General features: G+C 42.8%; 5 protein-coding genes, 1 long non-coding RNA gene and 1 pseudogene across 20 annotated transcripts; 4 read left to right on the top strand and 3 right to left on the bottom strand.

Moving 5' to 3' along the window:
• Nucleotides 1–36,368: 36,368 nt before the first annotated feature.
• LOC123619603 (uncharacterized) lies at nt 36,369–48,313 on the top strand. 2 transcript variants are annotated; one of them, XR_012509621.1, is made up of 5 exons: nt 36,372–36,529; nt 40,858–45,314; nt 46,144–46,286; nt 46,383–46,636; nt 47,578–48,313. It is a non-coding gene; the product is annotated as an uncharacterized LOC123619603 (long non-coding RNA). The 2 variants fall into 2 exon arrangements; XR_006728264.2 differs by having other exon boundaries at nt 36,369–36,529; nt 40,858–46,286.
• On the bottom strand, nt 36,539–40,848 carry LOC123619598 (cytochrome b-c1 complex subunit 8 pseudogene; annotated as a pseudogene).
• An 8,831-nt stretch (nt 48,314–57,144) lies between the features above and the next one.
• Nucleotides 57,145–125,612, top strand: PRR5L (proline rich 5 like). 9 transcript variants are annotated; one of them, XM_045524028.2, is made up of 9 exons: nt 57,145–57,264; nt 74,354–74,640; nt 76,545–76,625; nt 88,997–89,045; nt 101,345–101,402; nt 105,769–105,860; nt 109,318–109,458; nt 114,204–114,330; nt 122,817–125,612. In XM_045524028.2, the coding sequence occupies exons 2-9, from the start codon at nt 74,477–74,479 to the stop codon at nt 123,209–123,211; spliced, it is 1,107 nt and encodes a 368-aa protein (XP_045379984.2). In that variant the 5' UTR covers nt 57,145–57,264; nt 74,354–74,476; the 3' UTR covers nt 123,212–125,612. The 9 variants fall into 9 exon arrangements, with proteins under 9 accessions (XP_045379984.2, XP_010962969.2, XP_045379981.2 ...); XM_010964667.3 differs by lacking the exon at nt 57,145–57,264 and adding an exon at nt 57,459–57,656; XM_045524025.2 differs by lacking the exon at nt 57,145–57,264 and adding an exon at nt 57,459–57,728.
• A 16,446-nt stretch (nt 125,613–142,058) lies between these two features.
• Nucleotides 142,059–161,531, bottom strand: TRAF6 (TNF receptor associated factor 6). Of its 2 annotated transcripts, none has more exons than XM_010964666.3 (7): nt 161,323–161,531; nt 155,890–156,210; nt 152,197–152,347; nt 151,136–151,294; nt 149,652–149,723; nt 146,759–146,836; nt 142,059–145,420 (listed from the first exon to the last, which is right to left on the bottom strand). In XM_010964666.3, the coding sequence occupies exons 2-7, from the start codon at nt 156,186–156,188 to the stop codon at nt 144,551–144,553; spliced, it is 1,629 nt and encodes a 542-aa protein (XP_010962968.1). In that variant the 5' UTR covers nt 156,189–156,210; nt 161,323–161,531; the 3' UTR covers nt 142,059–144,550. The 2 variants fall into 2 exon arrangements, with proteins under 2 accessions (XP_010962968.1, XP_045379979.1); XM_045524023.2 differs by having other exon boundaries at nt 155,890–156,205.
• Nucleotides 161,532–184,787: 23,256 nt separating this feature from the next.
• RAG1 (recombination activating 1) lies at nt 184,788–196,044 on the top strand. Its single transcript, XM_010964664.2, has 2 exons — nt 184,788–184,935; nt 189,525–196,044. Exon 2 carries the CDS (start codon nt 189,539–189,541, stop codon nt 192,668–192,670), a length of 3,132 nt encoding a protein of 1,043 aa, XP_010962966.2. The 5' UTR covers nt 184,788–184,935; nt 189,525–189,538; the 3' UTR covers nt 192,671–196,044.
• An 8,590-nt stretch (nt 196,045–204,634) lies between these two features.
• RAG2 (recombination activating 2) lies at nt 204,635–212,276 on the bottom strand. 2 transcript variants are annotated; one of them, XM_045523815.2, is made up of 3 exons: nt 212,098–212,276; nt 209,289–209,356; nt 204,635–207,996 (listed from the first exon to the last, which is right to left on the bottom strand). In XM_045523815.2, exon 3 carries the CDS (start codon nt 207,966–207,968, stop codon nt 206,385–206,387), a length of 1,584 nt encoding a protein of 527 aa, XP_045379771.1. In that variant the 5' UTR covers nt 207,969–207,996; nt 209,289–209,356; nt 212,098–212,276; the 3' UTR covers nt 204,635–206,384. The 2 variants fall into 2 exon arrangements, with proteins under 2 accessions (XP_045379771.1, XP_074228262.1); XM_074372161.1 differs by lacking the exon at nt 209,289–209,356.
• IFTAP (intraflagellar transport associated protein) lies at nt 208,005–271,227 on the top strand. Of its 4 annotated transcripts, none has more exons than XM_074372162.1 (8): nt 208,005–208,385; nt 221,931–222,045; nt 226,651–226,806; nt 247,604–247,758; nt 249,016–249,087; nt 250,453–250,519; nt 259,159–259,328; nt 266,864–271,227. In XM_074372162.1, the coding sequence occupies exons 3-8, from the start codon at nt 226,674–226,676 to the stop codon at nt 267,002–267,004; spliced, it is 738 nt and encodes a 245-aa protein (XP_074228263.1). In that variant the 5' UTR covers nt 208,005–208,385; nt 221,931–222,045; nt 226,651–226,673; the 3' UTR covers nt 267,005–271,227. The 4 variants fall into 4 exon arrangements, with proteins under 4 accessions (XP_074228263.1, XP_045379772.1, XP_010962962.1 ...); XM_045523816.2 differs by having other exon boundaries at nt 208,005–208,434; XM_010964660.3 differs by lacking the exon at nt 221,931–222,045 and having other exon boundaries at nt 208,006–208,385.
• Nucleotides 271,228–275,351: the final 4,124 nt, after the last annotated feature.

The raw sequence follows: 275,351 nt of genomic DNA, 5'->3' as shown, positions 1-275,351 counted from the left end.
CCCTTGATCCTTGGGCTTCTTCGGAGAGCTCAACAGGGACGACAAAGTCAACAAATATTGAAAAACAATAGAAAGAAAAATACTTGGCCGTGTCCTTCTAATGCTTATTGATTTTTAAGATCTTCTCAGGCATGAAAACAAGATTCACTGCTGGCACCTTGACTTTGGATTCCTGTTAACTGGAAAAGCAGCTTATCGACCAGGGCAGGGGGTCCCCAGCAGGGCAGGGGTGGGCCTGTCTCCCCTACAGGTAATCAACCCCAGAGATGGAGAGCCACTGGGAGGGAGCTGAACTCACTCAAGTAAGGGGCACCGTGGCTCAGGAAGGTCCTTAGGTGTCTGAGGAAGCCACCGAGGTCACTTCTCACTCCATACCAATTCTCTGGGGGCCTTGTTTTCTTCTTGCTAAAGTCCCCCAAAATTCCCGTTGTTTTTCTCTGTGTCAAAAAGGATGCAACTACTACATGAATCCATGGATAGAGGACGAGGCTCTGCAGAGTGAAACATGAGCTCTCCTGTATATATTTCTACCTCCCATTCGTTACTCCAAAGGAATCGTTCATTCAAAGGCAAATATTTATTTAGCTGCTACTGTATGCTACATCCAGGTCTAGGTGTTGGTGATTCAGCAGGGCACAAAATGAAAAGATCCCTGCTCTCCCAGGTCTTACTTCCCGAGGAGTGTGTTGTGCAGCCTTCCAATCTCTGTCATTTATATCTGTAACTATATCCATGTCTGTAGTTCTGTGTCTATAGGTTCATGTGACTCTGTGACCGGCTTCTTCCGCTGGCAGTGTGTCTTGGAGTTCATTTCATGTCAGCATATATGGACCACCCTTATTCTTTGAAAGCTGGATAATGGTCTTCTGTAGGGATAAACCCCTGCAGATAGACATACAGGTTGCTCTAAATTTTTTTTTTTTTTTACAAACAGTACCATAGTGAACTTTCTCCTACATGTACTGTTGTATCCTCAAAAGTCTGTATACTTACTGTGTAACCATGGATAAATGAATTAACCTCTCTGTGCCTCAGTTTCTTCATGTATGAAATAAAGGTAATCATAGCACCTTCTTCTAGTCGTCAAGGAAATGCAAGCTAACTACAATGAGATGCCACTAGGCACATCCCCTAGGATGTCTATAATCAAAGGACAGATAATATCAAGTGTTGTTTGGCAAGGATATGAAGAAACTGGAATCCTTGTACACTGCTGGTGGGAATGTAAAATGTGCAGCTGCTTTGGAAAAAAGCTTGGCAGCTCCTCAAAAGGTTAAACGGAATTGCCACTTGACCCAAAGATTCTACACCGATGCATATACCCACAATAAATGAAAACACATGTCCAACAAAAACTTGTACACAAATATTCACAGTAGCATTATTCATATTAACAAAAACATAGAAACAACCCAAATGCCCATCAGCTGATGAATGGATATACAAAATGCAGTGTATTATTCAGCATTAACAAGATATAAAGAACTGCTATGTGCCCCACCATGAATGGACCTTGTGAACACTATGTTAACTGAAAGAAGCCAGTCACAAAAGACCACATACCATATGATTTCATTTATAGGAAATGTCCAGAATAGGCAAATCCTTAGAGACAGAAATAAATAGACTGGTGGTTGCCAGGGGGTTGAAGGGTTGCGACAACGAGGAACGACTACCCATGAGGGTTTCTTTTGGGAGTGATGAAAATGTTCTAAAACTGTAGTGAGGGTTACGCAACTCTGTGAAATATACTAAAAACCATTGCACTGTACACTTTAAGTGAGTAAACTGTGTAGTATGTGAATTGTACTTCAACAGAGCTCTTATTAAAAAATAGTGCCTCCTTCATGAGTGGTGAGTATTAACCAAGACAACATAAAAATGTGGAGAACAGTGCATGGCATTCTGTAAGCTCCGTCTAAGTATCCACCACACTTTAGTTGTCTCTGGAGAATGGATTCCTAGAAGAACCGTTGAACCAAAATGTTGGTGCTTTTTTTTTAAATTAATTTTCAAAAGCTCTGCAGAGTTGCCCTCCAAAAAAGTCTTCACCAATTTGCTCTCAAGAGTAACATACAAGGATGCCTATTTTTCTCTTTTCTTCTTCTCTTCGAAGAAGCCAGTGCTAGAAGGAGTTTGGAAGAACCCATGCATCAGTGTTCACAGTGGGTTCCTCTGGGCGATGGGATCCTGTGAACTTTCTTTTCCCCATATTGCTTATCTGCATTTTTTCATATTAAAAAAAACATGTATTAATTATGTAATGTTTGAAAAGTAAAACATAAAAGTATGCCCCTTCTACTCCTCGCCATGGGACTTCTACTCCTCACAGGCTTCAAGGGTGAGGGTAGGAGACCTTATACTTATCAGTCCGTCATAAACAGACACAGGTTTTATGGCAACTTTCTAGAAGAAACAGCCAGAGGGCAACAACTGTAAACACAGAGAACTATAGAAGTTGCACTTATTAGCCTAAGCCTACCCTTCCTTGTTTGAAGGTACCCAAAAGCCCCATAAAAAAAATCATGCCTGTGAGTCATTGGCACCCTTACCAGGCACTGACACTACTACTTTTCAAATGCTTCATATTCATTGACATTTAATCCTTACAACAGTTGTATGACACAGGGAGCAAAAATGGAGTTAGAGAAATTAAGTGATTTGCCCAAGGACCTGCTGCTGTTACATGGCAGATGTAGATACTGATTACGATGGTTTAGCTGTGAGTCAAGAGTCACGAACCCGGATCTTTTATGATCACCCTTAAAGGCAAGGACACAGTTAGGGGGAGCTTCAGGGGAGGTTGATTCAGCAGTTCAGTGATGTCCTCAGGACACTTCCTCTTTCCAGCTCTCTGCTCTGTCATCTTCCTGTTGTTTTCATCTTTGGGAAGACAGAGAGCTCCAGCAGCGACATTTAGACATAACAAAGTTCAGAGGAAGAAGAGAGGGTCAGTTTCTCTCTAGGGTTTTCTCCTTATATTGAAGGAACTTTTTTCAGGAGCCCCTCCCCACTCCTTCTGTTGTACAAAAGCATGTGACAGCTCATTTTATAGCTCAGTGTTACAGCTCGGTATTACAGCTCAGTTGTGACAGCAGTCTGGATCCAGGAGGGAGACCAAGCAGTACTCGGAGAGTTGGAGAACTCAGGTTTATTACACCAGCAGGCCCAGAGGAGTTAACACTCTAAGTTCTGGACCCTGTCTGTAGGTTTACACAAGCTTTTATAGGCTCCCAGTTTAGACTTTGCAATATTTTGTAACATCATACGCAAATAAGGTATAACAAAGGTGTCTAATTAAGAACAAGCTTTGTAGAAATGGACCAATCAGGAGTGAAAGAAATAACCAATCAGGAGTGAGGGAAATGGACCAATCAGGAGTAAGAGAAATAACCAATCATGAGTGGGCTCCATGCAAATGAATCACTACAAATGGACCAATCAGGAGTTAGCTCAGGGAACCAATAGAATTTTAGGTGTAAGTTCCACTTTCCTAGAAGTAAGCAGTTTCAGAGGCAAAAAGTGAGATAAAGCTGCTGGGCCAGGAAACCAGATGGTGCTGGCAGGAGAGTAATGGCTGCCTGTGGGTCCTGCTGGTCTATTTTATGGGGCTTCCCACCTCACTTCCAGCAAACTTTTCCCACAGTCACACAGTTTGTCTCATTGGCCAATTCTATGTCACTTACCTATTCCCGAACCAGTTGCTGGCAAAGGGAATAGAATTACCTTTAGCTAATTGAGCTGAGGTTTGTGTTGGAGGTGAGTCATTGTCCCCGAGGAGGGGAGTTCCATGAGCGAAATTAGGACTCTTTTTGGAAGGCAGAAGAGGACATGGATGTAGAGAAGCTGAGTGGAGAAAGAGAAACTGACAGTGCCCAGCATAAGAAGAGAATCAAACTTATGTTGTCAAACTCAGGAGTATCTGTTCTAAGCCACTGCACTCTTCTGCGTCTTAGCCAAGACTTCCAATGCGAGACATTGATTATTTAAGGTGAAGCTTATAAATCATCCACATCTGTCTCTTCTCTCTGCCTGCAGGTCCCACCCTCTCTGAAGGAGGGGCTTGAAAGTTTGACTGAGGGCAGATCACGAGGAGTAACGTAGTGAGTTTTGTATTTCTGTTTGTTTGTTTGTTTAATATCCCAGCTCAACCAGATAACTTTCCGTGTTGGGGATCTCCACTCTGGAAGACTGCCATTTCACATTGCCTTTGGGTCTCTCAGGAAAGGTTCCTTTGGGAGGGTCTCCTCTTGGCAGCTTCAGGACTGACTGAATCAATAAGACAGCGTCAGTTTGTAGATTCAGAGGGCTTTGGGAAGATGGACTTGACCTCCCTTCCTGGGAATCATACTTTTAGCTGACATGATAGATTGGAGTATCATTCAGCAAATCTTCACTCATCTCCTTTGCAGTTTGGGACGTAGTACACTTCTTACCCCACTGATTTTGGCCTTGGCCATTGACCTGCTTTAGCCAATGGAATGTGAGTGGTTGTGAATCTAGTGGAGCCTTTAAATAATGCTTCCACTATCTGGCTTCCCTTGTGCTCCTGTGACCATCACGAGAAGAGCATACCCTGTGCAGTCGCTGCCCCTTTTCTCTAGATCACATGGAACAGACCCAAATCCAAACTGAAGCAGAGTCATCCTAGCCAATCTGCAGACCTGAGAACAAGAAAAATAAATGCTCATTTTCCTAAGTCACAAGCTTTTATTCTGCAGCAGTGTTGCAGCATTAGGGTACCACTGCAGGTGATATCTTCAAGTGTTGCCCAGAGAGTATGGATGGTGTAGCAGACACCTAGGACAAGACGTGAGGACATGTCTTATCCAAGCAGCCCCCAGAGCAGCGTGTGTTGAGTATAACTCAGGGAGGGAGTAAACTGGAGATGTGTTGGTGAATTTCTTGAAACGGCTCAACTTCTAAGAACTTTCTATAAACTGCTCTCTGACCCATTCTTACCAAAATAAGCTTCATGGCCGAGAAGTTGCCACACTGCATGTTTCATCATCCATGCTCAAACGTAGTAGAATGTAAGGGAAAGAGCACTGGACGTGGTGTGGTTTTGTACCACCGTTCAGCTCATGTCTAGTCTGTGACTTTGGTGAAGTCACATAAACTCTCTGAACCTCACTTTCCTCATCTGCAAGTTGGACGTGGTTATAAAAATAACATGGCCATGTATAATTATGGGTTTCAAATTGTACTTTTAGTGAGTGGGTTTTTTTTCAAAAGCAATATATAAAATTGATAACTAGCTTCCACAGTCAGTTGAAATATTCATTGTTTAGCATCATGTCTTTCATTGTTGGCAGAATCCTCAGGGCTCCCTACAGCCCAGTTTGAAAACAATTTATAGTGAAACCCCTCTCTAAATGGCAGTGGTGGTGGTGTATGATTTCAGTCTCTCAGAATGTTTCCTCGACTTCTGTTTCTCCAGTATCTCTCTCGTTGACTATAAACTGAAAGCTGTGATTAAAAATTTTTGAAAGTATTTCGGGGCACTTTTAAGCTTGAAGAGATGAAGACAGTACTCAGCCACACTCAGCAAGTCAGCCATAATTACAACATGGTCCCTGCCATGGTCTCTGCACCAGGACCCAGCAGATCCTGGGGATGGGAGAATGAGAAGTACAAATTCTCTAAGTGGATCATTGGGAGCGATGGCAGGAGAAGCCACTCATTTAAACTCCTTGGTATCTGAACCTATGTGGTCCAGTTCCTGGGGACACCGCACCATATAATGATCATTGGTTCAAAGTACACACTACATCTTGAAGCATCCCCCACTCCACAGGTGTCATCTCGAGGCTGGCATTTTCCCTGCATTTTTAGGAGGTCATTCTAATTTTATATTAGGCAAATGGCTTCTGGGTGATGTGACATAAGGTAAGACCAGTAGGTCTTATGGTTATTGTAATATGTTTGTTGTAAAGCGAGTCTATTGTCAAGGCAATGTTATGTGAGATTTCATGACAATAGACAATGTTTTTGTTTGTGTTTGTGTTTTAGTGGTGGTACTGAGCACTGTCTCCACGCTGAGTGTGCCAGTGGTGTCTTCCCTACACTTCAGTCCATTGGGTGTGCTTGACACAGAGTTGGCACTCAGAAGTACGACTGCTGAGGTCCAAGCCACCCAGGGTGCTGTAGCGTCTGTTGGCACAGCTCCTTATCACCACCCACTTGGGAGTTAGTAAGGATGATGGTTAAGAGCATACAATCTGGTATCAGAATAAACCCGTGTCCAAGTCCTGGCTCTGCCACTAACTAGATATGTGTGTGGCTGTGAGTATCTAAGTCCTCCCTCCCTCCCTCATTAAACAGGAATAATCCTAGCACCCACCTCACTGTCACGATGCGTCACATACAGAGTACACAGGGCAGGGCTGGCCCATACAGACGCCCTGTCGCTTTGGGGTTTATTTTGACGAGCTGAGTCATTTCTTTTTTGTGGCCAGGAGCACAGACCCGAACTCTCCACTTAAGACAAACCAAAGTCTACAGCTTCTCTTGTGGTTGGGGCAAACTGCCCCTTCCTGACTTTACTAGCTGATGCAGCAACGGAGTTTCCAGTCCAATTTCCAAGGGGCTCTCCGGAGAAGCCGTTCTGCTGCAGATGTGTCTTCTAGGATTCCAGAGGTAATGCCAGATGTTGGCGTGCAACCGTGCTCACAGAGCCCCTTATCAGTGTTTATTCCCTGCATAATGGCAAAGTGAATGGCTTAATGCTATCGTGAAAATGACTCTAAAAGTTAATGGTTCCCCTAATAGGAGAACCCTCCTCCCACCTCTCAAAGGCACCAGATCCTTTGTTCTCCATCTTCTTTCTGTCTCATGGAAAGAAGCAGCAAACCCTAACTGCACCCTGGGCGAGAAACTTACTTGGAGTTTGGTGTCATGATGATCTAATCTTGGTCGGGGGCAGAAAAAGTAAAATAGGTGTTGGCCGTGTTGTTGGGGATTTCCCACCTTGAATATTGTTACGGTTTCTACCCCGCCTCGTGAAAGACTTTTGAAGCCACACCGATGTCCAAGGTTCAAAGAGTTAAGTGTGTTTCGGGTTTTAAAAGCGTTGTATACATCAGAGATAGTTTCGTCCTGGTCCCCAGGTTCTGGGGAGAGACAAGCTTTGCTTTGTTGTGTGGCCAAATGCTGTCTCCTTTAGAAGCAGCAGGTGAGCCAATGACAGACAAGCCTGCCTGCCGGGCAGATGTAATCGGACCCAGAAGGCTGTGCTCAGGGCAGGGAGGGGCCTGGGGACCAGATATCTGGCCCCTGAGTCCCATCTGATCCCCAGTGTCTCTTTCTTTTTCTTTCTTTTTTTTTGAAATTTTTTATTTATAATCATTTTACAATGTTGTGTCAAATTCCAGTGTTCAGCACAATTTTTCAGTTATACATGGACATATACACACTCATTGTCACATTTTTTTCTCTGTGAGCTACCGTAAGATTTTGTGTATATTTACCTGTGCTATAAACAAGACTATACTGTATAGCCCAGTGTCTCTTTCTTTATGAACACCTCAAAATAGGGGCCCAGCAGCAGCCAGACATCACTGACCTTACTGCATTGCCAATGAAACCCACCTTCAGAAGAAGGCTGGCTAGAGTCTGGACACTGTCACCTCAGGAACCAGAGGCTGGCAGGTAGAGGGCCCTGCAGTTACTGTCACTGCTGACTTCTCAGTGCCCTGTGCTGCAGGCAGCACATGCTGGGCGATTTGGTGTAGTGGTTCAGATCATGGGCTCCAAAGCCAGATTATCTGTGTTCAAGTCCCAGCCCTGCTTCTTACTGGCAGTGGTGTGGCTTTGATCCAGTTGCTTAACTTCTCTGTGCCTCAGTTTCTTCTGTAATGGTGAGGGGTAGATGAGTTAATAATGGGTAAAGTACCTATTTCATAGTGGATGATGCAGAAGTTTAGTCTCAAACACTCTGTAATGATTCCTTTTTTTCTTCTTGTTTATAGTACCTGGTACCAAAGAGTTCTTAATTCGGTACTCAGGAATACTAGAATACAGTTGAATCGAGTGGTTGGCAAGAAGGCACTGAAATGAGCTCCCTGTGAATGATTGATGTGACTTGAATGCATGTCAGTTGGCCCCTCTGGGCTTGGGATCTTGCATCCACATGAGCTGCCTCTGTTTTCGCTTTGCAATAATCTGGATCTTGGAGCCTGACTGAGTTAGCCGAAAAGAATCTCCTCATACATCAGTGAGCAAGGTGGACTTTACTGAGAATATCCTGGCGAGGTCTGGGGAGGGGATAAGGGTGTGTGTTGAGTGTGTACTCACACATACACACATGCAAACACGCACACATGCGCACACACCACTGTGACAACCTCAACACCCCCCTCAGGATAACCTCCCTCCAAAGTCCCTACTCTGCTGTGCTTTGCGGGTGTCCTTTGGTACCCTTTTCCCCACACCAGCCTCCAATGTTGTTCTCTCTCTGCCTCTTGGGAACTTTCAGTTCCTTAGTCTTTTTAATAAGCCACGCCATTTGGCCCCGCCCCGGCTCCAGCGCACAAACTGATACAGTCAAACCCATCATAGCCCGGCATCTCCAGCTTGATTCATTGGATGGACCAAGATGTTGCCCTCCTGAAGGGGCCTGAAAGTACTTTGCAGACATCCGAATGCCCATTTCCCTAATGACTACCTACCTCTCTGTTATTTACTAACTCTGTGACGGTGGGCAAGTTACTCAGCCTCTCTGCATCCCAGGCTACTCCTCTGAGGAATAAAAATAATGATAGGACTGCCGGGGCTGTTGTGAAGACAAAGTGAAATCATGCCCACAAAACACAGAACAGTGCCTCGTGTTTAACAGGAATGCAATCTACGCCTCTGAATAAATAATAGTCTGATCTCTCACTAAACATAAATGGGGTTCCTCCCAGGAGACATGAACATCGATAACTTTTTATGAGATGTGTATGAGGCACTCAGAACACAGAGGTGTGGACAGTTAGGTTTATCTAGATGACACTGGGAACTTTTTTGCAAGTTACTTAATCATTCTGCACATTAGTTTCCTCTATTGTAAAAAGGGGATAATAATGTACCTTTTTATATGGCTGTTGGGAAGATTAAATAAAGTAATGTAACAACAAAGACTTGTCCAATTTAAAAGTTTAAGAAACTGTAGCTGTTATTATAAGTCTATGCCTTGAATTGAAGTATTTGGATAGAAAAGTATATTTGCCTCCTTTCCTGGTATAAACTGCATGCTTGCAAAGTTCAGATGTATTTAGGAAATCCCAATGCTAGTTTACTAAAAGCTTTAGTCAATTTAGAAATTGATTGATTGAAGCTGATAACTTTGGCTTTAGAAATTTTAAATCACTACACAATTCATAAACTTACTAATGGTTCTGTCTTGATATTTAGTTTTGGGAACCATAACTTCTCTTTAGGCTGTTAGCTTTGTTAGTCATTTCCTTTCATCAGTGCCACATTAAGAATTAATCTGGGGTACAAGCTAATAGCTCGGCACTCCTGACCAGTGTTCCCTTTGATGTTGTGTAAATTGTGAGCAATTGACCACATTCAATGAGCAACTAGTTATGGAGACAGAATATGCATGAGGAGAGTTTAGTGTAGGGGATCAAATAAGGCTTGCCAGAAATTTAATATGACGTTGTAAAGGATATACAAAATCAATATTGTGCTGTGGGGTAATTCAGCATAAATGCGTCCACACAGATGACTGTAGTCACCCTGCCCCCAAACAAGTCCTTCCAGGATTGGCTACCAGAGAAGAAGGGGTGGGTCTGCTAGGAGTAGAAAGGAGCTTTGGGGCTCCTCAGAATTCTCCTGAACCCAGAGCATCCAGATGTCTCTCTTTCGGATGAGGCCTGCCTGGGTGACCTGGAGCCTTGTTGTTTAGAACCAGGACACAATGAAATCAACCTCCTCCTGTCCATACATAGACTGTTGGATCTGTGTTCCAATAAAACTTTATTTAAAGAAACAGGTGATGGGCTGGACTTGGCCCTTGGGCTGTAGTTGTGGACTTGTGGTCTAGGCTAAGGCTCTGGATGGGAACCTGGAAAAGAGAAGAACCTGGACCAACACTTTCCTGAAGCAGGCTTGTATCTGGGCTGGTGGATGAAATAGGGATGTAGAAACCCAGAGCACAGGGAAGCCTTGGACCCCCTTTCCGCTTCCCCTCCATCAGAGGGCTTGTCTATCTCAGTGAAGGCAACCAGTGGCAAAGGTGGTACAGAATGGGTATGAGTGTGGGGATGGACTGGATCAGGTTTAAATCCTAATGCTCTTCTGATTTAGCTGTGTGACCTTGGGCAAATTACTGTACCCCTCTGAGCCCATCTGTAAAATTGGGGTTATAGAACTTGTCTCAGAGTTATGAGGGTTAAATAAACTTGGCGATGTAAAGTGTCCAGTCTGCACTAAATGGTAGACATAGTGCGTATGCAAACTGTATGTTATGGGCAACTTAAATGAGCTTTAAGAGTAATTTTGCCTTTTGGAGATTTTTTTTTACTTCACACAGACTTCAGAATACAACTCCCCATAAGCTGGGTCTGTTTAGCATTATTTGATTATTTCCATGATATATATATACTTAGGAGTGGAGTTGTTGGGTCATGGGTTGTGTATGTTCAGCTGTAATAGATACTAACCACTTAGTAGACACCAAATAGGTTTCTAAAATGGCTCTACCTATTTGCATTCCCATGAGACTTCTTATGAGAGTTTCAGTTGTTGACCATTCTGCTTTCTGGTGGTTTTCATTGGTATCTTGCAAATGAGTGATGAGTTTGCACAATTTTTTCATGTACTTATTAGCCATCTGAACACCCTCTTCTGAGAGTCACCTGTTGAAGTGTCAAGTTTTCTTACTGATTTGCGAAAGTTCTTTATGTAGAGTGGATATGAGAGCTTTAGCTGTTATAGGTGTTTTCTGATGAACAGACGTCCCTGATTTTAATATAGTTCTTTCTATTAATCTTTGTTTTATCTTTTTAGGTTCAATGATTTAAGTAAATTCTTTGGTACTGTTTTCACCCCCTTGCTTGTAACACTTCACATAGCTGATTAACTCACACCAGTTAGAACCATTGGATTAGCTAGCCAGTTTCCTTCCAATCCTGAGATTTGATGAATCCATGAAACCCGGCCGGTTGGTGTTCATTTGGGTTTATTTTCAACACACCTGAAAAGGATGGCTATGGATGTGTGGGGCTGCTGTCAGCTATGAATCACTGAGGACACTGGGGGTGGCAATTCTGGAGTGTAGAGCCTGCCCTAGGACCAGATTTCAGGGATGAGGTTAAGGAGGATAATGAGATGGAGGTCTGAGCAACCATGCAGGACAGCCAGGGAAGTGTCCTGGATATCTGGAAGTGTATCGGAATTAAGAAAGGGTGGGTCACAGGAGAGGTGAGAGGGAAGGGAGATGGGGGAAAAGGGAGAAAAAAGGTTTAAATTTGGTAGAGACTCAAATGTAGCAAAAGAAGGTGTTCTTGGGAGTTTGGCTTGCTGAGAGCGGTTTCCTTAAATTTTCTCCTTTTTTTCTTTTTACTAGAAAAGCCCTGAGAGTCCAAATCACATCGCAATAATTTTTTTTAAATATAGGCACTTAATAGCTATCATTTTTTTTCTCTCCTGATGGGAAATAAAATGGGTTATTAACCCTTGAATAGGTACTGTATGAAAAAAAGAGAATAAATTTAGAAGCAGAAGCAATCACTGTGAAGAGTACAAATCCCACTTCAAGATTATAGAACTAGTCTAGCCTAAACCCCTCCTTTCCTTTAAGGGTTCTGCGTGGGTCATATTGGAAGGCCCATTCTATCAGACAGAAGTCTTACTTGCAAGTGACTGAAAACCCAATACAAAGGCTTCAGTGATAAAAGGAAATTTTTTATTCTAATAACCAAAAAGTCTAGAGTGGGTGCTGGCCTCCGGTGAGGCTACTTCCAGCAAGCTCAAAGGATGTCGTCAAGGATTGGGGTTTTTGCCCTATCTTCACTCTGCCTTCATTACTGTAGGCTTCATCCTTTGTTTATATGCAACCCCCCACCCACTGATTACTTCCTGCTCCCCTATCATGAGAACAACACAACTAAAGCAGACGTAGCCCTCACCCTGCCCTGGACTCAGGAAGACGGGGACTCATGTCTAAGGTCTCCTGCTGCAAACTGAGGATTCACAACATCTCATTGGCTCAAATTGGTCATGTGCCCAGACGACACCCACTCACATGGTGAGAGCCTAAGGCGGGCTAACTTATTAGGCGCCCAGGATCCAACCTGGAGCTGAGTGTGGAGCTGGTCCTGCACAAATTGCACGGGTGAGAATCGGGAAAGAGTGAGTTCTTCAACAAAAGGAAGGGTGCTGATGCTGAAGAGGCATCAGAGACTGGCCATTAAACCTAGCAAGGGAATGTGGAACATCAGGGAAGCTTGGTGAAGAAAGAACAGCCCAGTGAGTTAGGAGCTAAAAGGCTAAGAATGTGCAGCTTCCTTTGGTAACTGTTGGGGTCAGGAGACCTGGCTGGATGTGACTCCAATTCTTAACAATTAAGTTATCCAACCTTTCTTAGTGTCAGATCCCTTATCTGTCCAGTGTGGAAGTGATGCCAGTCCTCTTGTTACTGGTGGAATAAATGAGAGAATCTTTTCAGGAAAGTTTGGACAATATAAAAATATGTGGATATGAAGGTATAGTGTTTTTAGTATTAAATAATCGTAGCAGGAATAAACAAATCCCAAACGCCACCTATCCATTTACACTTTGACTTCTGAAGCTAATACCTGTGCGAAGTAGACTTTTGGCTGGACCTTGTAGCAATGATCAGGATCATAGTGTTGATTATGATAAAAATACTAGCCATGAGCACTTATCAAGGGCTTACCATGTGCCAGGCACTGTTCTAAGCACTTTCCATGTATTATTTCATTTAATCTTCAAACAACTTTATGAGGTAAGCACCGTTATTGTCCTCATTTTAAAGATGAGGAAATCAAGCCACAAAGAGATTAAGCAACTTCCCAACATTCGCTAGCTAGCAATGGTAGATCTGGGATTCAAATCCAGGCAGCCTGTCTCTATAACCTGAACTCTGAACCGCTGTATTATCTAAGCTAATAGCGTTGAAATATACCACTTTGCAAGTCAAATGATGGAGCCAAATTTACCTACACCGCTTTGTGTACTAATATATCTGACTAATGCAAAATACATAAATAGACTCGTCAGCCCATGGAAATAAATACCTAAATAGAAGCATTTATGATGTTGGTATTTTTTCTTGTGGTGACTTGGTTCTTTAGTTTTAACCTGTCTGTGTGTGTGTACATATCCCAAGGCAGAAGCATGTTATTTGTGGGATTACAGCTCATAGAGTAGAAAGAGTTTGCAATCCAAAGACTAGAATTATAGGCACAGCTCAACCAATGACCAGTTATAACCCTTTCACGTATCTATTTTCTCATTTGTAAAGTAGAGATGGTGTCTACTCCAGAGAGTGAGCCTGGGGCCAAAATCAGATGGTGGAGAGGACTGTCCTTTGAGAGCTTTTAAGCACTGTCTAGATCTAAGGCACGTCTTAATTTTCTTATTCATAACGTTCCCAGAGACATTTGTGCGATGAATGAATTATAGTCCATAGGAACAGCATTTAATACTTATCTGTATTTCCATGGTCCTGTGCTTTTAACTTTCCTTGGAGTCTGGCCCTTCTAAATGGCCTGATTTCTTCCTATGGAGCTTTCTGGATCAACTCTCAGTATGACACAGTGGATACTCTACCTACTTTGGGGGCCTGCCTGAAGTCAGCGTAAACTGATGCTTTACAGAGCTCCTTGAGGGATAATGGGCAGCCTATATGGACGCACATAACTGGAGCCTCTCAAGTCCTGATTCCCGCTCCCCAGGACTGTGGATTCACCCAAAGGTGTATACATTTTATTTCCTTGGCTCACATGCTGTTTCCCATCTTACCTGGTTTATCCATCTTTCCACAGTGGCTACTTGTGTGGAATTTTGTTTGTTTTTTGTTTGTTTGTTTACCATCTAAAATCTGTTTATTTTAATTCTGGTAAAAGAAGTCCCCATGATGCTTTGTGCTGTGCTGGAGCTGTGAGTGAGAGCTGGCCATTACGTATAAGCCAGCTGTCAGACACGGCCATTGTTGAAAATTAAATTATATAAACATGCAATTAAATAACATACTAAGAGCAAAAGTAATAAATGGTCAAAGCTCATCGCTTCATAATTATTTTGCTACACTTTGTTATTCTCTCAGCCCTTGAGAGTACTTGTGTCTACTGTATCTGTGGTGCAAATACTATATAATGGCATGTTACAGTGTCTCCCTCCAACTTGGCGTTCAGTGACATGTTGACAGCTTGAAGCCAACCACGGCAGGAGTATTTACACTCAGGAATTCAGCAATCTGGCAAATCAGAGCTCCCCACACCCACCCACAGAATTCTGGTTTACCCCACTCTCAACTTCAGGTGGTGAGTGTTTATTGATTTAAACCAGTCAGTAAGTCCTGTCCCTCTGATCACAGTGATAGGCTGATTTGGGCCAATGACTATCTGACCCAAGACTTTTGTTTGCCTGTGGAGGGGATGAAACTGTTGTCTCTGCTTGGGCTGCAACCACAAGGGGAGAGCTAGTTTGAGAATAAAGGTAACATATGGAGGAAAGCAGACAGAAGCTGAGAGATGGAAGATGTGGAATTTTGGAAATATCATTAAGCCCCTGGATCAAGCCACACCTGACTTTGAATCTACCTGAGTCAGAGATCAGCAGACTTTTCCTGTAAGGGGCCGGATAGGAAAGGTTTTAGCCTTTGCAGGCCATAATGTTTCTGTCATAGCTACTCATCTCTGTTATTGCAGCATAAAAAAGCAATACATAATATATAAACCAATGGACATAGCTGTGTTCCAATAAAACTATTTTTAAGGGCAGGTGGTGGGCAGGATTTGGCTCAAGAGCAATAGTTTGCAGATCCCTCATCTAAAGCACTAAATTCCCTTTTTTGCTTAAGTGTATTTGACTTAGGTTTTCTGACACTTGTAACTAAAAAAGCCTTAGCTGATCCAAGTTCTTGTGTGGTGAACAAGAGAAATGAACTCTGAATTCCTTAAGGAAAAACAGATTTATTATCAAAATAGAGGGTAGTCAAAATTCAAATTCCCAAGAGAGATTCCCATTGTTCTAACTCTGGTCACTTGTCCAGGGGAGGGAGATTTAACAGTCCATCAAAGACCATGTGCAAGCAGGAAGGAGTTTTTTTCTGTAGGGAAAATTAGGAGGCTATTGTGAGCTGAACAGGCACTGGAGGCTGGATCTACTCCACTTAGACAGGGCAAAGTTCCCAAATCAAGCACATTCAGCAGGCGCCCTACACAGGCAGTGTAGCCAACGCAGTTTTGTGTGTTAGAAAAAAGCTCTTAGAAGAACTGTGTTCTAGTCATACATCTGCCACTAACCTGCTGTGTTGCCCTGGGCAAGACATGAAACTTCTCTGGGACTTAGCTCTTCAAGTACAAAAAGGAGGTGACAAACCAGAAACCTTTAAGGGCTGACTGAGTGCCAAGGTTTGGTGGTTCTTTCCACATATCAATTATCTTGCCTGCTAATCTCTAAGACTTAATACTCTGTGCCCTGTGTTTCACCTTTTTGCATCATCACCAGCTGTGGGAGCTTCCTCGTGTTACTTCATCTCTGTGACGATGAATTTCCTCATTTATTATTGGCCCCACCCTGGAAGGTGCTGTGAGTATTAGATTTATGTATGCTACATGCTTGGAAGACAGTGTGTGTGCTTGCTTAACGTGGGGCTTTGGAGTTAGAGTACCAGGGCCCAGTTCTTCTTAAAAAAAATTTTTTTTTAATAGAAGTACCAGGAATTGAACCCAGGACCTCATACAAGCTAAGCGTGCACCCTACTACTGAGCTATACCCACCCTCCACCAAATCTTTTTTGCCTTTTTCTTACTCTAACATTGAGCAGATTATTTAAACTCTTGGAATCTTTGTTCCTCATCTGTCAATGGGGATATTTAGAGAACCCTCTTCATGGGAGTGTGGTGTAGATTAAATGAGCTACTGCACGTGACAAGCTTAGTACAGAGCCTGGCATATAGTAGATAATCTGTAAAGAGTAATTGTTCATTACACTTGCTTATAATGATTTCATCTGGTTTTTAGAAATAAGTTCCTGATAGAAAATTCCTCCTGCTTTTCGCTTTTCTTATTACGGAATTTTTCAATAGTAGTTCTTTGGGTTTTGATGCTGTTGGTTGCTGTTAGTTATTTCTCTAAAATTCTAAAAGTAATCCAGGCCTATTTGAAAAAAGTATTTGACTTTCTAACCATTATAGTAGAACGCTTTCAGTTAAAGAAACAGATTTATATGAGGAAGGGCATTTATTGGCCCATGCAATTGCCAAGCCATCTAAGGCTTAATACAGCACTTTAAAATGTCACCAGAGGCAGCTTTCCTCCTCTCACTACACTTTGTCTTTTTGTGTGGACTATTCCATGTTAAAACAATGTCAGATCACAGCCATCAGATGATTGCCAGTAGAACCCAGGGCTACCTGCTTCCTTTTCCATGTCCTTCAGAAAGAGGAAAGGTCTTCCCCAGTGGCTTTCTCAGAAAAGCAAGAAAGTTGCTTTCCCATAAGTGTCTAACAAATGTCTTGTCAAGCCTTATTTACCCAGATTAGGTCAGGAACTCATTCCTGAAAGCAATCACATCCCCAGAGTTTGGTCACTTCTGTGCTTCCCACAACTGGGACCTGCGTCTGAAGCTGCCTGCCTTTGTCCGTGAAGCGCACGGAGGATGCAGAAGAGGCAGGGCCTCCAGGAACATCATCCATGACTGGCTGGTAAGGGCAGAGCATCCGCTCCGTCCACCACCTCTCTTTTGATCCTCTGTGTTGTTTCTAAGTCCCTGCATCAGTGTGCCAGGGCTGCCGTCACAAAGCCCTGCACACTGGGTGGTTTAAACAACGTAAATATATCTCCTCCTAGTTCTGGAGGCTGAAAACGCGAGATCAGCGTGTTGGCAGGGTTGGTGTCTTCCGAGGCTGCTGGGAGGCGGCCTTCTCCCTATGTCCTCACCTGGTCTTCCCTCCGTGTGTGTTTGGTCCTAATCTCCTCTTCTTTTTAGGACATCAGTCATACTGGATTAGGACCCACCTTAAGAATATTATTTTACCTTCATCACCTCTTTAAAGACCCCTATCTCCAAATACAGCCACATTCTGAGCTGCTAGGGCTTAGGGTTTCAACACACACGTTTTGGGCGACACAGTTCAGCCCATAACAATTCCCAACCTCCAAGGTTACTCCTCAGAATAACTATTTTTAGTGGTTTGGTATATATCTATAGTTCACAACGAATTCAAAAATGATTTTTGAAATGAACCTACACTGACTTTGTCTCAGAGATTAAGGCAACTGTTTTATCCATGAGATTCTCAACAGTTGGGAAATCTTCCACGCACCTGACAATTTCACCTTAGAAAAGTTTGAGGCAGGTGTTACCAGTAATTTGGGTACCCATTTTTTAAAAAGTATCTCAGTAAAACACACTAGTATACAGAGCAGAAATTCTTGGTAAACCTCTCGAAATGAATTGGTAATAAATAGAACCCCAGACAATGGAACGATTTAACTGAATGGTTTAGAGTGAACTACAGTGGCTGTTACTTCCATCTGCCTAGCACACTTTGGTCATACCATTTCTTTTGGTTTCTTTGGGGAATTCCTTCTCTACTCCACGGGACATTTGGATATTTGACAGTCAAATCAGCCCACCGCCCACCACCAGATACATCCCACCTCATCACATCGTTCAGCTTGTGGTTGCGTCCGCGGGACATGGTGATTAATTGAAGGACTGGGCACCTGGCCCAAGTCAGGACTTATCTGGATCTTAGAAATTGGAGGAGGAGAGTTGCCCTCCTATTGTAGGTTTCAAGATAATAGATAAATAAATTATGGCATATTTTTATAATGAAACTCTCTTCAGTTAGTAGAAAACAATGAATCATTGGAACATCCAAGAATATAGATGAATCACATATATTGTGTTGTTCTACAGAAGCCAGACATATACTCCGCAATTCCATTTATATGATGTTCAAGAACAGCACAAACTTGTCAATGTTTATAAAAGTCAAAACAGTGGCTACTTCTAAGAGGAGGGTGGGGAGGCTAGGGTTAGAAGGGTGCATGAGGGTATCTTAAGAGGTGCTGGAATGTTCAATATCTGGATCTGAGTAGTGGTTACATGGGTGTGTACACATGTAAAAGTTCATCAAGTTGGGCAGTTAAAATTAGTGTGCCCAACTTCACGTGTATTATTGCTCAAAACATTCTATGAAAAAAAGTGATTTTTTAGTTTGTAAAAAATGATACTTAACATTGAAAGTTTTTTTTCAACCTAGTCTTAATTTACCTGAAAACAAATACCTATTTTTTAGAATTTTAGAAAATGCAGACAACTAAAAAGGAGAAAATAAGTCATCTACATTCTCACTTTTTAGAGAAAATCATTATTGACTTTTGCAACACTTCTTGTCATTCTCTTTTAATAAAAGCAAAAGTCTTATTATAGGGTACCGACTGCTTTGTTATTTTTTGTTTGTTGTGGGCATTTTTTATGGCAGTAAGTATTTTTCAGCAATATCATTTTTATGACAGCATAATACACCAACATATTCCTTCACCATAAGTTTTTTAACTCATTTTTTATTGATGATTGTTATGATTGTTTTCCATGTTCTGACATTATAACACCCTCTGGAACAAATATCATTTGAGTGATCTTCACTTATACCTGGGATTATTTCCTTATGACGGTTTCCTGTGAGTCAATTGTTGAATTAGCAACAATGACAAGGTTTTTTTTTAAAGAAGTAAACATTTTCATTACTTTTAATATGTATTCCAAATTGCTTTCCAAAAATTTTATATTAATTTTACAGCAATGATATAGGCCATTTCATTTTTACTTTTAATTGTTTAAAATCTCTAACATACAAAATTCCAATAGTATTGTGAACCATGTCCCTATCACGCAACTTTAATAATTATTATTTTGCTATCCTTGATTAATCTGCGCCCTCTCTCCTCCAGTGATATGTTTGAAAGTAAATTGGTATATTTGAAAGTAAATTGTAGATGTTAGCATCCTTTATCCATAAGTACTTTCTTACGTATCTCCAATAGATAAGGATAAAAAAAAAAAAACCAAACCCCAATCCAATATCACACACAATTAAATTAACATAATCCATTCAATTTTCCTATATTTTTCAAAAAAAAATTTTAACACCTGAATTATTGGAATCAAGATCCAAACCAATGTTGCATTTGATTGATCTGTCTATAGTGTCTTTTTATCACTAACAGTTTCCCTTCTCCTCTCTTTTCCACTTTTCCCCCCAAATTCCATTTGTTTGAAGTTGCTAGGTCAGTCACTTGTCCTACATTCCTCATCTGGGCCCCATCTTCCTCATCTGACGGACTGCACCCCTGTGGTGTCCTTAACATGCTCCTCCCTCCTCTATCTCCCTATCAGGTGGTCGGTGGCACTGGCCCCATTAGACTGTTTCACTTAAAGTTGCTAAGCTCTTGAAATGACTTTTTAAATGTCCCCTGGAAAGATTGTGACTATTTAAAGAATCTAATTCATTCTTAAGGACCCAATTAAATGTCAGGGTAAGTGACTGTTAAAACCTTGCTTAGTTAGGGGCTATAAATATAAAACCCTGTTATCCTCGTCTGGGTAAATTTCCCCAGAGGCCAGTGGGAGATAAAATACAAAGGTGGTATGAAGTCTTTAAGACAGAAGCCCAAGTAGGGTGGGCAGGATCTGTCATTCTGTATTTACTTAGTGAATTCTCTATCTCTGTGCCCACAGCTGGATCCCCTGGACAAACAGAAGAATGACTATAATTCAGGTAGCTAGCAATTTAACGCCACCTGTATGGCAGTCTCTGTTTCAATTAACCTGTTGGGGAGAAAAAAAAAACTTTTCATCCACCTTCCTCTGTTCAGTGTTTGGAGCTCTGCAAATTAATCTGATATGAGACAGATTAGCAAGAGAAAAGGCAGATTTTTATTCACAAATTATGTGGGAGTTCACAGAAAAATGTGACTCAAGGAGGCAGTTGGAATTTGGAGCTTATAAACCAACTTAATAGAGGAATAGGAGGAGGGGGAGGGCACTTAGGGAAAAACAGATGACTTTCAGAAAAGACAAATGGGCCCTTAGGAGATTATTTGGGAGATATGATAGTATTGTGACCAGGTCTATTTAAGTAATGCCTTATCCCACTGCCAACCTCTCATCTCCAGTGATAGGAGTCGATCTCTCCTGGTTGTGAATTCCTGGGGCAGAGATTTATGACCGTTGAATTCTTTGGGAAAGTTGTGGTTTTAGGCAGATAAGGGGAACTCAGAGAAAAGACTCTTTATGGTTGTATGTTCCAGAAACCTTCTTTTACTCCCACCTGCAACTTCCCTAGGAGTTTCACAGACAAGGAGCTGAGTTATTTGATTGGTCCATAGCCCATGGAACCGACTCTCAGTCCTACGGAAGAGAGCAGTCCAGTTAAACAGCTGTGTCTCATTTCAGGAGGTGATGGTGCAGATGGAAGCAGGGTGACCACCAAAATGAGACCTTTATTTGTTGCAAGCAATCAGGCATGCAATGAAGATCATTTCTATGGAAACAAAAGGAAAACAAAGATTAATGGTTGAAGCCGATTATAAACCCAGTTCTTTTCTTGTCTTTTGTTTTTTCTTAGTCCAGAGTGTTGCCAGTTGGGATTTCTAAATTCTGAGCTCAAAATGTCTTTGGGAGGTAGAGTGAGGGTGGTGGTGGCAATGTCACAGTCAAAGGCTATTCCCTGGAGGGGAGTATGCGTTCTGGTGAACCTTCTGAGTGGCCCACACTGTTGTGCTGATAAATCTTTTGAAGTTATGTTGAATTATCCAGCTTCAGCTTTCAAGGCTTTGGGGAAATGACATTTTAGTTCTCAGCGATGCCAAGAGAAGAGGGTGGAAGAAAATTGGAAACATTAATTACTGACAAAACAGGTACGATAGCTGGATCCAATTCACAAAGAGGTGAAATAAGCTCAAAGACAAGGACAGAACTCGCATCTGGTAACCCACAAGGGTGGATTATGGTTTTTCATTGAAACATAAAATTTCTCTTGACAATCACCCCCATTCTGATCACACATAATCAAAGGAAGATTACTCTTATTTTCAAAATAATGGAATGGGGGTGGGGGCAGCAACACTCCAAAACACATTTATGTTGTTTAGTTAATTGGGGAGGTGAGACACTAGAGATCTACCTGAGGGACAAATTATTCTCACGTACATGAGGTTACCTAGAATGCAGATACAATATGGTCAGCTTAAGTGGGAGCTTTGACAGGATAATTATAGGATATTAATAGGTTCAGAAAAACAGGTTCCCCACAGTGCAATTCTGGTTAGCCAACTAGATGATAAGCAAAAGTGAAAACCACTTTTCTTTTATAAATATTTTCTTATTCAAAGTTTACTTAATTTACAAAGCTTTGCCACAGTTAATCCAATTAGTGGATTTTCTTGTAATTTCAAAGTGGAAATACTCTGATTTAATCTTGCGTGTTTGGTCCTAATCTCCTCTTCTTATTAGGACACAATCAAAGAAATAAAGAGAAGATATGAGATAAAAACAGAGAAGAGGGGTGGTAGGGGTGGGGATGTGGCCAAGTGATGGTAGGTGAGAGCGCCAGTCTGGAAACTCCATCCAGTGGGTGCTAAATGAGCTGCCTTCAGGCTCAGTGTGTCCCAGACATGGCTCATTTTATAGCACATTCCACCATTTTTTGGGCAAATCTGCCTGCCAACAAGGTATTGTTCCCTTAATAAGATAGATTCTATATTTCCAAGTTAAATTTACTTGGACAGGGAAAGCATAGTAATTATAAATGAAAATGTCAAATGCCAGCTCCAGCAGCTCAAAGATTTTTGTTTTGCTCTCTGCTGTACTCCCTTAGTGCTTAATAAAAAGTTCCTGGTTGGTACTCAAGGTTTCTTGAATGAGTAAATGTCATTATCATCAACAGAAAAGCAAGTATTTCTCTAAGCTACATTGTCCAAACAATTCAAAATGTTCATGTTTCCCACATAAAATCTTCTTACCTTCCACCAGCAGTATACGCTATGCATCGTACTTTTCTAGGCCACATAGCGATTGTCACTGCAGAAATGATCTCATTTCATCATTTACTTACTGTATTTCTCACTTACTAGATAGGCAATCCCATTCTTAATGGTTTTGTCCATCCCTGTATCCCTAACACCCAGCACAGTGCAGGGCACGTAAAAGGCATAAAACAATAACCTGTAAATAAATATTTTACCTCATTTAATTCCTACAGCAACTGTAGCATGTAAATGATTATCCTTATTGTCATATAGATGAAGAAGAAATCAAGGCACAGAAGAATTAAATAACTTACCAAAGGCTGCAGAGCTGCTAATGGAAGGATCCAAGATCTGAACCCGAGCAATCTAACTCAGTAGCCCTCCTTTTAAAATCTTATCTGATATTATTTGATTTTCTCTGGTCAAGCCTGAACCACCATGACTGTCAATTTTAGTTAGACCAGTTAAGAAGCAACAACTTTCTTCAACATTATCAAAGTACAAAGTAACAAAATACTCTGTGTATTTTTTATTTTTTATCCCAATTCTTAGAATAACTTTCCCCCAAAACAGGTTTCAGCACATGCTCATTTGTAATGGTTAATTTTATGCATCAACTTGACTGGCCAGGGGGTGCCCAGACATTTGGCCAAACATTATTCTGGGTGTGTCTGTAAGGGTGTATTTTGGATAAGATGAACATTTGAATCCACAGATGGAGTAAAGCAGATTGCCCTCCCTAATGTGGACGGGCCTCATCCAATCAGTCGAAGGCTTGAATAGAACAAAAGAGCTAAGGGAGCATTCTTATTGGTCTTTTCCTACTTTCAGTCTTGTACTATAACTATATCATTGGCTCTCCTGGGTTTCCAGCTGGTCGAGTGCAGATCTGGGGTTTCTCAGCCACCATAACTATGTAAGCCAATTCCTTGTTATATATAGAATTCTACTAGTTCTATTAAAATACATATAAATTCTATAAGTTCTGTTTCTCTGAAGAGCCCAACCTAATATACTCATTTATTCATTTTGCTTAAATTATTGCATTACCCTCTTCTCTGAACTCTCAGCTTCTGGGTTCTCCCTCCTCCCATCCCCATTGCATAGTGGTTTCCAGATTGTTCCGTATTGTATCCTCCACATCAAATATTCATCTTGTTACTTGACTACCCACGAATTTCCAGTAGTTGCCTGATGCACCAGGATAAAGCATTGTCTTTGGCTTGTATATCAGTTAGGATTAGATTTGGCTGCATGTTAAAATAGACCCCAAATAACAATGGTTTAAACAATTAAGTCTATTTCTCTCTTGTGTAATCATTCAGAGGTAGAATATCTGAAGCTCATGTAGTTAGCTGGGAGCTTGGGTCCTTCCTTCCTCTGCCAACAGCATTCTGTCTCATGATCTAAGATGGCTGCTAAAGCTCCAGCCATTGTATCAACATCCCAGAATCTGCACATAAGAGTTTCCCTTGGGTTCCACTGGCCTTAACCAAAATCAGAACTTTGCAGCCAGCTACCAGTGAGGCCAAGAAGTATAGTGCATTTTGGGCAAATAAACTACATATTTTGTTAAAAAGGAAGAAGAGCCATCTAGCCATCTCTACCATAACCTATCATTTCTTTTTCAATAAAGTGCCAACCGAACTTTCCAGATTTTGTTCACCTACTAGCTCTTCTGGATACCCTGTCCCCATCGAGTTCCTTTGTTCACTGTCCCTGAAACACACCTAGTACTTTGTCACCCTCTCTCGGTTTACTCAGCCCTCTTGAAATGCCTTTTTGCTTCATATCCAAGCCGCATCTTTGTTTCCATGAGACTTTCCCCTGACTGCTTGAATCAGAGATGATTTCTTCTGAAACCAAACATTCCAGCAATGGAGCTGTATCTGATTCTTTCAGATGCCCACACCCTTCTGCTTCAGATTGTCCTTCCTTTGATGACTCAGGCAGTGTAAATCTTTCATGGTTAATTCTTTACACATTTCGATCTTGTCCCCCTCCCCCACCCCCGATTCTATAGATTCCCCATGGACAGAAACCCCTTATTCCATGAATATTCATCAGCCTCTTACCTTATAATCCACACTGTTCGATGTTGGAGATTTAATAGTGATTCAGACTCAGGGCTTCTCCTCAAAGTCCTAATGTTTCCCATGCAGTCGGGTTTTAAAACTTGGACACATGAAATGCTTCATAAATTTCCGTTGATTTGTGAGTAATAGAGCTAACATTTATTTAAATGACTATTACTTATATTCATAATAATATTTATTGAGTAATTACGATGTGCTAGGTACTATGCTAGCTTTTCACATGTATCGCTTTGTTTCTTCCTTACAACAGCTATAAGATAGGCCCTATTAATGTTTACAAATAAAACTGAGGCATAGAGAGGTTAAGTTACTTGTTGAAAGTGCACAGCTGACAAGTAGAGCCAGGGTTTAATCTAGGCAGCTTGATTCCTGAGCCCAGGCTTTTAGTTATGTGTTAAGAAGGTAACTGAAAAGTAAGGGAGGCCTCACAATTTAAAGATTTAGTGGCATCATTAAATAGCCATCCACAATTTGGACTTTGTCTACCACTCTGTCCCAGTAAGAAGCTTGCCTAGGCTGGGATGCATTTTCCCCACGGAGTGCCCCTGGGTTGGGTACTGCCAACCTACCCTCCCCATCCAAGTCTCAGCTGCACACCCTCCATCCCCTCTCTTCACTTTTGTTTGTCAAATCCTACTTGGGATGCAATAAAAGCGATTCATTCACCTCTGTATTTTGTGAATACTGCACGGCTCTGAGCTCCTCTGCTCTGCAGCGACAGCATGGAGTCACTGAGGACAGGCTGGAGGCTCCCGCCTGGATCAGGCCCATTGACTTGTTTTGTCTTGTGCAGTCCAGGGCTTAATGTTTTTGAAATGCACCCTCAGCATTTACAAATTAGAAGATGTCACACAAAATCTGGATTAGGGACTTCTTTTGAAAAACTGGAAGATTTTGCACACACTGGGTCTGTATGCCCACAGGCTCAGGCTGTCAAGTTCAGATGGAGCACATTCTGTCTAGATTGGCACAGTGCCCCCCCTCCCTATTACCCAGGCCGCATTCATTTTTCTCACCAGCCCACAGCAAATAGTCACAGTAACACAAAGTGCACATATGTATAGCACTATATGTCAGACACTGTTCTAGGAGCTTCACCTTTCATTGTCACAGTTGCCTTTGGAAGAGATACTATTACTATCCCCATTTAACAGATGAGAACAGGAAGGCCCACACTAATAATAGCAGAAGGGCTGAGACTCACAGCCAGGCGTTCTGGCCCCACAGTCTGCTTTTAAGCATCACCCTGCTACCTCTCACTGCAGGCATTGGAGTTCATGTCCCTGCTCTAGAGGGCAAGGGAGGTAGAGAGGGGACCTGGTCCCTGTGCTGCCTAATGCTGACACATTGAAATTACAAACCCACAGAGCTGATTTCCTATACAAACAACAGGCTGCTTTTCTTATTGCTCTGAACAAAGCTGACCCTGCCCCAGAGGAAATCAAAGCAGCGTAAGAAGCAGTGAGCACCTTCCAGTGTCTTTGGGACCAGCTGAGAGCCAGCTATGGTGGAGAGTTTTCCCCGATCCCCCTTTCCCTTCCTTCTTGGAACAGAGAGAATTAATTAATTCCATTAAGCCTCTATCCAACTCTCACTTGAAACATTAGCCCATGAACAAGTGTACTCCATCTCAATCCTGAATGCCTTCCAGGGAGGGAGGTGGGGATGAAATATGATGCCAGGCTGAACAAGAATCTCGGTTTTCATGAAGGTGTCCACACTGGCCGCTTGGCTGCAGAGTCCACCGGGAGATCCATGGAGCCTGCAGCCCAGAGAGAGAGTCGTTTAGTCAGGCTAACTACCTGACAGCCTTGGGAAACAGCCCTCATTGTATGCTCTGAAGCAGAGGCTGGGGAAGTACGGTGGGTTCGCGTGGGCGGTGGCTGTCTCAAGACCCACCCGGAAGTGTCTCTGAAGCTATTCATTGAGCACTTCTATGTGCCGAGCACTGTGAATGCAAAGATGGACCAATCTATGGTATAGTTTGGGTGATCATAAGATTCCAGGGAGTAAAAATATAATTTAAAAAAATAATAATATTCCAGGGAGCTTTGGAGAGTGAAAAACACTGGCTTAAACTGAGACTCTCCAGGGCTAACTGGGACACATGGTCACAGTAAGCCGAGCCATGAAGACCATAGGTAGCTCTGGATTTCCTGATTTTGCATCTGACCGAGTGACTGTAGGCAAGTTAACTTCTGAGCCTGTTTCTCATTGTGTCAAATGGGAATGATTCCAGTCCTAAGTTCTTCCCTCTCAAGAAAGTCGTGAGGATTATAAACAATAATGTAGCGGCTGGAACGTGCTGAGAACCCATCCTCACAAGGGAGGTGCTTGAGGCCAAGGAGTGGGGCTCTGGGGATGAACCCGGTGTTCCGAAGCTGAGATGTCAGGTGGGCGTCGCAAGGTGAGAGCTAGTGCTTTACAGCTCTGGAAAACCAAGGGAATTACAGAGGCTGAGCGAGGGAAGAGGAAGAGGAGAAATGAAGAGACCACTGGAAAAGGAGAGAAATTTGGGGATGGTGGTAAGGAGACAGATAATGGGAAATTTTTAAAGTTACCACTAGACGGTATACACTGTGATTCCAAATCCACATGCCCATCTCGGCTTAAAGGCTTCAGTAGAAGAACCATTGCTCACAAGAGCCATGATGGAGGCTGATCTTTTGGGAGGATGCCACAGCCTCAACCTGGGCTGGAGGTGAGAGCTGAGACCCTCTGATGAAGCCTCACTCCATGTGGAGTTCGTGAACGCCTCACTCGGGTCCACAGGAAGGCTCCATAAATGTCACCACCCGGTCCTATTACAACAATCCTTATTATGTCTCCAGATTCTATTAACACCAATCTGGAAATACAAAGCTGAAAACCAGCGGGGCAAACAGGAGGGGGAAAGTGCCCCATGAGAACAAAGGGGTGTTTCATTACCACACACCATTCCAGGAGAAGGCTAGCATTCAGCAGAGCCGACTTCAGGAGATCCCAGGCCTGCCTTGGGCTGCTCCAGGACTGTGCCAGGCCCACCCCAGTAAGACCAGTAAAACGCAGGTGGCGCTCCTCCCAGATCGGTTGTCTGCAGAATGAGGAGAATGTTAATTAATCCTGTTATCTGAGCTGCATACTTTCTGCTTTAATTCCTCTGATAAAACCACCCTGAATGAAGAGCTCTCAGAATACCAAAGAAGGCCTTTTAATGGGATTCCTGAGGTGCAGTGGGCCCAGGAGTGGGTGGGGGTGGAGGGCACCTCTGCAGTGCTAGGGACCTGGGATCAGCAGTGACCCTTTCTCTCAGTGTTCCAACTGGAGACCCTTTACCATCCAGGCTTATTGCCCCAGTCAACATGACCACATTTCAAAAGAGAATGGGAAAATATAAATTCATTGGGGAAAAAAAAAAAACACCTTAATCTGTTGACTTTAAACATAAAACAGCGAATTATTTTATCAGCAAAATGGGTTTATTCAGGAAAATTGCAATTTGGGACAAGCATGCTCTAGCAAAAACTTCAGGCAAGTCCTGAGAAACCAAGGAGAGGACTATTATTTCATAGAGGAAAAGGGGAAGTTGGGAGAGGCTGTTGTAAATAAAAAGTCCATTGGAGGAAACTGGGAGTTCAGTGTATAGTGGCTTTTCATTGGCTAAGTTGTGACAGTCTCTCATTGGCTGAGCTGTTGCTGGGCAAAGAGAAAATCTTCCTCCTGCTGGGGTCCTAAAGTAGTAACCTTCATCCAGTTGGAGATGCAAGGCAGTCTGGTCCTGTTTGGGGTCTGCAGAGAGCAAGGAATGATAGGGCAGGAGAGCTCCTCTCTGGCCTCCTGACTCCGTTTTAAATGAGGTTTCCTTTTTTCAGTTTCATAGTTCAAAATCTGAAAGGGAGTACATGTAAAACATGCAAAGTTCAGAATATGGAGCTACCTAGAATTTTTGCATCAGATTTAATACTCATGTAACTGTTGTGTGCTTACATGTTTGAGTCTTTATTGCCCTACAGGTGTTATGTGTGCAATTTACTCTGAAACACTGCAGAATAGATCTTGTAATCCTTACGTATACTTTTTTTTTTAAATGTATACTATTTGAAGTGACACCCCAGGACAGCTACCACTCTAATCAGGAATCCACTCTCCACAAGCAGTCAGCTAGAATCATGCTAGAAAAATCTCACTTCAGAAGAGGTCATGTTAAGTGCTTCAGCTATCTTTACCTCTGAGAAACACCAAATGTTATACCAATTAGCAAACTAAGTGTCAGAAATGGGTTTTCATTGGTGAAATTAGTTGATAGGGATAATGGATGTTAGAAAGGGGCTCTCAGTTACTCTCATTGAGTGGCATTTAAGATTTGTAGATTGGCTAAAATATTTCATTATTGATACCCTGACCCTTGTGTGTAGAGTATATAAGAATTCAAGTGTTAACCCCTGAATGGCTCTCTATCTAACTATTTGGAACATTTCTCGATTGTCTGAGGCCAAACATAAGGGTTCTACAGTGCTGCCTCTTAAGTACTGTTTCAGCTGTCGTGGGGACACTTGCATGCAAGGTGGTGGTTGGTCTGAGCAGTTAAGAAGACAGCAAGAAAGGAAACCAACTGAGCATGCAGGTTCTGGGAACGACATTATTCCTGATCACTGATCAACATTGAGCAAGTGTTGGTAATGTAAGGGAGAAAAAAAAGAACTTTTCCTCCATCTTTTTAGGTTGAGTCTCTGGGGCCTGTGAATTAAACTGACAAAAAGATGAACAGGAGAACATGGAGAGCCTCACAGAAAAGAGGTGAAAATACCCAAAAGTGGTGAGGCCTGGGAGCTTATATACCATTTTAATAAAGGCTGATATATTGTGGAGAAGTAGCAAGACAAAGGGAAAGGGGTTTGGGCTTCTAGGGATGGTAAGCCATGGGAGGGTAAATATCTGGGAGAAATTAACAGAAGGTAAGGGCTGTTTAGTGAAGCTCACTATGCTGACTCAAGTCTCACAATAAGTCTGCGATGCAGGCACTATTATTACTTCCACTTACTATTGAGGAAACAGGTCTGGAGAGATTGAGTCACTCATCCAAGGACACAGGATATAATTCTAAATCATTTGATTCTAAAGCCCATGCTCTTTCCACCATGCAGAAATAACTTCTAAGATGATTTTTCTTCATTTTAAATATGTCACATACAGGAAAATTGGAAAACATACAAGCCTATAAAATAGCCTAATTCCACTGCTCAGAGAAACCAGATTAATCTTCGTTGTATTACTTCCAGATTTATTTCTGTGCACATTTAGTTGAGATTGTACAGTGCTTATGGCTTTGTGTCCTGCTTACTTAATATGTTGTAAATAGTTCTTCTTATCATTAAAAAGTCTCCATTAACATCATTTAAGGTGAACATAATATTCCACCCAATGGCTGTGTTATACCACCCACGGTTGGACATTTGACCTCGTTCTGTATTTTGCTGCCATCATAACAAGATGGCCATCTTTGAACGTAATCTCTTACTCATATTTCTAGTTCAGGGCAGATTCCTGGAAAGGAAATTTCTGGATCAAAGGGCAGGAACATTTAATGGACATTATGAGGCATTAAAATAGACCACAGTGTCCTCTGCCTTTGTAAATAACAAACACCAGCATTACTTTCCAAGATTCTAATTAAAATTGAGATAAATAAAAACTGTGAGGATTTTGAGTAAGAATGGACTGACCACAGTGGGTGGAGGGTATAGCTCAGTGGTAGAGCCTGTGTATGGCATGCACAAGGTCCTGGGTTCACTCTCCAGTGCCTCTGTTAAGGGAAAGAAAATTTTAATAAATTTAAAAAAAAAAAAAAAAAAAAAAGGACTGACCAGCAATTAGATTTATTAAGTGCTTCTATTCTAACCAGAAGGGGGCAGCACAAATACCAATGGAGATCTTCCTTGGCCATTGAATTTGACATTTTGTAGCTTTTTTTTTTGGTTAAGCTTCCTTTGTAACAATTTAGAAACAACAAAGTCATTTACAGGCAGTGGCCAGAGAGGAAAATCTAGTTTAATCTAGTTTACTTGAAAGATTTACAGCTTTCAGGAATGTTCCGGAAGACTGATCCAGATGGCAAAATGTTAGGGAGAAAATCATCTTTCCAGTGTGGGCTTGCACCCGAGGCTAGGAAAGCAGGTCAGGGTGACAGCAGCCCCAGGAAGAACGGTGTTGGTCAGTGGGATTAATGGTGGCATTCTGTGCCCAGTGAGAGGTGTCAGAGGGCTGGGAAATGAGTTTATCTTCCCAAGCCGGATAGCTGGAGGAAGAAGGAGGCACATGACAGCCAGCCAGGAAGACCTTTGGGATGGCAGGCACAAGGTCAGTGATGCGAGGAAGGGAAACGTTAATGAATCACAGAGAAACATGCTGTGTCAAACCAATGACAAGGGCTGGGTGAGCCTCGGGAAGGAACATGACTACAGGGTACCTGGAGCCGGGGTTGCTAACCTGAGGACTGTGTGTCAGGGACAGCATCTCCAGGAAGTTCACGCCTATCCTGAACTAAAGAATTCTTACTGAAAAACAAACACGGTTTTCTGCGGGGAAAGATGTATAGCTTTCAGGAGTCTATGACCCTAAAAGATTATGAACAGGTGATCTGTGGGCATTTCTTCCATCCCTGAGACCAAAGGCACTCTCTTCCCTGAACTGAACTCCTCCTGCCCTGTTTCAAAGGCACCTCTTACCCTACAAGTGGCAGAAAAACCTGCTGGATGGAGCGGTGGTGGAGGGCTTAGCAGAAAGTGTGGGCAGGCCAGGTGGCAGAGACTGGATGCTCAGGGGAGGGCTCTCTGGCACAAGAGAAAGCTGAGGAGCTTCCAGGTGAATCTATCAGGACAAAATTTCCACTTGGAGACATACTCTCTTTTCCAAAAGTTTCATTCCTCCCATGGAAACCTGGCAACGCCCAGGGCTGACTCCAACTGCTGCTTAAAGAGGCTTATTGGCCTGGTGGGAGCTTCATGTTTGAGCCTTGCGGATCTCTTCATTATATCTCATTTCTTCTGGAAGATTTAAAAAGTAGACATTTATACTGAAAATAGACTTACCCTATGATCCAGCAATGCCACTCCTAGGCATATTATCTGGAGGAAAATATAATTCAAAAAAACATGCACCCCAATGTTCACAGCAGCACTATTTACAATAGCCAACACATGGGAAAAACCTAAATGTCCATCAGCTGATGACTGGATAAAGAAGTTGTGGTATATTTATACAATGGAATACTACTCAACCATAAAAAATAAAATAATGCCATTAGCAGCAACATGGATGGACCTGTAGATCGTCACTCTAAGTGAAGTAAGCCAGAAAGAGAAAGAAAAATACCATATGGTATCACTCATATGTGGAATCTGAAAAAGAAAAAAGACACAAACTTATTTGCAAAACAGAAACAGAATCACAGATATAGAAAACAAACTTACGGTTACCAGGGGGGAAAGGGGATGGGAAGAGGTAAATTGAGAGTTCAAGATTTGCAGATACTAACTAATATATATAAAATAGATAAACAACAAGTTTATACTGTATACAACAGGGAACTACATTCAGTATCTTGCAGTAACCAGTAATGAGAAATAATATGAAAACAAATATATGTACGTATATGTATGACTGAAACATTATTCTGTACACCAGAAATTGACACAACATTGTAAACTGACTATACTTCAATTACAAAAGAAAAAAGAAAAAAAAGACATTTATTATAGCATTGACTATAGCAGCAGAAATCTGAACAATTTGCAAGTCCATCAATAGTCCTATTGCTATGTGCTTTTATCCAATTCCACTTTTGACCCCAAACGTGTGGGGTTTCTACAGTAAGTAATTCTCCAGTTCTTGGTGGACACCAACTGGGTGTCCTACAAGTCAATTCAATTCTGACACTAATGACCCCAAGTTAGCCCAACCCCACAGGTTAAAGTCTCAGTCCCTCAAAATTGCCTGCCTTGCTTCAAATGCCAGTTGAAAGTAGTGGGTCCCCAGGTGACCCACACGTCTGTCTGACCTGGCCGCTCCCCAGGTGTTGCTATAAGTGCTATAAAACCTGGGGAAACACTTTACTGTTACCAGTTTATTGTGAAGGATCTTATAAAGGGTACAAATGAACAGCCAGATGAAGAGGTACACAGAGTGAGGGCTGGAAGGATCCTGAACACAGGGGGCTCTGTCCCCGTGGAGCTGGGGTGTGCCACCCTCCCAGCATGTGGATGTACTTACCTACCCAGTGCTCTCCAAACCCCTTCATTGAGTGTTTTAAGGAGGTTCCATTACTTAGGCACGATTAATTAAATCATCAGTCATTGGTGATTAACTAGATGCTCAGCCCCTCTCCCCTCCTTGGAGGTAGGGGGCAGGGTAGAAAATTCCACCCCCCTAATCACTTGGTTGGTTCCTCTGGCAACCTGGCCCCATCCTGAATTGACCCAGGGGCCCAATAAGGGCCACCCCATTAACATAAGCTCAGGCTTGGTGGAAAGGGGTTTATTATGAATACAAAAGACACTCCTCTCACCCCCATCACGCAGGCAATTACCAGAGGTTTAGGAGCTCTGTGCCAGGAATGAGGGAGAAAGATAAAATACATATTCCTTATTACATCACAATATCACAAATAGTGAAGTCATAGAATAAATTATAACTCATCCATATCATGAAACATTAAATAGCTTTAAAAAAGGACGTTAGATCCATAGCAGTGACATAAGAGGTGGCCGTGATATTTTCTTAAGTGAAGGAACAGGCTGGAGTGTAGCCCGTTAGGCAGTGTGAAGGAAAAACACCGCAAGCCGTGTTGGTAAACCAAGAATGCTGCGGCCATCAAGTCATCTGCTGCTACTGCCAACTCAGGACGCACACCAGCAGGCAGCCCGGCCTCTGCAGCCGCCCCCAGTGGTGCCCCTTCGGGGACGTGATAGAACAGGGTACTGGCCCTAGACAACTGGGTGCCTATCAAAGGAACGATTTCAATGAGCCCAGACGTTTGCACCTTCCCATACATGGAAAAGCGCTAAGTTCTTTAACTTGAGATGTCTGGTTTTCTTTAGTTAACAAGTAATCTTCTGATGTTCCGACTACCTGGTCTTTGTTGTAAAGCTCCTGTATATCCTAGCTCCTCCCCTAACTCTTGGGAGCTGTCCCTCAGAGCCATCTGAGAGGCTGTCATCCCAGGCTCGAGGGGGTTCGAGTCCTCAAAATGTCTGCCCCAAAAAACATAACTCTCAACTTTCAGGTTGTGTATTTTGTTTCCATCGATAGCAGAAATGGGCAAACGTTTCCTGAAATGGGCCAAATAGCAAATATTTTAGGCTCTGTCCCCGTAGTGCAGAAGCAGCTATACGCAGTATGTGAGTGAACAGGCTTGGCTGTGTTCTAATAAAATTTTATTCACAAAAGCAGTGGGTCAGGTTAGTCCGCAGGCCATAATTTGCCGACGCTTGGCATAGAGTGTGATCTCTTTGAAAAGAACCCTGAACTGTTGTGTGTATATTTTATAAAGCTAGACTCCAAGCTGTTCCTGTTGGTCACCCTGGGGAGAAAAAGGGGAGATTATTAGCTTTTCTATAGTCACTTCCGTTTTGTGTGATTAGAGAAGGAACACATGCATTGCTTTTGTCATTTCTGTTTTTTAATTCCTCAAATGATGTAATTAGGCATTGGGAATTCTCAGCTGTACAGGGGCACCTCTGCCTGTAAAGTGGGGAAGTTGTGACTTGCTTTAAGGAGGTTTACAGAGAAATCAGTAACTGCTCACAGAAACCTAACCCAATTTGAGACAATGATAATGTTACAAATCATGATTTTCTGATAAATAGAGGGTCAGTCTTTGTACCAGCCAAGCCACGTCCGGGGCTCCCTCTTGAGCTGGGGGTGCTGGGGTGTAAGGCAGGCGTGGATAAACTAGATGAGTGCTGAGGACAGAGGCTGGGAAGGTGTGGGGCCTGAGAGTTGTGTCAAGAGGAGCAGCGGGTGCTTAGCCAGAAGCAGAGGGCCGGCATGGGGATGCGCACAGCTGCCCTGCCCTGGTGGGGAGGAGAAAGCATCCGCTAGCCCCAGCTCCCGCGTCTGTGCCTGAACCGCTGCGACCCGTCATCTCTGGTCAAGCAGAGGCCAGTCCAGCCACCAGGGGTACTGGATGAGATTGGACTAGGTGAGCCTGGGCCTCTGCAGGACTCTGGAGGCAGTTTCCATGGTGGCTCGGGGCCTGAACTTTGGGGTGGACAGAACTGGGCTTCTAACTGGCCCTACCAGTTAAGAGCCCAGCATCCTTGGGGAAAGTTTCTGAACCTCTCTTAGCCTTAGTTTTTCCTCCATAAAGGAGTGAAAATAATAATCACAGTAACAGTCATACCGCCACCTATTGCATAGGCTTACTGTGAGAACCACTTGAGTCAAGACACATTTTCCATGACGCCGGGCACAGGCACTAAGTGCTTCGTGCATGTTAACAGTTGGTCATGATATTCATCATTGTGGCCGCTACCGCAGCTGCCAGGCTAGTCTTTTGGTTTAATCCTGAAACTGTGTTAAACTTTTGTTGACTTTTTGCCTCCCGAATGTGAATGAAAAATGTTGCCTGCCTTGTCAGTAAACAAAGGATGTTGCAGCCATCAAGCCACTACAGCTGCCCCCACGGTGAGCCCTGAGGAAACTCAGGATGGAAACAAACAGGCTGCCCCTGCCAAGCTCTCAGCCACCGCAGCCACCCCCAAGGGGGCACCCTGAGGGGACTCGGGCTGGGAAGGCACAGGATCTTGGCCCCAGGTAGCTCAGGTGCATATCAAAGGAATGATTTCAATGAGCCCAGACTCTTGCATCTTCCCATACAAAGAAAAGTGCTAAATTCCTTTAATCTGAGATCCCTGGTTTTCTTTAACTGTAATCTTTTGATGTTCCTGCCCTTTGTTGCAAAAATTCCTATATATCCTGTCTCCTCCCTTACCTCTTTGGAACAGTCCCTTAGAGGTATCGGAGAGGCTGTCTCCCAGGCTTGAAGTCCTCAGAAAGTCCTCCAAATAAAACATAATTCTCAACTTGCTTTTATGAGGTCGTGCATTTTTTTCCAGTTGACAGGATCTTCTTTGCCAAAACCAGGCTGGTATTGGCTCAGCTGCATTTCTTTTTCTGGGACTCTGTTTTCACATCTATAAAACAGACTTGATCATACCTGTTGTCCCTACCTCATCAGGCAGACGATGTAGGACAGACCCCAGGGATGTGCGCTGGGAGAGTCGAAGGCAGGGTACACACAGGAGGCGACGTGGTACCCAGAGCCCGGAGCTGCCCACCTCACCTTTCTTTGTATCCAAATCCTGCTCCTCCTCCAACCAACTCAAGTCCTGCTTCTCCTGACCACACAGTATCTCCCTTCCTGGACTTTTGGGCACTCGGTCCGTGTGGGGTGTGCTCTGCTGTATTACCTTCTATCATGAACGAATCATTTCACGTGGATGTCAGCCACAGCCTAAAGTGAGATCTTGGAATGTTGGGACTTTGTCTTATGGATTTTCAGGTGAATAAGTATTAATAAGAGATTAATTAAAAACTAATCATAGATGCTAAATTCAAGGAGATCGCTGTGTGTCAGATATGGTGCTAGATGCCTTCGCACAGATTCCAAATTTAACAACATCTTTACAAGGTAAGTATCCATGTTCCCACCCTACTGATGAAGAATGGGGTCCAGGAAAGTAATTAAGCACCACCCAAGTATATTAAGAGGCAGGCTCTTCCCCATTTTCTCAGAGTGGAGCAGAGAATCAGGACATTGTAGGTTCAGGGTAAAAACGAAGTAATATTCAGCACCCTCCTGTGAAGAACTTGAGATTTTAAAAAATTGTTATTTCCAAAAGTAACTCACTTAAACACAGCAACAAGCCATGTGAGCTTGCACTTGGCCCTTTCTGAAGTCTGTTTACCAAACAGGCAGAGCGCTCACCTGGATCTGAACCAGGGCCAGTGAGGGAGGGGAAGCGGGAGGCCCTAGGAGGGCCCACGTTTCCTGCGGGGAAAGTCCAGGGACTGAGCATCCGCTTCCTTCTGGTCGATTGTTAACGAGAAGGGAAGGCAAGAGGCCTTCTGTTGTTGCTCCGGAACCGCGGGGATGCCCGCACTTCTCAACGCGCTAGAATAACAACCGCACCAGGGAGCTCTCTGCGTCTTCCCCGCCCTGGGGAGTGGGGACGGTGAGGAGGGAATGGGGGTCAAAGAGGGGGTTGGGGCTGCAGGTTCCCTTATTTCCTCTTTGACGGCAAGGACAAGAAAGTTTGGCTTATTACTTAAAAAAAAAAAAAAAAGCATCATTTTTTGAACCCTACTCTACTTAAGGCATCTTGGGGGGTGATACAGGTGTAAGTTGGCTCACTCTTTCCTTTAATAACCAGAAAAAATACTATGAGACCTACCCATCCCCACTGAGGATTCAGCAAAGGAGAGAACCCAGCACTGTCTCAGGCTCTGACCTCCTGCCCCCTGCCATGGGCTTTTTCTCCATCACCTTTAGCCTCATCCTCCTTAATGCTAGGGGCTACTTTCAGCTCTCTGCACCACTTAGCCCCAAGGGTAAAGAGAATATATTTTGTTCTCTCTCAGTTTTACTTTCCATATTTTTCTGGGCCAGCAGAATCACATCAGAGAGCAGGCACACCCCCCTGCAATATAGTAAAGTTATGAAAAGCACAGATCTCTAAGTCAGACTGCCCAGGTTCAAATCCCACCTGCCCCTTCTACCAGCTGTGTGATGTTAAGTAAGTCACTTAACTTCTCTGTGCCTCAGGGTCCTCATCTATAAAACAGTGATCGTAAGTAATACCAATGGGATTGTTGTGTTAATACTTGTAAGGAGCGTAGAACCTTGCCTGGCACATAGTGAGCACTAGGTAATCAGTTATTAAATGACTACCAGAGCATCTAGGTCATCTCTGTCTTTGACCTGGTGAGTTTCTGTGTTGCTGGGGCCTGTGCCTGCCCTCAGCATGAAGAGCAGCTGCTTTTCACTTTCTCCTGTTACATGATTCCTGGGCCTCTCCAGTACACCCGTGGACCAGGCTACAAGGGAAAAATGGAGAATCCTTGTTACTCTATTCTGGAGAACACTTGTAGCTTCCTTAGTGTCCGCTACCTCACTCTGGTCTGAGCCAGAGAAACTTTTATACCTAAAGGCTCATCACCATGTTTTCCTAAATAAAATATCAGCTCACTGCTCCCCATTGTCCATTGGAACAATGTGCTAAATTATGTAGAATGACCCCTAAATGTGCTCATTCTGTAGAAATAACTGTGGTCAGTGGTTTCCTAATAATTTTGCCTTTGCAGGGAAGGAAAAACTTTTCCTCTATGCTCTTAGGTTCGGAGACTCAGGACTGTGAATTAAGTTGACAAATGACAGAGTAACTGGAGAAAAAGCACACGGATTTCATTTGTTATGTATTTGATATTAAAATTTTTATGGGGGCTTCATAGCAAAGAAGTAAACGTCTCCAAGAAGCAGTTAGATTTGGAGGCTTAGAAACCATTTTAACAAAGGGCAATAAATTGTGAGAAGTTATTAGACCAGATGTTGCTGATAGATGTAATCAGTGTCCAGGTTCCTGTCCCATCCCAGAAGTTATTTAGAGACAAGCCACAGAGGTTAAGAAAGTAAAGTGAGGTTTTATTAAGGGATGGAGAGTACACTCTCAGGGGGAGAGCGGGCAGGCTCAGGTGAGTGGCTGCCCTGAGTTTCTTTGGCAAGTTGGTTACATAGAGTGTAAAAATGAATGGGTGGAATATTCATTAGGGAGGGAAGGGTTTGGGGTCGTGTTCCCTGATTTTCACCCCAACTCCACCTTCCTAAAGGGAAGAGGGATTTTTGTCCTTATTTAGTCTGGATCAGAAGTGTCATGGCATCGATGCGTGATGGGTACTTCTGACCTGCAAGGCTAATTTTATTTAAATGAGGGCATAATGAGCAAAAAGTTACATTTGGACACTGGAAATTCCTGCCTCTTCCCACCTTTCTTTATCAGCCTCCGGGTCTGCTCATCACCCCAAAAGGTGTGACCACTTATCAGCCCAGAGGTTTCTGCTTTTCTTTCTCTGCCCAGGGACCCCTGGTGTTTACATGATGCGTGGTTTCCTGTATTTGGCCTGTTTCCCCCCTTTCTGCCTAATTTTTGCCATTTGGCCTGTGTCCCCCTTTCTCTGCTCATCTCTCACTATCTGCCTGCTCTAACAAAAGGAAAGGAGTTTGGCCTTCTGGAGTGGTAAATTGTGGGAAAGTGACTAGGAAATATATGGGGGAAACTAATAGAAGATAAGGGTTATTTTAATTATGTTCATTTGTGCAGGTTCATCTTAATGTCAACTCCTTGTCTTGGGTAACAAGAATGTTCTTTTCTTCCCAGTACAAGGAGGGCACCTTTCTCAAGGGAAATTTATGCCCTGCTTTTAGGTAGAAAGGGTTACTAGAGCATGAGCAAAGAAGAGGGAATTCCACTGACTTGGGGAAACTTCCATGAAGAAAGATTCTGAAGCATCAGCTGCTCTTCAGGGGAGATGGAGAGAGGATGAAGAGAAGGGGAAGGTGCCTTACGTCACATATTAGGGGCCATGGGGCATCCAGGTCAAGCTCTTGACTCTCTTGAGGATGTAGCCCTGAAGAGAAGGAGGTCAATTAGGGATTTCATTCTGTAATCCAGATGGTGACAATGAGGGCCTGGGTGGAGCGTGTGTGTGTGTGTGTGTGTGTGTGTGTGTGTGTGTGTGTGTGTGTGTGGTGGGGAAGAGGAGGTGGCAGAGGAATGAGAAGAGGCAGTTGCAGGAGCTTGTTAAAAGTAAGCATGAAGCTTGACTTGGGATTGGATGTGAAATCAGAAAGATGAGCTAAAAAAAAATAAAGATAAATTCAACTCCCAAAATTTGTTAAAACTAGAGGATTTCAGAGCTAAAAGGGCTCACCCCTCCCCATACACACATTTTACAGATGAAAAGTTGAGCCCAGGCACATGCCTACAGCAGTTTATCATATTAATTCCAAGTTTCAGGACCAGAAGTTAATACCTCTGGATACTCAAGGTGGATTCCCAATTTTCCCGTTTCTTGCATTCAAATAAGAGGACAGGGCTGACCCTGGGATACAGTACTTGGTGCTCAGATAAACAGTAGGGCGTATATATCATCCCTGCTCCATTTCAGCCACCAACACACCACCTTTAGGAAGAACAAACCTTTGTATCGGGTTTTTCAAACCTCAGCACTATTGATATTTTGGGCCAGGTAATTCTTTCTTATGGGTGACTGTCCTGTGTATTGTAGGATATTTATTTTATTTTATTTTATTTTATTTATTTATTTATTTATTTATTTATTTATTTATTTATTTATTTATTTATTTTTATATTTACTAGATTTTCTTGTCATTATGGCAGCGGAGGGCCGGGACCCAAGGTTCCCTACAATTCATGCCATCCACAGGAGTAGCTGCAGCTACTGTTTTGTAGATTACAGAACAAAGGATGAGCCACAATCCTTCACCAAACTCAGAGACTGGCCAAAATTGTTCAGGCCTCATGCTGGAGAGGGGAGTTTATGAACTTGAAAGTTAGCAGCCACATCCAAGGACTCTGCTCATAAAAACGCAAAATCACAACAGTGCAGCCCATAAGTTTATTGTGTCTTCAGGACACTACAATGTAGACTCCTCTTCCAGAGACGGGTCTTTCAGAGTCAAGGAACTATTATCCAGATGAGCTGCTCATTTGTCATTTTCATAGGTAGCTGGATTCTCCCTTTTGGATCTCTCAAACTCTTGGGTTCCCCACGTGTAGACAAGGTAAAACGCTACAAACGGTGGCGCAATGTGAAGGATGCACGCCCGAGTGCGGCGCAGCACGTCGGGGATGCCCTTGCTGAAGTAGTTCGGGAAGGCGCGCTGCTCGAAGGGCGACAGGCTGTAGGTGATCACATGCCGCATCTGCGTCAGGTGCACAAACTCGCGGCCCATGGTCGCGGCGGTGCCAAGGTCACCTCGCCCTCCACAGTACGGGATCCACCGGCCTCCGTCCGCCACTTCCGGTAGTAGTGCAGGATGTTTAGTGGCATCCTTGCCACTAGATGCCGTTGGCATCCTCATCCCTTCCCCTACCCCCAGTCGTGAGAATTAGAAGTGTATCTGACATTGCTAAATGTCCCCGGTGGGGTGGAGGTGGGAGTACAAAATCACCCCGGGATGAGAACCAACGCCTTCCATCTATGTGCTTACCATGAGCTCCAGCATGGCCTGGGCCAAAACCCATAAAATCATAAAGGTTGAAGCTCTTCAGTCATTCCTTAAGAATCAAATGATCACTATTTTCCAAATAATCTTTAGAAATGTGATTTGTTCATTCATTCAACAGATACACATTGTTTATGGACTATGAGCCAGGAGTTGTAGAAGTCTTTAGAGAGACCAGGGTGAATGAGATGACTTTAAAACGTTAGAGTCAAGATTAGTGATGATGTGAAAATGAATGATCTCCTCTCTCGCTTGAAGAGTCCTACAGGGAATGAGAGAAGAGAGAGATGGCAGAGAAGCCAGCGAGAGCCTGATGTGGATGGAAAACCCAGAGAACATACTACGGCAGGAGCCAGCCTTGGAATTGAGTTGCTGAAAGCATGGACTTTGAGTCAGATGCACCTGTGCCTGAATCTTGGCTTAATATGACTTGGGCAAATTATTTTCTTAACTTCAGTTTCCTTATCTGTAGAATGGAGATGATAACAATACTCAGCTCATGATTATTTTGAAGATTCAATGAGATAAGGCGTATAAAGCTCTTAGCACAGAGCCTGGGACCTGGTAAATACTCAACGGTCCTACAGAAGCTCCCCTAATCATCCTTCAGTTTCTGCTGTTTAATACTTCGAAATAAAGTTGTGCTCTGAACTAAACAAAGCACATCCACTGCCACCAAGAGAAGAATAAGTCATTGGGGCAGTTATTTTAGCTTCAGCCTTTTGATGGTCCCTTATTTATGGCTTGCCGTTTGTGTATGTGTGTGCTTGGTTTTGAGGTGTCTTCTGAGTATTACTAAATCTTTTATTTTCTATCTGCACAAAACAGGGAGAGTGTTGAACCTGTTACTTAGAGGTTCACTCATAATGGAAATGAAAGTAGAGAGGATTTTTTTTAATTGAAAGTGAGAAAAAAATCTATATTTGCAGTTGAGGTGAAGTGGGGACAGTGGAGACAATGACACATTTAAAGTGTCGAGAACTGAGCTTGGCACATAGTAAGCACTCAAGAAATATCTTCCAACTTCGTCACGATCATCATCATCATCATCATTATCACCATGTGGAACAAAGAAGGAGTCGTGCAGTATGTGGAAAATGTTGAGATCGTGCACGCTACAGTTACCCGCCTGAGGCAAGAAAAAGTGAAGCGCAAAATGGAAAAAATCTCGAAAAGGTGGCTGGACCAGAGCATTAACCCCAGAAGCCTCATGCAAATTCAGGAGCCGGTGAGGGATTGGCAAACACAGGGGCTTAACTTGCAGGAAGTGGAAAGTGCCACTTGGAAATTTTTCTTGCAAGCCATGGTGCTCCATAAGTTTAAAGCTAACCTGAATCTGTTCCTCATTAAAATGAGCTTTGGGTGACTGGGGGATGGATCCCAAAGGTCTCTGAGGCACTGATGGAGACCATCTGTGGAGGGAGTGTCAGTTGCCTCAACAGATTTCTAAATTGATCTATTTTAAGGATATTTCCTGAGAGAGATGTATGACAGTGGCAAGGAGAAACAGAAACTTCAGAACATCAACTAGCACTTCTTTTTGGCGGCTATGGGAACGGATACTGCAAACTTAAAACTCTTCTCCATCACCTTAGATTTACAAATATTAGATCAACAACAGCAACTCACATTTTCTGAGCAGGAAGAAGGTACCAGACAGTGTCCTAAACATATTACATGGACTTTCACCCAACCTTTGTGAGCTAGGTACTGTTATGTTCCCAGTTTATGGATGTGGAAACTGAGTCACAACCTGCTTAAGGGATCCAGCTAGTCAATTGTGGAACCAAGAGATGAACCAGGCAGTCTGGCTCCAGCCCTTTTAAGTACTGAACTTACAAATGGCTGTTTAAGACCTGACCTATTTTTAAGTATAAAAGCTTCTGTATTATCACGAAGACCATCACTATTAGGGAAGCACCATCATTGACGTCAAGGAGAATTACGACCAAGTCAAAGCCATTTGATTTAGAACAAGCACATCATTGACCCTTGAGTGGGCGGTTTCTGTAAAGCTCTGGGATGGCAGCCAGACTGGAAGGGCTTATGGGAGTCAAAGGAGGTGAGAAAAGGGAGGACTTGATATGTATATCACTTCTAGGATTTTGGCAGTAACGATCGAGAGAGAAATAGAATTTTAACTACAAGGAGCAGCTTAACCATGTGAAAGCTTATATTGTCTTCTCCCCAAGGCAATGAGTACATATTGGAAGGAAAGAGAAGGGGCTGCTGGAAGGGAAGAGGATATAGGTGCTGAAAAGGGAGGAAAGATGTTTCAGACAAACATCTGGGAAGGGGTGGTGCCCAGGGCACTAGTGGAGGGTTCACATCCAGCTGGATTTGGACGGAATGTTTTGGGCTTGACTTGTTAATGATCCCCTGGTGAAGCAGTGGTTATAATTTCAGTAATCTGGACCCACATTGTCCTGAAAGCCCACATTCTCCTGGTGTGGATGGTCCATTTATCTAACTGTTTGGAGAACTGGGTGTGTGTCCCAGAGCTGCTATTAAATATCTCTGTGATCTTACACAAATAAGTCACTCTTGTCTCTGAACCTCAATTTTCCCATCCTGTAATGTGGTAGACTTGAACTTAAGATCCTGGGTGCTTTGTACTTACAGCACTATTAACTTCTAATATGAACAGAAGGAGGTTCTGCCTTTTTAGATGAAGGATTAATACCTGTTTTGTGCAATTTTTGTCTTTGAGTGGGAGACGGAGGCCATGGTCTCTTTTCTCTATGCTGGCGAAAGAGGTGATTTGACCAGAATTGTAAACAGGTGTGCATTATATTTATAAGCATTATAATATTCATTGAAATGGACTAATCTGTTACCAGGATTCTAGGGGTAACCTTCTAAATACTATAAAAAAAACCTTATGTCCTTTATTTGCTGTATACATATCTGAGCCTCAGGATCATCAGGAAATATTGCCCCCTTGCTGCTGGAAAATGACGCATCATCATTCGAATACACAATCCACACATTAGTAATGGGATTGCTGATCCTCCTGAGGACCTAGTTCTCAGAAAGGAGGACCAGACAGTATATTTGTGTTGCTAACCATCAGTTGTTAACAGCATTTATCTGTAGAAGTAGAATTTCCTCCAGCCACCGGAACCTCAAAATTCAACTCAGCAAAAGCATAGATTGCCTACTATGTGTCAGGCACCAAACAGGAAAATGGAGACCTTAGATATCGGTTTGGCTGATCAAAGCCTGTGACCACAATAAAAACACAATACAGGAAACCATGATGCATATCTGAATATCTGGTGTGCAGCCATTTAGAACGTAAGAGGTGCAACATTTCAGCTAGAGGGGTGTGTGCGTGTGTGTGTATAATAATAGGCTGAGCAGGGCAGGTTTATGGTAGGCACCCGGGGGGAAAACCTGCACAAGTTATGTTTTTATCTTGCTATGGATATGTTGTTGATCAAGGGCATTTATGCCCAGTGATCGAGTAGCTCAAACAACACAAAAACACACACACACACACACACAGACTGCCAACTCTGTAGCACTTTGGTGTGTACTCATGGCCCTAAGTCAACCATCTGATACAAGATGCAGATGCTGCTCTGCAGTAGCAATTCTCAAAGTGTGGTCCAGGGGCCTTTGAAGTTGCCCTCAGGATGTGTGCAGTCACATGGGCCCCCTGCTCAGAAGGACCCGTGCCCAGTTTAATGCTCTGCTGTGGCTGTCTTGAAATTCTTAGTAACTTTTAAGCAAGCGCCCCCTCCCCCATTTTGAGTTTGCACTGCAAATTATGCAGCCGGTCTTGGTTGCTTGAGACCCTTTTATGGCGTCCATGACCTTAAAACTACTTCAATAATAATAACAATATTACTGCATTATGTGCCTTCTCTACTCTCATTCTCACAGTTATGTATGTAGAGGAGTTTCCCAGAGGCTACGTGATGTTGGATCTGTATTGCAGCAGACTGAATGCAGAAGCAGATACGAGAATTCAACAATTTAGTGTAAAGCCAGTAAAGCCAGGGCTTTAAAGAGACTTGCAGACTTGAAAAACAATGACAGTCCTCTCACCGTACATATTTTGCTTTTGAAAAACTTAGCCAGTTTCACAAAAATATGTTAGTTATATTAACATGTCATGGGTTTTTTTTTTTAATGTTTTTTAAGTGAATTAATAAACAACAATTTAATTTTTTCTCAGTTTTAGTTATTAATATATTAACTATCAATAGACACAACTCATAAAAACCAAAGGTTCTGAGGGTCACCAATGAGTTTTAAAAGTATAAAGGGATACTGAACCCAAAATGTTTGAAAGCTGTGCACGGCTCTGTAGGTATTTACTATTTCTGTTAGAGGAAAGAAACCATTGAAGGAATGGGACCAAAATGTACAGTGTGTTTGTTTATACCTGTACTAGTCAGGGTTCTCCAGAGAAACAGAACCCATAGGAGACATGTATATGTATGTATGTGTAAATGGAGATTTATTATAGGAATTGGCTCACATGATTATGGAAGCCGGGACGTCCCACGATACGAGCTGGAGACCCAAGAAAGCCAGTGGTATAATTCAGTCTGAGTCTGAAAGCCAGAGAACCAGAGCACCAATGTTCAAGGGAAGGCAAAGATGGATGTCCCAGTTCAAGCCAAGAGCAAATTCGCCCTCCCTCTGCCTTTTTGGTCTATTCATACCCTCAGTGGATTGGATGAGGCTCACCCACATTGTGGAGGGTAATTTTCATTTCTCAGTTTACCTGTTCAAATGCAAGTTGTTTCCAGGGGGAGAATATAGCTCAAGTGATCGAGCACATGCTTAGCATGCACAAGGTCCTGGGTTCAATCCCTAGTACCTCCTCTAAAAAAATGAATAAACCCAATTACCTCCCCCACCACACCAAAATAAAATACTTCAATAATAGAAATAAGTAAATTGCTAAAAATAAGTAGTTAAAGTTTTTAAAATAAGAAAAATTAAAAAATACTTTTAAAAATGTGAGTCCCTTCCAGAACACTCCCACCGACACACTCAGAAATCATGTTTTATCGTTTAGCTGGGTATCACTTAGCCCAGTCAAGTTGGCACACAAAATTAACCATCACACTTGTTCATTTATGTAGGTAAACCTATGTCCATTAAAAGATGAGGCAAAGACACAATCTTTTCCTTACCCTTGAACTTCTGCAGAATTTCTCAATGTGCCAGCTAACACAAGTCATTTGTTTCTACTTGTTTTTCTCCTTTGGAGAAGTTTCAGAGTGGCAGATTCTAGCTTATATCTAACCCTTGGAGCTTTCCAGAATAGAATGGCTACCTTGAGAGACAGTGAACACCTTTTCCCTCAAAGGGAAAAAAGCCACTTCTGGAGGAGATGCTGTCCACTTCTGGAGGGGGTGCTGTCCACTTCTGGAGGAGGTGCTGGAGAGGATTCTGGCATGAGGCAGAGGGTTGGATAACGTGACCTCAGATCCCTTGCACTTCTGAATATTAGAGAGTCTTTTCCCTTACCAAGTCCAAACTCACAGGGCTGAAGTAATAATGAATGGGGTACTGTCTTGAAAGGAAAAAAGAAAAGAGGAGAGAGAGAGAGAGAGAATATTCTGTCAGCACTGAAGCTGTGGAGCAGTCACTAGAGATTCCGGTCTTGCATACAAGACCCGGCACCAGCTGGAGCCCGAGAAGAGGACTTCCTCTGAGTGACAGACGTAAGGGAGAACCGGGCGGGCAGGGCAGGGTGGGAAATGGAATTGCATGTTTTCATTCTTATGACTCTGACTCACTGAGATTGACCTTTTTTTTAGGTCACTGATCCCTCCCTCCCCTTTTTAAAGCCCCTTTCCTCCATTTTTAGCACCGAAGTGCTGACATGCTCCACCCCCCCCCACTTGTCTTTTGGAAATCCATCTTGTAAAGGAACGCAAGGGTGCTTGGCTGGCAACAGCTGAACACACTGCCCTGGGAAAAGAAGCAAGGGGATCAGTATCTTCAGCCCCAGGAACAAACCTCCCAAGCAGGAAATTTTAGACACCGGGCAAGCAGTGGAGACATTTTGGGGGTAAGAATATTTTTTTCTAGGACTTCTCCCACCACGCCTGCTGTTTTTAAGGGCTAGTAAATGATGTGTCCCTTCCTCTTTTCATCTATCCTTCTTTCTTACGTTTCCACTTTTCCCCTATTCGTCCCTAAAAGCTTTAACTGAGCCTCGGTTTTATCCCAGGCATGGCTTGCATCATCTGTGGGCGGAGACAGGTGAACTGATCCCTGTAATGTGTTGAGGCAAATGCTGTAGGGGAGGGTGTGCAAAGTGCCAGGGCAGCCTGCCTGGGGTGGAGACAAGGGCGATCCTGACCTGTTTATAAGGGGGAGCAGGAGAACAGGGCGCTCCAGGCCCCGAGAGGTTAAGCAATGTGCCCAAGTTCACAATAGTATGTGGCTGGGCCAGCACTGAAATCTGGTTTGGCTCCATCGCCTGCACCCTTGACCTGAATGCAGTGCTGCCTTTCCAAGAACGCAAGCAGCTTAGTGTGACTTGGCACAGGGGGAGGTGGGCAAAAAAGAAAGAGTGGCTGGGAACGAGGCTGTGGTCAAGCCTGCACGTAGCATCCCTTTAGTCACACTGGTAAACAGAAAAAGGAGACAGACATTTACAGAGCAGAGAAAAGTTAAAACCCAACATTTTGAGGTGCTATTAACTTACATTCGTGTCACAAGTTGTTTAGCACGTATTCATTTACTGAGCACCTCCCCCATGCCGGGACAGACATCACCCCCGCCCCCCCTCCCCGCCCCGTCTCGGAGCTCATGTCTGTCTAGCACAGCTGGGGGCAGACCTACTGGGCTAAGCAGGATTCACTGTTAATAGTTCAACGTCATTGCTGTAGCTGCTGTGTTTGCAGCTTCTCGCTGCTTCCTTCCAAGACCTTCTGCCCCGTCTCCTAACAAACAACCTGACTCACGTCTTTTCTTTTCTCCTTTCCTTCCTCCTGACCCTCTAAGGGGCAGAAGGGCTGTGAGCTGACCCACGGCAGGTTTCCACCAAAGAGAGGAGGAAGGGGCCCAGCTCCTAGACCAGCGGAATAAACGGGAGCTGACCCATCTCTGCCAGGTTCGCTCGACAGAGAGATTTGGTCCCTTCACCTACCAGCCTTTCTACCTGGCTGATGCTGGCTGAGAGTTTACTCTTCCAGAAACTGCGGGGCCTGGGGAGAATGGCCCACCCCTCCCACAAGAATACAAAGAAACCATCAGCTATTAATTTCCAGTAGGATGAACAGGAACCCCTTCAGCCAGGAAATCTAAACTGAACAGCAATTAAGTCATTTAACTCCTTCACCAACCCCACCACCACCCCCTCTTTAAGTTTCAGGGCTGCAGAAGGCTCTGAGTTCCTCTCTGAGATCATGTTAGCCACTGGTGTTCTGAGACTTTTTACTTTTAAGTGAGATGCCTCCTCATTCCTGTCGGGCAACACCCTGTCGGGGTTAAGCCTAAGGACTATGGAGCCAGACTGCCTGGGTTTGAGGACCAACTCCACCACTTGCTGTGTGACCTAGGGCAAGTTACTAAACTCTCTGTGCCTCAGTTTTCTCATCTATGAAATGAAAATAATAATAGTACCAGCCTCATACTGTTTAGAGGTATTACAAGAATCAGAGTTGATTTTTGTGGTGTGCTTAGAGCTATGTAAACACTTTTAAGGGTTAAATTAATAAAATAAATATATTTAATTATCCAGCTGTGAGTGGTACTTGCTTCTGTCTTTTCCTTCTCTTGGGATGTCTGTCAATCCACAGAGGGAATAGATTTAGCGAATTGGCTCAAAACAGGGATTTGGGGGGGGGGGGGTCAAACAGCCTTGGTTCAAATCCTGACTCCACCACTTAATTAGAGGTTGTCATCTAATCACTCTGCTCCTCAGTTTCCTCATCTGTGAAATGAGTTTATAATGGTATGTCTTAGGGTGGTCATGAGGAATGAGCTGTGTCAAGTCCTCAGTGTAGTAAGCAGTACACAGTAAGCGCTCATTAAATTTTAACTGTTATTATTGGGCACTCGCTCCGCCAAAAAAAGTACTGTATCAACACAGCAGTTTGGATTGCAGGAGCTTTGATAATGCCAAAGCTAACATATGGAACACATGTGGCCAGAGCCTCAAGCCAGTTCCTAGAAGCTGGCTGTGTGCTAGTTAACAAAGAGCTTGGCAGTTGGAGAGATATAGAAGGGCTTAGACATTCTGTGTTTGAGTCCTGGCTTTCCTTCTTGCTAGAGGTGTGATGCTGGGCAAGTTAGCATCTCCAAACCTCAATTTGTTTCCTTCCTCCCACCCTTCCTTCCTTTAATTAATATTTATTGAGTGTCTATTCAATGCAGGCACAGTGCTAGGTGCTGGGTATTCCCCAAATGGACAAACCGGCAAGTGATGTATCACAAGCAGGCTGAATCGATTAAACAGGTCACCCACGTCTGCTGGGTGCCTGGCCCAGGGCTGGTGCCTGGTGTGCCTGCAGCAAAAATGGCTGCTTAAGCTAATTTACTATCAAATGCCCTTGATCATATCTACATCCGGACTTGTCAGCCTTTCTCGTGAAGGAGGTGGCCGATTCTCATTCTTTTCTCCAGCCCAGAGGAGATGCCTAGGCAGGTCAGAGGGAATGCTCACACAAGGTCACTCATTATGTTTCTGCAGTGGGAAGTGAAGCAGGGAGTCTTCCCTTGTAAATTCAGGATACTCTCAGTAGAGTAGTCATCCAAGAAACTAAAAAGGCAGAAAGCAGAGTTTACCGAGTAGACTCAGTGAACATCTCCCCAGGATCTTATTTAGTCCTGAGCCCTCTTCAAAGCAAATTTGACCATCATGCAATTCTTCTATGTAGGACAGCATTTCCCCAGCTGTGTTTGATGGAAAATTTTATCCTTAAACTGTTAATAGTATTCCATGAAAAGAAATTAAATTATTGAATGTTTCTTTCCTGCAGACCACCTCCAGTTTCCAAAAATTAAGAAAGGAACCTTTCCCAAGTAACACCAGCAACATCTTGTGGTTTACTCTTCCTCAGAGAAGAGTTTGAGCAATGCCCTAAATTAGATGACAGCCATACTGAAACACCCAAACTCTGGTAACATGAGTACCACACTTAGGAAAAGAAGAGGAACAGACGTTGAGTGATGTCAGATCAGAACTGCCCTAGTTAATGCCAGAGAGTGAGCAGAGAGTCCTCTGTGAGCCATGGCCATCCACTTGCTGGCTTGGCTTACCTTGACCAAGTGAGACGTTCCAGCCCTGCTAGGGACCGTTGTCCAGGGCAACAGGGCATCCTGGCTCTACCTGCTTTCTCCTACTGCAGAATTCTCCTCATTTCCCACATCCAGCAGAAAACCTCTGTATAGTTGGTGGTTTGGATGAGAATATTTATCTTCCCCAAACAGCTCTGCAACTTCCTCTCCCTACATTGGGAGGCCAAGATGACTCAGGGTAGGGAAGAACTTACAGTGGGAAATAAAACCTCATAATTTGTGGTTATTTCTACTTCTTACAAGCTATGTGATGTTGGGAAAGTACGAAACCATTGCTTTAGCCTCAATTTCTTCATCTGTAAAATGGGGGTAATAATAGAACTGATGTCTTATTCTTATCTAAGGAGTAAGTGAGCTACTAGCTACTGCTTGCAAAGCACCTGATGTGGTGTCAGCACATAGTATGTCTGCAATTAATATTAGTTTTAACTGTTGCTACTGTAGATTCCACGTGTGTGTGTGTGTGTGTGACAGAGAGAGAGAGAGAGAGGGAGAAGAGATGGAGAAGGGAAGGGAGAGGCATATGTAATGTTTAGGGTATAACGGAAATTTCATCTTGCAGAGGAAGATTTAAATTAAAATGGAAAATGAATAATCTTAATTAACTCCCAAAGGTTCCACCTACAAAGACCATCACATTGGGGACTTGAGTTCAATATGTGAATTTGGTGGGGACACAAATATTCAGTCCGTATAGCATTGTGGAAATTGTTATTAGATGTTCCGATATTATCATGCAAAGAAGGAAGGAAGGTTCTCAGATGAGAGGAGGACGTGGAGGAAAATTCTGGCATGTTGGAGACAGTGGGAGTGTGAAAAGACCAGAGTCATTTGGGTCCCTGAGTGGGTGCTGAGAGGCATTAAGGGCCCAGGAGGGTTAAGGGCGTGAATACACAGTCACTTGTACTTCTCCAGCTACGTCTACATTGATGCATAGAGGAGAACTGGATTGAACAACCTTGACTTAGCAAAGCAATGAAACAAGAAGGGGGCAAGGCAGTCTAGGATGTATACCAAGAAGTTAACATAATAATAGACTCTAATCTGGATGAGGAGGGGAGGGAGGATATGAGGGGATTGAGAGACCTGACAAGGTAGTATATCTCAGGGAGCTGAAGAATTATGGGAGTCAGGGGACTGAAGGGAGACAACTGGAAAGCTAGAGAGTGGGAGAGGATTGCAGTAGGAAATGAGAAGTTCAAGGCTGACCACGACAGTGGGTGGCCATGATAGAATGGAGGACAAGGTCATGGGAGCAAGGGTCAAGGAACGGAGCTGGGAGGATATTGGAAGGATTCTTTCTATGGATATTGAAATTACCAAGCTAATTCTTCAAGTGGATATTGAATGGATATTGAAAGCACCAAGAGCAATATCTAAGAGTGACCGTGACCTGGGAGCTAACGCTTCAAGGAAAGAGGAGGAGACTGCAACAAGGAGGGGGAGTAAGTAGAACTGTCTGATGGTTTGATGGGATTTCTAGGGAGAGACTGTAGTCTGGAAGTAGCACAAGGAACAAGGAAAATGACTACTGTCCCTTGAAGTCCAGTGATACAAAGAGTCTTGGAGAGAAACCACCACCATTTGAGAAGCTTTGGGAGAAGGAAGGTCCCTCAGGGGAGAACCAGGACTGATTTAGAACAGCGATTCTCAAAGTGTAGTTCAGGAACCCCAGCCAGTCTCCAACACCTTGTCAGAGATTCAGAAGTCTCTCTTAGTATTACTTTCATAGTAATAACTAAGTAAGATCTTATTTGCCTTTTGGCTCTCATTCTCTCACAAGAGTCCAGTGGAATTTTCCAGAGGCTACGTGATGTGTGATAACACAACAGATTGAATGCAGAAGTGGATGGGAGAATCCAGCTGTCTTCCATTAAGACGGGAAGTCAGAGATTTGCAGAAATGTGAAACAATGCCTTTTTTCTTCCCATGACATAAAACTGTAAATGTACTTATTTTTCATAAAGAATGTGATGGTTTTGCTATAGTCATTCTAAAATTAATAAGTTAATTTTAATGTTTATTTTAAAATCCAGTAAGTATTGATGGATACAATGCACAAAAACCAAAGCTCTTGGGGGTCATCAATATTTTTTAAGAGTTCTCTGAGAACAAAATATTCAAGAACTACAAGTTTAGGTCATAAAGGCTAATGGGATGTTTGGAGAGGAAGCTGAAGATAAAGGGGACTTTGCTGATGATGGACTATGGGTTCCAGAGCACACAACAGAAGATTCTAGGGAATGGGGATGGGTTGGGAGACAGGTCAGAAATGGGAATGGATCTACCAAATGAAGTGATGACAGTCTGGAGGATTAGTGTGACCTTGAGCCCTGGCTTCTTTTGTTGAAGGCAGAGAATGGTGTGAAGCTTGCCAGGAAGCCTGGAGAACACAGAGCCAGCTTCTACTGTGGGAGGTATGAAGCCAGGAAACTGGCTGCCTTATATGGTATCTGGATCCCATAGTTTGAATTTTGAGAGGGCATTCTGATTGACACTCTTGCTTACTCCCAGGACCTGTCACAAGTCACAGGATGATCTGCTGCTCTGTCCTGAAGAGTCTGAGGTACATGATGGTTCCTAGAGAAGGAAATGTGGTCTGGGCAAGCATTCCCAAATGACTGCTACAATGACGGAGGAAAAAGAAAAAAAAAAAACTCCCTGATCTATTTCTTGGACCTCTTTGCTATGCTTCAGCCATGCTGGCCTTTTTTAATCCCTCTAACTTCTCAGGCTTCTTCTTGACTCTCTACTGCCCTCTATACTGGTATTTCTTCTGTTTGGAATGTTCCTCTGTTCCTGTGATGATCTTGCCATAATTTAAATCTCAGCTCCAAAGCTACCTTCTCTGAGACCATCCCTGATGACCCTTCTTCCCTTCACTCACCCTAGCACCCCATTTTATCCTTGTCATAGTGCAGATCAGTACCTGAAATCATGCAAAACTACCGCCATGTGTTTGTTTCCATGTTGATTGTCTGTTTTCTGCCCCTTGATGGTGGAGACCTTGTCTTTCTTGGTCACTATGGCATCCCCAGTACCCGACACCAGTTAAGTGACTGGTCAATATTTGTCAAGCAACCAACTGACTTGGAACTGAGGGAAGGAATAACTGAAATCTGGATTATCTAGGGAAAATTCGTGTCGGATTGTTAAAGTTCTTCTTGCTCTTAAGATTTACTTATTCAAGTTATTCTCAGAATACGTTCAGCTTGAATTAAATACCAACCCCTTTAGAAAGAAGGCGAGGCCCTTCCCAATACCAAAAGATAAAATTGACAGAAAAAATGCCCAACAGACAAGGAATAGCCCATTGCTATCCAGAAAAGTGTGAAAAGGACAAAATCTTTTTTTTTTCTTTTGCATCATGCAACACTTTTCCAAAAAACAAACTTCAAGGTTCTCAATATTTCTTACTGTGCAAGTTAAAAAGAAGGCAGAATGTGGGCAAGGTTTTTCATATGTGTGTTAAGTCTTCCTGGTGTACCAAAGGTCATGGATTTTACACCCCAGTGTTAGACCAGATGCTGAGCTTATTTCTCGAATGGTCCTGTTTTTATGGATGGTGCCGTGCTGTGGATGTATATCCAGTGCTTACGCAAGTTCTGTATCTAGAGTGGTATTTATCATGAGTAACCACATTAACTTATTTTATGAGTGGAGCTCTGACGACCTGAAAAGCTCTGTCTTCTAATGCCGCACATGCCTGGGGACCTACCTGTGCCCCTCACAAGCTCTGTACCTGGCATTAGCAAAGGATCTTGGATTTTCTGGGCCTCTACTTTTCTATCTACTAAAAAAGAGAGAGATTATGGAAGGAAGTGATCCTTTTCTTCATTGGAATACTTTGATGACATGATATGAGACCTTGAGGTGTCATGGAGGGAGGTCTGAACTGGAGATCAGACCCTAAACACCTAAATTCAGCAAGACATTGATTTCATACCTATTGTATACCAGATCCTTAAGGCATTAAATGCTATGATTCTGTAAACTGAAGTGATTTTAATTATTATTTAGAGATGAAAGTAGTTAATCAGACCAAGAGGGAGCACAGTACAGAACAAGGGCAGAGAATAGGCATTAGGGAGTCCCTGCCCTGTCCTTCCTTGCTTGTGTATAACTTTAGGCAAGTCACCTAACCCTTCCTAAACTTGGTCTGATCAGGCTTTTGGGGGACAGAAGTGAGTAATGAGGATGCTGGGGGGGCAGGCATTGTCATGGGAACAAGGGGAAAGTAGAACAACAGGTCTCTGGAAGAGCAGGAACTGGATGGTGGCTTTGCTCCCAAGGCAGCCCTAAGGAGGGCCTCTGCATGTCCATCTGGTTTTTGCGGGGGTAATTAGGTTTTTGTTTTTTTTTTTTTAATTTATTTTTATTTAATGGAGGTGCTAGGGATCGAACCCAGGACTTTGTACATGCTCAGCATGCCCTCTACCAGTGAGCTATACCCTCCCCCTCTGCTTTTCCATCTTGATACCCACTTGCCTCCATAACTACCCCACAGCTTCCTTTACCTCAGCAGTACTCAAATGATGCAATTCCAAGCAAAGTCTTGTTTATAAATGGGTTCTCTTGCTGGGAGAAAAATGGCTTGAACCCATGCCATCCTCTTGCATAATTTCTGCTTACTCATACCTCTGGCCCCCCTGACTGTGTGCCAGCACCCCTCCTCTAGCTCATCGGAGTGGCAGGGAAGTGGGTGAAGCAGGCTGGGAACAAGAGAAGCAGAGAGCAGGGAGTGGCTGGGACTGTGGCAAACTGGAAAGGACACGCCCTGTCCAACAGGAGAGAAGCACATGGCAGCCGCTAACTGTGGCTGGGCAGGCCTGCAGTGTGAAAAACACCGGGTCTTCCAGCCTTCCCAAGGCAAGCTGAAAATCCGTATTTTTGCATGAAGAGCTCTGAGTTTTACATGTTGGCATGTAATTTTTAAAATGTTGACACCGTAGGGTTCAAATAGTATATAGCTAATACATATGCAGCTAGTCTACAGGCAGCCAATCTGCAGTTTCTAGAATCTAGAGTTCGGGTAAAGATATGACCTTTCTGCTTTTGTTCTGGATACTAGCTACGTGGGCACAGGTGAGTATGTGTGTGTGTGTTTATGCATGTGTGCGTGTGCGTGCGTGTGTGTGTTCACATTCTTGAAATGGAATCTGATTGGCTCAGTGTAACTTTTCAGATCAGAGTTTCTCAGAGGAGTCTGTCACAGAATTTGGCTGCATTTAGGTCAGTACTCACCCTTGGTCTTAATGAGGCTGCCTAAGGCCTACCCTTTCAGCAGGGACCACGACTGGGCCAACTTCAATTTCAGAGGCTGTGTACATAATATGTCTAAAAAAGACATAGAATTTCCTCTTCCATAAATGAATGTTTAAATAGAATGATCTGTATTGGTTTCTCCTAACAAAATTCTATTTCTTAATAAGAAAAGTCAATGTTCCATAGACATTTAGTTAGAATTTTGGTAAAAAAAATTTGGGTGGTGACAAGCATAATATGTTGGTATTAATGGCCCTTACAGTGAATCTCTGATTTGCACCAAAATGTTGGCTACTTCTTATTTTAAGAAAATTCTGTCCACAAAATCAGTAATCAGGGCTAGAAGAGACTTTAATCTCTTTAAATCTCCTTGAATACTCTTTTATGGCATCCCCACCAAGCTGGCATCGCCTATATTGTGAGTACTTCATTTTACCAGGGACTGTACTGGTAAAGGGAGCCTCCTTTTATCCTTGGGTAGGCCTGGTGATTAAGTTTTTTCTTATTGCACAGTGCCCAATCCACCAAAGGCAATCAGTACAGCATAAATTTGCTAAATGAATCTTTTCATGGATTCATTCACATGATATTTACTGGGCACATACTCTGTGCCAGGCACTCTTCCAGGACCTTGGGCAATTTCAGCAAAAGGAATAAATCCATGCTCTTGTAGAGCTGATTCTAGCCTGGAAGCAGGAGGTGGTGGGAGAGACAATAAATTTTTTAAAAAAAAAGTAAATCACAGATAATGTTGCACAGTGATAGATGTAATGGAAAAAAGAAAAAGTAAACTCGAACGAGGGAGATTGGAAGGGAGGAGTGAGTTATAATTCTAAGTAGACTGAATGGAGTAGGCCTCACTGAAAAAAGACCCCCTTTCACTTCCCAGACCTGCAGGATAATAATAGTAATAATAATAGTATAATAATAATAATAATAATAATAATAATAATAATAATAATAATAATAATAATAATAATATAATAATATCATCTAAATCCTAGCAGAGATTCTAAGCACATTTTCTGTATGGATTCATTAATCCTCATAACAACCCTGAGTTAGCTACCACTTTTATCCTCATTTTCATAGGAGTACACTGAGGCAGAGTGGTTAAGCAGCTTGGCTAATATCCTGCAACTAGTAAGAGCCGGTGGTCAATAAACCTTGACATTCTGACTCCAGGCGTTGGCTCTCAGGCACTCAGCACAGCTCCTTTTGAACACATCTCTTGGGTCCCCTCGCTGATCACTGCCCCCTCAAGCATTTCTTTCTCAGGCAAGTGCTGTCCCCGGTCCCTTCCATCGAATGTGATTCCTGGGATGGGATTTAAAGTCTCTTCATCATCCCGGGGTTTGCTGAGAATAGTTTATCCGATCATCACTGGTCAAGTGAGGCACCTAGAGCTTCATGAAACCCCTCTTGGGCACGCTCTGACCAGAAACCCTGACTTCGGTTTTGTAAGGTCATAGTGACCAAAATAAACACAATTCTTTTTTCTCGGTTTTGACATAAAAAGACACATCTTTTCTTCAGCAAATGTCACTGTGGTTTCAAAGCCTAAGTGTGATGTGTGAACGGGCAGTATTTGTCAAGTATTTCCTGCTCAACCATAGGGTGAAACTATGCAAGCCAGTGAGTCCTGAGAACAGCTGCATCAGATTCTTAACACCTGCAAAAAAAAAAAAAAAGTTTTGAAAATAATTTTACATTTAAAAAAACATTTCAGATTGGTTGGTTTTCTGCTGTTTCAAATTCTGAAGGCCCCTCCAATTCAGTAAACCTTCAGTTGGAAAAAGAATAGGGGAGCTTTAAGAGATTTGCAAATGTGAAGGAGAGACATCACTGGGATTATATTTTCATCGATGCATTTAAAACAACTTCTCCTGGAATCGGCCTGAGGACTGTTGCTTACAACAGCAAAAGCCCCGGGCTCTAGCCCTCTAGTGAGCCCTAGAATCACTCCCTTGGTTTGTTGGTAGTTTCTCGTCGTGGGGGTGGGGGTGGGGGTGGGGGGTCTCGTCTGGTGTGAGGGAAACGAAGCGCCAAGCTCCCATGACCTGTTGCATCCTCCGCAGCTTTTCAAGTCAAAGAGTTGGATTTCCTGAAATTGTTGGACTGGATGTAAGTGCAGGCTCCCCCTTCCCCCGCCCCCTCCCTAGCAGGGTGAGAGATGCTGCTGGGGAGGAGCAGTGGGATGGGGTGAGGTGTGGTGGGATGGGGGCCGCAGGAGAGAAACTAAAGCGATGAGCACAGGACAGGAAAAGTGGGAGGAGGAGGAGGAGGATGGGGGGGAGGAGGAGAGGGGAAGGAGGGGGAGGAGGAGGAGGAGGTCGTAAGATGAGAGAGGAGGGAAACGTGTCACCAGCCCGACTCTGGGACCTCCGCGGCCGCCGCGTTTGTGAATTCGCGCCCGGGAGGACCCGAGGCTGGACCAGACCCGCAGAGGGCAGAGCCGGGGGAGGAGGGAGGAGAGCGCGGCGGCGAGAGCCATCCAGGTCGCTCGCTTCTCTCGGGTGAGGAAACTTTCTCGGGAAGACCGGAAACTTCCCTAGGCGCGCGGAGTCTGGAGCGGAGACGAGCTGCGGGTGTGTGAGACTCGAGGTGACTCGGGAGGGGCTGGAGTCTTGAGCTCAGCACGGCGCAGGATTGAGAACAGAATCGTCGGGCACGCCGGGCACCATCCCGCAGGGCACAGCGTGGGGGGAGGCCTGGGGAAAGCGTTACATCGGGGGCAACCCGGTGGGGATCCCCGCGTGGCTAAGGATCCTCGAATCAGAAGCTGCGGACGGGCGTAGGGAACCCGGCTCGCGACCACCGCGGGGGCGGGGGGAAAACGCGCTCCGCGTCCGTGGCTTAGTGTGGGCGAGGGACCGCTGTGGAGTGGGGAATGCGGAACGCCGCCGATCGTGGGACCCAGGCTGCGCCAGGAGATCGAAAATAAAGTTTATTTGTCTCTCTCGCGCTCTCCCTCGGCCTGAGAGGCAAATCTAAAGAGCAGCCCCTATTCGGGCGCGGGCGATTAGGTGCCCCGAAACACCCCATCTTTTCCTGCCATCTTCCTTTTCCCGGAGAGGCGTGGGAGGGGAACCCAGGGAAGGCAGCCGCTTTGTGCCAAGAGCCGCTGGACGGGCGCGCTCCGCCGACTGGTGAGGGGCGGGGGGCCCGGGCGCAGCCCGCGGAGACCCGGCGGGGCGGGCGACTCTCTGCGCCGGCAGCATCCCCTTTCCGCTTCGTCTTTCCCGCCCGCCCTCCTTTTGGCCAGGCTTTCGCCTGCGCGCTTACTGTGCGGCACTGAGAGCTTGCTGCGCGCACAGGGGGCGCCTTGGAGGCCCCGCCCCTGCATCTCTGACCCTCGTGTCCCCTGGCTGCTGCCCCGTTTCCTAGGGGCAGTCGCCCTGGGTCGGACCAAGTTGTGTACTTGCAAACAGTGTTTCAGGAATCGGCTCTGGGGTGCCTGCATGGTTGGCAACAGGGTTTTCCCCCTGTTCTGCCCAGTCCCTGCCCTGAGCCACATGCCGCCGCCTCTTCCTCCGTGGTGCCGGGAGCTCGCGTTTTGTTTGTCAGCAGTAAGGCAGTGAGTATTTATAGACTTCAGTCCTGCGGTATGCAAGGTTTCAATTACTGCGATGCGCCCCACAAGACGGAAGGCTCACGCGAGGCGGCTCAGCTGCACGTCTGCTCCTGAGACCCGCTTGGATAAAGTTCTGGGTTGGAGTCTCCGGGCATTCCTGTCGGGATGGAGTTCTGGACCTGTTGCCCAGACGATATATGCAAATCCAAACGACCCATTGCAGTCAAGGACGCCAACTCCAGATTGTCTCCATCCTCTGCCCCCTCTTCTCCACCGAAGGGTGCTCACTGATCAAGCCTTAGAGACTGACCTTTTTTACTTCCCTTTGGTGATCCTGACCACCGTGGGTACAGTCGTGACATTTCATTGGCCTACGTGCCGCAAAATGTCACAGTGCTGCCTCTGGTAAATTGCTCTCGGGGTGGGAGGCGCAGTTTTTGACAACTTGAAGCAGCAAATGGGTCAGGAGGAGAGATGGAACTTGCAGAAACTAATTTAGTCACCTTTTAGATTTAGCCCCGGTGAGGTACCCAGTACGACTGAGAAAGGCGCGCAGCGTTCCTCTCTGTGGAACCTGGCTGATCAGTCTTCTCTGGTTGTATTGAGCCTTAGAATCTTACCAAGGGTGCTGTTCAGAGCATTTTCTGAAGAATGCAGCAGATAAGGGAAACGATTCTTGGTCAGTCCACAAGTTGTCTTTGGCTTTTTTCAACCCCAGACATTGTCTTTCAGTATTTTATTGATGCTTCTACAGCCAGAACCATTAATAGTGTAAAAAAGAAATGTGTATATATATATAACTGAATCGATTTGCTGTACACCTGAAATTAACATTATAAATCGACTACACGTCAATGAAAAAGAAGAATTTTTAAAAAACCCAGAAATGAGCTAGTTTGACTGGCTTATTTTTCAAGGGCCTAGTTTAGAGGAGCTTATTTCTCAATGAGGAGACCTCATTTCTTTCAGATCCAAAGGGTCATGGATATATATTTGTTTCAGTGGGTGAAATTTCAGTAGTAGTCTGTGTTTGAACATTACAAAAATGTTCCCTTTATTTAAAAAAGGGGGAGGGGGCAAATACCTCTTGAGGTCTTACTGTATCTTAAACTTTACACTAAGAGACTTTGATAATATTGTATAATCTGTTACAAAACAATGATGATATAGATACTATCATATCTGCATTATGTAGATAAGCCCACTGAAGCTTAGAGAATTTAAGTAATTTGTCCAAAGTCACATACACAGGGGTGGAGTTGAGAATGGGTTTCAGATCTGGTACTCCAGGCTTGTAGTGCCAGCCTGGACTGGAAATGTCTTTCCCTTCAGGTCCTCAGTTGCTGATTAGATCATCTTGTACGTGATTTATTCTGGTAACTTTTTTCTTTTCTTTCTTTATTTTTTTTCCCCCAAAAGTCACATAATATCACAGAATGGCTCAATTACTGAAAAAAAAAATCATGATCTTGTCTTTAGAAAACTAGTACACCACTGTCTAAAAACTTCATGCTAGTAATCCATACTTAAATATCACAATCTTCAGTTTGTTCATGGACAATGTATGTGCAACGTTTAAACCATTCATCTGTAGAAAAATGAAGCCAGAAAAGACTTTGTGGACTTCTTAATTATTTCTCTATCCTAGGGGTGTGTAGGTGTGCATGTGTATATTTCCCTGTGGTCATTCCTTTTGTACTGTCCTTGAACAAGGTAAAGTGTACTGAAATCTTTTTTGAATTGTAAACTTTTTCCTTTTAATCTTTTTTTGCAGAGCTAGACAAATACAGAATTGATTTGAGAAATAGAGCATGAGGCCCTCTGAAATGTCCCTACTACATTTAGCATTCATGATTGAAAGTTTGTCCCCTAGAGTTGCCCCTCGGTATGCAAAATGTAAATACTTGTTAAAAGCAATGCTTATAGAAAGGATCATTTGTTAACAAGTCAATGTGAATTGATATTTTCAGTTGCTGAAAGTTGGGAATAAAATATTTTGTGGGTTCTGTATGGGGTATGAGTTTAGGAATTGGGGAACAGAGACAGTGGTACTCTTTACAAGGGAAGATTCTCCTTTGGAGCCAAGAAGGAGGTTGGGAGGATAGATAATGCAAAGCAATGAGGGGGTATCAGAGGTGACCTTGAGTTAATTCACATTTTTGGCATGAGGCTGGAGATCCAAGGTTTACCTTGAAATTTGTACAGTTAAAACAAATGAGCCGATCTATTTACTTGGTAACTACTATGAGTCCAGTACAGCCATGTAATGTTATTTGAACCTCCCAACAATGAAGCAGGTAGATATTTTTTCTATTGCTAGATGTTGAAAATGAAGGCTCAGAGAGGTTAACTACTTTCCTGATGTCACACAGCTATTAAGCCCCTCGGTCTTTCTAGTACATTTTGATATCTACCCTTGAAGGCCTTCCAATGAAGAACCCAGGCTTCCAAGTACTCAGGAAGGTCCTAGTGGTTCACATGCAAATTTCTGGATCAGAAGTTGATAGCAGAGCAGTGCGGGGGCACGAAAGTGAGGGGACAGGAGTTGTGTGAACAGTGGAGGAACTGAAGGGACAGTCTGGATAATTTGGACAGTAGTTACTCCCTGGAAGGAGAGAGGTCCAGAAGGTACTGTAAATGGAGGGTTGCTGGCATTGGTCTGGCAGCAGAGGCCTGCCGCTCCAGGTGCCCGAGGGGAAAAGTCGGGGAGGAAGCACCTCCACCTCTCTTGGCAGGCCTTCTGTTGTGAAGTGGCCATGTTAGAAACCCCAGGTTATAGTCAATATAAATTAGGGAGCCCGAGAGACCTGTTTCCATTTTAACTGGGCCAATTGAGGTAACAGTTGCCCAATCTCTCTTTAAATATTCTTTTCTTATGCTTTGCCAGTTTATGGCCTTTGTAGATCAATCCTTGGGTTTCATTTAGAGGAGAGAGAAAGAGAAAAGAAAAAAAAAAAAACCAAAGGTTAGTGATTACCTAAATTGGATTAAGTTCTGTCTAGCAGCCGTTTAAAGAAATACTGCTTGCTCTCTAATTACCGTCAACTAGGAATTTAAATGGTCTATTACATTTAAGCTGACTTTTTCTTTCTTTCTTTTTTTTCCCTCTGATAGTTCCAGCTCTAACACATTCTGCGAGTTTGGGGGCTTTTTTTTTTGATATTCTTCAAACTTGTGGAAGACATTCTCTGCCTCCTTCCTTTTTAAAAATATTCCATTTCTGTAGTTGGATAATAAATGATAGTATTATATACCGGCTTCATTAACAAGCAAAAGTTTGCAGCCAGGTGCGCCAGCTCTGGCTGGCTGGCGGGCAAGCCAGTTAACTAACTGAGTTCTTGGTCAGAAGTGTAGGGACACCTGTGCAAGGCTTTTGGGATGGAGTGTGACTGGCTTGTCTGTTTTACTCTGTAATAAATCCTGGGTCTAGGATGAAAATCAGCCACTTTTATTCTGTGTGTCAGCTTTTAAATCAAAAAGATGAGTATTGTTTATCAGAGTGGGTGGTGTGTGCGGTTCGGGCTGGGACTAGGGTAAGGCAAGTGAGGCATTGAGGGTACAGCATCCCCCTACACCCCCGCCGGGAGAGAGTGTTTCGCTCGCCTTGCACTCTTCCCTCCCCTGCTGTGCTTATGGGTGAATCGTGCCCAGGAGGGTACTGGAGAGCAGTGGAGTCACCAGATCTTTCCCACTCCTGACTGTGGCCTCTGGGAAAACCTCGTCAACATCGACCCCTGCCCCTGCCCACACAGCCTCTCATAACTAGTTGTACAGTTTATTTCACGTATAATCACGTGTTACATAAAGACATGTATTTATTTCTCTCAGCTTTCATTCGCTTTCCGTCACCTCAGTTTTGGGGTGCAGATAGGAGATTTCTCTCAAGCACTCCTCAGTGTTCTGGTTTCACTTCAGCTGGTGGCCAAGGTCCAGCCACACCTCCGGGTCCTCGCTTCTCTCCACACTCCTTGCAGAGCTTTCTCCCGCTTCGCCAGTTCTCTCGGACACAGGCTGAGGTCTGTGCTTTGTGGAAGGCATCTGTGACAGCGCTTGGGTTTCTAGCAAATACGAGGATTAAGGGACCACTTTGGGCTCCCCCAGCCATTCAGGAACTAGAGTAGATGTCCGTTTCAGCTGAGCCTGGGAGAACATCTGAAGGAATTTGTTTTTGTCTTCTTCCCAAGGACTGGGGGCAAAAATCCAGCAAGGGCTCTGATGTGTGTCTGTATTATTCTGAACCAAGCTGCCTCAAACCCTGTTACAACCTGCTTGTGACCTCAGCTGCGGGATTCCTCCGTGTAAATCCTTTTATGCTTGCCGTTTAATTCTAAATACTCGTCTGGAACGGGTTCAGCATCGTTTCCCAGATGTTTTTAGGGAAGACCGCGTCAGCTGCTGCCGTCATCTTGGAGAACTCTGCTCCAGCTTGCTGGCCGCTGGATGGAGTCCACCACCGTGGGAGCCGAGTGGCAGCTGGCATTGTAAAATATCTGGAGGCAAAAGTAGTGGGTGAGCATGGTCATCCTTTGTGGTGTTCGGCGATAATTAAAAAGAAAAAATCTCGACCAGCCAGAATAGTTGATTCCCTTCAGGCTTCAGACAAGCCCCCAAGATAGCCACAAAGGTCGGTATCAACTCTGCAGAGGGGAGAGTTGTTCAGAGAGTCCACACATTGTTCCTAACTGGCATCTTGGAGATGATACAGGTCAGGGAATTGCGATCTGGAAATCTGATCTCGACTCTGCCATGGACAAGCTGTCTGACCTTGGGCCAGCTGCTCCGTGTTCTCCTGCCTACAAAATAATAATAAGTTTCTTTTCTAAAAAAGCTGTGATGGCCAAGGAAGCATGGTCTAGAGCAGTGCTTCTCCAAGTGCATATGAATCACCCAGGGATCTTGTTAAGCCACAGAAGCTGATGCAGTGGGTCGGGTTTGGGGCCTCAAGGTCTGACAAGCTCCCAGGTGATGCTAATTCTGCTGGTTCTCAGGTCACGGGTTAAGTCGCCAGGCACTCGAGTCTGAATCAGGGTTTCTCAGCCTTGGCCCTCTTAACATTTTGGGCTGGATAATTCTTTGTTGCGGGGGCTGTCCTTTGCATTGTAGGGTGTTTAATAGCATCCCTGACCTCTCCCCACCTCTCCCTACAGAGGCCTGTAGCGTCTTTCACACCTCCCCACAGTATGGCAGCCAAAAATGCCTCCAGGCTTTGCTGAATGTCTCCCATGGGAAGAGAAGGGGGCAAAACCACCCCTAGCTGAGAACATTGGTTCTCACTAGAGCAGTGTTTTCAAGCTTGGTTGTCTCTCAGAATCACCTGGAAGCTATCTAGAAAGTACCATAGCATGGAGTTCTTCTCTTTGAATTCTGGAAAAGTCATAGTCCCAGACTTGAGTCCTCATGCCAGCCCTCTGCAGCTGTGGGACCAGAGGCAAGCTGCTCCCCTGGCCTCCGACCCAGAAATTCTTCACTTTTGAAATAGGGGTGCTAGGGGAGGGTATATAGCTCAGTGGTAGAGAGCATGATTAGCAAGCACGAGGTCCTGGGTTTAGTCCCCAGTACCTCCATTAATAAGTAAGTAAATAAGTAAACAAACAAACACAAAACAAACAAACCTAATTACCCCCCAAAAGAAAATATTACTTAAAAAACAGGGGTAATAATGATGCCTATTCTGAGGGTTGCTGGGGAGATCAATGAGCTTTAGAAACTATAGTCATACTATAGTCGTCTGTATCTGCAGGGCATTGGTTCCAGGACCTCTCCCCAGCCTCCCTATCCTGAAATCCAAGGATGCTCAAATCCTCTGAGTTCGGTCCTCTGTATCCCAAGGCTCAGAACCGCGAGTACATGAGGCTGACAGTATAGAGCGCTATACAGTGCTATATAGATGTCAGTGGTGAGTGTTATATCACAGGAGCCTACGGAATTTTATTTTATTGGTCCAATTACTTTATTTATTTTTCCCAGGACTGGATTCACCTTCCCACAGGCCTGCCTGAGTGACCTTCATGCTCTTGCCTCATTATTCCTCCAACCCCGGCAGTGAGGAGCTGTGTGTGTTTTTCTCCAGTTACTCTCTAACGCAAGGGTCTCAAACTGGCAGCCCAGGGGGCCAACCTTTGTCATCAGACATGTCTTATTTGGTTTGAGTCATGTTTTGAAAAAAAAAGAAGCAGCAGCAGCTTATTTTTCCCAGTATTTATAAATTGGGAGATCTGACAGAAACTCAGCTTTCCAACTTTTCTCTAAAAAACAAAAAGAAGATTGAGGGTTCTCTTTAGTTTGGCACTGTCCCCACTTGGCCGTCTAGCTGTGGTTGTGTTCTCTGCCTTGGGTCCGGTAGGCATTGAGTTTGCCATCTCTGCTTTAGGTCTTCCTGTGTTTTTCTTTAATCGTGACCAAATTCCTATTCCTTTTTTCTCTTTTCTTTATTATGGGTAGGACCACATCTGGCTCACCTTTGTGTCGTGGGCCGTGGGTGCTCACTATTTGTCAAAATGAGACATTTTGTCCCATCCTTTCCTGTCACAGATAAAAAAGGATACTTGTTGAGCTTTACCTCTGAATGCTTGTTTTTCTTTCCCCAAACTTCCTTTCTAACCGGCGCCCACATTCTTTGGAGGAACAGACAAGAAAATGAAGAATGTGTATTTTTCAGTTGACCCTTCGTTAACTCTGCCTTGTAATTGGAGAAGGTGATTTAACCTTTCCTCCCTCAGTCTCGTCTCAACTGTCTGTCTTCAGCGACAGCCCTCGGTGTCAAGTTGCATATATAACATGATGTTAAGTATTTCCTTCGAGACCCTGTGCCCCTTGGGGGCAGGTACTTTATTCTTCTTTGCTGGTCCAGCTTCCTCTACGCAGATCCTGGCACGCAGTGCACCATCTAACGTGTGGTTGTTGAATGGACCTGAACTGAGCTCATGACACCCTGGGAAATGATCAGGTCCCAAGAGCCCCTTCAGGCCTCTGACTCTCCATCCAGTGCTCTTTGCACTTGGCAGTGTGACATGGGGGGATGGGCCCTTTCCCGTCGTCTCCTTTTCTTATGAAACAGCGCTCCATCCTGTTCCTGCAAAGAGAGAGGGAAGCCAACTTTTAATAAATCACACATGTTAATCTGGAGCACATGTCCCCACACTGAGAGCTCTGGTTGGCTGCCAGACGGTAGCTTTTGACTGCTCTGTCACCCACCAGGGTTTCATGTATGTTCCATGTCAGCAGTGTAATTGCTCACATAATGGTCAGTCTCGGCTGCGCTGGTGTCTAGACTTTTTGCTTTATCACCTGGTAGGGACTACAGAAAGAATCACTCTGGTTGGCATGGATGGGGCACACCCAAACAATTCATCCTCCAAGAAACTCAATACTTAAATGGGGCTTCTAGAGATGCAAATAAGATGTGCGGTTATTTCCCCCCAGTTTTGCTTGACTTGTACCCAAGGAGGGGATTTTTTCTGGTAATTAGACTGTGGTTTGCAGGCCTGGGTGATGATGATGATCAGACGAAATAATTACTTCTAGATGGTTCGGAATTGTCAGCGCTGAGTCCTGTGGACATTTAGTCAACACTGTGAAGCAAAGGTAAACCGGAGCTTGCAACTTGATGGAATTATTATTGCAGCAATTCGGACTCCCAGACCCTTCCCTCTGCACTTGGTTTCCAGCGGAGCGCTGAGAAAGTTGTCTCATTCTTCCTGTTGAGACCTTTCCATAGTCCAAACATGACCCTTAACATTTTCTTGTTTGTAGGAGTGTCTGTCTCTTGGCTGGCTTTTGCCCCCTAAAAGTTGCGAAGTTTGGTCCTTAATCCAAGCAAGTGTGCTGTGCGCTGCAGCAGGCGCCTCCCTCTGCCGTGTTTGTAGGTTTCACCAGCATGCAGACCCAGGACTCCTCGCCCAGCTGGTGGCCCCTGGTCCCATGGTGCTTTGGTGGACCCCAGTTCAATCAGAAGGAAGGGCGTTTTTCTGTCTCAGAAATGGGAGGGCTGTTCTTCTTGCCTGCTTGGAAGTCCACATTTCCTCCTATCATTCAGAATTATTTCCCAGGCACCTTTTATGTGCCCAGTACTGTGCTTGTGGTGGGATGCAGCAGTGAACAAGACAGCCAAGGTCTTTCAGGTCTCTAAGGAACTTATATGCTCTCAGGACCAGTCAGACAGTGAATGAGTAACAAACACAGTGACTTCAGCTTGCTTAGGAAGTACCATGAAGAAATGAAGCCTCCTTCCTGAAAGGGCCAGAGTATGCGCGGGCTGCCTGAACCAGGTAAGCAGCTGTTGGAAATGGTTGTTCAGGGAAGCCGCAGGTGGTGGTCATGTGGCAAACACGCGTGTTGTTGGCACAGAGGGTTGAGAGTTCGGGCCCTGGAACCAGACTGGCTTTGACTTTTGGTTCCACTTACTAGTCTTCAGACGTTGGGCAAGTTAATTCTTTGGTTTTAGTTGCTTCATCTGCAAAATGGGGATAACAAAACGTACCTCATTGATTTAGAGTGAAAATGAGAGATTCCCGTTGAGGCTTGGCACCATCTCACGGTTGTGGCCAGCCTCTGATGATGGTTAGTATATTCTTATCAGCAACAGCAATGATAAAATCATCATGGGAGGAAGTTGATTGGCAAAATAGTCCCACCACTCTTAAAAAAAAAAAAAAAACCCTACTTCTGGCTTGGTTTCCATCCTGTGGACTGGTGCTGGGTAGTTCAGATCGGGGTTCCTAGGCTGGCTTAGAGAATTCTGTTTGCTGTGTGTTTCTTTTAGCGAAATGCCAGGGGCTGCTGGCTTACCCTGTCTGTCAGAAGAGTGTCTTGGGTGTGTATGTAATACTGAGCGGGGGGCTTGTGGTTCCATTGAGAAGTCTGTGATGGGGAAGTGAGAGAAGACAGAAAGTTGGTTAGTTGAGAGACTGGTCAGCTAGATGAGGTGGGGCTGGCTCTGGGTTTGTGCTGTGTCAGGATCTGATCCCCCTCCTCGCCTGTCCAAGGTGCCCAGGTTTGTGGGGCTCACGGGCTAGGGGCTGGATGCATGGCTGGCGATGCAGAGAGGTAATCCTGGCCATCAGGAAGGCCAAACTCTTAATTAACTGAGACTGGGTGACTTACCCAAGGCCGGCTGGTACCAGCTTATGTTACACCCCGATTAGGCTCTGGGTGAAAAGCACGAGAAGACTGGTGGTCACAGCTACGAAAGGATAAAACAAAGGTCACAAACCTACCTGTGAGGCCCCTAAGGTGTCCGTCCGCCTGGTGAATGAGTAACCAACACTTACACGTCAAATGATTTCAACATTTTAAAGTCTGGATTTGGGGATTCTGTTGGAAAATTCAGATCTGGGAAAGCTGGGCTTTTAATGCTGAGATGGCAGAAACCAGTCTGGGTTGAGCAGTGGCTGCCTCCTCTAGCCTGGGTCGGTCCTGCCCACTCTCTGGGATGTTCCAGGCTCCGCCCTTTGGACCAGTTTGCAATGCATGATGCAAAAATGGAAAGAAGGTTCTGCCTTTCACCTTCTTTTATTACCGGGGTTTGTTTTCTGGCCCATGTGTCCCTACACAAGACAGCTCCTATAGTAGAAAATGTACTGAATAAATAAATGTGTGTTGCGTGAATGAACAATGGGACAGTAATTGATAGAACGCTGCACTGGGGATCACAGAGCTAAGTTTGAATCCTAACTTCCTCCCAACAGCTGAGTGATTTCTAACAGATCAAATAACCTTTACTTTATTTTACTTTTTTGCGGGGGGAGGGGAGAAGGGGGCAGTCACTGTTGTTTTTACTTATTTGTTTGAATAAATAATACATTTTCATGTTTCAAAATTCAAAAGGGACAAAAAGGTTTATAGAGAAAAGCGGTCCCCTCTGTGTCTCTGGCACCCAGCTCCCTTACTGCAGAAAACCAGTGTTACCAGTTTCTGGTTTGTCCTTTCAGAGATACTATATGCTTTACAGTGAAATATGCAAATATTCTTCTTCATCTTTTTTATGTAGATGGAGCCTAATTTACACATGATTCTAGACTTAGGTTTTTAGCACGCTTCATTCAGAGTGTCCCCTAGAGAGCATCCCAGCCAGTGCGTGGAGTTCTCGCCCCTTCTGTCTTAGAGCCGCAGAGGCTCCCAGAGCATGGGAGCCCCTGGTTTACTCAGCCGTCCTCTGTCGCTGAGCCTTTAGGGTATTCCCAACCCGTTGCTGTTACAAAGAAAGCTGTAGTAAAAACCCTTGTTACGTAACCCACCTGACAGGCCTGGAGTAAAGTTCCTGGAAGTAGAATTGCTGACAAAGGTACAGCCTTTGTCATTTTTGGTAGATCTTGTCAAATTTGCGTCCATAGCAGCGGCCTCAGACTGCTTTCCCTCCAGCAGTGTGGGAGAGTGCCCCTCGCCCCACACCATGGCCACATGCCCCCTTTGGGAGCCTCCGAGGGCTTTGTGAAGAACCATGTTTTATAAAAGTATTCATACTAGATCTGGGGGCCAGGCCATGGTCTACGCTATCTCATTTAATGTGAACAACACTGAGGTAAGTATCACAATCATTTGACAGATGAGGGAATAGATTCAGAGAAGTTGAGTCATTTATCCAGGTCGCCCAGCTAAGAAGCTGTAGAGGCTGGATTCGAACGGGTTTGTCAGATTTCAATACCAGGATGTTTTCATATGGTAAAGCCCTATGTAACTTGAGGTTTATTTTCAGCTGACACTTGCTTATGGTTCTGTGTCTCCCAGCAATAGTACATCTCACAGGGCTGATTGATTTGCTCGCTTGTCAAATATCTGTGGAATTCCAGCACTATACTAAGCTCTGGGGATGCATCTGAGGACGACATAGTCCCTTCCCTTATGGATCTCACAAAAACAATAAGTAATAATTCTGTAGTCAATTATTGAGGTAGATTGTGATAGGACAACAAAGAAGGTGAGGAGGGTGCTTTATGGGGTGATGTGACTTAATTGGGGGGGGGAAGGGGGAGGCAGGCCTGTCTGAGCAAGTGAAGGTTGGGTGATAAAGGGTGTGTGGGTTTGAGCCTGGAGAAGTGAGTGGGAAGTATTTCAAATAGTGGGCATAGCATGTACAAAGGTCCTGGGGCAGGGAGGAGCAGGTGGTGTCAGAGGGAGGAAAGGAAGGAATGCCAATGAGCTGGCATGCAGAGTGGAGGGAGGTGAGGGTGTGAGGATGGGGTTAGAGGATTTATTCTAAGACCTGTGGGGAGCCTTTGAAGGCATTGAAGCAACAGCTCCATGAATGTCACGGGCACTGGGCTGTTGGGTTCTTGTCATAAGTGCAGCTCCATTTCCTTCTCTAAGGTGTGAATGGTAATACACGCAGGGCTTTCAAACATTTTGAGTGCTACATGCAAGAGGACATCCTGATAGACTTAGACTCAGTACACAGGAGTGCACGTGTAATATACACGTTTCCCCCAAATGCGGTGCACTCTGATATTTTCTATTCTGATCCATTTCATTAAAGGTTGTCTATCAAGACCCTCTAAATTCACTTTAGAAACACTGAGATAACACGTGTCAAGTGTCTGCCCCACAGTTGGCACCCAGTAAATGTGCGGTCATTCTCCAGTGTCATCATTATAAGGGTCCCTCTGGCCGCAGTTAGACAATGGATGTGTGGAGTTAAATGGCAGTGTCTACATCCTGACGGCGCTGAAGGATGCTGGCTCTTCACTTCTGTGCTCGTGTCCCAGGGGAGGATCTCCCCGCCGGGCTTCCTGCCCGCAGGGGCTCCTGCAGGGGGCGTGTCCAATGGACGGTCTGTCTGGTTTCCCTGGGAACTGGTTTTTCCTCGTTTTCCGGGCAGCCACATCAGACTGAGTGCCCAGTTTCCTTTGACTTCTTTGTTATTTACGCTCAGAATGGCTTTTTCCTGGAAACCTCAGAGTCGTTAGAAGCCACCCACTTCTTGCTTTTAAGTTGTGCCATGATCCTACTTCCCACTTCTGAGTCGAGGGCTGGAGCCTTGGTGGAATTCATTTGCATTTTCCACTAAATGCACCACCTTCTTCTGCCTGCTGCCCCACCCCCCAACCCCGATCAGCCTGCAGGCTGCTCCCCCTCCCTGTGCCCTGGCCTTGGAAACTGGAAGGAAAAAGCAAGACACCACATTGAAACACATCCTGGACCCTGAGTGGGGAGGTTTTTGAAGACACCCCAGTGAGGTGAGCCAGGGAGAGCAAGACTGATAGCAGGGGTGGTGGTGGTGAAAAAAATAAACAAGAATCAGCACGTATCAAGCAATTCCTGCGTTCTGAGACTGTTCGAAGCCTGTTTTAATCAAACCTTCTTTGAATCATCTCATCCAGCCACCCTACCAATCTTAAGTCTTGTGCCTCGGCTGGAACTTGTGACACTGAGCCTGGCTCTGGCACCTTTGCTCCACTGCACCTGTGGGGCCCCTGCACGTTCCAGGAACCAGGTCCAGCACCTCTTAGATCATCTTTCTCATCACCACCACAGCTCTCCAAGTTCCCATTTTTTAGACGTAGAGAGTGCAGTTCAGAGTGGTCCAAGGCCACACAGTGACTACATTCTTTTTTTTTTTTTTTTTTTGGCTGCAGGAACAAAGCCCCACAACCATGGTGGCTTAAGACGACAGACATATATTCACTCACAGTTCTGGAGGTCAAGAGTCCAGAATCAGAGTGTCACAGGGTCATACTTCCTCCAGAGGGTCTAGGAGGTGAATCTCTTTTTTTTTTCCCCTGGATACCAATTTCTGGCTGGCATTGGGAGAATCTGTTTCTTTCCTCTCGCTGCTTCTTCTGGTGGCTGCATCTCTCTGGTCTCTGCCTCCGTCTTCACATCTTCTCTGTGTGTGTCTGTGTCTCCTCTTCTGTCTCCAGTCACCTGCGTCCTTCCTATCAGGATACATGACACTGTATCTGTGGGTCCACCTAGACGATCCAGGATAAGCTCCTTCTCTCAAGATCCTTGACTTAATGACATCTTTTGCCACATGAGGTAATAGTCACAAGTTCTGAGGACTAAGAAGTGAATCTGTCTTTGGGGACCGGTTTTCTGCCTCCCACAGTCAGTGAGTATCAGAATGAGCCTTGATGCCAGGGTTTGTCTGATTCCAAAGCATCCAGTGGCCACTCACCCTTCAGAACTACAGGCATTCGCGTTATTTTTAATGGCATCTTAACTGTTCCATTTAGGGGGTACCACACTTGGTATGACCTGTCCGCTCTGGATGGATATTTTGGAGTTTCCTTTTTTTTCATTACTGCAGAGAATGAGCGTATCTGCCAGTCTTGGGGACCATGTGACCGCTTCTGGAGGGTGCGTTCTCAGAAGTGGAACTGCTGGGCCAGAGGGCTGGAAATTCTTTGCTTGCTTCACTCTGTGACTGTCACCACCCCTACCCCCCGCAGCCCAGAAACAGAGCTGCAGAAAAGGAGTTGAGCGGCATCGTGCCACAGTAACACTGTGAGCCACCGAGGGCCCTAATGCACTGTGACCACCACCGTGGCTCCGAGGCCTGACCTGCTCCCCAGTGGAGTATTTTCCAGACGTGCCTGAGGTCTCCATAAGCAGGAGGAAGTGTTGCTGAGTTTCCACTTCTGTCCTTGCTTGGAGATTTAGAAATAACAGCAAGGTATTTTATTTGTTTAACAAGCACTTATGAGGCGTTTGCTGTTTGCCACACACTGTTCTAGCTAAGTGCTCTACAAATATGTATTCATTTTGTCCTCACTCAACCCTGAGGTTGTCATGCTAGTAAGCTCATTTCATGCAGGAGGAAATTGAGCCTCAGAGAGGTCAAGAAACTTGCCAAGGTCACACAGACAGTAAGGAGTGGAGTGTCTAACTAAGGCAGTCAGTGCTTTATCCTTTGATTTTTTTTCTCCTCATGCTTTCCTGTCCCCATCAAATGTGGTCTTCGTGTTCCTCATGTCTGTTTATCTATCTCCGCAGCATGAGATTTGAATTTTGATATGAAATCTTGCAACTGGATGTTCCTGACTAACTTGGTAGATTTGATTCTGATTTTCTGGCTGAGTTTGGTAGCCTGGCAAAGTGGAAATGGGCTGTAGAGTTAGGCCAGTCATCAGTCCACGATTTGCCACTATTAGCTGTGTGACTTCTGGCAGGTTACTTAACTTCTCTGATCTTCAAATGGGGTTTTGTGAGGGTTGAGTAAGTTTATCCACTGGGACGGTGCTTGTCATCACGTCAGACAGGCGGTTGAGATGCCTTATTAGTTGCTATCCTTTCCTTCATTTTTATCTTAAGCAGTGCACTTGGGTTTGGGAGTACAGATCTAAGTCCCGATGCCTGTCTTCAAGGAGTTTACAGAATGGCCTCGGTGGGAGCGGGGGAGTTTTCTAGATCAGGAGTCAAGGAACCTGAGTCTAGCCAGTCCTCTCTCCTCCCTCAGAGATGCTGGACGTTCCTCTGCCCCCCCCCGGGCCTCACTTTGGTCACTTGTGAACGGGGGCCTGGACTGGCTTCACTCCAAAGCTCCATCTGTCTTGTCATTTCCAAGTTCTATTTAGGACAAGCCTGTGTCTGAGGAGCCAGCGTTGTAGCAGGTGGATCCAGGGTGTGTCAGATTTTCCCTTCTGGCCACTCTGGTCAGCCCACTTCCTCCCTGTGCTCCGGGGAGGCCTCTTGGCTCCGTCTAGAAGTAGGAATGGCAGAGACGGAGACAGCTGCAGGCTGCCTGGATCTGAATGTGGCAGGTTTTGCAGGGGACACATGAGTCAGAGGCATCTCCTCGTTGTGTGTCACTGGGCAGCTGACGCGAGGCTGAGGAGGCTGCAGTCATCATCCCTTTGGCTGAAAACCACCCTTAGTTAAAAGGAGTCTTGTGTGTGGCTGGGGCTGCCCAGGTGTCTTGCTGGGCGCACACATGGCTTGGAGTGGGAGGCCTGGAGGGTCGCGAATGGAGAAGTGGAGGGAGACCGGAGCCCACCCTGTGACCCTCAGTGCTGACCAGCTTCCCAGAGCAGTGGTTGTTTCGACAGGAAGCTGGAAGGCGAACACCTGAGTGATCCATTCTGCTCGCCTCTCCCCTTCCCTGTACAAGTGCCACTGAGTGGGTGGCAACTCCGTCACCTGGAGTTTAAGATGCTCATAAAAGGAGTTAATGTCCCATAATTATCCAGATGAATTGCACTTAGCAGGCCCATTTAAAGAAGGGCAGTGAAATGGGGCCTCTCTTACTGGGTGACCTTTGTCGGGCAAGTTAAATCTCAAAGCCAGCTAGTTTAAGGCTGCTGAAGGGGCTTGCGTGGTTTTATTACTTCTTTGCCATATTCACTGATTTGCATAGATCTTTCCACCTTCCAGGGGCACATGTGGAGATCCTGAGGCTCTCTGCAACTGAGCAGGCCTGTTATGACTTCACCGGCACAGTCAAGCACAGTTTAGAAATCATTTTTCTGTAGGACTGGCCTCAACCCATGGTCGCTGCCTTCTCACTTTGGGGTGACCACACTGTTAGAATCAAAAAGAGGCCTGCAAACACTTGTGAATGGGACCGGCAGGGTATAGATATTACTGTGGGGTCCTGGGATTGTTTTTAGGATGGTTTGGCCGGAAAGTCCCAGCCAACTTCCTCCAAGAGGAGGGCTGCTCAGCCCAGCCCAGGAGTTTTCAATAAAAGCTGCCTTCTTTTTTCAGGTGTGGGCTAACGTCGTGGATTTGGAAAGCCTGAGGGCCCGAAGGCAGCCCTGGAAGAAGCCCTTTCCGTGAGCAGTCGGAACCTTCTGGTCCAGAGGAGAAGCCGTCCCTTCATCTAGACTTATGACCCGCGGCTTCGCCCCCAGCCTGCCCGTCGAGTTCCCCAAGATGGGCTCCTTCCGCAGGCCGAGACCGCGCTTCATGAGCTCCCCGGCGCTCAGCGACCTGCCCCGCTTCCAGGCAGCCCGCCAGGCTCTGCAGCTGAGCTCCAATTCAGCCTGGAACAGGTAAAGGAGGCGCTGGGTGGGTAGGGGTGCCAGAGCCAGGGCAGGGCCAGGGGCTGACTGCGCTTTAGCGTCTCCTGAGATCTCAGCTTCAGGAGGTCGTGGGCATAGGGGTGATTGAAGAGAGCACTTCCCCACAGAGCCTGTATCTGTTAGCTTTCCTTATTGTTTTTTTTTTTAATATGCATTTTTTTAATTGAAGTATGGTTGGTTACAATATTGTGTTAGTTTCAGGGGGCACAGAAAAGTGATTCAATTTTTTTTCTGATTATATTCCATTATAGGTTATTACAAGATATTGAATATAGTTCCCTGGGCTATACAGTAGGACCTTGTTACTTACCTATTTTAGGTGTAGAAGTTTGTATCTGTTAAACCCATATTCCTAATTTGGCCCTCTCTCCTTTCCTCTCCCCAGCTTTCCTTGTTTTAGTAGAGGGAAAGCGGACTGCTGGGCTCTCACAGTCAGTTAACCAGCCCAGGACAATTGGATCTGAACTTACTGTTCCTGTTCATGCCCATTAGTCATGTGCCAAATTGTCAGCTGACCTGAGTTGGGCTATAGAAGTAACCTCAAGTCACCTGTTAACTATTTGGGACAATAAGACGTAATCTATGAAAAGCTAACTAAGCAGCATAATCCAGGGGTGATTCGTACCTCTGAGCCGCAGGTGGTGGGAGAGAAGACGCAGCCTTTGTAAGGTGTCTGGCTGAACGTTTGTGCGCCAAACACTGCGTGGAGGCTGAACCCATATTATATTCTGCCCTTCTGTGAGCTGCTGTTTTTCCCCTTTGGATAAATCAAGTGCATTGCTTATTTTAAAGCATTATTGAGTTTTGTAGTTTGGATCATTATGGATTTCTTTTTTTCAGTGAATACACAACTCTTATGATGAGGAGGGAGGGGGTTCTCAGAAATGGGTTTTTTTTTTTCATTTTTTTGAACTTTTTATCATGAAAAATGTCAAACACACACATGCAAATATACAGTAGCGAGACTAGTATAACACCCCATCTCTGTGTGTCTATTACCCAAATTCAGAGATTATAAATGCCTGGCCAAGTTTGTTTAATCTGTATCTTCCACTCTCCTATAGTATTCTGAAGCAAGTCATAAACAGAATCGTATTTTATTAATAAATAGGAAATGTTTTGAGGTTAAGTGGAGGCTTCGTCTTTACAAAAGGCCTGGGACCCTTGGTAACGACAAGCTTGTGGTCAGCTCTTTGCTGAAATACTGGGCTGGGGTCCAGAGAATGTGGAGTCAAGACTTCCCTGCGGCCCCTCCACGGACTAACTCTTCTTCCTGGACCCCTGCAGGAGTGGGAGGGGAAGGAAAACTGAGGCCAGCCCCTCTGAAGTTCTTCCAAGGAAAGTACTATTAAGAGACAAAGACAATTAAAGTCCATGTTTGAATTTTTTTTTTTTTTTTTTAAATTTTAAAAGGCAAGGAAAGGCAAGGAATTATCCTTTCACATTGGCCACAGGCCTCCAGGCTGCCCTGTGAAGACAGGTCTGAGTGAAAGAACCCCAGGCCTAGGGCAGCTCCCGCTTGCAGGAAATGCCATTTTGGATTCTTGCAGGCCTGGTGGTGCTGGCCACGCAGTTGCCTGAGAGCAGATCCCCCTGCCTGCCCTTCGGGAATGCTGTTCACCAGCGGGTCCAGTGAGGCGAGGGAGGAGGGCCTGCCAGCCTTTGAGAAAGTGGGGGGAGAGAGGCGACTTTGTGGTCCTCTTGGCCTCAGTCTTCCTTGCTCTCCAAGGACCCTCAGCTGGAAGTGATGGATTCTGGGGATAGAAAATGTGGCCGTGTTGGTGGCACGGGCTCCCTGGCCCTTCCTGCCTTCAGCCCTGAACTGCTTGTGGAGAAAGCCTCTCACCAGGGGTCGTTTCTCTTTCCCCCCGTAGCGTCCAGACTGCCGTGATCAACGTCTTTAAAGGGGGCGGCTTGCAGAGCAACGAGCTCTACGCACTGAATGAAAACATCAGGTACGTGGCTGGCCAGGCGGGGCCCTTCCCCCGTGGGGCTGAGCTGGGGCGGGTGGGGGCTACCCCACCGGGAGCCTTCCCTTAAGTTCTGCTGTCTGCTTGTTTCCTGCTGCTGCTTCTGTTGGCTTTTATGATGCTCTTATGGCTGCTAAGTTCTGGGGCCCTTATGGGTCTAGACGTGTGCTCCAGAGAGGGCTTGTCCATTGGTTCGCATGTATAGTGTGTATGGGGGGTGGTGGGGGGTAGAGGGCTGACAGCTGGTAGCTGTCATTTATTCTGTAAACATTTCTTGTCCCCTGCTTGGTCTTTAGGGACCACAGTAGGCAAGAGGGCCTGGCGGTTGGGACCTGACTGCTTGGGTTTTATTGCTGTTCTTCCTTTTACTAAGTGGCTTACCAACTTCTTTATGCCTCAGTTTCCTCTAATGAGAAACAGGGATGGGAAATGTGGCCACTTCCATAAGATTCTTGCGAAGATTAAATTGACTTATTAAATAAACTGTCTACCAGAGCAGGGCTGGGATACACGAGCTCTTACCATCATTGTCAGGGATGTTGCTCTCATTACTAATAGGTTTTGGTGATGAAACCCTCAATAAGACATGGTTCTTGAGGAGTTTAATGTCTTCCAGAATCTTCCCGGGAGAGTAGTGTCTGCTTTTCATTCATTCATTCATTTATCAAATATCTGAGTGCCTCCCTATTAGACAGGCACTAGAAAGACAAGAATGAGCAAAGACAGACATGGACCCTGCTCTCCTGGAATTTATATTCCGTTGGGGAGATAATTGTTAGTCAACTGATCACACGGGTAAAATGTAAAAATGCACCTGTGACGGCTGCTGCAACACAGCTGATGTGATGAAGGTGTGTGTTAGCAGGACTTGATCTTGCCAGGGAGGCTGGGAATGGAGAGGTGATGCTTCGTGCTGTCATCAGTGGGCATTAACTAGGTGAACAGGGCTGCAGGTGGTGGCGACTGCAGGTGCAGAGGTCCTGTGGTGGCAGTGAGCAAGGAACTTAAAGAAAACCCACGTGCACAGAGCACTGAAGGTTGGGTGGTGGTGTGGTTGGGTTTGTGTTTTGGTGGAATGAGGGCAGAGAGGCAGGCAGGGCCCAGAGCCCCGGGGTCTTCCGGGGACAGGAGGTTGAACAGCAGGTCTTTTAATGCTCTGGTGTTCATTCCTCTCGGGTGTGTTAAGTGCAGAACATCAAGGCTAAAGACCCGGCCCTGGAGTGGGCAGAACATTAAACAAGGCCATTATTTGGGGCTTGTTTACACTTAGTTAAGGCCTCTGTTAAGGGCCATTGAGGTGTTTTAAGAGCCCTGCTTTCATTAAAGCCTTTTGAGCTCAGAAGTAAACAGAGTTGTGTTAAAGTTCTACCCACGGGCTTGAATTTCACGTAATAATTACACAAATATGAAAAGAGATAACAGAGGTCATCTAGCCCAAGGCCTCCTTTTACAGAGGAGGAAACTGAGGCCCCGAAAGTTGAGTGACAGGGCCAAAGCTGGGTCAGCCAACCTCCTGGTTGCAAGAGGTGAGTTTTCCTCCAAGAACTAAGATCCTGGCCTCTCCGTGAGTGTTCCTTAGCTCACAAGAGACGTATGAGTAAATAAAACAGTGACTCAGGGACGTGCTAATTGTTCCTCACATCAGGAGACTGATCCTGAAATTGTACTTAAGACCTTTGTTTATGGGCAGCTAGGAAAAGTACAGGCACGCAGATTTCCCCAGCCCTGTTAACCCAGGGGCTGCTAAGTCAGAGTCCTCCGGTACCCGGCAGGTCTGAATGGGTGAAGCCGGCCTGGAGGATGGAGGTGAGAGCTCTCCCTCTGTCCAGGATTCCCCGTCCCCCTGGAAGAATGCAGGTCCAGTGACATGCCATCTTATTTCCCCAGAAGAACCAGAAATTGAGGTTTTTATGTGAAATGTCCTGTCTTTTAAATGCTGGTCAATAATCCAAATGCCCCCAAACATTGGTACAGGCCAAACAAAACACGTCTGTGGGCTGAATTTGATCAACAGGCTGCCTGTTTATGAGATGAGCTGTAGCTCGAGTGGGCGGGCCTCTCTGGTGAGGGGTGTTGCACCCCAGATTCTGGCGCTAAGGCCACCCCGGCAGGCGAGAAGGGAGCAGACGTGGCTGGAGGTGCCAGGGAAAGCGGTGGGCGCCTCTCACGTTGAATGTAATATTCAACCCTCCTCACAGTCCTGGGAGGCAACCGTTTTTCTCAGTAGGTATTTTAGCTACAAAATGGTGGGTAAGAGAAACAAAATAACTTGTCCAAGGTCACACAGCTATGAACGGTGGTCAGGATGTAAGCCCCTCTCTGACTTAAGTCAGTTGTGTTAGTTTGCTCAGGCTGCCATACAAATGCCATCAGCTGGGTGGCTTAAACAGTAGACAGTTACTTCTCACTGTTCTGGATGCTGGGAAGTCCAAGGTCAAGGTGCTGGCGGATTGGGTTCCTGGTGGAACTTCCCAAAGGCCCCTTCTCCAAATACCATCACCTTGCCCAGGGTGGGGAGGGTGGTAGGGCTCCAACATGTGACTTTGGTGATGAGGGGGACAATCTTCAGTCCGAGTAAAACCCACGCTCTTTGCATTATATTGTAGGGTCAGAAAGAGAGGTTCTAGGCTGAAAGAAGGGTTAAGCCGATGGTCTTGATCTCTCTTTCTGCCTTTGTTCCTTTCCTGAGGCCTCCGGGACCCCATCTCTCACAATGTGCTGTGATTCTAGCACTCCTCTGAGGGCCACGACACTCCCCCAACCCTCCTTTCCATTGTTGGGTTTAAGGGGGCTGCTGGATGTTCCTCACTCTGTTTTGAGCAATTTTCAAGCTGCAGAGAAACACATATGGTTGGGTTTGAAGCTAATTGCCCGAGATGTGAATGGAGCACAGCATTAAGTCAAAGCTGTCAAAAACCAGAGCTTCGATGAGCCATGCTCTGGACCCTCCATCCCCTGTTGTTCTTTAGGATGGTGGTTAGGATGGAGATGGGTTTTCCCATCACAGACACTTGGAGAATATAGCTGAGAACATGAAACACATCCCAGGTGTACATGTGACCTGGTGTCCCAAGCTGAATAAAGTGAACCCATGTTTGCAAGAGCTGACCTGGAAATAAACACAGCTGCCCTTATTTCAGGAATTGAAATGCCAAAACTGACATGCTACTCTCTGGTTACAATCAAATAGACAGGTTTTGATTTCTCTTTTCTCTCTTTTTGTCTTTGGCAAGGCCTGTTTGCAGAATACAATGGTAAAGTTACCAGGGTTGAGGCCCCATCAGGTGGGGGAGGGCACAGGCGGTAGGGATGGAGGAAGAAGGCGTGAAAGGAGAGAAGGCTGTTATTCTCAAGCCCAGTTTTCAATTATGACAGTTCCATGTGCAGGAAGATCTGTGCCAGGTTTAAGAGAATTTTTTGACCTGTTAGGAGAGTAGCTTTTGGATTCGGAGAGACTAGGGATGAAGATTAGACTAGCTGTGTGACCGTGGGTGAGTTACTTCCTTTTTCTAAGTCTCTGTTTTTTCTTTTATAAAATGGGGATAGTAGTGGCATCCACCTCGTGATGGTTGGGAGGCCTGGGATGATGCTAGAAATGTTGTTCATACAAGGTTTGGTGCCTAATAGATGTTAGCGGTTAGTACTCCTATTGTGGAAATTTGGCCACAATAAAGTGATGAATGATGGACGAGTACCACACACCAGAACCCAGGGCAACGGGGTGAACTGCCCTGTGAACAGTACTGTATCAAGTGTTCTCTGGCTGTTTGGATGAGGTGAGCTGACTTTGAACTAGAGAGGTCCGGGCCAGGCTCCTCCAGGAATGTACTAGGCTGGAAGTTTGAGTGAGGCTAAGTTCTTACAAGGAGAGCCAGCTGTTTCTCCTTTCTGCAGAGGAAAGAACAAGAGGAAATGACTATCCCAGTTCTTCATTCAACTCCAGCCAAACAGTAATAAACTTTGATGGATTATCCAAGTCCAATGTCAAATCCTAAATCAGCTTCCCCAGGTCACCCCAGCCAGCCCTGGCCGTCTTTCTGACTGTGGATTCAGTGTGTTCCCTGGGAAATGGGAACTCATTTAAAGATTAGCCAATGCAAAGGATGTCCAGGGAAGTAACTTTTATGTAACTGGGTCCTGAAATGCAGTCATCGCAAATAATTGGTCTTTTCTTCTAAGACATGTCATCAATCAGAATATTTTCTATTGTAACTACCTTAGAAAACAGGGCTTGCAGATGGTTCTATCCCAACAGGAGAGAAAATGACCCCTCAGAATAGACATATTCTCATGAAATCCCGTCGTCACAATCTACAATTCAGCCCGTCCCAAGTGTCTGTCTGCAGTGGCGTGGGCTGGGCCTGGATATCTTCTTGGTTTAAATTCTCTTTGGGACACTGCTGTGGTTTTTGAGGCCCCTCTCCAGCCTCAGGCCTGATGCGGCTGCATTTTGGCAGTGGGGACAAGTCTGGGTTCGAGGTTTGGGTTTTCACGAGTTTTCCCCGGAACCGGAATGGCCAAACTCAGATACTGAAGCATGCTCTTCCTAAACACTCTTTTCAGCCAACAATTCCAAGGATTATAGAAAGTTAGAAAAGGGTGAGAAAGTTGTGATTTGTGTGTGCTGGTTCTTAAAAGAACCCATGCAAGTAGGTTCTTAAAAGTGCACCCACCTTTTGATTGGCTGGGGCGGGGGTATGTAGAGGAAGGGGTCATTGATGCTTTTATTCATTTAATCAGGGACGATGTTTTAAGTGGGGTGATGGGAGAATCCAGATGCGGGGGATGTGCGGAGGGAGGGCGGGGAATGGGCGCATGGTTGGGTGTCACCATTCCTCAGTTGAAATCTGAAGGCGGAGCACTCGGGGGTCAGGTGCAAAGGGCAAGGGAGGATACAACTAACCATCTTGCCACCGGCGTCTCCATGCCCTCCCACCCCTCCCTCTTCCTGGGGGCATTTTTTTTTTCTCAGCAGAAATAAATGCTCAGAGATGAGGTTTCCGGAAACCAGAGATGAGTTATCTGCAGCTGGCCTGAGGCAGGAAACTCACATTTTCCTTCTCTCTCCCACCACCCTGCTTCTGTTCTTGTTGGGAGGGAGGTGTTGTGAAGGAAACCCCAGAGGTTTTCAAGGAAAGAAGAGCTTCCAAGAAGTGAGCTTGATCTGTGATGGGTCGGAGTTGTAACGTCCTCCTTCTGAGTCAGTTGGCTGCCTGCAGCCCCAAAGGGAGCCCCACCCCAGATTGTTCCAGTGCCATGAGGGGGTCTGTGGGCTGTCGGGGGATCCACAGCTGGCGGATGAGCTGGGAGGGGGCGAGAGGAGAGTTGGATGGAGTCCCCGGGGCAGGCTGGCAGAGGAAACCGGTCTGAGACAGATTCCGTGAGGCAATGTTAATAGCCAACTTGAGCGTACATTTATTTAGTACAGGCCAGGCTCTGTGTGTTAACTCCTGTGAAACTCACCGCACCCTATGAGCCAGGTGCAACCGTATCCCCATCTGACAGACAAGGAAATAGAGGCACAGAGAGGGGGAATAACTTGCCCAGAGTCACAGAGCTAGTTAGTAGCTGCCCTGGGACTTGAACCTGAACCTCTCATGTTCCTTAACACCCAGTAAAGTGGGCTGCAAGAGGCCCCCAGCCGGCATCGTCCAGATTTAAGGCTGAGGATGTAGATTCACTAGCAGATCGTGAAGTGAGTGGGGCATTGTCTCCTGGGCACCCCAGTTTGGGAGGAATTCAGGCGAGATCTTCCCTTTTTGGCCCAGCTCGCTCTGCCTGTGTGCTGACATCTTGTATCTGCTCTGGTGGAGAGACACTTGTCTTTGGGGGTGGGAGGAGTAGTTAGAGGGAAGTGGCTATTCGGAAACCTCGGGGCTGGCCCCATGCACAGTGTTGGCCTGCACAGCGTTTAGAAATCAGGGCATCTCCCCTAAAAATCCAGATCTCTCTGGAAAGTTCACATCGGGCAATGCTGGACCTGGACTGGTCATTGGGAGCGAGGCCTGGCTGCTGACTTTGGCGGAGTTTGCTGTAGCCCCCACTGTCCGTGGCTGCCCACTTCCCTCCCTCACCTTCCCTGCCTGCCCCTGTGGGAGTGGGGGTACCACTGCCTGATGTTCAGGTTGGCCTCGGTTTGAGATGCAATCTGCCAGTGTGTGGCCCCAGGCAAGGCTCTGAGCACTGGTCTCCTCATCTTCAAAACAAAGATAAATTCCTACCTAAGAGGCTATTGGAGAATTCGAGATGCTTTGTGCCAATGGTGCGACATAATTAGGAGCTCTGTAAGTGCTCTTTGTTGGGTTTCTCCATCTTTTTTGCTGTCTCCAGCTGCCACTCATTGGGGTGCAAAAAACAGAGAGGGGTGAGAGTCCTAGCATTTTATCTGAGTCATGCACCCCGCCTCTGACAGACCCCCATAGAACGGGCCAGCCGAGGAAAGGGGCGTTTTCATGTGTCACTGTTTAAAAGATGCTGCCTCCTTGAAACACGTCCTGTTGCAGAAGCAAGGTGGGTGATCTTGGAGACTTTAACGGTCAGGTCCGACAGGCACTAACCCTTCTACAGCATCAGGCACGGGACCCCGGAGGCCCCCTGCTGTTCCTAGACCATCAGGGCGCTGCCTGGATCCCACCAAGGGGGCTGGGTCCTTGGGGCAGCCCCTGATTGCCAAATGGCACAGAAATACTTCACAACTGATATGGCTGTCTCGACTCGTGCTGGCTAAATTTTAGCCCTGCGGCACCTGTCTCCTAGCTGTTTCACCATCCTTTGGGATTTTGCTGCCTTGGGGCTTTCCCTGTGTGCTAGGGAGGCTGTGGCCCACATCCAAGGTGCTTTTTTCTCTACATCATTTCTGCCACACCCTGCCCTGCCTGCCCTCCAGCCTTCCCTGTGCCCTTAAACCGGCTAGAATCCAGCTGGGGCTGAGCCTTGTTTACCTTCGAGCCCACAGAAGTGGGAAGTTGAGTTGACAGGAGGGTGAGGGGTGAGATGGCAGGTCTGTGTAATAACAGGAAATTCTGTCATCTGGGGTGATGTCTCACCCGGTCAGCCTGGGAGGGAGAGAGAGGGAGATAATGCAGACCAGGGAGTGAGTGGTTCCCCTTTTCTCCCTATTATGGTCTTCTCGGCTTCTGACTGAACTTTGTACCCTGTTTCTCTTTTGGGTTGAGTCTCACATGAGCATCCCCTTATTACTCCCAGGTCCCCACTTCCTTCTCTTTCTAGCTCAGTGGCTGGTGCTGGTGGTGCTGATGGTGGTGTGTTGATGGTGGTGGTGCTGGTGGTGGTGCTGATGGTGGTGGGTGGTTATGGTGCTGATGGTGCTGATAGTGCTGATGGTGGCGGTGGTGGTGGTGGTTAACAGTGGAATTCTGTTTTCAAGTGAAACCCAGCATTGGAGCCTCATCCACGAAAACAGATGAAGCAGGAGCTGCTTCCGCTGGGATGCTGCTCTGTCACAGCCCCCAGGCCCCAGCAACCTTTTCCTCCAAGCTCTGCCCCAACTGTCCTACCTTTCTGCCCTTTTTTTGGAGGGTGGTCTGGCCCTAATAGACGGCCCCCTTTATGAGTTTCACCTGGGTTAGGAAATGCTGGTCTGGCAGTACTTCTAAGAAGATGCTGAGAAGCAGTAGGATGGAGTTCTTAGGAGTGTGGGCTCGGGGTCAGCAGACTTGGGGAGAACCGTAGTAGCTGACACCTACTGAGCCTTTCTGCGTGCCGGACCCCTTTCTAAGGACGCCCTTTTCTAGGATTGACTCTTTTGGCCCTTGCAATAATCCTGTGAAGTGGGTGTCCTTATTATCCCCATGTTCCAGTTGAGGAAGTAGGTACAAGGGGCTAACCTGTACAGTTAACCTGCAAAGGTTGTCACTAGCCACACATCTGTGCAGCGGCAATGCCTTGATACTTGGCATCTTTGGACAAGATGGTGCCCCTGCTCGTGAGAGAGGGGCCCCGATGGGCAGGAGTCTTTGTCTGAGCCCTTCCATCCTTCTCTTCTAGTGCCTTGCACCTTGTCTAATACAGAGTAGGCTTTCGCTAAATGGCTGTGATTCAACGAATTGACTCATGCATGGGGTCCTGATGCTCTATCAGTCACCCTTTCCTTTTTATGAGGGAAACTACTGCCGAGTGCCCCCTGAGATGGTCCATCAAGGCAGAGGGGTGGAAAATCCCTTTCTCTCAGTTCAGAAGTACTCTTTCCTTATAAGCCAAGTGCAAGCAGAGTATAGAAATAGATGGTGGATCTTGCACTATGACTCAGCTGCAAACTGCTCTCAGGTTGGCTCGGCCAGCACTGCCACTCCCTGCCCACCCCCACCCCCCACCCCGAGCTAAATTCTCGAATTACCAGCCTGAGGTGGGTTTGCACTGGCAGATTCTCAGCCTTGTGGGATTCTCTGTTCCTCTAGCACGTTCTGCTTCCTGATATGGTGCCTTTGATGTGGGAACACACTCCCACAATTCCTTCTTGGCTTTAAGCCATCTGCTGGTAACCTTGGTGGTGGTTATTGTTAATTAAAAATTTTTTTTAATATCTTTGAGTAGGATATGTCCACAGGGTACAAACATTTTAAATATATAATGAGATGTACAGTGAAGACTCTCCCTCCCCTATACTCCAGAAACCCAGTTCCTACTCCTATGCCAAAGATACCTTTTCTTCTTCGTCTTCTTATTTTTACTGAAGTATATTCTGTTACAGTGTGTCAATTTCTGGTGCACAGCACAATGTCCCAGAGCACAGTGTCCCAGTGATGCACATACATACATATCAGATACCTTTTATTACAGTAGTTTGTTGGCTATTATTTCAGAGCTTCTTTATGCATATATAAGGAATATTTATGGAAAAGCAGCTGGGGATACTTGACACTTTATACAAGGTCCACAAACTGGGGTCTGAAGAGGTGGTTTGATGTCTACAGCACAGTGTCTCCCAACGTCAAGGAATAAAGTTTGCTAACCTGTTTCATTGCTTTACTTAATTTCCAGCAGCTGCTTCAACCTTCTCCAGCCTCCTACTTGGGGAAGATGGAGAGGAGGAGATAAAACCCAGTGCACTTATATGTAATTAAAAAAATGCATGTGTGTTTTGTGTGTTTAAACATCAAGGTACCAAATACTTCACTTCAAGGGGCTTCCTGGAAACCAAATCACATAGCTGTGATGGAACAGCCAGTTAGAGCAGATCTGACAAATGAATTTGTTGGTATTGTGTAAATAATTATATATACTTTTTTCTTCCCTTCTCACAAGGTAGCATATTATATACTCAGTTCTGTATCTTGCATTTTTTTATGTAGATCTTTCCATATTACTTAGAGCACTTCCTTTTTTTTTTTTAACAGTTACTTAAAACCTCATTGTATGAATGAACCATAAGTTTTAATGAGCACTTTATTGGTGCACATTTATGTTGGTTCCTGTATTCCACTGTGGTGAAAGCACTATACATATATGCACTGACTATTTCTATCTCACGCTCAGACAGAAATACGACAGAATTTTGTAAGAGACAGAGCAGCTTACTGAGTTACCTGCCCAGGACAATAGAATGTTGATGTAAGTGATCAGGTACGGTCTACTGTGTCATGATACTTCAGTATAATGATACCAAGTGGAGAGGGAGAGGGTTTTGAACTCAGGATTTGGTAAAAGGACAGTTGTGTGGTTCTCTAACACCTGGTTATATATAGTCCACTACCTGAAGCAGATTCCCACACCTGGTCTGGTCCCGCTTCAGTAAAGGACTGAGGACCACCCTTCTCGCTGTGGTGGAGGCATTTCTTCATACTCTGCTTCTTTATTCTCATCCATCACCACCTTTGCTGCCCCTGGTGTGGCTGCTGTGCGCTTCTGAGTCCTTTTTGCTATGCCTTTGTCTTGGCAATTGCAAGTTCACTCTTTAGTCTCTGCTCCTTCATCAGCTGATTTCTACCTCAAGCTTTGACTTCCTGGAATGCGCTGCAGAATTCTGGCCTTGGCCATGGCTTGCTGCTATAATATAAGGGTGCTCTCCCATCCCCGTCACTGCAGCCTTTCTGCCCTTCCTCATAGACAGGGGAGGAGACTTCTTGGGGTCCTCAGTTGGGTAGCATCACCATTCTCCTGGGTACCACTGTGAAAGTCCCTGGGCAATAATTTAACTAACTAATCATGTCCAGCCGCAGTTCACGATTGTTTCTCCTCCGCCTTGATCCAGGGGAGTTTCCATAACTTGACCTTGAAATGCCTACCCTTACCGCTGACCTCTCTCTCTTTCTGTTTTGCCTGAAGCATCATCATTAGTTCAGTGTTTTTCCAGTGTGAGTTCCTCAAGACACCAATTCCATAGCATATAATTTGGTCTCAGAACCATGTTGGTCCCTCTACGTCGTGATACCCAAGATATGCTTGAGAAACTGTTACAAGTAGCCCATTATTAACTTTTTTCCCACTTTTTTGATGAAGCTTGGCTTCTTCACTTAATGGTTTTGGGACTTCCCAGAGGCCATGAAGACTTTGTTGGGAAGTGTTTCTGGCAGCCAGAAGCTGCATCCCTGCCTCTTCCTGTTTCAGAGCCTCCCCGCCAGGGCTGCCCACGTGATTTCTGTTTCCTGTCTGAGAGATGCCTCCAGCCTTGAACACCAGCCGTGACCTACCTGCTCTTGGCTCAGTGACTGGCAAAGGCTTCCCTGTCTCTGTCAGACCCGCCCACATCTGGGCGAACCCCCGGGTTCTGAGGACAAGGTGGCCTTCCAAGAGCCTGCCTTTAACTTGGATCTCAAAATGCAGTGTCCACCACAGACACGTTTTTCTGTCCTGGGAAAAGGAAGGTGTTTTCCTTGCTTTCCAGCTTTCCAGGGCTCTTTCTGGTACAGAAACTTAGATCATGGATGTCTCTTCTTCCTCTGACTCAATCTTAATTGTGTCTATCTTCTGCGCCTTGTGACACCTGGCTATAACTTCCTGTTTATCCTACAGTGGCACTTGGGAATGTTTTTTTTTTTTTGGAGGAGTTAGAACCCAGCAGATGTTGTCAGAACCTTGAGTGTTTGCACCTTAATAACCATGGCTGGTGGGATGTGTAAATGAAATCAGCGGAAGTCATGAAGACTTTATTCCCTAGGGAGCTCATTGGAGCTGATGAACTAGTTATTCTTGGCTCACCTTGTTTAGATCAAATTAAAGAACAAGCAGTAGAGATGGTCCCATGATTTGTCACAGGGAGAAGGGGGTCTGGTGCCAATACCCCCATTATTAATTTTTATTTAAAAATTTTTTTTGAACATTTGCTTTTTGTTCATTTTTTCATTCAGGTTTCTTTTTTTGGAAGGGAGGTAATTAGGTTTATTTATTTATTATTATTATAATTTTTTAAATGGAGGTACTGAGGATTGAACCCAGGACCTCGTGCATGCTAAGCACATGCTTGCTAAGCACACATTCTACCACTGAGCTGAACCCTCCCCCCAATTTTAATTTTTTTTTTTTTACCACTTAAGACTCTTTAACCTTATCCTGGGAGTGGGTTGATTAACCTACTATCTCTCTACACCCTTCCCCAGGGATGTACGCTCCTTGGGGGCAGAGACCTCCTGTCCTGTTCACTTCTGTATACCTGGTGCTAGAACAATGGCTGGCACATAAAGGGAAGCCAAGTGAATGTTCGTGCTGGATAAGTAAGATCTATGTGAAGGACTGCTCAGTTCCTCGGGGATGGGCAGTAAGACCACTCAAGCCATGGCACCCAGCTGAATGTCTCTGATGGATCTGGGGGTGGGACGGGGTGGGGTTATACATGAAAATGTTGAAGTTACAAAAGGTCTGGGCTCGAATCTTAACTCCGCCACTGACATATTTTGGGGACCTCTCTGAGCCTCAGTTTCTTTATACATGAGGAATAATAATCCCCTCACACACACGCACACACACACACTTTGCAATCCTTGGTTGAAGAATGTATGAAAAATGCATTTTAAACCATAAAGTTGCAAATGTAGGGGATTACAAAATTGGGCTCTTTCTCTTCCTTTTTTTTTTTTTTTTTTTTCTGTACATGAAGCTGGTGCCTCGGCCTGCCTCCGCCTCTATTAGATTTAGGATCTGCTGTGGCTACCCTCTTGAAATGTTGGCTTTGTAGAGTGGACTAAAGAATGGATCCCCCTCTAGGATTCCCATCACCCCGATTCCTCAGTGACCTTGGCAGAGGTGGGAGGTTACTAGGGCCTAGGAAAGGACACTCCCTCCTCAGGCCTGGCCTCAGTCCCTGTGCCCCTGGTGAGCACACCAGCTTATCATGCATCCGTGAACGGGACTCCCTGAGCTGTAGCCTCAAGGGCTGCTTGATGGTTTTTCTCTCTCTCCAGGCGGCTGCTGAAGAGTGAACTTGGATCGTTCATTACAGACTATTTCCAGGTAAGCTACTTGGGTCTGAGCACGTCATATTGTGCATCTGGGTACACGTACCTAAAGGGATGGCCGATACTGTGCACCCGGACGTGACTTTAACATCCAAAACTGTGTATCGCTAGTTCTCACTATGGGCTCTGTGGTGCAGCGGCTGTGGAGGGGTACAGGGCAAGCCTGGTCCCTGCTCTTATGGGGATTGCCGTCTCGGGCAGTGGTTCTCAGGCTCTTTGGTCTCAGGGACTCCTTTATGCTCTTAAAAATGATCATTTATTTTGAGTGACCTCTAGCTGTCTTCACTGTATTAGAAATTAAACCTGAGAAACTTTACAATGTGTCTTAATTCGTTCAAATAATAAACCCATTCACACGTGAGCATAAACAGCACTTTTATGAAAAGTAACTTTTTCAGAATTAAAAAATTGTTAGAAGGGGAGCATTGTTTTATGTGTTGGCCAATCTTTGTCTGTAGACTGGAGGCGCAGACACCCTAGGTGACATCCTAGGGCCTAGGATGTCTGTCTCACAGCCAGTCTGTTGTGTTATTGCATGTCATGTAGTCTCTGGAAAATTCCCCAGTACATTCAGGGAGGATGCAAGGCACATAATAGCTTAGTGTTTTAAGGAAATCGTTCTGACCATGTGGAAAAGGTCTGGGGCATCCCCCAGGGGACCCCAAACCACACTTTGAGATCTGCTTCTCTAATGCCATTCCCTCCCACCCCCATGTATGGTATCTAGTTAATTCTAATTATATGTCCCTTTAGCCAAGTTTTCTTGTCACTAAACCTCTTGGTCTATTCTGTTAAAGACAGAATTGGACCAGACAATCTAACATCCCTCCTGCCTAAAAACTTGTTGTTATGGGGCCAATGAGTTCAAGATTCCAGGTTCAGTTAGAGGTTGGTTTCTAATCCACTGACCTGAGCTGCCTTCCTGACTCCAACCAAAGGCACATGGAGGGAGGCTTGAGGGGAAGGTGTCATGTAACTGACTGGGTGACACTTTAGTGAAGTCAGACCCCCCACTTTTCACTTATTAGCCAAGAGATCTTGGGCAAGGTGCTTCAATTCTCTGTGCCTCAGTTTCCCCATCTGTAAAATGGAATAAGAAATATGACCTACCTTATAGGTCATTGTATGGTTTATTACACAAAATAACACATGCAAAGCACACAGCATAGTGTAAGGGGGGCTGGGGCAGCATAGACAAATGCTTAGAGCCAGACTACCTGGGTTCAGTGCCCAGCATAGCCACTTCCTAGCTATGTGACCTTGGGTAAGTTTCTTTTCCTCTCTGTTTCAGTGTCCTGTTCTGTAAAAACAAGGGTCTTGGACCTAATCTTAGTGGGTTTTTGTGAAATTAATGATGATTCATAAAGTGCTTTGAACAGTGACTAGTGCAGAGTAAGACAGGATAATAACTGTTTATTAAATTCACAAAATAGTTGACCCTTGAACAACATGGGTTTGATTGTGTGGGGCGCCCTTATGGGTGAGTTTTTAAACAATTATCTTTTCAAGTATACTATTTAATTTATTTTTTAAGTTTTTTTTTTTTAGCTTTATTACATTTTCTTTGTTTTGGTTTGTTTTGGGGGGGTTAATTAGGTTTATTTAATTTTAAGTGGAGGTACTGGGAACTGAACCTAGGACCTCATGCATATTAAGCACGCACTCTGCCACTGAGCTATACCCTCCCCCTTCCCAATGTGGATTTTGTTTTTAATAGTAAATTCTGTAGTACTACAGGATCTGTGGTTGGTTGCGTCTGTGGGTATGGAGGCCAACTATAAATTATATGCAGATTTTCAACTATGTGGAGGATCGGCCCCCTTCACCCACCGTGTTGTCTGAGGGTCATACTTGTTATTCTAAAGTGTAATCCATCCCCTTCCATGGAAAACTAACATAAAAATACATAACAAATTGGTTTCAGGTTGGTGATATTCTCTAAGGTGAGCATAGTTTTTAGATTGTTGCAAGTTTTTAGGTTTTAAAAACAACACAGGCATCCTTTCCTTTTCTTTCCATAAATCAGGAAGCTTAAACTTGTATGTGCACTGTGAAAGAATGACAAATGTCAGTTGACACACACACACACATGCACACACACCCACCAGAGAATGGTCACTCTAAATCTGGACAAAGCAAGACCCAGCAGAAGCCTGGAATTCAATCAGGTCAAATGTCTTAGCTGTTTCAAAGGAAGCCCCTGTCCAGGAAGAGACAAACAAAGATTAAGAAAGAGATAGTTAGTCACAAATGTGAATCATTTCTGTTGCCCTTGACTCAAAGGTCAGTCGTGCCCACACTCTCTTCTCTTGCTGTCTCTGGTGATGGAGTTTTAAATCCAACTACAGAGAAGTGGTTTTTTCAGTCCCTCCTGGAGAAATCTGGCCCAGCTGCCTTCCTCGTTGGCATTTAAAATAGACAGGGTTCTGTGTGGCTTCAGTCGGGTTTTAAATGTCAGTCCTCTCTTGGCACTGGGGGCTGCCCCTCGGATGGGTGGGGGAGAGCTTTTGGGTGGAGATATGTTTATCTGGGAAGCCCTGAGGTTTGGGGGGCAGTTAATACTGCTTACAAAGTGTATTAGACACTTAACAGCTGGTAACCACATGTCATTTTTATCAAGAGCTTAATCAGAGAAACTGCTCGGTGAATAGTCAGTCTCTTTCTAGGGGTGCGGGGTGGCAACTGGTTTTCATAGTTTTGAATCTGGGTTTTTCCTTATTTTAAGGTGCTAGACTGGAGAAAAGTCTGTCTTCGACCCTGTTTATTGAAATGTCCGTTTTAAGTCTCATGTGGGCAAAGAGTTTTGTTTTTTTTTTTTAAACTGTGTTTGGTTCTCCAGTCCCTAGAAATTCCCGAGTACATAGTAGACGCTCAATAAACTTTCTTGGGACAGAGGGAGGGGGTGTCCACCACGGAGATTTTAGGTGAGAGGTTTTAGGTGGTGCCCGCAATGGCATTAAATGACACTCACCTTCATGGCTGGGAGTTGCTTCCCTTCCTCATTTTCCTTTAGCTCTTCTCATCATGCCAGGGAGAACCTTGGTTTGCGCCCTTGTGACTGTTACATTTCTGCGAGACTTGGTGATCTCTCGTTTAAGGAAGAGAGAGCAGGTTTCAAACTTTGTGTCTTCAGCTAGGAGCATGGCCTGATTATGATTTTGTAACATCGCTTTGTTTGCGCTGAGTTGATCCTTGAGTTACATTCTGTTTACGGTAAATGATGTTGCTGTGGTTTCTTTTTTAAACATATGTGTGTTTTTAAAAAGTGGATTGATTTAAGAAAAATAGGAGACAAAGAATAATAGTGTAAGTGGCCCGGCCTGTGGCCGAGTGGTGAAGGCGGTTCACGAGAGACTCAGGTTTGGAAAGTCCCATGTTAGGCACTGCTTAAAAAATGGGCTGGTTCCACAGCTACACCAAGAAGACCTCTTCGTGTAAGGAGGGCAATCCGGGAGAGAAGGCTGACAGAGGCGCCCTTAGCCTTCATGCTCAACTATCAGATGTTGTTTCAAGAAGGAAGCTCAGAGCAGGCTCTGGAAAGAACGTTCCTCCAGCAAGGAGGAGGGAGGAAGGTCTGGGGGCAAGTGAGGGACAGAACCCAGGAGTGGACAGGTAAAACCTCAAAGCTGCAGACGTGGTTACTGGGGAAGGTGATGACTGGGCTCCTCAACGTGGAGGCTCAGATGACTACCCCCGAGCCCCCGCCCGGGCATCCGCACTCAGCAGTGAGGTCTGTGCCCTGAGACCCAGAACCCCCAACCCAGAGACCACTACTTGGAAAAGCCATCACTGGTGTTCTGCTTTGGAAAGTGAACATTCTCGTTTTGCAGCTTTGAAGAAAGACTCACAGAAAGAATGTCTTCAGTGAAGAGTAATGAAAATGACCTGAGGGGAGGGGAGGGGGAAAGCAGGTGGGAAAAACTATGCTTATCTCGTGTCTGCACGCAGAGAAGACAGGCAGGCCGTTTGATGGGCAAAAGCCCAGATAGATTTCCTAAGACACTGGCCAGCTAAATCTTTGACATTTCCAGCATTGATTTTCCTTCTTCCTCTGTCTGTTTTGAAGTGTGCCCGAAAGAATAATGGGGGTTTCCAACAGGGACTCTTCTGTCCTGGAGACAGCTCTGAGGGATGATTGGGTCCTTTTAACTTTGAAAATGGATGATATGAAATGCTCTGAAGTTTTCTACTACCTGACTAGGTACCTTGGTAGTTTCGGGTACAGGGATGGGAGGGAGGGGTCGAAGATAACACCTTCTGTGCCTCTGCATCTGCTGGCTGTGTTGTGTCTGTTGAAAGCTTTTCCCCAGCCCAGAAGGTTAAATTCCTTTTTGGTGGAATCATAGTTTTGCTTGACACAGAGACTCAATGTGTTGTCAGTGGCCTTGAACAAGAGAGTACCGAGAAAAGGGGAAAGTTGGCCACCATACGCGTCAGTAGGTCACGGATAGCCTAGTACTGTTTGATATAAATATTTCCATCTATTGCTCATACCTGTGGGAGTCTCAGGAGGCCAGTTTCCCCTTAATGCATCATTATCAGAGAAGATTCATTGAAGGTATGTAGCACATGGCAGTTTTCTGAAGGAGAGACCCACAGAAGCATCTTGGTCACCACAGTGTTTGAAATTGAAGTGCAGGGATGTAGATGTGTCCATGTGGGTAACACACAGCCTAGTGTTAACTAAAGACCCAAATGGATGGTAAAGGCTTAAAAAAACAGGCCCAGAATAAATACATTTTGTAGGGACAAAGATAGGACTTGTAGGGACAAAGATAGGACTTCTTACAAGTGTGGGCTTGTAAGAATCCACAGAAAGCTGGGTGGAGAGACAGTAAAGAGTGGGGGAAATTATTTCTGCAATTTCCAAACCCAAACTGAATAAAGGAGAAAAGTGTCACCTCTTTTTTTTTTTTAAAGCCAGCCAGAGAAGGCTTCTAAAATAAGTGGGATTCCCGAAATTGGAAAAAGGTAATTAGCGGGACAGGAGGTAGTAAGGGACAATTCACATGTACTCTGCTTTGAAGGTAAAATTGGGGCCAGTGTATAAAGGGATTCTGAACAAGAGGAGCTGGGCTCCAGTGAGAAGATAAGGAATAGGGGAGAGGAGCATGCGATTAGAGGTTGCATTTTTTATTTGGCCAGATCTTGGAAGAGAAGCCTTGTGGAGTCTGTGGATATTGGGGTGGCCTAAAGCTTCCCTTGGCCACTAAGCAGGAAGAGGATGGGGTGATGCTAGTCTGGGGGCTCCCAGGAGGATCCCCAGCTGTTTTAGGCTGCCTTCTGTGGGGCTGCCCACCACCCAGCGTTTTCCTTCCAGCCCCTTTTCCAGGCTTAATCTCCTCAGCAGTTACACGAATTTCATGCATTAATTTGAATATTTTTATTGTACTTTACTCAAATTTTCTGAAGATAATGGGAAAAAAATGAGTCTTGAAATTGATAACCATAGATCTTAATATAATTGAGATCAGGGTGGAAATCCATGGGCATGTTGAAACTGCAAAGCTTCAGCCTCGTTGGACTGAGTTTATTGCACGTTCAATTGTTAAAGAAAGAACATCTAGGTACAAAATGCCGCAAATAAATCACTCGAAGATGAGCTCCAAAGATGAGGTGTAATTAGGGAGTTTATAATCCTTCTTAGCTCCACGGGAATAGAAGCTTTCCTAATGTCACCCGAGTGTCTTGTGGAGTACGTGTTTTCAGGAACCCATTGTAGGTGAAATTGGGTGACTTCCAGGAGACCAGGCGGGCAATGGCAGGAGATGGGGTCAGGGTATCACTGCGGGGAGGGGCGGAAGCCAGGGATAGACACGAAACAGTGGGGCAAAAATACGTGAAAACACCAGCAATTCTTGAGAAGTAAAGACTGAGGTGGGAGGGCTGAGAAATGTTTGTTGGACATGGAAAGCCACGGGGCAACTTTCTCGGAGGCTATTTCAGAGCTATGAGGCCAAAAAACAATGGTCATAGTAACAACAGCAACTATTTTCAAGCATTTATGTGCCAGGCATTGTTCTAAGTCGGTGCTTCTCAAAGTGTGGTCCCTGGACCTGCATCTTCAGCATCACCTGAGGATGTGCTGGAAAAGCAGATTCTCAGGCCCCACCTCAGACTAACTAACTGCAGATAAACTGGGAGGTTGCAGCCCAGCAGTCTGTGTTTAGCAAGTTCTCCATGATTCTCATGTGTGCTTAAGTCTGAAAGCTGCTAAGAGCATTTTCTCCTGCGCTCAGTCATTTATTCCTCCTGACAGCTGATGAGGAAGATTTTGTTATTCCCATTTTGCATAGACTGCAACTGGACCTGGGAGAAGGGAGGTTGTTATCCAAGGTCATACAGCTAGAAAAAGGTAGAGCAGAGATCACACCCAGGCCATTTGGCCCCAGAAGAAAAACATTTGTACTTTAAATGTTGAAAATGTCCTGTAGGTGTCCCCTGAAAAACCTCAGAGGAAGGAAATTTCTATGTTTTTAAATTTAAATTTTATTTTCTTACTTCCAGCAAGACAGACAAGGGATTATTTTCCCTTGTAAAACAGCTTTTTAAAAAGGTCAGATTCACCCTTTTAACTACCAGCTAAATGGTGCTAAATGAAGAAATAGCATTTGTACCAAGTTTTAAAATTTTTTGAGTCTCCATTTAGGGCTTTCTCTCTGGTTTCCTTACACCCACCCACACCCCAACCCCCACCCCAGGATGGGCTTATTAAGAACTCTCTGGGCCTGAGGGTGAGCTGTGTTTGTAAGACTTTTTGTTGATTATCTAGGAAGGCATCCAGGTTCACAGGAAATGTAGACATCCTTAGAGATGACAGCTGCCCTTTCAGAGTCACAGAAGGGAAAAGAAATGGAGGTGGCCCATGAGTTCCATCCCTGGCTTGGGACCAACCACAGCAACCTTTGCCCCGGAGATGCATGCCTGGAATGGAACTGTCGCTTAATACGCGTTCTCGGTGGGCAGAGTCACATGCCCCCAGACCCCTCGGGGGTAGGAAAGAATGTCTCATTTGGGAAGAGACTCCACCTGGGAGCCAGGTGTGCCCCTTGCCAGGTATTAAGTGTGGATAATGGAGAGGAAGGCTATGGGATAGCACCTTTGGAGAGGTGGAGGTTGGGGAGCTGGCAGCAGCATTGGGCAGCAGAAAGACAGCATGGAAGCTTGGCTGGAATCTAGTTACATGGCCTGAAATTGCCAAGCCCGCTGCCCCCAGTATCTGTGAACTGAAGGGATCTCGCCTACTTCCCCTTGTGGGCAAGAGCATAAAAAACCTCTCCAGCTGACAGGGTAGGTGAGCACAATGCCTAAAAACACCAAACCCTTCTGCCGGGTAGGTCTGGATTCCAATCCTTGCTAGAACAGGTACTGGCTGTGTGGCTGCAGGCATGTGACTTAACCTCTCTGAGCCTCAGCTGTCTTAGTGGTAATCTAGTTGCAGTCATAGCACTTACTTCAAAAGGCTGATGCAGTTACAGATGAGGTGACGTGTAAAGTTCTTTGTACATAGTCGGCAGTCAACAAATGATAGCTAGTCATATCTTAGCATCTTTATCGTTATTGCTAAAGTAAACCCGAGAAATAGGCTGGGGGAAAGACTTGGGCTGGATTTTGGCCAACCTGGGTGCAAATTCTGGTCTCACATTTATTAGTTGCTTCTCTGAACCTCAGTTTCTTCCTCTGTGTAAAGGGGATAAGTTTGTGGCAAAGGTATAGTGAGTTGATGAACGAGAGGGGTAAAACAGTGCCTGACACAGCGCAAAGACCAGTACCTCTACTGTCAGCCTTCCTTTGCTCATTATCATCTTCACTGCTAAAGCGTTAGGAGCAACGGGGGCAGCTAGGGGGTCCTTGAGCATTTACAGCATTCCTACCTTGCATGGAAAGTTCTTCCGTCTGGGAAGATGGAAGTAGCATCATTCTCCCCGCCCACTAGCTTGTTGGTTCCCTGTTTTTCTGAGTCCCTCTGGCCGGGTTGGGGAGGAGCCTGCTTGATGGGAGATGCACGTTGTTGCCAAGCTCTGTGCTCCAGCCGCCCACCCTCTCCTCTGCCCTCGCCACCTCCTCTCGCCCCCTCTGTGATTACCTAGAATGAGCTCGATCTTTCCAGCCCGCTGAGGACTGCGTTTATTTTGGATGTCCTTCTGCAGACATCCTTGTTTTTGTTTTTGTTTTTTTTGCATTTTTCCTCTGAGCCTTGTTCTCCTATTGGCAGCCCACTTTTCAATGTCTTAATAAAAGCAGATAGGTTAGTTCTTTTTTCACTTCTGGGATCCTCGGTTGCTTCATTAGAGTGCTGTGTATTCTTTGTCTACGAGCTTTTGTGGGGGGGAAGCATTCAGTAACAACAGGCCCAGTTCCAAGTCCCGAATCATTTCCCAGGTGGCCGCTACTTAATGTAACTGTCTTTTGGCTTGAAGCCTTTGGACTGGGGAGGTGATGGGGCTGGTGCCATGGGGCAGGGAGTGGGACCAGAGCAAAGTTGGGATCTTTTCCAGCTCTGTTCCCACACAGCATCACCACTGCCCTGGAGCAAACATCTTCTCAGCAGCTTCTAGAGTCAGGCATGTGTCAAGGGCTGGGAACACGGGCAGGTGAGGGCCAGGGAGAACAGATGCTTCAAAAGACAAAACAATGCAAGATAGCTGTCTGAATCAAGGCTGGTTTTCTTTTCTTTTTTTCCTTTTTCCTTTAGGTCTCAGCAGCCTTAAGTCCCACGGGTGTCCAGCTGGCGTGTCCTTAGGTGAAGTGGCCAGCAGACAGAGTGGGCTTTGCAATTTGCAGGGCCTGGTGCACAATGAAAACGTGGCTCCCACTAGGGTGGGGAAGACCACTCCCCTTCCCGGGGACCTGTTGCTGCAACCCACCGTAGACAGGGCCCCTAAGAGACTGTAACCTTCCTGCTCTCAGTACGCGTAGATCGGGGTGGTCAAGAGGCAGCAGGCGGTGGGAAGCAGGAGACCGAAAGCCCCTCCTGGAGAGGCTGTAGGAGACAGGACCAGGGATGAGCTGAGACCAAGGCCCTGGGGCATTGCTCAACCGCCCTATCAGGCTTCACTTGCAAAACACAGAATATTAAGAAGTGCAGATTGTCACTGGGGAGTACTAACTCCCAAGCATGAGGCCCTTCAGAGCATGAGGCTCTTAGGATTACAGGGCCCTTTGGAGCAGAGGGGGCCTGTGTGACTACAGATTCCCAGGAGAGAAGGTAGTTGGCTCAGTTTGGGACTCAGGCCGGATGGAGGGCAGGGATCAGGCCAATCAGCTAAGCTGAAGATGTGGGCTGGGTTCAAGGGGCTCGGGCAGGCCCGGTGGGCAAAGCTCCGCTGAGTAGATGGTGGGCAGTTCTCCAGAGAAGTGGGGCTGTGGTCAGGCTGGTCCCAAAGGTCCTGACTCACCTTGCAGGTGCCAAATAAAAGACGGAGACCATACTGCTAGCTGCAGTTTATTCAACTGAAAGATAAGAGCAGCACCTTCAAAGGTCTAGGAGTGTAAGAATTTTCAAGACGCTTTTGAAAGGTGCTTGAGCTTCCCGGAGAATGGGTCCACCTAAAAATGATCGAAACTGCGTGTGACCAATTGATTTGGACCACAGGACCAGGGAGAGGGGAGCATGACTAGATGATTCTTGTGGCCCCTTCTAACCCCAAGTTTGTTCCTCTTATTTTGGTTGAAGCTACAGAATTTCCATGCTGTGTATCATGAGAAATTTAAAAAGAATGTTTTCTTTTCCGTTTCTCCATAGTACACAGATAACTTCTTTTCCTTGAAAAAAGAATTTTTTTTTTTTTTTTTTTTTTTTTTTTTGCCCCAAATGTCTCCTTGAAGGAGTAAGACCTAGAAAAGAGGAGGAAGGAGAACCCAGGCCAATTTTTAAAGTTGATCTCTTCAGATACAGAGTCGTTTTTATCAAACGAAGAAAATGCCATTTGTAAAGTGAGAGCAGAATGTAACATATTCCTAAGAGCGTGAGAGTTTCAGGGACTCTATATCATTTTCTCTCCTCTTAAAAATATTCTGTCTTTCACTTGGATTTCTTAAAAGCAGAAAGTGGTCTGTAGCACCAAAACAGGGAATATACACTCAGTGAATATTTATTACTTCCACTGTGTTCTAGGCCCTCTCAGAGCCAGAAGGACTGAAATAAATGGCCTTCACCCTGAAGGACCGAAAATCCTAACACATAGGATATGGGGTTTGAATTAATCTTCTGTAATTAACTCAGTATGTAACCTGGACCAGGATTTTATTTCTTTTGGTGCCTTAGTTCCCCTCCCCCCACCCTTAAAACGTAGATTATGAAAACTGCATCGCAGGACGGAGTCTCTCTTCCATTGGGAGGTGCATCTCAGAAACATGAAATCAAGGAGGGTTTGTGAGGCTGTTCTGGAAGAAGGCCGGGGCATCTGTCTTGGCAGTAGAGTTGGTGACAGAGAACAGTGCCTCAGAAGGCCTTGCACAGAGTGCCCAGGGGACGTCCTGAGACTCTCATCTGGGCCAGTGACAGGGACCCAGGCGTAGGCCACAGGGTCTACCCCAAATGGGGTTTTTTTTTTTGCTCAGAAACATTCAGGTGGGGTGACTGCCGTCTGGAAACAACCCCCTACCCTTCCCTGACCAGCTCAGCTGTCCTGATTTTGCTAGTCTCTGTTGGGTGCCGTGGGGCTTTCTTGCTGCTGGGGTTCTTGTGCTTGGCGGGGAGACAGAGAACACAGTGACGAGTTCACCTTCATGACCTGTCTGTGCTGTGATTCCTGGTAAGGGAAAGGATATTTTTTTGTCCTTTAACAGAGTTCGGGCACTCCTATAGGATATGACTCTAACTTTGATTTGGGATTCCATGTTGAAACTAACTAGTGGCCAGTTGCTTTTAAAAATTAGATTATATCTTGTGAATTTTAATAGGATCTACAAAATTTGGTTCATATGTATTAGTCACAGAAATGTAATAATATCTTTGATACAATACTTAAATGTATTTGATGTAGGTCCATTCATCACTATCTTTATCTCCCACACCCTTTGTGAAGATAATTTGACTAAGAGCACCACAGACAGGATATGATGATGACTGAGAACATAAAATACCTAGTGAGTGTGTGTGTGTGTGTGTGTGTGTGTGTGTGTGTGTGTGTGTGTGTGTGTGTGTTTATAATGATTAATTATTACAAGAACTTTATGGCATTGCTAGTGTCATGCCATGTTGCAGATGAGGGACTCAAGACTCCAGGAGATGAAGTCCAAGGTCACACAGCTAGAAAGTGGCTGAGCTGAGACTTGAACCCCTGTCTGATGTCCAGGTTCTTTCCGCTCTGACATGTAAGCTCTCAGCATCACTGTAGCAGGGTTTTAGGGCTTTATCAAGGAGAGTACTAAGAAATGCATTAGGGGCTGGTAGGACGAACACCCCTGTGGATCCCCCACCCCATGAAAATAGGCCTTTGATAATCTGAAGATGTGAGGTGAGTGACAAGGCCTCCTTGCTCTCTGAGATTCTGTGACCTTTAGGGAGGCTTCCCGTGTCATATGGGACCAGCCGTAGCCTTTTTGGGGGAAGGAAGGGGTCTGGGAAGGCCTGCTGGAAGGCAGCAAAGCAGAGTAGGGAGAACATGGCGTCTGGAGCCATGAAGACTGGCTCTTTTTCCTGCAGGCAAGTCTCTTTACTGACTATCAGTAAAATCAGGGTCATGGCATCAACTTGGTAGGATTATTGGGAGGGTTGGAATTAGATGAGATGAACATAAACCTCTGATTGATGCAAAATGCTCAGCGGTCTGTTAGTTGCAGTTGCAAAGGGACTTAAGCTTACCCTCTCTTTCCCTGACTCTCCCACTCACACGCTCGTGGTGGACACATGCTCACTGCTGCTTAAAATTTCTCAGGCATTCTTTCCTGCTAGTGTGAGAAACCCCAAATTTCTCATTTTTATAAAAAAATCTATTATTTCTAAATAATATCCCACTGCCTCCATGCTCCCTTTTCTGAGTTCAGAGGAAGGGCCTGAAGGACATCGGGCGTCCACCCTCGTCCATCCGTAGAACTCAGCCAAACCTGTGGCTGGAGGGATGGGATGGTGGTTGGGTTTGGCTCTCGCCTCCTCCCTTTGCTGTGGGATGTCTCAGTGACTCCTCCGGAAGCCTTGGCCTTCCCAGAGGACCAAAGACATCTTCAGCGTGGAGGCGTGACTGGCACCCATGTGCCTAGAACCCCGTGCCCTCGCCCATTGGAAGCAGCTGAGGGTCTGCCACGCGGTGAAGTAGCCCAACTCTTGTGTCCTTTGTTCTCTCTTGGCAGAACCAGCTTCTCGCGAAAGGCCTGCTGTTTGTGGAGGAGAAGGTTCAGCTGTGTGAAGGCAAGTACAAGGCAGCGCTGGCACGGTGGGGCCTCCGACTCAGCCTTGGGGGTTTGGACAGCTGAACGCTCCCGGCCAGGGGAGGCGGGCTCCCCGCGCGGGAGGCTCCAGCCACTGCCCGTCCAGCTGGGCGGCGGCCTTGCAGTCTGAGCCAGCCACTCCCGGCCGTGCAAGTCAGACTGTGTTTGGGGGAAGGAGGGGGAGTTGGGGTGGCCTCTTTGGAGACCCCACTAAAGGGGGGTTTCATGGGATGCTTGGTGGTGGTTCTCCTCTGGAGGGAAAAATGATCCTGCAGATCCTGTCTGAGCCAGGCTCTTTCCTGCTGGCCTTTGTGTGATTTCTTGAAGTCAGACGTGCCAGGAGGTCTACCCATTAGAGGGACAGGAGTCTGGGCAGGCGCCCACTCTGTGGGATGTGATTCAATAAGCAAAGAAAAATTTCCCAGCCTTGGAGGATTTTAGAATCTGACTGACAGGCTAGAAAGTTACTGAACGAAGGTGGGAGATGGGGGCGAAGGCGAGACTGGCCAACCACGTGACTCCACAAACACGGATCCCGATCTTAGCTTGTCATCTGCTTCTTGGGTGACTTTTGGCAAGACTATGGTTTCTGTGAGCCTTGGGGTTTTTCCTTTAATAACTTTTAAATGATGAAATGGGACTAGGGGTTGTAGGGAGCATACAGAGCATAACCAGCCTAGTTTCAGACCTGGCACGTGGTAGGTGTGCAAACTGTGCCTTCCTTTCTTCCTACTCCAGCTGAGAGGCCTCTATCTGTAGGTCAAGTTTACTTTTAGATTCAGACTTATCAGGCAGTAGGTCATCCCTTTTTTCTCCCCCTTCCCTGGGAAAGACACTGGCATCCAGGGAAGTGTCTCCTAGAAAGACAAAGCGGGAAGAAAAATGAGAAACTGACACTGGAAGGTACCACAGGAAGTGCTCACCAAAACTTTGGAAAAAGAGAGGTTCGAAATTGACCTCTGTGTATTTGAGAGTTAACTGAATCTGCAGCCCTGTGTCCCTCAAACACAACTACGTTGACACTCATTCAACCTTAGAAATACCCACAAACCCAAGGTCTTGTTTCTGAATGACCTGCTTTGACGAGGGCTTCATGGCCTTTTTTGCATTTAGGAGTGAGGCGAGTACACAGGGTGGAAGGTGGCTGCCTGGTCTCTGCCCACATTATTTGTAAATCCCTTGGGGAGTTATTCCATGCTCCTGGAAATGTGGGAAACCAGCGTTATGAAAGAGACACTGAGCAAACCCAGAGATTCAAAGACCCTTAAAAGGGAAAGTTGAATGTCTCTTGCCCAAGTGACACCCAGTGTAGCTACACTCAGAGTGAAAACCTGGGCACGGAGCTGATGGGCTAAATGCAGGGCATCCAAGGTTCTGTGCTTCGGCTCCAAGGTGTTCTCTCTGGGTCGCTTGCCGTCCTGGGGTCCAGGTGTTGGGGTCCAGGTGTCAGGGTCCTTTTTGCACAGTGAAGGGGGCAGGTAGGGAATCTGTAGGGTTTTCACAACTTCAACCAGAACATCTCCACTTTTTAATTTATGTGTGATAACTCCAAGAAAGATTTTGTTTGGATTCAAAGGATTCTCTTGCTATAAAATAGAGTTTGGAAACAACGGATAGGATCCATCGTATCACTGATCAGACTTTACTGACCGAGTAGTGTGTGCACGTCTGCCCTGCCTGCGGTCCGCAGTGGGGCAGAGGCAGCTCTCACCCACGTGTTGCTCTTTCGTGGACAGAACATGCCTGGTTACATTCAGTAATCTTTTCTAGAACTTTAGTGCCCATGGCTTTAAAGAAGCTTCTCGTACCTCTTCTGTATACCTCTGGTGATCTAAACTTCCATGGCAATTAGAGGATCATTTTTATAGGCAGTCCTCTAGAACCTTCCATCCAAACCCCCTTCATCTTTGCAGGGAGCTAAGTCCTTGACTTGTGGGCTGTTCCTGGAGGTGAAGTCATCTCCTTCCTTTAACCCTTTCTTCCCAGGGCTACTCTGTTTTGTTAGCCTGTGTCTCTGATGTTCTTCTCTGAACACTTTCCAAAACCCCCATCACTCTCTGAAGTTTGCAGCCAGCAATTAGACGCAGGTTCCCCGGAGAGGCACCTTCCTGCTGCCGGGTTGGAGGATTACCTCATGTGCCAATGGGTGTTCTATCCTGGCGGGGAAGGGGAGTAGGTAGGCACCAGCAGTGACCAACAGGACTCTCCTTCCCTTTCTTTCGGTCAGGAGGGCCTCTGCTGGTCTTTGTAATGGAAAGCTTAGGATAAAGGCCATCAATATATGAGCTGGAATAGCCTTTTCTCCTTTGAGATACATTAACCAGGAGTTGGAGTCCACGTTGGTTTTAGGTACCAGGATGACCTAACGTTTCACATGGTCCTCCTGACTTCCCGACTCCTCTTTGCAGTGAACGAGCATAGCCTACATTTGAGACGAGGATGGTGATTGATTCACACATTTATTGATGAGCTGCTGTTTACCAGATACTTTGCTTAGTGCTGGGGACACAGTGGTGAACAAAAACTTCGTAGGACTACAGGCCCTCGTGGAGCTTACAACCCGGTGAGGGGGGACAGATACTAATCAAACCACCATCAAATATAAAACTGCTACCGGGGCAAGTACAAAGAATACAATCCATAGTAGGGGGATTTGACCAGTGATGGAGACTCACCTGTGGAATTGAGGCTGGAGTTGAACCTAGAGAGATAAACAAATGTAGGTTAGGCAAAGAGAGGAGGGAGAGAACAATCTAGGCAAAGGGACTGGCATGTGCAAAGGCCCTGTGGCATGAAGGATCATGGTGAGTGTGAGGGGCTGAAATAAATTCACAGAGTTAGGACCCAATGGCTGAGGGGAAGACAGAAGAGGATGAAAACACAGAAGAAGGAAACAGACTCCCACCAGGTTGCCCAGGTTGTGGAGGTTTTCTTTATCTAAGAGCAAAGGGAAATTCTGAAGCTAATTATTAAGTCCTACTCTGTCCAGCCTCATATTTCGGTTGATAGGTAACCTCCTTCCACTCACCAGTGCTTGTATCTGCAAAAACAGTACATTTGATACTTGCCATTCATTCATTCAAAGATTTCCAAATATTGATTTACCGATGCACTAGGCACCACACTATGTGCTAAAATAGAATGGTGAGCAGGACAGACAGGGCTGGTGCCCTCAACTCCCATTCTAGTGGAGGAGACAGAAGTAAATGAGTGACTCCAACAGAGTGTAATTGGCGCTTGGCAGGGGAAAGTAGAGGGTGCTGTGGCTTTGCATTTTCCCCCAGTGTATTTCACTCTGACCTTTCAAAATCTGCACGTCTTTGGCCCTGCTGGCTACTCGTCATGCCTTGTTCTGTTCTCTTTCCCAGGCACTGCTTTTGTTGTCCATTAAGTCAATAGATGGGCGATGCTCAATTAATCAAGACCTGTTTATTGGAACTGGCAACATTTTACCAGACGCATCTCAGTGTCTAATCTTGGCTGACCCAGTTTCCCAGCCTCAGCTGAGCAGAGACGGTGCCCAGGCATCTCTGTTATCTAGGTCATTAAACGGCAGCCCCTGCGCAGGCTCCCCTCTGCCAGTGCCTGCCTTTTCTGCAGGTGCAGAGTTCCTCGCACAGCCTTCCGGTGGCGTTGGGTGGCCCGTGTCCATCTACCCTGGGGGTGGCCCTTGGCCAGGGCCTGGATAAGCAGTGTCTGGGGGTGGGTCTTGTGCTTTGCAGAGACTATTCAGAGACTGTTGCCCTGCCGGTTACTGCAAAGCCGTGGGTGGAAGTGACAGTTTCTAAGCCCTCTTTTTATCTCCCTCAACTGACAGCTCAAATCTAGACTAAAAAGCCAGTCTCTTGGGATTACAAAAACAGAATAATATATAACTGTGCATATGGTCTTCCTGGATTACATTGGTCAGGAGCGTGGTTTCTGGAATCCCAGCTCTGCCTTCTAGCTGTGTGACTCTGAGCCCGGATAGCTGGCCTGTCCAAGCTGTAAAGTGGGGTAATAGAGTCTACTCGTGAGATATCTTACAAATAGATGGTCTTGCACAGTGCCTGATAGTGTTGTAACCATCTCGTGATGATAGCAGTTATGTGCGTCTCAAAATTCAGCTCCCTTTTCTGAATTAAAGGAGAGAAGGCCTATTTGCATATTTTCAGTTGAGCCTTCCCATCCAATCCCACGTTTACTGTGGTAGCACCTTACAGATCAAATGTAGGTAATGAACTTCCCCCTGCCGCCAACCACCCCCAAGCTCCACTGGACATGGAACTGTCTCCTGGGGTCTCCTGCAAGTAATGACCAAGTTCTTTTCTTTCTTTCTCCCCTCCCATCTTCTCGCCCTTGTGTAGGTGAAAATCGCATTGAGGTTCTGGCTGAAGTCTGGGACCACTTCTTCACTGAGACTCTCCCCACCCTGCAGGCAATATTCTATCCGGTTCAGGTCAGTCTCACTGGGGAATGACCTCTTGCCGGTCTGGGACCTGCCAATGAATGGGAGAGAGCCAGGAGACTGGGCCGAGGACCTCGGACATCTTTGCAGGGCTCTCTGTTCTATATTTAGCATATAACCTCAAGCAAGGAACAGTGCCTGCGTAACTAGTAATTCGTGGGTGCTTGTCCACCCTCTTGGTTTTGAGTATGTCTGTGTATTCTTGGAGTGGCTTGTTTCTTCTTACTCTTCAGAAGTAGGGAAGATGGGGAAAGGAGACTTTTTCTTGCCCTTTTCTTTCTTGAAGACGAGATGTAGCCAAAAGAACGCTAGACTCAGACTCAGTAGCTGGGTTTGGGCAAACTCACTTCACCTCTCTGAGCACAGCTCCATTTCTTCTGTTGCAAAGTGCGAAATCGAGTAAATAGCACTTCTTATGATCCTTCTCCTGCGACCTTAGCTCATCCCACCACGTGTGTTGGTTTCCGTCTACCCTCCTGCGGCAAGACTGGCCAGTGCCAGGCCAGAATGGACACCCCCTGAGGCAGATTGACCAGTAGATATTCTTCTCCAAAACATACATCTCTGTCATCTGCTTCCACTGCCAGGAGCTCACTGCCCCCTTCCTCCCCTGAGGTGGAGGCTTCACAGTAACCAGGTTTGTTGACGTGCAGGCACGGGGCACAGCAATAACACAGCCATTCACAAAGGTACCTTGTACCACACGTAAGGGCCCATGTCCTTTTTTTTTTTTTGCTCTGAATCGTATTTTAAAGGAATTCAGAATGCTTTTAAATACATGTCAAATGTGTTTCAATTGGGAAGTTATGCCCACCGAGTCCATTTGCCACTTCAGTCCTGCCCCTAACAATTCCAGGAGAAGCTTCAGGCCTGCAGCCCACTGCTCTTTTCATCCCAACTTCAGCTCCATCCTGCACCCTGCGAGAGGATTTATAGTGTTTCTGTGGACGATTCACCCCCTGTGCCTGCAGACTTCTCCCTTCCATGCAGTGCCCACTCCTTGGCCAGCAGTGGGTCTTGAGAAGACACACCTGGGAGGTAGGGCCGCCAGATTTAGCCAATCAAAATACAGGATGCTGAGTTACATCAAGTTTACAATGAAGGATGCAAGATGTGTATAAGACACACTTATACTAAGAAAACTATTCAAATTCAACTGGACATCCTCTGCTTTATTTGGCCACCCTCCTGGAGAGGGTGTGTAGTCCCAGGTCCCGCTTAAGACCATTTGGGCGGGGAATTCCAAGGTGCGGGTACCCAGCTGGGTTTAGAATGCAGAGTGAGGGATCTGGGTGGGCATGGCCCCTGTACGATCATTGGAGGCCCAAGAGGGGCCCTCTTAGCCTCAGATCCAGGCAGGAGCTCAGTTGTACAGTTTTGAGTGTGATGCAGTTGGAAAATGGTCAGATCTGACCACAGCCGGTATTGCCTCTGTCCACCCCTCCCCCACAACTCCCCAAGTGCTCCTGCTGACCCAGACATCCTACTGTGAGAACCCCTGAATTGGGTGTTCCCACTCCTGATAGTAACATCCCCAGAGGTCTCTCTCAAGTCCAGCTAGGACCTTCTCACAACTGCCTGTGTAAGTGTCTGCGTGAGACCTGCTTCCTCTTTGGACAGATGTGTTTCAGTGCCCGCTGTGCTCTGGGGTGTGGAACTCTGCCTTCTTTTTCTATCCTGTACAGGAAAGGTGTCCTGGAGATGAAGTGAGGGCACAGATAGGTATGAGAGAGGAAGTCAGTGCCGAGTGCTGGGATGTGGTGTTAAAAAAAATCAAAACTTGGAAAAGTGATGAGTGGGGGGACCACTGCCGTTGGAGATGGTTGGGACAGGCATCAGGTAAGAGTGTTAAATGGAGCCTATAAGGCGTGGGTGGAATGTGTCTCCTAGGACCAGAGGGTGGGGGCATGTGGGGATGGCAGAACCACCCTTTCTGGAGTTGCTGTAAAACCCTAAGGAGTTACAGGAAATGCAGAACTTCCTTAAACCTTAGCCAGCTGGAGGCATGGGAGGTACCTTTTTGGGAGGACACCCTAATGATAGCTGATGTCTACCAAGAGCAGCCAGGATTTGGGGAGTGCTGTGTATACATGTGCAAAGGAGAGTCTGGGAAGTGAGCCCCCTGTCCCCTTTCTGTTTTGGGAAACTTTAGGAGCCTTAAAATCCAACAGTGCCGGTTTGAAATCCATCTCTACCTTGGGTCAATTCCTGTCACTCTGGGCTGTAGGGTTTTTCATCTGTGGAGCGGGTTTTGCCATAGTGTGTGTCTCCATGGATGGGCATGGGGATGAAACGTGTTACTTACACCCAGGAAGTTTAGAATCACGCCTGGCACGTGGTCACGGCTTAGTAAGGGTCGGCTCTTAATGAAGATTAGTTACTGTTTTCATCCTCGGCCCCCACCCTACATGGCTGAACAGATCCCTTTCCTCTACTTTCCCAGTGATGTTTCTTCCTAAGTTACTTGCGTTTGCGTCCGAGTCTAACAGGTGCCGTGTCTCCTTCTTTGCCGGGCGTGCAATAGGTGCTCGGGAATTTCACAGGTGACGCTGAGGAGGCAGCCTTGGATGTAGGGAGGTGCTGTTGGCCTTTTCTCTCGTTTCTCCCCTCCTTCCCCTCTCTTCCTCCTTCCTGACCACTCACAGCACAGCGTGGCCCCCGCTCTGCCAGGCTGCTATCACCTTTGAGTCATTTCGGCAGGTTGAGTCACACCTTATCTTTTTTTTTTATGGAATTATAATCGCTTTACAATATTATGTTAGTTTCAGGTGTACAACATAGTGATTCAGTATGTTCATAGGTTGTACTCTATTTAAGGTTATTACAAAGTACCAGCTATGTTCCCTGTGCTGTACAATATGGCCTTGTAGCTTATTCATTTTATACGTAGTAGTTTTTATCTCTTAATCCCCTACCCCTATGTTGCTCCTGCACCCTTCCCTCTGCCCACAGGTAACCACTAGTCTGTTCTCTATATCTGTTTTGTTATATTCATTTGTTTGTATTATTTTTTAGATTCCACATGGAAGTGATAACCTACAGCATGTGCCCTTTTCTGTCTGACTTATTTCACTTAGCTTAATACCCTCTAGATCCATCCATGTTGTTGCAAATGGCAGAGTTTCAATCTTTTTTATGGCTGAGTAATATTCCATGTATATCTTCTCTATCCACTCACTTATCTGTTGATGGACCCTTCCATGTCTTGATTATTGTCATTAATGCTGCTGTGAGCACTGGGGTACATTTATCTTTTTGAATTAGGGAGTCACACCTTACCTTAAATAAAGGCTTTCATTCTGAAGAACAGGGGCCAAGTCTTCGAATCTTTGACAGCCTCCCTGGAACCTTGTCCTCGCCCCATTCATTTGTCATCCTGGCCACCGTGTGGTTGATGGCGGATCCTGTGAGCTCTCACCTCCAACCCTGCCTCTTCTCTCCTCCTCAGGGCCAGGAGCTGACCATCCGCCAGATCTCCCTGCTGGGCTTCCGCGACCTGGTCCTGCTGAAGGTGAAGCTGGACGACTTGCTGCTGCTGGCCCAGCCCCAGCCGCCCTCATCCATCATCCAGATGTTGCTGGTCCTGCAGGTGAGGAAGAGTGAAGAGGCCGCTGAGGGACAAGGGGGAGGGGACCAAGTGACCAGAGTCCAGTTTAGTCTTCTGTAGTGTTGTCATTGACGGTCCAGCTCATTTGTCCCTTTGCTGTGCATCCACCAAGCACCGTCCAGGTCCCTGGTGCTGTGCTGGCTACTGGGTTCCCCGTGGTGGTGGGGTGGTTGGTGGGGAGCAAGAAAAGCGCCACCTGTCCTTCAGGGAGCGGACATCCTTCTCCCGCCCCCTGTCAAGTCAAGGAGCCTCATTGTAAGTCGCAACCAGATCCCACTGCAGCCCAGCTTGAGCCAGAACAGGAGCTCATGGGAAAGGTCCTCAGGGGCTACAGCCACGAGTAAGACCGCGTCGGGCCACAAAGCTGCCAGCCTCTCTCCACTGACTGGTCTCCACTTGTATCCGGTCTACTTGGTTTCTCTCTGACGCTGCCTCTCCCAGCCCTGCCTAGTCCTTCTGGGGCTTGGTTTCTGTTCCTTCCTCCCCCCGCCCCTCTCTCTGCAGTTGCATTCAGTACCTTGCTTTGTACGTGATGAAACCTGGAATCCCACAGCTTGTGTACTGCCACCAGGGGACGACCCAGATGGTCGCCTAGCGTCTCTCAATCCCAATTTGAAATCAACGTTAGGAAGGTGGGCTGACTTTTTCCGGTTCCTGGCTACGTGCCCGGCCCGGGTCAATGTCAGAATTTAAAAGTGAGTTGCTTTCTGAATCAAATAATCTAAACCTCATGAGTTGGGCCCTGTTGTCATTGCCATCTTATAGACGAGGAAACTGAGACCCAGGAAGTTTATGTGCCTGCCTGAGGTCCCTCAGCACGAGGTAGTAAGATTCCAAACTGTGTACACTCAGGGGAAGACTTGGATCGGTCCAGCTCGTGCTACACGACTCCCTTTGCCCAATCGGCTGTGACCTTGAGTAGGAAGGAGCAAGTAGGATAAACATGGCCTCAGCGAGCCCAGATCCATGGATAAAGGTGCACAATTCCAAGTAATAAGGCTTGTTTGCCTAGGGACACTCCCAAAACGTGGCCGCTAAGCCTCTCTGACCTCTGGACCAAGTTCAGATGCTGCAGCGTCAGCTCTGAGCCTGTCCTCAGGGAAGACAGTTTCACCTTTGAGCAAGCTGGTGAGGACCCCCGGCTGCCCTCTCAGCAGGGGTGGAATGTCGGGCATGGGACCTCCGATCTCTCCCTGCCCACCCGCCCCGCCCCCAGCTGCCATTCTCTCCTGGTTCCCTAGCTCAGCTGTCCTTCTGGGCTTCTCCCCCTTTCCTGAAATCAGAGAGGAGGAGGAGTTGCCTAGCAGGACGAGAGGGGGTGTAAACTGGCTGGAATGTCAGGTCAAGTGTTTTTATGGAAAGGAAGGAGAAGGAATGGGGAGAGAAATTATGTGTGCAGAGCTCAGGTCTGAGAAACAAAAAATAGAGCTTGGATCCTGAATAAGGAGTCTAGAAAAGAGCCCTTTGTGGTGGGGAGGGTAGAGTTCAGTGGTAGAGTGTGTGCTTTGCATGCATGACATCCTGGGTTCAATCCCCAGTACCTCCATTAAATGAATTAATTAATTAATCAATCTAATTACCTCCCCCCAAAAAAATTTAAAAAGGAAAAGGATCTCTTTGGGCTTCAGAGAGGAAGACTGGGAAAAGAGAGCCGGTCTTCCAGTCTCCCATTTTCATTTATAGTCTGGGGATGGGAGGCGAATCCTTCGTTGTTGCTGTGGTTTGGTTTGTTTTATCGGAAGGAGAGTTGAGGTGAGGCTCTCCCCTGTGGACAGTTGACCAGGAGGGGCCTGACTCTGTGATCATGAAACACATTCACCACGTCCCAACATTCCAGGCCCCATGCTAGACACCCAATGACCATTCACAAAAGCTGTCATCGTCCCCCTGAATTCCCTAAAGACAGGTTCCGCTGCTTGCCTGCGAGAATCTTCCTGCATCGCCCTGGCCCCCACCAGTGGGCTCTCCATGGGGCAGCTTCAAACTCCTCAGTGGTCCCCACTGGTCTCAGGAGGACAGCCCAAGTCTGTTCCTGGCCTCTGGCCCCTCCCACATCTCCAGCCTCACCTGGAACTCAACTCCTGCTGCTCGGCCCTCCGGCCACACTGGCCTTCATCACCTCTCTCTGCTGCAGCTGATCTTTTTTTTTTTCCTACTGATGTATAGTCCGTTACAAAGCATCAATTTCTGGCATATAGAACAATGTCCCAGTCATGCATATACATACATATAGTAGTTTTCATATTCTTTTTCATTAAAGGTTATTACAAGATATTGAATATAGCTCCCTGTGCTATACAGAAGAAATTTGTTTTTTTAATCTATTTTTACATATGGTGGCTAATATTTGCAAATTGCAGCTGATCTTTGTACTCACTGTTCCTCTGCTTGGAACATTGTCTCCCAGCGCCCATGACTTCGACAGGTCAAGGCACCCAGTGCAGTCTCTGGCATATAGTAGGTGTTAATTAAACACTTGTTCAGTGAACGATGGCCCTGGTTAATAAGAGCCTGAGGAGAACTGACCCCAGGTCTCTGGCCCCAGATCCCATGGTGGTGACCCTCACTTGGGGTCCCTTCTCTTGGCAGAGGGAGGAACAGTCAGAGAAACTCCGTGGCCGTGACGAACATCCGGGAAGTCAGGCAAGGAAACAGTCCCTGTTTTCCTGTTTCACAGATGAGATGGAGGTTCAGAGAGGTGGGCAAACTGGCTCAAGGTCACATAATGATTTGTAAGAGAGCTGGCTTTTGCCACCCATTCCCGGGCTGTTGCTCTCTTTACCTTCCCACTCAGCCTATCCCGGCTACCGGGTGTGCGAGCTCAGTTCTCAGCAGCTACCCTGGGAGAGGACCGTCAGCTCTGAATCACGTGTTCATAGGCCATTTTCTTCCCACCTCTTGCCTCGCTCCTCGCTCTGGCTCCCTTCCTGTTTAGCACTGAGGGATTGTAGGCGGGGCAAGGCTTGAGAGGAGTAGTCAGATGGAAAATATCCAGGCATAAAAAAAATGAGACAGAGAAAGTTTCCTCGGCTCTGCAACCCAACCCTGGTGGTTTTGGGGCTGAAACTGCTCTGCTTTTGAAGCCTGGGGTGTGTCCCTGGGAACATGAGTAACCACCCTGCTCCCTGTAGAGCCTTGAGGATTCCCTTCCCTTTGGGCAAATTTGTGTGAACCTTCCTAAGTGAAGCATTTTTTAAAAATTATTTTACCATTATTTTTTTAATTTCATTTTTTACTGACAGGTAGTTGATTTGCAATGTTAGTTTCAGGTGTACAGCAAAGCAGTTCAGCTATACATATACATACACATATATATATTCTTTTCCAATTCCTTTCCTTTATAGGTTATTACAAGATATTGAATATAGTTCCCTGTGCTCTACACTAGGTCCTTGTTGTTTATTTTTTATACAGTAATGTGGATCTATTAATCCCAGACTCCTAAATAAAGCACCTTATTTCCACGGCAAGCCTTTCCAGTGCATCAGCTCCTGCTGAGCTGTATCGGAAACCTGGGAGCATGAAAAACCATCAAACCGTCTCCCCGTCATCACCCTCTTCAAGCGCCAGGCAGCCCCACTCACATTTTCTCTGTATCTCTTCTCTTCTGACACTTTCCGAGTCCTAACCTCCAGGTCTTCTGCACCGTAGCCCCATCCTCAGCCTCCACAGTGTTTCCTGAAGCCGCCCCCTCCGTCCCACTGCCCCCGCCACCTCCCGTCTCAGTGTGATGGAGCCGGTTTCTTTGGGAGCTTTACCCTTGGCCAGGGGTCTCCAACCTGCTGGGCTGGCCCTTCCCACTTCATGGTCCCATCTCTAAAACTGCAATGCAGGAGAGAGTTTTCACTTTTCAAGTGGGGGTGATTTAAAATCTATTCTGTTTTGAGGATTTGAGGGGACAACCGGCTGGGCCGAGCACAGCCCCCTGCGGAGTCTTGTCTCTGCTCCCTGGCATCCCCTCAATGCAGGAGGATGAGAGCTTCCAGTTCTTTGCCGTGAGAAACTAAATTCCTTTGGAGTCTGCTGGTTTTCTGGAAAACCTTGGTGACTTCCTGGCCATTCTCAGCCCCGAGGACTCTTGTCATGCTGGGGTTTTGAACCGACTCTTCATCTTGGTGCTAAATGTGTGTCTAGTTCCACAATAATGCTCCCTTTCTTCTACTGTTTTGGACTTTTCCGTATTCAGACCCCCTTTCCTTTCTAGCCTATTAACAAGCGACTGTAAGATGGGCTCGGAGCCAGAAAGCTTGTGTTCCAGTCCCAGGGTTTTGCCACTTGCCAGCTGTGTTTTCCTGGGCAAGTTACTTACGCTCTCGGGGTCTTACTTTCCGTGTCGTGGAAGGGGATGATGAGGGTGCCTCTCTTCTGGGGTTTTGGGAGGCCTCTGTGCTCTGAAACGTATAAAGTGCTTACATAATGTGCTGTGTGAAAGGTGTGGAGGAGTCACTGGGATGGTGAGGGTGGGATGGTCAGACCTCAACCCGGGACTGGGGTGGGGACAGTCCCACTGCCCTTGCGTCAGAGAGGCCATGGTATTCTCCATGTACGGTTCTGATCACTGCTGCTCCCGACAGGTTCCTGGGGCTTCAGGCCTGGGTTTCCTTGGTTCCGGCCACGAGGGTGCAGCCCTCCATGTCACTGACTTGAATGTAGCAGGAGGGCAGTCAGGATCGGCTGGCCATGATGACTTGGACCGACCTTTGTCTCTCTTGATTGTTTATTTCCAGAGCGTTCATGAGCCCACAGGCCCAAGTGAAGGTTATCTGCAGCTGGAGGAGCTGGTGAAGCAGGTGGTTTCTCCTTTCCTGGGCGTCAGCGAGGACCGCGGTGTCTCAGGCCCCACGTACACGCTGGGTAAGGGCATGGCTCGCCGGGAGCCTTGGTGATAATGGTACCGGCCGTGTTTTACTGGGTCCCGATGAAGTGCCTTTGTTTCCCACGTGGGTCGTGCACACCTCTGCCTGTTCATGGTTCACGTCTCCCGCTGGCCTGTGTCGTGGTAACCTCCCTGCTTGGCAATTCCTCCCCAGGGGCCGATACCTATGTACCTCTGTGGTGGTGCTTGTCTGATCCGCATCTTTGATCAGTGGCTTTGATCTTTTCCTGTGCCTGTGATGTGAATTTTCCTGTTTCTGATACCAGAAACTGTACCTTCCTGCACCCCACCCCCCATCCCCATGAGTGGAAAAACCACGTGTGATGAATTTCCCTATGACAGCAGCTCGAAATGTGAAGCCAGCTCATTGTTTGCATGGCTGGAGACTGAGCTGCCGGCTCCCCGCTCGGCTTCTGTCGGTACTGCCAGGGCTTTCACACCAAGGACAGGGGCTCTCGGACTGGGGGACAAATCCGACTGGGGCCTTTTGCAGTGGCTGTAGAGCTCACATTCAGGCTGTGTACTGGTCACCCTGGAGGATCTGGAGATGAACTGAATGTGTTCCTTCTCTCAGTGAGACCACGGTCTAGATGGGGAAATAGCTATACAATATCATAAAAGATGTCCCTCGGTTACCCTCTGAAATGTCAGCCCCACAAATGCAGGAAGTTTCTCTTTGTTGTTCCATCTCCAGCAGCCGGAATCATGCCTGGTATACAGTGGGAGCTCAAAAATACTTGTGAGACGGATGGGTGATGTCTGCACCTGAGGCCAGGGTGACCAGCACCCACAGAGAAAGGGATTCAGTGAATTTGTGTCCCTTTCCCCCCTTTCTTGCATGAATGAAGACATGTCTGAGCTTCAAAGGAAAGGGGAGAGGAGCAGACTCCAGCGAGGTGCCCGCCCCTCCCTGGGCCTCACTGCTGCAGAAAAAGGCAGGGCCAGCCGCAGTTTTCAGGGCTCCTTCGCGTTTCTCTGGAGACACCAGCTTAACCACAGCCGCCACACAGATCAGAGGGTGCTGGCCCCAGCCTGCTGCCTGCCAGGTCCTCCACCCTCTCTCCATCCCTCCCTCCCCGCGGGAGCTAACACAAGGCGGCGTAGCTATGACAGCTGAAGGAAAACAGTCCCCTGCCCTCCCCGACCGTGAGCTGGGTGCCACCTTCCTGCTTCAGCTGGGCTGACTGGCCCTCGAGTTTGGGGCTGGGGGATCCAGGCAGATATCTGGACGCCAGCAGGTTAGCCAGGCCTTGGCAGGGACGCCACCATCCGCTGGGCCTGGAGCTGGGAACGAGAGTGGATTCTGAAGTTTGTTCAGTGAGGACTCACTCTAAGAGGGGCTACCTTCAACTTTTCAGCTATAGTAAGACTGATACATACTTTCATCAAATTATACAGCAAAGGCCTGAGGTTTTATTCCTGTACTAAGACAATCCTCACCTCGGGCGTTGTCACAGTAGGGGCAGAGAGGAGAGGAAATGACCCTCTTCTGATTTTTTAAAAAGTTACATAATTATTTCAGCAAATGAGTACTGAGACCTTGTCCCAGGCACCTTGTGAGGTGCTGCAGGTACATCGGAGATAAAACCGACCCATTCCTGCCCCCTGGCACGCATGGTCCAGTGAGGCCGTCACAAACAATAGACAATGACTCATCAGTTTACAGGTGCTCTGAGCGGGGAAGTACAGGGTCCATGGCAGGGGGACTGCACCTGGACTGGGAAATCAGGGAAGACTCCCTGGAGGAAGTGACATCTGTAATGGGACCTGGAGGATGAATACAAGTTAGCTGAGTAAATGAGGAGGGAAGACTGTCCCAGGCAAAGGGAAGGATCTTTGGGAGGGACTTTTGAGGTGGAGGGGCAGGAAGCAGGAGGGTGTAACGTTTGAGGAACTGAGGGAGCTGTAGAGTTGCAGAGTGGCTGACGGCAGCGGAAGCCACTAGATATGGACCCTGTCCTGGGCACTGTGCAGGGTGGGCCGGGTACCATGTTCCCACTCACAGGTGAGGCAGATGCCCACCTAGAGTCGCTTGGCTATGGGAGCCAGGCCTTAAAGCCCCGAGTTGTTCGCACTTTACCGGCTGTCCCACACTCCTCCCCCTCCCCCACCTGCCCCTGTCAACTCCTAGGCGGTGACTGTGATTTTGCTGAGGACAGCAGAGGGGCTGGTCCTTCTCTATCGCACCTTAACCCCCAAGAGGGGTCCAAGGCCGACATGTCATCCCAAGCCTCTGGACGCCGAAAAGCTAAAATGGCCACAATAGTGCCTGCCTTCTTGAGGGTACCCCTTTCCAGATAAAGGGAGGACTTTATGGGCCTCAGTCTCCCCCCTGCCCCCGCCAAGTCAAATGGAGGCAATAACATTCCTCCTGCCTGTGGGAGAGGAGCTCTGTGACAACCAGCTCATGTCAAGACTGAGGAGACACAATGGATGTGAGAAACCCCTGGACCCATGGGAGGGCTTTGCCGCGGCCCCTCCGGGCCTGACTGGGGTGGAGAGGTCCAGAGAAGCTGGGACCATCACTCAAAAGCCACCCCTTGTGAAGTGTCCATCACCTTCTGGGCTCCGAGCAAGCACTTGGCCTGACTCCTAGGGCGGCGGTGGGGGGCTGTGCTGTTGTGACCTCAGACACAACGCTGTTAAGAACTGTCCTGGTGTCACATGGGGTAGGGGACCAGAGCCAGAGAGGTGGTTTACTAGGGGCTCCTCACTGACCCACGTGCCCAAGCATGTCAGTCCCAGGACTCAGGGGACAGGCCCTCTTCCTGCCGGCCAGGCCCACGGGTCTGAGGAGTTAGGCCTCACCCCATGGGTGTGCAAGGCTTGCTTCAGAGAGAAAAGATGATTTCAAGTCCATGATGGAGTGTGTGTGCGTACATGTGTGTCCTCCCCTCCAAAGCTGTCACTTTTCTAGGGCAGAGGGAGTGTGGGAGTGCGGAGGAGGATAATGAAATCTTAAAAAACAAACAAAAGGCCGATTTGTCAGAGGCCAGACCACGTTCCACCTTTCTAGTTTCCCAGGTTTCCAGCTGCTGCCTTGGCTCTGGTAGCGCTGGGTTTCTCCCCCACAGAAGCCCTGGCCTCCCACACATCTCTCTCCATTGTGCCTCCAGGGGGAGGGCCCTTTCCCCCAAGATACAGTAACTTCTCCTCCTCATGGCTTTTGGGTGCGGGGCCTGGAGAGGGATGCCCACTGTGGACGTGGGGTGCAGGGGTCACAATGCCCGCCTTAGGGGATCACTCCACCGGCAAGCCTGAGAGATCAAAGGCCTGGGAACTGAGTCCCCACAAAGGCTCGCCTCCCCCAGGCTTTGCTTCTCTCTGGGGGCTTGAAAGGAGCTGCCAGGGCTGCTCTGGAGCGGAGCCAGGGATGAATGCCGGGGCTCTGCAGGGCGCCTGGGGAGTGAGGGAGGGAGAAATAAGGCTCCCCTCACCCCACCCCATGTGACAGGCAGGGGGAGGCTGGGAGGTAGGTGCAGGAGGTGGCCCGGCCCAGCCCCTCTCCCTGCTCAAAGGGCACCCTTGCGATGGGCATCCACAACTTAATCAGTCCCTTAATGGAGATTTCCTTCTCAAAGTGGCGGGGCCTCACGTTCCCTGATGCAAATTTTGAAAAGAGAAGAAGAAAAGAGAGCAGGCAGCAAGGGTGTGGGAGCAGACTGTCAGCTCTAGGCCTCATACTCAGTTTTAAGGCCTCCCAAGGGCCCCCAAGGGGCTGACCTCACTGGGGATGTAGCCAGCATACTTGTCTGGGGGTTGGCTCTGGCATCCAATGGGAGCTTCGCGAGGGAACACTGTCTGCCTGGGGGACTCTTGCAGCCCAGCGGCCCCTGTGGTCCTGGCTGTGCCCGCACCCAGTCTTGGGAGCCAAAACGTTCTGCCCAGAAAGCAGAAGGGAGAGTGGGAGGCCTCTTCCAGTCATCGGCAGCCCTAAAGAGAGAGACAGAGGCAGCCAGGCGGGCCCTGGAAACCGCAAGCGCTGGGCTTCAGCTGTGTGCCCTGGAGTAAGTTACTGAACGTCTCTGAGCCACAGAAGGCTGAGCACAGTGGAGGAAGAAGCTGCCCTGTTTCAGGGCAGGGCCCAGGCAGAGCTGCCACCCGCTATTTTCTGGGCCCATGGCATCACTCCAGAGGAGGAGCTGTTCGTGCCTCCCCTTCCCTTCTTTCTCCGGACCCCCCAGCCATGTCCTGGCCCTTGCCCTGTGGTGTGGTCGCAGCCTGATTGTCTCTTGGTCTCCCCCTTGCACGTGGCCCACGTTGCATCCCAGGCCCAGCACAGCCCTCTTCTCCAAGGGAGGGAGTGAGCGCACGGTCGGTGGGGGGCTCGATCTGTCAGCCCCTCCCAAAGGGGCAGGCCCACCTGGAGCGCCCTCTCTCCGCGACTCCTCCTCCTCTGAATCCCCAGAGCGCTCTGTCTGCAGCCCTGACATTCGCCACGTTGAGCTCGTTTTAACAACGATTTGTGGTCGGGCCTCCCAGCGGTCAGGGGCTCTGCTGTCAGCCCGGGGCTTGAATCCCACTTTTCAGCACTAACCATGATAGTAGAATGATTTAGCATCTCAATTTCAGGTTCCTTTTTTGCAAAATGATCAGGAGGAGATCGTGTCAGTGAAGCAACCCATTTTTTGCTGCGTTACCGAGTAGGTGCTCAGTTAGTGATTGCTCCTAAGACCCTACATGCCGTTGTCTACACACACACACAGACACACACACATACACACACACACACCCCTCCAGCCCTTGGGCAGGTCCCACGTCAGATTTGTGTTTCTCTTGCTCTCAGCAGCGAGCACAGCATCTTGCACAAAGCTCAAGGTGTATTTGTTGAAAGAAGGGGCAGCTGTCATGGGGACCCCCTCCTCCAGGCTGGCCGCCCTCACTCGGGCTCCAGTTCTCATCAGCAGCCCAAGTGGCCTCTCTTGTCAGTTGGCTGCTTGTTGAGCCTCCAGGGACTTTGGGCTGCTGGACTAACGGTGTGAGAGAGATGGACCGTCCAGGCACCCATCTGAGACACCTTGCTCGCTCCTTCTACTGGGCTGGGAACTATGGAAATCATCAAACAAATTCTCCTTTTCTCCAGAGATGCTGCGTGTGTCCACCATGCACGTCTATCCCCCAGGCCCTCGCCTTCCTCCACGTCCTGGACGCAGCCTTTGTTCTAGTTCTTTCCTCTTCCTGGATCTGCACGTAGTAAATGCTCACCAAACAGTCTGGCCCAGTCACCTGCCAGGCTGGTTGTAGGGTTCAGGCCACAACCTGGGTTTTGCAACTGCCCACCTAGAGTGCTTGCTTTTAACAGCAGCGGGAGAGAAGTGAATTGTCTTCAAGGGCATCTTTTTAAAGGATGGTTCTTTAATGGGGTCTGTGCTGCTTTGAACTCTTCCGCTGCTTCTGCTTTACAGTTATTGATTTCTGTGATCATAAAAGTAATACATGGTTATTGTAAAAATGTGGGAACATTATAGAAACACGCGGCTTGGAGCATCCAGGTACCCATGCTTCAGAGAGGACCTCTGCCAACGCCTGGCGTAGATCCTTCTGTCTTGGTGGCTCCCTTGCGTTTTGTACCCTATTCTTCCCCAAAGAGAGGGGCTGATGACCCAGCGCCTTGTCTGGCACCTGCTGGAGGCCGCGTGTGCTATTCCCTAACCTCAGAGAGCGGGCTGGCTCAGGGGCATGTCCTCCAAGGGCCGCAGCAGCACCCTGAGACTCAGTAGCAGGTAGCGGTGAAGGTCTGGGCGTTGTCATTTAGATTCTCAGAGGACGGGGCCAAGCCTCAGTCTTCTTCACCTGAACAATGGGGAGAATGAGAGCCATCCTAGTGTTTCAGAGGGAGGTTGGGACTCAGCAGTGAGACAGTGGATGGGAACACACTCAGTAAACTCTAAATTCTATGTATTATTATTTGATTTTGAGAAATAATTGCTGTTACCTTCAAACAGTTCCCTTGGGGCTGCAAGCCAGTAGTCTTGGAGACTTAGTCCTAAGGGTTAGGATTTCACTCTCTTGTCATTGTACATACATATATACGCACACACACGTATAGACACACATGGACACGTATGCACATATACCCACATATGCATGTACATACGTGCATATATGGACATGTAAACCGCCCAGTGATGGGGACAGCTGGACAGACACGGCACTCTCAATACAATGCCCGTCTAGGAGCACGAACTCTGGGAGCGATGACTGCTTGTATCAGGGCCTCCAGATCCAGGGGAAGAGGCGACAGTGAACCAGAGCAGCACAGGCCGTGTCCCCAAGGCCAGTCTGTGAGCTGCGAGCGCTGTCTTCCTGCCCTTCGGAGACTGGGTCTTCCCCCATGATCCTGTCTGAGTGTGGAGGGCACCCACGCAGTCAGGCCCTTTCCACTTCTCCCCGCAGCATGCCCTGCTGACAGAGGGATGCGTTAGGGGGTCTTCGGGGTCTCAGGGATGGGGGAGCTGTGGAAGGCAGTGACAGGCACAGTGGGGCGGGCAACTGGAAGGCCAAGAGACCTGTGCACTTGCAGGAGGAGGGTGGCTGAAAAGGAGAAGGGGCTTTGACTAGAACGCACCGCCCTCCCCTCCTCTGCCCTGCTGAGGTCTTTCATCTAGCTCGTGATGCAGACGCCTGAGCAGGAGGAGAGGCCGATACCTGAGCGGAGGCTTCCCGGGGACCGAGGGAGGCAGACTTGCCCCGGTCCCTGCCCCGGCCGGCCACACTGTAGACTTCTGGACCGGCATGGTCCCTGTGAAGCCGGGAGGGAGGAGGGCCTCGGAGCGGGGGTGTCGCTGGTACACACGCCTCCTCCTCTGGCTCTTCTCCCTGGCCTTCAGTTCCTTGCGCGTTCCTGTTCTTCTCCCTCCTTTCCGGCCCATCCTACAGTTGCCTCCCTTCTTGGGATGCGGTGGGGCCCGTGAGAAAGGTGCTTGACTTCTAGAGGCCGACACCTGTATTCTAGTCCCAGCTTGGCCGCCTCTGTGACATCAGGCGGCTTATGTAGCCTCTCAGTGCTTTAGCTTCCCCATCTGTAAAGTGGCAGTGACGGTCACGGTCCTACCCCGCTGGGTTGAGAGGATGTCGTTAGTTCAGTTATGTGAGACGCTCAGAGTAGCGGCTGAAGCTCTTCAATGCATGTGTGCTGGCTCTTAGTTTATTGTCATTCTGTGACCCTTCTTGTTACACCGCACCCCGCCACCCCACACACAGGTGCACAGGACAGCGACTTGGTCCTGACCCCCTCTTCATCTTCACAGAGGTCATGTTCACTCAGAGGGCCCCAGCCACTACCAAGGCCCAGGTGACTCCACGGTCTTCATATCCCAGAAGCTTTTTTTCTCATTATGAAAGATGCGTGCACGTGAAATGAAATTGGGGGAAAAATACATATGGATAAAAAAGAAGCTTTAAAAATCGCTAGTCATCCTTCTACTATTATCAATATTTTGATGTCTAGATCTCTTGGTTTTTATACATGTGTGGATGTATGTGGTGTAACCCCATTTTGTTGAAAAAAGGAGAAAATTGCATATAATGATACTGTTTGTATTCTGCTGTCGTCACCAAATATTGTGCTGTGAACATCTCCTTACGCTCCCTCAGTATTCTTTGAAAATACACAAATTTCTATCTTTAGCCATATGTCTTTCCCCAGCTTCAAAATTGCATATCCATCTGTGGAGGGGTGCATCTCAGACTCCGTGTGGCCGGAGGCGAGCTGCTGCTTCTGCCCCCCAGCCGCAGCCCCTCCCACTGTCTCCCTCTGCCTCATCATCTGGACCCCTCCCTGCCCCGCCCCCTCCCTGGAAGCCTTACTTGCTGGCTCCTGTGGTGTCAGGCTGGTGTCCCCAGCCCACCCTCTTCCTCACCTTTCCCTCGTCACCACCACAGCTCTAGTTCCTGCCCTGCTCACCTCGGCTCTGATGTTGGTGCTGATTTTTTCCACATGTAATCCATACTTACTTCAGAAAATCATGCATGAGCCTTCTTCCTGGCTCTCCCCACTCTGGCCCCTCAGGCTCCAACCCTGCCCGCTCCTGCCAGGTAACTCTTCCTGAAGCACAGCCTCCACCCTGCCCTTCGATCTGCAGAGCTACCTGCCCCCACTGCCCCAAGTCTTGTCTGAGGGGTCGCAGATGGTCCCACCTGGCCTTCCAGGGCCCTCCCGTGACGTGGCTCATCCTGCCTGCCTGGGCACGTTCTGCACCATTGCACGTCCTCAGTGCTCCAGCCGGGCTGTGGTGGTCTCTGCATCGTGCTCGGGCTGCTCTTGTTGCTCTGGACACTGTCACCCCCGCTCAGTGACATTGCGGCAGTGCACACACACATCGCCAAGTTCTTCCCTTGCGTTTCAGGGCTGCCTCTAAAGCTGCCCCCGAAGGGGGAGCCACCACCTCCCAAACTGATTCTGAGTTTCGGGCCCTCGCCCTCCCCTCCCCAGTTACAGCCTTCGCTGGTCTTTCTCTTGCAGCCAGGCGCCACTCCAGGGTCCGGCCCAAGGTCACTCTCCTGAACTACGCCACCCCAGTGGCCACCATCAGCCGGCCTCTGAACGAGATGGCCCTGACCCCTCTGACGGAGCAAGAGGGGGAGGCCTACCTGGAGAAGTGTGGCAGCGTCCGGCGACACACGGTGGCCAACGCCCACTCCGACATCCAGCTGCTGGCCATGGCCACCATGATGCACTCAGGCTTAGGAGAGGAGCCTAGCAGTGAGGACAAGGGCCTGCGCCTGCCGCCCAGCTTCCCGCCGCCCCACCGGCAGTGCTCCAGCGAGCCCAACATCACCGACAGCCCGGAGGGGCCGGAGGAGGTGGCAGCGGGCAGCCAGGAGGACTCGGAGCTGAACTGTGCTTCCCTCAGCTGAGCACCCGCCTCCGGGTCTTTTGGCTTCGGCCTAGCAACCAGGATGAGGGCGGCTTCGTCCTGAGGATCACCATGGGGGCTCTCCCTTTGGGGAATGCTGCCTTCTGCCTTTTCGGGTACAGGCCTGGTCTTAGTGCTCTATGGGAAATCCCCGTCATAAACCCCAACCCTTTGCGGCCACACTGACCTGACTGCCTAATGTTCACCTTCTGACTTTCAGTCTTGCCCGCCGGACTCCCCTCAGCTCCTCCTCTCTGGGCTTTTCCCCTCAGATACTGGACTATCTGATGCTCCCAACCACCTGCCCCAGGGCCCCTGGTGTTACTGTAGCAGGAGGTTGTCCAAGCCACACGCAAAGCCAGCAGGGCTGTGTTGGCAGATGGAGTTCCCCTCTAGGTTCTGGTGATACAGAAGCTGATGGGTGAAAGGAGGCGGGCGGGAGGTGCCCTCCTCCCTCGTCTTGTGTGGTGTGAAAGTAGCTGCAGCCCCTCCCAAGCCTGACTCTGGGGACGCATCCTTCGCTTTTAGAATTACCAGGAGAGAGTTGCCCCACTGGCGGGTGTGGATGCACCCTCACCTTTAGCCAGACCCTACATGCTGCCTTTGGCTCTGGGCCCAGGAGGGCCACATGGCTGGAGGAACCCCATCTTTGACGAAGTCTCAGTGTCCCCCTCTCAGCCCCCCTCCACAGCTCGAGGAACTAACCTCCCTGGTGGAGTAGCTGGTGCCTTCCTCCCTCTCTCATTTCAGAGATGGACCGTTTTCCTGTTGTGGGGGTGGGGCCAGCTGATACCCACCAACTAGTCTGTGCCTGGATTTGACTTGAATTTTTTAAATGTGCATCATTTCAAAAATAAATTGCTTGCAAATATTTACACGTAGGATCTTGCACCGCTCATTTCCCATGGGGTGTGTCTTCAAACTGAAAAATCAGCAACGCCCCCCGCAGGCAAGGAGACTGGCAGTGGTGGGCGGGGAGGAGAGGCTGCAGAGCTCCAGGATGGCCTGTGTTTGTGAGTGTCGCGGGTTATAGGAGAAGCTGCACTGTGGTAGGGAGAATCAGCTTGCCTCGTGAGCAGAGAGTCCTAGCAAGAGGGATGGCTCAGTGTTTCACAGTGGGGGGAAAACTGTGGCGACGTGGGCAGGACCTTCTGAAGAGATGTTCATTCCCTGTGGTTAAAGAAGTGCCCAGAGTGCCTGGAATTTCTAACCTGTGGGGTCTCAAGTTGCACTTGGGGGCAGCAGGCTTTGGCACTACGCTGTATAGATTCTCAGCACTGCTCCCTCTACTCAAGCCTGGGGTTTTTCTCTCCTTTGACCCCCTGTTCTGTTTATATTTGTCTGTTGGCCCCACGGATAACAGCTCTAGAAAAAAGAGAAGGCCCCTGGACCCTTCTGGCACCTTCTAGGTTTCCTGTTAGTCTTTGGAAACTTTATTTATGAAATGTCAGAGACGTGAGCCAACTTGGCTTCCATTATGGCAGGAGGTGACCGGGAGAGGATGAGGACAGTTTAAGCTGCCAGCAGGGGAAGAGCTCTAAGCTCATCTAAATCTTGACGGCATCTCCCTTCTGATTTGAAATATGACTGGAGTCGTGCTTTTGATGGCTTGTAATTTGGAAATTTTGTTTTAAAAGTTGTTTCATTTTCATCCTTCTAAGAGAGTGATGGATGAGAAATGTCCAAAGGAGATCTTCCTAGAGTCTCAGACAAAAAATAATCTCTATTGTATGTGTTGGATAAAATCCACAAATTCACTAACATGCATTAGCAAATGGAATATCAGGAGGTAACAACATGATGATTTATTTAACTGATGGCTTCTGTCCTCACTGGTCCACTTAGCACTTGGGACTTGTATTTATTGATCCAGGCAAGGTAATTAATCATGCTTGGGTTTCCTTTTTTAGTTTACAACATTAATGACATATGTTTTTAAATGCTTTTTCCATATACTAAATGCCCCTGATGAGGACAGCAGACATCAGTTAAATATGTAAGCTCTTAGGTTGAGAATGGGAGTGTCAGTACAGGCCCTGTGTACTTAATTGCCAATGACTGTTAGCCAGGTTACAACTTTACCTTTGATGCACACGCCTGATATTTGTATAGTAAATATTTAACACTGTACATATAAGGACTGTATTGATGTTTAAGAGCATTCTAGCCATCAGCGCTATTCCAAGAGCGACCGCCATGGTGTTTTTAAACACTCTTTCTCCTCTTCGTGAGATGAAGATTCATTTTTGTTATTTAAGCTAGGATCTTCCTGTGGCTGAGGTTTAATGACAGGAAACGATCATGGCTCTTAAACTCCGAGTGAGCTCACAAACCAGAAACCTCTCATGCTGCCGGTTTCCAAGACAGATTCAATAAACATCATTTTGTATGTGTTACCCTGTTCCCAGGCTGTGTGTCTTGACTGAATTTGCAAGTGCAGCGGGTCCGATAGATCTTTCAAGCATCCTGTGTGAGGAGCCTGCCTTCCCTGCCTCCACGTCCCATTTCCTTTTGCCCCCACCCCAGGGTTAGGCAGCAGCCTGACCTCAGGCAGTCTGCCCTGGGCTTTGCTTGCCATCCTTGTCTGGATTGGCAAGTCATTTCCTAGAGAAACAGCCTGTCTGTGGAGCTTGGAATATACTGAAGTCTGAGAAGGCAAGGGTTCTTCTGAAGCCAGCTTGGTCTCTTTTCCGGACTGTTTGCCCTGGAGGGAACACTTACCGTATATACTCGTGGACTGTCTCCTCACATACTCCCCTTTGGTTCTGTTTGGCAGAGGCAATCTATAATATTTTACTCTCTGCGTATATTCTCCTGGGAGGGCTGGGGCAGTGTTAGCCTGAGGCCTCTGAGGGCTGCGTGAGAGCCTTCAAAGAGGTGTGAACTGAACTGATTGAGAGTTCTGGAGGAGGTAAAGGAGAGTGTTCATATTTTCTGCTGAGCCTTCAGAGGCTGTAAGTATGACCTATGAACAGAAGTGTTCTGCCTCGGTAGTTTCACACCATCGGTGCCCCACCTGTATTCACTCATCCAGACACTCATCTTCCCATCAAATATTTGTGGAATTGCCACTGCATTGTAGACACGTTTCTGGGTGCTGGGGATGCCGTGATGGACAGATGACCTGGGTGCCTGCTCTTTGGGAGCTTACAGTTGAAAGGGGGAAGGCTGGCAATCTGGTCGTTTCAAATAACCAACAACACTGGGCAAAATAAAATGGCCAAACGCGGCGACTAGAGAGAGGGTGATGAGAGGGTGACCCAAGGTCAGGTGGATAGAGAAGGTCTGTCTGAAATTGACCCAGGCTGAGACCCGTGTGAGCAGGAGCCAGCCTTATGATCTGCTCTTGTTCCTGCTCGCCGCCGTAACACATGACCACGGATGAGTGTCTTAAAACAGCACGCATTTATTATCTAACAGTTCTGTAGGCTGGAAGTCTGACCTGGGTCTCACTGGGCTAAAATCCAGGTGTTGGCAGGGCTGCCTTCCTTTCTGGAGGGTCCAGGGAAGAATCCACTTCCTTGCCTTTCCCAGCTTCTCGCGGCTGCCCCTATCTCTTGGTTTGCAGCCCTCTCCATCTTCAATGCCAGCAACAGTGGATTGAGAACCTTACACACTGCGTCACCCCGTCCTCGATCCTACTTCCCTTTTCCACTTTTAAAGACCCTTGTGATTCCATTGGGCCCACCAGGATCATCTTCATCTCAAGATTTCTGTGGGCACTGCCTCTCTGCCCCCTCTGCTGATGTTTCAGTAGGAGAAAGTCCAGCCAAGTGGTGCTGGGGACCTCAGGAAGATGAGGCTGCATCTGGCGGGTGGGTGCTGGTCTCAGTGTCCAGGGACACTGGTCTGCCTGGTCTAGGGGTGTGTTAAGCCCAGACTCCCACGGTGACCATGATTCTGGAGTCTCCACTCAAATCTTCCTTCCCGACCCATATGCCTGCCAGGCCCTCATCATCCACTGTCTGGACTTCTACGGCTTGGTACTTCCTGGGTTTGTCTCCAGATTCCATTTCTCCCTATGGACACCCCTCAGCTGATGTTTCTAAAATGCCATCCCTGCCCAAAACTTCTCCCTGACTTCCAATAAAATCCACACACCTGAACTTGACTTCAGGGTCTTTCCCAAGCTGACCCCCACCTATCTTTCCTGCCTCGTTTACCGCTCTCTGGCTGTTCCTTGTCCCAGGATGCTGACTTCCGCCTCCGCCCCCTCCGCCTTGCTCCTGTGGCTCCTTCTGACTTATCCCGGTAGAAGGAGCACTTCTGCCTCTACATAGTCTGAGGTGCTGTCCTAGTAAGGCAAGGATGTGCAGGATTTCTGTTTGCATGCCTGGGGCCTAGCGGTACAGAGTGCGTCGAATGAATGAATGAGGTGGTGATAATTCTGATCTCTACCCACCTCTCCCAGGAATTTTCAGAAAGGACCTTCACCCCCCTCCTTTCTCCCTAGGTGGGGACCTTCCCTGTGATGCTCTCTAAGCATGTTCCAGCTGAGGCTGTGGGGGCAGGTGACCCTGTGAACACAGGTGGGGGCCAGGTCTGAGCCCTCCTGCAGCCCTGCCCCTTCCTGCTCCAGCCAGTGGCTGCCGTGTCCCTGCACAGTCACCCCCTGTGCACGGGGCTGCTGCTTTGCTCCTGAGCCAGCCACCTCTTTCTTGGCCCCTTTCTGTCTGTAGTGAGAAATTCCTTCGGAGCCTGGACCATGCGCCTGAGGGAGAGAGAGCCCCTGTGGTCTGAAGCAAGACTGAGCAGCCCAGGCCCACGTGCTCGGGCAAGGACATCCTCGTCCTAACCCCCGGCACTCACAATCCAGCACAAGGGCGACTCTAGTGCTGCTGCCCTGGTGTGCCCAGCTCTGTGCTGGCCCTCATGGCAACCTTGCGAGGCAGGCATCCTCTTGTTTTGCAGATGGGGAAACTGAGACTTGTGTTCCTTAAAGAGTAGAGCTGGGACTCGACCCCAGCTGCTTTCACCCCAAGTCCAGTGGTCACCCCTATCTATTCTGTAGGGTATCCTGGCTTGATAGCAAATGAGCATGCAAAACAGACAGACCAGGGGCATACTCTCCTCTGCCTGCTGCAAGGTGAGATGGTTTCAGGGTTTCCAGAAAAGTGCAGAAAACAAAACTGCCTCTCTTACTCTTCTCTAGGCACTTCTAGAAAACCTCCTAGCATAGGGAGTAGGGGTGGGGGGACCCTGGTGTCCTGGATAGTGAATTTCTTATGTAGAAAAGATTTCAATGAATTTTTTCAATGAATTGTTTATCTTTAAAAGTTAGTAAGTTTAAATTCAGCTTTAAAAATATTTTAATAAGTTTAATAATTAGTAATCATTTAATACATGATATAATTTTGTCTTTGAAATCAATATTCCAATTTAAGATACAAGTTAAAACTTTTAGGCTTTTAAGTTCAGCTTACAAATTTTATTATTCTATTTATAAGTCTAGAAGATTGTAGCAGTAATTTTGGAGGAGGCTTTGAAAAATGCGTGGTTCTATTTACAAGCTTAGCTCAGCACTTCAAGTGCTTTTAAATGCATTTATAAATTTATTTGTTGCTTTTTTAAGTACTTCAGTTTTTCTGACAGCATACAGAGTCTTCCCCAATCCTAAGTTCTTATAGAAACTAATAAATTAAACTTATAAATAAGGGAAACTTTAAGTGTTTTTATACTCTACTTAAACTTAGATGTCACCATAAAAAAAATCACAAGTCTGAATTAATTACTCAATTATACATTTTAAAGTGGAGCTATAAAACTGTCATTCTAACGGGTCTCATTCTCTTAAATATCATGTGTGTGAAAAACCAAATACGCACAGATTCCTTCCTAACATAAAAATATTTAAATCTTTCTCCAGTTAAGCCTAAATCTCTCTGGTGTTTTGGTTGTTAAACTATTGTCTCAGCTTGGAGCCTTTTCTGTATTTTGGGACGCTAGGGCTGGGATTCTGCACACCACACATCTGTCTTCTTAGCTGGGTCCCTGTTAGCCCTGCCAGTAGGGGGGCGCTAGAGGGAGCCTGGGAGGCTGGTGGAGTGAGATGAGATGCGCTCATCTCTCCTTCCTGCCTTGTCAGTGTTGCACTGGCAGTAGCTCGCTCCAGTTTACAAGTTTTCCTTCCTCCCAGAACCCGTCTCAGCATTCCACACCCCACCCCCGCCCACCCCAGAGCGCGCCGCACCGGTTGACCTGGGCCCTGCTTAGAAGTCCGCTGTCCAGCTCTCAACGCCCCTCCTCCAACCCTCTATACCTCAGTCATCCCCAACTCTTCCTTTTGTTTCCCCACTACCAAGGGGAGTAGTTGCTTTGTGTGGTTAATTCTGTGATTCCTCATTTCCACTCTTTGCCATTTCATTGGTCCAATACCTGACTAATAACTCTTTGTATTAAATCCTCTCTGTTAAAATGATGGATGTGGCTTGTGCCCCTGACTAGACTCAGACTGATGAGCAGGGTTGAAAACTACACATCCACTAAAGAACACAGTAACCATCTCAGTTAACCAAGGTTACTCATTATCAGAAATTTCCTTTGGATGTGAGACAGAGACCTGCAGACTCTGAGTGATTCTTCTCATGTAACCTAAGGAAACCATAGTATTTCAAGTAATTCTGGTGATTGTTCCTCAACATTTTTGAAATTACCAGTGAAGCCTACTTGATTCTTGTCAGCAGCCCCAAGAGACACTGGGTGCTATTTATGATCACTTAGTCAATGACTTCATCACCTAAAAGAAGTATAAGACAATTGCCTGCTTCTTCATCCTTCTGCCTTCAGAAGTATGCTTTCCCCACCAAGTCACTCATTAAATTGATTCTTAACTTCCTTGGTTCTTCTGGCCGAAGTCTAATCACCTTTGGGAAGAATCCTAAGCAGGCTCCTGAATTCTTTCATATTCTTAGGAACACATAACTTTTAACAAATACCCAAACTTCAGTCTGATATCAGTTAGATATCTCAGATAGCTTTGTCTGGGGTCCAACTTATGAGGTCATTCCATTCTTTGTAGACTGAACTAGGATCAAGTCAATTGCTTGCCAAAAGAAACTTCTGCTGCCCACTTCAAGGCTTTTGAGAAAGGGCTCAGTAAGTGGAAACAGCATGCGGCTTCTGGTTCTGGCCATAGGGAAATAGCTCGTATCAGATTAAACTTTCTGCCAAAATAATTATAAAAGCTGGATAAAATATATAAACCAGCTGTTGAAGGAACTGGAGAGCACCCAGTGCAGGCAGAATCTGAACTAGGATAATCCCAAAGAGAAGGGAAACAAATTAGGCAAAACTTCATATTCATCCTGGCTTTTCCAGAGGGTTTTTCCCCAAATCACTGGTAGGAGTGGAGGTGGGTGGAAGTCGGTGATAGCAGCAAGCAGCAGTGTTACTGGGCTGAGATCAGAATTTAAGGCTGCCAGAGTTGCTGGAACTTGAAGGGAGAATGATGGAGAGAACTGGATAAGGAATCTGCGTACTAGTTCCCTTAAGTTTTTGGCTAAATCCCAATCTGAGTATGCAGTGAGAACTCCAAGAAACCCAGCAGAAAACAGCAGCTGTTGCAGAAAGCATGCGGAGGAGACAGAGGTTCAAGTCCCACTGAAATGGAGGGACTCTGGCAAACATTCTGGGCTTTTGGTTGAGGCCCAGGAAGGGCCACATTCTGGGAGTAAGGGTTATGCCCAGTAGCAAGAAGGTAGACTAAAACAATGATTATCAGAAACTACATTAAATGTAAATGAACTAAACACTCCAATGAAAAGACAGAGATGGCCAGACTAGATTAAAAAATAACAACATGCTGTTTATAAGAGACACACTTTAAATCATAGGACACAGAATGATTGAAAATAAAATGATGGAGAACATATACCATGTAAATGCTAGCAAAAGAAATTTGGTGTTGCTAATTTAGAACTATGCAAATTTCATAATGATAAAAGGTCAAAAGAAAGATGTATGTTGTAATACATAACTTATCATTTATTAGTCATTAACTACATGCCAAGGACCACTCTAAGTACTTCATGTTCATTGTTTTGTGTATTCCTCTGAGAAATTTTATGAAGTAAAATTTATCATACTCATTAGATGAAGAAATTGAAACTCAAAGAGATTGAGCAATTTGCCTAAGATCACATAACTAGAAAACGATAGAGACAAGATTTAAATCTAGTGCTGTCTGACCCAAAGAGTTTTTAATCACTGCTTTGCTTTCTAAGCACCATATTGCTTGTGGTATGCTTGCCTGAACCAATTGGTGAGGCCCCTGAAAGCACAGGAGTATATTTTAACCTAAGGGGAGGATATTCTATGGGATCTCCTGGAACTCTGGGCTGGAAACCCTTCAAGAAATAAGGTCCTAAGATAGAACTAAGGTCTGCCTGACTCTCTCTTACACACACACACACACACACAATGTGCACATGCACGCGCGAGCACACACACACACACACACACAAGCTTCTGTGTAAATGCTCTGCTCTCCAAACACATGATTCCCCAAAAGGTACAGGGACCTTCTAGTTCATGGACTACTGCAGCCTGACTTCTTCGAATTTCTGAGGAATTCTCAAGAATCTGGTCTAGTTCAAGAATCATGTATCCACCCTTGATTCAGCCATGAGGCTGCTGCTAAGGAGTGCCATCTCACATGGCTTCAGATTTAACTGTTAAATCCTTCCCTTGGAATTGAAGGGGAGGGTTCAACAGTTCTCAGGGAAAAGGAGAGATGTGTCTCTGAATTCATGCATATGTGGGTAGTGGGAACCAGAGCAGAAAAACCCCAGAGAATCATTCCCAACCTGCCTCTAGCATTGGCCCTCACCTAAACTGCAAAGATGCCTGGAGGGGAGGACAGGTAACAGGCTCATGCAGAAGGGGCTGGGAGAGCCCCGAGAGAGTAGGGGACAAATGGGCCCATCATCAGGGGGGTGGGAGGGAGGAACTTGAAGGTAACCACAAATGAAGCATTTCCTAAAGTTGGGAGCCTGGGGCTGAGGTCTCTCTGCCCTTGAGCTATGAAGGGGAAATTTTATCTCACAGAATATTGTCATCAACTGCCAATCCTCTTTCTTCCTGGATAGGCACAACTGGAAAAGCCTACAGAGTAAACGGGCTGAAGTTTTGGGCTGGAAACGTAAACATCCATCAATTGATGAACGGATAGACAAAACTAGTTAAATCCACACAGTGAAGTTCTACTTGGAAAAAAAAAAAGGAATAAACTATTTATTGACACATGCTACATCGTGGACAGACTTCAAAAACGTCATGCTAAGTGAAAGAAGCTAGACACAGGAGGCCATATTATTGTATGATTCCATTTATCTGAATTGCCCGGAAAAGGCATATTTATAGAGACAGAAGGCAGATTAGTGGTTGCCTAGAGTGGGGAATGGGAATGAGGATTAACCAGAAATGGGCATCAGGGGTCTTATTGCAGGGATGAAAATGTCCTAAAACTGATTAATGATGATGGTAGCACCACTGATAAAGTTACCAAGTCATTTGAACCGCACATCTGAAATTGCATTTTTTTTTAAATTGTGATAAAATATACATAAAATGTGCCATTTTAATCATTTTTAGGTGTGTAGTTCAGTATCAAGTACATTCACATTGTTGTACAACCATCACCATCACCCAGTTTTAGAATATTTTCATCTTCCCATACTGATACTCTGTACACAGGGAACAATTATTCCCCATTCCCCCAGCAGCCACCATTCTCTCTCTATCGATTTCACTACTCTAGGCTCCTTGTGTAAGTGGAATCAAACGATATTTGTCCTTTTGTGACTGGCTTATTTTGCTTAGAATAATGTCTTCAAAGTTCATCTATGTTGTAGCATGTGTCAGAATTTCCTGCCTTTTTAAGGCTGAGAAATGGTCCATTGCATGTATACATCACATTTTGTTTATCCATTCATCTGTTAATGGACATTTTTTTCCATCTTTTGACTTGTGAATAATAATAATTGCTGTGTAAATATCTTGAAATCGGTGGGTTTTATGATATGTACAACACAGTACAACTGTTTTAAAACAAAAGTTTTCCAAAATTTAAAGAGCCAATACATGGTAGATGCTATTATTATCAATAACTTAAAGAGTGGTAAATTTGATCAATGAAGTGAGTTTTTTATTAAATTAAATTAATTTAATAAAAAAGACAAGTTCTTGGTTTAAGAAAAAAAAACTACAGAAAAGTACAAAGAAGAAAAGAAATATCTGTAATCTCACTTGAAGATACATACTGAAGGACTATTTTACAAAAATTACCAAATTTTAATTTTACTTGAAATTAGTAGGAGGAACTGAAATGAAATGAAATGAGGTTGTTGAACTTCAGATATTTATTCAGAACTGAGATATTCATTCCTAAACTAGTTCTCTAAAGACAAAAAAAAAAAGTTATGAAAAAATATTGAGGTTGACTTGGGACTCATGGTTTTTCTATTTCCGTTCATGTTTCTTAATGGTCAAAGTTTAATCTCCCAGGCAGACAACTGTTTCATAAAAATCAGGATATTTCTGATGTTTAAAAAAATATAAAGTACCTGAATTTTCAGATGAAAAACAAAGAAAAATGTTGAAAACCTTAGCAAACTTTTAAGATAAACTTCTAAGAGAAATTATTAGCAAATGACTAGTTTGTAAGCCAAATAACTACAAAGATGACAAATTAGTGACTTAAAAAGCAGGAGGCAGTGATTGTTGCTAGTGTCTAAAATAAATCCAAAGAAGTTATACATGAATTCTAAATGTTAGTTAGTTTTCTCCTCCCTCTGAATTAATTGGTCCTTGTTTTTGAATTTATCTGCTCCAGCCTGAATTTTCCCACCCAGAGGTGTAGTGTCCTATTGACTGAAATAAAATCACACAGCGTAAGAGTTGTGGGTTAAGTTCTATCTGGGGCAAAATAAGGACTATAGCCAGAAGACAGCATCTGAGATAGCTCTGAGGAGCTGCTCCGAAGAGGCAGGGGGGAGCTCAGGATTATATGATTTTAGTGAAGGGGGCACGTGCAGTCAGGCACACACTTAGGCAGAGGCTTGCTGCTAGTCACAAGGAGCAGATGTCACTGTTAATGATTTTAGTGCTTTTCTAGATATGAGGACACCCAAGAATTTGGGCTCATAAAACCTTCTCCTGAAAATATCTAAGTACCTGAAGGCCTATTCAGCCAGTTTTCTAGAGCCTAGAGCGCCTCATGCCTGAACTCCTTTCAGGGAGTGTTGGAGGTCAGCCGCTGCAGCACCTCATAATGTAACCCAGGCAGAGTTAGATGGCAAGTGCCAAGTTTTAGTTGGTAGTCCACACATTCCATGTTTTGCTGTCTTCATTCACTGTAAAAAAGAATTCGAAAATAAAGCAAAAAGTTGGGCCGTCTGTCCTTTCAAAGTCACACTGGGGAGTTATTTAACAAGTTCACCCAAGGATTATTTAATTTCCTGGGAGAATTTATCTGTGTTTGACTTTGCTATTTATTATTTGATTATAGCCCAGATACTGCAAAGTTACATGTTAATCTGTATTTTTCTTCCTGGTAGGAAAGATAACCCCAAAGGTTACGGCTTTATTAGCTTTCAGGACACCCAGTTTCTACTATAATTTAGCAATCTTATTCTAACTTTGTTTGTTTTGAAAATGCTTTTCTTGCTAGATTATATAAACTTTTTTCCCCCAAATGCTCTTGTAATCAGCTTTACCATGAAATGGTTCCATCATAAATTAATGAGCTAAACAAAACTTTTGACGCGTGCCCATTCTATACGTGAATGAGAGCATGATTTTTACCATTTTAACAATTATACTTTGATTTCCACTGACAGACCTCAGATCATACTCTCTTCCCAAATCCTGTGATTACTTTTTATTTTACAGAAGAGTCACCTGGGGAGCCTATTTAGATTGCAGATTCTCCAGCCCACTCCTCAAAAAGTCTAATTCTGGGGGTTTGGGGTGGGGCCTAATGATACGCATTTTAATCAGCAGTCCGGGAGATTCTGAGCCGCTAGCCCTCAGGTTGGAGGACACCGTGGGAAAGCCCCCCAGTGCACTGCCTGGTGGCTGTGGTCCTAATGCCAACGTGGTTCTCATTGTTCAGCGTGAACAGAGACGACTGTCGGGGGAGGGGGGCTGTTAAACGTTGAGGCAACAGTTCATCTTCCTAAACTTCTGTTTTGTGATGGCAGCTGAGCTCAGATGTTCCTCTACCCAATGGGTGTATCAGAACAGGGGCAGGGGAGCGGGGGCCACCAGCAATCTGAATACATACATAGACTGAACCTCAAGAAATTACTCATACTCTCTATTGACCTTACAAAAACGGTGATTTTGTATGGCTCCACCTAATAATTCCTCAGATGTTTCCAATTTGAAGCTGATATGGCAACCAACTGGTGACAATGACAGTTGGGACATGTAATTTCCAGTATTGGGGGAAAGTGCTTTCACTGGACTTAAAGCAAAAGCAAACAAATTAAGGACTCTCTTCCCATAAAAATGCATTATAATCTAGGGGGGCTTATGGGCTCCTGAAAAGGGCTAGGATTCCAGGTTAATCCTATTTTACGAATTTCTTTCTGAAGGCTGCATTCTTTAGGGATGAAGCTTTGCTGCCCCCTACTGCCAAACAATTCTTCAGCGGGGTTTGCTCTATTATGCCTGGAGTTTTGTAGGAGCAAGAACAAGCTGTTAGCTCACAGCAACTGGAGTCATCCAGTTCTAGGCAGGAATGGGCACCACGGGTGTATTTATTTATGATTCACACATTGCAATGAGTTATTGTTAGTACAGGGTGTAGGGGAACTTTGTGCTTCGATGGAACAGTGTGCACTGTCTAGCCTAGAGCACACCCTTCAGGGTTATTAGATTCCAATTCTAGGGAAGCTAGTTCACAGCTCTGTCCTGTAGATAACCAAGAGCAATGCAAAGTAATTCCTGTTTCTAGAAACACAAATTATGTCCTGTGGGGAGACGTTTGCATGACTTCCCTCCTCCACCACCAAGAAAGAAGCGAGTATTTGCCTCCATTTGGACATTCCTGTAAATATTCCTGGTCTCTAAGTGTGTCTATTATTTGGAGTCTCCTTTGAATGGGTTATAGCATCTGCCTGATTAAGAGTTAAAGTCTTTAACCCATGCTCACTCGATATCTGTATGAGAGCCATAATTTGACCCTTTCTGAAAATTATCCTTTAACAAAAGCCAGGATTCTATTAAAGAACTCTGATTCACATCTGGTTCCTTTCCTTGACAGCTCATGGTCTGATTAAGAAGACACTTAATACTGCCAGTAACTCTTTGAGATGTTAAGAAATCCGTCTCCTCTCCCCATATCCCACCTGCCTCATTCAGGTAGCACACTGCCTCTTTGCCTCAGGGGAGGTATACGGCCAAAGCAAAACAAAACAACAAAGGAGTCTGTAAATCTTTCTGGATTTTGTTTTCCTAAAGCTTCATTCCATAGAAGAACTTAGAGGAGCAGTGGAACAGGAGAGGACCACGCCCTGGAGAAGCAGGGGACGGAGCTTTCCTCCCACAAAACCATGAGGTCACCCGAGGCTGAGGGAGAGAGGGGCAGGAGCATCAGGACTGGGACCTGAGAGGCGAGGCTGAAGGGCCAGATGGGCTGAAGCCCAGGCTGGGAGGAACGAGAGCAAGGCATGGCCTGGAAATCCTCACTGACCCCCATGGACACTTGACGGTGTGAGAGAGTGTATGTGTGTGTGTGTGTGTGTGAGTGAATGTGGCCTCTAATCCACGGGCTATTTTAAATCCTCAGATCTTGATTCAAGAGGCAGGCTGCATTCTGATAAACTCCTCTGTGTTCTGGAGCTACATTTTTAAAAGTGAAGAAAAGAACAGAAAATATCAGAATGCATCAGACGTAGTAAAAGCAAGTGTTCCATAAACCTTTTGTGTCAGGTGAGTTGGTGTACATATAATTTATCTCTATTTAATTTACTGTGGGTAGTGAGAAAAAAGAAAAAAAGGACTGCAAAACACTGACCCTAAAAGCATGAAAAAACAATTTCAGTTCTATTAGTTTAGTATTCAGAAAAGTTCTTTCTGAGTTCTTTCCTTTTCTTCTTTCATGGTGGCTCCAAAGGAATGTCAGATTAGGTTGAAAATAAATTTTCCTTTCAGTCTCCTAAGTGCTCTAAAGGGAATGACTAGTTACAGTCTTTAAGCACGTTTGGTGGGGCTTTGTGTACTGCATCTAGACACCTCAAGTGAAATGACCAGTCAGGAAAAGGAACCTGGGGTTAAGACAAAGAGGCCAGCCCTCCTCAGACAGGGACTCACTCTTTATTTTTAAATCAACCTCTGCCAGTCAGGACAGAGCAGTCAGTGGGAAGGCGGGGTTAAGGAGGGGAAGAAATATTCTTCAGGATTTGGGGATCTACTTTTCAGTGCAGTTTTATTATTTCACTTTCAACAGTATAAATACTGTGAAGCTTAGACTCGCTGACTCACCTTTTTATTAAAATATACAACTCCCTACCCAGACCAAGCAAAAATTCTGTGAGTATTGCATCATCTTCTGCCAAGGCTACAATTGTCATTTTTTAAAGTAATCCAGCCCCTGCTGGTCCTATACAAAAGTTAATTTCTTAAATGTGACAACAGTGTAACAGACATTCATAAGAACAGACTAGAAGATAAGTGTTAAAATCAAACACAAATGGAGATCGCACTTGAAAAACTCCCTGAGCAGACAAAACCAGTTTAGTCATACAAGCAAAGCTTAATTTAGCTTATTTTGCAAGACAAGCGAGGCTAACTTGACCTGAGTCATTTCTTGCTTATGCCTCTGAAAATTATAAGCGAAACTTAAAGTGTTCCCCAAAATTGATATGAAGTAACCACTAACCAATTCCCTTTCATTTAAGAAAATTCTAATATTGTAACTAATAACTGTGAAGAATAAACACTGCTCCACACTAGACAAGCTGCACTGTAACAATGTCTCTTTGAGCCTCCCAAGTTTTGGTTTGAATGCTCCTGGTCTGCCAAGTTTTTGTGTAAGCAAGATAAACTTTGACCAATGAACTACTTCAGTGATTCACTGGTTTTACTTCTGCTTTTTTCCTGAACTTCTGACAGTGTCAAGAAGGTAACCCAGAATAGAAGTGGAATGTTTTAAAAAAAATTGATGGCTTATTCGGGGATTAATAGCAGTATTTCACTTTTGGAACTTTAAAAATTAAGGTGGAATTTTGTAAAGTAATTAATTACATGTCTTACCAGCTTTTATATTCCACTTAGGGAAATTGAGTCTATTTTAGAAGAGATAGGGGTTGACCCACAGAAAGCCTACTAAAAATGATTTTAATTGCCCCACAGTAGAGGTAGCCGTTACTTAAGAACTCATCCAGGGAGAATGCTAACTAAGGAGAGGTGGGGACAGCCACAGCCCAGGAACTGGGGAGAACCGAGACTCTTCATTTATTGCTTTGGGAATAAGATCAACCTGTTATGTGGTTTCACACTTTTACTTGTTTAGTTCCTTATTTTGGGCCTAATTTTGTTTTGCAAAATGCAGTCTTACAGGCCCCAGAGCAGAAACCAGAGCCTAAACCAAGGACTAGAATGAATCCTCATTTACTCTTTCCAGAAGGAGAAAAATACTAATTTTATTTCAAGTGAAAACTAGTGCCTAGGATCATTCTTTCCTCCCCAAATAGTGAGTTACAGAGTTTCCAAAATAGAACAAAGATAAGGCAAAAAAATCAAAGCACTCTAGTTGTTTTATTAGAAAACACTTGTAATAGTGCTTACATTTTAATGCCTGTATTTCACTTGAATTAAGAGTACCTTTTTGGATATACTGGTGGAATGCAGAGGCTAAGGGACTATCAACAACCGACAGGAGGGACAGGTGTGCCAGTCTGGCATTTGTTTTCTTCTAAATTAATAGTCAACAAGGGCCATTTAAGGAACTGTTTTGCTTATAACCTTGCAAGATGTGATCTAAAGTAAAAAGTCCAGAGCCTCTGTGAGACAAATGTGAATCTACGCTCATCACCTGGGTTTAGAAAGAACATGGCACACTCATCTACTAAACGGAGCACAGAGACCCTGCTTAGCCCTTGGTCGACCCTGCAATTCAACTGTATCCCCTGACGGAGACCACCTGAGGCTGAGCTGGCAGGACAGGACTGGCGCTCCGGGTTGTGTGTGGTGACGGTTGGGGGAGCAGTGGAGGGTGTGTGGCAGTGAATCAGGGTAACTCCTTAGAGCCCCGCCCCTCCACACAATCTGTTCTTAAACTGATCACAGATGTTCATTCTATGATTAATGTCCCCCTCTTTCCATCTTTGCATTCACCACCCCCCTCACAAAACAAGTTATTTTGAGTCCAGATGGATTAGGAAAACCACTCACAAATTTCACGGCAATAGTAAGTTCTAAGCAATAGCAGGCTTCTTGATGACACTCTAACCATGGCCCGTGCTTCTACTTTTCAAAAGTCAAGTGCATTTCATAGCTTGTCAAATAGAGAATTCTGAGAGCCTCCCTGGATCCAGAGTGTATTTTTTTCTTTTTAAAATAGTGTCTTTTTTAATAGATCCAAGCACTAATAAATGTTACCCATTACTTAATAATGTCTACATTTCAGATTCTAGCCCCCACAAGTAGATAAATGGACACAAAGACAAAGAGAAGTGATTTGCCCATGGTCAGACAGGAATAAAATCTCAATCTCTTAGCTCCTAATTTAGCGGTTTACATGCTAAATTACCCTGACTCTTCAAACCCTCTGGGAACATAATCTTAGAACCTTCTATAAGCAAAACGGGCCCAAAATTACATTCTCACCAGAGGAATTAATTGGATAATTTGTCAAGCGTGAAAATAACATTAGAATATTCTGCACAATTGATCAAGGGCTTTCAAATAATTCTATTGTAAGAAATATCCCTTCCAGCAAAATAAATAGGATTGAAATTCAGCATGACAGATTAACAAGTTTAAAACTAGCTTAAAGTAAGGAATACAATTCCAGCTATAATGCAAATATCACAAGTTTCCCCAAAGAGTTTAAAACCACTCGATTAAAGCTGTTCCATTATCTTAGCAACACAATTTTTAAAGAGAAATCAAACTTGAAGAAGTCTCATTAAAAGCAGCACATCTCTTAAGTGATAAGGCAAATGTAACAATGTTACTTGTGGATTCTAGGTGGTGGATGTTCACTGTACAATTCTTTCAACATTTCTGCACATTAGAACTGTTACGTGCTTCCAGGACCACTGACAGCATTTCTCTCCTGGAATACAGAAATCCACCTGCCCTTCCAGCACTGGCGTGCTGTTTAGCTCTTATCCTGAAATCGGTCTGGGACTTTGGGATAAATGCAATCAGTCAGCAGAGGCGAGGAGCTCTGACAAGAGGAGCGTCTCCCTTTCGGAGACAGCACTGCAGCACCCCAGCTGTGCTCTGTAGACTCCCGGGAAGCGGGACTGCACCGACCTCAGAGCCTCCAGCCCTGAAAGAGCAGAGCAGTGAGAGCTGTCTCTGCCCCGCTTCCTTCCTGTCCTAAAGGGAGGGCCAGCGTCCTGCTGACAGAGACCTGAGAGAAAGGAGAACCGCATCTCCTCATTCCTCAAAGTGGTTTCCCCATCTAGGAATTATTTTTCACTATTTTATAATTTTATAATGACAACTCAAAATTTTCAGGGAGGATAAAGCTTTAAACATTAAAGGCTTTGGTGACATTTAGTGAAACAACTAGGCATCTCCTTGCAAGTGTCTGACCAAAAGTGAAGGCTGTGACTGAACATTACAGTGTGCAGAGATGAATCTGGTTTGCTTTCATCAGGTCACATTTCTGGGCGCTGGAATTTGGAAGTACCAACTCCACTCTACAGACTCAAGGACAGTAACTGAAACTAACTACAGTTTATCACATGCACCCGGGAATTTTTTTTAAAATGCATTTCAAAGGAAAAACACAAACGACTATTTATTGTCCCTTGTTCACTTCCTTAAGGCACTGCACTGCTAGGGTTCTATGGAACTGGACATCACAAAAACACCTAATGGTATTTCACATAATACAGTAAGTAGCATTCAACTGGGGCAAAACAAGAAAAAGCAGCAGTAACTGAAAAAAGGAAAAGTATTTCACAGTCTTAAATTAGAAAAACCTCTGTAACAATTAAAGATGTTTTCTGGTCACTAGAGACTTGAAGATTCCCTGGATAAAGGAATGACAAGCAGCTGCTCCTCTTTAACGAGAATGTACTCCAACTGCATGCATAATTCACAAATATGCTCTTAGCTTATCTAAGACTTACAGGATAAAAACAGTAATGGAGGACAGTTTTATAATTTTATACCTGCCACAAAAACTAATTGCTAGAGATCATCCAACATCTCTCTAATAGTCCATAAGGGGAAAAAGACAAACCAACCAACCTCAATTTTCACTCTAGTTTACTCTTTTCTATTTTTATTCCCTTAAATAAAAGCTGAATCATTTTGTAGTAGAGCCAGAAACTGACATTGCTGCAACAGCCAAAGGATAGTAAAAAAACAACTCAGCTGCAAACCAGCATCCTGACTTGTGTTCCAATAGCAAAGGGTGTGACCTGCATTAAGTTTCATCCAACGTTGGGTTGGACACCCCTGGGAAAAGAGGAAACAATTTTTAATTTAGCCATGTCCAAGAGTGATATCAAAAGATAAATGTGAACGGGTTAATAAAATATAAATATGCAGCCCAAATACTTGCAGGCCAACTGGATGAAATCAGCATGTTTCGGAGTGGGGCAGGAGACTTGAAAAATGTAAGGGAGAGACCCATTTTCCAGCAAAGACCTGATTCTGAGCTGAAATCAACAAGGTTTTATTTGGAAAGACAGTCTGACCATTACTTTTATTCTCTATCACAATGAATGACCAGCATAAAATAAGTGGCAGGTTTATTACAAAAATGCCAAATGTTGGGGGTTAAAAAAATTGCTCGTTAAAATTAAGAGGAGACCCTAAATTGAAGTAAATGATTACATCAGCAAAAAAAAAAAAGTAAAAGCAAGTTTTTTTTCTACTGGCAAAATACTTTTCTAAGTATGGTCAACATTTTGCTAGTTAGAACTTCATTTCTTGAAACAGAAATTTATGGTTGGCACGGACCTGAGAAATATCTAATCCAACTCCTTACTTTACAGATGGGAAACCTGAAGCTAGATGAGTTTGAAGGTAGGCAAAAAATTGTTTTTGTTTGGATTAAGGCTCCCAAGTTAATAGAAAAAAAATAATAAAACCAAAGCAGGAAATGACTCACCTCAGTACCTAATGCACAACCATGCTTTTAATAGAAATTTGACCAGAAAGCTTTCAAATATTATTTCCTTTTTTGGTAGGGTTGAATGTGTTGTGGCAATATTTTTTTTTTCTCTGAGAAAAGGACATGTTTATTGTAAAAAAGGTAAAACATACAAGAAAACACAAAGAAAATAAGTCATCAAAAATAGCTTAGTATGTATTTCCTTCAGGTTTTTTCTATGCAAAAAGAGTAACTGCCATTTATTTTTTACATAGAATTCAACAAGACTGAAAAACAATCATAGCAAATAGCAGTGATGCAGGGTTCCCCACCTACAGGGTCACGCTGCAGGGATGCTCAGGAGCTGGCTGGAAAGCTCCGTAGCTGCGGAACACAAACTACCAGCAAGCCAACTGCGAAACCAGTGTTGGGCAGGTGCCACTGATGGTGGCTCTGGGAACAGGATCTCTGTATGACCTTTCTTTCCACCTTATAACCTAAGCCCAGAGCAGGAGCCGCAATGTGGGGTGGGGAGGGAGAGGAGAGAGAAAAGCAAAGGGAAAGTCACAGTGTCGCTGGCTGGGTCTCTGGAACTGAAACCATTCTTCTGCACAAAGTCCCCTGGCTTCCTCTTGAAATGAAGGCTGATCTTGAACCCTGGTCAGGGGGTTCTGACTTGGCCGCTCTGGAGGTGCAGCACCATCTCAGACAACTGGAAATGATCCCATATAAACTGCATGGTGGGTGGGTCCTCGGAGATTCTTCGTGAGAGCCTACACTCGCTGTGGGACTCCCGAGCACTGAACTTCACCATAATCTTTAATATCTATAGGCTTTTAATAAATATATAATGGCACAAAATACATCTTTCCCTATTTGGAACATTTGGTCACTTCAATAACATTCCATATGATCCTCCTCAGTATGAACTGTTAGACTGATGCCGCCCACTCCTGGCGAGTCCTGATAAAACCACGATGACTTCCAACCTTAATCCGGTGGCCTCTCAGGTATGCCAATAATCTGCTTTTAGGAAAGCAATTTTCTTCCTTTTAATTGAACTAAACTAGAAGGTGTTCAAAAGAGCTGAAAACTTCTGGCTCAAATAGCTTTTGCCACCACCAATGAGCTGCCATATTGGTTGACTAGTTGAGTCATTTTTAGTTTTTATGTTGGTGATTACGTGTGTGCATCTCCTTGTGCTATAAGCATTAAGCAGCAGAGAGCATACACAGGGCTGTGGAATTCACTCTGCTTGAACAGACAAAAAAGGATTCACAGCATAACACCCAGTAGCTGGTTTCCACATGTTTTCAGAGTTCTATACTCTGGAGAAGACGCTACTTTGTTGCCTCAAGGAAATAAGAAAGCAAGGTAGAATGAAACACTTAAATAAGAATTATTTGACGGACAACATATTCACACTAAACAGGCAAGGTGATATTTAGGGTTTAAACTAGTCCCTAAATATCTTTAGTAACACCCTGGGAGGGGGAAGAAACCAGGGTGAATGAGAACTTGTTAAGCTTTCCAAGGATTATGGTTCAAATCCTCTGAAACCTACAGGATGTCAAATAAAATGAGAACTGAATTCAAGAGTAATAATTCTTCTTGCTGGCACCAGCACGAGATGGTAGTGATTTCCAAGTTTAATATATTACATCTAATACTATAAAAATACACTGAAGTTTTAAGGAACGTCCACTATTATTAAAAGATTTGAGCTTTACTACTCCAACCCTGGATTTGACGATAAAAAACCCTGGAGCAAAAGCCCATGGAAGTACAACAAAGAGGTATCCTAACTGATGAACAGCCGCTGCAATAGGCCACAGGCACTCTGGTTGTAACAGTTTTGAAAAAGCAGGGAATACGGAGATTCCCGAGAAAAAACTTCTTCAGATATTTTTAACAGGAAGAAGTTAAACCACATTCACTGGTAGTTATATCTTTCCCACTGCATTTTTTGTTTGTACATCATTGCTGCAAACAGGGCAAGGAAAGGCACCATTTTCTCCAAATGGGTCTTTTTTTTTTTTAACAAATGAGGGGTTGCTACATCCCCGAGTCAGTGCTTCGTGGCTGAAAACCCTCCCTCCGAAGACTACCCATGTCGAAGCGGGTAGAGACCTCACAGCGTACTAATAAAGTGTCATCCTTGATGAAGGTTCTTTGTCTCAGGGCTTCCAGATGCATGAAAGTCACATAGCCAAAACCTTTTGGGTTCCGTGGGATTGTGGGTCTCTGGAAGGCAAGCAGCTCTGGTTTGGCATCCATGATCTCTTCATGGTTCTGCCTTATAGGAGCTTCGGACTGATCAAGAATCGTGAGCCGTATCGTCCCCTGGAAGGGCCAAGGGAGGTGGCTGTCATACTCCCCCTGCATCGTGTGGACAAAGAGGGATATGTAGTTGGCACAGCGCTGAGCAGTTGGCAGCTGCAGGTGCAGGCGCATGCAGAGTTTGTACCCGGGTTTGCCAGTGTAGAATCCAGGGCTGTGAATGACAACAGGTTTCTCCTCTTCTTGAGATTTCAAGTGCATCCCAAAGTTGCCAATCTTCCAGATGTAAATCCCATTGCACTGCTGTGCTTCTATTTCAGCAACTTTGTCCTCAAGGGTTCGGATGGTTCGTTTGAGCTCATTTACATACATGCTCTGGGTTTCCATTTTCGCAGTCAGCTCCCGGATTTGATGATCTTGTCTTACAAGACGACCCTCTAACTGTTGAATAGTTTCTTGGAAATTCTGGACCTCTGAGTGACACCCAGAGGAAACCCGGGACACAAAGGGAGACTCATATGGAAGCATTTCACGCTGAGGTACGGGAGCTTCTGCAAGGCTTAATTTCTGAACAGCCTGGGCCAACATTCTCATGTGTGACTGAGTGTTCTCCTGCAAGTGGCGTGCCAAGTGGTTCCTCTGCATCTAAAATTCAAGCACGAGCTTCAGGTTAGGAACAGATACTGGGAGGACGAGGAAAGGGACCTAGCCAAGCCAAAGAAGAGGTTTTTAAGTCACGTCATCACTTCCCTCGATCTCCTTCAACCTTCTTTGTCTTCATCAGATTCTTGATCCAGTGAGATGATTTTGCCTCTTAATTCCCTGAAAACCTGAGGCCACCTGCTGAACGCTCTCTCAGCTGTCACTCAGATAAACCTCCCTCCCTCTCACCTGTAAGAGTGTCAGGATCTGTACTCCTCCTTCTCTTCTGATCAGAGATGACTCTCCTCTTGTCCTAAATTAACGCTTCACCTGGGCTCTGACCCACCCTTTCCAACCCCTCAGAGATTTTGCTTATCCAGCCTTTTCCCTTTATCTTCAAGCATTCTCTCCCTCTTTCTCTCAGAATTAAAGTCTTTCCCATTTAAGAAAAGGGCAGACCTCTCTGCTGATCTTCTATCTCCCTCTAGCTGATACCTTTCTCCCTCTTCCTTTCATAACCAAGAGCAGTCCACCTGCACTGCCCTCAATCCCTCACTTATTTCTATAGCTCTGTGGCAAAATGGACTCCTGTCTGTCTTCATTCTCTGCTAAGGGCATCAAGAATATCCTAACTGTTATATGAAAAAAAATTTCATGATATAACAATTTTGACTGTAAGGGTAATTCATGTGTATTATAGAGAAATAGAAAAACACAGATAATCAAAAAGAAAATAATTTACCTATTATCCGACCTAACAATCATTAACATTTTCATACATCTCCTTTAAGTCTTTTTCTCTGTGCACACAGACAATACAGAATTTCCCCACATTTCCCTATTTGCTCATTTTATTTTTTATAATCAAATGCATACTTACTGTAAAAAAAAGTCACATAAAAAAGCACAGTGGAAAAGCAAAAGTGTAACTGCACTTCCAGAAAGAACGACATATTGTAAACAATGATCTTTCTTAGATTTTTGACACAACTGATGGCTGGGGTTTGAGACTAATTTTGGAGATCGTAACAATACTTTCTCCTTGCCTGTTTCATCACCTTCTAAGACTGTTCATTCATGGCTCCTTTCCTGGTCTACCTCTCTTTCCTGTACACACTACACTGTCTCAGGATGATCTTAATGACACTTTCCATCATCACCATGAACCACTCTCCCAAAGCAATATTCTGAGTCCCAATTTCTCTTCAGAGCTTAAGACCACATGTACAATGCATGTCAGCCAGCTCCATCCCCACCAGTATTCTCCACTACACTACAGAACTTAATTTTCTTGATCTATATTTAAGAATTAAAAACAAAAAAAACAAAAACACACCTTACCTTTTCATGGCAACCAAAAGTACTGAATGTGCATGGAACTGGGGCTGTAGGACAATCTAGATCATAATGATTAGGAATCTGAAAACCAAAACAGAGGTTGAAAAATGTTTTCCCCTGCTATCATGTCCTAGTTTGATGAGACCACACTTGAAATCAAGAATCACATTTCATCTACACAAAATCATGTATTGTCTACGGCTGCTATCATTACAATGGCTGAGTTGAATAGCTGCAACAAAAACTAATTAGTCCACAAAGATTAAAATGATAATTAATTCCGAAAGTCACAGAGAAAGAAAATATCATCATTTCATACGTTCCCCGAAATCACTCAAAATTCATTTTAAGAAAATAAATTTATTCCTAGTGCTGGGGAACTGGCACCCTCTAGTGGCATTTTAAACAAAAATCACCTTCTGGTGTCAACCATGACTGTAAACACACCCAGGGACCCTCCCTGTGGTCCAGGACACTTAACGGGGACCAGTAAACTGCATACATTAGAGCCACCGACTGTACCTAGTACTTCCCTCATGGCCACCTTTCATAAATCTTATTTTTGTTAACCTGGGCATACTTTGACTATAATGGGAAGACTCAGATGTCAGAAGGTATTTTAAGCACTATAATAAAATTTTAAAGAAAATCCCAGCATTTGGGGACTCTTAAAAAAAATACTCTTTAAGGTGAGATCTTTATACAGAATCATGTTCTTTGAAAGTGGTACTACATTTCCTTTAGAAATTTAGTTCAGCTATAGTTATAGATATTTCAAGCAGAAACAACATCAGAGACCATTTAATCCAATCCTTCATTTCATATCATCTAGAACAGTGGTCAGCAAAATTTTTTGTACAGGGTCATATAGTAAATATTTTCAGCCTTATAGGCCCTATGGTCTCTGTTCCAAGAACTCAACTCTATCCATACAACATACAGACACATGGGCATGGCTGGGTTCCAATAAAACTTATTTACAAAAAACAGGCAGCAGCCAGATTTGGTTGGTGGGCTGGTTTGCTGATCCCTGATCCAGAATGTCAACTTTCTTGCCAGAAATCAATGGGCAAGTTAGTGGCACAATCAGAGTCAAAATCTAGGTTTTCTGACTTTTAACCTAGGGTTTTTTTTTTTTTTCCTACATTAAGTTCCACTTTTGCTGGATTTTAGATGTGCTGAATGGTTTCCTTTAAATATTAAAACAGAGCAAAAAGAAAAACCAGGGAGGTGAGACTTCATAAGCAAAAAGAAGTTTAACACCTTCAAATTAAGGTTTTGTTGGAAACAAACTAAAGGACTCTGTTAACAGATGAATGGAAAAGTTTACTCGAGCGACAGGTTTTGCTTGTTCCCATTTAGTAAAGTGATCAATTATGATCTCTGGGTTTGCAGATTTCATGGGTGTATAAATATTTAGTGACTAATATTCATATTTTGTGGGTAAACTCTCCAAATGTCAGAAGATAGCAATCAGATGGAATTTTCCTTTCTCTACTAATAATAAAAATGAATAGTTCTCTATTAGAACCACTAGTTTTGATGATGCCCCATCACTGGTCTACAGACAACTGAACAGAGGTGGCTACAGATCCTGGAAATCTCAACATCTCCCAGTATGTCTCAGGGGCCATAGCTACAAATAACATTCTGCTACTGAACAGAATTGCTTCCTTCTATTTCAGTATTCTATCTTACTCTTTCAACTGGCTTCTGGGTATCTAAGATCCTTATTTCACAGAATGTAAATATGCATTTCTCATATTAAATTATTTTTATCTTAAAATTACCTGGTTTTGTTTGGAACTTTTATGAATATATATAAACACGGGCACTGTTAATGGCTTAAGAATTTTAAGTACTTAGGGCTGAGTATTTTGTTCTTTCTGAAAGTATCTGTTACATTAATTTATTTGAAAAAATTGATATAGTTTTAAAAAAATTGAACTATACCTGATTTACAATATTGTGTTAGTTTCAGGTGTACAGCAAAGTGATTCAGTTATATACATATAAATATTTTTCAGGCTATTTTCCATTACAGGTTCTTATAAGATATTGAATATAGTTCCCTGTGTTATATAGTAAATCCTTGTTGCTTATCTATTTTATGTACAGTAGTTTGTATCTGTTAGTCCCATACCCCTATTTAATCCCTTCCCCCACCTTCCCCTTTGGTGACCCTAAATTTGTTTTCTATTTGTGAGTCTATTTGCTTTGTATATAGATTCATTTGTACTATTTTTCAGATTCCACACATAAGTGATTAACATATCATATTTGTCTTTCTCTGGCTTACTTCACTTGGTATGATAATCTCTAGGTCTATCCACGCTGCTGTACCTGGCAGTACTTCACTCTGTTTTATGGCTGAGTAATATTCTATTGAATATATATCTTCTTAAACCAGTCTTCTGTTGATGGGCACCTGTGTTGCTTCCATGTCTTAGCTATTACAAATCGTATTGTTATGGGGTACACTGGGGTGCATGTTCATCTTTTTGAATAAGAGTTTTCATCTTTTCGGTATACATGCCCAGGAGTGGGATTGTTGGATCATGTATGTAGTTCTATTTTTGGTTTTCTAAGGAATCATCATACTATTTTCCATAGTGGCTGCACCAATTTACATTTCTACCAACAGTGTAGGAGGGTTCCCTTTTTCCCCACATCCTCTTCAGCATTTATTATTTGTAGACTTTTGATGAAGGCCATTCTAACCAGTGTGAGGTGACACCACATAGTGATTTTGATTTGCATTTAAAATGCACATAGTTTTAACTCTTCTTCAACCTGTGTTTGTTTTGCCTTATTGACTTAAATTTCCAATTAAAAACCTAATTCACTTCTTTAATCTATTATGGAAACACCAATTTATGAAAGGGAATCGTCATACCTGTTCTCTGATGAGCATGGTATTGCAGTATTCACAGATGACATTTGCCAAAGGACAGTTCTGGTCATGAATCTAAATTTTATGAGAAAAATGTAAGAAAAACGTGAGAAAACCTGCAAAGGTAAAAACAACCTATTTATACTATTTGTATAAAAAGTAATTTTTTTTTCACTATGAACAAATTAAGGACATTGGTGTGTGTAAAACAAAAATGTGAGCATAATCTGTAAAGGTTATTTTCTGCCCTTTTGCCAGTGTAGTTATAAGATTCATCCTGCCTTCTAGCTCTTTAAAAGAATACAGTAGTATACAAAAGAGATTTTTTTTTTTAAAGGCGGAGACTGTGACTAGCTGAGGCAACAGTCACCAGCACTATAATTCTCCAAAGGCACCTTCCAAAAATTTCCAGCAGCAGCAATGATGATTTAATTGAAACTCTTTTCAGGAGGGTTAAACAACAGAAGCATGATTAGGGCAGGAGGCCTTGGTGCCCAGGTTCTCACAGGCCCCAGGAAGGTTAGCCTTGTTTTCTAGAATACAATGAATTTAAGAAATAATTAACCTTTCTGATTGGGTCCATTTAATTTACTGAAGTTTAGGAAGATGCCAATTTGCTCTAATTATGCCTCAAACTTCTCTTCATTTTTAGCAAGCTAGCTTTTTTTTTTTTTTTAAATTCATCAACTTAATGAGTATAATATGCTGGATCTCATTAGAAAGTAGGGAAAATTACTGAGGTGAATTTATAAGAAATAAAGCTAAGGAAGTATCTCAATAGTTATAAAGGACATAAATTATATGTATACTATTTTAGTAAAGAAGACATAGGATGGGGATCTCAGTGCTAGCTTTGCCACTGACATTACTAATATAAAATTACTTAACTTCTTACATCTCAGTTTCTAAGTGGAAAAAATGTCCTATCATCATGAGGCTGTCAGGTACCATGAAGTTTCTTTTTAAAAATAAATGTTTTAATTAAAGTATAATATACAAACAGAAAAGTGAATTCATTGTATGTGTATAACTTGATGAATTATCACCCAAGGAACACACTTTGTGGGATTTAATTTAATCTCCATAAAAGTTTTAATAACTTATTCTCCTTCTCAAAGAGAAAAGTGTAAGTCTTTATGCAGTAATCATTTTATGTTTGTCTCTAATCCAAGACTGGTCATTAAAACATCACATAGGAAAACGGATCAGCTTATGTCTTTCCTGGAAGCTTTTGTTACCTGCAGATCTACTACAGTGGTGAATAGTATAAACAATGCTTTCTAAGGAAGAGATGCAAATATAAATCCTACACTCATTTACTAAAATGGTTTATTAAACTTACTTTCTTAAAAAATCAATCTTCTCACAACTGGTAACATAAATTAAACTCAGAATTGGGTTAACATCCTCATCTACTGCCAACCCCCTCCAACGTACATTAAAAAAAAAAAAAGTAATGTAATTAACAAATTCAAGTCAGTACATGCCTCCTTATCTTCATATGCCATCGATACAGCACAGTTTACACAGGAAACCTGTCTCCTTGGACACTCCTCGAGAATATGAAAATTAAGTTGGCATTTTTGGAAGGAACACTGGCACTGGGGACAATTCATAAGAGCAAACTCACAATGTGCTTGATGATCCTATGATAAGGAGAAAATAATCAATTAGTATTTGCCAATCCGTAAGAAATCTCCTACATAAAATCTTTTCAAAGAATATACTGTTCTTTTCTACATAATTGGCTACTGAACATACTTTGCCTCATATATACCACAGAACCACATATGAAGGCCTTAATTCATTTTTTTTCAAATAATGGTTGTGAATTCAAAGTTTATATGAAGAACATGACTTCTCAAGTTCGTGTATCCAGTTAAGCAAGAGAGTTGGAAAGAAGTCACATTTTCTGATTACCTATTTAGTCCTGTGTCAAAAAGGCTACTCCTTCAAAAGGAGCTAAGGGGTAAGTTACAAATATATTTTAAATGCTTAATTTCAAATGGAACATAAACAATACTTAACTTCTTATAAAATCACCACACTAAGAAAAATGATTTGTTTAATTTAAAAGCAAATTCTTTTATCTGGTGGTTTCAGTTAATCTCAAGATATAGGAGAACTCCATTGAGTTCATAATAAAATGAATTAATTTAGAAAACCAGGGAAAAAAGTATGATGATGAGGATACCAAGATGATGCTTATTTGCTGCTTATTTCAAAATAAAAGAAAGGAAGTTATGGGATTAAAATGTGACACTTGTATTTAAAATGCTCTTCACTTTTACTGCAGATAATTTTCCACCCAAAATATTTATAGAAGAATACTGATTTCTTATTTACTATCACTGGGGCAAAGCCAGAGTAAATGGAGTAAGAAATTTCTGGTTTCTACTTACATTTATAGTCAACAATGAAAGAGTTGTTATCATTAACCAACCACTCCATGCTAGGCACTGGCAATACCCTGATGGACCCAGTGAAGTCCCTATTCTCTAGGAACTTCCTTGCACATATGCTACAGCTAGAAAGTTAACTTTAATACCTCAAGATGCCTCAGTTCCATCTTGTGCAAACAACCTTCATTTGGACACTTCACCGTCAGAGAAAGAATCTCTCGTTTCGCAAAATTGTCAGGAAACAGTTGATTTTCCAGCAGTATTTCATTGTCTACTGGACATTTGTGACCTGCATCCCTAAAAAAACAAATAAAACACATACATTTAGTAGATTTAAACAAATGCTCACATTAGAAAATACAGATAACTTTCAATTCAGCACATATAAATCCTCCATGTATTACTTCCCATGGAAAATAAATTAACACATTATATTGTATAATATTACTAAAATAAACTGTCCTTTTAATGTACGGCTATGAACTGTTCTTTTATGAAATGGATACGACTGGCACTATATTGACTACCTATTAAAAACTAAGGAATTTTAGATTCTGGGATAGATTCCAACCAAAAAATGAGAAAAACTGATTGACTAAAAATCATATTTTGATTGGCATAAGATGAAGTGACAGTCAAGGACAGGGCCTCTGTTCTGTCAGCAGCTATTCAACATACTAGTGAGATGTAACTAAATATATGCTGCTCGGAATATACTAATGTCTGTAGTTATTAGTAAACCCAGTTTACTCTGTAAGTTTATTCTGAGAAGTCACCATCACAGGCTCGGGGCAACAAAGGCTTCCTTTATTTTTATAGCTCGGGGACAATGCAGTCGGAAGTTGAAGGACATCTGTGTCCTGCTTCCCAACGGTTTATTCCGCCTCATGATGAGAAAAACTATCCCCAGGGAGCCTGGGTGTCTGTCATTCCCCTTTAAATTTTTGTGATGCCTCAATCTTTGCTCACAAAATGTGGCAGGTCAGGGAGCCTGCAGAGTGTTAGTCACTCAAACATTTGTGGCGCACCTCCTATGTGTTAAGCAACAGTTGTAGTTGCTGTGGTCAGGAAAGGTGCTAAAAAAGGGGGTGGGCCATCAAATGAAATACAAAGGTGAGAAACACAGTCAGTCTTTATGAGGCCTCTTCAGACTGTATGTTATTATTACACTGTCAGGTATTTTTTGAGAAGCAAAGAAAGCCATAAACAAACTTACTGAAATGTCGTCCCAAAACCTAAGTGACGGATATCTAAGAGAAAGAAAGAAGAACCTTACAAAGTAAGCTGGAAACCATTATCCACAGATTAGAGATCACTTCAAAAGAAAATGGAATGGGATTGAGATGCATTTTTATTCTCTGAATGACTATAACCAATGAGAAATTTCCAAACTGTTCCTTTAAGAACATTAAAGTCAAAGTCAATGATCACTTCTAGCTTAGAGGGAGATAGGAAAAAAAAAAGCCCCAGACTTCCTTTTGTGGGTTTTACTTTCTTTTCAGACCACTGTCCCACTACCTGCATGAGTATTTTGCTATTAAAAAACTGCTAAAGATTAGCTACCTTCCTGGGCATGGGTGACACCTGGTAAAACACTACATACCTCTACCTACAGGAAAATCAGTGATCCATAATATAGTCCTATTTCTATCTAAATACAATGTAAGTAAAAATCATTATAAATAGAAAAAAAGGTGAACCTTTACCACCGCTCTCATGTATACCCTAAGGTAGTGGTCTTGACTGGGGCAATTTTGCCCCCAGGGGACATCTGGCAATGTCTGGAGACACTCTGAGTCTCACAACTGGAGAAGTGGGGATGTTAACCTAATCCAGTGAGCAGAGGCCAGGGATGCTGTTAATCATCCTTCAAAACACAGGGCATTCTTCCACAACAAAGAGGTATCTGGCTCAAAATGCTAACAGTGTGGAGGCTGAGAAAACCAACCCTAAATAGATACTGCCAGTTCACCACTGGGTAACACATTTTTTCCCTCAAATCGAAACAAGACACATGCTCCCTTGTAACTTAAGCCAATTCTCAAGTATGGATACAGTTAAATGCAAATTTAAACTTTATACAAAAGTTTAGCCAGACTCAAAAGAGAAAAAGAAACCAACAAAAAAAAAAAAAAAAGAGAGAGAGGACTCAAATAAATAAAATAAAAAATGAAGGAGACACTACAACCAATATCGCAGATACAAAAGATCATAAAGGACTACTATGAAAAATTATATGCCAACAGATTCGATAACATGTAAGATAAATTACCAGAAACATACAACCAAGACTGAATCATAAGGAAACAAAATCTGAACAGACTGATTACTAGTAAGGTTAGTGAATCAGTAATCAAAAATCTCCCAGCAAATAAAAGTCCAGGACCAGATGGCTTCACCGGTGAATTCTATCACACATTTAAACAAGAATTAACACCAATCCTTCTCCAGCTCTACATTGATCTTACCAATATAACTAGGTGTTTATTCATTGAAGAACGTAAAATTCCCCCACTTCTTCCATTATTTTGTTCTGTATAGAACTCCTTAGTCACCTAAAAATATTCCCATCTACTTCTGAATTATAGTAAAATGTATCTCTAACTTAGGAGATGAATTTGAAACATTTGTGGGAATCCCACATACTTTTATTCAGCTAAAGCAATCATAATTTACTGAGCACCTACTGTGTATCAGGAGTTGTTCCCAGCACTTAGGAAATATCAAGAAATAAAACAGATCTATCCCTGTTCTCAAGGAGTGTATCTTCCAGGTGGGCAAGAAGACCATAAACACATTTTTAAAGGCGAAAAGTGCTAAAGAAAAAAAGAAAAGTAGGTAAGAGAGATTAGGACTGCGGGGAGTAGCAGGGCTAGGCATGCTGTGGTGTAAATATGGTAGCCAGGGTACCTTTGAGAAGGTGAGAACTGAGTCACATTGGAGGGAGTAAAGAGCATTGACTAGGCAATTAGCTGACGTAAGGTTGTTCCTAGCAGAGGGAACAGCTATAGCCAATCCCTCAAGGGCTACTTGACATTTTCAAGGAACAGCAAAAGGTGAATTGGTGGAAGGAAGGAGAGTTTAATAAAGAGGAGGTGAAAAAATTTATGGACCTATCATATAGGGCCTTACAAGGACTTTGGATTTTACTCTCAGATGACCGGCTGCAATGTTCTGAGCAGAGATGACATCATCTTACTTATTTTACCAAGTTCATTCTGGCTGCAACATTGAGAACAGCCTGGAGAAGGCAAGGGTAGGTGAGAGAGTGATGGTGACTCAGAACAGGGTGGCAGCAGTGGAGGCAGTGAGGAGGGACTGAATTTTGGATATACTATGAAGGTGGAGCCATCAATTAATATTTTCCTTAAAAATACTGGTTATTTTATAGTTGTCCATAGACATCAGGTAACAGACAAAATTTAATGTGGCTAAAATTCAGAATAATGATTATGATTATTTACAGAGTCAGCATTCTTTGTACAGCTGACATGATCATATTCGAACAGCATCATCATTTAAAGTACATTATTTTATATTGTTTTCTTAAAGCTTAAAGACACACCCTTGTCTACAATAGAACTGCTTTAAGTAGTTAAAGTAGCGACTTATTGTTTACTTATCTGAAGGTCAGAGGAGGGAAGGAGATAGTAATTATCTTTCATACTATAGTAGGAACTGGAATAAGAATGTAAATTTCTTAGTTTTCTGTCCAGTATTCTTTTTCCCGAAGTAGCTTTTTACGTTTAAGACTACTCTTGGGATGTCCTGTGTTTTACATAATAATGTTCTTTGAACCTGGCTCTTCTAGGACACGGGTCTTTTTGATGCTCACGTACCTTATTGATTTGATGATGCAGGCTTTGCAGAACCTGTGGCCGCATGGTGTTTGCACTGCTTCTCGTAACGCCATCAAACAGATGGGGCATTCATACTTGCTTTCCAGGGGCGGGTCAAATTCCACGTCATATCCCTGGATCTCCTCCATAAAAGAGCTGGAGAGATTCCCAGTGCTGGCGGTTCCGCTCACACTGTCCTCCTTGGCCGCAGCACTGCAGGAGCCAGCCGCCATGGCTGCACAGCAGTCGCTCTCAGACTGGCTGGACCCACAGCTGTTTTCACAGTGTAGCAGACTCATAGTAACACAATGACCAACTGCTCTGCAGAGACAGCAAGGAAGAAATGTCCTAACATGCACATACACACACACACATATCATAGCTATCTATGCAAGCTACCTTTTAGTTGATACACATTAGCTGTGTTAATATGATTTATAGAACACTTTCAAAGTTTTCTGAGTTTGCTTCATGACTACTGTAAGTTAAGGAGTTCATGATCTAATAGAAAGATGGAAAACAAGGTTAAAAGAGGAAAAGTACCTCAATTGTAATACTTAGCTATAGCATAATTAATGTGCTTAAATGTCTGTCTTCTATAACTGAAGTTTCAAGAATTTTCATATCCTCAGTACTTGGCACAAGATCTTTCACATAACAGGTGTTCATTAAGAACCTGCTGAAGAACTGAATTAGGCTGCTTAAGTTCCTTCAAGTATCCTGAGCTGGAGAGAACAGTGCGACCAGCAGGCAGTGCAAGGAAGAGTAAAGCACAAGGGATCAGATGATCATGAGAAACTGAGACATGTGATTTTGGACAATGTAACCATTTGGATCTTGGTCTCTTCTTCCAGATCTAAAATTCTGCTGAGTACAGTTGACCCTTGAGCAACGTGGATGTTAGGGGTGCTGACCCCTACACAACAGAAAATCCTAGCTGGCCCTCTGTTCCCAAAGTTCCTCATCTGCAGATTCAACCACCACAGATCTTGTAGTACTGCAACATTCATTGAAAAAATCTGTGCAATTCAAACCTGTGTTTTTCAAGGGGTCAACTGTACTTTCAAATGTTCAGTGTGGCAATTTCTATCATGTTCAAAGAATGGAATTGAAAAAGTGTATTTGTATGTCCTTGTGCCTTTAGTCAAGTCAAGTGACTATGTTTCATTATTAGTGACTGGAAAAACAAGTGAGGTTTTGTTTGCCTGTGGAAAACTATTGCTCTCATGGGTAAGTGAGATGCTTTCAAATTCTAGACCATTATGGAATTTACGAGTGAAAAGCTAGTATCTAAAAGCAATTCACAGCCTCTGTAACCAGGTCTCTGTTGTAGATAATCACACCCGAGGAAAATTCCCAGTATGTGCCAGATATACAGTTGACCCTTGAACAACACAGGGGTTTTTGACCCTGGGCAGTCAAAAACCCATGTATAACTTCAGAGTGTGCCCTGTGTATCTGTGGTTCTGCATCCACAGGGTCAACCAACCTCTGATGATTTAGTGCTGTAGCATTTACCAAAAAAAATCCCCGTGGACTCATGCACTTCAAACCCATGTTGTTCAACCCTCAACTCTAGTTCTAGAAACAGAACGTGAGCCTCCAGGCAATGTGGTACAATGTATCTCCTCCCTGCCTGTCTCATTTTTATGTAGAAATCCTGGCTGCCACCAAGCCAAATAGTGGGTGAAAATAGTAATCTTCTCTCTTTCTACCACTATATATACCTTTTTCTTCTTCTTAAAAGGATTTTGAGAACCATTTGATAAGTGCCTACAAAGGATGAGGCACTGTTCTGGCTGGAGAGGCAGTACCATGAAATGGTAAAGAGCTTAAGTGCTGGAATCAGATGATCTGGGTTTAAGTCTTTTCTCCATCACCTGGAGTATGACTTAGGCAAGTTATATAACCTTTCAGTACTTCAGTTTTCTCATTTGTAAATGGGCATAACAAACCAATCCACCTCAGAATTACTGAGAGGATTAAATGTGTTAATATATAGAACTGTGCCTGGAAATAAAAAATAGTTGTTATGTGCAGCTCTATAAAGTTACTTTATTTAATAATTTTATTGTCACCCCCCACACCCCTTTATCAAAGTGGAAACTATGGAGCTTTAAAAGGCTAAGTAACTCGCTGAGGACTGCCCTACTAATAAGAAAAAGAGTTAGGATCGGAATCCAGGTCTACCTGACCCGAGAGCCTGTGCAATTTGTCCTACCCTATGTTTGTCTCTCTGTGTTTGGACAACTTTGTCTATAAAGCTGTATTGAAATTTTCTTTCCATTTATTTTTATTACACTAGACTAAGATGCTGACCACAGCTTCTACTAAACATGAGCTGCCCAGTGTTATTAGGTTGGGTTGACAGAATTCCAAAGAATCAATATAGAAAAACTGGTGTTGTGATTTTACTTTTTTAATTTTGATATAATATTTTGGAAGAGTTAAAAACAGTTTGCAAAGTCTTGTTATAGCTAATGCAGATTCCTAGGGAAGACTCTGGTAAGAAGGAAGGGACAGCAAGATAATGGCAAATGGCAAAACTAGTCATTAGTGCTCCAGGATGGGGTATAAGGCCTCTGTTACACCCTCCAAATCTGAGGCCAGATGACACTGTGATGCTACACTTTTCTTCCTATACACACTTGTGTGTTCACTTATTACCTCAGGTAAATTTGTTACAAGTAGAATTATTAGGTCAAAAGGTATTTAACTTTTTATGGTTTCTGATAGATGATGTTGGTTATCCAATATCAAAGGCTTTTTAATTCCCACTCCCAAAATATCTTTGACAATTCCAGGTATATTCACCTTACAAAACTTTAACCATTCATTTTTTTTTTTTAAGTAAAATCACTTTTGAGAAATTGATATCCGTTATTTGGTTGTACAACTTATATTAAAGTGCTAGCCAGAAGACAAAAGCGAAAGTCACTGAGCTAAGTCTACCTTTTCTGCCCAAATGTCCAGCTAAAATTCAGCTTATCGGAGAGTCTACATATTGCCCTCTTGCAGTCCAGCTCAAAAGACTTGAAGATATTTGGATTTAAAGAAACCTTCTATAGCACATACGTTGCTGTCCAATCAGTCACAATTCCACAAGAGGAATCCCATTAGAGGAATGCAGTGTTCAGACATGAAAGTCAGCACTCTTAAAAATCGAGACGCCATTACTTTTCATGCTTTAAGAAGTAATACAGAAGCTTTACATCTTCCAAATAAACTTTTTTAGGTAGTCACTCTCTGTGTCTACGGTATATAGTCCCATGTAACTACACTGCAAAGGGAAAAGTAAGCTAAAGCAGTAGTTTGAGTGTCATTCAGTATTTTAAGGTTTAGTCTTTCTTTCTGGCAAGTTAAAACATTTTTCCCCTTTACTCTTTAGGGACTGTGATGGTTTAAGTGAAAATCACTCTCCTAACTACAATGAATAATTATTTTAACTGACACCAAGAAAAGAACAAAAAGTGCTTTGAGTTAGCTATAGAAGTGAACAGAAGTGATCCGGCAACCATGCAGAAAATATGCTCTATCCGAATTTCTTTTTTTCATCTTACACAATTGTATTTTTCTTAATGTTTAATTTTTTTTAAGAATTTTTTTAACCTAATATGGTGCCTTAGGTATTCACTTCATCAGATGCTATAGAGGTAGTCTTCACTTTACATAAACTAGAATAAGTAGGAGTAAACATATATTCTTACTTGCAAATAAAGATTTCGTATGGCCTCTTTTCCACTCTAACATTAAGAATTCATGTGGCTTCCACATGAATTAATTCAAGGGATAGAACAAAGTTTAAACTATTCCTTACCCTGTAGGTTAAGAGCTTCAAGACTGTAATTCCATTTTTGCAGTTGTGAATCTAGTATAGTAAGCACTACCTTAATTAAATATTGTGGGATGTAACCACTATCAACTTGTTTTGACTGCAAAATGAATAAATATTGAAAATAGCCTTGTAGTAAGTCATGGTTTAAATCCACCTATTAGTATCTGGGTTATACATTATAATCCAAAGAGCAGAGTGTTAAATTATCTTGGGGGGGGGTGTAGGGTGATGCACAAAAATGTGTTCCTTTAAGAGCAACAGACGCTAATGAGAGAAACATTCCCAAGAAATCAGTAAGTTGTGTCTTGAACTGCTCAATCTTTAAGTCAATGAATACTTGCTCACGGCCAAACATGTAACTCGTATAAAGTAAAACTGTGTAATACGAAATACAAAGAAATTATCTTATATTTGTTACTACCTTTAGAAACTACAACTATTTACTAACTCCTTAAAATCTAGTCCTAAAATGCAAAGACCTGCAAAAGTGCTGCAATGGCCACGAAGGGCTGCAAAACAGTCAACCGTTGGGCCTTACGTCTGAATACAAACTCGCGGGGCATTCTCTTTCCTAGGGACTATTTGTTCTCCTTCAGGAAGCAAGGATTTGAACTTCTTTCAAAATCTTAGGGGCCTCAAATGTATCACAGCAAAGACCTCAAGTAACAATTCTGGAATACTGTGAAGTACCTAACGCCTGCAGGTCGTCACATGGGCAAGTGCCTGAGACACATTTCTTGCTGGAGTCACAAAAGTGGCCACAGCGTCCTTACTCCACCTGCAACCTCAAAATCAGAAAAGCCCCGTCTACCTCCCCTAGTAACCACAGGTGAATGGATAAAATGCCAGCGGCCAGGTTTCCAAGGCCAACACTCAAAAAAATTTTTTCAAGTTCTTCTCGTTTCTATGCCTGTGTAGCAAAACATTTAGTAATTTACTCTCCCGAGAAACAAGAGAAAACACGCACATACTATACACTCAAGCTGCTAAAACTCGGAGGTGCTTTCTGTTCACATTCAAGACAGTCCTAACTCTCAGCTGGAGTTCCCCTGAAGCCAAATACTAGGAACAGCTTTATCAGCGCGGCGTCTGGAACAATCGCCAGAATTACCAAGTGCAGGGGTGGGGGAGGAAACTAGTGTCAGCTGAACTTTTTTTTTTTTTTAACTTGCTGCCTAGGACGTCTATCGAGTTCAGCAGGGAACCCAAAAATAGCTTTCTCATGACAGTGACAGAGGGAGTCTGTGGGAACTCACAGGGATTTTTTTTTTAAGGCTGATATCAACTCCGAGCGACGGGAAAATCCAGGAGGCAATTTCCTTTTCTGGGAAGCGGAATGCGCGGGGCTGGGGAAGGTGGGGCCCCGAGAAAGTGGGCGCGGGACTCCTGCGGGGGGATCAAGGGAGCCAGGGAGGAGGTGCCCACGGGCCGGGGGAGCAGAGGTGAGGGGTCAGCGGGTGGCGTCCCCAAGCTGGGGGGACCTGGGGGGAGAGGAGGCTGCGTTCCCAGCCTGTGAGAAACGAGAGGAGAGGAGGAGACGTCACTAGCCTGTGGGGAGGGAGGCCGCGACCGCTGGGAGACGTCCGAAGGAGACTCACCGCTCCGGTCCGCTGGGCCGCCGGCTCCACCCGGCGGCACGACTCCACTCGGCCAAGGCGCCAGGAGACGACGGGCACCGCGGCGGCCGGAACGCCAATCACCTCACCCGAAGGCCGCCGCTGCTGCGTCCCCGGCTCTTCGGGAGCCCGAGCCCAGACGGCGGACGCCCTCACTTCCGCCTTCTCTGCTCGCCCCGGGACAGCGAGGGGCGGGGAGCGGGCAGGGGAGGAGACAGAGCGGCGGAGTCCGGTGTGGACGCCCCCTGGCGGCAGTCCTCCACTGGCGCGCTCTTCAGCGGAGGGCCGCAGCGAGTGCGCTGTCAACTCAGCTTTCCCGCGGGGCTTCCATTTCTCTTGGGAATCCCACCTGGGAATTCCTTACACCGCTATCCTGAACTGGGTGTGTGTGTGTGTGTGTGTGTGTGCGCGCGCGCTATCCTGAACAGGTTTTGTGTGTGTGTGTGTGTGTGTTTGTCTGTGTGTGTGTGTGTGTGCCTGTGTGTGCGCTATCCTGAACAGGTGTGTGTGTGTGTGTGTGTGTCTGTGTCCCTGTGCGTACTGAAATAAGAGCTGAGGCGATGAGAAGATCTGTCCCGGAGTAACTGTGATATGGGGAGCAGCCGCAACAGCACTAATCACAAACTGTGTTTTTATAGCTACCGTATCCAAGCAGGAGAAAAACCCCAAGTTGGCGAGATCACTTGACTTTCGGGAATTCATAAATCCCTCCCCAACTCCACCCTGCTTGCCAAGGAAGTTTCATGATAGTTAGAACCCTTCATTATCACTTGGTCTTTCCCCTTGAACCAGTCCAAGGGAGTCAAACCCATACATTAAACATTTCTTTGAAAGTGCTGTCAACCACCCCATCCCTTTTTTCTTTTTGTCAATGTCATGAGAAAGCTATTTTGAATTTCCTGTTTAATTGCACGCAAGCCTCTAAGGAATGGAAAAGGCACTTGTCAGGATATGCATGAAAGATTTTCAAGCCCCTCCGCAAATCTGACTCATCCTTCACCTCTTAGGGGAGGTATTACAGGGTGGTGGTTTTTGTGTATGAATATCCTGAAACCAGAGTGCTTCGTTCCAGTCTAGTTTTTTCCCTTTATAAATTATATGACCTTAAATATTTTACTTAATCTGTTTTTCTTCAATTTTTTCATCTTCAATATTAAAATCAGGAAAATGATAGTACCTACTTCACTGGTAGGGCAGTTGGAAGGGTGACATAAGTTAGTACTTGGAAACAAATTATTTAAAACTATCTAGGATATAGTATGTTCTCAGTAAATGTTAATACTGTTATTTCCTGCTTTCTGACTGCCAGTATTGATAAAAATGCTTATGTTTTTAAGATTAGAACTTGTCACTAGTTCTGAGACTCCATCTGGCCCCCTCTCTCTTTTAAAAAAATATTTTGAAACATTTAAGATACAAAAAGAATTATACACACATCTGTGTGCTCATCACCCTGCTCAATAAATAAAACATTGCCAGTAGAATTACCAGCTCTTGCATATCCCTCCCCAGTGGTCCCCCTGGTCCTTTAAATTAATCCCCTATGCCATGACAAAGAGATCATTATATGAATTGAGAGATGGAAAAAAGGAAGAGCAAGGGGGTCAGACTCTCCTCCATTTATTAATATGAGCACTAGGGCAAGTTATGCTACTTCCATGAACTTCAGTTTCCTAAACCGTAAAACAGGGGATAATATTTACCTTCCAGGCTGTTGTCAGGATCAACTAAAAACATGTATGTCAGAGAACCCAGCACTGGGCTTTCAGAAAGATTAGATGTTCTGTGTGTATTTTACCATTTTCATAAGTCTCCAGGGGCCTCCTCCTGCTTCTACAAATCCTATTTATTCCTCCCTATTTATACATGGTGGAGAGGATTAGTGCTCACCCATGCCCTGGGCACACAGGAAACTTACACTTCCATGTCCCCTGCAGTCAGGCAGCACCATATGAATAGTTCAGTCAACAAGCTGTGAGGGGAAGGGATGTACATCCTTTCAAGACCAAACTATTTGATTTTCATTGAAAGACCCTCTTCCTCATATGGCAACCGTGGGGCAGCTGTAAGAGGATGGGTCACTAAATTACTGTATGGAGGGCAGTTGCCTTGGAAAGTCAACCCACCTGCATTGGACTTATATGAGCAGGGAACAAACCTCTGTTATTTTAAGCCACTGAGATGTTGGGGTTGTCTTTTCTGCAGCATAACCCAGCCTATCCTATGCAAAAAAGTCTTTTCTGATAGTTCATACCCCTTTTGGACAAGAAATCAGAAAAGCAAAGTTTTACTCCTCGTTCTGCCGCCTCTTAAAATTGGGACCTGGTCAAGTGTTTTCATCTGTAAAGTTGGAATAAAATCTATCCTGCCTTTTCCTCAGAGCTTTTATGAGTTCAAATGAAATCATATTTGTGAAAATTCTTTGTAAGCGAGGAAGTGCTATACTTGGAAGGAACTGAATATTTTGATTAGTAGATTTACCTGGTATGTACAGTAACCACAGTGCCTAGGTTTTCTGAAATGCTGCTAATATAAAATATTTTTCTAGTTGTCCTATATAAGTAATTCAAAATGTACAAAAATATCATCACTATATTATTTCTGAATTGCTGTTTTTCACATTCTACATGAAAACTGAAGTAGGATTCACCTTGTAGACTGTCCCAGGTGAGGGTGGGAGGGTGAGAGATTTTTTCCCCCTAAACATTTAGAAATAAGATGACTAAGAGTTAAATTATAAACATAAAACACAATTCATTAATTCAAAACGTATTTATTGAACAACCATTATGTATATGTGACAGTCAGCCTTGAAGATGGCATTTATGCCCTTGTGTGATCCCCCTCCACGTTGAATAGGGTGTAACCAATAGAATATTGTGAAAATGATAGAATGTGACTTCCTGGGCTACATTGTCTCCAAGGTTCCAAAAGAACTAATTAAAGAATTTGTAGCTTCTAAGGGAGAATTTCTTGGTGAACAAGGACAGATTCATTAAGAAATATTCTGAGTGATTCCATCTTATTTCATTTAGAAAACAAACTCTAGACAAGCCTCAGTGCCCTACCTTTTCTTTCTCTTCCTTTCTTCCTTTCTTTCCTACTTCCTTCCTTCCTTCCTTTCTCTCTTTTCCTTTCTTTCTTTCTTTCTTTCTTTCTTTCTTTCTTTCTTTCTTTCTTTCTTTCTTTCTACATCCATCCATTTGTCTACCTAACTATCTAGGATCTCTATGTCTATTTGACAGTTAAAATTCATAAATGCAATGGTTTTAATGATGCACATCATTATATTTATTTTGATTGGTGACTGACAGAAAGTGAATCTGACTGGTTGACTTGGTTTGTCAATAAGGACTGACTTTGTTAACTAGGTTCTATAGTGAATTTTCCCCCCATAAATTGAATCTGACGTGAATAAGCTGCAAAGTTTTGTCAAAAAATATGTAAGGCATTGTAAAATATACAGCAGGTAGAATTATATCTTTCACAATTATTTGAACTTAACATAAAATTTTTTTTTACATATGCCAACCTAAGAGTATGCAATGGAATATATCATCTTCCAAAAGCTCTTTAAAGTCAGAATCTTTCTCACACCAGAAGCAGGATGAGCAAGAAAGTAAATATGTGAACTTTGGATAAAATTGCAAAGAAAGATTGAGTCAATTAGAGGAGAGATTAGATATGATGGACCCTAGAGAGAGGCCAAAGAGATCCAGTGTGGCATCTCCCATGTCCATTGTGTTTGAAGGAGGTATTGCCCTGGATCAAAATCTCCTCCTAGCTAGACATTTTCAAAGGCAGGAGTTTTGGAGGTGGCCTGATGTCATTAATCTTTGAGTTGCAAAAGCTATTACCTATCGAATGATTTCATGATCACTAACAGTGTCTCAATGAAGCCAGAGGAGCACACAAAGGACTGTTACTCAATAGAGGGGTCTCACCTTGGAATATGTATACTCCAAGTACATTAAGTCTCAGGGTAGCCTCCGCCATTTTGCCCTCTCTCCTCCCACCCCATTCCACCAAAATAAGGGGAAGTTCTCAGAGCAGAGGGGAGCATGGGTAATGAGGAATGAAGCGGGAGTGGGCAATGAAGGAAGACGAGCGAGGTGTGCGGACATATGGGTGTATATGGGATGGCTCCTAGGAAGACTGCTGACAGTAATAACAGACTTTGGGGCTATGCCCTTGGTTCATTTCACTGTCCAGGTTGAGAGCAGACTCTGAGCTACCAGGAAGCAAAAGCTTAGTTTTGAAACCCACCTTGGAATCTATGGAAGTTCCTTCAATATTGTCTTTGGCAATAAGTTTTCTTTAGTAAAATTCATCCGTAGCAAAAAGTAAAAATACTTGCCTTAACTCTCTGCCATCTTTCCAAACCCCAATCAAGAACCTGGACTTTTTTGTAGCCACATTCATTTCTCCTGCTCTCAGACAAAGGAGAAGATCTTCTCTTCCCCTGCTTCATTTGGAAAAACGGGGAGGGTGGGGCATTTCTGCGGCATTGCTGCCAGATTTTCCTTGTTCACCACTGCTCATCAAGCAACATTGAGGTGATAATTTGATCAAATTTACTGCTTTCCTGGGGGAAAGAATGCACGAGCAAATAGGATGTAAGTATCCGATCTATTCATGAGTTATATTCCTAACATAAACAAACTGCTTTTGTCTAATTTGTATATTTGTTTCCTGTGAGCTGAGTTAGTGTACAGGCACACTGGGTGGGAAAAAAAATTCTGTTTTTGAACTGATAGAGCTAAGGATCAGATTATTTCCCCAAGGTAAATAATACCTCTTGATTTCCCTTGGTACATTGTCTTCTGAACACTTTTTAAACAATTACTGTTAAGAAAAATCTTCCAAAGCTTGAAATAAAGTTAGAAGAAGGTCCTTTCAGTGTCATTGTTGAACATGTTTGCCTATTAATTATTTAATTGTCTGTGTCTGAGAATTCACATTTTTGACTTTGCTATTTACTATTTGATTAGAGACCAGACACTGAAGTTACACATTAACTCATAGATTTCTGTCCAGTAAAAAAAATACAGCTCAAGAGGTTAATGCACTATGGGATATTAACCAGTCTGTGTCTACTGCTAAGCTAGTAAATCAGCATTCAGCATTCCTTTGACAGACTGTATAAACTCTGTTTCTCCAACTTTCCTTTGAACCAGCTTTATCATCTTACTGGCTCTATTAATTAAAGAACTGAATAAAATCTTAGAATGTGTTTATTCTCTATGTCTATGGCAGTCTTGTGTTGACATTTTTGAAAATTATGCTTTAACATTACAATATTCCTGCTTAACTCTGCTTCTGTCCAACATTTGCATATTGAATGAATTGCTCAGTCAGAGATTTGCATGATTAATGTTTGACTTCTTAAATGGGACAATGTTGAACCTTTCAGGACATTGGGATCCCTAAAAAAAACAAAAACAAAAACAAAAACAAACCCCTCCTCCCTCCCAAAAAACAACCTGAATCACAAACTGAAACACAAACCCAAAAATGTATAGTTAAGTGTTTGACTTATCTATATTCTGAAATAAATAAGGGCTTATCACTTAGGAAGGCTCTGAGTTCAAAAGCCTCTTTTGTGGGAGTTCCTGCTGGCTCCTGGGTGTGCGGATTCTCACAGCAGCAGCGGAAAGCAGAGAAAATCTGAGGCACGAAAGAGGAAGTGTCCCGAACTGTGGTTTGAGCTTGTTTGGTGGGAAGAACAGGAGAAATGTTTCCCGTGTTCCTCATTAGATTTTATAATATAATTTCTCAAAAAGGCAGTTAAATAATGTTTAGTTTCCTTGAATTGCCCCCAGTTGAAGTTGAAATAGTGTGTCTTTCAAGCACCAGTATTATTTTCCATAATTGGATCTCTTCATTGCAAACGTATTTCAGATACAATACGAGTCAAATAGTCTTTTGTGGGGCAGATGGGGAATCGAGTCCCAATTTATAACATTGTTTTTATAGAAAGTATGTATTTTTGTCCCAAACAACTCAGTAAAAATGCTTTGGGGGAGGATATATAATTCTTTTTATATTGGGAACAGCCTACAATGAAGATTATTATAATAAGAAAATTAAATAAATTAAAAGCTGCTTTACTATAAAAGGAAAAGAAAGGTGTGTGTGTGTGTGGGTGTGTGTGTGTGCTGTTAATGCTATCACACCTTTTGGTTTTTCATCACATACAGTTGGACAGTTCCATTCCGGAAGCCTTTGCCCTTTTGCCTTCTTCATATGGTGCTGTTGTTAATGCCTTGAGATTGTTAAAACAACATAATCTTCCATTTCAATTGAACTTACAGTATTTCATCCACCAAAAAGAGCATGCTTTCATCCTTGTTCCTGCCAGAACAGAATATATTTCTTTCTGGATTTTCTAAGTAAAATACTACTTTGATGAATAACACGTGACTGACCACTTTCTCATAATAAAGTAATTTTCATGTTCTGAATGTAGCTAATACTCTAGGCTTTCTTGAAGGAGATTCTGTGGGGGATACAACATTTAAGAACTGTGTTAAACTAATAATAATCTTTGAAGATTCTGCATATGCATACTGGAAGGTTTCCAAAATGTTCTTTAACGGCTTTATTGTGGTATGGTTCCTGTACAGTAAACTACACATATTTCAGATGTACAACCAAAATGGTTTTTTTAGGCTAGTGGTGGTAGTTTCTTCTCAAGGCATTTTATTAAGGGTCATTTACACTTTTTTGTTTTCTGTACCAGTGAACTAGGGATATGAAGGGTCAATCCTAGAAATCAATAAACAAGATAATTTTACCATGACCAGAGAGGCATTGTTTACTGATAGCAAATTCCTCAGAACTAAGTTTTAGAAATTGGAACACAGTTGGAAATTGGAAATGATTCATCAGCTTTAGTTCCGTTGCTCTTGAAATAGTTTGTATTTATTTCACTTCTTATATCAAGCATTTCCTATATAATTAAAAATACCTTAAGATAATATTAAAGAATGCATAGTTTCCTATCTAAATGCCTACACTTGTAATAAATAAACTAGTCCTCTAAGCTTGAACATCAGGTTATTTCTAGTATAGTATTTGCTTTTATAATGTATTGGTGAATGTTATGCATGAATCTTTGTCATAATTTTTAATTATGACTTTAAGATGAGTTCCTTCAATGGAAATTGGTAGGTCCAAGGTGTGGATACTTATGACTTCTGTTTCAAATGACTTACCAGAAACACTGTCAATTTTTGTTCATTGAGTTCTTGGTATGTATCTATCTTACTCATTCTCCCTAGGATTTAAATAATAGAGTATTATTTAAAAAAAAAAACCAAATGAATGCACACACACCATCACACCATATACCCCAATGACTTCAAGAGGAAATTAAAATATGCATACAAGATAAAATAATCATTACAGAAAGTAAAAAATAAAAGGCAAAAAATTTCCCCTTATAATTTTTGAAACTCATTTCTACTTTCCTGAAGAAACTACTGTGAAGGGGAAAAAAAATCTGGAAAAAAACCACTAAATCCAATTATATATTACTTACAAAAAGCCCAGTTCAAATGAAATACTATTAGTCGAAACTAGAAACAACTCGAATGGCCACCAAGAGTAGAATGCTTAAGTCAATTAGGGTAGATTCATGCCGTAGAAAACTTTATGGCAACGAAATTGACTGAGGTAGAGCTAGACACAACAAACTGACCAAATCTTCGCACATCATGTTGAATAAAAAAAAGTCAGACAGAAAAAAATAAGTTATCACTATTTTATTTAAATGAACTTCAAAAACTTGTGCTTAAGAATGTATTACCAGATAGTAAAAGTGTAAAATAAAACAAGAAAGTGTCTCCTCTAAGGTGTGAACAGGAAGGGACACACAAGAACGTTTACAGTGCTGACTGGCAATATACGATTTCTTGATCTGAGTAGTAGTTCTATCAGTATTCCCTTTAAAGCATTCATCGGACTGTATACACTTTTTTAAACAAATGAATCGAGTGCTTCATTACTTTCCTATGGTGCTTAGTAAATTATCACATACTTAACAGCTTAAAATAACATCTATTTATTATCTCACAGTTTCTTTTTTGAATTATTTTTGGCTTTTCCAGCTTTGTTGAGATATAATTGATATATAACACTGTGTAAATTTAAGATGTAAAATGTGTCGATTTGATCCATTTATACATTGCAAAATATTACCACCATAGCATTAGTTAACACTTCCAACCGGCCACAAAATTTTTTAACAACAAGTTACATCAATCATCTTAATGATTTTTAGGTGTACAGTTCAGCAGCACTAATTACATTCATGCTGTTGTGCAGCCATCAACCACCATTCGCCCCTAGAACTTTTTCATCTTCCCAAACTGAAAGTCTGTCCCATTAAACAACAAATTTCCATTTTCCCCCTCCTTCCAGCCCCTGGCAACCACCACTATACTTTCTGTCTTTCTGAATTGAACTAATCTGAGTACCTCATTTAAGTAGAATCAAACTGTATTTGTTTTTTGGGTCTGACTTAGATTTAGCATATTGTCCTCAGGATTCATCCACGTTATAGCGTATGTTAGAATGTTCTCCCATTTTAAGGCTGAATAATAATATTCCATTGTATGTAGTATCACATTTTTAAAAACCAGTCAATCTTTGATGGACACGGGTTGCTTGCGCCCCTTGGCTATTTCATTATCTTACTGTTTCTGCACATCAGGAATCCAAGCAAGGCTTAGCTGTACCCAGAGTTTCCCTGGGCTGCAGTTTCATCAGAGACCTGACTGGGGAAAAATCTACTTCAATTGGCATAATTCACATCCTTGAGGTTATAGGATTGAGGTCTCTGTTTTCTTACTATTGCCTAGTGGCTTGCTCTCAGTTAAGAGAGTCTGCCAGCCTTTCCCTGTCTGGTGACATTCTCTGTAGGCCCTCTCACAATGTGGAAGTTTACTTCTTCCACCCAAAAAGACAGAAAAATCTTTCTCCAGACTACTAAGACAGGTTCTTGTATGATGTAGAATAGTCAAAGGCCTGATTATCACCTTTGCCATATTCCCTTGCTTAGACTGAATCACAGATTCTGTCTGAATTCAAGGGGAAGATATCCATACATGAATGTTTTTATGCACTCTTCTGTATGTGTTAATACATTTTACAGTGTGTTCAAAAAGCAAATAAGTTCAAGAGAAAGGTAGTATAGATAGATAAAAGGATGGAGTCTCTCATCATCATCATCTATCTATAGTAAATTAAAAATAAAAACAAAAGCAAACCAACGCAGGGCTGCAAGAGTTATCCCAACCATAGTAGACATCAAAGAAAGAGTATCAGATAGCACAGTAAAGGTCATTGATATTGATCATACTTAATTTTTGCTTTTCAAACATAATTTTTTTCCATGAGTGAATATTGTCACGATTCTTTATTATTCTTTAAACTTGAATGTTTTAATAGCCTACACCTTGGAAGAGATCTCTCTCTGTTCAGTATCTTTTCAGGAATATGAGCTCTCCTAGAGCCAAAGCTTTGTTTAGTGCTGGGAAATTGACTCCAAGGATCTTGAGTAATGCTTTTCTTCCATGTGATTTGACTGGATTCAATTATCTTTGGCGGACCACCCACCATTCTTTGGGTTTCATTTCACCGTTTCATGTATTCTACAGTACCTATTTCTATCTTTTTCTTTCATTAGTTTTGCCTCCTCATTCACTTCCTATGTGATCTGAGAGTTTTTCCTCCAGTTTGTCTGCTGTATCAGTAAGCAGCAAATGTGTCTTTTATAGCATCCAATGTATTTATTTTATGTTTTCTCCCTGGGTGTTAGTTTCATTGCCCTCCCTTCTTACCTTGGTTTATCTTCTCTTCAAGGCCCCTGCTTGTTTAACAGAAGCAATTCCTTATAGGAACATGAGTAAATAGGTATTTTCCCATTTTTCTTCTGTTTCAGAAAAAGCATTTCCCACTGAATTATTTGGTCATTTAAAAAGGTTTTTCTCTGTGCTGTAGAATTCCTTTATAAATACCATGTTGATTGTCTTCTATTATTCTTCCTAGAAAGAGGAGAATTCTGTATAGAGAATATTTCTATTTCCATCAGAACCCCCACATCTTTCCTTCCAGGGGCTGCCTGTAGTATCTGCTTGAGTTTAAGGCTGGACCTACCTTCCATGGACAGGCATACTTTGGAGATATTGCAGGCTTTATTCCAGACCATGACAATGAAGCAAATATTGCAATCAAGTGAGTCACACATTTTTTTTTTGGTTTCCCAGTGCATATAAAAGTTATGTTTATACTATGCTGTAGTCTATTAAGTGTGCAATAGCATTATGTCTAAAAAAACCAATGTACATACCTTAATTAAATTTCACTGCGAAAAACGCTGACCATCATCTGAGCCTTCAGTAAGTTGTAATATTTTTGCTGGTGGAGGGTCTTGCTTTGATGTTGATGACTGCTGACTGCTCAGGGTGGTGGTTACTGAAGGCTGGGGTGGCTGTGGCAATTTCTTAAAAGAAGACAACAATGAAGTTTGTCATGTTAGCTGACTCTCCCTTTCACAGATAATTTCTCTGTAGCATGCGATGCTATTGGATAGCATTTTATCCACGTTAGAACTTCTTTCAAACTCGGAATCAATCCTATCAAACTCTGCCACTGCCTTATCAACTAAGTTTATGTCACATTCTAAGTCTTTTGTTGTCATTTTAACAGCCTTCACAGCATCTCCACCAAGAATAGATTCCATCTCAAGAAACCACTTTCTCTGCTCACCCATAGGAAGCAACTCCTCATCTGTTCAGGTTTTGTCATGAGGTTGCAGTAATTCAGTTGCATCTTCAGGCTCCACTTCTGATTCTAGTTCCCTTGCTATTTCCACCACATCTGCAGGAACTTCCTCCATGGAAGTCTTGAACCCCTCAAAGCCATCCACGAGGGCTGGACTCAACTTCTTCAAAACTCCTGTTAATCTTGGTATTTGAATATCTTCCCATGAATCACCAATATTCTTAATGACATCTGGAATGGTGAATCGTTTCCAGAAGACTTTCAATTGACTTTGCCCAGACCCACCAGAGGAATCACTGTCTATGGCAGCTATAGCCTTTACAGAATGTATTTCTTACATAATAAGTTTAGGAAGTCAAAATGGCTCCTTGATCCATGGGGTCAGGATGGATATTGTGTCAGCAGCATGAAAACAACATTAATCTTATTGTCCATCTCCATCAGAGCTCCTGGGTAACCAAGTGCATTGTCAATGAGCAGTCATAGTTTTAAAGGTTTGTTTGTTTTTTTTCCTGAGCAGTAGTTCTCAACAATGGGCTTAAAATACGCAGTAAATCATGCTGTAAAGAGATGTGCTGTCATCTAGGCTTTGTTATTAGATTTATAGAGCATGGGCAGAGCAGATTTAGCATAATTCTTAAGAGCCCTAGGATTTTTGGAACCGAAATTGAGCATTGGCTTCAACTTAAAGTCACCAGCTGCATTAGCTCCTAACAAGAGAGTCAGCCTGTCCTTTGAAGCTTTGAAGCCAGGCACTGACTTTTCCTCTCTAGCCATGAATGTCCTAGATGGCATCTTCTTCCAATAGAAGGCTGATGTTTGATGTTGATGTCATCAGCACCAAAAATCTGTTGTCTAGTGTAATCACCTTCATAAATTGTCTGCGCTGGGTCCTCTGGAGAACTTGCTGCAGCTGTTACAACCACACTTGCTGCTTCACTTTGCACTTACATGTCAGGGAGACGGCTTCTCTCCTTAAACCTCATGAACCAACCTCCGCTAGCTTCAAATTTTCCTTCTGCAGCTCCCTCACCTCTCTCAGCCTTCAGAAGATTGAAGAAAGTTAGGGCCTTGCTCTGGATTAGGTTTTGGCTTAAGGGAATGTCGTGGCTGGTTTGATCTTCTATCCAGACCATTACAACTTTCTCCATGTCAGTGATAAGGCTGCCTCACTTTCTTATCATTCAGCTGTTCACTGGAGGAGCACTTTTAATTTCCTTCCAGAACTTTTCCTTTGCATTCATTCATAACGTGGCCAACTGTTTGGCACCGGAGGCCTGGCGTTTGTCCTGTGTCGGCTTTCACTTTGCCTTCCTCACTAAGCTTAATCACTTCTAGCTTTTGATGTAAAGTGAGAAATATGCATCTCTTCCTTTCACTTGAACACTTAGAGGCCATTACAGGATTATTGATTGGCCTAATTTTGATAGTGTTGCGTCTTAGGGAATAAGGAGCCTCGAAGAGAAAAAGAGAGATGGGGATCAGCTGGATGGTCAAGCCGTCAGAACATACACACACAACATCTATGGATGATGTTCACAGTCTAATTTGGGTGCAGCTTGTGGTGCTCCCAAAACAATTACAATAGTAACATCAAAGATCACAGATCACCATAACAAAATATGGTAATAACAAAAAAGCTTGAAATATTGCGAGAATGACCAAATTGTGACACAGAGACATGTAGTGAACCAATGCTGTTGGAAAAATGGTGCTGGTAGACTTGCTCAATGCAGGGTTGCCACAAACCTTCAATTTGTTAAAAAAAAAAAAAAAAAGCGCAGTCTGCGTGAAGCACAATAAAGTGAAGAGCAATAAAAATGAGGTCTCCGTATAAGAAAAAACAATGGCACCTTTCTTTCCAAATGTTAAACACTTCAATGCAAATGCAAAAAGAAGCACAGTGAAATGGTTCATACTTGATTCAATGGATTCTTATTTGACAGAATAAGAAGGCAACTAGGGGTAGGTTGTTGGCTTATTGTATATTCTGTCGGCCCCTTTCCATGTCATAATGTATTTTTAACATAATAAAACAAATTCACTGACTCTGAGCTGAGAATGAATTTTATGTGCCTCGAAAGCTGCGGTTTGGCAGAAGAGGTTTTAGGGAGAGGCTTTTTGAGGAGCTCTTTAACCCATCCCCTCTGCCTGATTTCCTGGTTAGTGCATAGTGGCTTGCCTGGAATGGATTTTTATTCTTGCCTTTGGAGTTGGCTTCCAGATACTTGGAACAGCTGCTTCTCTGAGGTGGATTCTCTCTTCTACTCTGCTCTCCAAAATCTTTCTGCTTTGGGCCACTTCCCTCCCCATCTCCAAGCTGGTCAGTGTCCCTGAGGCTATCAAGAAGGGGGCTTTAATTCTGTCCTCAGTAGGATTTCTCTTTTCTCCCTCCCCTCCTCGTCCCTCCCCTATCTCCTCTTTCTTGCCTGTTTTCCTTTCAGGCTTTTTCTCTGCAAAAATTGAAGAGTGGATCAGGACCTTGTTATAGACTGAGTTGTATTGCCCACCAAATTCATGTTGAAGCCCTAACCACTAATGTGACTATATTTGGGTAAGAGCACCTTTAAAGGGATAATTAAGGTTAAGTGGGGCCATATGAATGGGCCCTAATCCAATAGGACTGGTGTCCCTTTAAGAAGTGGAAGAGGCAGCAGCAATGATCATGGGAGGACATAGCAAGAAGGCAGCCTGCAAGCCAAGGAGAGAGGCTCCGTGGGAAACCAGACTTGATGATGCTTTGATCTTGGACTTCCAGCCTCCAGAACTGTCAGAAATAAACTTCCACTGGTTAAGTCACCCAGTCTGTATTTTGTTACGACAGCCCCAGCAGACAGACACAGACCTATGTACCCATCATTCTGCTGATTTATAGACGCTTCTTCTGGGGATCTTGGCATATGTCTAGTTTTCATCACATATCTGGTATTGCTGAAATTTTCTCTCATTTTGGATGTTTCTATGGACATTTTCGTGGGACATTGGGGAAGAAGAGTCCCCTTGGCTCTCCCTTCATCTCCTCTGAAATTTTACATTTCTCATGGTCTTTAGCATGTAATTTACCAGTTATGCCATATCTGTTCCATTCATTAATAGCAGCAGCTTGAATATCATCTGCCCAATTAACTCAGCTTGCAAGCAGCAGGTTATTAAGTTCCACAATCCTTTAAAATGGTGGAGGGTTTGTTGATTGTCTTAAAACTTAAAAATGGGTCCAGGGCACAGGGATCTTCTTGATCCTTTCTGTTTCCTACGCTTAGATGGCAAATTCAGATTCCACGAGGAGTGAGGGAGCTGGGGACTCCTTCCAACGAATGTGAGTATTTTGGAGCCCCGAGTCTGGTTTCCACATGAAGTGATGTGCTGGTCTGCTGCTTTCCACGGGGACCCAGACACAGATGTAGACAAACAGCAGGTGAGGAGGAAGAGCTGTGCAGCGCAGGCTGAGAGCTGTAAACAAGGGGCGCTATATTAAGAAAGTCTCCGTCTGTGGCACTGTCTCGATCCTGCCACGCACTGGCCACACTCCTGAACTGACTCTCCACAGTCAGCTGCTCGGTGACAGGTGTGCGGCAATTTGTAACAGACACAAGCTATAGCTTCTTAGCATTGGGAGGACTCTCAGACATCACAAAGTCTCACTGAGGTGCACGAAATGAGTTTAGGTAGCACACAAGATGACTTCAGGTGGGGACATATTAATATTGGGTGCACGTTAACACTGAATTGCTTTTACAATTTTCTTTCAATCTTTTTTTTTTTTTTTTTTTTGGATGCTGGTAGACCTTATACTCACTAACCTTTTTAACAGAGACAGCATTTTCCTTCCTACACTGTATTTCTGCTACAAACATTTGATAACATATAAAAGTCCTTATCTACGTAATTTAAGTAAACAAGATTACTTCCTTTAAAGACAAATATTAAACAAATAATAGTACAGGTGGTGTTTGGATAAGGCAAACATTGTGAAGGTGGTACAGAGTGAAATTATAGAGATATTGGCATCCCTTCCCCCTTTGCTTCTACAAATGAAGAAACTGAAGCCTCTTTTGTAATGTTTCACTGAGAGGCTGAGTTGGGAGAGTTGGGATCATTGACTGGTCGCATCTGTTATGACCAGGATGCCCTCAAGAGGCTTCCCCAGAAGTAACCAGAGCCTGGCATTGGCATCCGCTTGGACCTTCACGATGGTGATGCCTGACACACGGAGAAGGTCTCCGACTAGCCACACTTCCACTCCTCTCTTTGCTAGAAGAAAGAATGTTAGCGTTTGGGAGGGTGGTCTCCGTGGCATTAAAAGGCATGAGAAACCTGGGACTTTCAGTCATATCAAAGGGGCATTTGAGCTGGTAGTGCTGTGTGAAGTGCAATAAATCTTGGTGTCAGTAGTTGAACTTGAAGCCTTAAATCATATTTTTGATTTTTCCCTTTTAATCAATCAACCAAATAATTATTGTTATGTATGTCATATACCTTCAATGTAGAAAAATATGAAAAAGTAGAAATTCTATATAAAATTCATGTGCAGAGCGCTTACAAGTCTCAGTTGTGCAAATAAGTGAATGTCTTTATTTTCAGAATCCACAGACGCTCCATTCGGAACCTCCATTCAATCCAAAGGCAGGAAAATTAGTCTAAACAATGCCTAGTTTTCCCTGTCATTTCAGATGAAACTAGTCAGCCCTTGTGATTTTCTCTTTTGTCCTCTCTCCTTCTTCCTTGGTGGCTCCCCCATGTCTGACATCATGGCTTGGAGATGGAGGGCGAGGGCCTGGCTGACATCCACTCAGGGTGTTGGATGTAGTCTTGATCACATCCCAGTGTCTCCAGATGTAACTATTTTTCCATCACTGATGATCTGACGCTAACTCAGCCTCCTCCTCCTGGGGGTGAAGTCCTGCTTGTGTCCTCCCCACCATTTCAGCATCAGAGAACCCGTGGCTTGTCTCTGATCTCTGATCCCCTGCACCCCACACAGGGTTATCAACTCTGCTGCTGGGCCTCGTGCAGGCATGCCATAGTGCAGCTGTGGCATTCTGCTGATTTTCCCAGGCTCAACTCTGGAAGTTACTCTGTGCTCTCAGGTCCCAAAACTTATTGGGATGTGGTTTTCATCACCTCCCCTCCTCTCAGCTTGGTCCGAGTTGGGGCCAAGAAAGGCGGCATCCTTTCTTGGAGGCTCTCATCAGCATCTCTCTCTTGCTTGGCCTCCTGCCTTCCCTTTCTTTCTCCTTCCAACCTCTTTCTTCCCCCGGGGGATATTGAAAGCATCCGAGAATGGGTGGGTCTAGTGCTTGGTCCAAATCAGTTATTTATGCGATACACCACATTCGGAAGGCCCAGGCTAAGGCAAATCAAAACATTTTGTTTCTTTTTGAGTTATTTTCTGGATAATGCATTTCAACAGGCTAATTGAAGTCAAAGTTAAGAATTGTCTTTGTTCTCCCTCCCAAGACTGGGGAAGTGGCCAACCTGCCTGAGTTAAGAGAAGGCCCCCAGATGGTAACAGGAACACACTGGTTAATGATTCAAAATTTATCTAGCAGTGCATGCAATAGTAGAAGAAAAAATAGTAGGAGAAAAAACCCCTGTATTTCTAGAGATAATTACTATAAGGATTTAGATGTATACCCTAAGTTTTGAAAAACTTTTCTCATATACTTTTGCATGTAAATAAAATACTTGACTTTTTTCACTTAAGATGTATAAACATTTCTTACTCAAAATCACTTTAAAAAATGAAACTTCTTATTTTGAGACTATGGATTTACACAGAATTTTAAGAAGTAATACAGAGAGATTCCACTCACCTTTGACTGTTTCCCCAAAGGGTAACCTCTTGCAAAACTATAGTACAATATCACAACCAGGACCTTGATCACGATGCAGAAGGTTTCCAATGCTACTAAGATCTCTCACATTGCCCCTTTCTAGCTGCACTTCCTTCCTCCTCACCCCCACTCCCTCCTTAACCCCTGGCAACCAGTGATCTGTTCTCCATTTCTGTAACTTTGCCATTTCAGGAATATTATGTAAATGGAATCATACAGTATATAAACTTTGGGCATTAGCATTTACTCAGCATAATCTCTGGAGATTCATCCAAATTTTTGTGTGTATCATTGGTTTGTTCCTTTTCATTGCCTAATAGTAGTCCACTGTATGGATGCACCAAAGTCTGTTTATCCATTCACCCATTAAAGAGCATCTGGATTATTTCTAGTTTTCAGCTATGACAAATAAAGCTGCTGTAAACATTCAAATACATGTTTTGATGTAAACGAAGGTTTCATTTCTCTGGGATAAATACCCATGAGTGCAAAATTCTTGGGTCATACAGAACCTGCATGTTTAGTTTTTTTTAATAGATTTTTTTTTAGAATCATTTCAAATTTACAGTAAACAGAGAAGCCAGTACAGAGAAGTCTTATATATATATCCCTCACTTAGTTTCCTCTATGACGTTAGTATGATACATTTGCCACAACTAGTGAGTCAGTAAACTTCCTTTAGCCATTCTTTTAGGGTAGTTATAATAGGCTGCATAGTGGTCCCCACAGACATCAGGTTCTAATCTCTGAAACCTCCAAATGTTACTTAGATGGTAAGGATACTGCAGAGGTAATTAAGTTAAAGATTTTGAAGTGGGGCCTTACCCTGGATTATCCAGATGGGCCCTAAATGCAATCAAGAGTCCTTAGAGAGGCAGAGGATTGTTTGACACAGACAGGAGAGAAGAAGGCAATGTGACCCCTGAAGCAGAGGTTGGAAAAAAACCCTGTGGCCAATCTGATGGAACACAAGGCATGCAGCTCTAGAGGGTGGAAGGGAAGAAGAAAGCAACTAATTTATCCCCAGAATCTTCCAAATCTCAAAAGGTACTAGAGGAATCTAAAAGTTTCAGTTCCCCTTTCTGAAGGAAGCCAGTGTTACTAGATTCTTGCTCATCTTTCCAGAAATATTTGGTTGAAAATATGTATTTATATATTTTCTCTCTTTTTTACTTAAACAATAGTATGTACATTGCTCTGTACCCTGTGTTTTCCCCCACTAACAATAACTCTTGAAGAATATTTCATACAAATACATCGTTTCCTTTTTCTGTTTGCATTCATTCCTTTGAAAATACAGATTTGAATTTATACAGCTAGTGACAACTTTAGTTGTTTTCAATATTTCGTTCTTGCAAACAGAACTTCAGTGAATAATTCTGTACGTATATCATTTTGTTTGCATTCAAGTACAGCTGAATATCCCTGGGATAAGTTAGTGGATATGGAATTTCTAGGTCAAAGTACCAGGGCATGTTATGGACTGAATTTGTGTTTTCCCCAAATTCATGTGTTGATGTTCTCATTCCCGATGAGACTGTATTTGGAGGAAGGACCTTTAATGAGGTTATTAAGGTTAAATGAGATTTTAAGGATGAGGCCCTGATCCAGGAGGACTGATATCCTCGTAAGAAGAGGAAGACACACCAGGAGCACATGCACACAAAGACCATGTGAGGACACAGTGGGAAGGCCATGGTCTGCGAACCAAGGAGAAAGGTCTCACCAGAAACCAAGCCTGCTGGTACTGTGATCTTGGACTTCCAGCCTCCAGAACTGTGAGAAGATAAATTTTTTGTTGTTTTTGCCACCCAGTCTATGGCATTTTGTTGTGGCAGCCCGAGAAGGCTAATACAATGCATAAGCAATTTTGACAAGTGTTGCCAAATTGCCACCCACACAGATTGGAATGATTTGTAATTCTTCCAGCCTCTCTTCTTCTGCTGATGGACATCTATGTCATTTTCAGCTGTTCATAACAGTGTTACAATGGACAATCTTTAAAATAGTTTTTTAAAATAGACTTTAAAAAATAAATGATATGGCTTTCCAATTATTAGCTGTCCATGTGATCAAAAGATGGCTAGATACTTGCTTTAGCCAAAAACCCAAATTCGAGCTAGCTTAAACAAACAAACAAAAAAAGAAAAGAGAAAAAGAAAAGGGAAACCATTGGCTCTTATAACAGGAAACTTTGCAGCCTTCATGTTGCCTCCAGCACCAAGAGAGGCTCTAAAGTACCAAACATTCCACTGGTTGAATTAAACTTTTACTTATAATGTTACCCCAAATTTCCAGGAAGCCATGGTTTCTAAGGAAGATCTACACTGGCAGGAGGAAAGATCTGTGCATATGGTAGTTGGGACTTAAAATTTTGTGGCACAGAAACCCAGATTCAACCTAACTTAAGCAGAGAATGGAATTTCTTGTCTTTTTTAACTGAGACATCTGAGGGTTGAATCTCACTCATTTCAGGCATAGTTGGATCCAGGAGTTTAAACGATGTCATCGGTTCTTTCCCACTACCTCTCTCTTTCTCTTGTCTAGTTGGACTTCATTCTCATATAGGCTTTGTCATAAGGTAGCATTGTGGCCTTTGGCAGCTACAGATTTATGAAATCCTTTGGGTGTACAGTTGTCAAGAGGAGAGGGCCCTTCTCTCCATTGTTTATATCAGTCACCTAGAAGGACCTGCCTACTAGGGTCATGAGATAACCCTGGCCAATTACTGTATCTAAGGGGTTGGGAGACTTTGATTGGCTGGCCTTGGCTCCGTGGGGGAGGAAGGCCCATGAGATTGACAGCCATGTAGGAGTCACTAAAAATGGAGAAGGGGCTGGCCTCCATTGGACAGTTGGAAAAGTAACTGATATCAATTTTCTTAGGAGAAAGTCAATTTATAGTGAGAATGTTTCTTGGTGAAAATACTCCTGCAGAGGTAGGTGATGGTGGAGGAGATGAGTAGGGAAGATAGAAGTTGGGATAGAAGGAAGAGGGAAGAGAACCAAAGTTACTGACTCCTTCTGAACTGGTTCATGGACTGGCTAAGACTTTTTCCAATGCTTTTTTTTTTCTTTTTTCTTTTCTTTCTTTTCTTTTCTTTCTTTTCCTTTCCTTTCCTTTTTTCTTTCCATGAGCAGTCTTTAAAAATTGAAGTATAGTCAGTTTACAATGTTGTGTCAATTTCTGGTGTACAGCATGTTTCAGTCATACGTACACATACATACATTCATTTTCATATTCTTTTTCATTACAGGTTACTGCAAAATATTGAATATAGTTCCCTGTGCTATACAGTAGAAACTTGTTGTTTATCTGTTTTATATACAGTAGTTAGTATCTGCAAATCTCAAGCTACCGTTTTATCCCTTTAATGCAATGATAGAGACTTATTTGCCCACACGATGGCACTAGTTGTTTAGAAAACAGCCTAGCTGGTGTCAGAAGGCCTGCCCAGGCACTCCGGAATTTTCGAAGAATGAGCTGCAGCTGACGTTTAGAGCAATTAACAACACATTAGAAAATTTACTAACAGGCATAACCCACATTGAGTTAATTGGAAAGCAATCTCAAGACTGGGGAGATGGGGGAGAAATGAGTGTGTGGGGACTGCTGGCTGCCTACCACCAGTGCTGTGGCAAGTTTGCACAGTCACTGAAGGCTCTAACCTAGCAATAACCTGTTACAGTTCTGCTTCGTTGCCAAGTGGAGTTCCTCTCCAGGCTAAGGGAAGCAAGAAGGCACTGGGGTGGGCGAGGGAGGGCTGCTGGCTTTTCAGTGTAGTGGAAAGAATCTTGCCCTGGGACTCCAGAGACAAGGTTGTCATGCTATTTCGGCTACTAATTCCCTCATGTGACATTGAACAGGCACTTTGCCCTTCGGGGACTGTTTCTCACCTATAAGATGCATCCATTGGGTCACATAACCTCTAAGTCCCCTCCTAGCTCTGGCATTCAGTTCGGTGATGTTAGACGAGAAGAGTTTTGTGAGCTGGAGATATATAGATACATGCTTACATGTGTAATCAGTGTCAGTAAACGACATCTGCCCAATTATGATAAGGGCACAAAATGCAGTGTTCACACACTCAGACCGCAGCTGCAGGAGTAGATTCTGATTGAAATCAGCAACTGGAATTCCAGGCTGTCTGGGAGGAAATAGAATTTGAAAAGTTCTTTTGAAAAGGCCTGCAGGGAGCCCAGGGGGAGAAAGGTGTAGGCAACCTGCTAAGGAGGGTTTGGGGTTTGGATGGAGAGGCTGGTGAAGGGAGGGAGAGTGGGGGGCTTGTGCCCAGAGCCAGGCAGGGCCAGTGTGGGATTAACCCTAGCTAGTCACTCAGCCAGGAGGGCTCTGCTTATTGCTGGAAACTGGCATTGAATCGTCCAAACTCTAGTTTGCCTTTTTCGTTCTTTTCCTCCTGCTAAATTGGCTATGGTCTGTCGGCCATGTTTTATTTTTAATTTGCTTGGAGCAACGTGGAATCCTTGACAGCTCTGGCTTTGCTGTTCCATGATGGAAGTCAAGGTTTGCTTCAGGTGGGATCTGTCATGTGCAAAAGGTGTGAAAAAAGAATAGTGGGTGGAATTTTAGTGGCCAGAAAAAGGGACAAGGATTCATGGCTCAGCAATTTTTCCTGGTGATCCCAATGGAGGTGTCATTTCTCAGCAGGGAACAGGTGACAGCCACATGGTTTCAACATGGGTGGGAGAAAGAGGTCCCCAGGTGCAATGGGGAAGGATCTGAAAATATTGGGCATCCTGCCTTTGAAGAATCTGATGTATAAAAATTTAGACTTTCATGTTTATAAAAAGTGTCTCTTCATAGGCACCCAATATTTTATTTTACTTCATTTTAAATTCATTAATACTTTTATTTGTAGATATATTTTTCTGTTTTAAAAAGAACATATGACAAAAGAAAATTAAATAATGCAGAAATCTTTGACAAATATGATAAAAAAAAAAAAAAAGACAAAGCTCTTCTGTAATCTGGTCCGACCCTCATGTCCCTGTCCCCTAGGGGGGACATATTCTCTGATAAGTCTCTTTGAGCATCTAACTTTCCTAAGAAAAACTGAAAAGAACTCCATTTATGAATTTTGGAGCTCAGAGAAATGTTCGCACTCTGGCTTGGGGTTGAAGGATGACCCACTGACCCTGTTTGCCCTGGACTTTCAGGGTTAAATTCAGGGAAGTTCCAGGCAAAGTGGGACAGTTGGTCACTCTGGAGTCACTTAACTCGTAAGTGAGTCTAGGGTAGTGGAGCCTGACCCTTGGAAGCTGGGACTTGCTGCTTTGTTCCAATTCTGTGTGGTATTACTGTTTTCCTCCAAGGTGAGTCAAGAACCTCGGGACGTTTCTCTTTCTGTGAGTCCAGTGGAAACTCAGGGTTTGGGGGTGTGGGAGGACGGATGGGAAGGGCATCTTCTTCTATGTCAGTATGTTGTGACCCCTTCTCCACTTGACCCCATTGTATAAAAAAGACATCAAGACCATGAAGCCACATCCTGGCGGCCCTGATTCCTGCTGGTTTGAATATGGGCTCCACCTTCAGCAAATTCTCAGCTTCCACCTGCCCAGCCTCACAATGTCACACAAACCTTGGGTATACACACACTGAAGCTCCCAGAAGCCACAGGCCACCTCTCCCAATACTATTGCAGGGTCTTCTCCCCAGTCTTTACTTTAGTGAGCAAGAAGCTGTGTCCCCCGGGGCTGTCTTATGGTTGGACAGGTCTGAGCACAAAATAGTGGGGATATAAGAGGATTATCTAAAGAGGGCAGCACAGCACAGAGAAGTCCTTGCACCTGCCTCTTTGACAGTTTTTGATGAAGATGAAATGACAGCAAAGCAACCTCTTACATATTAGCTGAGCACAGAGGTACTTCGGGGATAAATCTGGTCTTAGAGTTACGAAGGGGATCTGAAGGAGAGACAGTGCTAGTTATACTGAAGTGCACACTGAGTCATCTTCACATGATTACTGCCAATGGCTTTCAGTAATCTCCTTGTCCAGAATAGCGAAGTGGTTAAAGACATACGCTTTGGATCCCACTTCACTATTTAGTGGCCTGTGTCCATGAGCAAGTTTCTCCATTGCTCTAAACTTCTGTGGCTTCTCTTTAGAGAAAATAATATCGAACGCATAGGATGGGTTGTGACAAGTTAGTGGCATGTAAAGCACTTAGAAGCCTGGCCTATTGCTGTGGATAACTAGGGGCTAATGCTATCAACCCTAGGTTGTGGATGGGGCGATTGCAGCTCATAAAGTTTAGGTAATACCGCTAAGACCCGAGGCAAGATTTAAATCCAGGTCTGTTGACTTCAAAACTCTAGTAATGTAAATGTCGTGGTTTTGTAAGGAGCACAAACTTCCCTCTCTGAGAATTGATCAGGCAGGGGGATTCTGGGGTGGTTTGGAGACCATTTCAAAATAATAATAAAAAAAAATTATCATGGTGAGTATCTACTAAGGACAGAGCATGTCCCAAGTACTGTCCTATAATAATTCTCATTGCATAACCTCATTGACTCTTTGAGATACCCACTATTAGTGTTTCCATCTTACAGATGGGGAGACTGAGGCACAGAGCCAAAGAATCTTGGCAGAAGCCGGAGCTTCTATTGACAAGATCATTTCCAACCAACCAGTCCTCGGGAGTGAACTGGTATCCTTGGCAGTGCTCCAGCACCCACCCGTGTGTGGTTCTGCACTCAGGTTCCCCCCAGCTCAGCTTCCTGAAGAGCCAGGTGCCAGCTGGAGCTGGGGGCTCCTGGCCTGTGATTGGCTGCCATCACCTGTGGTTAGCCCTCTGCGGTGGGGCAGGCTGGGAAGGACAGTGGAGGCTGATAAATAATGCAGCGGTCTGCCCTGAGGGATGGGAGAGCGCACTTTGCCTTCTCTTTGATATCAAGTAATATCAGCTGAATTGCAGACATCCCAACAGTTGGCCCAGGCAGCCTGCTGAGCAAGGTAACACATACTTTTCACGTCTTAAGTCACAATATTTATTACATTTTTATGTTTCTAATTAGAAGCACTGGGGCTTTTTGCCTTACGGGGAATGAGAGGAGGGAACTGACATACATTTGGTTTTTCTCGCTAATGTACAAAAAATAGGAAAGGAACCTGAAAGCAAGTTTAGGAAGACACTGTAGGTTCATAAAGGAGACGCAAAATATCCGAATTCCTGTAAATGAAGGCGGCAGGTAGAGGAAGGGTTTAAGGAGTGCCTCTTCAATGGGTTTGTAAAATGAATCAGCAGAAGGAAAGGTGTGAGACTCTTGGAAGAGATACTGTGCTGGTGCAGGCAAGAAAAATAATCAGGAGCGAACAAATTCCAGGATGGGAGGAAATGTATACTTGTCCAGGTATTTGCCAAGTATTGCCAGGAATTTCCTGAACTAGATTAGACTAGATAGGAGACCAATAATTCTCAAAGAGTGACTGTTGCGCGGCCAGTAGCAGGATTCATGCAATGTTTGTTAAAAATTATGATTTCTGGACTCCATCCCAGGTAAACTGAATCAGACTCTTTGGGACCTAATGATCTGCATTATTATTTTTTAAAAACAAAAGCTCCCTAGTGATTCTGGTACAATTTTGAGAATTGCTACTGTGGAGACCCTACACAGAGGTTATGTTCTTGAACAGGATCCTTGAACAGGGGGTATGACAGTGCACTTCTCTATCTGAAGTGCTTCAAGCAAGAAGTTGCCTGGGGGAAGGGCAAGAATCTTGAGGTCATTTTGTGGATGGCTGCAACTTCCCAAAAGGCTTTGATGCTGTCAACTCTTTGATGATGATATTTGGCAAATGGTAGACAGTAGTATTTGTGGAGTGAATGAATAAATGAATGAAACAGGTGTGCCAATAAGGATCATGCTTGGGCACACAGTAGTCACTTGAACATGTGTATGGACCAAGTTGAAGGTCTTAAGAGAGAGATTGTGGACCAAGTACCAGCACGTATGTGTGTGTGTAGGGTGGGGGGCTGGGTTGGGAGTGGGGGATGGAACTGCTGGGACTCAGCCTCCCGAAGTAACTAATGATGCATTTGCATGAATGACAGCTTCTGCCCCAGCCAAGCCACCCAGACTAGCTTGTCAAAATGAATCCATGCCCGGTGGAGAGAAGGACTTCTGTAGCTGTGATGGCAGGTGATGGTGGTGCTAAGATGACAGAGCCTGATGGAAACAAGCTAGCTCTGCTTTTTAGGGTCTGAGGCTGGTCCCTTGCTGAGACCTCCTGTAAGACCAGAGGAGACCAAGCATTTGCAGGATTCCTGAGTGTCAAAAAAAAAAAAAAAAAAGCACAAGATAACTCTTTCATAATCTTCAGTTCATGCTGTCTATAGGTCCGTATTTTAGTCCCCTTTCTACATGTACACCAGAAAAGAAAGATAAGCTAAGAACGGTGGTCAAATTTGAGGCTTAGCCAAATCTTAAACTTTTCTGGGGAAAATTTAGAAAGAAATATAGAAAAATGACTATGGGTACATAGAAATCTAGTCGTTAGAACATTTTTCCCAAAAGTGAATAGATCACAAAAATTTAAAGAAATATATGTATTTGTTGGGAAGAATTCAAGTAATATAAAAGTGAATTAAATAAAAAATTAAAAAGACTTTCTTCCCAGCACCAATTCTATTTTCTAGAGAGTTAACATTATTAAGATTTTGGTGCAAGTTCTTCCAGATTTTCTGTACTTTTAGGTGTATACAAATATGAACAAATATGCATAAATAAGGTCTTTCTATACTTGATATTGTTGTTCTGTTCCCTGCTTTGTCATGTGGGCATCTTTCTGTATCTTCATACATAAATAAATTGCACCTATGCATTAATGCAAATACAAAGTTTAAATTTCTGCGCTGCTTTCCATTGTGTACATGGGCCACAGTTTATTTAAAAAATGTCCTATTGGTGATTACTTATGCTGTTTTCTATTTTTCAAAGTAACAATTTTTTAAACAGATTTAAATTATTTTTTCTTTCTTTCTTTCTGTCTCTCTTCATAGAAATATTACTGTGGGAATAACCTGTGGGAATGTTTCTATGGAATAACTTTGTAAAAGCAGATTTATTGCAACAAATATATATTTAAACTTTTAAAAGACATTGCTACATGGTCCACTAGAAATATTGTACCAATTTACATCTCTCCCAAGAACATATGAAGATACCTACATTTCCCCACAGCTTCATTAATGCTGATTAATATCAATATTTTTAACCTTTGCCAATTAGATAGATAAAAGATATTAGAACTGGTCATTAAAATTTCTATCTTCTAAAAGTAATATATGTTTATGTCACAGGAAGTAAAAATCATAGGTAAGGGTAAAAAATATAAAACATTTGTAGCTTTCACAGATCACCACTGTTAGCATCTTGGTGTGTGTTCTCTTAAAAACAAGAATATCACATTTCTTCTATTCCCTTCTTCCTTCTAGTTTAGGTAAAATTTTAGCAGTTGAGTAGAACAACAATCTAACAAATGAATTTGGATGTCAATGGCTAATAGCTGCTTGGCGATGGTACTCTTTCCAAGGGAGCATTTATACAAATGTATTTTGGCAGATTTTGACGTAACATTTCAGGCCAGTGGGAGTCAGGAGAGGAGTGGGTAGGGAGAGGAGACAATTCTAGGGAGCCTTCCAACAGATCTTGTAGCTGACTTACTCATTGTCAAAGTTCAACTTGATTAGCACTAGAGATGGCCATGAAGTTTCTTAATAAGAAATCAAAGTATTACCTTGGAATTCCAGAGAACTAGTATGTTAGAAAAAGACTGGGAAGGGAAAGGCTGAAAAAATGAAAAAGTCACTTAGGAATGAGTTCTAACCAATGGGGCCAGGAAGACATGGAAAGATCACAGCCCTGACCTCAGGACAGAATTTAGGAACATAACTGAACTGTAAGCAGCTTTGAGCTGTTGGTTGGGCTGAAGTTGAAAGACATTTGAGGTTAATGAGACCTTTGAAATGGTTTGGAACTGTTTAGTTCTCACCCAGTGCTGCCTATAGAACAGTGTAACAGGATTTCCTTTGCAACCAAGACTTGGAAGCTGGCTTTCAGTTCTTAAGAAAAACATGAATCTCTGGAGCATAATGCACGCAAGATAGAACAAAGCTTCCGTAGTTTAAAGGGACGACCTAACAGGAAACTTTGTTACCAGTAGTGAGGATAAAGCTTGTGGCTTCCTTTCTCTCTCCCCTAGTCCCCACCCCTGGGCCAAGTGTGTTCCTCAGAGAATTAGTCTCTATGACCACACGACTATGAAAATATCATCAGTTTGGTTAGTTAGTTAATTGAGGGGGGAAATTTGTTTGATATAATTGTCAGGTCAAGAGCATTAACCCAGACAAATTCGGGAAATAGAGATGATAGTTTGAAAATACAGTTGCTGTTTTTCCAGTTATAGATACTGGAGAATTTTGAGATAATTGGACTAATTGGGTCTAGAGACACTCAAGTGGCATTTTTAGGCTTTTTTTTTTTTTTTCAACAGTGCTATTGATGTCTACACCACAACCCAGATTGCTAGGGTTTCCTGGAATATATACTTGCTAATGTTTTTCAGTAGAAGAAAAAATATTACTGCTACCTCTTCTTATTACAAACTATACAGCTAATGACCGTTGCTCACTAATGGCTTTCAGGATGGCCTGTGTGAATTTTATCTGAAACTACCTGAATTTTTCATCTTCGGGAATCTTCGTTTGTGCACGTTGTGGTTTGTTGCAGGTTTTAGAGCTCTGTGGCTTTTGTTCCTAATGTAGACACAGCCTTATAATTTACAGCAGCGCTCACTAATTAAAATTGTAAGCATAATTACTATCCATGATACTTATTATTAGTGTGCTTTCATAAAGCTCAAAATTCACTTCATCCTTTCAAGTAGTGAGTAATTAGTTTCTTTGGATTTGTAGCTTTGTCATCCCTTAACGTCCCATTTGGAAGAAATAAACAACCAACCTCCCAGGAGACAGCTTTAAAAAGCTGGAAATATATCATCTAGCTAGTGCAATGAAGCTGATAGAATGCAGAAAATATGACTTTTCTTTGTTTATAGTAGCCAGTTTTTTCCTTGCATTTATTCAGTGAATAACAATTGAGCACCTGATGTGTGCTAGGAACCTTGGGGAGACAGAGATAAATCACTCAAAGAATCTGTCCTCAAAGACCTTAGGGTTTTGGTAGGAAGGAAATAATATTGTATATACATAATACTGTACATCAACTATGCCTCAGTAAAAAATAATAAATTACAAAAAGAAATAGGATTGTACATATATATGTAAAACAAACCATGGTGGTGCATGTACTTAGATACATGGTATAAATGATCACCCCAGCACTGTCAGAACAAGAAATGACTCTGTTCTCTGCTATATGATCAGCACCTAACCTAGTATATTAAAATAGGAGGTTTAACAACTAGCTTGTTGGATGATTTAATAAATGAATAATCAAATGTATACATTTGTAGTCCTTCCAAGATGCATCAGTGGGATACTGAAATTTTTTCCTAATCTGACTTGTTTTTATTGTTCCCAGGTACCTCAGCCAGCATGGCTGTCTCTTTGCCCCCGACCCTGGGACTCAGTTCCACCCCTGATGAAATCCAGCATCCACATATTAAATTTTCAGAGTGGAAATTTAAGCTATTCAGGGTGAGATCCTTTGAAAAGGCCCCTGAAAATGCTCAAAAGGAAAAGCAAGATTCCTCCGAGGGGAAACCCTCCCTTGAGCAATCTCCAGCAGTCCTGGGCAAGGCTGGTGGTCAGAAGCCAGCCCTGACTCAACCAGCATTAAAGCCTCACCCAAAGTTTTTGAAGAAACCCCCTGATGATGGGAAAGCGAGAGACAAAGCCATCCACCAAGCCAACCTGAGACACCTCTGCCGCATCTGTGGGAATTCTTTCAACAGCGATGGGCACAACAGGAGATATCCAGTCCACGGGCCTGTGGACGGGAAAACCCAAGTCCTTTTGCGAAAGAAAGAAAAGAGAGCCACTTCCTGGCCAGACCTCATCGCCAAGGTTTTCCGGATCGATGTGAAGGCAGATGTGGACTCGATCCACCCCACTGAGTTCTGTCATAATTGCTGGAGCTTCATGCACAGGAAGTTTAGCAGTGCCCCATGTGAGGTTTATTCCCCAAAGAGTGAAACCATGGAGTGGCATCCCCACACACCCTCCTGCGACATCTGCCACGCTGCCCGTCGGGGACTCAAGAGGAAGAGTCAGCAGCCAAACCTGCAACTTAGCAAAAAACTCAAAACTGTGATTGACCGAGCAAAACAAGCCCGTCGGCGCAAGAGGAGAGCTCAGGCAAGGATCAGCAGCAAGGAACTGATGAAGAAGATTGCCAGCTGCAGTAAGATACATCTTAGCACCAAGCTCCTGGCAGTGGACTTCCCGGCACACTTTGTGAAATCTATCTCCTGCCAGATTTGTGAGCACATTCTGGCTGACCCTGTGGAGACCAGCTGTAAGCATGTGTTTTGCAGGATCTGCATCCTGAGGTGCATCAAAGTCATGGGCAGCTACTGTCCCTCTTGCCAATATCCCTGCTTCCCTACCGACCTGGAGAGTCCGGTGAGGTCTTTTCTGAGCATCCTGAATTCTCTGACTGTGAAATGTCCAGCACAAGAGTGCAATGAGGAGGTCAGCTTGGAAAAATATAATCACCATGTCTCAAGCCATAAGGAATCAAAAGAGACTTTTGTGCATATCAATAAAGGAGGCCGGCCTCGCCAGCACCTCCTGTCCCTGACCCGGAGGGCTCAGAAGCACCGTCTGAGGGAGCTCAAGCTGCAAGTCAAGGCTTTTGCTGACAAAGAAGAAGGTGGGGATGTGAAGTCGGTGTGCCTGACCTTGTTCCTGCTGGCGCTGAGGGCGAGGAATGAGCACAGACAAGCAGACGAGCTGGAGGCCATCATGCAGGGACGGGGCTCTGGTCTACAGCCAGCTGTTTGCTTGGCCATCCGCGTCAACACCTTCCTCAGCTGCAGTCAGTACCACAAGATGTACAGGACTGTGAAAGCCATCACGGGGAGGCAGATTTTCCAGCCTTTGCACGCCCTTCGGAACGCTGAGAAGGTCCTCCTGCCGGGCTACCACCCCTTCGAGTGGCAGCCACCTCTGAAGAACGTGGCTTCCAGCACCGACGTGGGCATTATCGACGGGCTGTCCGGACTGTCCTCCTCTGTGGATGATTACCCGGTGGACACCATTGCCAAGCGCTTCCGCTATGATTCAGCTTTGGTGTCTGCTCTGATGGACATGGAAGAAGACATCCTGGAAGGCATGAGAGGCCAGGACCTTGATGACTACCTGAATGGCCCCTTCACCGTGGTGGTGAAGGAGTCTTGTGATGGGATGGGAGACGTGAGCGAGAAGCACGGGAGCGGGCCTGCAGTTCCGGAAAAGGCGGTTCGGTTTTCCTTCACGATCATGAAGATTACCATCGCGCATGGGTCACAGAACGTGAAGGTGTTCGAGGAAGCCAAGCCGAACTCTGAGCTGTGTTGCAAGCCGTTGTGCCTGATGCTGGCCGATGAGTCTGACCACGAGACCCTGACGGCCATCCTGAGCCCCCTCATCGCCGAGAGGGAGGCCATGAAGAGCAGCGAATTAATGCTGGAGATGGGAGGCATCCTCCGGACCTTCAAGTTCATCTTCAGGGGCACCGGATATGACGAGAAACTTGTCCGGGAAGTGGAAGGCCTCGAGGCTTCTGGCTCAGTCTACATTTGTACTCTGTGTGATGCTACCCGCCTGGAAGCCTCTCAGAATCTTGTCCTCCACTCCATAACCAGGAGCCACGCTGAGAACCTGGAGCGCTACGAGGTCTGGCGGTCCAACCCTTACCACGAGACGGTGGAAGAGCTGCGGGATCGGGTGAAGGGGGTCTCGGCCAAACCCTTCATCGAGACGGTCCCGTCCATCGACGCGCTCCACTGCGACATTGGCAACGCGGCTGAGTTCTACAAGATCTTCCAGCTAGAGATAGGGGAGGTGTATAAGAATCCCAGTGCCTCCAGGGAGGAGAGGAAAAGATGGCAGGCGACCCTGGACAAGCACCTCCGGAAGAAGATGAACCTGAAGCCCATCATGAGGATGAACGGCAACTTCGCCAGGAAGCTCATGACCAAAGAGACGGTTGAAGCAGTCTGTGAATTAGTTCCCTCCGAGGAGAGGCACGAAGCTCTGAGGGAACTGATGGACCTTTATTTGAAGATGAAACCCGTCTGGCGATCGTCATGCCCTGCTAAGGAGTGCCCAGAATCCCTCTGCCAGTACAGTTTCAATTCACAGCGTTTTGCTGAGCTCCTCTCCACCAAGTTCAAGTACAGATATGAGGGCAAGATCACCAATTATTTTCACAAGACCCTGGCCCACGTCCCTGAAATTATTGAGAGGGATGGCTCTATTGGGGCCTGGGCAAGCGAGGGAAATGAGTCTGGCAACAAACTGTTCAGGCGTTTCCGGAAGATGAATGCCAGGCAGTCCAAGTACTACGAAATGGAAGATGTCTTGAAGCATCATTGGTTGTACACCTCCAAATACCTGCAGAAGTTTATGAATGCTCATAATGCGTTAAAAAACTCGGGGTTCACCCTAAACTCACAAGGAAGCTTAGGGGACTTGTTAGACCTAGAGGACTCTCCAGAATCTCAAGATGTAATGGAATTTTAAGCAGGGCAAACGCTTATGAGTTGGTTTTGCAAATGAGTTTTCCTCTGGGTTGCACGGAGACCTGCTCTTGGCACCCTTCACTCCTGTTGTGGGGCTTCAGCACCCAAGAGGTGGCAGGTTGGGGAGGCCACATATGCTCAACCCATGTCAGCAATGGAGAACTGGTGAGCTGATTGCTTGAGTTGTTTAGGGAGTTTGGGAAAGCAACAGGAGAAATCAGTTATGTGGAAGCTCAATAGCTCAGAACAGGAGTAGCCACAGGGGACCAGAGATGAACAAAGATCTGATGGAGTGACGTGAAAATCAAAGCCAAGGTTGTCAGAGAAGAACGGCCAGTGAAGCCAGGAAAGGAATTTGGCTTGTGGTTTCCATCTCTCCCCACTCAAGTTATTCTGGTTTATACTGAGATACAAGTGTTTTCTGTGTCATTTTTGTAGAATTCTTTGTTTTATAGATTTCATATATTTTTGTCTTATTCTACAACATTAAAAAAAAAGCTTTTCAGATTTCTCTAATAATAATACCTTACATTTGTGTGACACAATGATCTTTACAAAGTGTTCTTGATGCATTTTATTATTTGGTATGCTTATGCGGAAACATCCAGAATATTTTTGGAAAATCAGTTCTTTTCTGGATTTAAATGATGTGTCCACTGTAACCATCAGGGTTTAGGAGATCATTTGCTACCATGGGTTTTTCAATAATGAAGTTAGAGGAGTAAAACTGTTAGCTGCAGTTAGTTATTAAAATTTTTGACAATACGTGTTTACTTAGCTATCAGTAGCCAAGTATAATTTTTATTTTTACTTTTCAATTTTAATTAATTCAGATTCTCCAAATGCTTTTCCACACAATCCCAAAGCCATAGAGGCTTTTAAAATATGGATTTGTTCACTGTATAAAAACAGATTTAATGTCTTGCTGCAAATTTCTGCCAAGTTTTCTCCATTTGAAGCCTGGGTCAATTTTGCTAAATCCAGTTTTCATGGAGTCTTTCCCTCTGCAGTGTGCTATTTTCTTCTATTATGATCAGTTTACTTTCAGTGTATTCAGATTTTTGTAGCAGTAAATCTTTGTACTTTTCTCATCTGCTGAGTTTAGACAGAGCCTGCTCATGGTACAGTGGAAGAATTAACATTTGTGGAGGGTTTTCTTTTTTTTTCAATTTTAGAATATTTTCATGTGTATTTTGCCACATTTTCCTTCACAACAACTCTGTTGGGTAGACTTTATTATTATTCCCATTTGGTGGAGAATTAAATGATATGCCTAAAGTTACAAGGACGGTAATTAATCTGATCTGGAATTTGAACTCAGGCCTTTTTTCCAAATTCCATGTTGTTTTTAACGCAAAAATTAACCTTTTTTTTTGTTTTGTTTTATAAGACAGTAACATAATTTATTTAGAATCCACAACTCATGACTACAGTTCATAATCTTAAGATTATATTTCTTGGGGGCAGGGATGGGTGGGTTTTTAAGCCCTTGATGTGCTTTGAGCCTTTTCATAGAAGAAAGAACCCTAAAGTTCCCAAGAGCCCCCTAAATCTCTGGTGGCTTCAGTTTTTGGAAACCACTGTCTGTATCCTCAGGAATTTGAGAATTGCCAATTTCTGGCAATTTAGAGCAAGCATGGGATTTTATGTGCTAGTGAGTCATAATGATATGTTAGTGTTAATTAGTTTTTTTTTTCTTTCTTTGATTTTATTGGCCCTAATTGCCACTCTTCATACCCAGTATATCAAAGAGCTTTGTAATTGAGTTGTCAAACATCCGTGCATCAGTGATACTATCCTAAATGGTACGCATTTGGTGCTTTTACAGGGATTGAACCCGGCATTTTCCATTTAAAAAAAAAAACACAGCAGTGTTCCTTTGCTTTTTATATATAGAATATATAAATTACAAAGACATTTGTAATTTAGTTGTCAAAAAGATACGCATATTTTAATTTTTTTTTTAAAACATTTAAGTTTTGCATTTTGTAAACTAATGGGCTTCGAAGCCACCCCTTTCCTTCATCCAGTTTAATCCTTACAGCACGTGTCTGCACTAATAAACAGCTAAATCATGTAATCATCCCACTCCCTGAAGCATGGTGGCGCTGGTTTGTAGATTTCGCCGCCCTCCCCCCCCCCCCATTTTCACTCTGTTATTTGATTGGTGGCAATGTAAGTACTTTCCAATATTAAATTCAGCGTTTCTAGCATTGCAGAAACTATTTTGAAGGCATGTGACTAACAGCATGACTTATAGCACAACCCTCCCAATAGTCCTTTAATCAGATCACATTTTGATAAACCCCAAGAACATCCGGCTGCAGGAATTTCAATATGTAGAAATGCTGCCTATGGTTGTTTTTGCCTTTATTGTTGAGATTGTAATATCCTAGACTCTAGTTTTATACTTGAGTTTTAGTTTTGGTAATGCCCATTGTAAATGTAGCCACATACTCTAGGGAAATTCACCACACTGAACGGACCTTTTTTTTTTTAAGTATAGACTGGGACTTCAGAAGTGCAATGCATTTTTCTCCCATGAAACCTGATTCAACAAGTTTTCCTGCCAACCCACTGGGGTGCACTGCAGGGACCAGTGATAATGGCTGATGAAAACTGATGAATAGTCGGTATGAGGTCAAAAAGCGCTTTGGGATTAATAAACATGTACCAAGAAGCAAGACCAGGAGGAAAAGATGTCTTTTCCTTCCAGGTAATTTGGAATTTAGTTTTGCCTCAATTTGTTTTCACAAAATATAGATGAAGATAAAGATTTTTTGGGGTTAAGCTTGTGGGTCTCTCATTACATCAAACAGAATTCAAATTAACACAGCTAGGAAGCAGGGTTTGTGAGCACCAGTGGTGGTCGGAGAATGAATCATCATTTAGATGCAAGTGTTTTTTGATGGCAGATATGTATGTGACTTCAGTTGTTGTATGAGAGGTGATCTATTCTTTCAATCTTAAGAGATTTTAAATAAGAGTAGATATTTTTGTCCTTATTTTTTCATGTAACTACAGTAATTTACATAAATATACCTCAATAATTTTTGGCAAAATTTTTCTTTTTGTGGAATTATATTTCACTTTACCTTCATACAAATCATTGTAAAGTTTGTTTAATGACTTTTCAGAGTCATCTTCTTTTCATTTTTTTTTGTTTGTTTGTTTGTTTTAGGAAAAGTTCAGGTACCAGGATGAAATAGATTTATTTGATACAGGGGACCTGTATTTCTGTGTCAAATGTTTTCAAATTAAAATATGTGTTTCAATGCTTATTTTTATATTTTATTATTTCTACTCACTAATATTATGGTTATTGTTAATAGCTTTATGTTTAAGTATTTGAAATAAAAGTTTAAAATTTGGAAATAGTGGGTATTGTGATTTGTATTCAAATGATAATATTGAAGGCAACATTTAAAAATGAAGTAACGTATTTTTCTTGAAGAAATACAAAATAAATTTGGTGATCTTATAATTAAAAACAATGGAGTAGTAATAATGAGTATAATTTACACTAATGTAAAAAGAGACAGTTTGATTCCTGACACGTATGGTAAATGTGGAATTTGAAAAGGTAGGATTTGAAAATGAGTAGTGTTTAAGCTCTTAAGAGCCTGATAAAAATATGAATCTGTTTCCCAGAAAATTCACACATTCATATGTACGCAAAGTTTTGGTCAGCGTGATTAACTTGTCCAGGGCCACACAGATGGTGGCAGAAGCGAGCTAGAGCCCAGCTAGAGCCCACTTTTGACCAGTGCTTTTCCTAATGACAACAACAACAACAGAAGCAGCAACAACAGTAATAATAACTAACACTGACCAAGCAGTGTGGAGAGAGCTTTGCATTTGGTTTTCTCACTGGATCCTTTTGGAGTCCATACTGTTATTTTCTTCATGTTACACACGAGGTCACTGGAAATGGCAGAACCACGCCGTCACAATTCCCCCTCTAGCTCTGTCCATCTCGTCCTCACACTAGTCCGTCATCTCCACATCATTCATGAACTTTCAAGTTACCTTTTCCGGAGGAGTCCCAGCCCTCTCCTCCTCAGAGCAGAATTTTAGTGTGGCTACGTCCATGCCACTATACCAGTTTTAAATACATTAAAATAAGTTTTTACTTGTAGGTTAATAGTGTGTGGCCCAAAGTCCCCAGTACCCTTCCTATTCCTGCCACCAGCCCCAGCCCCATCCCACAGGAACTTGGATCCAGCAAGTAAGTGGTTAACTCTTGGCCCAGCAGGGGGCCTTGGAGACTGCTCCAGCACCATCTTCTCTGATTTTATTTTAAATCATACTATCCTTGCCTTGTTTTATTTTTTCCCCAGCTTTATTGGGGAATGAATGACAAATAAAATTGTACATATTTAAGGTACATCACATGATGATTTGATACAAGAATATATTGTAAAATATTTAGCACAATCAAGTTAATTAACTCATCCAGCACCTCCATAGTTACCTTTGTGTGTGTTTGTGTGTGTGTGTGGTGAGAACACTTAAGATCTACTCTTAACAAAGTTCAAGTGTATAAGACAGTACAGTATCATTAGTCTAGTCACCACACTGTATATTATATTCCCAGAACTCACTCATCTCATTACTGAAAGTTTGGGCCCTTTGACCAAGTTTTTGAATATTATGCCTGCATTTGAGAATGAAGCATCTCCTTACCCTTTAAGGGCAGCTAAGTGGTTCCTGATACCCTTTGTAACTATGTCAGCCTATTTCTTAAACAAACCTTTACCTTCTGTGAGCAGGCAATGTGTGCTCGGCACTGAAGAGACAGTGGTGAACAACATTGTTTCTGCTCACAAAGAGCCAGGTGGAGGTAGACATTAAATCAACAACAAACCTGATAAGTGCCTGATTCCGCTCTAGTAGGTGTGATGAAGGAAAAGTGCGAGGTGCAATCAAAGTAAAACAAGACAATGGAATTGAAATTGGGGAATCAGAGAAAGCATCAAGGAAGAAGAAACGTTTAAGTGGGGACTAGTGGAATGCGGGATGAGGATGGGACTCTGAGGTGGGAGAGCGGTTGGCTGGTGGTGGTTAGGAACTAAAGGAAGGTCCCTGTGGCAGGAGCAGACAGAGAGAAGACGAGGGAGGGACTGCATGGGTCTGGAGAGTCAGGCTGAGGCCCTTTCATACATACCCCGGTGGACTGAGTCAAGACCTTGACTCCTACCTTAAGTGCAAATGGAAACCATCGAAGAATTTGAGGCAGGTAACCGATGCAATCCACACCAAGCCAGGAGAGGGACATTAGTGAAATGCTTTTGGAAGGTATTAAATACGAGAGGATTTATCCAAGATTGAGAAGGACTGTGCGTATAAATTTAAATGGTGGAGTAGCAATTTCAAACATTTTTGACATCAGTTATGCACTGCCTGCTGATTCACATCTCACTCCCTCAGATGACTGTGTCCAAAAAGGAGATGAAGAGAGTTTGTGCAGCCCCAAGGAGGGATGAAGGAAGGTTCTTGGCAGCCTTATCTACTCATAGAGTTAGCATTCCTTCTACTGACCTTTTTCCTTGTTTCTCATGGAAATTTCCTTTTCCCTTTGGCTTTTATGTAATCTTTTTTTTTTCACCTTCTTGATGATGACAGTATATTTCTGCCTGCACAGAATACATACACAGAGAGGCTGGGATCTTTGTTTTATACTGAGGTCAGATCAAGGTCTAAATAAATACCTAGTGCTCACACAGCCATCTTTCTATTTTTATCTTCCAAAAGTTCATTGAGAGGTTTTTTTTCCCCACAGTAACCAATTATCCAATTCTCCAACACCAACTGGACGTATCACAATTCAATTCAGTTCTGACACTGACTATCGAAAGTTAGCCCAGACCGCACAGGTTAAGGCCTCATGCCCACAAGACAGCTCCTTACTTAAGACAACCGCCACAAATGGGGTTTCCAGGCTTCCTACATTTTTGCCTGGATGACTATACATTTGGGGGTTCCTACCGCCCCTCCCGGCTCTGTCGCATAGAACTCAAGAATCCACATAATTTACATTTACTGCTTTATTACAAAGGACACAAATGAAGAGCCTGATGGAAAGGAACTTGGGGTAAGATCTGAAAGTGTTCTGAGTGCAGGAACTTCTGTCCTCATGGCATTGGGGTGTGCCACCCTCCCAGCCCAGAAGCTCTCTGAACCTCACTGTTGAGGGGTTTTATGGAGGGTTCAGTAGGTAGACATGATTTATTGACCATTGATGACTGAACTCAATGTCTACCCTTCTCTCTCCTAGGAGGTTGAGGGTTGGAGGTTGGGGGTGGGGCTGAAAGTTCCAAGCTTCAAACCTAGGCTTGGTCTTTCTAGGGGTAACCAGCCCCCATCCTGGAGCTATCTAGAGGCCCCTCAAGAGTCACCTCATTAGAACAAAAGATGTTCCTACCACCCTTATCACTCGGGAAATTCCAAGGGTTCTAGGAACTCTAGGCCAGGAACCAGGGGCAAAGAACAAATATCTTTCTACAATACCACATTCATACTTTTACATGAATCAAAACTGATGATCCAGTCATCTTTCCCATACACACACATATACTCTCTGCTTTTGAGTTATCATTGTACATTTTTCATGGCTTTTCAGTCTTTTCTACATTTTACAGTTATCTTGGAGACAATGTCTCTTTAGCAAAGGTCAATGTGACAATTGAAGCTCAGGAATAATTTGCCCAATTTTTAAATTTTACCAATATATCCCAGGTTTTTTTTTTTAAACTATTGACTTTTTATTACATCTAGACAACACTATTTACTTACACATAGACTGATTAAACAAATATTTACTACTATTTATTTTTATCATTTACCTACTTTCCTATAACTATGATAAGCACCAGCAAAAACTCAGGATGTAATGTCTCTTTACTCCACCATTGTAACAGGAGAAATAGAAAAAATATTTTCTATACAAAACATTTTTTTATGACCAGTGATATTTTGTTTTTATTTTAAATCTTTTAATAGCTTTTTAAAACATTTTTTATTGATTTATAATCATTTTACAATGTTGTGTCAAATTCCAGTGTAGAGCACAATTTTTCAGTTATACGTGAACATATATATAATTCATTGTCACATTTTTTTCTCTGTGAGCTACCATAAGATCTTGTATATATTTCCCTGTGCTATACAGTATAATCTTGTTTATCTATTCTACAATTTTGAAATCCCAGTCTATCCCTTCCCACCCCCCGCCCCCTTGGCACCCACAAGTTTGTATTCTATGTCTGTGAGTCTATTTCTGTTTTGTATTTATGCTTTGTTTTTTTGTTTTTGTTTTTTAGCTTCCACATATGAGCGATCTCATATGGTATTTTTCTTTCTCTTTCTGGCTTACTTCACTTAGAATGACATTCTCCAGGAGCATCCATGTTGCTGCATCCCAGGTTTTATTTTTTAAGTAAACTGTTATTACATGGATAGCTTGCATTACACAATTTCAAATTTATCACCAAACAGCTCCAAGTGTATTATTTTATTTTCTATAACTCTCCTGCCCTGTGCCCTTGTCCAGTTCTACTCAGAGACAAACAGTTCCCTGAAGTGCAGAAGGGTATAGCTCAGTGGTAGAGTGCACGCTTAGCAAGCATGAGGTCCTGGGTTCAATCTCCAGTACCTCCATTAAAATAAATAAGTAAATAAGTAACTAAATAAAACCCTAATTTCCCCCAATCCCTCCCCCTCAAAAAAAAGAAAAAAAAATGTTTTTAATTTCCCCAAAGATGAGACTCAACTTTTATGTTTCTGTTTCAGGTCCCATGATATTTATTGTGGATCTTGGGTTTCTAATAAAGGTTTAATGATGGGTATCAGAAAAGGACTACTGACAGAGGAATTAAGCCATAGATTCAAGGGATCTTTATCCTCAAGCTATACGTACTAATCAGCCTTTTAAAAGGAGTGTTACTGATAACCTTTCCTTCCCATTTTCACAAATGATGGTTTAAATGAATACATATTTATAGATTAATACCTAGAGATAGAATGAGATATTAGTTCTCTTAGAAATAAGTGGGCTCTACTAGATGTTTCCTGGCAGAATTAGGTTTGGGAAAATATGATATCATCTATGGTAAATTCCAAGTCAAAAAGCAGTATTCTATGCTGGAATGGAATTTGGTGGCATATAAATAATTTGAAATTCTTGTCACTGTGGATTAGAACGACTGCCTGTTCTATCTAAACTTATCAGGATACTCATTCTAAACTCTTTTCACTAGATAGAGAATAAATTTAACCCGAGACTTCACCTCATATCTTTCTGTGAATTTCACTGTACTTTTGGTTTCCAGGTTCTGTGAGATGAGATGGTTTGACTGATCAAGATATTTAGAATACAAGGGATTTATTTCCATATCTAATCCTTCATTTATTAAAGAATTGGAAAGATAGTAAGACAACTGCAGAACTGAGTACATTTTAGTTCGTATACAGTACACTTAATTCAATTCAATAAACATTTTCAGAGCAACTATATTGTAACAGAAACCATGCTTCATATTAAGGATAAAAGTTGAAAAAGAAACTGTTCTTGTTTCCAAGGACCCCATTGCCAAATAGGGGAGGAAGGCATATAAATGTTATATAAGTTGATAAATGCTATAAAGAGAGACAGTGGGTGAAGATAGATGTCTTGGCCACAGAGGTTAGTGTTCTACTCTGTTTGGGCTGAAATGTGCATAGACAACATCAAGTTTGAATTAAATCTTGAAGGATGACAGTTATTCAATAGGGGGAGCGATTTTCCAGATGGAGAAAGTTCAGCTTTGATGAAGAATCAAGTACAAAAGGGAGAAGGGGACAGGAGGATGTGTCTAGAGAATCATCTCATATAGTACTGAAGCATTTGGATTTTTTTCCCCATGGGAGATGGGGAATCACTAGAGCGTTTTTACCTACATAATATCGTATTTTTATTTTAGAATGATTGCTGTGGTCTCAGAACAGTCAGATGACTGAAGTGGAGCATGGTGGAGGCAGGGAGGTTGTTTAAGGATGTTGTTTCAACACTGTAAGTAGAAGATAATATGGGTGGGGCAGTGTGTAGAGCATGTCGCTTTGTTTCTAGTTTAACAGAACTATGTTAGTACCCTTCATTATTACTTCAAGGTACACGGGGCTATTTCATCCGGAGGTTTAAATGTGTACTATAGCAGATATTGGCTTCACGCTTACTGCATCTATTCACCTTTTCTGGGCACACAGCTAAACTGTATTTCCCAGCCCCTTTGCATTTAGCTGGGGCCATATGACTATCGTTTAACCAATGGAATATCGGAGGAAATGATGTATCCCTTGCAGGCTGAAACATTTACAAGATGGTGTTCCTTCTCCATGTTCCTTCTTTTCCTTGTATCTTTTCCTTGTATCTGAAGTCTTGAGGATGCAAGGTAAAGATAAAGATGGCAGAGTTGCCAAGCTGAAAAAGCCTGATTCCCTGAGACACATCTTAGAGGAAAGCCACTCAGGTGAATCGCTTAATAAAAGAAACCTGCATTGGACTCTGCTTCAGTGAGAGGTAAATTTTAATTGTGACAGTTTACTGGTGTTTGGGATTTTTTGTTACCACAGCCAGTATCAATTATCCTGACTAGTACTTATTTTGTTATCTCATCTATGTAGTTATTCAGAGGCTTGTTGGTTCCATTTATTCTTACAACTCTTGCATATTCAGTTAATATAATTTATTCACTCTATTTTACTCTAAATATTTATTTTAGTGTTAAGCTAGACAATGAATAAGTCACTTTGGCTCCCCATACTGAAATATAGATGCAACTCACCAAAGAATTTAATTCATTTCAATGACCATTTAAGTGCCTACAATATGCCAGGCATCATGCTAAGTAGTAGGTATATAGAAATTATAAATTATCCTATATTTTGTGTTAAGCAGTGGAGTTGGCAGAACAAGTGAAACCCCAGATAAGCTTCAGGAACTCAGGAGCAGAGAGAAGATGCTACTTACCTTCCTGATAGAGTAGAGGAAGCCAGTGACTTCCAGAGGTGAAATGGTGGTAAAGTGGGTTTAGCCAGAGACAGTTGGGAAGAGGTTCTGTGACCCAGTAAGGTGCATGAGCAGGATGTGCACAGGAGTGGCACAGAAAATGGGCAAGTCCTAGATTGTCCCGCAGAGAGAACTGTGGCCGTGCTGGGAAAGGAAGGGGCAGATAGCTCTCCTCCTCATCATGTGAGTCCACAAGGTACCTGGTGCAACTCAGGAATCATCTTCTGAGCTAACCTCAGGCCAGGTGGGAGCGTGGATGTTGTAGAAGCAACTGGTGAGGAGGGATGATGACCCTAAGTACCAGATGCTTCACACTCACTCCCTTCTGCTCTCGACAGCTCAGCATTATATGTCTACCTGGAACTTGAAGAAAAAGTTGGGTGAAGACAGAGAACTCTAAACTTCTTAAAATTAAATTTGCAACCCACAGTAAAAAAATGGATTATTTCTTTTACTTCTGAGTCTATACACAGAGATTTGTAAGCATTACAGCTATCAAGGAGGTTATGGGGTTCAGAGAAGACTTCCTGGTGGGGGGCAGGTGTCTGAACTGGAATAGAAAGAGTGGAGAGGAATGGGCCAGAGAGATCAGGGTATTAGCAGGAGTTATAAAGTACAAGAGGGAAGGTATGCCCTACAGAAGGAATTGATTTCCCCAAAGCCCTCAGTATCCCTGAAACAGAGGTACTCATCAGAAATCTTATTAGCTCAGCATTTTTGGAGATTGAGCACAAAGTGTGAAGAGAGTAGTAAAACAGAGAGGTAGGCAGGAAGGGACAGTTCAACATGACATGCATGAAGTTGTATGTGATTTTATTGTACTGATGGAAAACTGATGGCCCTGGCCCTGCTCATCTCTCCAGGCTCGTGTCAGTCCACACTACCCTTGTTTACTATGGTTTCACCAGACTGATGTTCTTTCTGTTCCTCAAACGGGACAATCATCTCACCCTCCGGGGTTTAGACTAACTATGCTTTGCCTTCTCCTAACACACTGAACTCATTTGTACTTTTGATGAGTATTCGTTAAAATGGTCACTCTGGAAAGCCATGTACTTATTTATTGATAATATTCTTGGGTAAACAGTTTTGGGACTTAACTTTCAGAACTGATTTGTGAGGTATATCAGAAATCTATTTTGTTAGCTTGGACTCAGGCTTCATTTTTTACCTAAAGTGGCAATTTAATACTGAGGGTTACACCCTACTAGGCTTTGAATAACATTTGTCTGTTTCCAGAAAACAAATCCATCTCTAACGGAGGAAGAGGCACAACTGTTGAGTATCTTCAAAGGAATGAACCATAGGCTCTGAAGGTGATTGTAAAGTAAGTCCTAGAAATATTTTAGGCAAAAGCATTATATCATTGGAATAAATGAGGACTCTTCTAATGTGCTTCATTTGAAAGTCTGCATATACTTATTCAAAAAGAAGGTTTATTATTTTAAAGTCACATCTGGTGGACTCACTGGTGAGATGACTTAAAAAGACCTATTTTGACTCAAATATATGGTAAGAAAAACCAAAGAACTTGCTATTCACACACACAACACACACCCTAAAAGCAGCTATGCTTACAAGACCTGAGTTTGTAGAACCCTGTGAGTTCTTAATTGAATCACTTCGATTATCACATGATCTCACTGACTACAAAACAAATATGGGTAATTATTTTTTAGCCACTTTCTCACTGTAGATAAATCAAGATAAGAGAACGCATATACTACTTGAGGGAATAACCCTTCTGAACCTTGCGGAGGATATTTCAGCTCCAAGTGATGCCACTTTCTATTAAGAGATAAAAAAGAAATTCAAATAGAGTGATCCTGAGAAAATTAAATAGTATAATTTTGCCTGTAACCAAGTAACTACAAATGTTAATAATTGGAGTAAAATTGGAGTAAATCAATATAAACAGAAGGTGTTTTCATATTTTATTAGCTTTATATAGGTGATGGAAACAACAAAAAATTGAAACAACAGTACAGCAAATTATTTAAAAGGAAAATTCATCAAGCAACATCGCTGAAACAAAGTTAAGCATGGTTTAATTTTTTTCAAATTAGTTTCAGTATCTGAGACATGGAACTGTTAGCAGAAGAACTTTTGTTCCAGGATTTCATCTCCAGTATGGTTTATATTTCCCCTAAATTTGGCAATAGTACCTTACACACTGAGGACCCTTAATGAAGGCTGATAAATTAGAAGTGATGGTTTAAGCTCTTAGTCTAAAGTGAAATGCTTCTCCAGAAAAATACTGCAGGAAGGAAAACATTTATATCTAAGGTCATCTAATTATCAACTGATGTAGTGAAGCCTCAAAATTAACAGTCCTTTTAATTTTAATTTTAGCAGGTATCTAATTGAACCTTAGCTAGCTCACTGACTTTATAATTTTCATTGGCAGCAAACTCCACATATAACTAGACTTATAAACATACACATGAATTTCTTTCTCCCCTTTTAAAATCTACTTGTTAACTTTATCAAATTCTTTAAACTTTATTTGGGCAAGTAGTCAATATTAATTGGTGAAATAATCTCTCCATGAGATTTGTTTGGTGGTTCTTTCCTAGTGTGCTGTCACTCATCTCCCTGTTTCAGAGTGCTAAGTAGCAGTGGACTTCCGTTTTCATTAAGTCTCTCAAAGGATTGGTTTAAGTGACCAGCTGTGGTTCATCACACATGGACCTTATGGTGGGGGAGGGGGAGTCCTCTGAAGAAAGTGCATATGAATAGCGTGATAAAATGTAACAGACCTGATGTCCATTCCTTTTCTCTTCCTTCATGTCAGTGTAGATTATCTATTTTTCTTCCTTCCTTCCTTTTTCTTTCTTTCTTTCCCTTCCTTCCTTTTTCTTTCTTTCTTTCTTTCCCTTTCTTTCTTTTCTTTCTTCCTTTCTTTCTTTCTTTCTTTCTTTTTCTTTTCTTTCTTTCTTTCTTTCTTTCTTTCCTTTCTTTCTTTCTTTCTTTCTTTCTTTCTTTCTTTCTTTCTTTCTTTCTTTCTTTCTTTCTTTCTTTCTTTCTTTCTTTCTTTCTTCCTTCCTTCCTTCCTTCCTTCCTTCCTTCCTTCCTTCCTTCCTTCCTTCTTTCCTGCCTACCTACCTACCTACCTATCTTCTTACAGCTTTTTCTGACCATGGGCATAGTCAAGTAACCATCTTAGAGAAGTATAAAGAACATTCCTGTGGGATACAGATGATCTCAGTTTTAATTTTTGGCCAACCACCAAATTTTTATATTGCACAAAAAATTCATCTACTTTCTTTGGGTGTTAGTTTCTTTACTGGTTAAATTTGTCTTAATGACCCTTTAGGTTATTTGTTACCAAAAGCTGTATAAGGGATAATAAGCATACCTTAATTATTATTACTGCTTCTGTGTTTGAGTCCTTGAATAAAAAATTCAGACCATATATTCTCACTGAAGATACATTTGAGTAAAATATTTTCAAAATACAGGTTACAGGTTCTATATAGGTTTAAATACAATGACTGTATTTAGTACTGTATTACAAGCACTTTTCCCTGGTATTTAATTTGTATAACTAAAAGAAAACATTAAACATTTTCAGTAAACAAAAATAGGAATATAATTTTTATCATTGTTATGATTCTTTAAAATAGATTTTAAAATCTGATGCACTTGAATCTGAATGGCTTTTGTGAAACTAATCAAACAACCTTCTAAGAAAGGATTTCTTGGCGGGAGTAAGAATTTTCCCGGAACCTTTTTTATGGAGGGATTTCAGTGGAGGCTTTTTTAAGGGTGGGACTCTTTTGGGGGTTTGCAGTGCTCTTGCTATCTCCACATGCTCATTGCAGTAATACTTGTTGCTTCCTTCTGACAGATGGATGAGTGTGCGTTCTGCCAGATCCATGCACTGGGCATGGACCCAGTGCCCATCTCCATGAGAGCAGTAGATCATGGCAGGTTTGTTGAGCTCAGTTGAATAAAATGGTACCCAAGTATTGATATCCACATCACAAGTAGGGCAGCATGTAATCCAGTAGCCTGTCTCAGACTCATCTTCCTCATCATCTTCATTATAGGTGTCAAACTCATCATCGCCATCAAAACTATTCGCTTCTGCACTGAAACAAAATTCTTCCGAGTCTTCAAAGGGAGTAGAGTCCCCTGGGTCTTCTGTTGACGTCTGACTATTTGTGAATGTTTTCTGATCTTCATTCACATCGTCTTCAGCGTATTTCAACATATAGAAATAGAATGCTTCTGAAACAGCCTGTTTGTTGTCTCCTGGTATGCCAAGGAAAACAGTTCCATTTCCCATGTTGCTTCCAAACCATATCTTGCTGTGTTTAATATCTGGAGTCCAATCTGGGGTTTCCATCTCACGTATTTCTATCTTGTTGTCCTCAAAAGAGATGATGTTGCAGATCATTCTTTTTTGATTTTCAAGCTGATAGCCACCAACAATAACAAACTCATCATTGCTTGTTTGAGTCAGGATTGCACTGGATACAGAGATTCCTCCTGGCAAGACTGTGCAATTCACAGCTGGACTACCCAGGGGGAGATCAACCCTTATTCTGTATAGATTGGCAGGGCGGATGTTATTGGCAAGTGAATGTCCTCCTAAAATATAAATGGTATCATTTCTGGCAATGGAGACATGAAAAGATAGCCCATCCTGAAGTTCTGGAAGAATGTATGATGTAGAGCACCCAAATTCAAAATCCACCAAGAAAACATGGGGCAGGCAGTCAGCTACACTATTCCATTTTTCTGTGGTTCTTTGGGCAGAAGGTATGTATGAACGTCCTCCAAAGAGAACACCCATACTTTTCCCTCTACTATACACCACATCAATGGAATGACCATATCTGCCTTCAGGAACATCACCTACCAAGTCTTTCTCTGTGCAGCGAAAAGTAACTTTTTTGTTATTCTTGCAAACAACAGACATGACATAAATCTTATCTGAAAGCTCATTGTTTGGTGTTTTCCCTCCATGGATGATGTACTGGTGCTTTTCAGATTCTAGGCTGCCTTTGAATGTGCAAGTAGCTGGGTAGCGAAGAGGAGGAAGGTAGCAGGAATCCTTAGAGAAAACTGCAGGCTTCAGTTTGAGATGATTATGCTTTACATCAAAATGGAAAACTCCAGTGGGGCAGGACCTCTTGGGCCAGCCTTTTTGGCCAAAGAAGAAAATTTGCCCATCAAAATTCATTAATGAGAAGCCTGGTTGAATTAAGGCTATGTTATTACCAACTGTCACCATCTGTAGTGACATATTTTCTGATGATGGGTAGATCTCTTATCTGAAAGAATTAAAAAACATTTTTTTTACTTACCATATCTCTTCATATAAATAAAACTGTGTTTAGATCCTCTCACACATAAAAAGCATGTTAACAAAAGAAAGTTGTCCCACAAGCTTGTAGTGGGCAAAAATCCAGGCAGCTAGGCATGCAAAGAGACACAGAACCTTCCCGCCTAATCCAATCCAAGCAGCGGGGACATGATTTAGACATGCACTATCCTCCCTTGGATTTCTGGGAATTGTAGTCCTTTTCCCGTAAAGATTCACCACTTGTCAACAGAAAGAACTACATTTTCCAGGAATCCGTTCTCCATGGGATGTGTAGCTGGGAGAGTTCGTCGCACCGGGAGAGGAGTCTCTGAGTCTCTCTGAATAAAGACGCCTAAGGTGCGAAGTGACTAGATGGGAGCCAAGGCGGAAAACTAGGGAATGGGAGGTGAGAATGCTGACGCAGACCCAACATCCGGGTTACAGGAAAGCGGCGGCACCGGGAGGGGCGTCCGGCTGCCCCCGCCCGGGTGTTGCTGGAGCCTCTCCTGGCAACTCTTAGGTGACCCGGTAGGAAGCACAGCTGCTTCAGGCTGGAGTGGGGTTGCCTGGAAACCCCAGGCTGGAGGGACGCCCGGCCGAGGTGTCCTCACGGACTCCTGCCGGGACGCTTTGGAGCTCGACTCTGAATTGCACCCCTGGGTATCCTTAGGTTGCTAGGGTTGGGATTTGAGGGGGGCTTCGAGGGTACAAAAGCTGTGAGTATTTTGCAGAACAAAAAGATCGGTCGCTGAATACCTGGAGTGCAGGAGAGAAATTACCTGACAATGATTTTTATCACTCCTGTATTTAGTCATGGGAATACAGTAATTAGACTTTAGGGAGTACCGCGACAAAGGCCCTTTGTTTTCTCAGCTGCTCTTGCTCCGGTTTTTAGAGTTCTTTTTGGGAAGCAGAGAAGTTTCCGAACACCTCTCTCAACCCTCCTCCCTCCCTCCCTCTCTCTCTGCTCTCCTCCCTCCGTACATCCTTCCCCGCCTCTCTTCCTTCCTTTCTCCCCCTCCCTCCCTCTCTCCCTTCTTCCCTCTTTGGATAAGAAAATAAGAGTTAGTGGCTGTTACTTCAGATCTCTCTTTTCAGTCCAAGAACCCTTGAAGTAATTCTTTAGTAACTGTAGTAAGCAGGCACTAAGCAAAGAGGTGCCGGAATTATTCAGAATGTAATACTTTTATGATTTTTTAAAACAGATATTTACCAGATGAAGTAAGTTTGATAAATTTTAATTTTTTTAAAAATTATTACCTGCCTTGGAGAGATGTCACAAGCCTTAAGGCGAAATACACTCCCTGTTTGCAGAGAAGTCCTGGGCACTAAAGATTAAAGGAAACAAAATAGCACAGATTCCTTGATTTTAAGAATAAGTTACTAATATGTTTCAAAAACAGTATAAAACAGTGGCTAAGAGTATGGTCTCTAAAGGCTGACTGGCTGGATTCAAATCCTGGCTCTATCATTTACTATGTGACTTTGGGCAAGTAATTTAATCTCTCTTTGTCTTAGCTTCGTCGTTTGTAAAGTGAAATAACAATTTTGCCTTCTCACAAGTTAATGTAAGTTATAATTAATAAGTTAATACATGAAAAACACTTAGAACAGGGCTTTGCACACTGTAAGTCATAGTTTAAATGATTATGCTTGACCTTATAAAAAATGAGGTTTTTAAGTGCACAATCACCTGCCAGTTGTGGCAGATGTGTATAATGTTGGAGGTGATTAGGAGGGCTTTGAGTTCTGGAAATCTGTTCAGTGGGTGTAGGTCAATACTTTTTTAGACTAGTTAGAATTGGAGAAGCATATACAATGGAGGTGCTGGTGGTGAGTTCAATTTAAATAACAGGAAGTATTTCATTCTTCTTGTTACCCTTTCTCTAACCTCTCATTAAACATGCAGACTCTGAAGTAGGTTGAGTCCAAATTTGGGCTCTAAAAGTTAGTTGCTGTGTAATCATCTTGAGCAAGTTCTTTTCTCTCTGTTCTTTCTTGTCTGCAAAGTGGGGAGGATATTAGTACCTATATATCAGGTGGTTTTGAAGAATAAATGGGATAACACAAACCACATAGCACAGAGCCTGGCATGTAACAAGTATTCAGTAGATGTTAATTGATACTGTAATTTATTTTTATTCCCCCTACAAAGTTTCCTTGGACCATTTGGAACCTATCGTCAGTCTAACGAGATGTTGGTGGGGCTTTTTGCCTTGAAGATCAGATGTAATTAATTGCTAATGATTCTCTTCTACTTACCATGTTTAGCTTACTTGGGGGAGTCCTCAAGATGTGATATTTTAATAATCATCTTGTGGGTTATTAAACCAAGTGAAGACATGGGGAATGAGAAGAATTATTACTAAGGTTATGAAAGCCAGCCTCTTTCTTCCTCAGACCGTGGTGGTTCGTAGCTTCAGCAACTTGCCTTGCTTATGAAATAACCTGGGCAAGTGTTTTATTTACTCAAGGCCTATCCAAGTATACTTAAGAGAAGGCATCTGTGCCACTAAGAAAATGCTCTCTCTAGGAGCTCAGAGGAAATATTGTTGACACTCAATTCCGTAAATGAAAACCGTAAGTGATTACACTCAGTGGGATGTGTGATTTTCAGAGTTGCCCACTTTTGGGCTGAGGGAGCACGAAAGCCTGCTTGTTTTAAACACCTGTGAAGAAAGTTATTGGGCTAGAAAACAAGTTCTGCAGAGGTAACGGATCCCAGATCCCAAGGGGTGAACATACACCAAGAACACTTGTTTTTAAACAGCAAGTTTTTGTTTTTGTTTTTGTTTTAAGTCTTCATTGTAACCTATTGGCTTCATTTTAATATTCACAGGGATTTTGGCTTCTCACAAGGGAAAACATGATTATTGTAGATTAAACAGAAACATTTCCTTGGGCAAGACATAAGGAGTACTACCCCTTTCTATAGCTTATTTCAGATCCCCAAAGATTTCTGACCTGTTTCCCTTTTGGTGCCCTGCTGTTGACTTACCTCACAACTTTAGGGCCCTAAAAATAGTGGTCAGGTTGATTACTGTTAAGATGAATTACCTCCTCTTGAACATAGTTTAGGTATTTTTGTATTTAATTTTTAGATTACCTGTTTTAAACCATGACCAGATGACTTATGTATTTAAAGAATAAAGAGGAACATTGAAAGTATTTTCACATTATTTTCCCATATTTGTTTAGTTTTTGAAATTTTGCTCTGCTAACTTACATATGTCTTTACGGGAGTCGACTATGGTATATTCTCCATGGTTTTAATGTGACTCTTATTTGTCACATCTTGGTTTTTAAATGAATTTTTCAAAGGGTATACTAGAACTAAAATAATCTACTGAAGTGGTTTTCTTTAAATAGGCCAGATAAAAACAGGCAGATTTTGAAGAAGACACTATTCCTCAACTGAAGGAAGTTTCAAAGTCAACACATTAAAAGATTCCTTTTAAAAAGACAGAAATATAGGACCGATAAATTTATACAAGTTTCCCAGCCCCATGCTAACATTCCTCAGCAGGGAGATTTTCATTTATTCACTGAAGCTAGTGCATAGCTGAGAATCAAAAGAGGACTAATGGTATGAGGTCTGGGTTTGTAGTTTCCTGTGTCTGAACTGACTCTTTTTTTCCTTTCAAAGAGTGTTGCTATACTCTGAAGCATTAAATCTTACTGATCAGTGTTGCCCATGTTTTCCTGATTGCTCCAAAGTAGCAGGTAACCTCATGTGACTGCAGTGCCTTTTTGGGTATGAATTGACACTGTCTTGCACGGTTAATCAGGTTTGAGGCATGCATTATTTGATTTTTTTTTTTCTGGCTGTAAAACCAGGATTAGGTTTTCCTTCTGACACTTATGCCAGAGAATTATTTACACATTAAGATTAACACATAGGCTCTGATGCCACAGCAGCCTGAGACCAGAAAGCCCCTCTCTTTCCAAACCCTGCATCATCCCTTCCCCCTCTGGCCACCCAGTCCAACTGTAACTGACACCCTGCCGAAGGGGATCATCGTAGGCTCCTGTGGTTTAGCTCTGGTAGAAATGAAGTTATTGGACCTACCTGAAGGCCAGAGAGGCTACTCACCCCTCTCTGAATCTTTGCCGCTAGACCAGGTATTAAATGTCAGCACTTGGGGAAGATTCACTGCTCACTCTGACCGTGGCCAGCGGAAGGTGACGGTAAAGAGAGTGTGTGTGTGCCTACAGATGTTCCAGTGAACACTGATCTAACAGGAGTAACTGACTGTGACCTTTTTTTTTTTTTTCCTTTAGATGTTTGAGGGAGATATCCACCAGGGTGTACCCTCAAGATTTAACTATTTCCTTACTGGCAAACAATGGAGACATAATCTACTATTTGTAAAGACAGAAACAAAACAAAACAAAAAAAAAACCCCAAATCTGGTCAAAACCTGATTATTAAAAAACATTTTAGAAAAATGAATGTAATTAATATGATTTAAATAAATACTACCATGATTCAAATGGGAAATTATTTTTCCTAAAGCAGAGGCTACTAATACCAATGTCTGTAATGTTGACTTTGAATTGCTCTTCAGTGATCTCATTTTCTTTGATACAGGATTCAGAAGGAGTTCTAATCATTAGAGGCCTGCTACCAATTTTATATCAGGGAACTTCTGTGTAACATTGTACAGTGGAGTGATGAAGAAAATTGGCCTCAGAGTCGAGCTGGCCTGGTTTTCACTGCCAGCTTTGCCATTTTTTTCAGGAGGGGTCATCTTAATCCTTAAGCCTCTGTTTCCCCATCTCTGAAATGGGGATAATAGAAATATTTACCTCAAAAGATTGCTGCAAGAAGATTAAATGAGATAATGTCTTTAAGTGCTCAGCCAAGGACAATATTCCACAGTAGTCTTCAAAACTGTGTTAGCTTCTCTCACTCCCACTCTAAAGTTTCACAGTCAAAGGAAGAATAAACCAAAGGATTGAGAACAGATGTGGCAAGAGCTGACTTAATTTTTTTAAATTGACCATATTTTTTAGAGTAGTTGTAGGTTTGCAGCAAAATTGTGTGGAAGGTACAGAGATTTCCCATGTATTTCCTGACCCGACTTGTTCACAGCCTCCCTCATCATCAGTATCTCTCACCAGAGGTGCATTTGTTACAACTGGTGAACCTACACTGACACATCATTATCACTCAGAGTCCGTAGTTTACATTAGCATTCACTCTTGGTGTTGTACATTCTGTGGGTTTGGACAAATGTGTGATGACATGTATCTACTGTTACAATATCACGCAGCATAATCTCACTGCCCTAGAAATACTCCGTGCTCAATCTATTCACCCCTCCCTCCCTGCGACCCCTGACAAACACTGATCTTTTTACTGTTTCCATCGTTCTGCAAACCCCAGAATGTCATATAGTTTTCAGATTGGCTTCTTTCTCTTAAGTTTCCTCCATGTCTTTTTATGACTTGATAGATCATTTCTTTTTAGCTCTGAATAATATTCCATTGTCTGGATATTCCAGTTTATGTATTTTCCTGCTGAGGGATATCTTGGTTGCTTTCAGGTTTGGGGAGTTATGACTGAAGCTACTATAAACATCCATGTGCAGGTTTTTGTGTGGTTGTAAGTTTTCAGCTCCTTTGGGTAAATGCCAAGGGGCACTATTGATGGATCTTACGGGAAGAGTATGTTTAGTTTTGTAAGAAACCTTCAAACTGCCTTCCAAAGTGGCCGCATGATTTTGCATACCCCCAGCAATGTGTGAGAGTCCCTGTTGCTGTATGTCCTCTCCAGCAGTTGGTGGTGTCAGTGTTCTGGATTTTGGCCATTCTTATTGGTGTGTAGTGCCACCTCATTTTAACTTGCATTTCCCTACTGGCATATGACGTTGAGCGTCTTTTCACTTGCTTATTTGTCATCTGTATGTCTTTAGTGGGGTGTCTACTAAGGTGTTTGGCACATTTTAAAATTGGGTTTGAATTTAAAGAGTTCTTTGTATATTTTGGATAATAGTCCTTTACCAGATGTGTCTTTTGCAAGTATTTTCTCCCATTCTCTGGCTTTTCTTTTCATTCTCTTGTCGGTGTCTTTTGGAGAGCATAAGGTTTTAATTTTAATGAAGTTCAGCTTATCAGTTATTTCTTTCATGGGTCGTGCCTTTAGTGTTGTATCTGAAAAGTCATCACCATATCCAAGGCCATCTAGGTTTTCTTCTGTGTTATTTTCTGGGAATTTTGTAATTTTGTGGTTTTCACTTAGATCTGTGATCCATTTTGAGTATATTCTTGTGAAGGGTGTAAGGTCTGTGTCTAGATTCTTTTTATTTTTTATCATTTTTTTTTGCATGTGGATGTCCAGTTGTTCCAGCACCCTTTGTTGAAAAGGCTGTCTTCTCTCTATTGTATTATCTGTGTGCCTTGGTGAAAGATGAGTTAACTATACTTATGTGAGCCTGTTTCTGGACTCTCTATTCTATTCCATTAGTCTATTTGTATATATATTTTTTCACCAATACCATACTGTCTTGATTACTGTAGTTGACTTGATTTTAAAACAATTCATTAAAAATAGTTCCATCAAGAAAAATACATACCACTCATTAAGCCTAGTCATTACCTGACTATAACATTTTTCATTTCTTTGTACTCTATCCTAATTTTTATCCAAACGTATACACATGTTTACTTAGTTATAATAAGAATGTATTTAAATTTTGTTTTTTCCTTTTTAATGTACCATTATTTCATTTATGCTGTGAAATGTATATTTTATTTCCACTTTTACCATTTTTAATAGTTTCCTAAAATTCCATTCAGTAAATGTAACATAATTTATCAGACCATTCACTACTGTTTGTCATTTAATCGGTTTCTCTTTGGCTTAGATGCAGTGAGCAGCAGTAGAGAGATCTGGATTTTAGTCTGTTCTGCCACTTAACTAGGCGAATGGTCTTTTAGAGCTTCAGTTTCCTTATCTCTGAAGCAAGGACAATACCTGCCTTATCGTGAGGATGAATTGATATAAACTGTCTGGTATAAAGAGTGTACTCAAGAAATCTTGTGTGATGGTGCCATAAATTATTTGTATAAGTGAATATTTTCATTTTTTGCAAAATTTTAGGATATATTTTCAGAGTTTTTAAAAACGGACATGTAGCTCAGTTGTTTGGCTGTTTCTCATCATTTGAAATGTTGGTCCATTCTTTAAAAGAGCATCACCATCTCTTCTAGTTATGGTTTTTTCTTTGCCTGCAAAAGAGTATTGGGTTATTTCCCTAACCTACTTATGGTGTCATATAATGATTATGGCACTTGAAATTCCAGCGTCAATGACAGCTCTCATAAAATTGACATATTGAGTATCTCCACAGTAAATACAAAATAAGAAATACAACGTAGAAACCAGGGGTAGGTTTAGGGGACGTTTTAACCTTCGCATTTTACTAACACCAGAAAATAGGCAGTTTGTTACTGAATGGGTTAGCTGTCTCCTGAAGAAACTGGAAATTAGCAACGCATTTGGAAATGGGTTTTAAAATCCTAAGCCCTTGCCACACATTAGGAGAGCATTAGACGTGCAGTGATAGTGATCTCAGTCAAGGTCCCCAGTCTGCCAAAGTCCTCAGCATAGAAACTAAATGTGAAATAGTGAACAATATTTTTTAAGCATCTGCTATGTACAGAGTCATGTGGAGAATTTGGAAAAAAAAATCACACACAGATCTTGCCCTTAAGGAACATGCATGGTAGCAGGACAAAAAAGCTTTTGATTGTAGATAAACATGTTTTACCTTCTTCCTATATTTACCCTTTCTTAAAAGTTCTTGAAAGTTCACCAAGAAATCACAATTATAGGTTACTCAGCCCATTCTTAAACCTTGGGGCAGAGTCAAATTCAAGCTTCTACTGAAATGTATTGGTATCGTCTACCTTAAATCCAAAGACAGTGGGCAATGAAAGAATACAAGTGAGTGTCATTACAGAGTAAAATAATTTTTACTCCACAGAGGGGAAAAAATAGACTTAGTAATGGAATATACTGACATGGTAATTGAATGAAAAGGAAGCATAATTGGAGAAAATTAGAACGTCTGAGATGGAAGATAACTTCAAGTCCAGTGCGTCTGTATTTACATTCAAACTGCTTAAGGCTAGAAACGTTAAGTAACTTGACGAGGGTCACCTGCTGCAGGGGTGTGTGTACGTGGTGAGTCGAGGGGAGCGGGGCGGGGGGGAGCACAGTTTTGTGAACTCATGACAGTGTTTCTCAGGAAATGCAGTGACTTCTCAAGCATTTCCATCCCTGTTTTATAAATGGAGAAACAACCTAAATGACATTGTTGCTCAATGGGTTATCAAGTGTTTGAAATAAGGTCGGTGGCAGCTGTTCATAGCATTCAGAGAGGCATAGACAATTTTTACTTTTTAAAGAAGTGGCTGATTTCTAAGGAAATAATATAAATAGTGTAGGAAAGGGAGATGTTTGGCTAGTTGAATGAATCCCACCGTGGGAGCCACGACTGAAACTAGTGAGGAGAAAAGAGGAAGGAAAAGAAGCACATAGAAGGAAGCAATCTCCAGTTAGTATGATGGATTGGCAAGAGAGGAACATGACAAATGACTTGTCACTTTTTATTTAAAGCAATTAATTAAATACAGCCACCTGACCAGACCTCTCTGATTTAAAGTAGACTCTTAGCTATAAAAAAAAAATGGAGAAGAGTTTCAGAGTTGTTTTACAGTGTCGTACTAGAAAGAAAATGCACTTGAAATTTTTATTTTTAGAGAAAGGAATTTGTGTTTAATTTTTTAATTTCTACATTTGAGTATAGAAACCATGTTAGCAAAAAGAAATTGGTTATATCTAGGTATATGTGTAATAATGTGTACATTGAGATAAAATTGCAAATAAAGTGCTGAGAAATTGGAGGCTAGGGAAGCACTATATTACTTCTTAAAGGCCATTTATTATTCCACAGTCATTGGAATTTAGAATCAAAAATCGTTGAGAAATCCAGCTTTAAAATCTTCTTTTAAGAGAGTGTCAGATGAAAAGGTTGATTTTATTTGCAAGATCTGGCATTTCGAAACATTTACAAATGAACTCCTAAAAGCAGGGTTGATTTAGTTTGGTTGGTTTACACCTGCTCCTAACTAGCTGTGCAGATGTTGCTTTAAAGTAGGCTTCCTGGTATTGTGAAAGTACCGTGACCTGTGCACATGGTCAGCAGTCTGGGATGCTGGAGAGAAGGGGATAAGTGGATAAGTTGTTTTTTGTTTTTTGGTTTTTTTTTTTAGTTTGGTATATTCTTTATTTTTTTTAACATTTTTAATTGACTTATAATCATTTTACAATGTTGTGTCATAATTCCAGTGTAGAGCACAATTTTTCAGTTATACATAAACATACATATATTCATTGTCACATTTTTTTCTCTGTGAGCTACCATAAGATCTTGTATATATTTCCCTGTGCATACAGTATAATCTTGTTCATCTATTCTACAATTTTGAAATCCCAGTCTATCCCTTCCCACCCCCCGCCCCCTTGGCACCCACAAGTTTGTATTCTATGTCTGTGAGTCTATTTCTGTTTTGTATTTATGCTTTGTTTATTTGTTTGATTTTAGCTTCCACATATGAGCGATCTCATATGGTATTTTTCTTTCTCTTTCTGGTTTACTTCACTTAGAATGACATTCTCCAGGAATATCCATGTTGCTGCAAATGGCGTTATGTTGTCCGTTTTTATGGCTGAATGGTATTCCATCATATAACTATACCACATCTTCTTTATCCAGTTATCCATTGATGGACATTTAGGCTTTTCCATGTCTTGGCTATTGTAAATAATGCTGCTATGAACATTGGGGTGCAGGTGTCATTTTGAAGTAGGGTTCCTTCTGGATATATGCCCAGGAGCGGGATTCCTGGGTCATATGGTAAGTCTATTCCTAGTCTTTTGAGGAATCTCCATACTGTTTTCCACAGTGGCTGCACCAAACTGCATTCCGACCAGCAGTGTAGGAGGGTTCAAGAAGGGGATAAGTTTAAGGGTGGATGCCTTTGTGGCACAGTTGTTCTGCAACACAGATAAAATGAGCATTGATGGGACATGGCATCCCATGTGAAAGTGGGATTACAGTTGAGCTAATGAATCTTTTATGATTGAAATCTCATCACATGATTATAGAGCTATAAAGTTGACTTAGAAACTCTACTACCTTATGGATTCACAGCTTTATCATGGACCTTGAAAAAAATGTTCACTGAAACACTCACTGTTACTGCCCATAACTCATGGATGTAGTTAATCACATTTCTGAGGATAGGAGCTCAATTTTGAATATGGTTGAAATATGTGTATTGTATGTTTGTCTCGATAAAATGTACTAGTGTAGAGGTCAATTAATATGCTTGTAGGAGTTTTGTTAGGGGGTAAAGGAAGGGTATTTAGTTGTGATTACACAAACTCTTACAGTTTTCAAAAAAGTAAATAAAGATGGTAGTGGAAAGGTGATCTTCCTGTTTTCTTGAAATTTGTCTTATGGGTTTATCCTTCAGCTTCCATATCCACAGGTAATTTGCTTTAAAAAAAAACAATAGGAAGCTCGAATGCTTAAGTGTTTGCATTTCTGTTTAATGGAATTAATAACTTGTAATTGAAAACAGTCTAATACTCAGTTGACCTGCATTAGTGCATCAACGTAGACATTTCTGGATTGAATTAAACAGCTTGGAGGAAGACTATATTTTGAGGAAATAAAATTGATTTTATACAGTCTGTTGATGAAATGCAAAGCTTAATGAATGATGGCCTTAAGAAACCTCATTACAGTGGCTTGGATGGATGAGCAGGAAAGGGAAGCAGATTTTTCAAGAGGAAAGTTTCTGCTTAAACATTAATTTCATAGATTAGTACTATTCCCATCCCCAGAGCTTTTGGCAACAGGAAAACAATGAACACGCCCGAACTCCAACATTCTTGGTAAACTTGTAGTGATAATTTTCTGTTCCTAAATTTCTTTTGCCTTAACTGGCTTACCTTTCTTCTCCTGCTCCTTCACCTCCTTTTAAAACTTTTAATTTTGAAATATAGATCCACAGGCTAGACTTTCATGAAGTTGCAAAGAAATGTCCAGGGAGATTCCATGCCACTTTGCTCCAGCCTTTTGCAACGTTTACATCTTGTATGACTGTAGGATAACGGACATTCTGGGGAATTGATATTGGTACAATCCACAGAACATACTCAAGTTATATATACACTCATTTGTGTGTGTGTGTGTGTGTGTGTGTGTGTGTGTGTGTGTGTGTGTGTGTGTGTGTGTAGCTCAACTGTATCACATGTATAACCTTGCATAACCACCGCCACAATCACAGCACTCAGCTGTACCACCATTACAAGACGTGTTACCCCTTTATAACTACACCCATCCCCTGCCCCTTCCCTGACTCTAGCAACCGTTAATCTGTTCTCCGTCTTCCTAATTATGTTCATGTTAAACAAATGGACTCATGCAGTATGTATGTAGTCTTTTGAGACTGGCTTTTTTCACTTAGTATAATTTCTTCATGGCTCATCCAAGTTATTGCGTGAATCAATAGTTTCTTCCTTTTTATTGCTGAGTATGAATTCCATGGTATGGATGTACAGCTGTTTAACCGTTTAGCCATGAAGGGACATTTCAGTATTTTCTAGTTTTGGGCTATTACAAATAAAGCTGCTACAAACATTGGTGTACATGTTCTTACATAGAAGTAAGTCTTCATTCTCTGGGATAAATGCCCAATAGTGCGATTGTTAGTGTGTATGGTAAGTCCATTTTTAATTTTGAAAGTAACTGCCAAACTATTTTCCAAGTGGCTGTATCATTTTACATTGCCACCGCCATTATGAGTGATCCAATTTCTCTGTATGCTTGCCAGCATTTGGTGTTATCAGCATTTTTCATTTTAGCCATTCTGGTAAGTGTGTAGTGGTATCTCAGTGTGGTTTTAATTTGCATTTCTCTGATGGCTCATGATGCTGAATGTCTTTTCATGTGATTGTTTGCCATTTATATATCCTCTTTGGTGAAATGTCTGTGAATGTCTTTTATCTTTTTTGAATGGCACCTTTTTCTTTAACTTAGAGTTTTGAGGATTCCTTATATATTCTATATGCTAGCCCTTTATTGGGTATCTGATTTATAAATACAATTTTTCTTTCATCATCTTAATAGGATGTTTCACAGAGCAAAGTTTTAAATCTTGATGAGGCTTATTTATCAATTTTTCTTTTATAACTCATGCTTTGAGTATCAAGTCTAATAACTCTTTGCCTTGTCTAATGTCCTAAAAAACTTTTCCTGCTTCCTTCATAAAATCCAGTCTTGCCTTTATATGATTTTAATGTTCTTATTCCTAGTACATCCTTCATTTTAAGATAATTTCACTAAGTTTCATGTTGTTCTAATTTTAAAAAATAATCATGAAACAGGTTATCAGAGTCATTCCTGTTGCAAAAGTGGAGTCTTGTGTAGAATACATAGATTATAATCCTCTTTGGGGAAGAGACTAGCTCTGTTTCTGTTATGGCAATCTTTGGGATATCTATGTTCATAGTAAGCATGGACTGAACCCACTTTTTTTTTTTTTTATTAGATGTGGTTTGTTACTGTGGGTGTGGGTATCTTCTCTTTCTCTTTTCTTTAAGGTGAGATTTTTATCAAGGAAAAGGTATAACAAACTTGCCTGCTTCCAAGGCCTCTGCACAGATGACAGTATATAACTTCTCTCTTCCAAAACTTTGTAGTCAGGAGTCATCCCTGCGCCTCCTCCCGCCCAGCAAATGCTTCCTTTACTACTCTCTGCAGAGGGCGTACCTGGGAGAGTTATATAGAAGTCTAGATGCTTGTGCTGTCAACTTTTTTGGTGATAATGGAGAATCCCATGCCTTTTAAGTGTTAGAAAAGGCTTGTTGGGAGAAGCTTATAACTTGAAGTGCAGTATATTCTTTGATGCTAGAATTGTTTTTATCTCATCCTGATGAAAAATGGTAAAGGAATTTAGATCCTTTTGTGTTTCCTCAGAAGCTTTGTATTTATGCCTTTCTCTTTTCCTTTGTTTTCTTGTTTGTATTGGTAGGTGTCTGAAACAGTGGTGCGTATGTGTGTGTGTTTGTGTATGTGTGTGTGTTTGTATGCTCTGCCTCAAGGTATTTTGTATGTTATTGGGGTACAGGATGTAATTGTAGTCAAAGATACAGATACACCCAACCAGGGTGAGATTGCTGCTTTTTTGCTAAATTCCTAATAACTTCATGTATGCCTTAAAAATCATAAGTATGAGCATTTCATTACTCTTTATGATATGGGAACCACAAGATACTGCTCATCAGTAGACAAAAACCTCATTGAAACTTTCTTTCCCAGATTCATTCATTTGTTTTCTATGGTTGGATTAGATGACCTTTAGATTTCTCTCAGCTCTGAGACTCTGGCAGTTTCTGTCATTGGATTTCTTTCTCTCTTCTTAATATTTTCTAAATGACATAAAAATATTATATGATGCAAAATCATTGTTCAGTCATGACACGAGAAGTCGAGTCTCTTCTATCATATAAATAAATCTGTACCTTTACAATGTAATTTGGTCTTTTGAGATTTGTCCATTTTCCAAAGTACAGAAAGGAAACCTAGCCTGTGAAGTGCCAAGGTTGATGGTTTCATTCCTCAGGCGAGGTGAATTATTTTTAAACTATCCCATTTTACCTTTCACCACAGCAGAAGCTTCTAATTGGGCAGAACTATGAGAATTTGAGAAAGTGAGCTTTGATAGACCCTGCAAAACTCTTTAAAAATATGTTATTATTTATTACTTTCAAGTATCAGTGGTAAACATCACAGTTTAAAAAAAAACTTTTTTTTTTTGCAGACATACACCTCTGTGCTGTTAAAAAGCAGGTTGTGTACTTTGAGAAGAGACTAGCTCAGGGCGACTTGTGTCTTAAGAGTTACCACTGAGTCTCTGAAAGTTGTGTTCAGTTCAGGTAAGTCACATTAAGCAGGGCTCTGAAGATAAGCATCAAAAGCATCAAAGACGTGCTAAATCAGTGGTGGTAATTCCACCTATCATGTTTCATGATGGTGTCTGTAACGGAGCAGGACCCTGTGGGGCCTTCCGGGACAAACCCCCCACACCCCTACCCCGCCATGTCCTCCACCTGCCTCTTCTCTGTAAAAAGGCTTTAGTCTCCGAGACCTTCCCTTAGTTCCAAAGAGCATATTTAAGCATCTAACTAAGGAAGTGAGGGAACTCAGAAACAAAGGAAAAACAAACCTGACATAATCTTTTCCATGACTGTTAGCTTGAACTGGTGTGTTGCTTTATGACCCCAATCTGTCGAGATAATGTCCTGTGGCTTCAACCAGCTGGCCCCAAGCGGATCTGAGACTGATGACATGGGAAGGGTCAGTTAAAAACTGAAACTCCTAAACCATCATGAAGGCTCTAAGTAAATAATAAAATGTCTCATCCATTGCTTTTGCCTGCTCCTAGAAAAAAAATTACAAAAGACAAACATTTGCCCCTTTTCCATAGAAGGATTGACAGTGGGGGGTTATAGCCGTAGCGTAAGCTGCTCCATCTTGAGCAGCACAGATTTTCAAACTTACATGCATTTTCCTTTCCTGCTAACCCTGGCATGTCTTAGAGCTATTTCAATAATGACTAGTTGACTAGGAGAGAGCTAACCTTGCTTGCTTAAGAATCCCAGAAACTAACCTCAAGGACACGGTAACGGAACGACCCTGAATTGAAGATTACCTACACCACCACATGGCCAGCTTCGAGACGCTTATCAGAGCTGATTGCGCTGTTCTGCACGTGGGCCCCTACCTGTACACCCCCGAAACTCCCCTTTAAAACCTTTGTCTCCTAAGCAGTGACTTGAAGATGGTCTTAGGACATTAGTCCACCATCTTCCCAGGTTGCTGGCCTCCTGAATAAAGCAACTTTCCCTTTTCTACCAACACTTGCCTCTCTAGTATTGGCCTTTTGAGTGGTAAGCAGCTGAACTTGGATTTGGTTCTGGCCTCGTTTGGTTATATATCCTTTCAGAGGGTACATGACACTAACTGGCTTGGGCAGTTGTTAGTTATTCATTATTTGATAGTAGAGAATGGGACTTCAGGGAGGTTATGTGATTTTCTTGCTCTCAGTGACCTGGTAAGAAGAGAACCCTGTTCCTAACCAAGCCTGTGGTCTTCCTGTGAAGTTTATGGTCCAAGCAGGGCAATACATCCTCCCAGTGTTTCCTACTGGAGACTGTGATTGTGAAAGTGTTACTTATGATCTACCAGTAGATATTTATACACACTTACTTATCAGCACAATATATTCTGGCTCTTTTATGTGGAGCATTAAGCCTTAACACAAGAACTAAACCAAAAAAAAAAAAAAAAAAAGAATCCTGTTATCCAGGCAAGTTTCTCTCTCTCTCTCTTCCTTTTTCTCTTTTGGAAAAATACTTCATGATAAAAACACAAACTACTGTGAATGGTAACTGAAAAAGCATTGCTTCCTTCTAGAAAACCACTAGGATTTGCATAAACCACTTGACTGGTAAATGATTATCTGCCCTGTCAGTCTCTGGGGACTTTGAATGTGAGGTTATTTGTATTTTTGCTGATAAGGAAAGTTCTAAATTTGAAGGTGGATATTTGTTAAACTCTTAAATGACAGTTTGTAAAACTGGATTCTCCAAAAGTCTTTTAAAAAGTCAGTAAAAAACGTAACCCCTTCTGTATTTTGATAACCATGTGAATAAAATGAAAGGCATTGAAAGATTTTGAGTTTGTGCTGTGCACAGCCTATTAATTATTTCCCTTTAGTAAAACTGAGATGTGTTAAGGCTAAATACTCAAAATGTTACCAGTCTGAGAACTGCAAAGAAAGTTTCAAGGAATTTCTATTATCGCTGTTAAAGCATTCATGAGAAGACATTTACAGCAATATAAAATACAACCTGGCAGCTTCTGTTTGGTATTTGCTTACTGAAGTAGATTACCTGAGATGGTTTGAGGAAGAGACTGCTATAATACAGTGTTGGAATTTAGTTGGGGTACCTCTGGAAAAGCAGATTGATTTGACATTCTTGTAATTAAGAACATGTCCTACTGATGGTGAAATAATAGCCACCTTTGAATTTATCCTTATTTATGATCTAGCAACTCCAGGCGTAATATATTAAACTTTGGATTGCTGAAGCCTGGCAGTGTTACAGGTAAATTTGCATAAACTGTACCTGGTGCCTTTTCCTATGTCTAATTTTCAGGTACCAGTAGCTTGAAACATTTTCTTTCATTTTGAGTAGGTGCATAGCTGCGCTTTTTATTTCACTTGGACTTTTACAACATCATGTATTATCTAAGGTTGTGATGCATCATGAATTCTCTTGATTGATCTGTAGGTAACGTTGGTACCTTCAGAGTCAAAGGGGTCACAGTCAAAACAGGTCTTTGTGTAGACAAAAGACAGAGCACTAAGACTGATCCATCCTTGTCCTCATCCTCATCCTCATGACCACCAACCACCATCAGCAGTTCTTGAGGCCCCATATGTACTCATTTAATCCTCATAACAATCTTAGGAGGTACTTGTAGCTTCACAGTTCCTATTTAAAACCGTTGGGGTCAGATGTGTATCAGATTTCAGAATTTTTTGGAGTTTATAAACGTAATCAGGGCAAATGCCACATGTTACAGGAAATCTCCAGTGGGGTCTGGGAAAGCACCTCAAAACACACCCATTTTTTTTTCAGGGAAACATATGCGTAGTTACACTATTCATACCGAATAAATGAAAGCCATAAATACTTTCATGTTAATTCAGGTCAGGTATTGCCACTAAATGAATTTGGGTATCATCTTATGAATACATTACTTTTCCTGAGCTTTTTGGTAAATACCAAATAAATAAAGTTAATAACGGATACCAGATTTTCACTCTTATTTTGGAAATACAGAAGAACCATGGTGCTTTCTCTTCTTGCTGTACGGTATTGGAGAAACCCTCCTTTCTATTATCCCCCATGAATTACACTGGCCACTTAGGCTGTAATTATTCTCCAGCTTTCTGTAGATAGTCATTTTTCTGAAAGCTATGTAAGAATCATATTTCACACAGAATGAATGGAATTTAACAAGATGAAATATCACAACTAAAAGCAAAGTTCAAACTGTGCAAGGATTGAAGCACTGTGTCTTAGCTGACCAGCATTTAGTTAGTGGAGTATTCAATGGACTGACAGTGTGAATGGGCCACTATGTGAATATGATCACATAGTGCAAGAGTGCAATATTTAGAATGTGAGTTAGTCAAGTCTCATTGTATCCAGACCTTCTCTGGAGTCTTGTCTTCATTTCCGGATGGCATATTTTAAAGGGATGCAGGCAGTGTGAAGTTGCTTCCAGGTAGATGGATCAGGAGGGTGAAAAGATTTGAAGCCATGTCATATTAGGTACAGGTACAGGGGTTGGGCAGGTTTAGGTGAGTGTTTTGCCAACTTCCAGCAATATTTGAATACAGTACCTGCTCAAATGAGTAATTTTAGCTTACAACTGATGGACAGCCAGCTCTGTGCCACACCCTAAGCTACAAAAAGGTATGGAGACTGCCTTTCTCAGGCTTTGAGTCTAATAGAGGACACAGAAGTGTACACAGCCATTTCCAACCCCACATAATAAGCGGAACAGTAGACACAGGATAGAGGGGCAGCAGAGAGAAACTATGATTTGCTTTTTCTGGGGTGATGGGAGATGGAAAACTAAAGCCTTCAGAGAGAAACTGAATTCTGAGCTGGGTTTTGAAAAGGAATTTTGTTAAAGTGAATGAAGTGAGAAGATTGAGAAAGGACAGAATAGGCTTGTTCAAATAGTTGGAAGGATATGATGTATAGAAAAGATCAAAATTATTCAGTCCCATCTCGAGGCTCAGGGACCAGTTGGGATAGGGTACAGGGAAATGGATTTAGACCCAATTTTAGGAGGAGGCTTTAACAAAGGCTCCAAAGGCTTCTTCCAGAGTTCCCAGACCCTGGGTGTGTTGAAGCACACACAAGTCTACAACAGTGTGGAAGGAGGGGTGTGTCATGCAATGTATAGAGAAACAGTGAGGTGCTTAAGGGCATGGGTTCTAGGATCAGATGTCTAGAAACAGCACTTCTACCTATTCTGTGATCTGGGCTAGAATTGTTGTGAAATTAACATTAAAGTGCTCAGAATAGTACCTGGTACCCAGTAAGTGCCAAATAAGTTGTCGTCTTTGGATGTGTGTGGTTGGTTGATTTACTCTTTGAAGTTCACCTCACCTTGAAAGATTTTGAATTTCTAATTGTGTAACTGTGATAAAATTCCTGTGAATTAAGAAGATGGTAATAAGGAAACTGAAGCAAAAATGAAGTGAGAGTTAACAATTCAGCAGTTGAGGTATGAATAAAAGTCTGGTCTCTTGAACTAGGGCTTATTGCTCTAGTAACTGTCTTGATCTGTCCTTTTGGGGTTTTGGAATCCTTCCACCTACCCTTCTAGGGTATTTTCAAGAGAGGTTGGTACTGCACAGCTCTCTGGAGCCCATGTTTTTCTTTGTCTCATAGATGAAGTGGCCTTGTGAATAGGAATGCCTGTGCAGATACCAGAATTGGAGATGATGGATGAAGATCGGTTAATTGAAGAAGCCATGGACAAATTTGTTAACTGTCATGAACAAACATATGAAGAATTTCTGAGCACTTTCCCTCATCTTTCAAAAGGTAAAATGGAGAATAAACTTTCTGTAGTGGTAGAGATCAAGAATTTTGTTATAACTTTATGTCTTTGCTGTCTTTTCAGAAAGACTATTTTATAAGCATCCGTTCATTCCATTTGTTTGATCAGGTAATTCTCACCAGGGCATTCGCAGCTGATGCACGTAAACACCAACATTTTTATCCAACCAACAGCTGTATTACGGAGACAGAGCCACTGAATTTGAAAACTAAAAAGGATGTGAGAAATCATTTAGTACAGTCCCGTCATTGTATTTTTGAAGAAACACAAGTGCAGAGAGTGGAGATTTTTCAAAACATATTTAAAACGTTTAAGAAATATAACCTAGTACAGGGTAGGGATTCACATATACACATTTGGATTCTGGCATTGCCACTTTCTGGTGTGGGCTGTGGTCATTGAGTAAATGGGTAATAATAATAGTGTCTTAAAGGTTGATGAGGGTTAATTGACATAATCCATGTAAAACTCTTAGCATAAAGCTCAAACCTGTGTTGTGTGTTTCGTAATGTGTTTGGTTGCCAATATCACTGATGAACATAGATGCAAAAATCCTCACCAAAATACAAGCAAATATAATCCAACAGCACATAAAAAAGATTATACATCATGATCAAGTGGGGTTCATCCCAGGGACACAAGGGTGGTTCAACAGACACAAATCAATCAATATAATACATCACATCAACAAGAGAAAGGACAAAAACCACATGATCATCTCAATAGATGCAGAAAAAGCATTGATAAAATTCAACACCCATTTATGATAAAAACTCTCACCAAAGTGGGTATAGAGGGAACATATCTCAACATAATAAAAGCTGTATATGGCAAACCTACATAGTACTCAACAGTGAAAAACTCAAAAGCTTCCCACAAAAATCTGGGACAAGACAAGGCTGCCCACTATTACCACTCCTATTCAACATCGTCTTGAAAGTCCTAGCCACAGCAATCAGGCAAGAGAGAGAAATAAAAGGGATCCAAATTGGGAAAGAAGAGGTAAAAGTGTCACTCTATGCAGATGACATGATACTATATATAGAAAACCCTAAAAGGTCCACACACAAACTACTAGAGCTGATCGAAGAATTCATACAGTATTGTTGTTTTATTGAGCCAGCATTTAAAAGTTGGGATATATTACATAAAAATCTTGATTTGTGGGGTTTTTTTTTTTCCTAATTAAGTGAGCAGATCTGTTGCCTCTTATTTCCCTGCTGTCAGTATCAGCTAGAGCTAGGAGCCCTTGCCCTGTGACCTCCCTAATTTGACACACTCTCTGTCTCTGCCACACTCTAAAAACATGTGTGTACCTTGCCTGCTTCCTTCACTTAAGTGGCTCCTGGAGGCACTGAGTTGTGCTTCAGATTGCCACTGTCTTGCTCTCAACCTTAGTCCTTTCTGGGTCATTGATCCACATTTGGGAGACTGTTGATCTGGCTGCACACTGGACTCAGCTGAGAAGCTTTCAGAGCATCTTAAGACCAGGGCCCAACTGGGGCCTGGGAATTGGGATTTTATAAAACTTCCTCTGGTGATTCTAATGTGTACCCAAGATTGGGAACAGGGAGTTTCATAATCTTTGAGGTCATGACAATCTCAGGATACTCGACTTCATGATTTGAAGCCCTAGTTCACATGTCCTTAACAAATACAAAAGAAGGGCAGTTATACTGAAGGGTAGTGATTCTAACCTGTTTCTTTTATTGTGCAGGGTAGTGGGGATATTGTTATGTGTTTTGTTTGCACTTAAGGGAAATAGAGAATTTAGGAAGTATCTAGTTAATCTGGGGCTGTGAATGATCTATTCTGGTATGATACATGGATCAAATTAATTTTGATAATGGCCAAATCATCTTTTGGTCTGTGATCCTGAGTTTAGGAAGATGTTTGCTTTCTCTGAGCCTAATGATTTAGTTCCTTGTTTTCTGGACCCAAACATGATGGTATGAATGGCTGCCGTAGGGTGTGGAAATAAGGGTAAAACCAGCGGAATTAATGCATTTTGGTATGCCCAGGGCATTTTGATAGCTCAGATTATTTTGGATATTATTTTCAAGGCTGACTTTATTTTTGTACTCTGAAAGAGTAAGAACTTCTCGCAGGGGCTTGGGTATTTTAAGGAGGTTATTTCTCTGTTTTTGTTTTTGGGATAGGGAGTCTGTACTGTTTTCAGATTTCTGTATGATCGTTGCATGCCAATAAAGAAACTGTTGCAGATGTGATGACTTCATTTTGAGGTCAGTTTTGGGCCCCAAATTGAGCTGAAATAAATGATGACGCAAGTCACATAAACTGCATCTCCAAGCACACTGTTTTTTTTTCCTTTCAAAATATCCCTAGGCGCCAGTTCACATTATAAACTAATGACCTGAAAAAATTCCTCCTAAAGCACAAAGAGTTGCGAGTGCAAAAATATGTCTTAAATCAGTATGTGTCCTTTTTGCCCCCCTGAAACATTTAAATGCCTTCTGAGAATCCAAGCAGGACTTAGGGTCAGCCTAAGAGTCTAATGATAGTTGACAGAATCAATCAAAGTGAATGTGGTTAATTCTGTTTTAAGGAAGATGTGAAAGCCATTTCTTAGTTTTCTCCTTTCCAGCCCTTCATTTCATAGTGTGTTTGGTTGTCTTGCTGATATGAAGTGGAATCTTTTCTCTGTTAAGGTGGTTATCACCACATATACTTATGTACGTTGTTTTAGAAAGTTTAGTTTCTCAAGTACATTTCCATTTCCACTGATTGACTGTTCTATTTATTTTTATATTAGTTACCTGCCAGAATGCTTATGGGATTCATTTTCTTTCCAAGAGCATTAAAAGGGTCAGTAATCCTATTAAAAATATTTCCCTGGAAAAAATTAAACTATAGCCTTATTGAAGAAATTCACATTACTGCTTCAGACTCTTAGAAACCAGTTGGAAACTTAATATTGTAGCATAATTCTCACTTCAGTACCTTTGTGTTGAACGTGTTTTGCAGTTGTTTTTTTTAAGTAGCTTTGGTTTTTAAAATCACGGTGTATATTTGATGATAAATCCAATGTTTCATCAAAATGTTTAAAGAGCATATTAATTATTAGTTTTAAACAGACAGTTATAATTGAATTCTCAATAGTATCTTCATTCAAGAAAATTAAGACCAAGTTGTAAGACTTGTATTAGAAAATCAGCATGCAGATTTTGGTTTTATTCATTATTGGTGAAGACATTATTGTATTTTTGACATTATTGTGGGTAAAGATAAGAGGCTGACTTTCAATCTTTGGTATTTCAGTTTCTTTGTGAATATGATTAATTTATAGGCCTTTTTAGAATATCTGCCTAAAGGAAGTAAATGCCTCTTCCTTCGTGTCTCATATTTCTGTCTTTTTTTTTAGGTTACAAAAGCACAGATGTAAATACGTCTATCTGGTTTTCTGTGAATGCGTTCATTCATTTATTCATTCAGTAATTCACTGAGTGTCTTGTTATGGTCAGACTTTCTTGTTTTAGATGCTGAGGGTTCAAGAATAATTAAGATATGGTTTATGTTCTCAAGTACTCTAGTCTCTCTCTCACATACTTCCCCCCCCCCACCATTATTGTTCTGATTTTGTGCTTTAGGCTAAATGATTAATTTCCATTAAGGCTGCCTAACTTCTGCTTAAAATAGTTTGGAAATTGAACTGAAGCTACTGTAATTTCATGATTAACTCTTAAATAAGGCTTTGTTTTTCATTCTCTCGTTTTGTTCTTAAAATACCTGGGATCCAGTTTCCCAAGGGACTCTGCCCGCGTCTGTACCACCAGTAACAACAGCTCTCTTTCTTCCCTGCCATGCTTGTTGTCTGCCTTGGCCTATTTTCGTGTGTCTGGATCAAAGATTTTGTTTCTGATTTTGATCTGTAATTTCGCTCCTCGTTTTCTTTATGCCATTCTCATTTCACTTGCAATACGTTGTGCTTTTAGCATTTTATTCTTTCAACATACCTTTGAAAAAACAGTTCCTGTCAATTCAACCTCCCTTTCTCCCTTCATACTTGTTAATATTAGAATTAAATCCCCCCTTAGGTAGAACATTGTATATCTGAATGTTCTGGACAAATGGCCATGCCTGTGACTTAATGATCTGGTGGTGGTCTGGTCTTTGTCCCAAAGTCTTAGTTTCGAAACCTCTAAAGAGGTTTCAGTTTTTCTTAGGTTTTAATAATCTTAATAATCGTGAGAGAGTTTGATCTCCTCATTGATAAGCAGCTAACATTTATTAAGTAATAGGTATTATGTTTAGCACTTTACCTGGATCATCTTAATTAATCTTTATGATAACCTAGTGAATTCCTTTTTTACATTTTAATTTTTATATTTATTATTCTCAACTTACAGATGAGGAAACCAAGGCTTAAGTTTAAATAACTTGCTATTATGGACTAAATTGTGTCCCTTCAGAATTTATCTGTTGTGGCCCCAACCCACAAAGCAACTGTATTTGGAGTCAGGGCCTTTTGGGAGGTAATGAAGATTAAATGAGGTCATGAGGGTGGGGTCCTAACTCAGTGTGACTGGTGTCCTCATGAGAAGAAAGAGACACACGGGGGATACACGCACACAGAGGAAAGACCACGGAGGCCATGGCAAGAAGGCAGCCAGAGGGAAGAGGTCTCAGGAGAAACCAAACCTGCCAACACCTTGCTTCATCCCTGACTTCTAGCTTCCAGGAGTGTGAGAAAATAAATCTGTGTTGTTGCAGCCACTCAGCTTGTGGCGTTTTGTTATGGCAGCCCTAACAGACTTGCCCAAGGTCATGTAACTACTTAGTGACAGAACTGGATTGTGGGCCTAGTCACCATGACTGCAAATCCCACACCCTGAACCATTTTGCTTTTCTGCCTTCCTTACAGCATCGGGCAGGTCTGGAGATCTGGGAGTCACTGGCACATGGATAATACAAGCCTTAGGAATGGGTGTGCCACCTCCAAATGTAGTTCTTCTGCCTTCTCCAGACTGTGAGCTGCATGAAGGCTGGTGGCTTGTGGGTTTGTGGGTTTTTTCCACCATTGTTATTCTAGTGTCTAAAGCAATGCCTGGTAATGTAGACTAAGTAGACGGTTAACACATATTTGTTGAATAAATGAAACAAAGAGAAGATAAGAGCACACAGACCAGCAGAAATAGAGACCAACCCCAAAGAGGAATCCATGTTTAGTGGATAAGCACAGCAAGAAGAGCCCACGTGATGCCCCAAGTTTGGACTTGATATACTAGCTAATTGGGAGCCACAGTAGAATTTCAGCACATGCACGCATGTGCACACACACACACACACACACACACACACGCACACACACTGCAAGTGATTTTGAAAGGTAGAGGCGAAGAAGAAGAGAAGCAACTAGAGTCAGGGAGACTGGCTGGGAGGCCAGGCAGAAATACATATATGGTGGTATGGTCTCCAGTGGGGCAGTGGAGGAACAAGTGGAAAAGAAACAGGGCCAATGGGACACTGCAGTGTAAGTGAGGGATTGACAGCACTTGGTAACAGGTGACTGGCAGAGGATTAGGGAGAAAGATGAGTCACAAGTCTCTTGCCTGGGAGAGGCCCACCGAGGCCGAGTGACTTGTTCAGATCTCTCGTTTGAGGAGCCTTTTGTTTTTTTCCTTATTGAGCGTATGTTCTGTGAAGAGCTTAGAATCTTGGGTTGGGATTTGGTTTACACTTCTGGACTGATAAATTTTGAGTTGTCAGTTCAGCCAAAGGAATAACACCACTCACACATGACAACTTCTAAAATATATAATTAAAAGTGAAACCAGTGACAGCACATAAAACAACACGCTTCGGAAGTTGACATATCATTTTGGTCCCCAAAGCTATCTTAAATGTGAATGTTAGAATGCATCTTTAAACTTGCACGGGGGACAAAGAGTTTTTTCCCCATCTGAGGAAGGAATTTAAAAATCTTTAGAAAAATACCGCAGAGAAAAATATAGAAAGCAGCTGGCCTTCTTACCAATTTCAGAGCAGGAAAGGAATTTCAGTCGAGCATAAAGACAGCCTTCTCTCATAACAGAAAACACAACAGCAAAAAAGAATCCTTGCTGTGTGGCCTTTTGCAGTTGTTTTTTGTTGAGTGTTAGATGGAGACCAGCAGGCTAGCATTGTTTTGATACCCTTGCAACTGGCAGATTGCCCGCCCGCGGAAGTTGGAAACGAACTGACCAGCTCTGTGCTTCCAGGTGGCACTTAAGCTGCATTTTCTGCGTTGTTGTTATCAGTCATTTAATTCCCTACTGAATATTGAGTGGTGTTTTTAGTTCACACGCCATTTGCAGCTTCTTTCTGTTTCCTTTTTTACGTTACCCCCATTAAGAAAAAAAAGGCAACTCGGGAAGCACTTTTGCAAATGTGAGTTTAACAGTAAAGTGCACTATTGAAAATAACACAGCAAGTAGCAGTAAACTTGCTTTAACTTAAGACGTAGGCCCCTGGGATGTTAACTTCAAGAGAAATTTGTAGAAGGCGTCATATGAGGACTTGCTAATAAAAGTAACTAGGCGATGAAGAAAAGCCCCACTTAATTAATCTGACATCCCAAGAGAGAGAATAAAGAAGCAGTAATATTGATTGATTGATTGATTGATTGGGGGGCGTATTGCTAAAAAGAATAAAAGGAGAAGGAAAAAAGTTCACAGTTTTATACTGATCATAAATTTAGTAGCTATCTAAATGTGACTTCTTTATCACTACATAACATCAAATATCACATAGAACACTGAGGGAGGGAAAAAAGTATTGAATGAAGTGAACTAATTTATAGCAGAGTTCTATGGAAGAATCAGCCTCAGTGGTTTAACCTGTTCTTTCTCTTTGGGGGAACATCTGCAAACTGTAATTAAGCCATTTTCATTTGTTTCTCTATTTCTTTTGTCATCACTAAATCACTGCACTTAGGGGACACATTGACAAATTATGAAACACAGAAAACCGCTGGTTCAGTTGCAGAAGGAATTCCCCCTCCTCAAATTATGATGGATTTTTGAGCTGATCGAGCCATTTTGTTTTAGATGTGCTAGCATAAATCTTTAGCTGCAGTTGTTACAATTCGTATTTATTCTACTCATGAATATCTGGGCCATAAAGAGTCATTTGTTTTCTGTGTCTGCTGTGTTTTAGGTGTAATTGGATAAGGAAAGAAAATGTATTTAAGTATTTACAACATTTTGAATTATAATCATTAAATTAATTTTCCACAGTTTTTAATGCTTAGTATTTTGTTACAATAAATATTTTTCTAGTATGTTTTCTCAGTAAAGTAAGATATTATGAGAAGTTTTTAAATTAGGTTTATGTCCAAATAAATGAATCATTTTATTTCTCTCTTTATAGCTTCTCAACACACACATATTTGTTATATAGTATATTTTATATGTATATATAAATTAGAGAGGTGAACTTTCTTTGGCAAATGGAATTTTGAACTTTTACAAAACCCCAGCAAAGAATTACTCATAGCCAAAGAAACTTTCAGGTTGATCACTATCAACCTTTAAGTAGCCAATTTAAACAATATGAAGAGCATGCACATTTGTTTTGTATGCATTCCTCTTTAACGTGTGACATTATTTATACTCGTTGTTGTCAATGTGTTGTTATACTTAATGGAAAGAGTTAATTACTAGACTTAGGTGGTCATAAAACTGTGTCCTCTGATTCAGTGAATGGGCACGTATTCACATCTGGATGGTTTTAGCAAAATGTTCTTTCAGCCATGGAACAATAATATTTTCTTTGAAATGGTCAGCTAAACCCAAAGGGATACAAACAGGAAACTATGTTAACCAAACTTGTATCTTCCTTGTATGAAAATCAAACCACAGTCTGTCTAGTATGAGATTTGTGTGTGTGTGTTTTCCTTCCTATCTGGCTTCGTTCCAGGTGGGATGGAGTGACGTGACTCCAGGTGGCTCACTCTTCTCGCAGCCCCTCAAGCACAGCGAGGACCATTATTCCATGTTCACATGCTTTCCAGACTTAGCCTGCTGTTGCGGTAGTGTTTGTAGTGTGCGAATCGCTTGTTTTAAAAAAGGGACTATGAATCAAGTACCACTTTCTCTTGTTTTCCACCTTCTCCAAATTATGCTTCGTGTGACTTGTAGCCAGTCATCTAGTCCTGGGTATTGTAGTGTCAATCCAGTTCTTCTTGCTCACGTTGAGGTCGTTCCTGCTGTAATTCAGGCATTGAACTAGAATCTGGGAATGCACAATGAACGATGTGTTGTTCTTGTTTATTTCTGCGTGCTGGGTGTCCCACACGCTCCAGACGTGTGAAGGCACAGAGCGGTCTCTGTGCTTGTTCATCGTACAGTTACAGGTTGTCAGGAAGGCTGTGCTAAGTACCCTTTACACAGTGCTGATAAAACAGTATCCAGAACAGCGCCTTTGGTCTTGGGGGGGTCTCAATTTTAGACTGAATAAACACTACATGAGTTAAGAAAAGAGCAGTAAGAATGATTAGAAAAGTGAATTTTTAGACTTTTTCTTGTTTTACTTCAAAGCTTGTTTTCTATTCAAAGGGTGTCGTAGAAGTACTCTGGAAAAATGGAGGGCGTGTGAAAGACATGTATAATTTAAGTCTGTTCTTGCATTGCTCTCAGACGCCAAAGTCCGAGTCCTATATTATTACAAATTTGTGCAGAAGAGGTTATTCTGTCTCATAAAGTTTGAAAACTCCTAAGAAGCATTTATTTATAAAGGGGGAAGAAAAAAAAAAAAGACTCCAACTTTCTCCAACCTATGTGGGCAAAAGACGTTGTCTTAAGTAGATACGTCCTTGTGTAGCAGGCAGCCAGGCATGATCTGAGGGCGCAGAGAAGTTACTTAGGTTGGTGGGATTTAGTTTTATGAAGAATTTGGCATATTGCCCTTAGATTTCTTATGTTGTTGTGGGCAGGGCCAGTGTGATGGAAACAATGCTGTTCTAGCCTTGAAGTCAGAAGACCTGGTCCAGGCATTTATTAATTCTTTGAGACTGCAGACCTGCCACTGACTTTCTCTGAATCTGTAAATCAGAGGTACTTCTGTCTGCTTGGTGTGTCTTATATGGTTATGGTGAGAATCAGATAAAATATACATGAAGGTACTTGGTAGGTTTTAAAGATTTACTCAAGTGCGATGTTTTATGACTATGGGGACTATTTATGATTTAAAAGAGGAACATCAAGGTTAAATATTAAAGAAATCTTGATTATACAATATAAAAAATGTAAAATACTGTCCACAGTGTTAGTCATCCATACTCTAATCCTTGATGTCATTAAAACCAACTATGTGTGGTAGGTATTGTGTAGCATCTGTGTGCAGTGTGTATTGTACAGTGTAAGACTATACAATGCAGGGAGTAATCCTACACTGGCCTCTGGTGGATGGACTAAATAGTATGTCTACACATAACCTTCAGGCAAAGGTGTTAATGTGCTTTGACAAAGATAAAATATCAGAAACTTCTTTTTAATTTTAAATTTTTAGATTCTACTCCATGGATCTTTGCTTGGGACTCCTACCTTAAGTATATGTAAAGATCAGCTGGGAGATGCTTATTAAAATGCAGGTTCCCAGGGAAATAATCCCCAAACTCTGATTTAGTAGTTCTAGTAAGCAGCCCGGGAGCCTTGACCTTGAGACCAGTTTTGAGAGACACACCCTAACCGAGATTAAGGAAGGGTATAGGAAGATGGATGAATTCCTCAAAATTCTATGCTTTTCTATATACTGCATTTCTCTAGAAATAAATTCCATAGCTTTCATGAAATAGTCCATACTTTTCACCCAAAGGGTAAGAACAATTATTTTAGTTTAAATATAACTTTTTGTATCATTTCACCATTTTATATTATCAAAGGTGCTTTGACAGTGAAAAAGCGTGACAGGTTCTAGGAATAATTTTACTGTGATCTTGCTAATCTCTGATACAGAGGCTAGGATATAATAGCTTACAGAATTTTAGGGTGGGCTTCAGTTCACTGTATATCTCAAGTCTGAAGGATTATAGCACATGTGTTTATAAACCAAAGTTACCCAATCACAGGGAAGTATATCTACTTCTATTCTTGCCAGAAGAACTGCCATTAGCAAGTACAGAGGGAAGAGACTTGGGAGACCACCTGGGCTATGAAGGCATCTTACTGCATGTACTGCTAGGAAATGACCCTCCAATAATTTTATATTATTATATATTTTATATAATTTGCATTATATGTAATATATATTATATATATGCTATATAATTCATACATGAAGGTACTTGGTAAGTTTAAAAAATTTACTGAAGCATAAAGTTTTATGATTAGGGTAACTATGATTTAAAAGAGGGACCACATGGGAATGTAGTTTGGTGCAGCCAGTATGGAAAATAGTATGGAGATTCCTCAGAAAACTAAAAATAGACTTACCATATGATCCAGCAATCCCACTCCTGGACATATATCCGGAGGGTACTCTAATTTGAAAAGATACATGCACTCCAGTGTTCATAACAGCACTATTTACAATAGCCAAGACATGAAAACAACATAAATGTCCATTGACAAATGACTGGATAAAGAAGTTGTGGTATATTTGTACAATGGAATACTACTCAGCCATAAAAATAATAAAATAATGCCATTTGCAGCAACATGGAGATTGTCATTCAAAGTGAAGTAAGCCAGAAAGAGAAAGAAAAATACCATATAATATCACTTATATGTGGCATCTAAGAAAAAGACACAAATGAGCTTATTTACAAAACAGAAGCAGACTTGCAGACATAGGAAACAAACTGATGGTTACCAGAGGGGGAAGGGGGTGGGGAAGGATAAACTGACAGTTCAGAACTTGTAGATACTAACTACATATATAAAATAGATAAACAACAAGGTTCTACTGTATAGTACAGGGAACTATATTCAATATCTTATAGTAACCTATAATGAAAAAGAATATGAAAATGAACATATGTGTGTATATGTATGACTGAAACATCATGCTGTACACCAGAAATTGATGCAGCATTGTAAACTGACTATACTTGTTTAAAAAAAATGGAAAAAAAAGAGGGGCCTCAAAGTTAAATATTAAATGAATCTTGAGTCCCAAACATAAAAATATAAATGTAAAATATTATATATATATGTATTTTTTTCTTCAGTATTTCTAAGAATGACTTCTTAAAAAGAAAGATTTATGTAGGTATTTTCCTTAGATTGAGGGTCAGAAGGAAATGCGTTTACCTCTCCAAATAAATGTTTAATTTTTTTGTTCATGATGGGAAAGTTAGAAAATACAGAGTGGCACCAACACGCATACATATACACACACAACAAAACAAAAACTGTACTCTTTCTTAGCAATAAAGTGTTTAGCTACTCTGGGGCCACTCAAAATGAAGATTATGTTTCCCGTTCTCCCTTGCAGTTGGGTATAACCATCTGACTAAGTAGGTGCCAATAAGAAGTAAGAGAAACTGACATGTGAAACTTCTGACTCATGGCCTTAAGAAACATGCCCTGGACTTTTTATTCTTCTTCCCCTGGCTAGAAATGGGCGATCATGGGAGTAACTCCTTAGACCCAGAGGTGGAAGCCATGTGCTGAGGGTTGCAGAGCACCCTACCAGCTTGGATCCTTGGGTTGTCTCATAGGGCAGAGCCTGCCCACCTGCTCTAACCTGTTGCTTAAGAGAGAAATAAAATTCTTGTTTCAGCTGCTCTATTTTGGTGCCTCCTTGATGTAGTAGCTTAAACCAAGCCTTCCCTAGTAACAGTGGGGAAAAGACAGACTGGCTTTCTCCTTCTCTTTCTTCATTCTCTTGCTGGGAGCAAGGGTGTGGTAGTGCATCATCCTGGACCATGTGGAGAAGGGTGGTACCTTAGGAATGGCAGAGCAGAAAGATGGAGGTGGGTTCTAGGATGACTTTGTGGAGCAGAACAACCATATTAGCCCTGGATTAACTATATCCGTACTGTTGCATGAGCGAGAAATAAACTTCCATCTTGTTTAACCAACTGTTACTTTTGGGTATCTGTTTCATGTAGGCAAACCTATACCCAATTAACTAATTAATAAAACCATAATCTTGTATCTTAGAGATAAACCGTAGGTGTATACATCCTTCCTGAATTTTCCCATTGATTAATTTATTTACATGTATACAGTTATTAGTTAAGAACATGAGACTTGGTGACAACTAGGATTTTAACCTGAGCTCTGCTACTTCTCAGCTAGGTGTTCTTAGGAAAGTTATTTAATATCTCTGAGCTTCACTTTTGTCATTTGTAAGATAGATATAATAACCTCTACCTCATAGGCTTGTTCTTAGGGTTAAATAATTATATATATTTATATAAAATATATACATACACATATATGTTTATTTATATTAACAGCACCTGAATTATAGTAAGGGCTCAACCTAATAGTTTCATTCATTCATGTATTCAGCAAATTTATTATAATTATTTTGTAAAAGTGTGATAACACTATACATACTCTTTTTGTAACTCGCTTTTTCACATAACATTGAATTATGTACGTCTTTCCATGTCAATAAATATGGTTATTTAACAATATTTTTCATGGCTGCATTGTATTTAATCATATGGATATGCCATTATTTACTTAACCAACCTTTTTTTTAACATTTATTATTGATTTATAATCATTTTACAATGTTGTGTCAAATTCCAGTGTAGAGCACAATTTTTCAGTTATACATGAACATATATATATTCATTGTCACATTTTTTTCTCTGTGAGCTACCATAAGATCTTATATATATTTCCCTGTGCTATACAGTATAATCTTGTTTATTCTACAATTTTGAAATCCCAGTCTATCCCTTCCCACCCTCCACCCCCTTGGCAACCAACCTTTTTGTTGGACATAAGTTATTTCCAATTTTTGGCTTCTGTAAAAGATGCTATATTGCACATGCTCGTTCATTCAGTTCATGCTTATTGAACACCTAGTATGTGCTGAGTACTGCTCACATAAATGAACAAAAGAGATAAAAATCATTACCTTCAGGGAATTTGCATCTTGTAAGGGGGAGATAGATAGCAAACAATAAACATAATAAAGAAGAAAAATACCTGTGTAGGAAAATAGTAATTGCTCTGGGAAAGAAGAAAAGTCTGGAACAGAGTGTGGAGGATCATGAGTGCTGGTAGCAGTGTAGGGTTGCAATTTTACTTGGGGTGATCTGGTTAAGCCTCCTTGGGAAGGTAAAATTTCAACGAGGATTGGAAGGAAGTGAGGGAGTTAAGCCTGTAGAGACTTGAGGGAAAAGCATTTGAGGCCAAGGGAACAATCAGTGCAGAGGCCCAGCGACAGTAGCTTCCGGCCTGGTTGGGGAACAATGAGGAGGCCAGTATGCCAGGGTGGCTGGAGCAGGGGTGAGGGAAGTAGGAACTGGGGTGTGAGGTCAGGGCAGACAAGGCATGGATAGCCTTGTAGGTCCTTGTAATGACTTTGGCCTCATTATTATTATTGGTAGCTACATTTTTGCACCCTTCTTATTTATGGTCTTTGGATAAGCTTTTACACATGGAAATGCTGGTTCAAAGATATGCAAAAATTTAAGGCCTTGATTAAGTAAAAATTTTCAAGGGAATAGATCAGACATTTTTTGGCTTTGTAGTGAAATCCTTGCCCATATAATTATTTCTTTTGGATAAATTCTTAGACATGGAAATGCTGGCTGAAAGATATGCAAAATGTTATGCCTTTGAGTGAGTAAAACTTTTAAGGGAATAGATCCTATTTCTCATAGGCAGAGGTCATGTCTTGGAACTTTCTTAACTCCTCTTCCAGTCTTCCAGCCTAGCACTGCGTTACACACACAGTGAGCTTGCTGGTTGAAGTGTTGAGTATCAGTCTACCTTCCAGTCTTAACTGCTATATGCCCTTGGGAACAGAGAATGAACATTCCCCCTTCCCGTTTCTGACCGAGATCCCCATTCTTCTTAGGCTTACATTTTAGTGGGAAGAGATAGACAATGAACAATTAAGAAAGGTAGTTGCAGATGATTTCAGATACATTTGAAGAAAAGAGGACCCTGTTTCTCAGGCTGTGACCATATGAGGAGATAAGATGGTCAGACAGTTGTAGCTTCAGTTAATGCCTGTGTTTCTCCCCTTGCCTGGATGCGGAGGGAAGCTGGAACTCTGTAGTTGTCCTTTGTTTTGATTTCAACAGGTGGCACCGCACGGAATTGGATTGGTGATGGTGGTCTTTGGATCAAACTCAGCGTTAGAATCAAGGGGATATCCAATGTGGAAACAATCCAAATGTCCTTTAACTGGTGAATGGAAAAACAAAATGTGATCTATCCATATAATGGAATAGTTCTTGACAATAAAAAGGAATGAAATGCTAATACATGCTACAGCATGGATGAACCTCAAAGATGTCATGCTAAGAAGTCAGGTACAAAAGACCACATATCGTATGACTGTATGTATATGGAATGTCTAGGAAAGGCAAATCTGTAGCTTTAAAAAGTAGATTAGTGGTTGCCTGCTTCTGGCAGTAGGAAGGAGGAGTGACTGTAGATGAGTACCTGGGACTTTTTAGGGTGATGGAAATGATCTAAAAATTTAATTGTACTGATGGTTGCACAACTTTCTGTATAAGTTATTAAAAATCATTGAATTGTACACTTTAAGTGAATTTTGTGAATATTCCCCAATAAAGCTGTGGAGAGGTGGAGCTACTGTTCGTGGATACTTAGATCCGTACCTGAGTTCTTCACTGGGTGAGCATGTGGCCTTGTGACTCTGAATTTGACTGAAGAACTTAGGAAGGTCCTGCTTGTTGTAAATATTTTCTGTTAAGAAAATAAATCATTTGTGCATAGACTTGACAGTTTTAAGTAGATAAGGACTGTGATACGAAAAGAAACAAACTTCTTGGATGCAACAAGATCCTACCTTGTGTAGACAGTGTCACCAGGTCGGTACGAGAGGTCTCCCACGAAGGGAAAACTGCATGACCCAAGGTGGGAATGCATGGGGCCTGAGCAAGAACCACAACGTATTCCAAGAAGACAGGTGTCACCCTGTTAGGGATTCTGGGAGCTAAGGGAAGCTATGCTCTACTGTGCTGTATGTGCTCCCACTCGGGAGCCCCTCCCTCCCATGGCCTTGACTAAATCAGTTGGGAAGGTGAGCTTTCTTATGGGATGATTTGATATGTGTGGCCTCTTTGCATCAAAGTGGAATCCATTTGACAGATTGCAAGCATGCCATATTATCTACTGCCACCATCACAGAGATTGTTTTAAAGGTTATCTAGGGCATGCCAAATTAAAAGAAAAGTACAGATGGCAGTGGAAAGATAAGGTGAACATTCTGAGATATAGACAGGGAGGAAATACAACCACTTGGAGACAGTATCTTTATTTCTGTTCTGGAAACACAAAAAGAATTCACTGAGTGACTTCTTTTTTCCTTTCTTAAATCCATCTTTGAGGCCCTCTTTACTTCTCATCTGGATTACTACAATAGCTTCAGTATTTCTACCTCCAGTATCTGAACCACTCTGCCCCATTCCATCCATTTCATCTTCTTAGAGCACAGCTCGCATTGTGACTCCCAAGGGCCTTGGTATAGTACAGACTTTTTGTCAGGCGCTGCAAATAGCATCCCCTGCATGCATCACTAAATATGTATTCCCGTCTTCTTGGAATACGTTGTGGTTCTTCTTCAGGCCCCATGTGTTCCCACCTTAGGGCTTTGGTCATGCAGCTTTCCTTTCGTGGGAGACCTCCTCTCTTGCTCACCTGTGGAAATCATAGCCGCCTTTCAGAGCCCAGCTCAGACTCCCCATTCCCGTGTGAAGCCTTTTGTGAGTCTCCCTAACCAACTGTGATTTCACCATTCTCTAACTTTGCACTCCCTTAGCCTCTGCCTTAGTTGAGTGTCCTACTTGAGTGTCCTACTTGAGTGGTTTGCATACCTGGCTTAACTTCTTCGTTTGTAAACTCTGTGAAGGCAGGGACTGGGTCTTACCCATCTTGGTCACCATGCACATAGTTGATAGCCAGAAGAGAGCTTTTGGGCTGAATGGGTTGCATAACTCAACTACGACTCAGCTTTTCTTCCTGAAAATAAACTTCCAGCTGCTTTATTCTCTCTTCACATTTATTCTCTCTGTAAGTGCCTAACAGTGGACCTTTCAAAAGTTTCAGCTTACTGCTCTTGTGTCCTTCATCCTGGACTTCCGACACACGTTTTTCCGGGCCAGGGTTGTGCATTTGTGTCTTGGCAGCTTGAGAGCTGTGACTGTGAATAATGAGTCAATTATCATCCAGCCTCGGGGAAAGCACAATTATTCCTGACTGGCCCGGCTGAGGTAATCCTCTCCTCCCTCTGCACTTTCAAATGAAGAACATAAAACAACTGGAATTCAGCGCACTACAAAGGGAATTTAGACAAAACATTTGTCTGCTGAATTTAGCTTCTTTGGATTTATTCTGATTTATGATTGATTGGTTTTAAAATTGCTTATTTAGTCCTAATGAGTATTGCTCCAGGGGACGCCAGATACCAAGGAGCATGTGATGAAGAAGCAGTAGAGTGAAGTAACTTGGCTGGGCAAGTCAAGGGCAAATATTACTGTCCAGAGAAACATTGCTCTAGGCTAGGAGTATGATGTGAAAATCACCCCTCTGACTTTCAAAGTACCCAACCTTGTTATAAGCATGATTGCTTAGTCCCCATGCTCTTGGCAGAAGGCTTTTTGCAACTATCCAGTGTTGCACAGAATTTTTCCCTCCATGAATTTTTCTTTTCTTCTAGCCACATATTCAGTATCTCTTCATGACTGAGAACATGCTCCTGATTTATATTGCTATGACCGCAGTGCAGGAGAACAGACACCCAGAGGTTGCTGACAAGATTTGGTTGTGAATTCTGATGTTGGTTGTGTTGATCTGTGAAGACTTTCCTGTACGCGTGGTGAGATTTCTCAGCTCGTGGACACTAGTCTGGCCTTTGATTGGATGAATCTGGACTTTTAAAAAGTTTCTTTCAAAATTGAATTCTCTGAAACTGATTGCTTTCATCTGTAAGCTATGTAATCAATATATGATTAATTTATCAAGGCATCAGTAGTTTCAACCTTTTCAAGGAGTGTGACCTTTTCCTTTGACCTGAAATTAGACGTTATAGGTACAGTTGATGGCCTACATTGTAAGGGAGATCTGTTGGAAGCTTGTCTATTTGGTATCAAAAGAAAATTGAAATTCCATTGCTTCCAAATAATGAAACCTTTAAAAACCTTTAGGGGAAAAAAACAAAAACCAAAAAACCTTTGTTTCATCTGTATGGAAGTTTTGACTCAGAAATGCCCAAAGAAATGCTGTTTCAGGTCTCAGTAACCTACTTGTTCTCTGAAATATTGCTGTGAGATTTCAAAAGTGTATTATGTCTGACACTTATTTCAAAGCAAGAAACATTAGGGACAAGATGAAAGGGTGGAAAAGGACTCTGATGGAAAACAGAAACAGAAGAAGAAGAGACGCGCACTTGGGTGGCGTGTTTGGCTTGCCACCAGGATCACTCTGGGCGGCAGCATCCGGCTCTCTAATCAGGCTTATCGGCCACTTTGGATTCTGGGCTGTGCCAGCATCGGCCATTCTGACACTATCATATTGAAAAAGAACTATTTTTCATCTCATTCTGCCAAGAGGTTTATTATCTGCTGTTTTTTGTTGTTGTTTTGTTTTATTTTTATGTATTTATTTTTTAAAATAAGAAGTACACTTGTGTGCTTCTCGGTCTTTGGAGTGAAATAGTGTGCGCTCTTGTGGGACTGTTTTCAAGGGTTAGGAAGGAGGCTTAAACTGTAGGTTAAGTCAGAGAGCGAACAGCTTCTTTTCTGCACCTTTTGGTATTTTAAACATGAAAGCTTTATATTTATGCCAGAAAGAAGTTTTCAAAGAGTGAGCAAGAAGTTTTCTTAGATCTGAGACCTCAACAGTAGTTCCACGTCAGCATCAGAAGCTGGGACTTGGTGATGTTTTTCTCTCTGTGTCGAAAGCGTTTCATCTGGTTGCCTGTCAGCCAACCTGGCATTGTGCTGGAGATGGCAGAGGAGTGCACTGAGCGATCATGGGGACAAACAGAACTGGTCCTTAAGGAACAGCTGTTCTTCCCAGACATCACTGTGATTTTCAAGTACTTAAGTCAATGGATTATTACAGTAGTGTTGTACTGGGTGCGTCGTATCTTTTTTTTTTTTCAGGAAATACTAGATTTAGGCTGTGCTAGACTTACAGGATAAGCAGGGAGAACGGAAACTATTCCACCTCTTATTAGAACAGGGCATGGAGGCATGGCAGGTAGCCACAAGCCGTCTTCTTGCCTCTGGCTTGGGTGAAGTTTGAGGAACCCTTTCATTCCTCCTCACTCCTCCTGTTTCCAAGCATGTCCATGCCTACCTTGCTCCACCCGGCTGCAGTGCTTACCTTTGCCCTAGGACTGATGATTTACGACATCTTTCTGGTAAGGACATCTTTGTGGCTGTGAAACAGGAAGAAGTCAGGGAGGATAAGTCCTAAGACCATTTCATCCTCACTTCTCTGGTCTTCCATAGTGCTGGTCACTCCATTCTTCTAACCCTCCTATTTCCTTACCCACTCGGTCCCCCAGCAGCCAAGGCCTATCAGAATTTCTAGGAATTTGTTGAGGCACGAGGCAGAAGTCGCCTCTCCGGATAGTAGCTGGTTAGGAGTTATGGGTGCTGGTGCAGGAGGCAGTAGAGAGAGCTGACCTGAACTGGTATTATGTGCTAATAAAACCCTTTAGAGAAAAAGTGGTGCATTCAATATTTGTGTTATCCCTCTCTGGCTTATTGAGCTAGGACTGTAGTACAGACTAAGTTACCTTATCTCTGCATCCCTGCAGTATTTCTGTGTTAATGTCCTGTAGACATCCCCATAAGTCTTACTTCTACCAGTGATGGTATTCAGAAGCAAGTAAAGGATTCTGGCTGCCTTGCACCAGGCTCTGATCATCAGAACAGCAAACATCTTGCTGATTTTGATTCATGCAGCCAACAGCTCAAGAGAGACAAACCTGACCACTTTGCTGGGTTAGGCTGTCTCGTAACCTGTTCAGTTAGATACCTGCTTAAGTTGCTCACAGATAAAACAAACCCATGTCTCTGGGATTTCTTCCTGGTGGGGTATTTTAAGGGAATGGAACAGGTTCCGCCAACCTGACAGTAGCCTGATTTCTGCCACTGGTGGGCTTCTTTTGAATTTCTTTATCACTCTTCTAGTGACCCCAGATGCAGGTCCCTGTGTTTGCTACTGTCATTTGCAGCAAGCGAGTGCAAGTTTGGTATATGCCGTGCACCCTTGGTTCTTCTTGTACTGTTGTTAACTTTTCTTCTTTGTCTTCTTTCTGGGATTTAAAATTTTTTTTTCCTGCTTTAGTCTTCTCTTCTCTAGGACCCTTTCCCTTTATTGGCTCTATTATTCTGAGTTGCACAGCACAGTGGTTAGGAAGGACTGGGTTCAAATCCCCACTCTGCCACTTACCAGCTGTGTAATTTTGAACTAGTTACTTACTCTCTCTGTAGGCCTTGGTTTCCTCATCTGTAAAATGGAGATACTAACAGTACCTACCTCTAGGGTTGTTGTGAGGCTTAAATGAGATTTCTGAGATGCTCATAAAAGACAGTCTCACACTCAAATAAATGTTAACCCTTATTATCTATTTTAATATTACTGATAATATTAAAAATAATTTTTTGGCTTATACCATTACCCCAGTGTAGTCGACTACTGGCTCTTAACCTATAGCTGTGAGCTTTCTCCCACATTTTAGCCTATATTTGCAGCTGCCTCTGGGATATTTCCCTCACAGTTTCCACTGGCACCTCAAATGCAGCATGGACAAAGGTTAAATTCATTCTCTCTCATCTGATTTTATCCCCCACATTTCTGTTAATGGCATCATGGTATCGTAATTTTCTCTTAATTTAGGATGAATGTTAGATTCTTTCCTTATTCTAAGGAGATAATCATGAATGTGCAAAAATTTAGTACAAAGGTATTAAACTAAATTAATTTAAATTAATTGTTTGTAGTTTAAAATAGTTGAGAATAGGAATTGGTTAAATAAATTATGTTAAATATATACAGTGTAATTCTCTGTAACCATTAAAATTATGTAGAAAAATGTGCAATAATATGGAAAGAAATATTGCTTTCCAGCTGACTTATAGTACGTACAGTATAATTCCATTTGCTTTTTAGAAGTTTATGGATACGTAGATAAAAGATGAGAAAAATAGCCACTGAAAACATTCTGTTGCAGATTTTCTGTCTTGTAGGATTATGAGTGATTTTCTAACTTCAATTTTCTTCTCTTACAAATTTTCTTAAGTTATCCATACATTGCTTCCATACAAGGGGAAAACCCCTCAAATTTAGGGAAAAAAATGAGATAAGTAATGTCTAAGAGTCTTGCAAATACTGAACTTCACTGACCTTTTAACAATGACTGAGGAGAGCACTGTTTAAATAGTAAGCACTTAGAAATATTCGTGGAATAGTGAATGAAATGGTGTTATCTTTCTATGCATTTAAGAATAACTTTATAAGTTAAGAGTGCTAAATGCTTCAGGCATTCAGTTTGTGGACTTCATGGAAAGGTATCTTTTTGTTTGGAAGAAAGATTCTCAATAAACACAAAATAAACTAGCCTCGGTATGGTGAGTCTTTTCTAATATTATGTAATTTTTCATTTCAGATAATGTGACCAAAAGAGGAGCCTTTGGGACCAGTTCTCTAGAAAACACATTTACTTCAATAAAATTTACTCCCAGAAATGAGCCAAATGATCATCATCTTAGAAATAAAGCCATCTTTCTTCGTTCTTCATCACAGTGTTCAGAAGAAGAACAGGTAATACCACAGCACATTTACAGAAACAGAGAAAAAAAAATTCATCATGAATTAAATAAAAAAGAGACCATAAGAACATAAGAAACATTGGACAGTTATTAGATCAGTAACTCAGACTCCTGATTTTAGAAGGAGCGCCCTTGAGACACTTTATTGAGAATCACCATCACATTTCCTGATTTCAGCAGCCAGCGTTTATGATGGTAACGTGGTTATCCTCAATTTTTGTTAAAAACCTCATAAGGATCTGCCATCTGCAGATTTTTTTAAAAAAAATTATTTCTATATTTTAGCTTGTCCTCTGTTTGGGACAAAAGAGTTCCTTTTCATAATTTTCTGTGTAAAATGGGAGTTTGTTTTACCTGTCCTGGATTCATGTCTATGGACTTACAGTGGAATCTGTTATCTTGATTTTTCCAAGAATGGTCAATAAATAAATGTTAGATGCCCTTTTCCTAATCTTCAAATCTTTGTAGACTGTATCGACAAGTCTCCTTAGCTGTGGTTTTTAACTATCAAGGAATCCTAGTGGAAATTCTTCTACTTTTTTAAACCATTGAATTTCTACCTTCTGTCTCACTGTGTCTTCCCTGTTATATTGTGGACAGAATTGCATACGAGATTGTGGTTTTATGCAAGGGGAAAAAAAAATCTCCACATTAGAAATGTGTTTCTATACGGCAAAGGGCTATAATTCTTTAATTCCATAATTTGTTTCCAGGGAGATGATTATGGAACAAGAATTTTTTTTTTTCCCCTAGAAGACTCACTCTCTACTGGCAGTCATTGGCAATTGGAATTACATTCTGTTGAGTCTTTAACCAGCATGTGAGAGGCAAAGACTTGTTCCGTGGTATTTTTTTCCTAATAACCTGAAAGTGTTGTATTAGCATTCTCTGATCTGTCCTTCAGAGGTTCATGGGGCTGGGGTGGGAGTAAGGATAGTAAAGTGGGGAGTGTTCCTGTTTTACACATAAGAAAACTAAGGTTAAGTAATTTGCTTTTGGTTACACTGTGGATGAGTCTAGAGGACAGAAGTAGAAACCAGACCTCCTAAAACCTGTTCCCTGACCTCTGCTATGGCTAGGTGTATCCGGTCCATCGAGCATAGCTAATTAGGAAAAAACTAGAAAGGGAGTTTTACCGCCTCAAGGGCTACAAAATCAGCTCCTTTATTTTTGGTTGTTTCCTTTTCCCATCAATATGTCCTCACTGTTTTTTGGTTTGTTTGTTTGTTTGTTTGTTTGTTTGTTTCAGATAGTGATGGATGAAGGCCAAAAAGTTGGCAGTTTCTTTCGAGGTGATCTGAATCGGGCAGGGAAGGTGAAGGTAAGGGAGGATTCAAGTTTCTTCCATGGCCAAAAACAAAACAAAACAAAACAACAACAACAAAAACCTCACAAGATTTGTTTGCTGTCTCTCATACAAAGTTGGAGAACTCAGCAGACTTTGTCCTTATGGTTTTTTAAAAAAATAGATTTTTGAGTGTCTTGAACTATCCTTGATTGACTGGGTTCTGGATCTTTTTTCTCCTCAAAGCTTAACAAACGGAAGAGCAGCTTCCATAGAGACACACGACTCTTGTCCCCCTGAATATATACCATTAAGAGAAATGACAATATAACAGATCCACAGGTTTCAGTGTTGAAATCATCATGTGCACAATAAATTTTTACTGTCACTTGGATGTCAAGAAATAGCTGCAGTTATGTACTTATAAGCAATGGAACCTACCATTTTTAATTCGCATGAAAGAGCCATGGTCTGGCTAGTAGAGAGTGGGGAAGAAAGACCCAAGGTGTGTTTTTAAATTCCAGTGATGAGATCTAAATTTGTAACTTTATGGTATTTTGTTATGCACATGTTTGAGGTCATAAGCATAAAAGGTATTGTGACATTATACCTTTACTAGTAAATGGTGAAATCATTTTCTTATTTACACTCTTTGATAGCCACCTGAGATAAATTAGTTCATGTCTGAAATGTTACCATTTTGTTAATTTAAACCATCTCATTGTCAGTGTGCGGTGGGAAGCAGTATTCCACGTGGAATAGTTTTTCATTGAAATGCTGCTATTGTGTCCATAAAGGTCATTTACTCTGCTTTTTACCTTTTAAGTAATTTTCAGTTTTATTTGCTTGAAAGAGAGAACACTTGATTTTTTTGCCCTGCTCACCTTTCTTGTGATTTACTTGCAGCTGAATGGTTTTGTTTTGAATGAACCTTCTCTCCTGCTTTCTTTAGTTTCTTCTCTCTGACTCTTTGGAGTTTAAAGCACACTACTATGATAACAGCTGACCCACCACCATCATTTGCTTGAGGAGCAAGCAATAAAAGAAAAGCAAAACACAGAGACACTGTTTTGGACTGTCTTGGTGGTGGTGTATGTTCTGGGATAGAATCAGGAACAAAGTCCCTTTTCAAAATCTCCCCAGACTGTTTTTTCGCTTTCAGTGTAGAGATCTTGATATGGTGCCTTCAAAATCCAGGCCAACTTCCAGATTTACTGCTTCTTTCAGATGTCTCTGCGAAAGCACGGTGAACACAAAGATCTCTAGCTGGGACTCAAAAGTTAATTGGAAAAGTGGATTCAGTTACTCACTTGTGTATTGTGGAAGTGCATTCATTGATTCTTAATTGCATTTTTTTCTCTAGGTCTAATATGCATAAAAGTGATGTTAATCCTTTTCTAGGTAGACAATTTCCTAGATTTGGAAGATTTGGATGTGGATGAAGAGATCAAGCCCCAAATGAGCCAGGGTATGCTTTTTGTTGCCTTTCTATGCTGCTTAACCTCTTTCTAGAAACTACAAATAAGACTTTAGACAGCTTTTCTTTTTCTTTCATTTTTTTTTCCTGTTTTCTGGCAGTCCTTACCTCTGCCTGCCCCGAGAGAGGGAAAACTCAAGTCCTGTAATCTCTGTTGATAACAAAGATTTCAGCTGAAAGGTCAAACAAAGCTTGTCAAAGGTTGTAAAACCTTTGGCCTTAAATGAAATAAAGGTGTCTCCCCACCCCCATTTACCACATGATTGATTTTTGGATAATTGTCTCAGAGCCACTTAAGGCAAACCCTAATTTCTTGGAAGCACCATGTTATACATTGAAATTATTTTTAAGTACTACATAAAATATAGGTTGATCATAAAAATTATGAAAGTATCAGAATTGATCATAAAATAAACAAAAAGAAAATAAAATCCAAATCTTTGCTGTTATAAATATTTATTAACATGTAAGCCGAACACTTAAGACTAACGATCTATTGTAAATGTTTCTTCTGGGGCGTCTTCCCGCGTGGGCCGAGCTGAGAGAGACAGTGCTGGTCCTTTGATGTTTATGTAGATGAGAGCTTTTTCCTTTCCTGGTTAACATTTCTGTGTAAGCATTGACATCCTTTGTTGCTCAAAGGAGCTTTGAAATATGTTCAAAATTAGAGTTATTTGTTTTGAAAACTCTCATTCCTAATTGAATATGCAAGAATATCTCAAAATGACTGTTGAATGTTAGGGAAGGCGCAGTTATCCGTGGGGTTTGGTTGCTGGTGTTTAATTGCTGACAGTTGTTAGATAGTCATAAACAGGAATCTTGTCATTATGTTTGGTCGGGGCCTTCTTTTAGTCACACAGGAGGTAAAGTGAAGGGTGGTTAGTTTGGGGGTGGCCACTGTCTGTAAATTGGCTGTGTAAACCTCTGCTTTGGCTTCTCTGGTTGCGTGAATTTGAGAGGCTTTGGTAATTGGAAGCAATTAACATTTTTATTCTGCTTCCAAACATCACACTACTCAGCTGAAAGGACTGTTCTCAAGCCCAGAATTAACCAGTAGACTCTGCAGATTTTTTTCCTTGCTCACTGGTTCAAGTGAGATCAGTGATCTAACTGAATCATATACTCCTGGGAGAGGTTCTCTTAACTTTAATGCTTAAGGCAGCTTGGAATTTCTTTATAGGAGCAGTTTAGGGGCTTTGATTGGATTAGAAGGGGTAGCTAAGGACTTACAAGGAAGCCAAGTTTGTAGAGCAAACACATTGTTTCTGGGTTTTGGGTGATCTGGGGAGAGGAAGCAGATTCCTGGGTCATGCTCCCAAGAAAGAGTCTAATTCGGAAGGTCTGTTGTGGCATCTAGTGATCTGCATTTTTAACCACCACCCCAGGGTATTCTGATATAGTTCATCTGTGGATGACACTTGGAGAGAAATGGTTCTAGTCTGCATGTAGTACATTTGCAGTGTAAAATTAATTTCAGAGGAGGGCACAAAAATGCAAGAGTTGGACATTTTTGTGATGGTTTAAATTTCTTGCTTCCTGCCAGTAATGAGGAGGTCTGTATACTGACATAATCCTACATAACCAGCAAATCTGATTTGGGCTATATCAATCTTTTAAATTCGTCTTTTTACCTTTTCCATTATTTTTACATTGTTTTCTTTAAACATTTTTTAAGTAATTTTTTTTAATTACCAGATCTATTTTTGTAATTTAAAAAATAGCATCAAAATGTCTCATTAGTATGATTTTTCCAGAAATCAGATAACAGGCTCCTTGCGTTCGTGTATAAAAGGTTACTGAGACCGAACCAAGTCTCAGCGGACTTGAATGAGCTATTCAAACCTTCCTTTGTGTAAAATCATGTGAAAAACTAAGGCTGAAAAGCAGCCTAGGCTTTAATGATCTAGTCCAATTACCAAAAAGACCACCAAGCTTTGCAATTTCCATAATGCACAATCTGGGTCATTTGAAAGGAAAAAAAAAAAAAGGAAATAGTTTGTGCCAAGGTGAATTTTAGTTTGGGTCTAATTTGTATTAAACTCCAGGAATGTGAGCAGAAGGCAGATATTTACATCAGATGGGAAATGTGACATTTTAAATAGGCAAGTTGCTTGTATAATTCTGGCAGCTGAGAGGTTTACTGATTAGATTCTGTTGTTATTGTTTAAGCAACAGATTTGCCTGGGGCAACAAGGAAGTGAGTTGCATATTGTTTTTCTACCACTGACTTTAGTTGTTCACCTTTTTTCATTTTCATAAATATTCTCCAAGATTCAGGAGCTTGATTCTGTACTTGGCTTATCGTTTTGGCAGCCCAAGTGGAGACAGTTTTTCCAAGCAGCCAACTCAGTGCAGTGCTGTTGAGCAGTTGTCCGAGGGAACACTGGCCACAAGGTCTGGTGCCTGGTGTTTATTTGACATCAAATTACGCCCCTTTTCCTCCCTCCTTTGAATTTGAGATAAGATAGGTAATCTGTTGGTTAGTTACTGTCGTGCTCCAGACTGTTATCCAGAAAGATTATTATTTGGCATATGAATTAGTTATTATGCTCTGGCCATTAGGGTAGGAAGAATCTTCTGGTCATCTTTATTTTTACCCCACTTCAGTTGGCCCAGCCTGTTTTTCTCGCTGAGTGCAATAGGTCGAAGAGACTATTTTTGAGGTCTGGTTTTCAGAATTATACTGTTTTATACAAGTCTCTTGACCAGTGGGTGTACTTATGCTGTGGTTGATTGTATTAGATGAAAATGGGCAGCTGATTCCTGCTCAGATATTGGCAGCCTTATTTGATTTTCATTTTCAAGCTCTCCAGTACTCCCAATTCTAATTGAAGGCATCAGTCAGCTCTTTCTTTCTTTCTTTCTTTCTTTCTTTCTTTCTTTCTTTCTTTCTTTCTTTCTTTCTTTCTTTCTTTCTTTCTTTCTTTCTTTCTTTCTTTCTCTTCTTTCTTTCTTTCTTTCTTTCTTTCTTTCTTTCTTTCTTTCTTTCTTTCTTTCTTTCTTTCTTTCTTTCTTTCTTTCTTTCTTTCTTTCTTTCTTTCTTTCTTTCTTTCTTTCTTTCTTTCTTTCTTTCTTTCTTTCTTTCTTTCATTTTTTCCTTATCTGCAATTTTAAGCAGCTTTATGTAGGCTGTGAATGACCTGGATTCTTATTCAACAGATATTTAACAACTGTGACTGGACCCTGAAATATAATAAAGAATAAAACAGATCTGGTCCTTGTCCTCATGGAAATTCATAGTTTATTGCAAGAATCAGACATTAACCAGATAATCACAAATATATAATTACAAATTGTTCTAGATCTAAAGAGCATATGGCAGGGGAATTTGATTTGTCTGTGGGATCAGAGAAAGTGCTGAGAGCCTGAGATCTAAAGGATAACCTATTAACTAGGTGAAGGGAGTGGTGAGGGTAAGGGGTGGGTAGGAGAGTACAGGTACAGCATAAAGAATAGCATGTGCAAAGGTCCTGAGCTAGGAGAAGATGGCATGTTTCAGGCACTTCATTTATTTTACATTTAGGACTGTTAAAAATCATTCTTTCATTGCTTGGAAGATTACTAAAAACATTGAGAGGGAAAAATTCCTTGCTTCAAAATGTTCCTCTATCCCTGTTCCTCCAATTTTTTTTTTAATATGCTAACTTACCCATTTGTGAAAGTCCAGCTTGAAAGCCATGTCAACCACAAAGGCAAAGCTGCTTCCACTCCATTCCTGAGAAGAGAACAGAATTGGGAAGATAATTCTGCGCTTTCAAACAACTACTTTCCTTATTTCTCCTCAAGGGAAAAGGAAGGCTTTATCTAGTTGGAGAGATTTGGGGGAAAAAACCTTTATGCGTATGGATGAGCCCCTTCGTTTCTTCTTTCGGGTTCATGCTGTTTGGAAGGTGGGTGATGTTATCTTAGTCTTGTTCTAGAGAAGCTTTTCTTCAACATTTTGCCAGCAGAGACAGTAGTAATAGATCATCCTGATCCAACCTAGGATTGAGCTGATTTGGTGCCTGGGTTTCAGGCTGTAAGAGGGCTGTTCTGCCTCTAGTTCTTGCGTACTCCTAGGGTGTGGCTCTTCAAGGTAAATCGCAGCCCCTCCTCCTTGGAGGTCCTGAGCTCTGTTTTCTGTCTTCACAGCACTGTGAATCTGTTAGTAGTTCTGCTAAGCTTCTCAGCCTCTTAGCCTGTTTCTTCTTCACTTCTCAGTTTGTCAGCCTCTGCCTACAAATCAGTAAATGCCATAAGTTGAAAGACAGCTTAGACTCTTAGACTCACCTTCAGTATTTCCCTTCTCTCTGGGATCTTGGCCCCTCAAGTCGTGGGCTTCCCTGGTGGCTCTCCAATGTCTTTAAAGTAGTTGATTTTTGTGATTTACCCAGATTTTCTAGTGTTCTTGGTGGGAGGGTTGGATTGATATTAGATGTGGTCTGAGAGCTCCTTGGGGAAACCCCAAGGTCTGAAGGTCAAATGTGTTGATGTTTGCACTGATACTGTAAACGCAGTGATGGGTAAAGATGCTAGTAACTTAGTGTGAGTCAAGGTAGAGGCACCAATCTATACTAGCAGTCATTGTAATCTTTACTGTCATGAATTTGTAGTTAAAACAAATGCCAGTTTCCATTGAAAATGTCCTTGATGAGATGGTAAAAATTACTAATTTTATTACATCTTGATCCTTGAGTATACCTCTTTTTAATGTTTTGTGTGTATAAAGCACTTCCACTGCATGCTGAAATACAATAGTTATATTTCACATACACATGAAATACCTGAAAATTTTTTCATAGAAAAAATAAAGAACACTTTTTCATGAAAAAACACTTGTGCAACTGAATAATGTGAACTAGGTTTTTTTTTTTTTCTTTCATGGATCATTTTATTTGAATGAATGACTGACAAAGTGTAGTATACAAGAATGGATGAAGTGAGCCTGTCTCTTCGAGACAAACAACTGATTGTGTTCATTGCCAAAGATAAAATTGGCAATGGATCAAGTGAAAATTGGATTTTTGGAAAAATTACATCCAGTACTGTGAGCTTGACAACTTCCCAATATTTAAAGCCTTTTCTGATAAAATTGGTAATGTTAACTTATGTGATTTTTATATTGCATAATGAAATATGTCAACATTTGGAAGATCTGCGTAACACAGTGAACCAACATTTTCCAAATAACCAATTTATAATGTTACAAAATCATGCACAGGAGAAAGGCATTCAACATGTAAGATAGACCAATGGATTTTAACATGAGTATGAAAAGTTCACTGAAATGGTTTTGTATTGCACAATGAAACTATTTTTTAAAATCTTTATCATTTGTCTTGATCTAGTGTGGTATCAAAGAAGAATATCCACAATTATATAAAAATACTATTAAAATACTCATCCTCTTTCCAACTACATATGTGTGTGAGCCTAGAAGTTGTTTATTTTCATCAACTGAAACAGCATATTCCAAAAACTGAATGCAGAAGCAAATACAGAATCTAGCTTTCTTCCATTTAAGGCAGATATTTGAAAGCTTGAAAAAATGTAAACCAATGCTTCTCTTCTACTTTCTTTATTTTTGGAAAATAGATTTTTAATAAAAATATTTATTTTAATACATGATGGTATTGTTTTAATGATACAATAATCAAATATTTTAAAAATTGTCTTTTTTAATTTCTAATGTGGTAAATATTGATAGATATAACCCCCATAAACAAAACTTCTTTGGGGTCTTGAAAAACCCAAAACAAGAACCACAGAGATAAACTATCCTATCTGGAAGCTATGTGCAGAAGAGGTCTGAGTGCATTTCTTATCTATATCCTCTTTGGTTTTGAGGCATACCGAAAATTTCAGGAAATTTTGGCCATTTCTACATGGCAACAAAGGAATGGATTCATTAACTTTACAAATATGATAGGCAGATCAAATTTATGGTTGTCTAGATTATCAGATGTTAGGTAGATTTCTTTCTTTTTAATGTTGTATTTAATTACATGATTATAACCTTTGACTTGTTGGTCATTGAATAAGTACAGAAAGACAAATGGCACAAACACATAGTTTATAAACAAAGAAAATTCTTATCATGTAGTTGAGAAAGAGACTGAAATACTTTCAATCAGGCTTACCATCCAACATCAACACTCATTTTTGAGAGTTGCCTTGACTCTACAAAGCATGTCAGTCAAGATGATGGTATTTAGTTAAGATGAAAACTAATTGTTTTAGAAACAATAGATCAGATTGTATCTTAAAAATCAGATTTCAGTTTCTGACAGTTTTACAGAGAACTTCATTCCCCACCATCAATGAACACAATCATTTTCCCCCTGAGAGAATGAATATAAAAATTACCCACCAGTAATTGTAAAATGGCTAAAAGATAAGGTAGCTTTCTTTATATGTTATGTTTTATCAGACTATTCCTGTCCACATTGGTTTCACTGTTTCATAAATCTGTCCTCTTTATAGAGTTAAAGCAGTTCAGTGTTGTTGTTGATTGATCTCTGATTATATGTGTGAAAAATCTTAACCCTGTAACAAAATTTAGTTTTTGAGGCTGAGGACTAGACATCATTCACAAAGTCCTGTGGGTCAGTAGTTTCTTCATACTTGCTGTTCAGTTTAAAAGTCGAGATGCAGGAAATTCATTTCCTCTCTGCCAGTATGTGTTGAGAATTTACTGTGCGTAAGGTGCTGTGTTAGGCTCCAACAGCTATGCATTTGTGCATTTTCCTTTCACACTGAAGAAACAAGTGACAAGAATTTGAAACGTGGTGGATACTGAGTCATATGGTTTTGAAAGACTTCTTCCCACGGCAGTGGAGTTTTTATGAAAGAAACCATTTTTGTTGAAAACCCTACCTTCTTTGCAAACATACTAGGAAAGTGAAAAGTTTCAGCAAAGCAATTGAAGAGTTGTCCTTCCTGGTGCTCAATATTGCCAGTCAGATTTTAAATAGTTCTGAAAGCAGAATTGAATTTGATTTCACATTTGAACTGATGTTTGCACTGGCAGCCAAGGGGTCTGGTAGATATTGGTTTTCACATTAAGAGGCTTGAACCTTTCTCCTCTTGCCTTCATCCCCACCAGTGAAGGAGGGACTTTGGACTCATAAAAGGACACCTTAGAAAGCCAGTCTTTACACCAAACTTATTGAGTTTAAAAATATTACTTCTCTGGTTATAAAATGTGTAAATGCACTTAACGCTGAATAATCATGTCAATGTGCTACCGTAGTGACATTTCTTGGCCCTGAGTTGGGAGGTGTCATCTGATAGATCTGAATCATACATGTGATGAAAGTGCTTAGTTAAAAGAAGTTCATAATGTGACGTCGTGGGCTGAGAGCGGGGGCTCTGCAGACAGACTGCGGCTTGGCGCCCTGCGTGCGGTTAACTCTGTGTTCAAGCTCACTGCCTGTAAGATGGGAAATGAGAGTTGCTGAGAGGATTAGCTGAATTAATGCATTTAAAATGCCGGCTACTATTGTTGTTTCTATTTCTCCTCATTAATTAGGTCATATTCTATGATTTCAGTAATTAATCATAGTAGAACGCCCTTCTTCCCCATCCCGCTACCCACGTACTCAGTTTCTAGGTTTATGTTCTCTGTTGCTGGAGTCTGAAGCATTTGCTAGTCGTGTCTCTTGTGAAGGTTATATCTGCGGTGGTTGAGAGATGTATTTCAAGTAAGTTGCAGGTTTTGAATGTCAGTACCTGCTCAGTTATCTCCCCAAATATGCTGCCGTTGGCAACAGCCAAGGCAAGCCTGTTGTTAATTAATGACTTCCACTGAGAACTTAATTAGTGTCTTAATTAGGATCATCATCGAGTAGCAGGCAGCGGCAGCCTGCGCCAGCTGCAAGTTATCGGCTGGCTCCGGCAGCCCTTCCGGTCCTGCGAAAACTTAGGCCGGGGAGGAATCCTGCTGCGCTTCTGTTTGTTTTTCTGTCTTCAGGGAGAAATGTGGAAGATCACCGGTTTTGTGTGGTCCATCCTTGTTGTCACACATGCGAAAATAAGGGAACACATCCACCGCTACTGGACTGATCAGAAAGCCAAGATCGGCTTTTGAATTCTTGGGATTGTGTTAAACAGGCCGTAAAAAAACACATTGTTGTTGTTTGCAAGTGTTGAGAATTAGGCCATGCATTCTGAGTATGACAGAGTGTTTCATTTTTCCTGCTGAAAATTAAAGTTCCTTCCTTCTGGCATCATTGTTTTATATATATATTTGAAATATTGCCAAGTTGTTACAGGATGAAATCAGCCCTCCATTTTCTTTCTCTTCACCCCTCAGGAAAGTGTGGCAAAATGAGGCAAAAGTTCGTGTCTTTCTTGACTTATTTTCCTACAGAAGTAGGAATTGGGTTGAGGATGAGAGGGATGATCAAGTTACTCCCCAAACAACATTTCTCCCAGACCTTTTGGATGGATTGTAACTCTGCAACAATAAGATAAAAGCAAATGCATCAGTCCCTTGAGCCAAGTTCCAGAACGAGGACAGGCATTGTGCAATGGACCTACTTTACTTGAGCATATTTGCTTCATCCTTTTGACTGTTATAGGCTTTTAGATGATTTAGATCAATTGTGACCTTGGTGAAAAGATCAAGTGAAATATTTTGTATTCAACAGATTTGCTGCTTCCAGGAGAGGTGGAGGAGAATGTGAGCACCAGTGTCTCTTCTTATATTTCTTCTGCGGCCCAGCCTCTTACCCCTGGAGTGAAGCCAAGGGCCGCTGCCACCGCCGCCGCCACCGCCGCCGCCGCCGCCATAAAAGGAGTAGACAGACAAAGGGAAGAGGTACTCCACAAGGAATTCAATTCTCCTGAAATTGCCTCGATTGTGCAGTGTGTCCTTTCAGAGAAATGGCAGTGTACCTGTGTGCGTCTGTATTTTTCTCAGATTTGGGAAAATTTAGAATTCAGGTTGCTTAATTGGGACCCTCTCACTGCTAACTCTTTAATGTGTATAATTCCTTTTAAACACACAGAGAGCAATTATGTTTTTATGCGGAAACTATGTTTGTGTCATGATGTACGCCATGCTACAGGACAATGTTCCCTGGGGACTACGAGGTAGATAGGATGGACAGTTTTCTTATCTCTTTCAGTCTGCACTGGCCATTTTTCTTTTTATTACTGTTTCCAAGGTCCCATAAACGTTTTACATCACTTAAGGTAAGGCCAGGCTGCTATAGTAGGGAATCTCAACAATAATGCAGTGGCTGAAAGGAGAGAGAAGTTTATTTCTGTCATGTAACAGTCAGTGGAGAGCCTTTAAAGTGAGTGGGTGGCTCTGTTCCCTGGGGTCATCAGGGCCCAGGTTCCTTCTCTCTGGGTCTCCACTGTGCCTTAGGACATTGTTCTCAAGTGCACGTTCAGAGTCAGGCCACTGTCCTACCTGGAGGGGCAGCAGATGAGGGTGCGGGGGTGGGGGGCGCAGCGCGATTCGCCCAAGGCTGAGGGCGCAGGGCTCTTCATTTCTGCTCACGTTCCATTGGCAACCACTTCTTCCGTGTTCCTGTCCAGTCACCGGGGAGGCTGGGAGAGGTCCTCTAGCCATGTGCTTCACAAGCGCCAGAGAGTGGGATCTTTCACATATTAACTCTCCCAAATGCACAACTTGAAAGTCATCTTTTGCCGTCATTTGCAACTCTTCTGTGTACACTAAACAAACATGCACCGACCGAGGCTGCTGGTGGTGCCCAGTAGGGACCTTTGTCACCTTTTTGACTCTAGCATAAAGGGCTTCAGATATAAGAAGTTGTTAAGGGCTCTTTATTACTGCTTCCTAATAAAACTCCTAGGGTGTTTCTTGATTATTCAGTCATTCACTTGAAGATATTCTGTTATGGAAGCAGTTGTTCAATTAGAAATAATCCACACATTTCAATTTTAAACCACTTCTTTCACATAGGACTTTTGTTACTGCCATCACAAAAGTCTACCTAGGATACTTGCAGGTTTGTATTAAACCCTCAAATTGGTTACCAGTTGAATTGGTAGGGACAGCCACCATTCAATATGCTTTTTGAATTATAGATTGCTTTCTCTGACTTGTAAGAAAGTGAAATTGCAAGGTGATTTCTAGCAGGAATCAGTTCCTTTTAAAGACATGTTCATGTTCTTAACTTCAGTTGTGACCATACAAATTATTGGATGAGCCAGTGGTCAGTGACACCTAATGCCATTATAGAAATTGTTACGAAATGGTTTTAGTTGATAGGTTAAAAAAAAAAACCTGAATGATCTCTGGAATCTATCATATAGCCAGTAAAATATAAGTTAAAACCCTGTATGTGATTGTATCTTTAAGAGGAATATAAATTTCTTCCCAGAAAATGTGAACATTTTAAAATGTTGGAATCAAAATGATCTGAACAGTCTTTGTGTTGGCAAACTCATGAGACTTAGGTGGATAATTCTTGCCGCATTTTGAATACCCGGAGTAATATTTTGGTTGGGATTTTTACTTTTAATCACTATATGTTGGAGAAACTTTTCAGAATCACAGTACTGCACCAACTCTGCCTTGGTTTAATAAGTATTAACCTTATTTTAAGGCACCCAATGCAAATAAAAGAACATAATCACCAATTTCAGGCACCTGTGTCCTATAAAGACCTACCAAGGGGCTATTTTGGGCTAGAGATGGTAATCGGTTTCTGTGACTTCAGTCTCAAAAGATGAAATGTATACTGGATGTCCTGTCTTCCTCTTAATTACCTGATAAGAATCCATAACTTCCTGAAAGGGACTGGACCAATTTAATTTTTCCCTCTAATTTTATCACTGCTTTTATACATGCACATTTCCCCCTTACAGCTGAACATTTTCCAAGAACCTTCCACTTTCCTTTGGTGAATAACTTCTTGCTTTAGTTACTCTATCTTGATGAATTTTGGAAGTTTTGAACAGCTTTAGAGAATGAAAAGAATTCACATTAAGAAGGCGAAAAATTGTGAGTTCCTTCCGTATCCCCTAAACTGTAGAACAGATCATAGAAGAAACTTTCATAGTGTTTTGATGGGAGATCTGTTTTTTCCAACTCATAATGGGACTTAAAAATTTTTTTACCTATAAAGACAGTTTATTTACCACATTACTGTGCAAGATTAGCCTCCAGCTAAATGCTCCTCTTACTTATTTGAGCATCAGTTCTATTTCCTTTAATTAGCCTGTGCGGTGCTGTGAATGGAAATGGCTCCTCCTGTAACAGTGTCCCTCTCAGAATAAGTCACGCGAGCAATCTTAAGAAGACCAGCAGTTCTCTAATCGTGTATAAATGCTCTTCCCTGAGAGGCCACAAAAAGATTTCAATTAGATTTGAAATTAGACACCTGAAATCCACATATTTCTCTCAGCTCCTTAGGCAAAAATAACAAGTTAATAACTTAATTCACAGTTGTTTTCTGTTTAGTAGCAGGGGATTTGGTGTTCCATTGCACAAATTCTCCTCTTTGAAATAAATCAGGAGTTCAGTTTGTAATCTAAAAACCTTGGAGCCTTATAGCTTAAAACCCTAAGATGAACCTGACTTGAAAGAAGAGAATTCCAAAGTGTTCCACAGTAGCCAACAGCTGAAATGCATAAACAGAACGGCAGCTTTGCTGTATTTTAAAAGCTGTCATTTTGAAGATCATAGTGGTATCTTCTGAGCTACAGTGTACATCAGGGTTCACTTTGAGTTACATATGTGCCCCTTGGAAGACTCTCAATTCACTCGTGTGTGTCTCTATAAGGTTACTTAATTAAAATGCAAAAAAAAAAAAAGTCAGAACGAGTGCTGAGTTCAGTGCTATGCATATAGGAGACATGCAATAAATACTGAATGAACAAGTAAACAATCAAAAAAACTCACTAGCTACTGGGAGTGATTTTCTGGTATAATAACATGATTAGGGTCGTTCTGTCTTTCTCCTCTATTGGTTCAGTCTCCTCAACGTGGAAACATGTTTAAGTCTCTCCCATCCTTAACAAAATGAAACAAAACTAAAGAAAAAACAACGTTCCCTTTGCCTTGGACCTTTCTTGGCTAGTCTATTCTTTTTCCTTTCTTTTCATCTAGACTTCAGAAACCATTAGACTCGACCTTACTCATGGGCTCTGCTTCCTTTCCCCTCATTCCTCATTCAAAATACTGTGAAACGTCCTTGGTCTAATCACCTGCATGAACATATTCAGAATAAACGTACCAAGTACCTTATAACTGCCAAATCCTCATGGACACTTTTCAGTCTTTATTTTCATGGCTCTGTCTACTGTGTTTTTCTCCACTGATTTTCCCTGATGCTCGTAGTCCACCGGTTCTCTCTTCCCTGCCCTCCTCTGATTCTTTGTGTGTTTGCCTGAGTGTTTCCCCTGCCTCCTGTGGGGGTTTTCCCTCCAAGCTCCCCTTACATGAGTTGGTGTTCCTCAGGGTTCCATGCTAAACCTACGGCTCTTCCCACTTACGTACTTGGATCCATTTTCTACTACCTTTTGTGCCTTTTTCTCCAAATCTGTATCTCCAGCTCCAGACCTTTTTCTGAGCTTCAGGTTTGTGTATTCAGTTGCCTGTTGACAATTCTATCTAGACTCCTTTAGGTACATTTAGATCAGCGTGGTAAAAACTGAGCCTGTCTCTACCTGCTTCCCTTCCTGCCTTCTTGCTCTTCCCGCCCTCTAGCCACATCCGTCATCACGTGCTGCCAGTTTTACTTTCTGATATTTTCAGATCTCTCCTCCCAGTACCCTGTTCTCCTTATCCCGTGCCTGGCCTGCTTCTGCAGACTCCCGACTGGTCTTCTGACTCCAGATCTACCCTCTGTGCAGTCTTCAAAGTGACCTTCAAGATGTAACCCCCAAAAGGGCAGGATATCCTTCTGTTTTCTGCACACCTGTGTCCCCAGCACCTGTCTCATTGTAGTTGCTCAGTTAATGTTTGACTGAAGGAAGGAATTTATTTGAAATGTATCAATGACCAGGGATTTACCCTGCTTTCAAAACATCTTCAGTGACTTTTCATCATCTTGAGGATGAACAGCATGTAAGAGCTGTCACGATCTTTATCTTCATCTCTGGCCAGTCTCTGCTGGCCACTTCATGCCCTGACAACACCGAATACTTGAAAATCCACGTATGTGAAATTCTGTCTTACTTCCTTGGCCTGCTCACGAGACCCGTGTTTGTCAGCAAAGCCAGATTTTAATAGGAACATCTGGGGAAAGAATGGAATATAACTGAATGACTGCAGAAGGCCATTCCTCTGACATTTTGACTCAGAGATGTACTGGCCACCTTGCAGTATAGAGTGACAGTGATACTCCCAACTGGTTTTACAATGTTTTGAATATCATATTTGGCATTGCAAATATGAAAGAATTATTATTCTTGGTTTCTTGCTTTTGTATTTTAGCATTGCGTAAGGAATTACTCTAACAATAGCTGCTGTTAATAACTCAGTTTCTAACTGTAGAAATTTATATTTTTAAGTGTATTATAAATGAATAATTCTTGGGTTGGCATCATATATTTATTGGCTAGTTAAAAACTTATTCCTTGCTACTGTTTTGGCGAGTACCAAATGACTGATGAAGGAAATCACACTCCATACACAGAACTCAAATATATAAAAAAGAACTTACAGGAAAATAAAAAAATTTCCAATTCAGGATAAATATCTATATCTATAGTTGCATAATGTTGACTATCATGGCCAAAAGTTGTGTTGAGACCTCAGGGAAGGGAAAGGAATGAGAAGGTGATGGATTGGGCCATATCTGGGAGAAAGAACTAACTTGACCACGGCAGTAAGCCCTCGTCAGAGAGTCTAGAAGTCCAGCATACAAGCCTGCCTCTGTCTGAGTTGCTGAAACCAGGTGGGTGTTGAGTGGGGTGATGAGTGGGGAGGCGGGTACGATTTTCTGGCAGTGGCAACACTCAGTTGAGAGTAAGTTAAGCCTCAGTACTTTCTCCTCTCTGCTTCCGTATCCCTTTCTGCATTCCTCTGTCAGGGAGCATGGAGCGTGTTAATGAAATCACTCATTCACTTCTGTCTTCTCCCAAAGCTATAAAACCTCATGGACACAGATAGTGGTTTCTTCCATCCTCATGTTCCTAGGATCTAACACACATGCAACCCTCAGTAAGTGTTCATGGAGTGAGCAAGTAGAGGGAAGGGAGGTGGGGACGTGAGGGCTGTCTGTGCTGCGTGAGGGGGTGTCAGGAGGATGGCGTGGTGTGGCTGGGGCTTTAGCTCAGCAAAAGGCTGTGTCTAGTTTAACACTGCTTTCCAGCCCCGGAGGAGGGTAGGTGAAGGCAAAGTGACTGCATTTGTGAGAGTGGCTAGTAAGGCTGGGGTGGGCTTTGCGGACTTCCAGGTGGGGTTCAAAGTCCTAGTACCATGGGCAGCCTGAATCTTGGGGGACCTGTGGATGGCAGGCCTTCAGCCAGGTGTGTAAGGGCAGCAAGGATCCAATCAGACGGAACGCACTGGTAGAGGTGGGGCTCCTGTTAGAGTCAGCTCAGGGTGGGGTTGTGGCCAGCCGGCAAGCCTCAGCGCTTCCTGCTGGAGAGAGTTGGAGATGGCAAGGATACTTGTGTTCAGGAAATGAACATATTGTGTCTTTGCGTCTGGGTTTCTTCACTGGAGCTGGTCTTAGCCATACTACCCCACTGTCACTTTGGCTGTGGCAATAGTAAATTTTATCTCAGGAAGTGACCAAAACGGACAGATCCTTCATTCTGAAGACGGATTCGCTTCCTGTGTACGGCTTTTCTTTTAAAGATAGTCATATTATTATGTGCAGCCTTGAATGCATTTTTTATGAGAGTCTCTGGAGATTTTTTTTTAAGCTTATTTGGAAAAGAACTTCTCTCCCGAAGAGCTATGACTTGGCTTAGTGAAAACTTCAAGGTTAATTCTTGCTGGTGTTTCTTGTTGAGAAGGCAAAGCTTTATCTGAAGCAGATTCTCCTGGATTCACGTCTGGCTTCTCTCCCTTACTAACTGTGCAGCCTTGGCCAGGTACTTAACCTTTCAGAGCCTGCTAATGCCCACGTGGTCCCCAGTCCTGGGGCTTGCATGTGGTGGGAACTCACTCAATGGCAGCTCCCATGACTACCTTTGTCAGGAGGGCACACAGACCCTTTCTAATTAAGAGGAAGTAAACGAGGTCTCTGAAATTTGTTCTCTTGCTGGTTTTACCAAGAAAGGATGATAGATGACTAGGTGTTTCCTATTAGCACTGCACACCCAACTGCAAGATGCAACTTGCTAAACCGACAGGAGGTATCTGCTTCTCATGTTTTTGTGGGTTTTGTTTTTTGTTTTTTGGTTTTTTTTTCCACCTTTGATAACAGCACATGGTTTCTGAGCTAGATGCTCCATTTTCAAGAACATTACAAAAGCCACTCAATGAGATCATTTTACCATGCAAGAATATTTAAAGCTGATTATAGCTTCGGGGCATTTTTTTTCATTCTTGCATAAGCCATAGTTTTCAATTATTTCAGCATCACCATACTTAATATAGAGCTACCTGGAAGTACTGGGTGATTTCATTGTATCCCACACCATTTGCTTTTGGAGAGGCTTTTTAAGAGGTGATACAGTGAGATTTAAGGCATTCTCTTCAGTTTATTGGAAAATATGCTTTTTTAAATCTGCCTTCTTTTAGGAAGTCTTTAAAAGTCACAGATTGTGAATAAATAGATACAAAATTATTACGTCTCTTTGCAGCTACTCTGAGTAGCAGGTAAAGCCTGTAATATTTTTTAAATTCTTGGTAGGAAAAAGGGATCCTGAACTTTTAAATTTATGGTGCTACTATGTGTTTAAATTCCTACTGTTATTGGCCCAGGTATAATCTGAAGGAGTGCGTTCAGTATGGAGTATTTTTATCTTTGAAAATTATGTTTTATTGATACAAGTTTTTTTTTTTTTTTTTGGTAAGTGGTAAAAATGTCTTTAAGGTTGACCAAAATCTTAAGATATATTTTCTCACATTTGAATATAGCTCTTAGTTTTTCCATATGTCTATAGCCCTAAAAATACAAATGGTAAAAATATAATGAATGTGTTCAAGAGAGACTTTCTGATTCTTGCCGTGGGCAGAATTATTTAATGATATTCATTCAGATCCAGGATGGTACAAATGGGGCATATTAAGAGGCTTAAATTAGGTCAAATTGAATAACTGAATTTATTATTTTAATTAAAAACAGCTAAATCAGCTGAGAGGGCTGAAGTCTTTAAAAAATTTTTAATTAAATACTAATAGGAAGTTTGTGTTTTCAACTCCATCTTCCTTTACTGTGATTATACATGATTTTCCTCCTTTGTTGTCTTTTATAGATAATCGGAGATGAAGTTCAGCCCTTCTCACTTGATGAAGAGTTTGATTATGACGCCGTGGTGCTAACCCCCAAGTTCACTCCTGCAGAGATAGACGCCGTCAAAGAGCTTTCCAAGCAGAAGAGAAAGAGCACCCTGTGACTGATCCGCCAGCACATCTTTGTGTTTGTTTTTATTTTGTTCTTATTCAAGCAACATTAGAATAAAAGATAAGCCTACTGTAATCCCCTTTGTGGAAATTCAGGTGTGCACTGATTTATCAGTTATTTGTCGGTAGGGAGATGCAACCAACAAGACCAAAGGGATCTCTGCCCTTACAGAGCTCTCTTCTGTCACGTGGCTGCATCCCATGGCTCGTGTCGGGGGGAAGAGATGGAGGTGGCAGATGGGGACAGGACGGAGCACCTGCAGAAGGGTCCATTTGATGAGAACACTGCAACTTGGTAACATTGGGTATTGTAACAAAGATTGGAAGCATTGCCCTACCCCCTTGAGAGGGAAGGACGATTGAAGACGCAGAGGCCAGAGAATTGATTATGTGGGCAGGTCACGGGTCCCAGCCCTCCAGAGATGGTAGTATGAATGAGAGTGCTGAGAGGATGGGCTTCTAGGATTGATGGGGAAGTGCTTCTTCCTCATCTCTTAGTATGTTCTGACCAGTTTGTATTCTTTTTGTTTTCCAAACACTCCACTTTGTTTCCACCTTAGAGCCTTCGCTCTTGTTCTTCTTTCTGCCTGGCCTTCCCTGGTCTTGGTGTGGCGGGGTCCTCCTCATTACTCAGGTCCCTGTGAAATGTGTCTCCCCAGAGTCTCTCTCTGACGACGCCATCTACTCTCATTTTCACAACGTCCACCTCATCCCTGTGCATCCATCACCCTACCTTGTCTTGGGTCCTGTCTGACTCCCATGAGATCGTAAACTGCGAGAGGGCACAGACCTCCTCTGCCTTCTCATTGCTGTGTCCCCAACACTTGAAAAGGGCCTGCCATAAAGTAGATGTTCAATAAATATTCATGTAATGAATCAAATCTTAAGTGCAAGCTTATTAGTGTGAAAGGACCCAAGCCCATTTCATCAATTCCGTCTGGTTAGACCTGTATCGACCACTTTGCATTTAAGGCATAGACAAGTTCTTACTTCCTAATTGCATGATAATCCGGTGGTCAGTGCAAATTTGGGAAGCCTCGCTTGACTGGCTAGCACTGCTCCATTTAACCTGTTTCTTCTTTTCCTCGCCCTAACCCCAAGGAGAACTGAGAGAATCTTAGTTCACATGGGAACTTGACCCACTTGTCAACTGCTCTTTTGAAACTTTGTTATGACTTCTTACATCAAAACCCTATTCAGGAGTCATTCGTGTGATACAGTACTGACATCACCAACATTCTGCATGAAACAGTGTGGGTTGATGACTAAATGAAAACTGGAAAGGGAAAAGAAAACAAGATTTAACGAGTGAGGTAGGGAGAAGAAAAATTCCATTTTGGTAATAAAGCAGAATCCTTTATCCATTCATTCAGAAGGGCTAATGCTCATGAGTCGTCAAATTTTAGAGGCAGCCTTGAAGCCTAATTCCCCTGTTTTCTTTACATTTTTATCTATTCTGAGTGCAGTGTAAGCTACAAGAAGATTTTAAACAGGAGGGACATGATCTGATTTACATTTGTGGGGAGATAGCTGGTAAAGGGGCTGGGCTGGGAGGAAGTAACACTGGGGGAGTGTGCTGGGCTGGATTGTAAAAGGGCTTTTTTTTATTGTTTTCTCTCTGGAAGTTTATACGATTTTGTTACCCCAGGATTCTGAAAATTTACAATGATCTGTGTTGACACAGGTCGATTTTCATCTTTTGTGCTATGCACTCAGTATCCTTTTAGTCTGGAAAGCTGCCTCCTTAGTTCCGGGAAATTGTCTTGAATTCTTTTTTTGATGATTTTCTTACTTCCATTTCTTCCTAGAATGTCCACTTTTCAGATGTTGAACTTCTTAGTTAGCTACTCTAATGCTTTTGTCCTCTCTTCCTTGTTTTTTTTCTTTTTGCTCTGTTTTCTGAGATTTTTCTCAACTTTATCTTCCCCATTTTTAAATTGCAGTGTGTATATTACTTTCTCTTTTGAATTTTATATTATTCTTATATCCACTAATTAGTAAAGGCATTACCATGAGATGAAAAAATAAGGGCAAACATCGAGAAACCACATCCAGAGCGATCAGGGCAGCATGCAGAGTTGCGTCAGAACTAGACCAGCAGAATTGTGAAGGAAGAGATGGTGTCTCATCCTTGATAAGGCTGAACGAGGTGCCTTCTGATGGGAAGCACTTGTGTTTATTACGCTGAATGAATGAGCAATAGGAAATGGAGGTGTCAGGAGGGTCTTGGATATTCCTAACGTGTTGCAGAAAGCCTCAGGTGTGACCAGGTGGAGGCTAGGTGAGTTCTAGGTCCCTGACAGTGAAAGAGGGGAGAGATGCCTTAGGGTGCTGGGTTGCTTTTGATATATACAAGGCATTCATGTGTTAGGTACTCCATCTTCTAAAAGTGGCTTCTTTTTCTCTTCCTGATAATCCTATTTTTGTTTATGGCACCACACTGGTTGCCAGTCTGTTATTTTTTATCTCTGCACTGCCTTTTGGTTCCAGTCCCTCCTCTGTACACCACTTGCCATGATTCAAGCCTTCAATTTTCCTTATTTCTCCCTGGAAGCCTTTCTACTTTCCAAATAGTCTCTAAATGCCTCTATTCTTCCAGTTCTAGCTTGTTGTACACGTTGCTTTCACAGTAATCTTCATGTTGCTGTCTTGCTTCAAAACTACCGCTAGCAGCTCATTGTCTACTGAATTATTAAAAACGTCTCGATTTGCCATTCAAGGCCCTATTCCCACATACCCCCACGATACAGATAAAACTGACTACGAGTGGCTCCCGAACGTTGTCTTCCACCTTCATGCTTTTCTTTTTATTGTTCTTTCTTTCTGGATGGTCACCCTCCATTTCTGCCCAGCGAATTTCTACTCATCCTGTAAGATGTGCTCCAGGGGTCACCTCCTTCATGAAACCTTTCTGCTTCTCCCAACCAGGTATAATTTCATCTTTCCCAGAACCTTAACATCATTTTGTAACACTGTTGGTACTTGTCACGTTCTGCCTCATATTATTTGTGCACACGTTTCCCGCCAACTCTGAGGGCAAGCATCAAATCTCATTTATTCTTGCATCTCTAGTAAGCACTGTCTCTGGCATTTTATGGTCCTCATCACTGGCTTCATTTAACTGACAAAATCCAGGATGAGTGCCACAAAAATGGATCGCAATAAGATTTATTCATTCGACTGTTTATCTACTGTATGGTGTCTGTTATATTTTGTTATGGAAACAAATAGTTAATGTCATAATCTCTTAACCCATTGAATTTATGGTAAAGAAATGAATGCAAAATGTTTGCACAGGCTGCACGTGAGTGTTGATTTATTGACCGAACAGTCAGAAAAAGTAATTCCATCTGGTATGAAAGTGGAAGGGAAAAAAGACCCAATAATATGATTCTAACGGAAGTAAATTTTGCATGAAGGAATAGAGGAAGACATTTTAGTACCAAAATAGTGGCCCATCGGTAATAAAGGTTATGGTATATGATATATAATTATAATAATTTTCACATCTATAAAAACAGGCGGTCTTTTAAAGAGTTTTTTTGTTGTTGTTGGTTCCACTTCAGACGGTAGCAGATTATCTCCATTGTGTGCACTTAGAATATTGACATCCCTGTTAAGATTAAAAAAGTAAATCCAATAACTCTCCAAATTGTGTTAATATTGGCTATATTCTCAGTAGAAATCAGCATCAATTTTAGTTTAAATTGGAAAGTATTTTCAAAGGATGGCTTCTGTGCAAGTGGCGGTAATGGCGCTTGAAGTAATTAGGGTGTTTAACTACTAGGCAGAAAAAAACACTAATTATTCTCATCTTGTTCCCCTCCGCCCCCCACAAGGAAGGGAAAAACCTGGAAAGTATTTGAATCATAGACATATTGGGGCATTGAATAAAAACAAAAACATGGTATCAGATTTCTTTGCAAAAATGATCCCCTAAATCCTTTGTGTTTACGAAGGTCGGTGTCTTGAACTTATAGAGGAAGACTTAAAGGTCAGTTGATTCCTGAAGAGACTTTAGTTTCTGGAGAATAGTTTCTGCTGTTCTTTAAATGCTTTGGTTATAGTATTGTCCTGTTATTGACTCCAATGACTTCTGATGACTCAGTGTTTTTATATCTCTCTCTGTATATGCATGATATGTATTTTCATATATATATTTATATTATTTTGCAGTGAATCCAACTTATTTTCAAATGTGACTAAAATCCACAGATTGATTTGTCTGTGTTGCCTTTTTGTTTTGCTGAAATTTAGTTTGCTGACCTTTGTCTGGGAAAAAAAATGCAGCATTTTTCTTCATCTCTCTTCCTTTTTATTGTTCTATCCCATGGGCTTTGCCTATAGCATCTGTTTCTGCTCCCCCCAATGCACTGAGTGTAAGTGTAACAGAGGGAGGTACGTGTTGGTGGCTGTTTGGGGTTTGAACAGCTGAACACCTGGCTGCTGGTGTGCAGGTGCACAGAACTATGAAGAAGGAGTTTCATTTAAAACAAAAAGAATATTTGCAAGTTGCACATGAGGGCTTGGGTGTTGGACTTGAGGTGCTTCTGTGTCCAAAACAATAAGGACACCTGGGTCCCTTACATGCCGGGGACTGTGAAAGTGCTAGTCATAGTATTTCTAGAAAATTTCTTCACTTACATAATGGCTTCTGTATTTGTCAGCCTAAATGAGTCTGTTAAATTCTATTCAGTTATTGTCATCAATTTGCAAGGATCAGAGAAGGTTTTATACAGATGGTACCCATAGTGATCACTTCTCATTGTAATGACGTTAACCTCTAATATGTTACGTATCAAATACACAACCATCCAATGCCATCGCCAGAGTTTAGAATGAGAAATGAAATACAGTTTGCAAAAAATGTGCTCTCATGTTCATTTCCCCCCAGTTTGACAGTCATTACATTTGAAGTAGCAATTTATCAAAAGAGAAATTATTAAGAAAATACTGTGTCAATTGAGTGTTTACTACACATTCACCATCATCTTCGGTGAGATGTGGGAGGAGAAAGAGTGGCTAAATATTTTATAACATCACAGCGAGGCCAATTTTGACACAGGAAAGGGACATCAATGCAATATCCTGGGAACCCAGTGGTGACTAGTACTACACCCGCTGGACTCATTGCTTCAGATAAATCATTGACATTTTACAGCTAAGAGAGGTGAACAGACCTTACTTTCTAGAAGCTCCATGTTCTTTTGGGGAGAGACGGCTCACCTCCATCATGTGGCGTCAATGGCAAATACCTGTATCTGTATGCGCTCCCCTGCCTGCCCCGCTCCCCCCGTCAGACACTACACCACAGCTGGCACGTGCACATCTTGCGGTGGTGAGGGGTTGACATCAAAAGTGAAGAAACCCTTGAAACCCATCCCTCTCAGCCCACAAGAGCAGCTTCTCACCACCACAGCGATGAAAGCCGGAGATAAGAGGGGCATTCCCACCACTGTGCTCTCTTGTGGGCGGCTGGCAGTTAGCACAGGTGGGCGTAAGGCGCTGCCCGTCTTTTGAAGGTTGTCTGTTGAAGTGGCACACCACTTCTCTGGGATCAGTGCCCTGCTTTGGCCCAGGAGCTGCTCTGAGAAGTAACCAGGTGGTGCATGTCTGCCCAGCTTTTCAGAAAATCAGAGGGTCCAAAGACCCATGATTGTTCAGAGACCGTCAGGCAAGGTGGTCAGTCTTTGCAACAAGTGGCCGTTGGAGGGGCCACCTTGATGCTTGTGGTTTCGGAGGTCAAATTAGATCTCAACCACCTGCTCCCATCAGTTAGAGAGGAGGGAGTCTGGGTCTGTTCCACCCGGGGTGTGCCCAGCGCAAGGGCAGCAGAAGAGAAACAAGCATTAAACGAGTCATTCACCAAGCAAACATCATTTTGTTTAAATTACACTGTGCTATTTTATCTTGACCCACAACCAAAGGGAACTCATTGTAATACATTATCACACACAAGATAGTTGGCTCATTAATAAAACCCTAGGAAGGAGACAGGGGTAAACAATGAAAACTCCCACACATTAGCACCATAATGTACTACAATATTTTTCCTTCTTTTCATCAAAATCCTCCATGTAATTAAATCCCAAGTAAGTCAGCAAACAAATCCCTCAGCTTCTTTTATTGTACTTTTTTTTTTTTAAAGGGAATTCGTTATTTTTCATACTAAGTAGCAACTAAGCACAAACTCCTGGATGGTGCTGAAAGTTTCCTATGGAAAACAAATTTTTATTGAGTGCTTATGACACAAGGCACCGGTGAGCTGGGGTACAGCAGTGAAGACCGAACACATCTTGCTGGTAAGTGCTGTGATGGACACCAGTCTGGATGAAGTGAAAGAGAGGGTTGGGGTGGAAGGGAAAACCTCATTGAGGAGCTTACAGGTGAGCTGAGACTGTCATGACAAGATGGAGCCAGGCTTGCAGTGACCGGGAGGAAGTGTGTTCCTGGTTGAGTCAATAGCTCGAGTGGGAAGAAGCCTGGTGACCAGAGGGAAAATAAGGAAAGCCCGTGTGGCTGGAGTGTAAGGAGGGAAAGCAAAGGTCGCTGGAGATGAGTCAGGAAGGAAGGGGGATCCAGAGACCATAGGATGTTATAGGTCATGGCAGGGAGTTGGGTTCTAATCTCAGTGTTATGGGAAGCCATCGGGTTGTTGTTTTTCTTTAATTCTCTGATGTGCTTTGTATTTTCATAGATCAACTCTGCTTGACAGGGTTGAGACGGGGTCAAGAGGAGACGCCGGGCGGCCAGCTGCGCAGCTGGGATTGCAGTCATCCAGGTGGGAGGTGATGGGGGCCTGGGTGTCAATGGTGGAGGTGGAGAGATGTGGATGGTTTCAGGACTTGCTCTGGAGATGGAGCTGATGGCGTTTCGCAAGGGGTTAGATAGGGGCAAGGTGAGTTGATAAGAGTTGAGGCTGACTCCTAAGTTTTCACTTCACAGTCTTCTCTTCCACTCTCTGAGGGTAAAGCTGTATAGAGAAAAACATGTGGACAGGCTGTTGAGATGTGTGTGGAACTTCCTAACATAATATGATAATGTAGGAATTTTCATTCTTTATTAAATACATCTTCTCTGATTTATGACACTTCTCAAGCCATGTGCTGTCTTCCCCCTTTTCAAGTTAAGACCTATGGATCATTTAATAATACTATCACTTTGCAATAGGCCAGCCTCCTTCTCATTCATCTCAGCATCTGAAAGAGGTTTTAAGCCAGTCATCCAAATAGTGGTGGTGCTCACAGTACCTATCACGGACATAGAAATCGCCTAATAAATGTCTGGAATTGAAAAGGGATTTAGGGCCATGGCGCTCCGTGTGGTCTGCAGTCCTGTGTAGTTCTGTGAATTGTCTGTGACAGGTCCACGGCAAGATAAGTTTGGAAATAGAGAATAAACATGTAGAGACTTACAGCAAATTGAAATTGCTGTGAAATCCAAGTAGCATTTCATTTTTCCAGTAATTTACTTTTATTCTATTTTATAAAACATCCATCTAAGATGGACTGGAAATTAAACTGACAAAAACAAAAAAAAAAGACCTATTGGTTTTTCACCCCCAAACAGTTTAAGAAGCACTGGTTAGGACAACAGACGATGTCATTGCCTTTCCAAGTGAGGGAAGTGGATGTGGTCACATCACATGGCAGGTCAGGTACTGGAGGGGAACAGAGCTGGTTCTTGCTCTTTCCTGCTTGGCTTGTTCCAATCACAAGTGGGTTCTGGGGTGTCCAGGGCTCTCCTGATGTGTGTAACCTCTGTGGGGATCTGAAAAGCTGAGACGAGAAGCCAGTGGAGGAATTCCAGGAATGTACATGGTGGAGAAGATGAAACCGGTTGGATAAGTGATTGAAAACCCATGTGTAGAGAGGACCAATTTGATCTATTTCTCCTCTAGAAGCCACTCCTAAGGGGTGACTTGAAATTGGTTTTGCATTTCAGAAAGCCATAAAATTTGGAGTTGGAAGGCACTTCCTGAGACTGTTTGGTTCCATTACCTCATTTTCAGATGAAGTAACTCATATCCTAAGGATAGCTTCCGAGAGGGAAAATTCTCGTAGGGCTCAGACAACAACGGTAAAGGGCACTGGCTGATCTTGTCCACCAAAAACCAAGCCAGGAATGGTGGGCAGTTTTGCATAAGGCTCATTTTTCAGTGTGGTGATTTTGATCAACTTTCTTCACAAACCCACATCTCTGTGAAACTGGAGCTTGGAAACCTGTTTTTAGCCCCTTGTTTTGACATGAACCAAAAATCCGTTGAGCTGTGAAGTTGGCCTGGAAAAATACCATGGCATGCTTCCTTAGTTTGCACATCTGTCATTGGAAATATTTGCC

The sequence above is a fragment of the Camelus bactrianus genome, chromosome 10, assembly GCF_048773025.1.
Source record: "Camelus bactrianus isolate YW-2024 breed Bactrian camel chromosome 10, ASM4877302v1, whole genome shotgun sequence".
Classification (NCBI taxonomy): Eukaryota; Metazoa; Chordata; class Mammalia; order Artiodactyla; family Camelidae; genus Camelus; species Camelus bactrianus.
The sequence above is the reverse complement of the archived record's forward strand: the minus strand, read 5'-3'. Positions and strand labels throughout refer to the sequence as shown.

What these genes read in the sequence shown, in the direction of transcription:
- PRR5L (XM_045524028.2), top strand. Translation starts at nt 74,477, where the DNA reads ATGACCCGCGGCTTCGCCCCCAGCCTGCCCGTCGAGTTCCCCAAGATG. An exon ending in GCACTGAATGAAAACATCAG is followed by an intron (nt 76,626 to 88,996) that starts GTACGTGGCTGG and finishes CTCTCTCTCCAG; the next exon opens with GCGGCTGCTGAAGAGTGAAC. An exon ending in AGATGTTGCTGGTCCTGCAG is followed by an intron (nt 109,459 to 114,203) that starts GTGAGGAAGAGT and finishes GTTTATTTCCAG; the next exon opens with AGCGTTCATGAGCCCACAGG.
- TRAF6 (XM_010964666.3), bottom strand. Translation starts at nt 156,188, where the DNA reads ATGAGTCTGCTACACTGTGAAAACAGCTGTGGGTCCAGCCAGTCTGAG. An exon ending in TGCATCATCAAATCAATAAG is followed by an intron (nt 152,348 to 155,889) that starts GTACGTGAGCAT and finishes TTGTTTTTTTAG; the next exon opens with GGATGCAGGTCACAAATGTC. An exon ending in TGGAACTGAGGCATCTTGAG is followed by an intron (nt 151,295 to 152,196) that starts GTATTAAAGTTA and finishes TCCTTATCATAG; the next exon opens with GATCATCAAGCACATTGTGA.
- RAG1 (XM_010964664.2), top strand. Translation starts at nt 189,539, where the DNA reads ATGGCTGTCTCTTTGCCCCCGACCCTGGGACTCAGTTCCACCCCTGAT.
- RAG2 (XM_045523815.2), bottom strand. Translation starts at nt 207,968, where the DNA reads ATGTCACTACAGATGGTGACAGTTGGTAATAACATAGCCTTAATTCAA.
- IFTAP (XM_074372162.1), top strand. Translation starts at nt 226,674, where the DNA reads ATGCCTGTGCAGATACCAGAATTGGAGATGATGGATGAAGATCGGTTA. An exon ending in ATCGGGCAGGGAAGGTGAAG is followed by an intron (nt 249,088 to 250,452) that starts GTAAGGGAGGAT and finishes ATCCTTTTCTAG; the next exon opens with GTAGACAATTTCCTAGATTT. An exon ending in TAGACAGACAAAGGGAAGAG is followed by an intron (nt 259,329 to 266,863) that starts GTACTCCACAAG and finishes TGTCTTTTATAG; the next exon opens with ATAATCGGAGATGAAGTTCA.